The sequence below is a fragment of the Dama dama genome, chromosome 26 (genome assembly GCF_033118175.1).
Source record: "Dama dama isolate Ldn47 chromosome 26, ASM3311817v1, whole genome shotgun sequence".
Classification (NCBI taxonomy): Eukaryota; Metazoa; Chordata; class Mammalia; order Artiodactyla; family Cervidae; genus Dama; species Dama dama.
Genome location: NC_083706.1, coordinates 56,246,390 through 56,534,747, shown reverse-complemented (window position 1 = coordinate 56,534,747; position 288,358 = coordinate 56,246,390). Strand labels below are relative to the sequence as shown.

The window sequence follows — 288,358 nt, the reverse complement described above, 5'->3', positions numbered from 1 at the left end:
CAGGCCATCCTGGGATGCTCTCAGCTGCTCCCGCATGGTGTAGACTCACGAACCTCTTTTCCGACGTGCACACACACTGGTTTCGGAGGTCTCTGGCCGGCTCCTGGACCCCACCCTCCTCTTGCCCCTGTGTTAACCCAGCTGCCGTCTTCCGCAGCCCCTTTGAACACAGGGGGCTTTATCGCGTAGGTTTTACTGGTGGTACCACGGCTGATATTTGCATTCCTGCGCTGCTCAGACAGAAACCCATGCACATGTTTGCATAGTTAACTGAGGGTCAGGAACACCCAAGCACCCTGGACTCTAACCCCCAGAAATAGAGAGGCTACGTGAACAATGTGTTTAGAGTCAAAACCCTCTAGTATCTAAGCTGAATGTCCTCCCATTTCATTTACTAATTTTATAGCATGCTTGACTAGTTCTGTTTATATAGAGAATCTTTAACCTTTCCAGAAAAAAGAAAGGAAAAGAAAGCTGCGGTACATTTTGAGGATGGAGCATCTCAAGGACAAAGTCTTCATCATCTTTAAGGATCAACAAAAGCACTGACCTGGCCAGAATTCCTGCTGGCAGGCGTCAGGCAAGTTTCATGATTTGCTGAGGCAAACAAGCTGCTCCGACACCTTGTGGCTTAAGCCACCAGCTTCCTGTCGCTTCTCAGCAGCTGGCAGCCAAGCCCCGAGCAGTGCCTGGGCCCCATCTGCCCCCCGCCATGGGAGCAGGAGGGTGCGGGCAGCCCCCCGCCCCCGGCCCAGAGCTGATCTCTGGCCTCTGCCTGGCCTTCCTCGGTCTCCCTCCAAGTCACTCTTGGGGACTTTCCTTCCACGTGGTCCCTCCAGCAGGGACCTACCTGAATTCTACCTGGGAGCTCAGGCCGAGGCCCATTCACGGTGGGGACCCCACCCCAGGTGTGACCCCCAGGAGGCCGGTGCCCCGGGGGTCCCGGTGACAACTGCCACAGTCTTTGATGAGAAGCCAGCCCCCCATAACTTTAGGGTCATAAAGCAGACATGCGTTTCTGCTTGGGGGCGGGTTGCTGTTGAAATGTTTGTTCAGCCACATTCAGCATCATCCGCTTCCCAGACTCGCTAGGCTGGGAGGGCCGGTGGTGTCAGGGGGAACTTCTCATCCTCAAACCAGGACTGTGATTTTCCCTAGAACATAGGCCACACTACTGGCTTCACTATGGCTATATAATGCAGCCATCAGTTACAGTTCCTTACTGCAGAAGTTGGCAACTTAATAGGCTGGTCCCTCACGATGAATTGACCTCAAGGATTCTGATCCTGGCGGTAGATCAGTTCAGAGGTCAGTTTATCTGGTAACTGCCTTCTTTTCCATCATTTGCCTCCTAGAGAGACTCTGCCCATCTGACTCACCTTCCTCCACAGTAAGTGGTCCAAGGATGTCCCTATATGTGTGTGTGTGTGTCTTTGTGTGTGTATATACTGTGCCACATCCGTTGAAACACCCACACCTATAAATCAGAGTACTTTGAGTCTCAGATTCCTAGGGGGTCTCAATTAACCATTAAGAATAGACTGTTTCACCTTTGCAGGAAATATACACACACATATGTCATCTTCACGGTAAAGAAGAGCGGCCAGATGGGAGAGTAAACCTGCATACTCAGAGCAACAGACAAGGAACACCCCGAACACAGAGACAGCAGGACCCCAGGAGAGGACGCGGTGTTACACATCAAGAAATGGTTCTGAGCCCATCATGTGTACTCACAGAGCACCAAGTATTTGGATTCTGTAATTTCCTGAGGAGTTGAGCTTTTCTCAAATGTCTCTCTTCAGCTCATAGACCATATATTAGCCCATAATACAATGAATCAGTGAGCTAAATGTAGGAGCCAAAGTTATAAAAATCTTTAAAAGAAAGCAGAAGTTTCTTTAATTGGTTAAACAAATATTTCTTAGATATAACATCAAATACACAATCTGCAAAAGAAAAAAAATTGATAAATTGGACTTCAAAATCCAACTTTTGTGCTTCAAAGACATCATGAAAAAAATAAAAATCAACACAAAGACTGGGCAAAAAACTTGCAAATCTTATTTCTTACAAAGGGTTGTTTTGAGAATATATAAAAGAAATGCTTGCAAATCAATAATAAAAATACAGACTACCATTAAAAATGGGCAAAAGTATAAATAGACTCTTTATCAAAAGAGATCACAAAATAATAGACATGAAAAGATGTTCAACATCATAAGTTATTAGTTCAGTTCAGTTCAGTCGCTCATTAGTGTCTGACTCTTTGCGGCCCCATGTATCGCAGCACGCCAGGCCTCCCTGTCCATCACCAACTCCCTGAGTTTACTCAAACTCATGCCCATCGAGTCGGTGATGCCATCCAGTCATCTCATCCTCTGTCATCCCCTTCTCCTCCTGCCACAAATCCCTCCCAGCATCAGTGTCTTTTCCAACAAGTCAACTCTTCGCATGAGGTGGCCAAAGTGCTGGAGTTTCAGCTTCAGCATCAGTCCTTCCAATGAACACCCAAGACTAATCTCCTTTAGGATGGACTGGTTGCATCTCCTTGCAGTCCAAGGGACTCTCAAGAGTCTTCTCCAGAACCACAGTTCAAAAGCATCAATTTTTCGGCACTCAGCTTTCTTCACAGTCCAACTCTCACATCCATACTTGACCACTGGAAAAACCATAGCCTTGACCAGATGGACCTTTGTTGGCAAAGTAATGTCTCTGCTTTTTAATATGCTATCTACGTTGGTCATAACTTTCCTTCCAAGGAGTAAGCGTCTTTTAATTTCATGGCTGCAGTCACCATCTGCAGTGATTTTGGAGCCCCAACAAATAAAGTCACCCACTATTTCCACTGTTTCCCCATCTGTTTCCCATGAAATAGGACCAGATGCCATGATCTTAGTTTTCTGAATGTTAAGCTTTAAGTCAACTTTTTCCCTCTCCTCTTTCACTTTCATCAACAGGCTTTTCAGTTCCTCTTCACTCTCTGCCATAAGGGTGGTATCATCTGCATATCTGAGGTTATTGATATTTCTCCTGGCAATCTTCATTCCAGTTTGTACTTCTTCCAGCCCAGCATTTCTCATGATGTACTCTGCATATAAGTTAAATAAGCAGGGTGACAATATACAGCCTTGACGTACTCCTTTTCCTATTTGGAACCAGTCTGTTGTTCCATGTCCAATTCTAACTGTTGCTTCCTGACTTGCGTAAAGGTTTCTCAAGAGGCAGGTCAGGTGGTCTGGTATTTCCATCTCTTTCAGAATTTTCCACAGCTTATTGTGATCCACACAGTCAAAGGCTTTGGCGTAGTCAATAAAGCAGAAATAGATGTTTCTCTGGAACTCCCTTGCTTTTTCGATGATCCAGCGGATGTTGGCAATTTGATCTCTGGTTCCTCTGCCTTTTCTAAAACCAGCTTGAACATCTGAAGTTCTTGGTTCACGTATTGCTGAAGCCTGGCTTGGAGAATTTTTAGCATTACTTTACTAGCGTGTGAGATGAGTGCAATTGTGTGGTAGTTTGAGCACTCTTTGGGATTGCCTTTCTTAGGGATTGGAATGAAAACTGACCTTTTCCACTGCTGAGTTTTCCAAATTTGCTGGCATATTGAGTGCAGCACTTTCACAGCATCATCTTTTATGATTTGAAATAGCTCAACTGGAATTCCATCACCTCCACTAGCTTTGTTCGTAGTGATGCTTTCTAAGGCCAACTTGACTTCACATTCCAGGATGTCTTGCTCTAGGTGAGTGATCACACCATTGTGATTATCTGGGTGGTGAAGATCTTTTTTGTACAGTTCTTCTGTGTATTCTTGCTACCTCTTCTTAATATCTTCTGCTTCTGTTAGGCCCATACCATTTCTGTCCTTTATCGAACCCATTTTTGCCTGAAATGTTCCCTTGATATCTCTAATTTTCTTGAAGAGATCTCTAGTCTTTCCCATTCTGTTGTTTCCCTCTATTTCTTTGCATTGATTACTGAGGAAGGCTTTCTTACCTCTCCTGGCTATTCTTTGGAACTCTGTATCCAATTGGGAATATCTTTCCTTTTCTCCTTTGCTTTTTGCTTCTCTTCTTTTCACAGCTATTTGTAAGGCCTCCTCAGACAGCCATTTTGCCTTTTTGCATTTCTTTTCCATGGGGATGGTCTTGATCCCTGTCTCCTGTACAATGTCACGAACCTCTATCCATAGATCATCGGGCTCTCTGTCTATCAGATCTAGTCCCTTAAATCTATTTCTCACTTCCACTGTATAGTCATAAGGGATTTGATTTAGGTCATACCTGAATTGTCTAGTATTTTTCCCTACTTTCTTCAGTTTAAGTCTGAATTTGGCAATAAGGAGTTCATGATCTGACCCACAGTCAGCTCCTGGTCTTGTTTTTGCTGACCGTATACAGCTTCTCCATCTTTGGCTGCAGAGAATATAATCAATCTGATTTCGGTGTTGACCATCTGGTGATGTCCATGTGTAGAGTCTTCTCTTGTGTTGTTGGAAGAGGGTGTTTGCTATGACCAGTGCATTCTCTTGGCAAAACTATTAGCCTTTGCCCTGCTTCATTCCATACTCCAAGGCCAAATTTGCCTGTTACTCCAGGTGTTTCTTGACTTCCTGCTTTTGCATTCCAGTCCCCTATACTGAAAAGGACATCTTTTTTGGGTGTTAGTAGTAAAAGGTCTTGTAGGTCTTCATAGAACCATTCGACTTCAGCTTCTTCAGTGTTACTAGTTGGGGCATAGGCTTGGATTACCGTGATATTGAATGGTGTGCCTTGGAAATGAACAGAGATCATTCTGTCGTTTTTGAGATTGCATCCGAGTACTGCATTTCGGACTCTTTTGTTGACTATGATGGCTATTCCACTTCTTCTAAGGGATTCCTGCCCACAGTAGTAGATATAGTGGTCATCTGGGTTAAATTCACCCATTCCAGTCCATTTCAGTTCACTGATTCCTAGAATGTCAACATTCACTCTTGCCATCTCCTGTCTGACCACTTCCGATTTGCCTTGATTCATGGACCTAACATTCCGGGTTCCTATGCAATATTGCTCTTTACAGCATCAGACCTTGCTTCCATCACCAGTCCCATCCACAACTGGGTATTGTTTTTGCTTTGGCTCCATCCCTTCATTCTTTCTGGAGTTATTTCTCCACTGATCTCCAGTAGCATATTGGGCACCTACCGACCTGGGGAGTTCCTCTTTCAGTATCCTATCATTTTGCCTTCTCATACTGTTCATGGATTTCTCAAGGCAAGAATACTGAAGTGGTTTGCCATTCCCTTCTCCAGTGGACCACATTCTGTCAGACCTCTCCACCATGACCCGTCTATCTTGGGTGGCCCCACACAACATGGCTCAGTTTCATTGAGTCAGACAAGACTGTGGTCCTGTGATCAAGTTGGCTAGTTTTCTGTGATTATGGTTTTAGTGTGTCTGCCCTCTGATGCCCTCTCGCAACACCTACCGTCTTACTTGGGTTTCTTTTACCTCGGACTTGGGGTCTCTCTTCACGGCTGCTCCAGCAAAGCGCAGCCGCTGCTCCTTACCTTGGAGGAGGGGTACCTTCTCTCATTAGTTATTAAGGAAATGCTAATTAGAACTACACTGAGATATTGCCTTACACTCAGTAGAGTGGCTAAAATAAGAAAGGCTCTCAGTCCGCAAATGCTCAAAATGGGAGCCCTCACACGTTGTCAATTGGCATGTAAAATGGTTTATCCATTTTGTAAAACAGTTGGAAAGTTTCTTTAAAAATGAAATACAAAGCTACCATCTGACCCAGAAGTTCTACTCCAATCTACTCACCCCCAAAGAAGTAAAAGCCTGTGTCTGCATGAAGACTTGCGCACAAATGCTCAGAGTGGTTTTATTCATAATGAATAAAACATGGAAACAAGCAAAATGATCATCAACTTGTGAATGGAGAAAGTTTGTGGTATGTCCACACAGTGGGATAGAATTCAGTACTGAAAGCATAAACCACGTGTTGCAACAAGGCAAACGCTTAAAAAAACACTGTGCTAGGTTGAGGAAGCTAAATGCAAAAGACAGTGTGTTGTGTTCTATTTATATGAAATGTCCAGAAAAGGCAAATTTATAGTGATAAAAAAGTAGATTAATAATTGCCTGGGCTTTATGTGGAAATGAGGGTTGGCTGTAATTGAGTCCAAGAGATCTTTTGGCGGGGGGGTCTGGATTGTGGTTACGGCTGTACAACATAAATGAGTTTGTACATTTATAAAAATCTTTAATTTGTACACTTAAAAGAGGTGAATTTTATATTATGTAAACTTCAAAAAGCTGTTCAAACAAAGGTTCCAGGTGCAGGTGAATGGCAAGAGCCCATTACCTGAATCCCAGGTGACACAGTTCATTTGTTCTCTCTGTTACACGAGCCTTGCCCAGTGCTGATCCTCACACAGAAATAGAATGATTGTGACACGAGAAACAGGATTAGCGTTTGCGCAAGTGGGCCCGGCAGTGGGAAGGGCAGACGGCAGCACAGACGTGGGTGAGGGCAGCCTGGCCACCCTCCCGCCTCCGGAGACCGAGAAGCCGCCGCTGGCTCTGTCTGTTTTTCTTGGCACGTGGAGGGAAGGAAGTGGGATAAGACTGGATGTTGAACACGTGAGATTCAAGGTCACAAACAGATTGAAAGCAAAAGGATGGGAAAAGTAGGCCAAGCAAAGAGTGCCCAAGATAAAGGAGGACCAGCTGAGTCACTCTCCCAAGGAACCATCTGGAGGAGGGCCTGCCTCCCCACCTCCCTGGATGGAGAACATCAAACGGGAACGTTTGTGTCATTAAAACATATCATCCCTGACTTCATTCCAGCCTCATAAAAAGCACTTGATAAACTGAGATAAGAATGCAAACTTTAGTGCAGTTTTAAAAAGGGCTGAGATTATATATGCTTGCTTCTGGCAAGTTGAAGGCACTTTGACATGGGTATATGAAAAGCTATGCGTGTTAATTTTATTTAAAGTTTTATGAAGCCTCGGAGGTTGTATCACACTGTCCCGTCCCCATTAAATATGTCATATTTTACAGTTCTGAAGAATCTCTTTGTAAATGCGGTGTTTATTCTTCCCCATAATAAACAACCACACTTAAAAGGCCTTCTAAAAAGCTGATTTGCAAGTGCTGAACACTAATATTAAGAAACAGCCTCTGGATGGCTAGGAAGACACCGGCTTCCCAAGCCTCTGACCAGGGCCCGGGAACCCGGATAGAACCATTGGCCGATTTATGAAATCTCTGCCAAGACCCTTTGAAAGAGCGGCCGCAGCCTGGAGCTGTGCAGTCAGCCTGGTCCCCGCGGCCCGGGAGGCCGAGGCGGGGCCGCCCGAGCTCTGCACCGGGAGCTGCGGTCAGCATCCCACGGTGCCCCCGCCGCGCTGGCCTCAAGGTCTCCCGGGGTGCGGCGGCCACGGAGGCGTCCCTGCGGCTTTCTGCTCAGGGCCCCAAACACTGAAAACATTATGTGAGCAAAGGATGGCGGCAGCCCGACACTTCACGGGAGCACCGAGGTCCGGCCCCGGCGCCGTGCCGGCTGACCCGCGGCGCCGGCCGGGTGGGTGCCGAGTGCTGCCCTCGCGGGGACCGTGGCCGTGAGCCAGCCGCCGAGGCCAGCGGCTCGTTTAGCGTTTGCGGTAGCAGCTAGAAGTCACCGTGCCTTTCCGCGGGCGGAGAGCGGCGGAAATCGCGGTTCATTCCCGCAGGAAGAGGCTCCAGGCCTGTCCTCAGCCTGGAGCACCTTGCTCGCTTTCAAGGTCGGGAAAATGCCCACGAAGCACCCATGGAACGAGGACGCCCACAGGCCAGGTGGCTGCAAGCGTTTCTTCTCTGGACGCCAGCCGCCCGTCAGGCGCTCACAGGCCTCGGGCTCCATCTGGCAGGCCCCTGCCCGCTGCCCCTGGCAGGGACCCGGCGTCTTTGTCCTCGCGCCCCTCTGTCCTGGCACGGCCCCCATCAGGAATGGCACCCTGCTCTAGTCCCCGCCCTCGCGCCTGCCCTGCCTTTAAACTCGGGCCCTGGGCCCCCTCACTGACCCCTCACTAGCAGGGGTCATGGCCAAACCCCGGGTTTCCTGGTTCTTATGAACCAGCTGCCTGGCCGACTGCCGGCTCTTCTGAGTCAGCCCGGGACAATCACTCACCCCTCCAGACCCAGGAAGCCGGAGCAGAGAACCCAGCGCCGGCGCCTGCCAGCAGAGGAGGAGTTACTGGAGTTCAAGGTCTTGAAATGGTGCCTGCTTTGTAAGGAACGCAGGGTGGTCGGATGGCATCACTGACTCGATGGCTGGGAGTCTGAGCAAGCTCCGGGAGATGGGGATGGACAGGGAGGCCTGGCGTGCTGCGGTCCCGGGGTTGCAGAGAGTCAGACACGACTGAGCGGCTGAGCTGACCCGTGAGGCCAGGCCAGCAGGGGAGGTGGCGTTGACAGCAGGGAGAGCGGGGAGAGTCACAGAGGCAGCGGCAGGGACGGAGCAGCAGCTGAGACGCCAGCACGGTGGTCGTCGCGGCGGTGACGTTCTGGCGCTAACGGCACCGGTCGGGGCAGTGATGGTGGGAGCGCTGGTCTCGGCAGGAGGACTCACTAGAGATGCTCAGCTGCAGGTAACAACTCCCGGTGAAACACTCCATCTCAGAGGACACGGCCGTGCGTCCCGGCCAGCTCTGATGCTGGAGGGCAGCGTGCCGGGTCGTGGGCGAGGGGAGGAGGGATGGCCCGTGCCCTGCCCTCCCCGTGGTCCGTGTGGCCCTATAACGGTTCCAGCAGCTGAACCAGCGGATGCGGCCGTCCCACAGTCTCAGGGACCGAAGGCTGAGTCCAGGCGAGGCAGGCGGGGTCCCCGAGGCCTCTCTCCTGGGCATGCAGACGGCCGTCTGCTGCCCGTGTCCTCACTGGATTGTCTGTCTGTGTGTATCTGTGTCCAGATCTCCACCTTATAAGGACACCCCAGTGCATTAGGGCCCATCCTAATGACCTGATTTTACCTTACTTACTTCTTCAAGGCCTCAACTCTAAATGCAGTCGAGGCTCTGAAGATGCCAAGCTGTGGGTTCCAGGGTTCAGGCTTCCATCTGTAGCATCGTCTTCATCAGCCTCAGGTAGGGAACAGCCAGTGGGGTCAGCATCCTCTGAGATCGGGGATGGGGAGGGGTAGGTATTGAATAAAACCAAGGTTATCTGAGGAAGGAAAAGAGGAAAACGACTGTGTAGCCAAAAGTGTTGATCTCTCTGGTTTTCACTGTTTCCCCCTTAATTCTGTGGCTTTAAAACCAGAGTACCTGCATGTCAGCGCACAGGCCTGGCCACCGCCCCCCGGAGAGAGGGTAGCGCTGAGGCTGAACCCTGGTGGGAATCCCCGTTCCACCTGCTCCCCCAGGACATGCAGGTCCCAGCAGGACACTGAGGCTTTCTTCCGGAGCCGTGAGCCCAGGGAAGTGGGCAGAGGGCCTGTTTCCCCAGCCTCGTCCCCCAGAGGACTGACAGCCTCTGTCTAACTCTGAAGCTCACTACACATCCATCCGCTCCAACCCAAGGCCCATGAAGGGGAATCTGTCTTCTGCCGCCTGGCACATGGCTTTGCAGACACTGCCAAGACATCCAGACCCTGAGGAACTGTGGGCCAGAAGCACATTTCAGCTGCCAAGTGCTGGGGGGGGGGGGTGGTGGTAATGGGGACCAACCAAGGCCTATAGACCAACCAAAGATGCCCACGTGGGGATCAGCGGGACACAGGAAATGCAATCGGAGAAAGCAGATGATGTGTGACCTTCCTTAAATTCTATCACAAACGTTCCCGTTTCCATAAAGCCCTTGCAGGAGTCCTGGAGGAAAGATACTTGCCAAGTGAATCCAACTTTAGAGGATTTGGGGCTTCTTCACAGAGACACATTCAAATATTGACACACGGAAGACGAGAAACCACGGCCCCTGGGACTCTCTCCTCCCGAGTCACCACGTCCAGTGAAGCTGGAGACTCAGGAAAGCGTGCAGACCAGGCTCGGAGATCCAGAACGGGGGGCAGAGGCCCTCGGGGAGGTGAGAGGAGATCCCCAGGTTTCCTGACTCATGCCTCCTCCATCTGTGTGGGGGCGACCCCGGCAGGGAGAGTGGGCGGTGTCTGGGTTTGGGGTTAGAGGCATCAGAGCTGGTGGGGTGCCCCCGGAGCAGCACGAGGCCCTGTCCAGGGTTGGAGACCCTCGGCCTGGCCCGGGGGGCTGGCAGGGTTACGGTGTGAACTGGCTGGATCTTTCCAGTGCTGCCGCTGACCGGAGCCCCCAGGTCCGCTGGTGCAGCCGACCCTCCCCTGGGCTTCTGCCAGTGAGTCTCTGTCCTGGGCTTTGTCCAGTGGCCAAAGGGTTTTCCACTCGAAGCATGACCTTACCGGTGGCCACGGGGGCCGCTGGAGCCATGAGGCTGGTGTACGGCTTGCTGGAGCCACACTAGATGCAGGGTCTTTTCCGTCCCGCCTTCGGGGTGTTGGTCAATTTCCCCCAAACCCCTGGAGGTGGACAGTGACCCTGGGCCTCCCAAACCTAGCGTCCACCTCTCTGGACACAGCGCATGCATGCTGCACCTCGTAGAAGGGGCTGAGAGGGAGGACAACCAGCTCCAGGGGTCTCAGACCCCCACTACCTGCCCCCCAGTCCTGGCTGGAACCCCCGGGGTCTCCACAGAGGCCCTCGCTCCGGAGGCCGCCGTCCCCTGGGGCGGGCCTCTCCGGCTTCACTGACCCCTGGTCCGCTGTCCCCCAGTGAGAGAGCCTCAGCTTGGACCGTGCGCCCCTTCTACTCACCGCCTTCCCTCCCCCTTGCAGTGACTCCTTTGGCCTCTGCGTGTACCTCCCAGGCATGTTTCTTTCTATTTTAACCACACGCTGAGTCGCCGGGTGTGTGGGGCTTTCAGTGGCGTCTCTTGGAGTCCGGCGGCATTGCTGGGAAGGAAGCCTTCTCTGGCCACTCGCGTCTCTGAGACGCTGCCCTTCACCCTGGGCAGCTGAGACTTCCTGCCCGCTGCTTTCTGGCATCCTGCTGTCATTTATTTTGAGCTGTAAAAGGCAGGTTTCTCTTTTAAGCACAAGTATTTAGATGGAAGTTTCTAGCAAGACATGTGTGTGGAGGTCCTGCTCAGTCATGTCCGACTCTTTTTGACCCCATAGACTGTCACCCACCAGACTCCTTATTCCATTGGGTTCTCCAGGCAGGAATGCTGGAAAGAGTTGTCCTCCAGGGGCTCTTTCCCACCCAGGGGTCAAACCCATGGCTCATGTGTCTTCTGCATTGCAGACAGATTCTTTACCCACTGAGCCACCTGGGAAGCCCCTGTCTTAAATAACGCTTTCATAATTCCATGAGTCAGTTTCTGGATTTTCTTATTCTTTTCCATGAATTAATGTTTCTCTCCCTATTCCAACACTATGCTAACTGGCACACTTTGTTATATTTATCCCCAGGCACTTGTGTCTTTAAGAAAAAGATGTTATCATTAGTAACCTTCATTCACGATGTGTGGTATATAACGTTGCACTTAATGTTCTGCGCTGATTTTCTACCAAAAACCAGACCAATGGCTTATTAATGATAAGTTTATAGATTCTTTGAGTTTTATATGTAGACAATTGCATCCTTCTTAAGTATAATACCTTAAAATCTTGCTTTCGGATCCTTATACATACACTTTAAAAACAAGCCCAAACCAAATTTCACAGGTTAAAATCTCAGGGCAAGGCTGAATGGAAACGTGAGGCCAGTCATGCTCAACTTAAGCGAGTAGTCCTGAGATTTTTGCTCTCGTGTGTAACAGCTGCCGTAGGACCTGTGGGATGTGACGTATCGGGTTTAGAAAGCTGTCTTCCATTTGGATTGCCATAAACTGTATTGTCATCAACCTGGACACTTTTGAGTGGAAAGGGGTCCTTTTGTTTCACAAGTGCAGCATTTGAAAGCTGGTCCATCCTGAATTAGGCAGAGTTTGTGGTTATAATGATATTGATGCTTTATTATTAAACACACATCAAACACAATTGAGTCTAGCATTAATTGAGTTGATTATATGGAATTTCTCCTTTAAACTTTTTCTGTTGTTAATTGGGGCTTCTCCTGTGTCTCAGCAGTAAAGATCCGGCCTGCAGTGTGGGAGAGCAGCAGGAGACCTGGGTTCGGGCCCTGGGCTGGGAAGATCCCCTGGAGCAGGAAATGGCAACCCACTCCAGTATTCTGACCTGGAGAATTCCATGGGCAGTGTTAACTGATTTTTGGTAACCTCGCATTCCTGGGATAAGCTGTATGTGGTCCTTACGTATTTTATTTTTTACAGAATACATTTGCTTTGTTTGTTATTAGATGCAAAGGACTTTAGCATCTGAGTTTCTGACCAAGATGGAGTTTAATTTTCAGTTTTCCTGACATCTTTGTGCAGTGTTTGTTAGCCTTGTCAATTACAACAGGGAGCTTACTTTCTACATTTTAGTTAGTATAAGATTAAGTTATTTCTTTTTTGAATATTTCCTTGAATTTACCAGTATATTTATTTAAAAGTGGTGTTCTTTTCTTGTTGAAGGATTTTTAACTGCGGGTTAAATCATCTTTACAGAAGATTGTTTTCGCTTTCAGTAAGTCTCTTATGTTACGCTTTTCTGGAAAGTTGTCAATTTAATATGTTTTCAAATTTAATGTAATAAAGCTTTTCATAACATTAATCTCGGCAGCATTATAGCTGTGTTTCTTTTTAATAACCTTGTGGTTTATTTATACCATTTCTATATTTTTCTCCATCTATTTACTGGCTGTTTAAAATCACATGTATTAGTTTAGCTTTGTTTATCTTCTCTGTTGTAAGGTCACTTTGTTTATTAGTTTCTGTTTGTCTTTCTATTTGACTTTCCTTTCCTTTCTTCAGGATTATTCTACATGCACTTCTCATTAATATTTAGTCATTCTTATATTTTTTGTAAGCCTTTAAGCCTATACATTTTCCTTAAAGTACTGTTTTAGTTGAATACTCAAGTTTTAGTATGTAGTTTTTTTTTGTTTGTCCATGCAAAATATTTGTTAATTTTCCCTTGTGATTTCTTTTTCAACCCATGATTTATTTTAAAATGTACTTTTAAATTTCCAATGCTATGAGCTTTTATATGATATGATTTCAAACAGTTATGTATCTGGTAGATAATGTTATTTATATAAAATCAGTTCCTTCACCTTATTAAAGATTTGTTTCATGACTGATACATCGTCCATTTTTTAATGTTCTATGGTTGTGGTTTATTCATGACTCTGGGTGTTCTTTAGGTTACTGTTTCTGAATGTTTTTCGTATCATCTATATTCTTACCTGGTTTTCTGTTCTCTGGGAGTTTTACTAAAATCTTCCACTACATTGGTATTTCTCCAGTTTATGTCAGGAATTCTTTCAATTTTTGTTTCATGTGGCTTGAGGTTATTTTACTCAATGCATACAATTTTCAATGTAAATATTATTATTTGTAACTTAACTTGTAGCTTAAACATTACTCATTACATAGTGACCATTCCTCTCATAATGCATCTTCTTTTATTTAAAGTCTGTTTTATCCAGTGCTAATACCAGCATGTAGTGTTGAATCTAACATTCCTGTGAGTCTCCATGTGCCTGGCACACCTGTCGTCACCCTTCTTTCCAATGGCAGATGCTTGTTTCACCCACGGTTCAGCTTGAGGACCGAGGCCTGCGTCCCCCGAGCTGCCGGTGGGGTCCATCTCTGGCAGCTCCAGCAAGGCCCCTTGTGGGGAGTTTCCTTCTGACAAACAGATCCGGTGCCAAAGCTGGCACGGCCGTCTGGGGAGCAGTCCGTGCCCTCTGGCCATTCAGCACAGGAAGAAAAGTTCTGCCCTCCGTCAGCCTCAGGCTGTTTGGAAGAGACTCCGTTACTTAGGTGCAGAATCAAAAAGATATACTATATATACATAAAAATACGTGTCCCGTGAAGACCCTCAGAGTTTGGGCTCTGCAGCACCCTGCTTCACTGCCCTGCAAGTTCCGGCTGCCTCAGTCTCCCTGAATGTCCAGCCCTCTCCTCGTCTCAAGGAGGCAGTGAGGTTCTGTGCGGGGCCCTTTCTGCGCCAGACTATAGAAAGGCTGTCAACCAAGGCATGTGTTTCACTGGGGCCGGTCAATGGGCCAGGGAGAGCTGGCTTCAGGGACGCATTTAACTAAGTCCAGCTTCTGAGTTTCCCAGTATTTCCAACTCTGTGTGTGTGGGGGGGCTTCCCTGGTGGCTCAGATCGTAAAAATACACCTGCAGTGTGGGAGACCTGGGTTCGATCCCTGGGTTGGGAAGGTCCCCTGGAGATGGAAATGGCAACCCACTGCCTTATTCTTGCCTGAAGAATCCCATGGACAGAGGAGCCTGGAAAGCTACAGTCCATGGGGTCACAATGAGTCAGACATGACTGAGTGACTAAGCAGGTCGCAGCACATTCACACAGACACACACGCACACACACTTATACCCATGTTAATGCACAAGCATATATTTATCTAGAATTTTTGATTAATTATAATGGGAGAGTTAATTGGAATATCTAATCTACCATTTTGCTAGAAAAAAATTTTTAACTTTTCATTCCTTTAAGCTCAGACAAAATTTATTTCAGTGATGAGATGGAGCTTTGATTTTGTTATCATTCCAAACCATGCCTCTCTCACTGATTGCAGGTTTCACCTCTACCTGTTAAACAATTAATTGCCATAACACTTGCACCTGGTTAATTTGATTTTTCATCTCCATTAGCCTAAACAGAGGGATACTGGCAAAGCCGCGAGAGTCAGTCATCGGGAAACTTTCTAAAATAAACACAGGAAGGGCCAAACAGCTGAGATGTATTTCTAAAATATACAAATACAAAGAGGTCCTTAATTCTGGTACCTAATGTTGGAGAAAGCAATTAGGATCAAAGTTATACTCTTCAAATTATGGTGTATTAAAATTCAGGCTTTTAAAAGAAATGAGGAACCTGTGTTACCAAGTCAAGTCTTACTGGCCTCTGCCACAGCCCCGGTTGACGCTCTCCGCCTCGGTGGGGAAGGGTCGTTTTTCTGCTTGGAAACTGAAGCCGAAGAGAGCGTGGCTCAAGCTCTGCCCCCCGGCCACCGCACGGAGACGTGGGCACTTAGCCAGATCAACCCCCACCCGGTGAGGGGGCTTGGTTCTAAAGCGTGAGGACACCGGGATGAGTGAGCCCACTCACGGGAGACCGATGTGTTTGACACTCACCCTGGGAAGGGGCGGGCTTTTTAAGGGAGTGGGATGCCACCGTCTTTTTATCCGTTTTTGGTCTTTAATGCCTGGTCCTGACCAAGGTGGGTGTGTCATGTAATTGTCTAATGTAGTAAAACCAGCACATGATGAGACTCAGGGTCTGTTGGAGGTCAGATTCCTTGCCATCTTGGTCCCAGCTGACTCTATCTGTTTTTCATTGGTGTTTGTAGCTCCCTTTCTTATCTCTGGATCCTTTGACTTAAAAATGTGTGCTCACCCCTGCTAAAGGTGAGGCCCGCAGAGTTGTGAACAAAACTGGATGCAGTTCTGGGGGCTGTAAGAGCTGGGACTCTGTAATATCATTTTCTCCACAAAACGTGGGTGCTTGTTGCCTACTGGCAGTTTATTGGTGACAGATTACATAATTAGTCTCCCTCTTTTCATGTAAATTCCACAGATTTGGTTTAGTTGTCAAATGAGGATATAACCCTTAGGTAGGAACCTCAGAGCTTTTTGTATAATACTTGTCAAAATTATCAACTTTTTTCAAATGCAGTATTTAACTTTTGAAAATAGCAAACAAAATGCTAAGGCATTTTTCTGCAAAGTGGAATGTCATGTTAAAATGTAATGATTGGCACACTAATTTTTCTGTACTTATGTTGTTTAATTATAGTTAATGTTGCAGTAAGCATCGCAAACAAGACTTATGAAGAAAGAGAAGGCCGGTCAGCTGGACCCAGGGAGACAAGTGGATAAAATGAGAGAGCGGTGGTCATCCCGAATTTGGCAACGGAAGGATTAGACTGAGACACAGTATTTGTCAAAATGTAAAGTATTTTGCAAATGAAATTTGTAAAGGTTGCATCAAGTTAGAGAATATGTTTCTAGGAAAAAATACAAGTGTCATGGATATATAATTAATTCTGACAAATTATCTTTAATTTAGTTGAAGTTTCGACCATGTCAGTAACAATGTCTCAAACAACCTATTTCAAGTGTGATTTTCTCCAGGGTGGATAATATAAAACGCTTTGCAGAGGTTCATCTGACCATCCAGTCTTAGAAACATCTCAATATCAGGGTGCCTTGTTCCCTGCAAAAGAAGGGAAGATTTTGCAACCAAGTGGGAGGTGGGTTGGAAAGGAAAGACCAGGCTTTGTTAGTCCTACCCCATGGGGGCAACTGAAGAGCTACTGGGATTTGTGAAACTGTGATTTATAAAGCCAGCTGCTTGATGGCACGCACCCCTCCAGGAAAATCGCATGCAACGCTGAACCCCTCCCCGCTGCCACTTTGGAAGAGCTCCTCAGAGTTAGCTGAGATGCTGTCTTCCAGGCTACACTCCTCATTTTGCCCCAAATAAAACTTAACTCTCAACTCTCACATTGTGCATTGATTTTAGCCGACAATAATATGGTGGCTCAGATGGTAAAGAATTGCCTGCATTCAGGAGACCCAGCTTCAATCCCTGGGTCAGGAAGGTCCCCTGGAGAAGGAATGGGACCAGCCTCCAGTATTCTTGCCTGGAGAATTCCGTGGACAGAAGAGCCTGATGGGCTGCCGTCCATGGGGTCCCACAGAGTTGGACACGACTGAGTGACTCACATATACAGTAAGAAACATATATATATTTGGTCTTCATTTCTGTTTCTGGCACAGAATTCTTAAACCCTTGGAATTTCCTCTAATAAGAATTATAAAGGTGTGTTTTGTTATGTTAATAAATCAACTTTTGGAAAGCCCCTGGGGTGGGGCTTGTTGCCAGCAGAGAGGGCTGAAACTTGCAATCCCACCTCCCAGTCCTCACCCAACCTCTGGGGAAGGCAGAGGGGTAGAGGTTGAGTTGGATCACCAACTGCTAATCTTGATTAACTATCCCTGCCTGATAAAGCCTCCATAGAAACCCAAAAGGACAGAGTTGGAGAACTTCCAGGTTGGTGAACATGGGGGACTTGCAGGGTGGGTCCCCGAGAGCGCATGGGCGCTCCACACGCTTTCCCCCACTTTGTCCTTCGCATCTCTCAGCTGCTCCCGGGTATCACCCTTTTATAACAGACCAGTCATCAGTCATCTAGTAACCGGAATGTTGGTCTGCTCTAGCAAATTAATCCAGTTCCCAAAAGATACTATGTGCCCCCTCACCTCTCTGGAACATTTCCTGGGAACATCTGGCCTGGGTCTCCTGGGCCACTGTCCTCAGCAAAGTCCCCGAATAAACACATTTCCTTTTCATTCTTAACTCAACATTACTGAGGTAGCTTTATTCACTAAAATGTACCTATTTTAAGTACAAAGTTTGGCGTATTTTGACAAATGTATGTATTTATATAAACATCATTACAATGAAGATAGAGACATTTTTCATCAACCTCAAAAATTCCTCTCTAGCCAATCACCACTGCACGCTATTGGCTCCAAGAAACCATGGACACCACTTCTACAGGCAGAGATTAGAACTGACCTTCTTGGAGTCTCATGTAAACGGAATCATGGTGTGTGCTATTTTCTGTTCTTTCTGTCATCCTTGTGATTTAGAAATGTGTCTTTGTTGCGCCTGTTTCAGTAGAAATCTTTGTAACAGCGCACCACGTGGATGCAGCATGCCTGTTCATCCATTCGGCTGTAGACAGGCCTTGCGGCCTTTCCAGTTTTAGCTCATAAATAACATTTCCATGGGCCTTTGTATACAGATCTTTGTATGGATGTTGTTTCTTTTCCTCTTGGATAAGTAACTGGGAAGGTCATTGCTGGATCACATTTTAAGTGTATTTTTAGCTTTAAAGGAAACTACCAAGCTGACTTTTTTTAAAGAGGTGTCACTAAGTTACATTTCTACTGGGAACAAATGAGAATTCTAGTTCCTTATTTTAACCCTTCAATTCTCAGTATTGTCAGTCTCTTTACTATTGGCCATTTTAGTTGATAAGTGATATGAGGTGTTACCTCCTTGTGCTTTTATATTTGCATGTCCCTGGTAAATAATGATGCCAAGTGCTATTTCACAGGCTTGTTATCCCATCCACATATCTTCTCATGTAAGCGTTTGCTTGAATTTTTCCTTCTTTATGTTGGCTTGTTTGTCTTACTCTCTCGTGTGATTTCTCTGTCTCTTCGGAGACGCCTTTCATACTGATGTGGGGTAGGAGAGCCACAGTAGTTCAACGCAAGGAGCAAGCAGCTTGGGGTTTGTCTTAAAACAGGAGAAGTGCATTAATGTTATTTCGGAATAGTCGAGAGGAACAATGACGTGACATGCTTCCAAGTCACTGTGTGCTTATCTGAGACAGAGGTATAATGGGAAAAGCACTGGGCCAGGAAACCAAGACTCCAGCGTCTAAACTGGAGAGACAGCAGGAGCGTGGCCTGGAGGGTCTGGGAGGCGAGGAGGAAGAGCTGGAGCTGGAGTCGCCTGGCTGGAACGGAGTCCGTGCCGCCAGTTGCTGCCGGGCAGGCAGCTTTCCTGCCTCTCAACGTCTTCCTTTTCACGACTGGAAGAGTGTCTTTTGGGGTTAGTGTGAGAAACAGTTTATGCAAAACACTGAGCGCTTAGTGAGTCTTTGATAAACAGCACTCTTCACTAGCCCCATGGTGCCGTCAAACGATCTGTGGAGACTAAACAGATTTAGGATCAAGGTCCTTAGAGGTTTCACCTTCTACAGCTGGGATTTATTGAGATGCTTCCCTTGTGGCTCAGCTGGTAAAGAATCCGCCTGCAATGCAGGAGACCTGGGTTCGATCTCTGGGTTGGGAAGACCCCCTGGAAAAGGGAAAGGCTACTCACTGCCGTGTCCTGGCCTGGAGCATTCCATGGAGTCCCTGGGGTCACAAAGAGCCAGACACGACTGAGCGACTTTCACTTTAGACTTTTTCACTAAACGGAACAGGGAAGTAAATGATGTTTAGTCCCATGAGCTAAAATTTCCCTGAGGCTCAATACAAGAGAATAACTTGAGGAAACTGAAAATATGGTTTTATTCACCATATTCTTAAATTTCTCAAATACTTAAGTAACATATTTGTACATTCACCTAGTATTTTATCCATGCAAAAAGGAGAACAAATCAAATTATGCTTGTCACTAAAAAAATGAGTTAAAAAACAGACCTAAAATATGTTTCATCTAAGGATGCTCATCTTGATGCCATTAAGTTTATTTTCTGTGGTACTTCTTTTGTGAAGCATTTACAATCTTCGGTCTCTCTGATTTCTTCCTGTTAATTTGCTGATGGTTTTGAGGCCTGTTTTTGAGCTTTGCGCATGAATAACTATTAAACCAGCAAAGCAAAATGTAAACTATAGTTTTTCTTATAGGGAAATTCTAAACCCTAAAACAAACCCCAAAATAGCTAGAAAGAAATCCATTTTAAGAGTTAAGTCCTAAATTGTTTACTAATCAAAAAATGAAGTATATTTAGGTAAGACAAAAGATTAATAATTTGATTTTAGCATTTGAATTCACACATGTCTTTGTTATTTCAATTCAATTATACCCTGAAATGTGATAGGGCAAGTTTTTGAAACAGACCCCAACTCTACCCAAAACCCCAAATGCTCTTAGTCATGATTCTTAAGTAAAAGCCATTTTGAGCTTTCATAGAGTTAACTTTAACTTTTACTTTAACTTTTTTCTTTCTTCTCCCAACCTTCAGGGATGTCAGATTAACATTATTATTTTTGAGAAGATGATATTGCTTTGAAAGTCTCATTAGTTCAGTTCTGTTCAGTCGCTCAGTCACGTCTGACTCTTTGTGACCCCACGGACTGCAGTATGCCAGGCTTCCCTGTCCATCACCAGCTCCCGGAGCTTGCTCAAACTCATGTCCATCGAGTCGGTGATGCCATCCAACCATCTCATCCTCTGTCCTCCCCTTCTCCTGCCTTCAGTCTTTCCCAGAATCAGGGTCTCTTCCAATGAGTCAGCTCTTCACATCAGGTGGCCAAAGTATTGGAGTTTCAGCTTCAACATCAGCCCTTCCAATGAATATTCAGGACTGATTTCTTTTAGGATTGACTGGGTGGATCTTCTTGCAGTCCAAGGGACTCTCAAGAGTCTTATCCAAACCACAGTTGAAAAGCATCAATTCTTTGGTGCTCAGCTTTCTTTATAGCCCAGCTCTCACATCCACAAATGACTACTGGAAAAAACAATAGCTTTGACTAGACAGACCTTCATTGGCAAAGTAATGTCTCTGCTTTTTAATATGCTGTCCAGGTTGGTCATAACTTTTCTTCTAAGGAACAAGTGTCTTTTGATTTCATGGCTGCTGTCACCATCTGCAGTGATTCTGGAGCCCAAGAAAACAAAGTCTGTCACTGTTTCCATTGTTTCCCATCTATTTGCCATAAAGTGATGGGACTAGATGCCCTGACCTTACTTTTTGAATGCTGAATTTTAAGTCAGGAAGTTGGAAGGCCAGGATGGAAGGCCAATCTTATTCTTTATCAAATATTTAGGCTATTTTTTAAGGGTAAGATTTTTGTTTGTTTCTTTGTCCTTAAAGTATTCACATTGAAGTTAGTGCAGAAACATATGGTTATATGACAGTGAGAGCTTTCAATGTATATCCAAGGCTAAGTGTTGATCTGGTCTGTAGGTTCTGGTCTGATCCCATCTGGTTCTCCTCTTCACGGTTTATCACTGGAGTCTATGGATTCTTCCACAAAACATTGTCAAGGTCAAGGTCAAAAATAGCAGAATCCAGAGCACCTGAACGTGTGAGTTGAAGGACAAGAGATGTTTTTAGGATTTTTTGTTCATTTGTATCAACAAACATTATTTCAGTGTGAATCCATGCAGCTTAAAACTACTTCTAATATTTTTAAAATTGTTGCTAAAATACCTGGAAGAGAAACTACTTTGTGATTGCCTATCACACATTCTCTGAATCTAGCCCCTTTTATCCCATTAAACTATGCTTTTGACAAATTAAGCTTTGTTAGAAATCCAGTCATCCCTGTAGAGCAGAACAGATCGTTTGCTTTTTCCTCAGAATACCACACATTTATTCTTATTGATTGAAATAAAACTCTGTACTTTCTCCGATTATCCAAATTCCATCCCAGGAAAGACACCAATTCTTCCAGGAAGTCTTCTCTAATCCAGCCTGGCCCTTCTCTGTGGTCATCTCTTGGGTCATCTGTCCTTCTCTTTTAACCATTTGCTCACTCTTTTCAAACCAGTTGTGAAGTTCTAGTGTTTAAACATTTTTAGTGATGTCACCATGTGTGAGGTTCCTGGTTTCTAGTCCTCTGACTGGTTACAGCAGATGAACCACATATGTTCATTGGATGCATTGACTGTTGCAGAAAAGTAAAAGAAAGATGTATTATCTCTGATACCAAGAGGTTTGCGATCTGAGAGTTTAAAGTTCAGCTTCTAGGACACTCTATTAAAACATCAAGCTGTGAGTGCCAAGTGTGGAATAAAGGCAGTGTGACTGGGGTGTCATAGGGGAAAGAGGTTCTCAGGGTCAGAGAGAGGCAGGAGTCCAGCCCCAGCTGGGTGTCCATCTGCACGGACCCCTCCTGTCTATGTTTGCATTCACCCATTGAAAGCCTGAGCAGGCTGTTGTGATCGAGGTATCTGTGTGGGCGTACAGGAGGGATGGGCCAAGGGAGAGACAGGAGGAATCACTAGGAATCTGTTAGAACAGCCTCATCCTTGAGGGGTCGATTGATTGACATGGGTGGCCCAGCCGGTAGAGAATCTGCTGCGGTGTGGGAGACCTGGGTTGATGTCTGGGTCAGGAAGATCCCCTGGAGAAGGGAAGGGCAACCTACTCCAGTATTCTTGCCTGGAGAATTCCATGGACAGAGGAGCCTGACAGGCCGCAGTCCATGGGGTCACAAGGAGTTGGACACGACTGAGCGACTTTCACTTTCACTTTTTAGGTGATTTGTAAAAGCACAAATTTAAACCTGTCAGTCTGTTGTTGTTTCGATGCTCAGTTGTGTCCAACTCTTCGCGACTCCATGGACTGCAACACGCCGGGCTGTAGTCCATGTGGGTTGCAGGTCTATACCTACATCATAAAAACGTTAGTAAATGCTGTGCATTGAAAACACTTTAGAAATCAATGGATTTTAGTTAGCACCAAATCCAAAAATGAACTCATCAACTGTATGTTTGTTGTTTTAAGTAGCAGTCATAAAATGGTTTTTCTAGGGCAAAGTGGCAATGGAACATGGCCTAAGGGAATTAAAGTTGAGGAATATTTTATAGAAAGCATTCGGAGTTTAGTACAAAGACATACATGTACAGGTTCTTAGAACCTATCTCTATCCACCTATCATCTACCTATCATCTTCCAATTATCTATCTATCTATCTATGTATCTTCCCCGATGGCTCAGTGGGTAAAGAATCTCCCTGCAATTCAGGAGACCCAGGCTTGATCCCTGGGTCAGGAAGACCCCTTGCAGGAGGAAATACCAACCCCCTCCAGTGTTCTTGCCTGGGAAACCCCACGGGCAGAGGAGCCTGATGGGCTATAGTCCATGGGGTCGCAAAATGTTGAACACAGCTGAGTGACTAAACACACACACTACCTGTGTATCTGTTCATCTGTCTGTCATCTACGTGTTTGTATCTTCAGAACACCAGCAATCATACACATCGTAAGCCCCCTAAAAGAAGGTTCCCCCATCTGAGAAAGACCCTCAGCCCTCTGAACACCAGCTCAAGTGCATTCATGCTAAGCCACCTGCCGTCACCTTTTCCAGAAGGCGAGTGAGAAGTCGGGTGTCAGAGCCCAGAGGCGCCACCCGGCACTGATCGGGTGGTTGCCTTGGAGAAGGTCGTTGGTTTGCAGCCAGGCTCTGGCTGTGGGTTTGCAGCCCACTTCACCTGCTCAAGGCCATGGCATCAGGGCAAATCAAAGGATGATTTCTAGAATATGCTTAAAGATAATCCAGGGGTGAGAGGGGCGGTGGTCGGGGGTGTCGGAACAACCAGCCTCACGTGCGCATTCATTGTAGCCACGTGCTGTGTCTGCGGGGGTCACTGTGGTGCTGTGTTCCCCGGTCCCCGTGTTTGGAAGCTTGGATAACCGTCCGTGCAGTTGATGGGGTGAGGGAGGGGGAGAAAGGGCGAGGAGGGTGAACTGCCAGACGCTGCCCCGCGGCGGTGACTCACACCTTCAGGGAGGGTCAGAGCCGCGGAGACAAGCGCCATCCCTGGAGCCACAGTGGGCTGGGGGTGCGCTGGCCCTGGCTCCTGGAAAGGACCGCAGCGGCTCATGGGCCCACACCCCGCCCTGGGGAGGCCCTCCGTCCCCACAGGCCGTATTTCAGGGCGATTCCCCGAGATGCCGGCGGGTCCCTGCTCAGCCCTCCCTGCTCAGCCGTCCCCTCGCAGCTGGAGATTTACGGCTACGGCAGCAGCCGTAACCCAACCCCGTTACCTGCCCACAGGTCTCTCCTCTGTGTTTGCCAACTGACTTACCAAATGGAAACCCGGCCGGCGCGATGCCTTCAGGGCCTGATCTTTCTGCACCCCCTTTCCCAAGTGTGAAAGCAAATACTCCACGAATGTCAATTTGGTACTTGCAATTTATCCGTTTGGCCATTCTGCACTGTTTCTTCAGCCCAGAAGGGTGAAAATTAATATCCACGTTCAACATTTTTAGCCTTACACATGTGTCAACTTAAACAGTTTTATTCAAGATACCACCCTCCTAAAAGAGGGACCCCTTCTAGACAGTGGAGGCCACTAACATTTTCACCAACTCAGATCATACTGTTGATGTCAGAAGCATCTGCCTACAGAGGTCTCGCCATTCCAGAAACGTAACTCGGGTGTCAGGACAGACACCGCGCACCGTGGGCTTCACCAGCACACGTTTCTGTCTCAGAGCCTGGAGACTTGACGGCCATGATCTGGGGGTCAGAGGTCAGCTCCCCGAGGCCTCTCTGCTGGGCGTGCACATGGCCACCTTCTCCCTGTGTCCTAATGCGGGCATAAGTGTGTGTGTCCTGAGACCCTCCACCTACAAGGACACCAGTCTTGCTGGATCAAGGCCCACGCTGATGGCGCTGTTTTAACCTAATCACCACCGTAAAGACCCAGTCTCTAACCTGGCCAGGTTCTGGGGTGCGGTGGGGACATCACCCAGCCCATGATGATCACCAAGGCATTTGTAGACAAGGCAACAAGGAGGACGTGGGGGGTAACCCCTCAGAGCCCCCCCCACCCCAGGGACATAGACTCACTGCTTTCTAATTATTGATATTAAATGACTTTTCTGAGTAAAATCATAACAAGTGCTCTTCATAGAAAACCAAACAGAAGTAAAGAAGAAAATGAGTATTGCTTGCAAATTCCACGACTCTGCTAGGATGGCTATTAACATCTGATGAAGTTCAACACTGAAAGTGAAGTTTACACTGCTGTTCTCTATCTAAAATGTTCACTTACTAATATATTCATAAGGATGTTCCTACAATGTTAGAGTTCCTTTGAACACATCAGCTCTAATATTTACAGTCTTCTATAATATGGCTATAGTAAAATTTATACAATACTCTTCCAATTTAGGCATTCATAATATTCTTTCAAAATTAGCTCTATGACAAATAATGTTGTAATATACATCTGAGTGAATAAACATTTTTCTTCACTTATTGGTATTTTATTTGGATACCTTCCTAGAAGCCACTAGGTCAAAGAACATGGCTTTTTTAATGAAAATGGACACATATTGTGAAATGATTTTCCAGAAAGAGTATGTTAACAAGTTTTTCACTGAAAAGATGTAGCACCTGTCTCACCACACACACCCACACATACTCAAGCACACACTCACGCTGGCCATGAGGAATATAATTTTCAATTATTTGCTAACTTCATAGGTACACACAGTATTAGATTACATTTTCTGCACATGTTGCTGTGAATTTTGTTTCTTTTTAACCATTTTAAGTTGCTTACGCACTTTCTGTGAATACTTTATTCATGACATTTGTCAACTTTTAATGCAGATTTATTATCTTTATTAATTATTGCATGTTATTTATTTAGGTATCATTGGAAATTATTTCCAGTTATAGTTTGATAGTAAACATGACTAAAGCTTAAATAATAACTTTTTTGTTTGTAAAATTAAATTGATGAATATTTCTTACTCCTTTTTGAGCTTATTTGGGGGAAGTTCTTACACGTCTTGATTTAAGATTATTCTCCCATATTTGTGTCTGGTTCTGAAAAGGTTTTTGGTCTTAATCTTGGTCTGGGATTTACTTTGAAGAATGGCATTAAAAATAGATTTTATTTTTGTATAAAAAGCCATATTTTCTCAGTACAATTTCTTGAGTGATCCCTTCCTGATTCTTCCAAGTGAAATACAACAATTCTTTCATATATGAAAAGCATGTCTGAATACATGAAGAGTTGTCCACTCTTTTGATTTGTGCTCTGAACATGTCACCATAAACGTCATTGCTGTTTTGGAATCCTGAGCGGCGCAGAGTCAGCAGCCTCGTCACTCACCCTCTGTCCTTCCCCAATTATCCGCGTGGCGACCGTTCGTGTGTGAGCCCGAGGTGCCTTTGCGTGTTCTCCTGCAGTGTGGGGTGTGGTCGCCGGTGAAACGACTGCAGAGCGGGCGCTGTCTCCCCCACCCTCTTCCAGACGTCACAGAGGCGTGGGTCAGGTCGCTGCCTGGGGTCCAAGGCAGGCGGCAGGCTTTCGACGCTGCTCATCCATCAGGTGTTGGTCAAGCGCCTGCTGCACAAAGGCCGAGCTGTAGACACGGAGGATCCAGCAGGACACAAAGCGGACCCCGAGATCTGCCCCACGGACCCTAAAGGACCTCAGCAAAGCGTGTCGGGGGTGACGGGCAGAGCTGCGGCTGGCGTCCCGGCTCAGGACAGCGAACCGGCGAGGTTCTCCCCACACCGCATCAGTGACGGCCCAGCAAAGGGTGGGACAAGCCCGCCTCCCAGGGACAGCGTTTATGGGAGGAAACGCAAGTGCCGCAACTCGGCAGCATTTGCTCCGTGTTGGGACAGTGCTGGTGATCAGAACTGAAGACAAATAGGCGGGGAAGGGCGGCAGGCCGCTGGGGTGGGGCTAGCATTTCAGGGTGAACATGAGGCCTGGGAAGCCGCGTGCAGGTGAGTGGCGGGAGCGGGCGCCCACGAGGAGCATGCGGATGGTTGTACAGCTGTCCTTGGGGAGACGACCCAGGCAGGAAAGACGCGTGCAAAGGCCCTGGGCAGGCGTGTCTGGTGTGCAAAGGGGGACGGCACGGCTGGAGCAGAGGGAACAAGGTCAGAGAAAGAAGAGGAGCTGGGGTCTTCCACAGGAGTGTGGGAGCCGGTGGAGCTCAGGAGGGTCATCAGCACCCACGCGGCCCCTGAGATCCCGAGTGTGTCCCTTTGGTGGGTCCCACCTTGAGGAACTGGAGCTGGTGTGAGCTGCCAAAGCAGTGGCGTGTGCATTATAAGGTAGTTTAGTAATAGGGAACTCTGTATAAACCGATGTCATCAGTCTTTGAGTGTGTGGTTTTGAATAAACTGACAACCACACTCGTGTTGTAAGCATGTAGATGTTGTCCAAACCCAGAGCCCCTCCGTCATCACACACACACACACACACACAGGCACACACGCACACACACACACATGCACGCCCCTCCCCGCAGGTCCCCCTGGCAGTGCCTGGCCACCCCTGGTAAGGTCCCCAGTTGTGTCTGCCCCGATCGCTCTGTCCGACCTCTGCTTCCCCCGGGCAGTCAGCTGACAGCGCCCGGCTGCGAGGAAGCCTTGGGACCACGGGAAGCGCTGCCTCCCATCGCCCCCGTTACTGGGGGCCCCAAAACTCCTGACAAGTGGGGTGGGGCCCTCTTCTCAGGGGTCCACTCCCTGCCATTCTCACCATGGCTGAACCCGCTTCCCACACCAACGTCTCCATCAGTCAGAACCACACGGCGCGGGGCTGCTTCCTCTCAGATGCTCAGCGTCCCCGGCGGCCCCTGAGGGAAGGTCCAGCAGGATGAGGGCACCTCAGAGCGGGAGGGGGCCAGGGAGGGGAGACACCGAGGAGAAAAACGGAATTAAAGTATTACTGACGTGCCCGAGGGCGTGAGGAGAGGCTGCTGAAGAATCTGTTGGAACATTGGAAGGACCGGTCATGAGAAAAGCAGAGAAATGAAGAAACCATACTTGCTTCATGTGTTGTGCTGTGTGGACAAGTCTGTGGCCTCATCAGATCCATTTTCACTTGTGTGCATTGCAAAGTGTGCACGTCTCTAAGTGACGCATCTAAAAACAATTAGCGCTCTCTCAGTCACGTCCATCTTTTTGTGACCCCATCGACTGTAGCCTGCCAGGCTCCTCTGTCCATGGGATTTCCCTGGTAAGAACACTGGAGTGGGCTGCCATCTCCTACTCCAGGGGATAATCCTGATCCAGGGATTGAACCCACGTCTCTTGCATCTCTTGCGTTGGCAGGGGGGTTCTTTACCACCGGGCCACCTGGGAAGCCCTTAAATTATACAGAACACAGATTACATGTGAATTACCCTTGCCATAATTCATCTCCTCTTCCCCTGTGCATTTTGACTACTGCCCTGTAGTCCTAATTACTTTCTAATTGACTTCTCTGTAAGTCCAGTGTGCATTTTCATATTCTCTTGCCAACACCATTTCTGAGATGCTGTTTATGAGCATAAACTAGTTTCTAACCCTTTCACGCTAGAAACAGCTCTTATATGTATCTGCTCTGCCTGTTCTCTGTGGTGGTGACCAGCCACGTAAGATCAGGGGATGTTTCCCCAGGAATGTGAATGCAGTGGAAGAGGCTCCTGGGGGCACAGAGTGGCAGAGGCAGGCTAGACTTTGGTTTGAAGCTGCAGAGCATTCTAGGAGAAGCTCCCCGTGAGCAGGGAGAGCCTCTTGCCCCGGTTGTTGTAGTTGAGTCACTCAGTCGTTTCTGACTGTTTGTGACCCCAGGGACTGCAGCACGCCAGGCTCCCCTGTCCTCCACTATCTCCAGGAGTGTGCTCAAACTCAAGTCCATGGAGTCGGTGATGCCATCCAACCATTTCATTCTCTGTCACCCCCTTCTCCTCCTGCCTTCAATCTTTCCCAGTGTCAGAGTCTTTTCCAATGATTCGGCTCTTCGCATCAGGTGGCCAAAGCATTGGAGCTTCAGTTTTAGCATCAGTCCTTCCAGTGAATGTTCAGAGTTGATGTCCTTTAGGATTGACTGGCTTGATCTCCTTGCTGTCCATGGGACTCTTACAAAGGGGTTGGAATTAATTTCAGGAAAACTTGCAATGGAGGCACGTGAGTCAAGACATCTTAGAACCGGAGTAGAAGGTCTGTCTTTGAAGACATCCTTCTCTCCCTCCCTGCTTTCTTCTCCGAGGCGCCTTTCCTCCGCGTGCCCGTGCCTTTGCCGTGTGATGACGCCGCTCTCTTGCTGTCTCATCTCCAGGGAGGTCAAGACGAGCAGGCTGATCTGACCACTGAGCTCCTGGTTCATCGCATGGCTGGTGCAGAACAATGCTGCATCAGAGGTTTACTGTCGCAACTAAGCATGTGATATTGGGGGCAACATATCTGAATCTATGTTCCTTGAAAGTTCTAATCCATTTCGTAAATAGAAATGTATGTGTGAGTTTCAACCTTGAAGTACAGTAGAAATGTAGAGCTTGAATTCCAGGGAAAAAACACAACCCTAAGACTCGTCATGCAGTGACATCAGAAAAAAACGTTGGCTTTCCTTGGTCATAACCACATCATGAACCAAAAGACACTACAAGTCTTGTTTTGGAAAGCCTAGTATTGAGAGCAGAAATGAATTGTCTTGTGAGTCTGGCCGTGACCGTGACACCATCCTGCTTTCCCTGCCTCCTTGAAGACACTGCTGTTTTCTGCCAGCATCAGACCCTGTCCTCATCCTACTCTCCATCTGTGGAATTATGTTGCTGATTTTGCTCAGCGTGAATAAAGGTTTGGAGCTGAAATCTGAGTGTACAACTCATACCACTTGGCTTCCCTTGTTTTATGTTATTTGTATTATTAATAGAAAGTAAATGTTGTCAATCTCGACTTGTACATAATTTCACAACTTACTGACTCCTCGATGTTGATAAAGAATAAATATTGATTTTCTTTTTTAAAAATGCAGGACAAAAAAAATAAACAGCTTTCTATTTTGATACACGTATGGATCAAAGTCACTAGGAATTGGTGTTCTTCATAAAACATACTTCACTGTTTTTTCTCTTCTCCAAGGAGAATTGGTGTATAAACTGGAAACCTATCTTAAAATGTATCTACAAATAAAGCTGAAGTGGAAAATTGAGTCATTTGGCCGATTATATATTCCAAAACAACCGCTGTATCAGGGCAAGGCAAAGCACAGTGGGTGTCTGCACGATTATCTCAATTTGTCACGGAACATGGGGACTCCCACCTTTCTGCCCTTTGCCCCTTGGCTGAATGGAGTCAATTCTTCTCTGCGAGGCCTGGCTTCACCCAGCGGGATGTGACGACCCCAGGGGAGCAGGACTCAGTCGAGCTGCTTGTGGCCTCCCCGGCGTTGGTGCTGCTGTCCCAGGGCCTGGCTTCCTGGCAGGTGGAGCTTGTCTTCTAGGTTTCCTGCCTAACTCTTGGTCTCAGAGGCTCTGCTCACATGAGACTCTGAAATGAGGCTCTTTGTCCTTTGTAGCGTGCTTGTAACCGTTACTCATCTCTCTCCCAGAGGTGAATCTGTGGACCCAGGTGTGGGCCCCCCGGTAAATTCAGCACCATGCATTCTCCTCTGTGCCCACCTCCTCTCAGCCCCCCAACACACATTCCTTTCTTGAAGCAAGTCTAACAAGGAAATGTGCCAAGTCCTGACATTTGAATTTCAAATCTGGATCCTGAAAGCAAGACTCCAAAGATAGAGGAGTCAGAACAGTTGTGTTTGTGCCATGACTGGCTAAGGTTTCCTGAGAATTGGGGGGAAGGAGGGGAACCCAGAACTACATGCTGACGCATGTCCCTGAGCAGGGCCCTGGGACCCCGGCCCCGCCTCTCCGAGAGCCGTGTTCAGATGAAGGAACTGGAGTCCTGGCGACTGAAGAGTCTGGAGACAGAACTGGAGCTCCCGCAGCTGATCCACAAGTAGAGACCAAGGTGGGGTCACGGGCTGACCAGAGCCTCAGAGTCGGGGTGGCCTGGTGCCCAGAGCCGAGAGCAGGCAGATGCACCATCAGAGACAGGTTGGCAGCTGGACAGAGGAGGAGGCTGGAGCAGGCTTGCCGGGCCCGAGGCTGAGCAGGAGCGAGGCCATCTTTGTGGACACAGCCGGACCCGAGGCTGAGCAGATCATCTTTGCGGACATGGCCGGGCCTGAGGCTGAGCAAGAGTGAGGTCATCTTTGCAGACATGGCTGGGCCCGAGGCTGAGCAAGAGCGAGGCCATCTTTGCGGACATGGCCGGCCCACGGTGACGCCCCGGCCAGGCAGGCACCTCCCCCTCCTGGCACCTCGTGAGCAGGCCGGTCCTGTGGAGATCACAGGCGACCTCCGTAAACACAGATCTTGTTTCACCCATCCTGAAACCAGGGTTCAAAATTAAGTTACGAAGAGTAACGAAATGGGCTGTCTTTTATAACAAAGCTGTGGCCTGAGCATCCTAACCACTAGGATCTTCCTGCCACGAGGGTCATGCCCTCATGAACGGACCCCAAACTTACCCAAATACCCTCCCCCCTGGACACCGGTGAGGGCTGTCAACCACCGCCACATCCCCCTTTGTGGGAGAATCCGGTTTTGTTGGAGCGTTGTGTGTGGATCTGTCTGAATCGCCGCACGGTGATTAACCTGAAGACACTGCAGCTTTGCAGATCCAGCGCCTGCCCCTCCCCCAGACCCAGAAGGCCAGTAGAGCTGGGGTGGACCCTTGTGCCAGTGGCGGGGTTGACCCTCGGGCAAGTGGGTCTACAAAAGGGAGGCTTGGGGGAGCCAAGACAGATTGCCCCTTCCACCAGCCTGCGCGGGCCCAGCCCTGGGGAAGCAGGAGAAGGCCAGACCGGCCAGCCTGGCTCCCGTGAGTGGTGACGCAGCAGAGGGATCTATCCATTTTGGCCACCAGGTTAGGAGGAAAAATCAATCGTCCCTCTCAGATAGCAAGGTGTCTTAACCCACACGCACCCTGCAGGAGGGCTTCCCTGGGGGCTCAGCTGGTAGAGAGTCTGCCTGCAACGCGGGAGACCTGGGTTCAATCCCTGGGTTGGGAAGATCCCCTGGAGAAGGCAAAGGCTACCCAGTCCAGGATTCTGGCCTGGAGAATTCCATGGACAAGTCCATGGGGTCACAAAGAGTTGGACATGACTGAGTGACTTCAGTACCCTGCAGGAAGAGTGTGAAATGGCAGAGCTCACTCCAGGGATGACGCGGAGCTGAATCAGGGGGATGCTCTCCTCAGGGCTGTGTCCGCGCTCTGGGGATGGTGCCACGTGAGGGACCAGCCCGCCCGTGCCCACCCCTCCGGCTGCCTGTGCCGCAGAGCAGGGTCAGGGTGCTGGGCCTTGGCACAGCCTGGCTTCTAGACGCTGGCCCTGCGTTCAGCAGTCAGTATATATTTTTTTAGAAAGAGTTCCAGCCTCTCATTATTGACATACTTAAGACTGTTTGATTCTTAAACCACAGCCCAAATATTTTCTTTTAAAATCTCTGTAAGTATCAAGACCCAGTCCACAAAAAGCACAGTGTGTTCTGCCCGAAAACCGTTGCATTGAAAAATGCCGGCCTTGTTTTTGAGAAAAACACTTAAATCATTTTTTGAGGTCCAGCCATCAGTGCATTTAGATAGAAAATGCTTTCTGAAGAAGCAGTCCTTGTTAAATGTTTAAAAAAAAAATGGTGCCTCTGCTAGGTATTTAGAAATTCCTCCTGCAGTCAAGGTATAGGAGCCCTTCCAGAAACCATCTCGGGAGAAAATGATTAATTATCCCTAATAGACTCTTTCAGGGCCATGTTTACCCTGCCATGTGCAACACAGCAGGAGCCCAGAAGCTGCTCCCAAATCCCCGCGGCTTCTTCCAAGAAAATGGATGCGGCCGACACCCAGGTCCGTGCTCCCCGAGTCTCCCCCAGCCGTCCGTTTGCTCCAGGAGCACAGAGAATCCAGTGCTGACGTCCACGCGACGCTGCGTCCCTCCCTGCCACACCCCAGGTCCAGCACCCGGGGCTGAGCGAGAAGTCAGATCCCGACGGGACCTCGGGGCTCTCGGGGGCCGACGGCGGCTGCCCTGCCAGGGTACCTGGGGTCAGAGATGGGCGGTGCCCGGCCCCGCCGCAGGTGTCCTGCCAGTGGAGACACAGAGCGGCCCTGTGTGCTGACCGCTGGCCGGGCCGGCCGCGTGGCTTTGCACAGACTTTGGCTTGGCAGCTCTGTCTCCAGCCCCTAAATCCTTCGATTCAGCCCCGGCTCTCGCTCTGTGCTCTTGGCCTGGGTGAGACTCTTTCTCCGGGTAATTTAAGACCCTGGAGGTGTGAGCGGTGTTATTTCTCTCACCCTGTCACCACACTCAATTTTCTGGGAAAGTCTCATAAACTGAGATGACAGCTAATCCACACAGAAGCTTTAATTCTTCAGGGTTGCTTTCTGGAGATGCTCTCATTTATTTCACTTTGTTCTAAAACCACAAGCCTGTGTAAGACAGAACGCAGGCTGGAAGACCCTCTCAGGCGGACAAGGCTTTCAAGGTGAAACCTAACCATCATTAAAGGCAGAAATCTCTAGAAGTCTCTCATTGGGTCAGTAGTCAGTAAGAATGAGAAAAGCAGAAGGTTTTCTTGGTACCATATTTTAGTTTTAAGAAGGAGAAATAGAAATGTTGAGGAAAATCAAAAAGTGAAAAGAATTCTTATTGCATGAAAAACAAAGTCCCAGCTGCTGCTGATTTAGTACCAAAAACTCTACCAAATTTTCACAAGGGTACCATTTTAGCAATTTTCTGGGTTAACGGATGGAGACTTCAGTGTTGATCATAACAAAGGGGGGTGTCTGTTGGAAGAATAAGGGTCTTGTCAGATGATGCTGAGCTGTGAATCTGAGGCCTCTTGGTGCAGGAAGATGCTGAAGCTCTCACCAGGCCTGTCTCGCGGGATGTCTGTGATCCTGCTTGGTGGGAACGCTTAACCCTCCCTGCCTGGGTTGTCAACCATCTCCGTTCCTCCTCAGTTCACCTCAGTCACTCAGTCGTGTCCGACTCTGTGACCCCACGGACTGCAGCATGCCAGGTCTCCCTGTCTATCACCAACTCCTGGAGCTTGCTCAAACTCATGTCCATCAAGTCAGTGATGCCATCCAATTATCTCATCCTCTGTCATCCCCTTCTCTTCCCGCCTTCGATCTTTCCCAGCATCAGGGTCTTTTCCAACGAGTCAGTTCTTTGCATCAGGTGGCCAAAGTATTGCAGTTTCAGCTTCAGCTCCTGCTGTGGTGTTAAAAATAGAATTTCCTCTCATCCCCAAATTTGTAGAAGAGTGACACAAAGCGGACTCTGAAATGACGTTCAGAATAAGAATCTACTAAAGCAGGACGGCTGCTTCAGGCTCTCCAGGGTCTTCCATGTGATTCTAAAGTATACCTGCTGCTAAGACCAGCACGTCTCGGGTCGAAGGGCTCTGGAGTTGCCGGGAACAACCGGAACATGTACACGCATGTGTGTTTGTCACTTGGTCACTTGTCATGTGGCTCCTGACAAGTCACGAAACTGACATTGGAAGTTAAGTCAAGAGCAAAGAATGAGATGTCCTTCCCTGGTTCCTCATGCCTGGCAGGAAAGCACAGGTACAGGACTCTGGCCATGTGTGACAGACATCAGCTTTCGGGGGGGTGTTGCAGCCAGCCCCCAGCTCTGAACTGCCCCCCGGATGCCCCCAACATCGGCCTCCTGGCTGAAGCTCTCCTGTGATCCAGGCTCCTCTGAAGCATAACTCTGACTAAACATCCACCCTTTCACAGAGATCTAACTTTGTAAGATGGTAAGGTTGGGAGTCTCCTACCCGTTCATTCACTCGTGCAATTAGTATTTACTGAACCTGTACATTAGCTAGACACTGACAGCGCAGTAAAGAAATCAGATAGAAATAGACAGTGAGTCAAGGAATGCGTAAGGAAAACAGCAGCACGTCAATGAAAGTGCAGCTGAAGCACTGAGAAAGGCTGTGAGAAGGGCCTACCTTGGAGAAGCAGGGAGGTGAAGTCTCGGGGAGCAGGGGGAAGACCTCTTGGAAGCTGAGGCCTGTAAACCACCCCAAAGCACAGAGGCCTGAGGCACCATTATGCTCTCACAGCTTCTGCGGGTGCGGACACTCCGTACGGGCTTCTCACAAAGCCCTAATCAGGGTGGAGCCAGGACCGCGGCCCCCGGGACGTGTGAGGGTGGGCCCCGGTCGGCTCTGGTCCCAAGCTCGCCCACGTGGTCATTTGAGGGCTCTGTACGTCCAGGATGATGGCCTGGAACCTGCCGTCAACTCCTGGCCCGTGGGCCTCTCCCAGGACAGGCCCCCAAAGCAGCTGTTCTGTCGGAGTGAGCAAGTGAGCAAAGCTGCAGAGAGCCAGGGCATCGCCGGTAACCTGTGCCGCCATCAGCTCACGTTCTGTCCGTGAAAAGCATGGCTCCCGGTTCAGCCACACTCAGGACAGGGAGACCCACGAGGGCGTGAGGATGGGGGCTGGCAGCGGGAAAGGGGAGATTAAACAGGCCAGGACACTGGAGGGACAGGACGCCAGCCCTGAGGATAACAGGTCAGCTCCAGCAGGTCCTGCAGAAAACCCTTCCTACTGGTCCCCTGGTGATGACGGGAAAGGGACCCAGAGAGGCCATCTGACCCTGAAGATGGGATCACTAAGAGATGCCTTCTTTCCCCTGACAATCCTGCTTTTTTTCCTTTTTTTTTCTATTTGTTTTGGAGAACTGTGTTTTGGGTCATTAACTCATACTCTTAAGAACACCTGTTCTAAAGCTATAGCCCAAGATGCGTTAAATAGACTTGATATTTGTTTAGCACTTCATAAACCCTTCATCGTTTCATAACTGTTTATTAACTTTGCAGTTTTAGAGTTTACAGACTCACATACATAAAAGAGCTGTGCTTTTCTGGCAGAACCATTAATATGAGCTAACAGATGTTCTGTTCAAAGTCCTCTTTTGAAATTTCCCGTCATGTACAGCTCCATAACCTTCAGCCTACGAGCCGATGTGTGTGACCTCCGTCGTCACCAGGATGGTGGTGGTGATGGCTTGGCCTCTAAGTCGTGTCTGACTCTTGTGACCCAATGGACCGTAGCCCACCAGGCGCCTCTGTCCATGGGATTTTCCAGCAAGATTACTGAAGTGAGTTGCCTTTCCTTTGTTCAGGGGATCTCCCCTACCCAGGGACTGAACCTGCATCTCCTGCGTTGACACGTGGGTTCTTTACCACTGAGCCACTTGGGAAGCCTCTAATCAGGATACGAAACAAAAACTTCACCTTTTAAGAGTCTCATTTAGTCATGGATCCACTGAACTATTGGAAGCAATATAAACAACCCTTCTAACCACCACAAAACACAGCTGGTATAAAAGCCTCCACATGAAGCGTATATACTGTGTTTCAGATAAAACAAGAAGACAGAACTTAGGCAACGAACGCATGTTGCAATAACCAAGGTCAGATAACCCACAACATCACTAATTCTTGAAGGCACACTTCCTGCTCCAAAGCAATTCAGCGAGCCCTGAATTATAGGGATGTGGAATATTTCAAGTTAACAATATTAATACGGCTCATAGTAGTCCAAATTCATGATAGTTTTAAGATCAATGATGGAGCTCCAAGATACATGAAGTAAAAACCGACAAGACTAAAGGGAGAAATAGACAATTCAATAGTAATAGTTGGAAACTTCAATACTTAACTTCTTAATATAGACAGACCAACAAGGCAGAAGATTATTAGGCAAAGCAGAATCCTTGAACAGCACTATTAACCAACTAGATCTAACAGACATCCAAGGAACACGGGACGCAGCAGTGGCAGAATGAAGGCACACTCTTCTCAAGTGCACATGGGACATGCTCCTGGAGAGACCACATTCCCGGCGTATAGTAAGTGTGAAGACACAGCATCTCAGAGCTTGTGGACTTGGCAAAAGCTGGGCACCTGGGGAAATTCAGAGCCATTATCCTTCCACCACAGGACACTGGACAAAACACGGCGGAAAAAAGAAAGTGGAAGTGTCAGGGGCTCAGTCGTGTCTGACTCTGCGACCCCGTGGACTGCAGCCCGCCAGGCGCCTCTGTCCATGGGATTTCCCAGGCAAGAGTACTGGAGTGGGTTGCCATTTCCTTCTCCAGGGGGGTCTTCCCCACCCAGGGGTCAAACCTGGGTCTCCTGAATTATAGACAGATTCTTTACCATCTGAGCCACCAGTGAAGCCCCCGAAATCACTGAGAGATGAATTTAAATGGAATTAAGAGCTTGCTCAGCTCAGTTCAGTTCAATTGCTCAGTTGTATCTGACTGTTTGCAACTCCATGGACTGCAGCACGCCAAGTTTCCCTGTCCATCACCAACTCCTGGAGGTTTCTCAAACTCATGTCCATTGAGTCGGTGATGCCATCCAACCATCTCATCCTTTGCCATCCCCTTCTCCTCCTGCCTTCAATCTTTCCTAGCTGCAGGGTCTTTTCCAGTGAGTCAGTTCTTCACATCAGGTGGCCAAAGTATTGGAGTTTCAGCTTCAGCATCAGTTCTTCCAATGAATATTCAGGCCTGATTTCCTTTAGGATTGACTGGTTTGATCTCCTTGTAGTCCAAGGGACTCTCAAGAGTCTTCTCCAACACCACAGTTCAAAAGCATCAATTCTTTGGTGTTCAACTTTCTCCATGGTCCAACTCTCATATCCATACATGACCACTGGAAAAACCATAGCCTTGACTAGATGGACCTTTGTAATATCTCTGCTTTTCAATATGTTATCTAGGTTGGTCATAGATTTCTTCCAAGGAGCAAGCGTCTTTTAATTTCATGGCTGCAGTCACCATCTGCAGTGATTTTGGAGCCCAAGAAAATAAAGTCTGTCACTGTTTCCATTGTTTCCCCATCTATTTGCCATGAAGTTATGGGACCAGATGCCATGATCTTTGTTTAGTGAACTAAACCTAAAACACACAGAAGACTTACACAACAGGATATTGGACAAAATACAGTGAACTAAACCTAAAACACACAAAATGAAGAAAAAACAAAGATCAGGGTGGAAATGAATGAGATAGAGAATAGAAAAACCATAGAGAAAAATCAATACACCCAAAAGTTTGAGGTTTAAAAAATTTAACAAAATCCACAACAAAAAAGAAAGATATCTTAAATTACCAAAACCATGAATGAATGAGGCAACATTTCTAGCAATCGTACAGAAATGAAAGGAATAACAAGGGGATGCTGTGAACATGTCATGCATAAAAATCAGATAACTTACATGAGATGGACAAATATCTATAGAGACAAAAACTGAGAAAACTTATTTAAGAGGAAATAGAAAATCTGAATAATCTTATAACAAAGAGATTAAATTAATAGTAATAAAAAACTATCCAGAAAGAAAAGTTCAGGCTCAGAGGCCTCACCACTGGCTTCTACTGAACATTTAAAGCAGAACTGATACAACTTCTTCCAAAGTATAAAGTGGAGAGAGCAGTGGTCTGGTTCTTCTTAAGGCCAACATTACCCTGAAATCAAAAACAGACAAAGACATCACACAAAAGAAAGCTACTGGTCAATATTCCTTATGAATATGGATGCAAAAATACACACAAAAAGTGCTAGAAAATTGAATTCAGCAATATATAAGAACTATATACCATGACCAAGTAGGATCAACTACAGGAATACAAGGTTAGTTCAACATCTGAAAGTTAATTAATGTAATACATCATATCAATAGAATAAAAAAAAAAAAAACCCACATGATCATGGCAATAGACACAGAAAAAGCCTTTGACAAAAATCCAACACCCTTTCATGACTTAAAAAACAAACACTCAAAAAACAGGGAATTGTATGAAAAAACCTCAGCTGCATAATGGGCGGCCGTGCAAGGCCCACAGGTAACAGTTTACTTGCTGGTGGACGTCTGGGTGCTTTCTCCTGAAGACCAGGATCAGGAGAGGTTTGTCTGCTGCACAGCTTCTGTTTCGTGCTAGAAGGTCTAGCTGGGCAATTAAACAAAGGTTTAGTGGTAGTTCTGGCCTGCAGAAAGGGGAAGCAGAGAGGGGGACCATAGCTACAGAATATGGGGCTTCTTCTGGCAATGATGACAGTGTTCTAAAATTGACTGAAACGGTCACACAGCTCTTTGAACGTAATGAAGAGCCTTGAATTGTATGCTGTAATTGGACAATTGTGATGGCATGTGAGTTACATCTAGATAAACTGTATAAAAGTTCCTACGAATCGTCTCAATAGCTTAGCTAAAGTGAATGAGGTAACGCGATTCCCGTGAGGGCCGCGGGTCAGAGCCTGGATGTGAACGGTGGGAGACGCAGCCTTGCTCCTTAACCTCTCCTGCGGCCTGGGGTCTCTGTCTCCACCTCACTGCCCCTGCTCCTGCATCCGCACCCCTAGGGCCTCATCCCACATAGATCACTGTCCCCAGGGACGGTCCTGGCACCGCTCTTGCACATGGCAGACGTTCAATAAGCACGGGGACTCCAGTAGACTGCGCCTCAGGACCAGCCACTTCTGGCCTCAGTCGACCATTGCACCATGTGACGGTCCGTGTAATTTTTGTCCCTGTTCTTCTCCTCTGACCAGCTGTCTTTGACGTCAGCCTTTGCTTCTGATTCCCTCTGGGTCTGTCCCTGAATGGTTTCTGCTCACTGTCTTCCATACGTCTCTGCTGTGATGCATTCTCTCACTCAACAGTCCTGAAAAGAAGGAGGAGGGAACCTTCCCGCTGTGCAGACTGAGCACCGCTGTGGGCAGGGCTCTGTCATCAGGACTCTTAATGGGCCACTGGGAAAGCTGGCCCCCGGGCAAAACAGCTGTGGTCAGCTGTGGGACCAAGCGAGGGGCAGGCAAATGGACTGACAGGGACTGAAAAAGTCCCAGTGGCTGTTCTGAGCAGAAACCTTGCCTGAAGTTGGCAGGAATCCTGATACCCCAGGAGGGGAACAGAATGGATGCAGGGTAGATAACACACCACTGGGAAACGCTACGGCCCCAGTGAGCCTCCCGTACACCATCCACCAGCACAGGAACGCCTGCGGGTCTGGGCGAAGCTGGCTTTTAAGCTTCTAAATGCCTCGTGAGCCTTCCTGCCCTCTGGACCCATCAGTGAGTGAACCAGAAGCAGGAGAACATCACGAGACCAGTCCCTTGCCACTCACTTCTTAACTAGAAACAGAAACTGCTAGAACTCTTATAAAACATCCCAGATTTCTAATTTTCTGCATTTTCAGAGGAGACTTGGATAACAGCCATATTTGGAATGCTTATATGGGCCAAAGATTTTTTTTTAATGTTCATCCCAAATTTGACATGAGGAGACAGTATACGCATTATACCTGAGGTCAAATATCAGTGCTTTTGAAACATTGCCAAATATTCATTTAAGCCATGTCTTTAGTGTATAATTTAGATTTGATTTATAATAATATAACACGTACTCTATATATAATTAATCCTATTAACTTAAGAACTATTTTGACATGTCAGATTGCATTTCTTTCATTTTCACACTACTCTAACAAGAGGCCTGAATTTTAAAATAAATGGCCAACCATTATGATTTGTGCTTACAGAAATGAAACGTCAAGAACTAGATTAGAAGAAAACATGGCACGAACCTCTTCTTGGTTGTTTCTCTAAATGTGAATGTTGAAGATCAGTTTGCCTTCTTCCTCTGGGAGATCCAAACACCTCTCAGAATAAAACACCCCACTGGGATAGCCTGTCTCCCAGTCCTCACAGGGTATCAACAGCAGCATCGTATGTGAAGAAGACTCGTGCTTTTCAAACTTAAGCAAGAGATAAGTCTGAAACCCAGATTCCCATGAAGTAGTCCAGAGATCGCTTGGATTGTAGGCCCCATACTCATTGTTGACCAGACCATGGAACATTCCAGATCACCCAGTCGTTAGGAAAACTCAGTCTTTCCCATAAAGACAGGTTCTCAGAATGACAGTCTATAAGCCGTGGGGACAGAGATCAGCTCCTGGTAGGGGAGGGAAGGAAAGCACTGAGCTAGTGGGCCTACAGCACGAGGAAGCACCTAGCCAGTGAGAGTGAACGAGGATCAGCTGCTGCTAAGACGGAGAGCCGAGGGCAGGTGTTCTGCTCTTGAGGGGGTCAGTAGGGCGCCTCCCTCTCCTGCCGACATCACCTCCCTTCAGCATCAAAGCCAACGACGACTCTGCTGTGCTTTTCAGAAACAACATTGTGGAGCTAAGTCCCTTTGCCGTCCTATGTGGGACTGCTGCTGCTGCTAAGTCGCTTCAGTCGTGTCCGACTCTGTGCGACCCCATAGACGGCAGCCCACCAGGCTCCGCTGTCCCTGGGATTCTCCAGGCAAGAACACTGCAGTGGGTTGCCATTTCCTTCTCCAATGCATGGAAGTGAGAAGTGAAAGTGAAGTCGCTCAGTCATGTCGGACTCTTAGCGACCCCATGGACTGCAGCCTACCAGGCTCCTCCATCCATGGGATTGTCCAGGCAAGAGTACCGGAGTGGGGTGCCATTGCCTTCTCCGCTATGTGGGACTAGTCGGCTTTAAAGAACTATTATAGTCCTACAGAGTCATGTTTACCTGACTAAACGTGGCCGTGCATGCATCAAAACACCTATGACAGGTTCTCAGAACCCATGCTAACGGCTTGTCTACCAGTTGATCCTGCTAAGGGTGAAATTTCTGGTGATACTAGGGCCGTGCTCAAATCATGTTTGAAATAGGTGAAAGGATACATATAATCATGAAGTTGAGGTAACGAGCTTTCACCATCAAGCGCTTTTTCTTTGCCTACATTTTAAAGATTTCATCCCTTTCAAAAACTCAGAGGGAACCAGTCGTCTAGGGTAGAATCTGTCCATTTTTGATTAAGGGGTTATCTCTAGCTGTAATTTACGTCAAAGAGTCTACTGGAGGAGGGCATGGCAACCCACTCCAGTATTCTTGCCTAGAGAATCCCATGGACTGAAGAGCCTGGTGGGCTACAGGTCCAAGGGATCTCAAAGAGTCAGACATGACTAAGCAACTAATACTTTTCTCTTATTCTCTTACAAGTCAGGTCTTAAATTTGCTCAAGCTTTCCTTATATGTAATCACTTTGCATTGTTCCAACAACTGACCCTTTCCCAAGGAAGTCAGATAAGTACTTGCAGAGTGAGGCCTTAGTGTTATACCTAGTTCAGTGAACCTGGGCCAGTCACATGTCATTAAGTCCCCCAACCCTTCAAAAGTTTTGTGCTCAGGCCCTGGCCAAGTGTTTTCCCCTGACGAGGGAGCCCCTGTGTATTTTACAGAAAATGCAATCCATGTGTTTCCCACGCATTTACACTTGGCTCATCAAATTGTTTTATTAGGGCTCTTCGACATCTAAGAAGTCATTTCAGCCTTTTCTCTCAGCCCCCACCCCCAACAACAGCAGTAACAAAAGACTGAGTCTGATTTTCATCTTAGAAACCACATGGTCTTAAGTAGATTCAAATCCAAAAGAAAAAAAAAATTCCCCTTAATATTGAAAATTCTTGTATCCAGTTTTAAGAAAGGGTGTGGAAACCATGTGTGAAAAATGTTGTATATTAAAGTATTTTGTTTGATCAAGTACTCACATCGGGTAGTTTATTCAAACTAAATATTAAACAGTATTAAGTAATTTTTAAGTATAAACACACAAAAATATCAAAAGTTTTCGGAAATGAAATGGCCATGAGTGGTGTGTTGGTGGATATTAAGAGAGACGAAACCGTGAAAACATACACAAAAGAAAGCGGCCGGCTCTGAGTCATGTGACCAGAGCGAGTCCTGCTGCGCCCTCTCCTCCAGGCCAGCCCTGGCCTCTGTGTCCACCCGCGTGTGTTTGGCTCGAAGCTCTTTCCAAACCTACAACGAAAACACTGACGTTCATCTAAGGCCAAGCACGTGACGAATTCTGCCGAGTTCAGCCTCATTTCTGGGCCCGGAGTTTGTTTAATCGTCAAGTTCAAGATGTCTTGGTTGTTTCCAGCATCCTTCTGGAAGCTGACGACAGAGCTGGGTGATGGCAGCCGTTCCCAGGCCCTGCGTGGGCGTCAGGGAGGGCGTGGCCCTGCCGTGGGCGTCAGGAGGGCGTGGGCTTGCCGCAGCGTCAGGGGGCGTGGCCCTGCCCTGGGCGTCAGGGGGCGTGGCCCTGCGCTGGGCGTCAGGGGGCGTGGCCCTGCTCTGGGCGTCAGGGAGGGCGTGGCCCTGCCATGGGCGTCAGGGGGCGTGGGCTTGCCGCAGCGTCAGGGGGCGTGGCCCTGCTCTGGGCGTCAGGGAGGGCGTGGCCCTGCCGTGGGCGTCAGGGGGCGTGGGCTTGCCGCAGCGTCAGGGGGCGTGGCCCTGCGCTGGGCGTCAGGGAGGGCGTGGCCCTGCCGTGGGCGTCAGGGGGCGTGGCCCTGCTCTGGGCGTCAGAGAGGGCACGGCCCTACCGTGGGCGTCAGGAGGGCGTGGCCCTGCACCCTCCGCCCTGGAGCACTCTAGACACAGCTCATGGACCAAAGGACGCTTCCCAGTGCGCTTCCCCACACGGCCTCAGCTCTATGCAGGCCTGGCGGCCTCCTCAGGCCAAAGGATTCATTCTGACTGCTGCCTCCTCGCTGGGCTTTCGGCTTTAACCAGCCCAGGAAAGGGCGTGGCAGCTTATCAAAACCTCACTTCACTCTTTCCCTGAAAGACGGTCTTCTCATGAAGGAATTTAAGTTTAACCCATCTCAGGAGATCTGTGGCGGCAAGAAAAAAAGATTATTTTCTTCTTTCAATGCTAATTATTCCCCTAAAACAGGTTTCTATAGCTGCTACATTTCTTCTGAGTTTTGATGATCAAGAGAAATGACCTTTGTCTTGAAAAAATGTTTTCTCATTAGTGAATCACACTACGTCCTGCAAAATCCTTCTGAAACACTTCGAAAAGAAGTCTGGAATAAAAATTCTGACATCCCTGTGTTCTGGCGACTGGGAGCTTTTCAAAAGTGAGGCTAGCTGCATTCAGTTGGAACTCTGCGTTTATTTAAAGCATCAGACTCTGTACTTCCTGTTAAAAGTTTTTATAATTTTCCCAAGACGTCTCATCTGTGTAAAGTGTGCTTCTGGTGAGGTCAGAGTCCTTAAGGTCAGAACCATGGCCTCTGAGACGCAAGCGGGTCTCCTGCAGGTGGACCTTCCCCAGAGGCCTTTCCCCGGCCCCGGAGGTCTCCAGCCTGTCCCACCACTGGCCTGTCACCCCAGCGTCTTGTGTCGCCTGCCCCAGACTGCTGGCCTGTTGGGTCCCACGGGCCCTGCACTTACACCAAAGCCTCCTGAATTTCCACGAGGGGAGTCAGCCGGCAAGCGTGGTCCCAAGACTAGCCCGTGGCCCCCACTCAGGTGGCATACATGCGCTGGGACTCTTCTTCTGGGAGCCTTCATAGCTCACCAGAGGAATCTTATCATTTGTTTTTTCTGAACATGAAATAGATACATATTGATCATATGAATTAGTCCATCAAGAAAAGTATGAGACCACTTAAATTACCTTCCATCTCATCTCCCTGTGACCCCGGCTGTTGGTATGTGTGTGTGTGCATGTGTGTGTTACATATGCACTTACATAAATATTATAGCACTTAACGTGCTACATGCCTTCTTGCTGCACTTCACAGGTACTAGAGCTGAAGGGGCTCCCAGCCAGGGAGTGTGCTCAGCTGGTCTCGCCATCATCCCTTGTGCCGTCGCCTTGACATCAAGGCTGGAATCAGGAAGGGAGGCCCAGGACTGTTTTTCCCACACCAAGCCCAGCAGGTGCCCAGGATGAGGGAGTCAGAGAGAAGGCCCCCCCCACCCCCGCCAAGCCCCCGAAACCCACCCCCAGAGGCTGCCCTCCATCAGGCTGGGGAGAATCACCATTAGCCTCGAGGAGCTGTGCTAGGTGTGAAGGCCTGGGTTTGTCTGTACGTCTTCTATTCCCTTGGGATTATACCAAGGAGGGAAATTGTTGGTCATATGGTAAATCTATGCCTAATTTCTGAGCAGCTGTCCAACTAGTTTAGAAAGAGACTGCATCATTTTACATTCCCATCAGCAATGTATGAGTTTTGATTTTTCCACATCCTTGCCAACACTTAATATTTTTCTTCTTTAATTAAAGGCATCCTAGTGCTATAAGTATTATCTCATAGTGATTTTGATGTGCATTTAATGACTAAAGATGGTGAGTTTCTTTTCATGCGGTTATTGGCCATTTGTGTATCTTTTTTGAAGAAATATCTTTACAAACCTTTTGCCCTATTTTCATTAGATCTCTTTATTTTCATTGTTGAATTGAAAGTTTTTCTCATATATTCTGGATGCTAGACCCTTATCAGAGAGGTGAGCAACAAATATTTTCTCCCATTGTGTGGGTTGTCTTTTATTTTCTTGCTATTGTCCTTTGATAATAAGGTCTTGATATTGTCCTTACTTGTTTAATATACTCAGATTTTCTACTTCTTCTGGAGTAACTCATGGTAGTTTGTATTACTCTAATCTTTATTATTTCCTTCTTGAAGCTTGCTTTCAGTTTCCTAGTTTCTTAATGTAGAAAGTGAATGTGAAAGTCGATCAATCATGTCTGACTCTTTGTGACCCCATGGACTGTACAGTCCATGGAATTCTCCAGGCCAGAATACTAGAGTGAGTAGCCTTTCCCTTCTCCAGGGGTTCTTCCTGACCCAGGAATCGAACCCCTGTCTCTTGCATTGCAGGTGAATTCTTTACCATCTGAGCCACAAGGGAAGCCCAAGAATACTGGAGTGGGTAGCCTATCCCTTCTCCAGCGGATCTTCCCGACCCAGGAATCGAACCGGGGTCTCCTGCATCACAGGCAGATTCTTTACCAACTGAGCTATCAGGGAAGCCCTCTTAATGTAGGTGTTAGGTTATTTGGAATCTTTCTTCTAATAAAATCTGTTTAGCTTCTTCAATGTGTTAATGCTTTTAATCAAATTAATTAAGTTTACTTTATCAAATTAATGTTCTCATCAAATGTGGGAGATTTTCAGCCATCGTTTTTTCAAATATTGTTTCTGATGAGAAATTTGTTGTCATCCTTACATTCACTCTTCTGTACATATTCCTTGTCTGCTATTAAGACTTTCTCTTTTTAAGTGGTCTTGAGAAATCTGATTGTCATTGTGGTTTTGATTATCCATGTAATTTTCTGCATATATCATTGTGCTTGGGGTTTATTGAGCTTCTGGGATCTGTGGGTGTATAGTTGTCATTAAATTTGGAAATATTTTTACATTATTGACTTAAACATTTTTTCTACCCCCAAGCCATCTTCTTTTTTGATGACTCCAATTACATTTATGTTAGTGTGCTTTTGTTCAAAGTTCACTTACGTTCTTCACATTTGATTTATCATTCTTTTGTCTTGTGTGCGTGCTTTTTGGGGGGGAGGAATAGTTTCTGTTTTTAAGTCTTCAAGGTCATTATCTTTTTACTGTCAATGTATAATCTGCCATTAATCCGATTTAGTGTATTTTTCACTTCAGACATTGTATTTGCCAATTCTTAAAATGTGAATTTTGTCTTTTATATTTTGTGTTTCCTATTAGATTCCTGAATATTTGAATTTTATTACAGTAACTGTTTCAATGTCCTTCTCTAATAATTCTACCATCTGTGTCCATTATGGGCTAGTTTTAACAGATTAATAATGTCGTTCATCATACATCAGATCTTTCTGCTTCTCCACAGGCTTGGTAATCTTTGATTGAATACCAGACGAGGTGTAGTCCATCTTATTGAGAGTTACATATTTTTTAATTCCTGTAAGTATTCTTGAGCTTTGTCCTGGGTTGCAGTTAATTTTCTTGCAAGCAGTTTGAGCCTTTCTTCTCTTGCTTTTATGATTCATTAAGTGAGTCTGGAGCAGTGTTTATTCTAAGAATAATTATTTCCCACTATTGATGCAAGACATTCCTGACTGCAGTAACAAATGTCCCATGAATGATGAGTTTTTCCAGTGTGACTGGTAGGGATGTGTGAATTCCAGCCACTGTTTTCCTGTAATCTTTTAGAATGGTTCACTCCCTAACCTAGTACACATGCACTCACTAGTCCTCTGTTGAGTGGGACCCCTGTGGATCTCCGGATTCTCTCTGACGTTGTCATCCTCGTCTCCAGCACTGAGTCTTGTGCACTCCGGTTTTCTTAGCCTCACCAAACTGTCAACCCTGTCTCCTCCACTTCAGGGGTCTTGCAGGTTTTGGCTGGTGTTTTGATCCTGTGACACCACCTAGAAACACACCCAAGGCAGAGACCCGAAGCAACCACAGACCTCAGCTCAGTTGCTTTCCGTTTCTCCCATCCAAACGCTAACCAGGCCCGATCTTGCTTAGCTTCTGAGATCAGTCATCTGTTGCTCATCAGTCACTATCCTTCTTTGTCTAGTCCCAGTGTTTTGAAAATCATTTTTGCATAGTTGGTGTGAATTTTTTGTGGCTGTCTCAAGCAAAAGGGTAAATCCAGAACCTGTTACTCAAGTTTGGCTGAAATCAGCCTAGTGATATCAATCTTTAAAAAAAAGAATCAGGAAGTAGAGTAGGAGAAAATACTTCTTAACTTGTTTTATGGGGTTAAAATTACTCTGATATCAAAACTTTTGATATTGATGCTTTTGAACAGTGGTGTTGGAGAAGACTCTTAAGAGACTAATGCTGAAGCTCCAATACTTTGGCCACCTGATGCAAAGAACTGACTCATTAGAAAAGACCCTGATGCTGGGAAAGATTGAAGGCAGGAGGAAAAGGGTGCAACAGAGGATGAGATGGTTGGATGGCATCACCAACTCAATGGACATGAGTTTGAGTAAGCTCTGGGAATTGGTGATGGACAGGGAAGCCTGGCGTGCTGCAGTCCATGGGGTTGCAAAGAGTTGGACACGACTAAGCAACTAAACTGAACTGATATCAGAACTAACTGAAGATGATCTATATAAAGAGAGGAAAATACAGACCAATTGTATTCAGGAATGTAAGTGCAAAAATTTTTAACAAAATAATAGATGATTAAATCCCATCAGTTCAATGGAGAGTTCTGACAAAACATGGTCCACTGGAGAAGGGAATGGCAAACCACTTCAGTGTTCTTGCCTTGAGAACCCCATGAACAGTATGAAAGGCTAAAAGATATGACACTGGAAGATGAACTCTCTGGGTCGGTAGGTGCCCAATATGATACTGGAGATCAGTGGAGAAATAATTCCAGAAAGAATGACGAGATGGAGCCAAAATGAAAACAACATCCAGCTGTGGATGTGACTGGTGATGGAAGTAAAGTCCAATGCTGTAAAGAGCAATATTGCATAGCAACCTGGAATGTTAGGTCCATGAGTCAAGGCAAATTGGAAGTGGTCAGACAGGAGATGGCAAGAGTGAACATTGACATTTTAGGAATCAGAGAACTAAAATGGTCTGGAATGGGCAAATTTAATTCAGATGACCATTATATCTATACTGATGGCAAGAATCCCTTAGAAGAAATGGAATAGCCATCATGGTCAACAAAAGAGTCTGAAATGCAGTACTTGGGTGCAATCTCAAAAATAACAGAATGATCTCTGTTCATTTCAAAGGCAAACCATTCAAGATCACAGTAATCCAAGTCTATGTCCCAGCCACTAATGCCGAAGAAGCTGAAGTTGAACAGTTCTATGAAGACCTACAAGACCTTCTAGAACTAACACCACAAAAAGATGTCCTTTTCATCATAGGCAACTGGAATGCAAAAGTAGGAAGTCAGGAGATACCTGGAATAACAGGCAAGTCTGGCCTTGGAATACGGAATGAAGCAGGGCAAAGGCTAACAGAGTTCTGCCAAGAGAACGCATTGGTCATAGCAAACACCCTCTTCCAACAACAAGAGATACAACTCTACACATGGATATCAAAAGATGGTCAATACCAAAATCAGATTGATTTTTTTGTTTGTAGCTGAAGATAGAGAGGCTCTATACAGTCAGCAAAAACAAGACCTGGAGCTGACTGTGGCTAAGATCATGAACTCCTTATTGCAAAATTCAGACTTAAATTGAAGAAAGTAGAGAAAATCACTAAACCATTCAGATATGACCTAAATAAAATCCCATATGATTATACAGTGGAAGTGATAAACAGATTCAAGGGATTAGATCTGCTAATCCCTGAGTGCCTGAAGAAATATGGACAGAAGTTCATGACATTGTACAGGAGGAAGTGATCAAGACAATCCCCACTAAAAAGAAATGCAAAAAGGCAAAATGGTTGTCTGGGGAGGCCTTACAAATAGCTGTGCAAAGAGAAGTGAAAGGCAAAGGAGGAAAGGAAAGATATACCCATCTGAATGCAGAGTTTCAAAGAATAGCAAGGACAGATAAGAAAGCCTTCCTCAGTGATCAATGCAAAGAAATAGAGGAAAACAATAGAATGGGAAAGACTAGAGATCTCTTCAAGAAAATTAGAGATACCAAGGGAACATTTCATGCAAAGATGGGTTTGATAAAGGACAGAAATGGTATGGACCTAATAGAAGCAGAAGATATTAAGAAGAGGTGGCAAGACTACACAGAAGAACTGTACAAAAAAGATCTTTGCAACTCAGATAATCACAGTGGTGTGATCATTCACCTAGAGCTAGACATCCTTGAGTGTGAAGTCAAGTGGGCCTTAGGAAGCATCACTACGAACAAAACTAGTGGAGGTGATGGAATTCCAGCTGAGCTATTTCAAAACCTAAAAGATGATTCTGTGAAAGTGCTGCACTCAATATGCCGGCAAATTTGGAAAACTCAGCAGTGGCCACAGGACTGGAAAAGTTCAGTTTTCATTCCAATCCCAAAGAAAGGCAATGCCAAAGAATGCTCAAACTATCACACAATTGCACTCATCTCACACGCTAGCAAAGTAATGCTCAAAATTAAATCCCCTAATATCTAAAATAGATGACACTTCATGACCAAGTGTTTCTTCCCAGTGGAATGTACACAAATGGACACACTAGTGTAATCATCACTGAGATCAGTAGACACAATATTTCTTCTAAACCACGAAGTTTTCCTGTGCCCATTTCCAGTCAGGTCCACCTCCAGTGGAAACAAGTTTTAGGACTTCTGCACCATAGATGAGTTAAGTCTGATCTTGAGCTTTGTATAAGCTCAATAGGTACCCTTTGATGTCTAGGTTCTTTTAAATAATTATATGTTTGTCTCAATAGATTCAGAAAAAGCTTTTGACCAAATTCAATCCATTCATGATAAAAATCCCTCAACAAAATAAAACCAACCATGAGAAACCTACAGTCTAACATATTTATTATCATTATTGTTAAAAAATAACTTTTATTCAGCAAAATTGACTGTGTGTATTATCCTGTGTTTTGGCAAATGCTTACTGATATCTCATTGGAACTGACTCATTGGAAAAGACCCTGATGCTGGGAAAGATTGAAGGCAGGAGGAGAAGGGGATGACAGAGGATGAGATGGTTGGGTGGCATCACCTACTTGATGGGCATGAGTTTGAGTAAACTCCGGGAGTTGGTGATGGACAGGGAGGCCTGGCGTGCTGCAGTCCATGGGGTCGCAAAGGGTCAGACACGACTGAGTGACTGGACTGAACTGAACTGACTACTGCCATCTTGGCACCATCATAACCATGGCATTTAGCAATTCAGTAACCAATGATTTCTTATTACATTGTAAGTTTAATAATATAGATGTATTACTTATAGAAATCTCAGCAAACACAAACTTGAATGTAAGAAAAACAGTGCCAGTATTATGTAAAAGCTTTATATAAAAGCCAACAGAAGACCTGCAACTGTAATGATGTGTATTTTGTAATGAATACATTGCATATACCAATGGTGAGGCACTGCGTGTTTTCCTCTTAGGATCAGGAAGACAAGGATATCCTTTCTCATCATTTTTATTCAACATTATTCTGAAAACCTTCCTATTGAAATAAGGCAGTGAGAAAATATAAAAGCACAAAGATTAAAAAGAAAGATGAAAAACTTTTATTTGAAGAAGATAACATTGTTTATCAGCAAATCAGTTACTAGAATGAAACAATTTCTGGGGAGTAAAATGCAATTATATTTTATATATACTACAGTGAAACTATTGAAATATAAAATGAAATGAACTCCATTTACAGTATCATAAAACATAAATAATGAGGAGTGCTTACTCCTTGGCAGGAAAGTTATGACCAACCTAGACAGCATATTAAAAAGCAGAGACATTACTTTACCAACAAAGGTCCATCTTGTCAAGGCTATGGCTTTCCAGTAGTCATGTATGGATATGAGAATTGGGCTATAAAGAAAGCTGAAGGCCGAAGAATTGATGCTTTTGAACTGTGGTGTTGGAGAAGACTCTTGAGAGTCCCTTGGACTGCAAGGAGATCCAACCAGTCCATCCTAAAGGAAATCAGTCCTGAGTGTTCATTGGAAGGACTGATGCTAAAGCTAAAACTCTAATACTTTGGCCACCTGATGTGAAGAACTGACTCATTTGAAAAGACCTTGATGCTGGGAAAGATTGAGAGCAGGAGGAGAAGGGGACAACAGAGGATGAAATGGTTGGATGGCAGCACCAACTCAATGGAGATGAGTTTGAGTAAACTCTGGGAGTTGGTGATAGACAGGGAGGCCTGGCGTGCTGTGATCCATGGGGTCACGAAGAGTCAGACATGACTGAGTGACTGAACTGAACTGAACTAAACTGAACATTTAGTGAAATACATGCAAATCATTTATATTGACAATTTTTAAGCAATGATGAAAGAAATTAGAAGAGAACTAAATAAAAGGACAAACATGCTATGTTCATGGATTTTCAAACTCAATATCATTAAGATTTCAATTGTCTCTAAATTGATCTATAGGTTTAACTCAATCCCAGGCAAATCCTGATGGACTCAGAAACTGATGTGTTGATTCTCAAACTTATCTAGAAATTTAAAGGACTTAAAATAGTCAAAGCAACTTCAAAAAGAACAAAATTGGAAGTCTCACATTAAGTGATTTCATAACTTACTACAGAGTTCCTGAATTTGAGACAATGAACCTTAAAGAAGCTCAAAGAGAAGGGAACTCAGTCAACAAATTGTATTTCACCATCTGGATGAACATGGAGAAAATTAACCACAACCCCATCCTTAGACCCCTGCAGCAGGAATTCAAGATGAGTCATAAAAGCTAAAGCTGTAAATCTTCCAGAAGAAAACAGAAATATATCTTTATCCTTCAAACTAGAGAAGGTTTCTTAGAAGCACTACACGTGAAAGTCAGTCAATTGGACTTCACCAAAACAAAAAACTCCTACCCTGAATGGCATAATTAAGAAAACAAAAAAAACAAGCCAAAGACTGGGAGAAAATATTTGCAAGGCATATATCTGACAAAGGTCTCATGTTCAGTACATGCAATGAGTTTCCACAAACAGATAATAAAAAAGACCCTAATAAAATGAGCAAAAGCCTTGGACACGTCTCAAAGGAAGATGTAGAATTTGCCAATAAACCCTTGAAAAGGGGTTCAGCATTACTCATCATCAGAGAAATATCAATTAAAATCACCACATGACACCATTCCACTAACCTCAGTATGGCTAAAATTTAAAATTTTGAGAGACCAAATGCTAGCAAGGTTGTAATTAACGGGAATTCCTATGGACTGCTGACGGAAGTCTAAAATGGTTGCATCACATTTTGGAAAGCTTGCAAAAATTTCACTCGTTATCTTTTTATTTCCCTTAAAAAATATCTGTCCATAAAAAACCTTACACAAAATGTGATTCATAATAGCTCCAAACTATAAACAACCCAACATCCATCCAATAGATAAGCAAGTTGTGGTATATTACACGATGGAACATGACTCAGCAATAAAAACTATTAACTGGTTCTCAGAACTTCTTGTTTGAATCTCTAGAACATTATACTGAGTGGAAGGAGGCAGAAACAGAATAGTTTATATTGGATGCTTCCATTTGTGTGAAGTTCAAAAGCAAGGAAACCTAACCTACAATGATGGCAGTCAGGATTGTGGATGATTATGGAGGATGGGGATGGGCTTCAATTTAAGAATAAGAATCTTCTGGGGTGACTGACAGGTTCCATATGTTGATTGGAATGGTGATTACAAGTGAAGGCATCATTTCCCTGTATGCAATTGTATCTCACAAGTTGAAGAATAATACTGACAGAGTGTTTCTACTTAAATTGGACAAACACTTCTTTTATGATCTGAAGTAAAAAACATAATGGAAAAACACTAGGCAAAGAAATACGACCTAGTAGAAAAGGAAGAAAAAAGTTCAAGATTTTTCACAACAATTTGGGAAACTTATTTTGTAGGAAAAAATCACACTGCGATGATGCATGACTTCACTTTTAGTACTGCCACGTTGAACATTACAGAAAGAATAACATTTTAATGGAAACAAAACGTTCACCATATGCAGCTGCCCCACAGAATGACCACGAAGCGTCGGGGTGGTTTGACCTTTGATGCTTTAGTTGACCTGAAATTCCCGCCACAATTTATGAACAAACCCATAGGCTTGAGGTTTTCCAGCTCCTCCATCCTGCAATTTAACTGCCCTGTTCAATGGCATCAACCTCTTTCTACACTCCTAAGAGGATTTATGGTGTCTGTCTGCTGATATTTAAGCCCTGCTCATTCCTGAGTCTGCTTTATCTGAAATGAGAGGCATGCTAGCTGCTGCCCCACCTACTAAATGGGAGAATTCCATCCCATATGTTTATGGACAGTCTGTGCCCACACTGCGCAGCATTTTCTTAACTTTCATTTCCATCCATCTTCATGTTGGCTCAGGCCCTGTGGAGTCTGGAACCTAATGTTAAGCCTTCGCTCAGTGACGGGGATTTTACCTCTGTCTGCTGGTCTGTTCAGGTAGACCGCTGAGTTATGCCTCTTCTATCCCCAGTGATTGGCTCCAGCCTCAGTGAGTAGGTCTCATCCTCAGCCCTGGGCTCCCGGCCCGAGCTGGGACCCGGACCCCCACTCAGGGCATCGTTGGTACCATGGCCGGCTGTGTCCCCGCCCTGACTCTTGCCTGCGGAGAGCGGCCACAGCCATTCACCTCCTCCCTTCTCACTCTCTCTGTGCTGGGCCACAGAGAGCTGGAATTTCCACTTCTGGTTTCTTCCCAGGCGTGCTTTCCCACCTTCCCCATAATCTGGGGGAACTAATACCCAGCCTTTCGAAACTGAGGCTGCCTGAACCATAAACATGTTGCCCACATCCCAGTAGGGGACTCGAAGGAGTGTAGCAGATGGGGAAGCGAAGAGAGGAGTCTGGCTTTTCCAGTCACTGTCAGAGATATCCTCGGGTTCCCATCTGCATCATCAGCCCCAGCTGAGCCACCAGAGAACCAAGAATACTGGGATGGGGAGCCTATCCTTCTCCAGGGGACCTTCCCGACCCAAGGATCGAACCTGCAGTGCAGGGGATTCTTAACCAACTGAGCTATCAGGGAAGCCCCATCAACCCCAAAAGATCTTTAATCTGGGGATAAATGAATGCCATTTTCAAGTATGACTTGAAAATTCTTGGAAGACAGGAGAGGAAGGACAACCCAACTGTTTTGCAAACCTTCAGGACAGATGAGTTGGAAAGTTCCTCAAACCTTTAAGGGGCTATGATGGTTAATTGAGACTTTGTTTATTTGCTTTTTTTGAAAAAAGATCTCATCTTGTGGTCATCATTCTGTTGTCAATGGCACGGTATTTGTTTTCCTGATAAAAGGAGATTTATTAAGATATCTATTCCTGAGCAGCTTAAAAAGTCTGGTAACAAAGAAGCTTTCAAAATCAGAAGTCAAGAAGAAAATTCTATGTAATTAAATGTACTTTTGGCTAACAGATTTATTTTAACTAATGACTTTGTGAATGTGCGATAGTACAGACTCATCTTTTCATTTTCTATTGTGTTATTGACGAATACAGGGCTTCCCAGGCGGCTCAGCAGTAAACAGTCTGCCTGCCAAAGCAGGAGACACAGGAGATGCGGGTTCCATCCCTGGGTCAGAGATGATCCCCTGAAGAAGGAGATGGCAACCCACTCCGGCATTCTTGCCTGGGAAATCCCATGGACAGAGGAGCCTGGTGGGCTACAGTCCATGGGGTCCAAAGAGTTGGACACAAGTCGGTGACTGAGCACATCGACTGAAATACATGAAGATGCATTTTGACGCCAGTCAAATTGTTGTGGCGGCATAGTTGTACAGTTTACTGTGAGTGTGTATTTCTGCAGCCACATTGTGGTATTATGCAAGATTTACCTGAGTTTCTAGTGAGGACAAGGCCCCAGATGCATCCTTATTCTTACGGAGCACAATAATTGTCCTTCTTCCAGTTTCTGAATGGTACCAGAGTAGTAGCACATTCTTCTAAACAGTACATGTTGGTTATTAAGTGATATGAATGTATGCTTTTCTCAAACATGTATACATCACTGCCCCCAGAGCCTCACCTCCCAAGTCCTCTTCAGAGCATTTCAGGTGGTCCCTGCCGCCTCACTGGAACAGGCAAGGCCGCTGGGAAGGTCACCAACAAGCTAATCCAGGGCTCGGTCCTCACTTGTCACCCTACTCAGCTTCTCCTGGCCAAGCTCCTGGCTGAAACGTCTGTGCCTCCACCCTGCCGCCCCCGACCTTCAGTCTTTACCGACGTTCCCTCCTCGGCACTCGTGCCCCCGCACCTCCTCCAGCAGGGACTGAGGCAGCATGTGTGTGAACAGCCCTGGAGGCTGCTGCCTTCCGAGTCACCTCCAGCCTCCCGCATCCCGGTACAACTACCCCACAAATGATGCCAACGCAACGCTCCACCAGAGGCTCGGATGCCACCCAACCCCCGCCCCAGCCCTAGTCCCCACGGCAACCAGTGGGACCACCACTCTTAGTGCCCCATGTCCTCAGCTGAGGCTGGATCCTTGGACGCCCCTCCTCCTCATAACCTCACATCTCACGATCAAGTCAATGGCACGTTCTATTGGCCCAACCTCCAACACAGGGAGCAAACCCGGCCACGGCCCACCGCTGCCGCCAGCCGGGGTGGTCACGTGTCTGAGCAGCCTCTGGGCCCCCGAGGGTCCCTTCCCCCTACAGTCAGCTCCTGGCAACGGCCAAGCGGTCCCTGCAAAGCATAAACTAAGCACATCTTTTCTTATTTAGAAAGTCCAGGCAGCTCCCTCCCTTGGTGGAAATCCATCTCAGAGCCTCCCCTCTGCCCCCGGCTGTTTCCTTGGCCTGTGTGTCGCAGGCGGGCACCTGTGGCCCCCGGTTCTCGTCTCGCTTTCCTGGCAAGGGTCCTGACAAAAGCTTGCACCCCACTCTCAACCCCGTTCTCAGGGGTCCCTCTGCGGGGAGCCTGTTTCCCCAGGTGAGTGTGCACACACAAACAGTCCTGAGTTCCCCTGGGATGCACTGGCTGTGAAGGGTCCTCCAAGCTCCTTGTCATGTCGCTCAGGGCCGGGTACCTGACTGGTGTTGCTTCATCACGATCATCGGAGATGGAGACTAAGACCTCCTTAGTGGGCGCGGGCCAGCCACGGGGATTCCCAGCTGGGCTCGGAAAGGCCTGGAATACCCTATAGGAGCCCACACCCTGGGTGGGGATGGGCGGGATCAACCCAACAGGAAATCTTTCCTGTCCTTTGTAGCAACAGCCACAGAAGTGTCCCAGGCTCTCACCGGTGTCCTGTGGGTGCTAAAGGCAGCAGCTCCGGGTGTTACGGCAACTGGAAATGAGCAGCAGCTGGTGGGAACCTGGGGCGACAGGATCTCCTGGGATGCGGGTGCAGGAGAGAGGCCACTCCAGCATCACCAACACCCACCAGGAGGAACAGAATCTGATCCAAGGGGCCAAAGGGATGTGAGGGTAAACATCGCAGATTCTAACCCTCAGGTGTAGATGTGTAAGGCTTTTGCTTTTGTTTTCTCTTGCTATCACCTAGGAAAGAATGAGCTGAGGGGCGGGGGGGGTGGGGTGGGGGGGGTGGGGGGGTGATATTTAACCTTTGACAAAAGAGAAAAACTCAAAAATCTGAGTGCAAAATTTTTTTTTTTTTAATGCAACTTACAAATGGAACCAAAGGATTATTTCATTTAGAGAAATGTCTGGGATAATGGTTACAAAAATGAATGAGGTGATTAGTGCTTATCTACGGATATCCAGACGTAACTTCATAAACATGAAAAATCAAGTGCCACATGGAGTTTTTTTTAATTACATTACATAGAATCCATCTTTCCACTGACTATTTCTATGTTGATTGAATTATTAAGATTAATAAATCTTACATGAAGCTGTAATTCTCAGATAGTATGCAATCCAAGACAACAAATAGTGGTTAAATTATAGATTCCAATTTTGACATATAAGGAGTCATGAACGAATTTTATATGTTTGATTTAGAAAATAAAACATGATTTGAAAATTCAAACTGTAGAATTTTTTAAGCTGCTTAATAATTTTCAGTAACAATCTTTATCCTTATCTTTTTTATCTCAAGATAATAAGATTTGAACTTGAGCTTATAATAACTGTTATGAATTATCAAATGAGATATATATGTTAAACTCTGAGAGATTAAAGGAAAGTGTTACTTTCATCCAAGAGTAAGGATTCAGCATATAATGGTGTTTGAGACGATTCTTTGAGAGGGTGACTGAGGCGAAAGTTACAGAGCGAAGTCACTTTGGGAGGGTGGAGCACAAGCGTGGCAGTCAAAGGATGCTGTGAGTGAGGATGTGTGTGTCTGGGGGACAAAAACGCTGGGTGGACAAGCAAGCGTGATCTGGCAATCGTGAGGGATATACCTGTGTGCTGGAAAACCTTGGATTCCAAGTATAGGCGTTTAAGCTTCATATGGTAGATCAACATCTTACGAAGCAGGTAAGCCATCTCCAGACTCTCTTACCTGTCTGCTGGCCTCATGCAAAGAACTCAGAAGCTGTGAGGCTAGAGAATCACACAGTGGAAAAAGTCAGGATGCCAAGTACTGCATTAAGAAAAGATCCCAGCAGGGTGGGAAGGAACTCTGAACTTCCAATTCACTATTACCAACTTTTTGTGACAATGAAATTTTATTACTGCAGCTGCCATTACCCAAACCAACATAACACAGTGTTGCCTCACGCTCACAAGAAGCCTCAGCTCCAGGCTTCTACACTTGTTACCCACAGGGAGATGGAGGATGGGACAAAAGGTTGAAATGGACCTGCTACCTGAGTCTCTCCTGCTTAAACAGGTCTCTTGGGAGGACTAGACCAGTCATCACTGAGGAAACTGATTACATGGGCACCACATGCTGCAAGAAATATTTTAACCTGACACATTACCTCCTCAGATTCAAGATTTGGTTGGATATAGACCAGAAAACTGACAGTGTTTAGCATAAAAACTAACATATTTAGCATTGTTTTCCCATCACCCCCTCAAGACCCATGAAGGAAATAATGTGAGTAAATCACAAAGGTACGTTGAAGTCGTTGGCTGAGACGTAATGAAGACAGGCAGTCAGATGATGTGTGTCTTGCCCAGCACAGTAAAGTGGTTTGGGGCATTGTTTCCCTGATTAGATTAAGAGCAACAGGAGGACAGGGGCTCTGCTTGGCTACGCTCCTCACTTTTTCCTCCCTCCCAACAGCTACTAAGTTCGAGACAAATAAAGAATGAATATGTAATGAGCAAATAGCTGGTGAATGGAGAGGAAACACAGATGCAAAAGACACTGTGAATCGCAGCTGCGTGAATGGGCTGAGGAACAAGAGCGACGACCGTGGTGCACACGCCCGGCCTGCATAACTCTCTGGGTTCTTTCAGTTACTCACGATGAGAAGCCCCAAAGGAGAAGCAGGCCCCCAGGACACAGCGGACGGACGTCACCAGCCCTTCTGCAGTTCTGTCTCGTGTCTGTCTTTTTCTCTGCAGCTCGGCTAAGCGGCCTCGTATCTGAGCCCAGCCCAGTCCCAGAGATGTCTACACCGTCACACTCAGCACTGGATCAGCACCCAGGTGGGTCTCCAAACTTCCTATTGGATCAGCCTGGCAGGCAGCTGATCTTCAGACAGGAGGAGTCTAGAGAGAAGACTGAGGTCTTCAACTGACATCTCTCGCCTCCACCTGACTGTGGAGATAGAAGGGTACAAGATCACCAAGGAAAGAAAGGAACACAGTCACAGTCTTGGCCACGTGCAGGGTGGTGGATAAGAACCAGTCCTCCGCCTCTGTGTCCACTACATGGCCATGGTCACCTGTGTGTTACAGTTAGCTGAAGCCAAATTAAATACAACTTAAAATTAAGCTTCTCAGGTGCACCGGACACGTTTCAGATGCTCAGTCTGTCAGCACAGGTGTGAAGCATCTCTACCATCCCCGAATTCTGCTGTACAGTCCTGGCTTCACAGACACCAGAGGCCCAGCCGTTTCCTGCACGTGTGGATAATGTCCGAGTCAAGAAGGACGAGCTCAGGATTGGGCTCTGGGATTTCAGGGGTGTTTTCTAGTTCCTCCAACAGGAGACACCTTGAGAATCCCTTCTGACCCTATACCATAAATAAGCACTTGTTGAATGGCCCTTGCAGGGGCCTTCAAACATAACCAATGCAGAATTCTCAAGAACAACAAATGCAATCAAGGCAGTATTCCCATGAGCTGCAACCTCAAGCTTGTTTTTAAAAAAGGAACTTTGCTTTCTTTTAAATTTGGGTTTGATTTTCAGTGGAGTCACAGTATCTCTGCAGCAGGAGATCTAACCTACTCACTTCCGAGGGAAAACTACCGAGTCACTGAGCCCTGAGTCATTGCCAGTCTGAACTTGGCTGATTCAGAGCTGCGCTCCCGTTTTTCCTCCCAGGGTGTGAGCTGTACGTTCCGAAGGGGCCTGTGTATCTCCTGTGTGTCTTCAGGGGAAGACTTGTCTGGTTTGCTCCATTCCTGGACGCCACAGAGAGGAGTTCACACTGCCCAGTCTCTGGTCATCAGCCTCCACTTCGGCCAAAGCTGCGAAACATCCTTGATGGCCTTCCCCCGGGCCCGGGAGCCCCCGGGTCACAAGCAGCGACTCTGCTGGCTCCTCTTTGTCTCTCGGAGGGCCTGAGCAGGTCTGGTCCCTGCAGCAGGACTGTCTCGGCTCCTCTCCTGGACCCCTGTGTCGGCCCTTCTGGGCTGAGGGCACCCAGGCAGGCGGAGGGGGCTCCCTGAACCCTGCTTCCCGCTGCCCTGTCCTTGGGGCCTCTGGTCATGCTCGTGACCAGGGCTCTGCCGCGGAGACCGCAGCAGGGGTGGGAGGCAGGGCAGAGGGGCCGGGCCGCTGCTCAGCCACTCAGCCTGGTCCGACTGCTTTCCCTGCCCCGGAGGCCTCCGCTTCCTCCTGCTCCTCTGCTCCAGGAAGACTTACCTCCGTGGACAGCAGGGTAGTCTGCCTTTGTGACCCGCGTGACCCACACACTGCGCTGAGCTGTGTTCCTAGGTTCACCATGAGTCTCTTGGGATTTCAGTCATCACCTGCCACAGTTTTCAAAAGCTTGTGTTGGAACCCAAGGGTAAGAATCTGACTCTCAGTTTTGGAGGCAGTCATCCTGTGTCCTGCCTTTAGTGGACGCTTCCTGAGACCTTGGTGGCAGCCACGGACCCATCCAGGGAAAAGGCGATGGAGGGAGCAGAGGGGTCCAGGGAGCGGATGGTGCTGGGACGTGGACTTAATCAGGTTCATGCCGACCCTCTCTGCTGCAGACGCCAGGCTACTAGTGATCTCTTTGCAAGCTGATTTGTGCAATAGCACTTTGCCTTATAGCCTCTGGGATGACCAGCATATTTTGTAGTTCTCTTAGATTATGGGGGTCTCTGATGCTCTCTATTCTGACCCAGAAATTCTCCTAACAGTTGAGTGACCTGCTCTGCTTTTCTCTGGGTAGTTCTTCAATTTAGGCTAGAAAAGAAATGTCAGGGATTTCCTTGGTGGTCCAGGGGTTAAGACTTACTCTTCCAATTCAAAAGGTACAGGTTCAATCCCTGGTTGGGGACCTCAGATCCCACGTACCTAGTGGCAAAAAAAATCAAAGCATAAAACAGAAGCAATATTGCAACTAATTCCCTAAAGACTTTAAAAATGGTCCACATAAGAAAAAAATCTTAAAAAGAAATTTCAGATGAGATTCAAGATATAAGGTAATTATGGATTCAAGAGATTCAACAATGTAAATTGTTAACACCCTCATATGGGTTTCAATTTCACAAATAATAGCATCATTTTGTACTCTACATATTCTCCACCATTTCACCCATATTTTCTTTATTGAGAGTCTAGTTTAGCAACTTCAAAAATGCTGACAAATCAGTACTGAGAGTGAGAATTGAATGCATAGAAATTCATATATATCCATACCCACAAAGACAGAATTGTTTGGATTCCTCTCATAACAAACTGCTACCAAAATCATAATCAAGGCCTAGTAAATGTCAGGCTTGCTATGTTGCTATATATCTTTCCAACCTGGCTTTAGTCAAGATCAACAAGAATTATTGCTCAGATGACTTCTCAGAATCTTCAGACTTGGTAGAAATGACAAACATGACTAAAATATTAAGAACGTATTTGCCCAGAGTGAGAAACTCTCTTTGAATCAAGAGCATCACTTGTTCCTCATGTCATAGTCGGCTAGCTCTCATGAACAGTGTAGAGAGGTGGGCTATTGTACACAGTTCATCTCTGGGCTGTGGGGAAAGGAAGCAAAGTGAGCTTTCTTTAATAACTGGCATAGATTTCACAGTTTCCAAAAGCAAAATAACTGATGCATAAACATTTTCAAAATAGGGCTTTTGTGTTTTTTTTCCAGCAGCGTGATGCAAATCATTGGGCAAACCACACCATCTTCTCCTCTATGGCCACATGAAGTAAAGACACCTTTAGGGCAGACTCACAGGTCATTCTTGCTTTCCTCAAAATAAACAAGGAGTCTTAGTTTTATTTTCTCTAAGTGGTGATCGCAAAGTCCTTGTCCAGATGTTCTCCTTTATAAGAATTAAAATGGAAAAATGTGATAAAAGTATATAAAGACTCTTGAGTATACCCATTTGCTGTTTTTATTATTAAAATATCACTAAAAACAGCAAAAATGGATATAAAATAACCAAATGCTCTTATCGTCTCCATAGCTATGAACAAATGCTTTATTCAAGTTGATGTTTTGAGGACATAAATTAACTGCATTTTTATAACAAAGATAGCTGGCTTTCTCTTCTCAGAGTGTATTTAGTGGATCATAAATTACCTGTTCTTTCTTCATCAGATGAGAGTAAACTATTGTTACAACTTTCTTCATTTCTTTTGGGTTTATATGTTAGAGGTCAAACCATGACCTTATAAAACATGATCTGAGGTGCTAAGGGGGCCTGTGAAGATTTTAAATGGAATCCACTATAAACGAAGATACAATAAAACTCCATTTTACCCATGTGTCAACAGTTGAAAGCTCTCATCTATATTCTCTTTAAATTTCTATGTATATTTCATCTTTATAATGCTTTTTTCTGTTGTGTAAGTTTTAGGAATTTGGAAACTGGATTTTCAAAAGGACATAAAGAATATGTGCTAATAAAATGCCTTCAGTCAATCAGGGGAACCTTGTTTCATATAGTTAATAGCTCTATTCTACACACATAGCAGATTTGTTCTCATTTCAGATACACAATAAACCATATTCATAAAGCTCTTGGAACTTTACCGTCACTAGTTGTGATCCATGAAGAAATAAAATCCTCCAAGGCAGGTAGGACCACTCGTGCGGTGGCAACAGAAGGCATTTGGGGCCACACAAATCCTAAGTATAATATTATAGACACATTTTCCCGCCTAGCTCAGTATTAAGCCTTCATTTCACCCCAAGATGTTAATAAGTTGAAACTGAGAAACGCCATGATTATCACAGAATTTCAAGAATGAAGCAATTGGTTTCATGATCATCTTTAAATGAGCTCCCAAGGTCCCTAACTTTCAGGAGTGTAACGGGCAATTTCTTCAGCCGTCCGATTATGTTCCATCACTCACCTTACAGTGTTTTCATTTGTTGGTCATCGCCACAGACGATGAGCCAGAGGGGATAAAAAAAGAAGCGACTGAGTCGTTTACTTGCCTCAAAATCAAACCAAATATTTGTTTGAGGTTCCAAATATTTAGATAATGTACCCACTAATTTTTATTTTACTTCATGTTTTGCACATCCTTTTCCAGAGCCGAAATGCCCTTTCCTCCACTTTATTTATTGATTTAAATGTCTTATGTAAAAGTAAACAGGAACAGATGAATTTTTTTTTTTAAAGAAAACACTTTGGTTCTTATGTGCCCAGTGAAAAACTTTATTTTTCTCACCTTTCAAATATTTTTCTGTATATTTAGTTTTCAGCATCCCAAGTAGGTTGCACGGTTTGTTTGAGTTTATTCTGTTTGGTTCACTGAATTTTTGAATATATAAATTTTTGTCTTGAACAATATTTGGGAAGGTTTTAGTTGTTATTCTTTCAAATAATTTTTCTCCAAACATCACTCTTTCTGCGCCCTGTGGCTCTCCAGTGCTGTGAGTGTGAGGACTTTGAGATTATTCCACTGTTATAGCCACGCTTTCCGGGAAACAAACTCACTCAGAAGGACAATGCAGATAGTGGAGTGCAGTTTATTACACCGGCGGGCCCAAGGCAGAGTCTCCTCTTAGCCAAGGACCCCGACCAGCATTTGTGAAAATCTTTTATACCCCATGTATACGATGTGTACGTGTCCAAACCCACCACCCCAATTCCCTTGAGACTTATTACATGAACAAAGGAAGGGTAAATACAACTACAATAACCCCATCATTCACGTGTTATGTGTTCAAACAGTCAATAATCAACAAGCCCGCAGTTACATTCCAAATAGTTAATAACCGATAAGCCTGTGCTTACATTCTGATAGATAGTGTCTGGAGGCAGGGGTGATTAATGTCTGTTTTCTCTTAGGCTATGAGTAACCTGGATATGATCTTCAAGGTTCCCCTGTCCGGAGGGGGTCTTATCCTTCCATTGTCGTTCCCACAGGCACTAAGCAGAGAGTTCAGAGTCCACTGGAGAGGTGGCCGAGTATGATCAGCACAGACAGGCCTGAGATGGAGTCCAGGCCCTATGAATTCCTTCTTCACCACAGCTTCCTTAGACTCTGTTCGTTTTCCCCAATTGTCTTTTTCTCTGTCATTCAGATGAAATGATTTCTATTCATTGAAATTTAAGTTCACTGACTTTTCACTCTACCTCCTACATTCTGCAAGCAAACCCATCCATGGGATTATTCAATTTTATCTATTGCATTTCTTAGTTCTAAAATTTCCATTTCATAGCTTCTCGTTTTCTCCTGAGAACTTCACTTTTATTCATTTCAAGAGGGTTTACCTTGATCTCAAGGAGCATAGTTATAGTAGTTGCCTTAAAGTCTTTCTCTGATAATTCCAACATCTGGGTCACATTGAAATTGGCATCTGTTTATAATCTTTTCCTCTGAGTGTTGGTCTTAATTTTCTGGTTCATTGTACTTCATATAATTTGGGATTGTATCCTGGACATTTTTAATACTACACTATGAAATTTTGAATCCTGTTAAGATCTTCTGGAAAATATTAAATTTTGTTGCTGTTGTTTTAACAGGAAATCCACTCAGTTATCCTTCCCAGCTCCGGGGCCCCACTGGGCTTTCCTTTAGAGTTAGAGTTGCTTGTGAAGGTCTATTCATTCAGTACAGCAGAGACAAGAGAAGGAAAAATAAATAATAAGGATTTTTCACACTCTTCAAATACTGGGTCGTTTTTTTATCAAGTTTAAGTCCTTTGGCCAGAAAGACAAGTTTTCTCTTAGATTTTTAGAGTCTCATGTAGTCATTACTGTCAGAGCGCAAGGAATTGAACTACCAAACAAGAGGGCCAGGAGGAAAAAGAGATAACCAAAGAAAAAACAACAAAAGGGGTCTTTCCCCACATTCAGTGCAGGGAATCCTCTTCCTGGTCCTTGGAGTTTGTCCTTTTTGTTTGTCTCAAAAATACATTGTTTGTGTCTGCCAGACAGTCCTTAACCCAGGCAGCCTTCAGGGCAAAGCCAGGAGCTAAAAGAGGAAACTCAGCCAGCAGGGCTTCTTAAATCCTGACTTTTCTCCTTAGAGGCATGGCCACTGTTAACATCCAGAACCCTGGGGCAGCTGCTTCTGTTTTAATTCGTATTTGTATGGTAATTAGGGCTTCTCTGATGGCTCATGGTGAAGAATCAGTCTACAGTACAGGAGACCAGTGTTTGAAGACTGGGTTGGGAAGATCCCCTGGAGAAGGAAATGAAAACCCACTGCAGTGTTCTTGCCTGGAGAATCCCATGGACAGAGGAGCCCTGCGGGCTACAGTCGATGGGATCGCACAGAGTCAGACGTGAGAGATCGAGTGAATAGCAACAGTGGTGACCGGTATGAGAGGCAGGCTGCAGGGTGCTGGCTCCCCGGGAAGCAGCAGAGGTTAACTTGCTGGCGACATTTCAGGTCTTCATGCTCCATAAACTGTATGAGTTGGATGAGACCTGACTGCTTCCAGATAGGGGCGTGCATTGCGAGACGACCCAGTTTAGATGTAAGATCCTGGAGAAGATTAGTAGGGAAGTCCAAAACTAACACTCCTCCAACTCTGGAACTTGACGAGGCGTGTGCAGATGGGGTAGCTGAGAGCAGAAAGCATTTAACCACAGACCTGCTCAGGAGATGCCAGGGAGCTTAGTGTTTTCAGAGCAAATGTAAACGTGAAGCAGGTAGGCTGCAGGGTGCTGGCTCCCCAGGAAGCAGCAGAGGTTAACTTTTCTCATATTTTGAACCGCTCATAAAAGGATTATGTCTTGATAATGAATTGCAGTCAGGATTAAATAATTTATTTATTATTATAATGATTACCAATCTGTGAATCTGCTTAAGATTGACCCAAGTTTTAATTAAATAACATCCATTCCATTTAATTCAAATTCAAAACAGTGACTCTACCTCATTTAAAAAGTATCTAAGAAACTTGAATTTAATTACCAGATGTAGATAACAGCACCTATTTTTTAATGAAGCAATCACTCAGAAATCTGAGAGAAAAGGTAGATCATTTGATTCAGAGTTAAATAAAAAGCCAGATAAAAGTATAAAAGTCTTCAAAACTATGGGAAGATGATAAAATTATACTTCTTTTCAGATCATGTAAAATGAAAAGCTCCTTTTAGCAAAAGTTGCAAACATTTTTTGTAGCAAAGCAATAACAACGATTTTTCTTTTTTTTTCAAAATGTAAAATGATTGTACTTTATAATAGAAGAGAAAGCCATTCCTTTCTCCAGGGGATCTTTCCAATCCAGGAATTGAACCCAGGTCTCGTGCATTACAGGCAGATTCTTTACCCTCTGAGCTACCAGGGAAGCCTCCTTATAACAGAAGGGAAAGAACAAACAGATCGATATTTAACATGATTAAGTTTTAACTTGATTCCTAACACAGAGGAACCTCTACTGTCCTGTGTCACTGCTGGTTTGGCTTGCAACAGGTGTTACAAAATCGTGTAGGGAACTGTATTTGTCATAAAAGTCGTGGGCTCCCTGGCACACGTGCCCCCATGGTAGACAAGGGTGAAGACGGAATCTGTGAGGCAAAACAAAACACAGAGCTATTCGTGTTACAAACACAACGTAGAACACAATCCATGTTCATACGGGTAGCAAACCAGGGGTCAGGATCTGCAATCAATATTCCAGATCCAAATTCACTGAATTGAAAAATGCATATTTTAATTGGTCTGTGTGACAAAACGAAGCCAAGAAATGCTAAATCTAGTCAATGTTAAAAAATTACCATTCATGCTTAAAATCTATTCTTTCTGCTTTTAGCTTTTTTTTCCCTGCAAATGAAACAAGATGATAGTGGACTGGAGTAAATCTCTTTAAAAAGTTTCCTTGGCAAATACATAAAAATGTGCAATTGGCAACTGCATGTTTCCAATTTCAAATTTATTAGAAAATTCTGAGTTCGTGAAAATTCTAACCATATAACGTATTTCAAACTAAGACTAATCTCAGTTGACAGCATGTCTTTTTAGTTATCAAAATGCAAATGCCATAATCGTTATTTCCACTGTATTCTGTAAGTAGAAACTCAACTACACACACATTCTTCTGTACTATGAGTGGGACATTTAAAACTGCAGCCCATTCCTGCACTCCTGGGATGACCTTCAAACTTGCCAGAGGAAGAGCTCAAAACCACTGCACTGGCTTTGAATCACGATCACGTTTTCCAGAGAAATATTTTTAGCCTCTTCCAAAAGATAATGACAACTTTCTTAGTAGAACCGTCTTCTCCACTTAAAAGGATGCCACGTAACCACTGAAATTCCTAATCAGAAGATCAAAACCTTAAATCCATGTATCCATTTCTGAAGGAAATGTGGATTCATTAAAAAAATCCTTATAATGACCTAGATTTCTTTCTAAAAGGCAGTTCTGATAGGTCCTTGAATCAGCATGTCATAAGACTTGTAACCCTGGCTTTCCCCCCATTGCCTTAAGTATGAAAACACTGCAGAATTCTCCAGTGACAGAACCCGGTGTCACCAGGTCACCAGCAGAGGGCGGACTCCCAGCCCGGCCTGCGGTGGGCTGTGCGTGGCCCCAAGCTCACTGGTGAGGAACCACGGCCCCCCAGGTCCTCCAAGACTTTGCCTTCATTGTGCTGCTACTTTTTAAATCAATCGAGAAACTAATAAAGACATGGACAACATTTTCAGACTCTAAAGGAAAATTTTAGAATCGCTGAGTGTATTTATGGCTTCCCAGGTGGCGCGAGTAATAAAGAACCTGCCCGCTAACGCAGGAGACATAAGAGACGCAGGTTCGATCCCTGGGTGGGGAAGATCCCCGGAGGAGGAAATGGCAACCCACTCCAGTATTTTTGCCTGGAGAATCCTGTGGACAGAGGAGCCTGGTGGGCTACAGTCCATGGGGTCACAAAGAGTCAGACACGATTAAGGCAACTTAGCATACACATGCACCCAGGCACAGCGTATTTTAACTTCAGAATGAATGCGTCTGCTAAAGCTGATTGCAAGCCTGTAACTTGTGAAAACTGAACAGCTGAGAACTGTCTGCTGGCAGGAGATGGGGTTTCTGAGGGCCGTGGGGGTGTCTGGGGGGCCTCCTGGACCTGCAGGCTGATTCTGAAACCACTGCCGCTGGACTTCGGTCTTTGTAATTCGTCAGACAGTGGGTCTCCCACCTATTCAGAGGACTTTGCATTTTCAAAGGATGTACTCAGAGAAGTTTCTGGTGTAAAAATGGAGAAATGAATTTAATTTCTTTTTTTTCTTTTCCCCAAAGCTTGCTCATCTTCATTCAGCCACATCCATTTTGCTTTTGGGCTTCCATGGAATGTAGGTTGAACTGGAAAATATTTGTGGTTAGTACAAATATGATTTTATTGGCATAATAAACAAGACATCCAACAGGAATGCTTTGGAACCTTCAGTGTTTAAACTGCTCTTCACTAGGCTTTTACCTACTTGAATTTTATCTTCCTTCTCAGCCCCTCCCGACACATTAGGCTCGAAACCCTGGATTCTTTTCCATCAGTGAAGTTTCTCCTTTCCCTGTAATAGGTGTTTGCTCATTTAGATTACAGGTGGTGCAGTGGTAAAGAATCCGCCTGCTGAGACAGGAAGCAAAAGAGACATGGGTTTTATCCCTGAGTTAGTGAGATCACCTGGAGAAGGGAATGGCCACCCCCTCCAGTATCCTTGCCTGGAGAATCCTGTGGACAGAGGAGCCTCGTGGGCTGCAGTCCACGGGGTCGCAAAGAGGTGGACACGCCGAGTCCCTGCGCATGCGAGCACACACGTTTGGATGAGACAGCTGATGGCAAGCCAGATCTGAGTATCACCTTAGAGAACACACCAGCTGAGAAGTTCTCCTGCACGGGCGTCTGTCCGCTGCGCGGTCACGCATGCAGAGTTGTTCATCTTCTCTCAGGCGTGCCAGTGCCATCCCAGCTTCCCCCCGTGGACCAGAGCCGGGCTCCGGGGGACGCAGGCCTGGGTGCCGCTCTGGGTGGAGAAGGTGGGTCTGTAAGGAGATCTGAGTGTCTGTGGTCACACTGCATGGGCAGAAGGCCAGGACGCCTTGCACTGGGGCTTGGTAGGCGGGGGGAGCATGAAGCCAGGGAAAGGAGAAATTCACAAAGTTCTCTGTGCAACTTTCTCCTGCCCCTGCTTGAAGCTTCATGGCGATATACGTAACCAGTACGAGGTTTACTGATTGGTGCAAAGCAGGAGGACAGGGAGCTTCGCACTGGGGTGTGATTGATGGGGACAGGCCTGGAGGGCCCCCAGCCACAGCAGCCGGGCGGTTGGAGCTGAATCCCCTCCGGTTCTGAGGGGCTGGAAGGATGTGATGAAGCTGTGGTTGGTGATGGACGGGACGACATTGGCTGCAGGCTCCCGCGAGGCTGGATCCTCCCGCCCAAGTGGTCCTCCCTCAGGAGGCTGCGGTCCTTTCTGCGTTTGTGCTGCTCGTAGGGCCCATCCCTTAGGGAATCCCCCGGTCCCTCTGGTCCAGGAGACACCTTGCTTCTCTCATCAATCTGAGTCCCTGGGTTGGTGGTAGGATAGCTGACAGGGGTCTATGAACTAACGCATCAGGAGCGCCAGACGTGCTGTGAATTGAACTGTGCTCCCAAAACCTGTGTTCCAGTTCAGCCCCCAGGACCTGGGGCTGTGGAAGCAGGGTCTTTGCAGAGGTCAGATGAGGTCGCTGGGGTGGGCAGGCCTCTGGCACACCCGGTGTCCTCGTAGGAAGAGGAGATCAAGACACAGACAGGCACGGGGGGATGACGCTGGGTGAAGAGCGGGCAGGGCTGGAGTGATGGGCCACCGGCAGAGGGCCACGCAGGTCCGCTGGAAGCTGGACGGGCAGGAGGAGGAAGGGAATGGACGCCTCGGGGTCAGACCCCTCACCTCCTGAGCTGCGAGGGGGCAAACCCCTGTCGTCCTGAGCCACTCAGTTGTGGTATTTCTTACGGCAGCCCCAGGAAACCAGCACAGGACGTGAACATCGGAGGGATGGGGGCGGAACTGCCCTGCGTCCTCCTCTCCACTCACCCACACAGCTTCCATGCTCCACACCGAGTCACTGTATTCATCTGGAATAATTTTCAAATGCTGAAGTTACTGGTAGTTTGTTATATTTTGTTGTGTTGTTCAGTCGCCAAGTCATCCGACTCTGTGACCCCATGGACCGCAGCACGCCAGGCTTCCCCGTCCTTCACTATCTCCCAGAGTTTACTCAAACTCATGTCCATTGATTCCATGATGCCATCCAACCATCTCATCTTCTGTCGTCCCCTTCTCCTCCTGCCTTCAATCTTTCCCAGCATCAGGGTCTTTTCAAATGAGTCAGCTCTTTGCATCAGGTAGCCAAAATATTGGAGTTTCAGCTTCAGCATCAGTCCTTCCAATGAGTATTCAGGGTTGATTTCCTATAGGATTAAGTCATTTTGTTGTTCTAAATGTGCATTAAAAAGTATGTGGACTTTTTCTCACTCGGTAGAATAAAACGTGTGTGTCTAAGCACATTCCAGACGGTTGAAATTCTTCTAGTAACAGCACTATTTGTGAGTGTCATGTAATATCCAACCAAAGATCTTTTAAAACAAATAACTAGAGATGTTTATTGAACTAGTAGAGTTTGGGATCTTTTCCTTCTCATGTGAAGTATATCTTTGATAGGATTGGCACTTCAGACCTCCCTGCACCCTGACCCCGGTGGCATCAACGAGACTGCAGACTTCTTGACTGAAGCCTCTGGGCTCCAGCGTGCACTGATTTAGGTGATTAAGAAATTGTTTTCCCCTTAATGTTAGACTGGGGCTTCCCTGGCGGCCTAGACAGTCAAGAAGGGTGCGATCCCTGGGTCAGGAAGATGCCCTGGTGAAGGGAAGGGCAGCCCACTCCAGTACTCTTGCCTGGGAAATCCCATGGACAGAGGGGCCTGGCGGGCTACAGTCCATGGTATCGCAAAGCATCGGACATGACTGAGCAACTAACCCACTCAGCTAAGACTAAAGTCTGCACAAGTGTTTCTCATTGACTCTCACTTATTTTCAGTTATAAAAGGCAGACTTATCTTTTGAGTCCATGTATTTCAATGGAGGTTTCTAGAATGTTGTGTTTTGTGGGAGCTCAGAGAAGACTGAGCCAGGATGCTGTCTGGTTCTCATTCTGAAGGCGATCGGCAAGAGATGGCTAACTTCTCTGCCTCTTCTTTAAATCAGGAAAACAGCAACCATGAAATTTCTCCTCTTTCTCATCTTAAGAAATACCTGTTAAAATAAACACACCTCCAAACCCTCCAAATACACAAAACACCAGAAACCCTCAGGAGTGATGGGTAAGTCGGGTTCCTACCAGAGACAGAGGAGAACTGAGCTGTCCGTCAATGTCAGAAGAGGCGGGACCCCGCGGGCTCTGGGCCTGGTGGCCGAGACCCAGGTGTGCGTGGCGCTGGGGGAGGAGCGGTCCCCAAGGGGAGCGGTGAGAGCAGGCCCCCCCGGGAAGCGGGGCGTGACCGAGAGGCCCCTCCCACACCGCAGCCTCGGTCACTGGTCACGGGTCAGAGCCGCTGGCCCAGCCTCCCACGGGGCAGCTCCTCGGGAGCAGGCGTCTGTCTCTGGAGGGGCCTGTGCGCGGCTCCTGTCAAAGAGCAGGGTCTCTGGGTCCCTGCCTCCTCCTACAGGTTCTGGCCTCTGTCTGGTTCTGACCAAGGAGGTGGGGGCGATGGCCTCGCACTTCTTTGCAGAAGAGGAATTCTGCTTAATGTGTCTCCTATGTTTATAACCTTTTAAGATGATTGTAAAATCATCTCATCGGATCTAACCAATTCCAGAGGTGATTTCAAAACATCCTACAGTACTTTGTTTCGCATTTATCTCAGTTCAGCTGGTGACAAAAGCAGCCACAGCCGTCCGAACACCCCAGAAAGCACCTCATTTCCTGCTGAGCTTCTGGTCACCTAGCTTGCTTTCCCATGACTGTTTTAACCACCCCCTCTTCTCCCTGCCTTTTCAGCACGTCTTTCTGATGATCGTCGGCTTTGTCACAAGGAGAGAGCATCACAGAAGCTGTGCTCGTCAAGGACGGCCCAGGCAGAGATTCTCAAGGACGACACGCCTAAACATACGTGAAGTGTGTTTTTAAACACCTGGAGAGGTGAGGCCGGAGGAGACAACTTTGTGTTTCTAACTGGTCTCTGGGTCCTTCCCCACAGGACGCCCCACAGACTCGGAGCGGACTGCGCAGTGACCACAGGTGACTATGAACTCTCAGTGTGGTTTGCAATTACAGCTCTCAGGAGCAGACGGGCGCTGGGGGGCTCAGAGCTTTATGATCCCCCCTGAAAACGAAGGGTGACAGAGCTGCTACTCCTGCCCACCCCGCACAACAGCAAGGCACTCAGCATCCTTTACACACTCCCTGGGGAAGGAGGACACACACGTCCTATTTTTTTGGAGCCAGAAACAGAGAAGGAGAAAGTGTGAAGACAGCCCCAGGAGTGAGACTTAGCCTGGCTTTTGTAAACTGACGGGCAGCTTGTGCAGCTCAGGAACCCCTTCTGGCCAAGCCCCACCACGAACAGTTCTGAAGAGCTGCCCTGCACACCCCCCACTCGCCCCGGCTGGATGGGAATGAGGACGTGCTGACTGGTGACCCCCCCCCTCGGTCCCTTCCAGGTGGAGCCAGGCTCGTCCTGGCTGGGCAGGTGGAGCCCCCCTGCCCCTCCTCAGGGGCGGCCCTGACCGCCCACCGCCCCTCCCCACAGCCGTCTGCAGAGCCCCTCCCCACCCCTTCTATTTAGTTCAAGCCCCAGGCCCGGGTTCAACTCTCGGAGCCTCTGAGCACACGCAAGGCAGGCTGACCCCTGGGCCCCATCTCTGGGGCTCTGTTTGCATGAGAAATGAGAAAACTCGCCCTCTCGGCACAGCCTGAAACTCTTCTCCAAGTGATCCTGCCATAGAGACCACTCCAAGCCCAGGCCTTCACCCCTCCCAGAGCCAAGGAGGGCATCCATCAGGAGCAAGCCTCGTACCCTTCACAGGGTCACCCAGACCCCTGAGGCGGGGGTCTGCCTCCATGAGCCAGGAGGGGCCGTCAGCTCGAGGTGAGACCAGGCGCCGGCGTCTCTGACTCTCATTTTCTAACAAGCTCAATGGCTCTACTTGAGGGAACAGTTGCATTGAGACGACAGACACTTGCAGGGGCGTTTAAAGGAGGAAGAGATAGAAACCTGGCCCCCGTTGGAGCATCATGTGGCTCCCCCACGTCTCACTTCCGAGCTGCTCCCTCGGGCCGGGCCCTCCCCTCCCAGGACCCCAGGTCAGCTGGACCCCACTGCCCGGTCACCACCCACAGTTGGCCTTGACTGACTATACACAGAAGAAGAAATATTAAGGGAGCAGGGGAAACGGGTGACCGAAATGGATGTGTTTGCTTTCTTCCACTTAAATCATATTGGGTTGAGGAGAAGCAATTATGGAAAACAGCAGGGAAGCGAGCTTTTCTTGTAACTGTTCCCACGGTTCTCCGAATCCCCCCCCCCAGAGGATCTGGCGGTCCCCACGGAGGCACAGAAGCTGCTAAAATCCCGGGTGGTCTGGGTCTAGCCTCGTGGCCCCCAGCGTTCTGAGAGTGACTGCATGTGTGGCTGTTACCAGCACAATTTGGGGTTTATGTAGTGTGGTTTAATTCACAAAAGAAAATTCCTTTAATCAGGCAACAGGAATGCTGTCCTGCTTGGAGTGCACCAGGGGCCCACTCTGATGAGCCCGGTCGTGTCTGGGGGCGGGGGGCGGGTGTTAGGACCCCTTTCCAGGCCTGCCATAGACTGGAGATGCTGCCGTGGCCACCATCCCTTCATGCCTTTGCTGCGGGCCAGTCCCCTGGGGACCCGCTTACAGCGGGAACCTGCACCTGCATGGGGCCCCCACTGGTGCCCCCACAGGCCCCCGACAAGCAGAGCCAGTCTCCTTCACGTGGGATCAAAGGTGGTGCCTCAGGTCCCCCCACAACATGCTGGGAGGCAAGGGGGGTCTGCCTGGGGTCAGCGAGGTGTGGGGTGCTAGACCTGCCCCTCCAGGGGTGCTGGTGGGTGCAGGCCCCTGGCCACAGGGCAGCGGTCAGTGTCAGCTGCCCCTGGGATCTATATCAGGTTGCTGGTACCTGTCGGAAACGCGCTTGATGGACGAGGACGCCCCTGGCACCTGGGCCGTGACGGCGACTTACCAGCATCCTGACGGCCTCTGAAAGGAGACGCCTGCTTTGTGCTTGTCACAGGTGTGCTGTCAGACAGGTGCTGCCCCCGCAGAGGTTCTCAGGGGGGGCGACCTGTGCCCTCTGGAGGGAAGGCTGCCCGGACGGTCCTGCAAAGTCAAAGCGGAGGTGGGACACGCACGGTTCCAGGCAATTCTCTGTCGTTTCCACAAAGAAAATGATTTCTCCAAAACCTTTGATTGGTAGGATAAAGGCAATGACCTACTTTTCTGGTAGGTAAAGAATAATGATGGTAATACAATAAATAGCAGAAAGGGGGAACAGTGGCTTCAGGACTGGAGTTCACAGAGTATTTGAAAGCAGTGGCGGACAGCAGTGGGAAGCGGGTGGGAGGATCCTTCAGGAAAGGTCCACTCTCCCCAGTCCCATCCATCCGAGGGCTCGAAGGCATGAGGACAGCTGACTGCCGCCCACTGGTCCAGGAAGAGTTCCCTGGTTGTCAAGGCTATGTCCATGTTAATTAATCTCTCAAAGACGGGTTTAGGAAAAGAGATTAGAAGTCTGCACTATTTTGTCTAAGAAGCTGAAGTTTTAATAGACAAAAGCCCAACATTTTAGACTGGCTCTTGTTTGGATCTACCTTAGGGACTAGGCTTAGCGGCAGGAGGCAGGGCAGAGTGCGGGGAGACGCACCCGGGCCGGGCTCTAGGACCCCAGCCCCAGACATGCACCTGCCCTCCAGGGGCTGCTTCCGTGGTGCTCTCAATGGACGCACGTGTTGGAACACTTTGGGCCCAAACGAGTGTCCAGCGGAGGAGGATGTGCTCCTTTGGTTCCCTCCCTGCCTCCCCAGGCTTTGTCCATCTCTGCGGAGCGTCCACTTCCGAGAGCCTGACCCTGTGGGACGTCTCGGCTGTCAACGCCCTCTGTCTGCCCAAGAAGGGGGCCTGGAGATTAGGAGGTATTTCAGCATCCCCGTCAGTCGTGGACACTTGGAAGCAATTACACGACCAGCATGGTCAGGGAAGGGGGTTGTGAAAAGTGTGCTGGTGGCAGGCAAGGCTGGTGTGGGCCCCTGGGGGAGGCAGGGGGGGCCCCGATGCCTCCCCGTTGCAGAAGGACCCCGATGGGCAGCAGTGGGTGATGCCTGTGGACCCTGACCTGCGACTGACCAGCTTTCTGACCGACTCTGAAAGGGGACACAGCCCAGGGGTCCCCGCTGCATCCTGTGTGTGCCAGGACAGGTTCCTCCCCTGAACCTCAGCGTGTGCACTCCTGCAGGACACGCCCCGGGGACACTTCTGCACCCTTTCCCCCCATGTGACCCCAGAGGGCTGGCCTCAAGCCTCACCTGCATCAAAGGGGCCTGAGGACTGTGCTCAAAACAAGATCCAAGGTATTTCCCCTGAAGCTTCTGAGTGACGTCTGCATGCAGAGAACGACAGGCCTCCCAGCACACCTGCCGCCCCAGAGCCCTGCAGGAAGGGTGCCGTGCCGGCAGCCAGAGGAAAACCCTGGGTCCACCATGTTGTGCTAAAGCTGGGAGAAGACGCCCGCTCCCCCCAGGGACTGGGACCCGGGAAGTGGTGGGGCTTGCAGCCCAAGCGTCTGGGGTAGGAACCGGGGACCATGAACCCAGGCTGTGCGTTCTCCCTGGAGGTCGGAGGCCAGGGGCCCAGCCTGTTGCTTCCTCCCTCACCTCTTGCAGTTCTGGGCAGTATCAGCAGCTCCGGGGCCCCCGGGGATGCCTGACCCCATCTCTGCTCCGTCTCCACATGGCGTCTCCCTGTCCCGGCCTCCAAACCTCTGTTTACAAGGACGAGGGGCTCAGTGGGTTGTGTCCTTAGCTGCTCAGCCGTACCCAGCTCTTTTCTGCCCCATGGACCGTAGTCCACCAGGTTCCTCTGTCCACGGGATTCTCCAGGAAGAATACTGGAGTGGCTTGGCATCTCCTTCCCTAGGGGTCTTCCCAACCCAGAGGTTGAACCTGCATCTTCTGCGTTGGCAGGCAGCTTCTTTGCCACGGAGCCACCTGGGAACCCCGTTTTGGGCTATGGCCGCCCTGACAACCTCACCCTAACTTGACTCCCTCTGCAAAGGCCCCATTTCCAAATAAGGCCGTGTTTCTGGGCTCTGAGGCTCCCACCGCCACACGCCTTTCTGGGAGACGTATCTGTATCCCAGCACGTGTGCAATGGCCCTGCCCTCCAGCCACAGTCTCAGCAAGCCTCCCGAGTCCTGCACACGCTTCTCCCAGAGCGGTCTGAACTTCCGTTAAAAACAAGGAAAAATATCACAGGAGGAAGCATGTTTGTTCTGCAACATTTTACCTCAAATCTCATAAAGGACAAAATGACGCAAAGGAGCTGAAATGCTCCGTTTAGCAGTGATTTGTGTGAGATATTGAGTTCAAACTTTTGTGCAAGAACATCTGACTTGTGGCCTTTGACCCCGTAACACTTTTAGGATTCGAGAAAATGACCATCAGTTTTGGGTAGTTGTGCACAGAGTTGGCCACAGCACTCCCTGTATTAAAAAAAATAGAAACTTACAAGTTCGACAGCGGAACGGGCCGCTCTCTTAGGGGGTAACCACAGATGGGGCAGTACTGCTCATAACGCAGCACTGAGAGAAAAACAAACAGTCTTAACGTGTGTCTGCAGAGTCATCTCCAGCGTATAAACACATGCACGTAAAACCTGAAAGAAAGCTCACCGAGAAGCTAACCCTAGTGCTCTCTGGGTGGCACAAACATAAGCCATTTAAATTTCTTCCATACACCCTCCTGTATTTTCTTAATTCTCTACAGTAAATAGAAATTATATTTATATAGAACAAAAAGGCAGGAAGCATTATTTCAAAATAAATACCGGTTATTTTCTGACAGCCACAAAAGATGGGGAACCAATCAGAACAACTTTGCCTTTGATGGCTCTTCAGGACACGCACATTCTGGGACCGCCTGGGAACAGAAGGGCCCCAATCCCACGCGGTGGAAGCCAAGTTGGGAAAAATCAGCAGGAAAGGGACTCTGGAGCCATCTTGAAGCATTTTTTTTGTTGCGTTTAAGTGTCGCCTGAGGGCCATGAGCCTTGGGGCTGAGTGACAGGGGCGTCTCCCGCGGCAGAGGTGACAGGAGCCCTCCCTGCCTTTCAGGACCCTCAGCTCAGAGCCGGCCTGCAGGTGCCACGGTGCATGAGTCTCCCTGCGCGCACGGAAGGCAGAGCGCACGGGGGCGCGTGGAGCAGCCAGGGCTCCTGGAGAGGCGTGCTCAGCCGTGGGACCGGCGTCCACACCCTCTGTCCAGCCGGCTCTCCCCTCCCTCAGTGCTGCCCCAGCTCCAGCTTCAGCGAGCAGCTGGAACATCCCCATGAGCTCCGGAGCCCGAGTGCGTCCCGGAGAGTCTGGGGCACCTCAGTCCACAGGGGCCCGCTGACCTCTCCAGCGCCGATGTCCACGGGGCTTTGTCATTTTCTCGCTGAAGGGCTTCCGTCCTCTCAACGAAGAACGCAGAGACTGGAGCTGGGCCTGGGGGGGGCAGAGGGAGGGCAGGAAGGCCGGCTTTCGTCAGGGGTCAGGGTCTGCGTGACAGTGAGACCCTCCCTGCCCCCGCCCCCATCACTCCATAAAAAGGAAACACTCAAACTCCGATCCCCAGCAAGCCGGCCACTCACCACTATAAAAAAGGATTATATATACAAGTAGACAACTGAACTATCTTGACAATGTGGGCAAATAAATCTTGGTTGTTTTGAATTCCAGGCTTGTTCTTCAACTTCCTAGAGAAAGGTGGTTTTCTGAGATTCAAGGGCTGACAACGCTGCATCTAAGGGCCAAGAGAATGTTGTTTCTGGTCCTTTTCTACCAAAATGTATTTTTCATTCACTTTTTTTTTTACTTGTCCCATTATAATTTAGAAGTATTCTCAAACACCCCTAAATCAATAGAGTCAAAACAAAATCAAAACTTCAAAGTGAAAACCAGGGTTCTCAGTATTAAAAATAGAATTTTATATGCCTCCTTCATGTTTCACATTTGATTTAAAATAACGATGTCACACAAGGGAGTTACAAGGTCTGGAACCTCACCTCCCCGCGTTCTGCTCTTGGGCACAGCTCTCTGCGAGTCTGCGGCGGCCGGCATGGGGCACACCGTCCCGGCGCTCCTCCAGGGGGCCCACCACGCATGGTGTGGGGAAAGAGAGTAAACTTGTTTGACGCTTCCTCCTCGTCATCTCCATCGTCAATGCCAACCAACAAGTGCCAACCACTTACCACCTGAGCCTCACACTTTCTGCGTAAACGCAGACGCTTAGAAAGGTGAATTAGGGCGGCGAGGTTCTGCAGCCACTGAGACCTGGCCTGTCTCTCCATAACCTAGAACTGAGCCGCGCCACAACCTTCATCCTGCAGGACGTCACCCACTCGCGGCCAGGAAGCCTCCTCCTGCCCAGGGGTGTGCTGTGAGCACAAGGACCAAGCCAAGGAGGCCCACCGCTGCTCGCGGAGGTGATTCTGTGCAGTCAGGCGCTCACGGGGCACGGTCCTAGCACCGCTTGGACTGTAAGTAATGGTTGAAAACTCCGCCTCCAAATCCTGACGCCTCCCTGGGGCCACTGCAGGCCTGGGCTGCTCGGGGTGGGGGGCAGAGAGCAAGTGGGGGCATCCAGCCCCACCCCCTCTTCAAGCACTACCTCCCCTGGGCTTTCTCCCTGGATTTAGCTTGGAGAGAGGATATCGTGGCTAAGACATTTGAGAAACACTGGGACTGATGGTTTTCAGAGTTGTTTTTTATTTGGGGCTTTGATCATCGTGTAGTTGGTTTCTTAGATGTCCAGCAGCACAGGTTTAACATTCTGCCAACCACAAACACCCACGCTGTTCTTTAGTCCGCCACGTGGCCGTGAAGGGTCCGTGGTGGACGTCGCTCTGATCTCGGTGACATGGCAGGAGGGCTCGGGGGCGTAAGGGTCACACTTGGCAGCCGACCTCGCAGGGACCGGGGCAGATGGTGGTGACTGAGGTCTTGGTTGCCTGGCGGAGCCTAGAGGGAAGAAGAAGATGTTCCCTCTAGAAAACTGTGCAGATGGAAAATGCAAAGCTTCAGATGGTCTTTGAAACAAAAAGGTCGAGTTCGTGACGAGCAGAGCAGGGAGAGACTAGGAACGGGCAGGAAACCACGACTCTGGCCAAAGGCTCTTCCGCTCGCCAGGGACAACGGGCCTCGGTGGGACTGTTTTCCTCTGGCCTCTGCAGCCTGGTTGGTGCCCGGAGACTCTCCTCTTCCTGCTTCCAAGGCAGGTCCCTGCGGACCCCTTGGCCCCAGTCTCTCTCACCCAGTGCTCTCCTCCTCCTGGCGGCGTGGTACCGCTCCCACCCGCACGGGCAGCTCCTCCCCGAGGAACGTGACGCCACCTCGGGACGCATGGTCTGTGTTCCCCCCTGAACTACCCGGGGGCAGCCACGAGCTGGGCTGACTGTAAAAGGAGGAGGAGGCCTGTCCTGTCCAGCAGACGCATCACAGGAAAGTCTTCAGGCCGTCAAGGCCCCTGAAGGTCCCAGGGCGTCTGTCCCAGCCGGCTTGAGGACTCTCTCCCGAGGCCACACCTGTATCTGTCTGCCTCACATCCCGCAGGAGACTGGCGCCTGGCGCTCCAGTCGTTGCCTGGAAGACACACTCGAGGAGCGAGAGTCCAGGCATCCACTGAGCAGATCGGAGTCAGGCCCCTCCCCGAGCCACGGCCGGGCCACCTTGCCTCTGGGACGCACTGTCCCCAGGTGTGAGCTCCCCCAGCCCCAGGTTTCCTGGAGTGCAGCTGCCCACACGGGGAAGAAGCTGCTAGATAGTTACCTGCTCTGTCCTTGCGGTCCAAGTCCCTCCCGATACCCAGGAACATCACACAGCTCCACCGCGTCTGTTTGCAGACACTGGAAGGGCGTTTGGAACATAGAGCTTTACCTGTTCTGAAATTTCAGAATATATTTATCCCCAAACCTGGTGTCTTCAAAGTCTCATTTCCATGAGAACTTGAAAGCATGGACCTTGCCCCCTCTTGTACCTCTTCTCCCCCAGGTGTCCCCACATGTCCTGGGGGGCCTCAGGGACCAAGCAGATGGGATGGCTGTGGACCTCTGACATGAGTCTTGGGGAACGGTTTCCTCCCCTCAGAAAACCGCAGCATCTGAGTGCTGAAGCCTGGACCTTCTCCAAGCATCACTTTCTCAAGACATCGCGAGGGCGGGCGGCTGTGCCCGGCTCCCTCCTGGGCCAGGCCCGCCTGCGGAGCCCTGCAGGCAGAGCCACCCTGGCCAACTCGCCCTCTGCCCAAGTCCTTCTCATGCCCGTCCTGCTGAGAGACCACGAGGCCCCCGCACCCCAGCAGGGCTCCTCCTGCGGTCGTGGGACTCTGTCAGCCTCCCACACCCTGTCAGTCACCCTGGACCCTGGTGGAGGCAGGCTCGCCCTGCCCCAGTGCCTTTGCACAGGTCGTCCTGGGGCCTGGAGCAGGTCTCCACCAGGAGCTGCAGGGAATGCGCCATTGCTACCCCGGCAGGCGTGAGGGGTGCGGGGAGCGGGGCGCAGCCCTGGTGCTTCCGTAACTAGCACCCTGCCCCCGAGTTCCTGCCTTTGCTGGTGGTTCTCACCGGCACCAACGTATCTTGTCTGGGATGTTGTTTGTCCTTTATTCCTAGCATGTAAGCTCCTGAGGGGAGGAGAGCCTCATCCCCCTCCCCCACTGCCCGGGGCTGGAGTGGAGCGTGCAGGCCACGAATCCGCTGACTCAGCAGAACTCTCACCGCCCCCCACCCCCCACCCCTCACCAACCCCACCCCACTGTGGCTTCCAGCGCACCAGAAACTTATCTTCCTGTGGTGTAGAGACTCACAGAAGAGACACAGCCAGAGAGGTCCTAGAATTCAGGGGTACTTGATATCTTTATCATCAATAATGAGTAAACGCTTTTCATTATACAAGGAAAATGTTTAAAACTGCAAGAGTCTGCGTTGCAGATGCAGGCAACACCAGCCGCAGAGCTCCAAGCGGCAGGAGCCAGGACCCTGGTGTCCGAGCCTTGCTGTCTTTGAGGAAAGGGCTGACTTGTTTCTTTAACGTCAGATGATCCCATGGATCTTGGTCAAAGCCGTGATTCAACAGCTGACCTTCAGGGTGTCTGGACTATTCAGAAGGACACTATTTTTTTGTACCAGCCCTCTTTTCCAAGTTTATTTTTATTTCAAAATTTTAAATTATTAAAAGCGATCTAATTGCTGGATTTCATGTCTCGTCTCACGGGGTTTGCTGATTCAAGACTAACTTTTCCTGCCTCCCCAGCCGTTCAGCTTAGAGAGCGTTTGGCGCCTCTGGAGAGACAAGAATTTTTCCTAGACAAGATTTTTATGGTTTCATTTTGTAACATTTAACTACATGCTTGATGAAGAAACCACAAAACCTCATGAACCTACACGCAATAATGTCAGATGAAATCGCTGATTTTGTTCTGGGCTTCAATATTGCCAGATGACTTCAGTCAAAACCATGCAAATTAAGACAAAAGCTAACCCGGAGACCAAATGGAGGGTTTGGAGACCCCACCGACTGGTGTGGGGTTCCTCCCGCCGCCGCCCGGGACCCAGGCTGACACGGCCGAGCTGGCACCCCCTTCCCAGAGACGAGCCGGTTCCCGGCCACCGTGTGGCCCAGCGGAGTCGCAGGCTGTGCTGCGAGGTTAACAGAGATCTTGGTTTCATAAATACTCTGAGAAGATGAAAAACCCAGCAGGCGGCCTTCCCAGGCCCAGCCAGAGTCTCCCACCCAACACCCCCGCAAGGCTGGCCCAGATTCGCTGGGGATGAGGCCACAGCGGAGGAGCCGCCCCAACACTGTTCTCAGATATGTGGTGGACACCTTCCAAATGCCACAGCCTCAGTGGAAAGGTCACCTTTGAGGATGAAAACTTCGCTTACTGTCCCTGTGAGGAAATGGAACTTGGAGGGCATTCTGGTCTCCAAACAAGTCAGCAGACAGGTTTCTGAGCAAAGGCTCCAGCCCCAGACACAGAGGCAGTCATTAGACAAGTGATCCTGGAAGGACTAGGGGCCTGGGGCGAGAAGGGGGGTGCAGACGCGCGTCACCTGTGGACCTGGGCGTGGACAGTCCACCTGAGATGCTCCTGTTGCTGCAGGAGGTGGGCCTGTGGGAAGGAGCCCTCCCACCCCCATGCTGGGGGCTCTGGCTAGATCCCCCATCTCACCCCTCCTTGGCTCCCCCACCTCCATACCCCTGAGCCCCTGGGAGAGTTCCTGAAACCTCACTTCCCCATGAGGCTCAGACTCGAGTTCCTCCCGTGTAAGTCAGCTCTCAGCTTCACTCTCTTACCCTGAGCTCAACAACCAGCTCCTTGGTGCCTGACCCTTCCCAGAGCCCTTCCCGCCGGCTGCCCGGTCTTCCCGCCTGTGCTCCTGGGGACCCTCCTCGTTACCAAGCACAGAGGGAGGGGGCAGGAGGGCAAGTGAGGACAACTGATCTGAGACTGACTGGACACACGGGCCGTGGGCTGTCCGCCTTTGACACGAGATGGTCAGCTGTCTGTCTCTGCTTTAGGGGGCTTGAAAGGGAAAAGGAAAGTGGCTCAGTCGTGTCTGACTCCTTGTGATCCCTTGGACTATACAGTCCATGGAACTCTCCAGGCCAGAATACTGGAGTGGGTAGCCCTTCCCTTCTCCAGCAGATCTTCCCAACCCAGGGATCGAACCCAGGTCTCCTGCATTGGAGGTGGGTTCTTTCCCATCTGAGCTACCAGAGAGGCCCAAGAATCCTGGAGTGGGTAGCCTATCCCTTCTCCAGTGAATCTCCCCAACCCGGGAATTGAACCAGGGTCTCCTGCATTGCAGGCAGATTCTTTACCAGCTGAACCACAGACCCCCAAAACCCGCAGCCTGTGCTGGGACCCGGGACTTCAAAGCACAGACAATCAGGAGGCAACTGTCAGACCAAAGGCAGATTTACCTCGGGCTGAGCCCAGCTGGAGCAAAAGGCAGGTGGGGGCGAGTTCACTCTGGGGGGACAGGGAAGCCAGAACTGGCGGGACCCCAGAAGGGCCCCCAGGAAGAAAGCCCTCCTGCAGCTTGGACCAGGTCACAGTGGGAGAAGCTGGCAGGGCAGAGGGTGAGGGTGGGATGGTTCATCCTTGCAGTGAGTCAACCTGCCCATTGACAGGTGGCGGGGGCCTGAGAGCCAATGAGAAAGCAGGGTCCCCCAGGCGCCTCCTGAGGACCCTTCTCCTGAGGTCATCAGGGTCTGCTTCCGAGCCACCCTTTGGGTCTTCTCAGCCCCACCCCGGAGGACCTGGGCCGCATATAGCTGTCCTGACAGGTCCTCCTGAGTGATGGCTGCTGTGTGCAGACCAGGGAGGCCCTTCCGCTGTCCTGTCAGAGGCGCCAGGATCTGGGTTCACTGATGGGAAAGATCCTGGGTGTCAGAAACACGCATGCACACACACACATGAAATTACAAACGCACACGAGCACACACATGAGCACATATGCCTGCATACACCACACACACATGCACACACCACACACAAAGAGATGCATACACATAGGAAACTACACACACACACATACACGAGCGTGCACACAGGCACATATGTATACACTACACACACACATACATGCACACACGAGACCACACATGCACATACACAGGCACACACTACACATGTCACACACCCATACATGCGCACAAACACACAAATGCACACATGCCCACACATGCAAGTGCACACACAGAGGCATGCACACACACGAACACACGTGTGTACTCCCACATGCATGTACACACATGTACACACCCACACGTACACTGACACATACATGAACACATGTGCACACACATGCACGCACACACACACCGCTCAGCAGAGCTGCCCCTGAATGCTGCCCACTCTTGCGTCGCCCCCGTGCCATGCAGGTCCTTCTCAAACCTCTGCACTCCCTGGTTTTCCAGGAAAACACTTGGTCCCAAGATCACCGGCCGCTCTCTCGCCAGCCCTCCACTCCCATCTCCTGTCCCAGTCAGCCCCCTGAGAGGACGCCACACACAGGGGGCTTGCCAACAGCCGACATGGATTTCTCATGGTCCTGTGGGCTGGACATCTGAGATCACTGTGTGGGGAGATGGAGGCGGGAACCCCTCCCGGTTCATAGACCCGAGCCCCCAGGTGGCAGAAGGGGCCGGGGAGCTGCGCACAGTCCCCTTGAAAGGGCCCCGACGTCATCCCTGGGGCTTCCCCCTCTCAGCCTTGCCGCCTCGCCCACTGACCATCACCCAGGGGTAGGGTTTCAGCACAGAGACACACCCCCCCCCGCCCGCTCTGCCGCTTGCGTGTTTCCCAAAGCCCTCGGCCAGGACTCCCTCCTTACGACGGCTCACTCCTCTCACTGCTCCGGCCTTAGCCTCAGGCTTCACAGCATCACAACATACCATCTGTGCTCTATGGAACCGCTGTTAACTTTCTGATTTTGATTGTGTGTGTGATTGTGCTTTGTTTTTGTGAAACAGCAATGATATGAACTTATGACAAAACAATAAGCCTAAAATAATGCACAAAAAAAGCACGAAATAGTGATGTCAAACACATGTCCACTGTCCTAATAAACGTCAAAAAAGAAACTGCAAAGAACAAGATGCGCAGTAATTTCATCTCATAATTGCAAAAGTGCTGCCAAGGTTTGGTCCAAAAATAATGCAACAGTTGGCCTTGCTGACTCTGTTTATCATAAATATCTATTTGTAGAGTTCTTCTGACAGCCCACCATTGACCAGCATGACTTCTTTCCTATAGCAAAAATATTAAATCATAAATATAATTCCAGAGAGGCATGTAATAGATAAACAAAGAAGCCATAGTAAATGAAATTAGAGTATGATTTAAGTAGCTGGTGTTATGATGAATTTAAATGATGGGTATAGTTTAGGAAGGGTTCCTACTAAATATATACTTAGAAATATGCTAATACTCTAGACATTGGACATTAAAAATTTTAAAAAGCATTTAACGTGTACTCTAGTTTTTTCAATTACTTTATTATTTTTTATATTGAAGTATAGCTGATGTGCAATATTATGTAAGTTACAGGTGTACAATATAGTGATTCACAAATTCTTAAGGATGCTCCATTTATAGTTACTGTAATATATTGGCTGTATTCTCTGTGTTGTATACTATATCCTCGTAGCTTATTTTACACGTAGCAATTTGTACCTCTAATCCCCAAACCCTGTCTTGCCCCTCCTCCTCCCTCTCTCCACAAGTGACACCGGATTGTTCTCTGTCTGTGGGTTTGTTCCTTTTTTGCTATATTCACTAGTTGCTGTACTTTTTAGAATCCACATGTTTCTTTTGGATATACGCAACATGTTTCTTTTGGAGGGGAATGGCTAGATCATGTTAGTTCTATTTGTAGATTTTTCAGAAACCTCAATGCTGCTTCCCGCAGTGGCTGCACTAGCTTACACTCCCACCAACAGTGGATGAGGGCTCCCTTTCATCCACATCCTCGCCAGCGTTTGTTATTTATGGTCTCTGTGATGATCGTTATTCTCACAGGTGTGAGAGGATGTCTTGTTGTGGTTTGATCTGCATTTCCCTGGTGATTACTATGTTGAGCGTATTCTCACATGCCTGTCGGCCCATCTGTATGTCTTCTTTGGAAAAATGTCCATTCAAATTTTCTGCCCACTTAAAAAAATTTTTTTTGATGCTGAGTTGTATGAGCTGTTTATCCACTTTGGATATTAACCCCTTCTTGGTCATAAGGTTCACAAATACTTTTTATGTATAATCTAATTTCTAAAAGTCAATATTTTAAACCCCAGCCGTAACAGCTAAATTGGATGTCTCCAATCTCTACTTTTTCTCATGATCACCCAGGACCATTCCAGCATTTAGTTACTAAGTGTCAGCATTGACAAAAAAGGAAATTTCCAGAGAAGTGCATAGCATGAGATGTGTTTACTTTACTTATCTCCTTAATTTTGCTGAAATTATAATGCCATTTTACTCATTTTACTACAGAAAAGTCCCCTCCTCCAAATTCCTCACTGGGAGAGAAGCCATACATATACCTTATTTATATCCTGCAAGCTTTGTCATGAAAGGAAACTTGTCCTGGAAGCAGGCAGGGTCTTTGAGATGAGTCTCATGTGACTTTGGTGACTTCTGGTCTCCTCCCAACCACACTTTGCAAAGACTTGAGGGTAAGCTCAGGAGAAACACGTTTCCCACAACAAAGCCTGACGTTTAAATGTCCTCATGCACCTGCTCTGTTGCTGCTGTTCAGTCACCCAGTCGTGTCCGACTCTTTACGACCCATGAACTGCAGCACGCCAGGCCTCCCTGTCCTCACCATCTCCCAGAGTTTGCCCAAGTTCATGTTCACTGCATCAGTGGTGATGCTGTCCAGCCATCTCATCCTCTGACTCCCTCTTCTCCTTCTGCCCGCAATCCTTCCCAGCATCAGGGACTTACCTGCTTTACTTCTTGTTAAGTCATCTTCCAGGTACCAAGACGGGGTCCCATCCAGATAGATGTCAAGGCAATAGCCACCAGCAGGCACGTGTGCTCAGACACACAGGTCAGTGGTGAAATCTCACTTCTATCCCAGAGGGTAAGCTGACTTTTATTTATAAAATGGTTGCCTTGAAGGGTACAAAAGGGTTAAAATCTTTATCCTACTTCTATGAATTCAAGGTGGAGGAGGTTTTATTTCCTCTGGGTAAAGACTTCCCAGGTGGCTCAGCAGTAAAGAAGTCGCCTGCCAAGCAGGAGACGCAGGTTTGATCCTGGGAAGGAAAGATGCCCTGGAGGAGGAAATGGCAGCCCATTCCAGTACTCTTGCCTGAAGAATCCCATGGACAGAGGAGCCTGGTGGGCTACAGTCCATGGGGTCGCAAAGAGTCAGACATGACTGAGTGACTAAACCACAAAGACAAACAAGAAATCTCTAAACACAATCGTACAACTTCGTGACCTAAGAAACACCTGCATTCCACATGCAGAATCTCATGCGTCCTCCACTCACCTGTTTGAAGATGCTGGATAAGTTTGCAAATCATTGAAACTACAGTTTACATCACAACTAAGGATCAGGAAACTCCTCCAGTGGAAGCATTAACAAAACTCCTTGTGATGGTACATACGTATATGAAACTCTGCTATCCACTCAAATCTACTACTTTGGATCTTTTTTAAAATGGCAAATACAGCATTCCCTTCATATTTATAAAGTTCTGTGTACAAATGCAACTGGAGAAAATTTGCAAGTTAGGAAGACCTAATAAAAGCCCTTAATGAAATCACCACTTCATGTCTCAAAAGTAAAATAGCAACTCTTAATATAAACTCTGTTCATAAGAATCTATCAGAAAATTATTGCCCACAGCAAGCAGCAGAACACAGGAATGTGAGTTCAAACAGACCGACAAATCACTTCCGACATACTTTCACTGTGTCTGCGAAGAGTTATTCGAGACTCGGGTTGAAGGTGCCAGGACGCAAGGACAGACTTGGCAGAAGAAGGCCCCCATGACAGAGTATGCAGCAGCCCCCAGAACTGCCCAAGCTGTTCCCCTCAAGGGCGCTCGGGGACCCCAACTTCCAAGGAAGGGAGGTGGGTGGGCACAGCCCTGGGGACCCCATCCCGGCCTGGAGAGATGATTCCAGACTCTGAGTATCTGTGGCAAGCCAGCTCTGGGCCATGATCTGACGACGTGCCTCCTTGGACCTGCTCACAAAGGAGGCCTCTCCGCCTCCTGTAAGTGCAGACGGTGAGTTTTCTGAATTGTCCTCCTGGGCGTCTTCCTTTTCAACACATTGGTCAGGCTGAAATGAGGTCATTTAATGGGCTTGGGGGCATCGGTCTTTGCTGAGGCTCCAGGTTTGACTAGATGAGTAAATGTTCTCCACAGAGGCGCAGAGGGTTTTATGAAGCCCTAAATACCCAAGAGCTGCTGCCTGTGCGTCAAGCAGGAGAGTCCCCCCAGAGCAATCTCCTGAAAATGCAAACTGCGGTTCCCGTCCTCCAGCTCCTGGGCTTCAGGCTCCCTGCCCGTGTGTACACTCGCCTTCCAGAGGACTCTGGGAAGAAGTGATGTTCACACTCTCTGCATCCAGAAACCCACGTCTAGAAATGCTGAGGAACAATCCTGGGGCCGCTGTTGATGACCTATGATGATCATAGCCAAGGTTCAGTCCCAAGTTGGTCCTTTCAGGGTTTCTTGGTGACAACACAGAGCTGCCTGGGACCATTTGTGATGCTATTTTTTGTTTGCGTGTTCATCTTTTAGAAACAAACCATGGTCAGAATAAAAGTCCTTTTCTTAGTAGCATTATGCAGTAGCATTTTGTGTCACTTACTATGTGCTGTGCTTAGCCGTGTCTGACTCTTTGCGACCCCATGGACTGAAGTCCGCCGGGCTCCTCTTGTCCATGGGTATTCTCCAGGCAAGGACACTGAAGTGGGTTGTCATGCCCTCCTCCAGGGGTCACTTACTATAATGTAGGGATAGCCTGATGGTGCTTAAAATGTCAAGTTTACAATGAGAAGAAAGGTCTCCTCTGCCCTGGTCGTCCAGGGGCAGAGGAAGAGTGGCTTTTCAGTCTAGTCACGTGGGTTTGGTTACCAGGACTGCTTACCTGCCTTGGGACAGGATATAACTTTGCATTTCTTACAAAACCCTACAGCTTTCTCATCTGCAACAGGCAGATTCATTTTGGAGGTGCGTCCAGAATGAGGTACCACAGGCCTCCTCCTCACAGTGCCCATGCTGGGTTCCCGTCGCTGTCCTCAGCTGCCCTCTGGGATTTCTGCAGCCAGAAAGAACCTGTCATCCTTGCTTTCTTCTGCGTTCTCACCCTGGCTGATGGGTGTTTACAGAGGTTCTGAAATGTAGTTGAGCGTGGAGATGGGCGGTTAGAGTGCTGGGGTGCAGTTAGGCAGTTTGGGCAAAGACATGCTAATTTGGACCAAGAAATCCCAGGGACTGTACTTTCCCTCCAGACACACAAGAACCCAAAAGTGTGCTTCCTCCTTCTTGCCCGCAGGGTCACAGCCAGGGGAGGAGCAGGCTGGGTCCCCAGGCTGCCCTCCCCACCGAACAGAAAACACCGCACCTCTGTCATCGGTCCCGGGGACCTAGGTTAAATGTGTGAGTGCTCCCTGGAGGGTGGGGGGAGGGGCGTGGGGGAGGGGCGTGGGGGACGGGCAGGAGACATGGGGGAGGGGCGGGGAGGGGAGTGATGGGGGAGGGTGGGAGAGGAGACTCAGGGGAGGAGACGTGGGGAGGGGTGGTGGGGGAGGGGAGGGACCTTAGCAGAGAACCGCTAGGGAGCCTCAAGGAGGTTCCTAAAGGGCCTTTGGCAAAAGAGCCAGGGACAGGGAATACTTGACATCAGCTTCCTTCTTTCTAAATGTCACGGCTGTGCTCGAGGGGGTCACTGCAGGACGGGTCACAAGGCGGCGTTTGTGGCTCCTGCGCCGAGACCTAAAACGGCGAGGTCCCACACAGGGGCTCCTGGGTGCCGTCCACCTGGGCTGACGTCAGCGGCGGCGGGGAGAGACGAGGCCAGGCCGCCTCACGCGAGAACACGCCGCCTCACGCGAGAACACGCCGCCAGGCCCCTCCTGACCCCGCGGAGAGGGAGGACGGTGAGGACCTTCAGCGCAGGCCCAGTCCTCGGCGCAGGGACCGGCCGGGACCGGCCAACGTCGGCACCTTGGAGGCGCGGCCACTGGGCTGATGCCACGTGGGCCGCTCGGTTTCGACCACCGTGGGGATGTTTACAGAAATGGGTGAGCGCTGAAGTCCGGGGTGTGTGCGTGTGTGTGCATGTGTGCACGGGGCAGGGGGCTCCCTGTTGACCTGGCCAGCCCCCAGTGCAGCCGACGAAGCTGCGGTCCTGCCGGGCGCGGGCCCTGCCCCAGCCCCGCCTGACTCTGGAGGTGGGGGCGTGAACCACTGGTTTGCACACTTAAGTCTATTGCCTTGTGCTTTACCGCTCCGCTATTTCAGAAATAAACATCTCAAACCCAAATCATTCTACTCTAGAGTGAAACGTCCGTTTTCACGGTGGACAGAGGGGCGGGGGTGGGCCTGTTGGTGGGCCGGGCTCCAGTGCTCGCAATCCCCGGGGAGGGTCCTGGTTCAGTACTGGTTAAAGCCCAGTGCTCGGCCCATTCTTAAAGATGCTGACGTTTTAAAAATGGCAGCGTAAAGTGACTTATCTCTTGGTTATTCCCACAATGCCCTGGCTTCTCATCCTTAAAATAGTTCTGTGCATCCAGTAATCTCTCCCACACGCTCCTGACGATGACCTCGTGGCTGAGCAGGGCTCCCCAGCTTTTCCCTCCCCTTGGGGCTCCCAGGCGGAGGCGGGAGAAGCAGGAGCTGAGCCAGCGGCCGCGGGGGCTCTGTCTAGGGAGGCTGAGGACCAGCCCTGCTCTTGCAGGAGCTCCAAATAAACCCTCTCCTTGAAAACCAAGCAGCACGTTGAGGCAACCTGCCCCAGCTCCCCGAAAGCCAAGAGCGGAACAAAAGGGTGCATTGATTCGAGCCCAGCGCCTGCTGGGTGTGCAAGAAGGCCACCTGGCTGCACCCCAGAGCCCCCCGAGCCAGAAAAGTCAATGCTGGGAGATCGTCAAGTGCATTCAGATTCCTGGGGCTTTGTCAAGGGCCCAGTGGGCCGCGAGTCCCCGAGTTGCCAGCCCCAGGGAAACACTGAGCCTGTGTTCATCTCCTGGTGCAAAAGCACAGCCGTGGCAGCTCACACCCACCAAGGCTTATTCTCCAGAATGAACAGAAAGGAGGTGCCTGACTCAGCATGAACGGGCCTTCTGCTGAATTTTGGGTGCCCTGTGCTGTTTTACAAAGTAACTGCCTTCAAGACAGTAACCCGGCCCCCACTGCCTTGCGACGAGGCTGCTTCACTGTGAGACCTTGGCTTAAAGAGGTTAGAACACTTGTTCAGGTCGCTCTGACAGCAAGTGAGGGTCTCAGATTTCAACCCGGACAGTGGCCTTAAACATAGAGAGGTACGCTCTTGCCCAAAATTGCAGCGATGAATTTACCAAGGGAATCATTGTGTGCCTCCAAGTTCTATCATTCATCTGGTGGGTGCCCGCCAGGATCAACAAGGCCAGCTGACTCCTTCGAGAGGCCCAAGTTTCCTCTGAAGAAGCAGGTTATATTTTAGGGAATCTCCTCATGAGAAAAAGCATTTAGAAAAAGAAACCAGACTCCAAGTAAAATTGGAAATGAAATACTGGGGCATAAAGCACTGCATGACAGAGTTAATCCCCCTACGGCACTTAGAGCTCCTAAAATGTGATTAGAAACAAGACAAATGGCCCCGAGAATAACGGGCATTCTTTGTCCTTTGTTTGACCAATAGGCGGCCAGAAGAGCGGGTCCCAGGAGCCAGGCTGGCAAGAGCTGGGGAGTGTCTCTCCATAACTGGAAGACTGATGAGCTGTGAGGAATACCATGCAGCTACATTCACGGTTCCAGTGACGGCAGACTCACACAGAGACAGGGACCCTGAGTGCCCGCTGATGGTGACCCTTCTGTAACAAACAGACCGGAAGACCATGGGAGCTGCCATCAGGGGCTGTCAGCTCCACAGTAAACCACGCTTCAACGTCTCCAGAGTTTGCAGGAATTCTCCTTTTTGGTGGGTGCGTGCATGCTAAGTCACTCAGTTAGATTGACTCTTTGTGGCCTCATGGACTGTATGTAGCCTGCCAGGCTCCCCCGACCATGGAATTTCCCAAGCAAGAATACTGGAGAGGAGTGCCATTTCCTACTCCATGGGATCTTCCCGACCCAAGGGTCGAACCCGTGTCTCTTGTGTCTCTTGCATTGGCAGGCGGTTCTTTAATGCTCTGCCACCCGAGAAGCCCAAATAGCAGATCATTTTGTTTTTTCGGTCATGCCTTGCAGCACATAGGCTCTTAATTCACTGGCCAGGGATTGAATCTTTGCCCCTTGCATTGGAAGCCTGAAGTCCTAACCGCTGGACTTTTGTGTGTGACTCTGTAGTATTTCATCACATGGATGGATTCATGTCAGCACGGCCCTAATCAAGATGCTCATAACAAAGCGCACAGCTCATCTTTTAGGGGGGTTGTGTCCATGTTTCCCAACTAGGGAGACATCAAGGAAAACAAACCTCAGAGTGAAGCACGGATCTGACCCCCGTGGAACCAGAAGGGGCTGGAGCCCGTTTCTGAGCACCAGCGAGTGGGTGGCGGGTCGGGGCAAGGAGGCAGGAGGGAGAAAGAGGAGGCACGGACCGTCTTCCACCTCTTTGTTTACCTGAAATCAGCACCTTTGCTTACTTAAAAATACTGAAACCCAGGAACTATATTCAATACCTTGGAACAACCTATAATGGAAAATAGTCAAAAACACATACATATTTATATAGATATATATGTATAGCTGAATCACTTTCTTGTACACCTGAAAAACGACATTGTAAACCAGCTACACTTCAATTTTAAAAAAAATGGAAACCCAACAAATAAGCAAGAAGTCAAACGAAGAGCAATTATTGAATGAAAATTTCCACATGGGATCACAAGGCCGAAGGTGGAGGGGTCATGGGAACTGCCCAGAGCCTCGGAACCTACCACATGGGGCTTCTCCCACGCTGGGCATTTCAGCAGAAAGTCTCTGGGGCCCTGAATTCAGAATTCCGGAGTGTTCCAGGAAGGCATCTGTACTGCAGAGAGAAACAAGAAGAGGAAGCTGCCTTCTCGGGGGGCTGCTCTGAAGACAGAGCTGTCCCATCCTCCCCCACGAGCCCGCCGCCTCCGGGCCCCCAGGCTTAGAGAGTCCAGGACACCAGCTCACGCTGTGTCTGCAGGGTCTGTGCATTAGTCTGCAGAAGCAGGCTGTTTCCCTTTGTTCTGATTCAGCCATTTGTCTTCCAGTTGGGTCTGTAGGGGGCTATTCCTGTGTTGAGGCAGAGTTGGTAATTTAACCAAAAATCCTGCCGGTTCCTCCCTCAGCTCTCGAATTTCCTTCCCAAAACCTGCTGACCCCTCTGGAGGAGCCCAAGCAGGTGCTCACCTGAGACAGAGGATCCCGGTGTGGCTACACGGGTTACCTCACCCACATACATGAGCCAGTAATTGTAGCATCTTGAACTGAACTGAACTGAGCATTAACTAGGTATATGAGAAATTATTTCAATTTTCAGTGAGACAAGATCGATACAGTGACTTATCCAAGTTAATTAATCACTGGCAGAAAAAGACTGAAGTGACCTCCCCCACAATTTATCTTCCTCTGCAGTTTTCTTCTGTATGTGGACTCTGGGATAACTACAGTGCTTATGTGAAAAACTCATAGAGAAGAAAAATAAGAGACCAAGTGTTTGCAGGGCAACAGAATGAAAGCAGTTTTGTAAGTAATAAAGAATTTTATTTAAAAGTTGTAATTATTTATTAAAATTCATATTAATAGCATTTCTAGAGTAGTTCTTAATATCTGAAACCCATTTCAATGAACGATATTTCTGTTGTGCATAGGATGTGCAATAGGATTGTGCAAATGATGGTTCCTAATATTACCATCAGTAGTTGGTCTCTTTGGTTCTCCGCTACACCTCACTTTTAAATCCTATTTCTTGCCAGCCAGCTGTCTGCCTCCAAGCAAAGCAGGGTGTTTCCCTGTCCCCCACTGGCCTCTGGGGGTCCTACATGCGAGGAAGAGCGCACTTGCCCTGAGACCCCCGGGAGCAGAGTAGGGCCGGGTCCCAGATCACACCTGCCATGGCCCCGGCCCAGGCCCGCAGGGACCATGGAGAAGGTCCGTGGACAGCGTTCCGACGAGGCATGCAAATCCAGTCTGCTGACTCAGGGCTCATTTTAGTCACATCTGAGCCAGGCTGAGCTCAGAAAGACAGGCTCGGAGAGACAGCCGGGCCTCTTCTGACAGTCTGAGCTTCCAGTGCGCAGACGACAGTGTGTGAAACCTGAGAACGGCGTTAACTGCGGCCTCTCGCTACACCCTGCCCACCAGTGGCCTTGCCCGCTTTTCCCATTAAAGCATGTCTCAGCCCACCGTATAATCCTGTGCATTCACCTAGAGCACAGAGATCTCAGGAAATGAAGAAAAAGCAAAATAAAGAAAATGCATGCAAAGATCTTTTGAGTAAAAGACTGTTAATAAACATCAATGGTTAACATGTCTATGTAATCTCTCATTCTTTTGAACTAAACTTTTTCTTAATACAATGATAAGGAATTCTATTAGGTGAAACTGATGGTGACTAGTGAAGGACAGACAGGAAATGCTCCCCAACTGTGAAGCCAACTTCATGCTCCTTCTTTGCACCTCCAGGAGGTTTCAGTATGATTTTCATTAATGAAAACATGTAATATTAATATTAATAGGTATTATTTATCAGTGCCGATGATTGACAGTCATTCCATATTTCCCTCTCTTTATGGAACAGTTATAAAGGAACATTTCTGAACCTCTGAAACCAGAGGACAGAAGGGGTTAATGTTACTGTAAAATTGCTTTATCTATATACACACATACCATATATATATTATATATATATATATACACACACACACACACACACACACACACACTATTTCCACCCTCTGGGTGCAAAGATTTTCATTCTTCTAAAAATGTAAAAAGAAAATCCCCTTTCTTTCCCTCGTGTCAACTCTTGCGCTGCAGAAAATTTTCTACTAAAAACTGCAAACAAATTTCCCCCACATGTGCCCCTGGTGAGGTGACCAGCCCTATTCTGGGGCAGGGAGGCAGTCTGTGGTGTGCCCAGGAGACAGAGTTACAGGGCTTCTGTTTCTGTAGGTGTGACTTTCAGGGAACCTACTCAGACGCGTTTCCATATTCAGGAAACGGCACGAACAATGTATACTCATAGACAGCCTCACTCACGAACAGTATCCACACTCCCTCCTTGGACTGGCCGAGGCCTCCCCACCACAGCTGGGGAACCGGGAGCCTGCAGGACACAGAGGTCCGGCAGGCTCTGACCTGAGCCCGGGTCCCTGTGCAGCGCGAGCTGAAGGCTGAGAGAAGCGGAGGGTCTCCAGAGACCATGGACAGGGCTCAGCGACAGGACTGCAGCAGGGACGCCCCTGTGCGGCACCCCGCGGGGGCGACGGTTCTCTGACCTGGAGACAAGCCTGCATACCAAGGGGAGGAGCTCTCGAGGGGAGGGAGGCAGGGGCTGAGGGAGATGAGACGCAGACAGAATCTCAAAGCACAGGCCCCCCTTACATCCTGAAGGTCAGTTTGAAAACAACTCAAAAACCACTTGGTAGCTTTAAATAATTTTTTTTTTTGGTAAATGATCTGAAAAGGATTTAAAAACACATGTGTTTAAGATCCTCAAAGAGGCACAGCAGGAAAGGGCATAGCCTAGAATGCATAGGAGCCCCAGACGAGAGGACACGTCTGCATTCAGGTATGCACCCATCACCTGAAGAAGCAGGTGTCTGCAGCAGGCAGAGGAGCTGGTTTGTACAGCTCCCAGGAGGATGCATCCAACCTAGAGCTTTATACCCGCCTCAAGTATCTTTCAGTGGAACAGCTTGAATGAGGGCATTTTCCAGGGGGGGAAACCCTGAACTTAGTCCCTGCAAACTGGGGTTGAAATCATTATTACTGCAGGCACCTAGCAAGAAGAAAACTGGCCCAGAAGTAGTGAGACAGCTGAAGAAAGCAAGCTGAGCAAAGTGACAGCTGGAATCTCTTGGCAAAGCTGTTTTTGTGTGTTTTATTTGCAGAACATGTTAGCTGTGAGTGAGTTGCCATTCCCTTCTCCAGGGGATCTTCCCAGCCCAGGGACTGAACCCAGGTCTCTTGCATTGCAGGCAGATTCTTTACCATCTGAGTCATGAGGGAAGCCCTTATTCGCAAAGGCAGAACTTAGGTATCAGCAGGGCCACCTCCCTGGCAGGTTCCAGGCCCTCTGCCGCTCTGGCGACCCAGGTGCCCTTCCATTGCCCCATGGGGCTCAGCCTGTGTCTTCCTGCGGTCCTCCCACTGCGTCCATGCCATAAGCACGTGGGAAACCAGTCATGCTGTGTTGGGCCATGCGATCACTTCATGCTTACTGCCTCTGTTAAAAGCTGCTGTCCATATGATCAAATATTCACAAATGATAAAATCTTTCCACTTTCCTAAGTACTGAGGGTTAGGAATTCAATATTCCATTTTGGTAGGAAGGACACAGTTCTACCCACTACCCCCTTTTCATGTACTTCATGCTTTGCCTTATATTTTAAAGCAGAGCTTTGTTATCGCTTTCCTTCCACTTAGTTTCAAGCTAGTTTGTGTTTCTTTATCTTATTAATGGTCCCCATGAGCAGCATAAAGCTGTATTTTTCATTCAAATTTTATAAAAATGCTATTCAATATTTCAAAAAAGCCTTTCATGTGTTATATGAAGTAAGACAGCTGCATTTATGTTTGTTGGGATTACCAGTGCAATTGGAATCATTTTACCCCACACTTTACACTTGCCTTCTTGCTCCTTCTTCCAGCTTGCTTTGGGATGGGGAGTTTGTTGTTCTACATGCTCCTGACAACACCGCATCCCCTTGTTTGCCTCAGTTGCTTTAAGCACCACATTTATACCCATTTCCCACCTTGAGGGTTTCACCCTGTGTGTCTTTGATTCCTCAACTTCATCTGAAGCTTTTATTTATTTTATATGTATGTTCTACTTGCACTGATACCCTAAGGTATCCATTCTTTCCTAATACACTAGATGTGTTTTATAAGCTGTAAAAAAGTTTTATATTGGACTACCTTGACTGAGGAAGAAATGAGCCTTTGACAGAAGGAAAAGTATCCCATAAACATTTATTAAACCTAAATTAGCCACACTAATTTGTCAGGAAATGATAAAAGAGCCTGCCACATCACTTTTCAGTCTTTATCAGCACCTTTAGCCGCTACCTTTGAGAATCTTAATGTACCTTCTCTAACTGGAAATATGAAGTCATGTAAAGGTGGCTTATGTGTCCACAATTCAAATTTTCAGGATTCATTTTGGCCTGAGTTAGGTAACATCAAGCGGTAAATAATTTTTAAGAACTAAACAGTCTCGAAACACTGCTTTATTTGCATGGCCTACAGAGCATTCAGTAAAGGCAATAACTTTTTCTCCCTAAATGTCTTCATGATGTTTTAAATACTTTGGATTTACTAAATACTTGAACACATTTGGTTAATCAGTATCTCTCTGCCCCTTAATCTCTAAATGCAAGTGGGCTTTAAAGGAAATTATGACTCATATGTTTCTAATTCCTATATTCGTACTGAAACTTATCTAAATGTTGCTTTGTAATACTTATCTGATGTTCAAGAGTTTTTGAACTTTTAACTGTTTTCCCAAAGTCAAGACCTTATGTTTGGAAAAACAATTAGCTAGAAACCCTACATATTTCAACTCTGAACTCATAAGGTTTGCAAGGACTTTTATACATGAGGAAATGTTATTCTCTGCAAATAGCTGGGGATTAAATCATTGAATTCCATTTTTCCTCATGGGAGTAGGTAGGGACCAAGGGGATGCAGTGGGAGGGGAAGGTGTGGCAGGTTTGTGCTGAGACTGGGACAGAATTTCAGGAGATGGGAGTGTGAAGCTGGGGGCCGTCTGTCTGGGCCTCTGGGCCCTGGGGTGGTGGCCGGTGGGGTCCGGTGTAGGGGAGTCCAGTGGGGCTGGGCTCGGGAGTGGCCAGGACGGTTTCATTTCTTTAGTTCGGTTTGATCTGGGTGCATCGGGTCTCAGCTGTGGCACGTGGGGTCTTTCGCTGCAGAGCCTGGGCTTCTCTCGAGGGCGGCTCTCGGGCTCAGCAGTTTGCAGCCTGACTGCTCGGTGTCCCATGGGATCTCAGACCTCCGACCAGAGACGGAACCTGCGTCCCCTGCAGTGCAGCGCGCATCCTTAGCCCCTGGACCACCGCAAAAGTCCCTGGACCGGGGCCCTGACTGGATCTCCGCAGCACCACGGCCCTTCCAAACGTCTTCATGTTGGGTTTGAAGGGCAGGTGCTGCTTTTCAAGATGTGAGAGGTCCAGATACACGAAGGCTGGGGGAGTATGACAGACTCTCCTTACAGGAGAGGTTTGTTACTAGTTCCTTCCCAGCCGTGGAGGAGGGCAGCAGGCTCAGGGGCTAGGAGGACTTGAAAAGCTTTCTTTTCAGTTGCCCTTGAGCTAGAATTCCTCAGGGAGGCCTGGGCTTCAGAGGAGAAAATTAATGCAATAAACAGCATATATAAAGGTGCCTCACACAGAGAGAGGGGCTTTTCCTCTTCCTCTTTATCTCTTCCACACACACACGCACATGTCTTACTTCACGTAAAGAATCAGGCAGCTTCCTTTCCCCGACCCCCACGGGGTCCTGTTAGGCCTCCGTGTCTGTCTCCTCTGCACACCGTCCTCACTGTCCTTCCAGGTGAGCTGCTGAGGAGTTCTGTCCGCAGAGGTGATAGCTGATGATCACCCGGTCTCCCAGGTGGCTATGTCCACGTTACCCTGGACACCCAGAGCTGGCGGCCACAGGATAGACAATGGGATGAATCCTAGACCCCCCGGTGCGTAGCTCTGTGAACCTGGGTAAGTAAACCACACTCACAAGTTCTGTCTCTCCTTATTTGAAAAATGCTATTAATAACCCTTATCTGGTCCGTTTCAGGGTTGATTTTGCTGAGTTTTTGCAAAAGGAAGTCATAGACTCCAGGGCTCTGCCAACGCCAGGTGACACGGCACTTTTGTCACTGGAGGCGCCCCTCCCGCCCCGGGGCCCCTGCCCGCCTGCACCCCCCCCCCACCCCACGTCATCCCACTGGACGGACGGAGGTAGAAGTCTCTCTGCAGGTCCAAAGGGCGCCTGAAGTCAGACCTGCCTGAGGACATGTGGCCCCCACACCTGTAGGTGAAGCGTTTGCTCTTAACTGACCCATGTAAACTCGCTGGTTTCTGGAAATTTGTCTCAGAGGCAGGGTTAGCTCCTCCCCTGCCAGGATGTGCCTGGTGCTTGGTGATTGTCCCATCGGGGCGGCTCTGGACGGACCTGAGCACAAGCTCAGGGGCTGCCTGCTCCAGGTCACGACCTGGACAAGACGGGGGCCCCTTGCTGGGTTGATCTTGACGGGTACACAGCAGAGACTTGATGCACATGTGAGGACCAAACGTGAGGACAAAGCGTAGACCTCACACTCATCTGTGGCTCCTCATGCAGGCCAGGAGCAGGACGGGGGTCAGGTATGTACCTGAGGACCCGCGGAGGGGTCTTGTCAAATGTTCTCAAAACCACCCACTTTGAGTTGCAGGGAGCAGTTTCTGGTCCACCCGTGCCCTCCCCAGGCTCGGGCTTACCCTGCAGGAGCCGCGGGTCCACCTCTCTCTCGAGAGGCTGGTACATCATGGGCCGGCCTGCAGCAGGGAAGCAGGAAGGCCCGGATGTGTGGGAGCCGTGGGCTCCTGGGGACCCGTCCCTGTTCAGACGAGTCGGCCTTGGCTGGGGCTGCGGACACAGGACTCCAGTCAACGGCAGCTGCTTCGCTGACCTCTGGGAGCCTGGCTCACAGCACACCCTGCTTTGCAACGTGGGAGAGCGGGACACAAACATGTAGGAGACCCGAAGGAGTCGCAAACCCCAGGGTGGATGGATCAGGAGTCCAGGGCCAGCCGGGGCCCTGGCTTGGTGATGCCTGACGCTCCCTGGAGATGAAGGCTGTGCGCAGGATGGGCAGCTGGGCGAGAAGGAGCTTCTCTGCTCTGGAAGGAACCCCTGGCCTGAGCCCCCTCCTGCTCTCTGACCTCACTTACATCCTTGGACAGAAAGCAGACCCTGCCCCGGCCCCTCCTGGCTGACCTGGCCGACGCCCCACCCAGCTCAGGAAGGCAGGCTCTGTTCTTCACGAAGACCTTCAAAAGTTATTCTGTCACTTCAACTCTGAGCACCATTTTCTGATGGAGATATAATTGATCCGTATGTAACTGCACACAGCACTTAACCACATACACCCTGAGCCTGACCTAACTACATGGCAGATCCAGACGCTCTTTATGGGTGAATCCCCAGCGACATTCCCTAACTGGGCAACATTCCCTAACAGACCCTTCCCACCACCAAATCCTTTCACCTATTTAAAAGTAACTAATGCGACCTTGACTCCTGCCATCTGATGGGAATTCTGTAGCCCAAGCAGAGAGTCAGTACAAGAAACCAGTTCAGAAGTGAGCGCTTTAGCTGTGTTTGGCTTCAGCCTAGCTAACCTCTCTGGCACCCAGCTTTCTGCACGACCTGTCTTTGCCTTTCACGTAAATGTTTCAGTATAATGTCAAGGAAACAGAGAGTCCGACATTACTATTTCACTGCTGGCTCTGTAGCCGGGCATGAGAACATTTGAACATGAAAAGAGACCTAAGAAAAATATACATTAATGCTCATGTGATAATCTAAGCCGTATGCTTCACGTTTTACATACATGATTGATGCTAACCCAAAGCAAAGTTCCATTTAAAACAATCGCAGCTGTCAATGAGCACTCATTTCACATTTGCATGTTTTAAAGGATTCCAGGGCAGTGGAATATGGAACTCATTGTCTTATAACCATTTTCTCTTGTGATCCCGTAATGCCGTGTAGCTTTTGAAATAGCCCACAAGAATGAGTTTGCCCCGGGATGAGTCACCCTGGCCTTCAGGCTCACGCTCAGCCGATTGTTTTATGTTGGAGATATTACTGAGTCACGATGGAATTACATAAATTGTATCTGGGGACGCCTCCGAGGACCACGGGATAGTCAGAGTTTGAGCTTGATTATTGTCCCCGGAGGGGAGGGGAAGGAAGGCCGTTACAAATCCCTGATGAGCTGATGCTCTTGACGGAGCCCCCCGTTTAACCAGAGACAGAAGGCTTCGCTGGAGTCAGGCAGGATGAGGACTCCATCCACACGAGATGCTAGGCGCCCTGGATCCCAGCGAGGCCAAGCGTTTCTGGCCACGTGGGGCGCGCAGAGCTGCAGGCAGAGAGCCGGGTCCCCGGGCCCAGGGAGCAGGCTCTGAGGGGGCCCAACACGCGTCCCCAGGGAGTCACGGCTCCTGGACTGACCGGACACGCGCCTCTAACCATCTCCCTGGAAACCAGGCAAAACTTGGCCGAGAAAACAGGGCCTGTCTTCGCCTTTCTTCCCAGAATCCCACCAGCTCAGCTCTGACCTGACTTCCTAACCCTTCACTGCGATGAAACCAGAAGGAACCTACAGGGCTCCTCAGCTGAGATGAGATAGCGCAGAGAGAGGGAACTAGAGTTTCATCAGGGAAGAATTTTGCTGGGATGCTGTCAAAGGATGGGGCCTCTCAGGCCTCAGTCTCTGAGTGGTTGGTTGGTTCTGAAGGAAGGCAGGGGTCGGACAGGCAGGGGAATGAAGCCAAGAGAAACATCATTAACTCAGATAACATCTCACCCCAGAGGCACCGGGACCCTTGGTTGTCAGGGACCCCAAGCACAGTAGGCTGTCCGTGATGTGGCTGGCTGTTCAGATGCAACAAGGCTCCAGCGCAAGGACTTCTAACAGGGTCTATTTGGTAGAAATGAGCTATGCAGAGCCTTCTGCTTTTAGGAAATAGCCACTTTTTTAGCTCTGTTACTGTTGTTTAGTTGCTGAGATGTGCCTGACTCTTTGCGACCCCATGGACCGCAGCACACCAGGCTCCCTGTCCTTCACCAGCTCCTGGAGTTAGCGCAAACTCATACCCATTGAGTCAGTGATTACATCCAACCATCTCATCCTCTGTTGCCCCATTCTCCTCCTGCCTTCAATCTTTCCCTGTATCAGGGTCTTTCCCAATGAGTCAACTCTTCCCATTAGGTGTCCAAAAATTGGAGCTTCAGCTTCAGCATCAGTCCTTCCAATGAACATCCAGGACTGATCTCCTTTAGGATGGACTGGTTGGATCTCTTTGCAGTCCAGGGGACTCTCAAGAGTCTCTCCAGCACCACAGTTCGAAAGTATCTACAGATCAAAGACTTCTGGGAATCACTACCAAAAAAAAAAAAAGAAGATTAAAATGCACAGTTTGCTATTTCCTTCACCATCGAAATGTTTAAAAATTAAATAAATAAAGCTACTCTATCAGGCAAACTTTTAAAAAGTTTATTGTCATAGGGAATGAAAATTTTAAAATGTGTTATGAAATTAGGTTTTGCTTAAAACCTTTGGACATAAAACTTACAGGGAGAAATTCATCAGGGGTATGGTTCAGATTTCCTCATTTGGTTGAAATCTACCATTGACCTGCAGATAAATGTTGGTTTCTCCTTCTGTGTTTCACAGAGCGTTCCCGGTCCTGCGTGGGGACCTTTAATGTAAACGGTTTGTCTCCATGGAGGGGAAGGGCTGAGGTGCATCAGTCCGGGGGTCTCAAGTGCTCAGGACGGCGTGCCGGGCAGTGGGGGGTTTGATCCCGGTGCCGGTTCCGGTCACGCACCTGGCCTGACATGGTCTGCTGTCCACGCTCCGGTCCACTCCCCATCAAGATTGCCCACTGGCGCTTTTTCTGTCCTTGTCATGACACGCAGACCCCGCTCACCCCACTGCTTCAGTTTGTACCCGCTGCGTCTTCACCCGGCCCTCCCAAGCTCACTTACTCCTCCCACTTCTCGATGAGCTGACCTCCAAACGGTCCACTTAGAGAACCCGCCATGGGGGGACTGTTTGGGTCCCCTCTCCCAGGTTCCCATGTCGGAGACTTCACCCCAGTGTGACAGTAGTGGAGGGGTCGCAGCTAACTACGGTGCTGTCAGGACTGAACTGGATGGCAGGACAGCCACGTGGGGTCCAGGGCGTTTGCTGGTGAAACCACGTGCTTGGTGTCGGGAGTGCTGTGAGTAATGACAGGGCAGACTTTTTCTGGTTGTTTCATATTTTCCTGCATCGTCTGTGATAAAACAGGGATGGATGAAGAGAACAGGACAGAGTGGAGAAGCAGAACAGTCAGGTGACAGAAAGAGGGTGAGGCTGGTCAGATGGGCCCAGACAAGATGCAGAATTAAAGAGACCTGTGGCTAAGGGGCGGGGGCTGATGGAGTTTCTTTGTGAAAACAGGGAGAACATCCCAGGATGAAAGAAGTGCGTGGATGGGAAAGCAGTGAAAGGGGATAAGCATGATTTTTCATGGTAACGCTTGGGCCACACGAGGCACCGTGCCCACGCATCAACCAGCCAGGCAAGTGGACAAGCTCCAGACACCCCCAGACACCCACCTAGTGCCCCCAACATGCCAGCCTCTGCTTTGGGAGCTGGAAACTCATGAGTGAGAGAGGAGGAAGCTCTGCCCTCCTTGACTTCTGATCAGGAGGCGGCTGAGGCCATGAGCGATAAACACACACGTCAGTAAATGTGCACTCTGTCCTGAGGAGGAGCAGCTCCAGTCCACGATGCTGTGGGGGGGGGTGGTTAGGGGACGGGGTGGGGGGTGTCACTGATCGCACACCCTCCTGAAGAGGAGACGCTCCAGGCCCGCGATGCTGGGCGGGTAGTGGGGTCACTGATCATGGAGTTAAAATGATGAGCTTCTGGAGGAGGTGGCCGTTCACAAGACCAATGGCTCTGAAGGCCCCACGGTGGCCCCAGGGGGATGGACATGAACCGAGGGTGATGTGGTGACCACAGGGATGTCCCCGCCCAGGAGCAGCGTGGTGGCTGGACCAGAGTGGCTTCACCCAGGTGGGAGGAACTGTCTTGGACTCCCCTGGCAGAGGGGCTGAGGGCTTGCATCTCTGACCGGGTCTGAGGAGGCGTGGACCGTGCTCACGGCTGGTGGAAAGAAAGTTTCCAGACCCAGGCCAGCTAGTCCCAGGCCAGCCAGACCTGGCCTCACAAACCGAGCCAACCCTGAGAAAGCTGTGTTTCCTGGGTCCCGTTCTGATCATCCGGTAGAGACCCAGGGGGAGAGCGGAGGACACGCACCGAGGCTGGGAGGGAGGAACTCCCCGGACCGCCTGCTGGGGCCTCAGGCCAGAGGGCCGGCCGGCCACAGGGCCCTCCTGCCCGTCCCCCTGTGCTGCCCTAGAGTGACTGACAGCGCCCCCACTGAGCTGGGAGCTCTGTTCCCCGGACGTTCCCCAGACAGAGCTCTGGGGGCCTCAGAGAATTAGGGCCAGAGGAGGGGGGCCAGGGTGAAGATGGGCTCTTCTCAGCTGGGAGCCCTGCGAGTGGAAAAGAGAATCTGCCGTTATGGGAGGGAGCCAGGTGACAGGGAGGGGACAGGGGGCCCAGAGCCGGCGAGGGGCAGGGCCCACTGGGAGGGGGAGGGCAGGACCCCACCCCCACCCCCACCCCGCCATGAGTGGAGAGAAGAACTTCTGCCCAGGGGCCCAAGGGTGGGGAAGAGAAAGGCTCCGTCATGGCCTTGGGGTGAGGAAGTGGCCAGCTGGACTTGTGAAGGGCACGCTGGGTGTCAGGGAGGGTGGGGGCTGGAGGGGTTGAAGGCGGGCCCAGAAGAAGCTGTAGAATCCTCCTGGAGGAAATCAAGGTAAAGGAGACACCAACGGGCCCAGCGTCATCGGAGGGGGAAGCCACGTGGACTGATTTTCTCATCTCCAGGTACACCTCACTGCCTGGGCCCCAGCACAGGTCCAAGACATCTGGGTTCGCTCAGCTCCGGGGTTCCACCTGGCAAGGTTCACAGAGCATGCTGCAGAGGCTGGGGATGTTTGTAAGTGGGCAGTTCTGAGGACAAACCAGAGTCTCTGCCCTGAGCCGAGAGGAGAGCTAGGATCCGAGTGAGGACAGGCGGAAGAAGTCTGGATGGGCCATGGCAGGACCAGAGGCCATTCCCGTGGTTCCCTCGATCCAAGAGGAGCAGAAGCTGTGAAAGTGGACTCGAGGGCTTGGGAGCCACCCGTAGGGATGGTGGGGTCTCCGAAACATCTGCAGCAGAAATAACCAAGGAGGAGACAGGTGTGAAGGGACCTGGGCGGAGGGGACTGGGATGTGGCGGTCGAGGAAGGCGTGCAGTGACTGGGAAGCAGCTGGCATCTCCAGGGGTCTCAGAGGTGGGACAGATGGCAGAAAATCAGGGCCTTCCTACCAGAGGAGGGAGTGGAGGGGGGCGGCGTGTAAACAGGACAGCACTGGCCCTGCCCTCGGAGAGGTTGCTCTGTAGTCTCATGGGTCAGACATTAATGCTCTTCTTTTCCAGGGAGGATACTGATGCTCAGAGCTGCCGGGAATCCTGCCCAAGGTCACGAACTCCTAGGGCAAAGTGCGAGTTCAACTCACCCACTCCTCCCCAGGTCAGCGGTCCCTCACGGGAAGGCCTCGGGCTCCTGCTGCTCCTTCTAGAAAAGGGCACGATTCACCCTGAGCACTTGGCATACACGAACGGAGCTCCGCTCTGCCCCACTTGCAGCTCTAGAAATGCGACAGAGAAGAGAACGTTACGACTGACAAGAGAGAGGCAGGCGGAGGACACCGGGTCGCGGGTCCCCCACGGGAGCACTGGTCAGGACCCTCAGGTCCGAAGCCAGGAGAGGTCGTTTGGCCAGGGTCCACCTCGAGCTCAGATGTGTGGGCCTGGCTCAAAAGAGGAAGCATCCGAGTCACACGTGGTTTAATGAATTGAAGATGCATCCAGTCTATAATCAGATAAGGGTCCTTTGGGCCCGCGGCCAGAGCACAGCCATCTATGGGCTTTTCAGCAGCCTGGAGGTGACCAGGTGACCAGCTGGGACTGGTGAACGGGCTTCCTCTCCAGGTTTTAATTATGTGATCGATCTTCATTTTAAAGTCAACATGTGTTTTATCAACAAGATGGAACACAGTCTCCATGCCCCACTCTCCCAAGAAGAAACTCTGGAAAATGTACATGTTTGGCATTTGACAAAAAGATGAGTTAGTCTACATTTTTTCAGTCATGAAAACCTAAATAACATGAAAAATAGCAAGCCCACTGCAAATTTAGTAAATGACATGTTTGTGTCTGAGTTAGAATATGAAAAATAGAAAAATCAAAAGATGACAGTTGTTGTTAACTAAGAGAAGATTATGTGAAGAAGATAAGTGAAGACAATGGAAATAAACTTACTGAGAAGGAAACATTAATCATGAAGGAGGTTTTTATTTGATGAGAACTGTGACCTACAGACAATTCTTTGCTGAATCTGAGGTTTTCAAATGGTGGCCATCGTGACCTGATTTAATTTCATAAGTGATGTTATTACAAATATGATCTATGGTGCCTAGAACTATATCCTGTACTTGCCACATGGATTTTCAAACTTAAAAGGAGAAATAACAGATGGATGTGTTCATCTCAAAATTTACAAGTAAAGGAATTCTCAACAGCCCTTAGGGAGCTACAGTGAATTACCGCTTAACTCCCCAACACAAATGCAAATAAAAACAGCACATTTGGAAATGACTGGTTTCAGATTTGGGGGAGAAGGTGGAATTGTTCACATTTGGGTGACGGAAGAGTCAAACTGATTTACCAGTGCGGAGATTCTTTTCTGAGGTTAGACTGTGTGGTGTGACGGAGGCTGGTGATGGTGACGGGACTTGGAGGCACCGCAAAGAGAGTGCATCACTTCTCGCACGCTGGGGGGCCGGGGGTAGGCGCGGATCTCTGAAAAGCTTCATCACCAAAGTTGCCAACTATATCCTGCTCATATTTTCCTTTCCCTGGAACATGTCTTGAGAGTAGCAATAACGATAGGACATAACTCATTTCTCAAGATTTCATTGGATACACATATCTTCCAGGCAAATACTGTCTTCCAGGAAAAAGTAAAAAATAACTGGCAGGAGAGTTAGAGAGAAAGGGATGAAATGGAAGGCAGACTATTACATCAAACCTATTGATTATTTAACATGTCGCTGGCATAATGGGACTGTTTTCATCCAACCCAGCAGGAGTCTTTGGGCCTTTCATGTGATCCCTCCGTGCTGTGGTGAATAGACCTGCCCTCGTCACAGGCTCTGCTTCGAGGACCTGATGGGACAGACATGAGCACATTTGGGCAGGTTCCATCACCCAGGGACAGCGTTTCTGGTTTGTTCCAGATCAGAAAATGTCAAGGACTGTGGGGTCACCAGAAGGAATAGCCTTTCCTTACAGGTATGAACATCAGCGTTGCTATTAATACGTTCTGCTTTCATTTTACTCCTCTTTCCCAAGCTGGGGGTGAGGGGACTTGCATTTAAGGTTCAGGGAGCTTGGAGTCGGGCTTCCCAGGCGGCGCTAGTGGAAAAGAACCACCTGCCAATGCCGGAGGCGTAGGAGATGTGGTTTCGATCCCTGGGTTGGGAAGATGCCTTGGAGGAGGGCATGGCAACCCACACCAATATTCCTGCCTGGGAAAACCACAGGCTGAGGAGCCCAGCAGGCTACAGTCCGTGGTGTTGCAAAGAGTCAGAAACCACTGAGGTGGCACACACGAGTAATAGAGTCAGTGTCAGAAAGCCCGGAAGTCGTTGGCAGAAGCCACTCCAGGGTTACACTTGCGCTCCGTTCAGCACCACCAACCACTCTTAAGCCCTTTTCAAAACACATTTAAATGATTTATTTTATCTTACTTCTAGAAATAGATTTCTTTTATTATAATAGGGCTCAGTTAATAATATTGCTCACCAAATTAGAAAGACCATTTAGTTGAAAAAGCAGAGTTGGACACATTTAAAGTAATGAAACAGTTTTCTGGTCTAATATTCAGAGCATCACGAATATGCGAATTTAAACTGAAACATTCAAGGTGGTTCCCCCAGGGCGCACTTACAAGATCTTAAGAAGGAGTAAAATGACACTTCTCTGAACTACAACAGCCACAGTAGACTGGAAAGACAACACGTGAGCAGTCTGGTTGGGAGCATAAAAATCCATATTTTTAAACAAAGAAACAATCTATTGACTGAGCGTAACTTCAACTGATGGAAATCAAATCTTTGTTTTGAAGGTAAAATATTAATAACAAGGTGTGTGAAATCTTTCCACTATGAAACACACATGAATTGAATTAACTGGTCAAGTTTATCAGAACTTAGCAAGCATTCACTTGTCCAGAGAAAATAGGCAGAAAGGGGGCATTTATTTCACATAAACTATGTAAGGTGGAGTAAACCCCGTGAGCCGTTCAGGGTCAGAGGGCAGACGGGGCCTGTGGAACACTCCCTCCCGCCCCCGGCAGCCACCCTTCCATCCCAGCCTGGACAACAAGTGTCTAGCTCAAACTCTGAAGAAGAGATGCAAGGAAGAGATGCCAGTGGCCAAGGAAATTCAGCGGCTGTCGACTAAATGGGACTCAGGTCAAATAAAACACAAAACGTGCTGCATGCCTCTGCCCTCAGTCGTGTCCAGTCCCTGGTGAAAATACTCATTCTCTGGCCGGTGCCCGGGACGAGAACTTGCTCTACAGACAGCAGAACAGGCCCAAGGGACCAGGGAGGCTGAGACTGGGGACCTGCTCAGAGCCCAGGGATGGTTCACAGATGTGAGCAGACAGGTCACAAGATGAGGTTTGAAATGTGCTCAAGCAGTCGGGTAAATCACACCGTGCTTCAACCACGGCGACGCAGACACACACCCCCAACGGCCCCTCACCCTGGAGCAGGGGTGAGGCATGGGGCAGGCCCAGCAGAGCCCCACCAGGCCAGCCAACATGCATAGAGTGATAAGACTAGACAAGGGTAGGGTAGACTGTGGAGTTTTGGGGTGGTTTGCTTATAGCTTTGTAGTAAAAAAGTAGCTATTGCTTTTTAGAATGAAGAAATACAAAAATGCCTAAGCATCTAATTAATCAAAAATGCTTTACAAATTTTGGCCACTGTGGTATGTGCTGTGCTCAGGTCACTCAGAGAGTCACACACAAAGAGTCTTATCCAACTCTTTGTGACCTCTGAACTGGAGCCTGCCAGCTCCTCTGTCCATGGGATTTTCCAGGCAAGGATACTAGAGTGGGATGCCATTTCCTTCTCCAAGGCTTTGTGGTAGTATATGGCATTAGGGAGAAAACCATTATCATCACAGTCAGCATCACCACCATCATCACCATGATCACCATCACCACCGCCATCAACACCATCACCATCATCATGATCACCATCACGATCATCACCCTAATCACCATCACCACCACCATCAACACCACCACCATCATCACAGTCAGCATCACCACCATCATCACCATCATCACCACCATCAACACCATCACCATCATCATGATCACCATCACGATCATCACCCAAATCACCATCACCACCACCATCATAACTGCCACCATCACCATAATCACCATTATCATCGCAGTCAGCATCACTACCATCATCACCCTGATCACCATCACCATCACCACCGTCACCATCACCCTGATCACCATCACCACCATCACCCTGATCACCATCACCATCACCATGATCACCATCACTATTATCACCACAGTCAGCATCACCACCATAGCCATCACCATCATCATGATCACCATCACCATCACCCTGATCACCATCAGCACCACCATCACCATCATCATCACCACCATCACCACCACCACCATGATCACCATCACTATTATCATCACAGTCAGCATTACCACCACCACCATCATAACCACCACCATGATCACCATCACCATATCACCATCACCATCATCACCCTGATCACCCTTACCACCACCACCATCATCCCCGTGACCACCATCACCATTATCGTCACAGTCAGCAGAAGCAGCACCATCATCATCATCATCCTCCTTCCCACGATTTTCACTACCACCATCACCACAGGCCCACGAGCTTCTTACTTTCCCCCCTTACTTTCTCTCCAGTCTGGCTCTGTTGTTTATGTGATCTGGGGCCCACTTGGCAGCTTATGATGATGTCAGTCATTTCTTCACATGGGTTACAAAAATGCTGACGACTTCCATCTTGATAACTTTAGAAAATTCCGGTTGTGACTTTCATGGGCGTGATTTATGAGTTGGTCAGTGCACTTCTAAATAATCTTCCACTTGGAGGTTTTTGACAAGGAGGCAGGGGAGCATTTTTCAACATGAGAAGGCGGGGAGGGCCTTGGGGGAGGGAGGCATCTATCACTAAAAACAGCTGCACCAGGTACATAAGGGAAACAATTTCTGTTTTTCATTTAAAGTCTTAATAGTTAGCAATAAGAACCATCTGCTCCAGCCCTGGCATGTTGGCCCACTGCCTCCATGGCTCCGGCGTCCCTCCAGCCTACCTGCCTTTGTTCAGGCGCAAAGCCTCCTTGGACACTCGTCATCTCCTACCTGCTCCAGAACCAGGCCAAGCCCCTCCCCTTCAAGGAGTGCTTCCTGGCAGCTTCCTCTTAACTCCTTTCCAGTAGCATCTTGATTGCACAATTGAAGTGCTAAGGTGGAGTTTTACAAAGATGACACTTTTCTGCGCAGAGAAAGAAAGTGTGGGTGAGGAGAGATTTACCAGGAAGGAACAGAGTCCTTCCTAGAGGCAGCGTGGCCAGCCAAGAAGCTGCTGTGGAGATCACACCGTGATGGACCATAGTTAACAGGGTTGATTGGCATATTTGAAAACTACTCAGAAAGTAGATCTTGAAAGTTTTCATCACTAGGGGGAAAAAACAACATTTTTTTTGGTACCTATGTGAGAGGCTGGATGCTATCCAAATTTACTGTGACAGTCATTTCATGGTATATGGAAGGGAAATCCTCATGCTGTGTATCTTACCCTTCACAGCCCTGTGTGTGAGTTACATCTCAGCAAAACCAAGGGAAGCAGCCCCTACCGCAGTGGGAGACGTAGAGAGCCTAACCGAGGATGGGACGCTGGGTCCGGAGACAGGGGCCGGGTACCCACGGTCTGCCAGGGTTTCTGGAGCTGTGATGTGAGCAGCACTAGCTTTAATCACGACAAGAACATTTCTGTCTCTTCTGTGGTCCAGCCAGCACCCAGCAGGACAGGAAGTCCTCCAGCCCTCAGTTCCTCGTGAGTGGACAGCCGCTTCCCATCACGAGGATGAACATGTGTGCCCTTCGCACCAGCCTGCACCCTTCACACATGGGTGCCTGTGCCTTCACCAGGGTGCACGTCGCCGCTGGTCATCTTGTTTGACAGCAGGAGACGTAACCCCCAAAGGCTCTTACCCCGAGTCCCACGGCCAGAGGGGCAGCACCCAGGTCCACCTCCCCCCAGCCCAGCATCCCTTTCCTGCCTACTGACGGCAGACACCTTAGAATGAAACAAGAGGCTGACTACGGTTTTGATAGCATATTTTATTTTAATCTAAGAAAAATGATTAAATTCAAAGTTCAGAAATATAAAAGATTATCCAATAAATTTAGGATCATAGCTGTTTCTTAAACAATGGTGACACACACGGGGGGCTGGTTTTGCGGCTCCAAGGTTTCACTTTGACTTTCGCGCAATTTAAAGGAGACGCTGCAGGAAACGTCTTCATGAAAATTGTCGAGACAGATCGACAGGCTGTGTGTTGGAGGATCTGGGGCCGGGAAGATTTTTTTCCAAACCTAAAGCTCGAGCTGAGGCAGTGTCACAGTCTGTCACTCCACTCCACTCCGTGGAGCCCGTGGGCACGTCACAGAGGCAGGGCTCCAGCCCTGACGGGGGCAGCCGGCTCTCCCAAGGCCCGGCCCCGCTGCCCCCGTGGGGCCTTCAACTGCCCCCCACCCCTGTCCAGCCCCACTCAGGTGAATTTCCCAGCGACCAGTTCTCAAGCCCTGGATGCCTCCAGAAAAGAAGAAGGGAAGTGGGGGCACCCGCAGGCCTTTGTCCCTGGCCGCCAGGACCAGCGCCCAGCACAGCCTCGCCTGGCCACTCCTTCTTTAAGGAGACTGCTCGTAACTTGCTCATGTGACAGTTTTCCCTTCCCAGGGGCCCCGGGGTAGACCATGGACGGATGGACAGGGGCCAGGTGTAAGAGGAGAAGAAGGCTGACAAGCGTGTTTGGCTGGCTGGGTCAGATCATGATTAAATTTACTTTTCTGAACATCGGGCCCCTCCACGCTGCCTCGGGAAGGCAGACAGAATTCTCTAGCATTTACAGCGTGGATAATCTGAGCCCAAGGCAAAACTCAAACAGAAGCTTGCAATGGAAAAGCAGGCATCCCACGAAGAGTTTGAAATATCTCCTTTTCTACCAGGGCTCTATGGATAAAGACTGCGCTAGTGGTTGGATAACTCATTGCATGCGCAGGAACTCGGGAAGGAAAACCGACAAGCTAACACAATATCCCAAGAAACGAACAAACCCAGGATGGAGACAGCAGTCGGTTACAAAGGTCTACGGAGCCGTGGAGCTTCCAACATGGATTCAGCGATGCCGCCGGGACAGGAGATCCCTCGCAAAGCCAACCTGGCGGGACTACTAGTAAGGCGCCCATCAGGAGGAGGTACAGGTTGGAGCCAGGGCACCTCAGCCAAGGCTTCTGTCGGTTAACATGCGTAGGATGAAGAAATTAAGCTTAAACCCACTCAAAATACATCTCCACCAGCTACAGATTTTGAAGGTCAAAGAAGGACACATACATTGTATGTGATTAATTTTCTGAAGCCAGCCCTTCCATTTTCACAGATTAAAGCCGTCTGTTTAAATATCTCATTTCTACAAAGTGAATTTACAGTTAAAGTACAAAGTGCAAATACTATGTGTTTGTTTTGTTTTTTTTTAATTGCTTTTTGGTGAGGGAGTCGGCCACGTGTCTAGGACCTGCTGTGGCGTCATTTATCCTTGCTTCCTTGGCTGAAAAAAAAGACAAAAAAGAGATGTATTAAGACATTTGGAGCACTCGTTTCTGAAAATGAAGCCTTGCCTTCCAGGAATAAAATAAATCCAGCTCATAAGAACAAAGGGGAAAGCAACATTTTATACAGAAGTGAGAAGAGAGAGCACTTCACTTGGGATGGCTGTAGCTGCTTAGTCCCTAAGTCGTGTCCGACTCTTGCGACCCCACGGACTGTCGCCCTCCAGGCTCCGCTGTCCATGGCATTTCCCAGGCAAGAGTACTGGAGCGGGTTGCCATTCCCTTCTCCAGAGTATCTTCCTGACCCAGGAGTTGAAACTATGTTTCCTGTATTGGCAGGCAGATTCTTTACCACTGCCTGACCCACCAGGGAAGCCCCACTTGAGATGTAAGAATTAATTAAAATAAATAAAAGTATTTTGGGCACTTCTTAACCTCTAGCACTTTTCTTTCATTCAATGTTCAGAAATATAAGAAAAAAATATATCAGTTGGGGAAGTTAGCATTTATTTCATGTACTGTAAGTAGCTTCAATATATTAAACATTCTGCACAATCTCCAATCACCATGGATTTATCATGCAAATGTATTTTTAATAATCTAATTTATGCTTCAGATTTTATAGAGGCATAGCTGCTTTTTGGCAATTTTATTTTCATCCTTTTCATTCATTATTCCATTTCTAAGGAGAAATGCAACTGAAAGATTTGCTTACTAAGTTCCTGGAATTCTGTACTCTGCCAATTAAAAATCATACAGAATGAAAAGGAGAAGTAGTGTACAACCTTCTTGGTTTATTTTTCCACATAGACCCATTCCAACCAACACATGTCAGTTCTATTTAAAATAATGACATTTAAATACTGAGGAGACTTCTGGGTTGGCTTTTATCCCCTGCTAAATATATGAACAGGCGGCAAGAAGAGATATTGCATCTCCCACATTAAGTAAACAAGACATTCTATTTTAATTAGTTGTGGAGAAAGATAAACCATCACCACGTTTAATCAGAGAATAAAACTGATCAGATTTGCTGGAGAAGGAGTGGCACTAATGTTTTACATCCATATCGCTTGACGGCAGGGTTCTCATCACTGATGATTGTGATGGAAACTGCAGAAGACACCCAGAAAAGCAGTTCACTTTTTTTTTTAATTAAATATGAGCTTCATGCATCCTCTGAGATGCCCTTTATTTCCTATTCTTGTATTTGGTTATTCATACAGTGAAAGCCTTTGGTGGTTGGACTCTTGATTCTTTCACGAAGTCTGCAAGGTCTTCAATTGCTTTAATAATGCCAGCTGCAGCAGGGCCTCACCCAGGATCACGGTTTGCAGTGACAAACAGAAAGAGCTGGGGAGACTGCGCCGGATTCCTTTTCCAGGGAAAAAGCTCAGAAGTGAGGCTTGTGCCTGGAGCAGAGTTTATTTCAGACCGCGGTAGCACATGTGTGCCCGTCACCATTGTTATCTTAGGAAAAGTCATGTGGAAGTCTTGGGAACTCAGCCAGGTAATTGCTTTCAGACCAGCCCTGTTCTAAAGCACAAGTGATTTGCCCTGGGATTTAAAAAGTTGAAACCATAAACACTAGCTCAACAAAGAAGACCAAGCGTATTACACATCTTTCCTAATGAAATGGTTTTAAGTTACATCCAAGGTGTGCGCTGGAGGTCTCCACTTCAAACCCACAACAGATACAGGGGCTGGTCTTAGGAAACGGGGACCTGACATCAGAGAGGTGAAGACAAAATACACAGCAAGGTGGCGAGTGGTCTGGAGAAGGGAGGGTGTGGCCCTGGCTTCAGGGAGGAGGAAGGAACCGAAGAGACTCTAGGCCCGAGAGGGCTGTGGTTGGGATGACACGGTCACCTCCTCTAACTGCAGATGGAGACCCAGCCTCAGAAGAGCAGAGGGGGGTCTATGAGCACACACAGCAGGAAGCTGAGTCCCTTCAGAGGCAGCGCTTGGCGGAAAATGAAGGTGCCCCGTCCCTGCAGCCTCCTTCACCAAACACAAGCAATAAATCACAGGTGCAGATCCCGGAGAACTGTTTAAATATATATACACATACATATTCCCACAAAACAGGGGGACTCAGAAATCTTTCTCAAAATAATAAATAACTGAAAGTTCAAGTAGTAAAATAAATAATTAGGGCAAAATCTTGGAAGTTGATAATTCAGCAAGTTGATGATTTCTGACAGAAGCTTGGCGCGCTCTCTGAGGCCTCACAGGGGTATTGACAGGGTAAGTTGTTCCTTTCTTGGAAGGCGCTTCACTTTCCAAATGAAAAGAAGTTCAGTTGTTGTTACCTACAACTAAAGCAGCCAGTTATTACAGCTACAGTGTAAACATACTCACCTGTCTATTGGAAGTGCTTTCAGCGTTACCTCTAGGGGCTAGCAGGGGAAGAAGAGAGAGAGAGAGATTAGAAACCAAATACACTTCATTAGTAAAAGGTTAAGTAGACTTTTTCAGGAAGAGATCCACATGACTACAGGGAAGAGGCATCCGCCAGCAAACTTTGAGAAAACAGTCTTTACACACATGCTCAGCATGGAGCATAAATAATGGATCATCAAAGCCAGTATATAAACAATTTCCAACAACACAGACACTCTAGCCCAACTTCAGAAGACTGTTCCATTTTGCCCCCAGATTCCACAGGCGTGTCCACTCTCCGTGGAGAGCGCCTTCCTCAGTTTCTCAAGCTCCGCCAGGGAGAGGCGATCCAGGCGCCGGGGTGTCCAGCGCGTAATGCCGGCGCTCTGAAAGCTTTGGGTTTTATATTTAAATCACGAGAATCATTTAACTGGTTGGCTCAAAATAACTATTCCCAGATCCTGCTTGGCTCTACCTCTTGGCTTGAGCCTCTTTCAGGACAGGGACCTGGGACCTCAACTGTGGAGACACTTTCCTGCCCCGACACCTCCACCTGGAATTCCAGTCTCCTCACATCACCCCCTTAGCAAGTAGCACCCGTTATAGTGGATTTTCCCCATTTATTTCATTTCTTGTTTCCACACTAAATGTAAGCTCTAGAAGTACATGGATTTTTGTCTGTTTCATTTACTGTGATTTTGCCAATGCTTTGAGCAGGGAGCCCCTAATAAATATCTTCTGAATGAGTCAGTAGGTGGAGGGCAGCACCCCAACCCCAAATGCCTTGATTAATTGTTAATGACCATTCACTCAATTAATAAACTAAAAAGCAAAATTATTTCAGGTTCAAACCTCTTCTCTTGCTATATTCAAGCAATCAGAAACAGAGCATGATCAGTTGAAACACAAATGTATTAAGCAAATTGCAAAAAGTTTTGAATAAGTAGTAGCTAAACGTACTATTTCTTTCACTTGTAGGTTTGAATGATTCAAGGATCTGGATAATAGCTGTTGCCACTCTCCACTTTGTTTGGCCTGCGATGACAACTTTATAGAGAAAGCAGGCGTTGGGCCATTGGTTCAAATTTAGAGAATATTAAACTGATACTTTGAATCTATTCTAACCAACTGGGCTGTCAACAATTGCCAGGTTTTTCTTGATTTCTTTTACAGTAAATAGTCTACTGATCATTGGAGGTAGCCACAGATTAAAGTTAAGTTACAGCAAGAGAAGTTAACATTTCTATGAGTCTAGAACTTTGCTCTATAGATGAATAGAATATAAATTTCATTAATGACCCTGGGTGAAATATTCCACTCAAGACAGAGTAGGGAAAAACTCCATGAAGGAGTTTTTTTAAATACATAAAGGGTAAAAAAATAACCTGCTAATTAATTTGAATGAAACAGAATGTACATCATTAAAATAAATATGAAGCCATGCCACATCAATGAAAACAGTTTTCAGTGAAAAATGGAGCGTGTACCTCCCAGCTCCCAGTGCAAAGCTTAGCGACGGATGGTGGGTGGGGGGTGGGGGAGATGTCATGGTATCAAATGACACTGGTCACTTCAGGTGAGACTGGACATTGAGATGTAAGGCAATACGCCTGAGAGAATATAGCCAGCATGGCAATTTGGGTGAAAAACAATTTGGTCAAAAATGAGCATTTCCTAATTGCTGATGTTCTGTACAATTGTCATTTTCTGTACAAGAATCATGAAGACATGATGTCATCTTTTGTGAATTTTTTCCTGAACCCTTGGGAAATATTTTTTCTATGTTCTATCTTTTCTCAATATTTTTCAGGATATTTTTTCATTTTTGCATTTTTTTTGTAATAGCAAAAATTGAGATCATGCTCCCAATAATATGTCTTGGTTGCAAAAATTTAAATGCAAAATCTTGTTTAATTGCTTAAAGCAAAATGAACATGATTAAGTATACATATTATGACCCCGTTTGTAGTGACCACCACAGTGCATAAATATGCACGTATTTGCTGTTCAGTCGCGGTCACGATGCCAACGACTATATGCATGTATGAACAGAAAGCGTGTTTGGAAAGCTATAGGTCTGGTCTGATGTTTGTCTCAAAATAAAAGATCACATGTTATGCATGTTCTTTATTTGATTTGTCATATTTTTTAGGGTAAAAGTGTATTGTTAGGTAGTGAGCAAAAAAATAGAAAAGAAACTGGTAACAGCTTGGGTATTTAGAAATAATCCCTCCTGAATATTTATGCTTCTTTGACTTTTCCCTATTTCAAATGACACAGGATAGGAAAAAATAAACAATAATAAAATTGAAGAAAACTAACAATAGGAAAAAACTAAGAGAAATTCAGCACAAAAAAAAAAAAGAAAAAGAAAAGAGCTGCAAATCAGCTAATTTTTTATCCAAATCGCCAATGCTCATGTTTTAACAAATTGTCATTTTTACTACATTAGATTATTTGGGGGAGATTAGGGGCCATCAGTCCTCATAGCTCAGTCAGTAAAGAATCTGCCTGCAATGAAAAGACCTGGGTTCGATTCCTGGGTGGGGAAGATTCCCTGGAGAAGGCAATGGCAACCCACGCCAGTGTTCTTGCCTGGAGAATCCCATGGACAGAGGAGCCCGGTGGGCTATAGTCCATGGGGTCACAAGAGTCAGACCCAACTTAGCAACTAAACTACCACCACAGGGGCCAGGGCTTTCCCGTCCCAGTTGAGCTACAAATACAGGGAGGCGTACAGACCACCATCTACCGATGCTCCAGACTCTGCTCTCAGAGTTGCTTCACGTTTCAAATGTGCTGCAAGTTCGGCAACAGGCACATGGGATCATAACGCAGCAGCGGTGGGAGAGGCCCCGTGGACCCCACCCGGCCCCAGGGACCAAGGTGTTGGCTGGTGGTCCAGCGCTCGGAACGGCGCTCGGGGTCCGGAAGAGACTTGCCCAACCGGCAGCACAGCTGAAACAGCTTCAACCACAGAAACGACCGTTTGGAAACAGGAATGATTGAGCGGCTAATAATCAGGCTGAAGGTTTGGTCGGGGGCCATGCCTGGGGTCCCCAAGTGGCTCCCAGGGGTCCCCAGTTTGCTCTTCAGCATCAGAAGTTGGCCACTTGGGGAGGGCAGGCTCCCCACCCCTCCCGAGGACAGAAGAGTTAAGATGAGTCTCTAGACACAGCTGAGCTCTCTCCTTTCCAAGCCTGCTCCCCCTGACCACTCCCCGAGGGTCTGCCAGCATTTCTGTGAGCAGGGGACCTACAGTCAGATGGCACATCACACTTGCCTCCACCCTCAGACTGTTGGGACCGTTTCTCTGCCTTAACTCTCAGCAGAGGCGTGGAGAGTGGACGGGAGTGGCTGCAAAGTAAGGAGCAGGGCTTACTGTGGCGCCTCCTCGTGTCCGCCTTGCCTTCCTCTCTGGTCGCGCCCAGGCAGCCCATCAGCTCTTGCAGGGAGATGGACTTGTCGTTATTCACGTCGCAGTACTCCACAAACTTCTTCACGCATTTCTTGGGTTTGGACTTCTTCCGAAGAAATCTCTTGAAGGGCTTGATTTCCTTTTTGCCGATGTCGCCACTGTTGTTTTTATCCAGCAGTTTGAAATACCAGTGGACCACCCGCTCCTCCAGCGTGTGGCTGGGGTCAGGTTCTGAGAGCCTGAAATACACGTGGGTGGTCAGGACCCCTGCCCCGGTCCTGGTCTGCCCAGAAAGGCATCCCCGCCCCGCTCCAAATTTCCCCAATGGAGGGACCTGCTTGTCACCTTCTCCTTCCTGAGGCATAAGCCTGCCTGGCTTTGCCCTTCAATATAAGAATGATTTTTTAAAAATAACTTAAAAAAGAGATTTGGCAAACATTTTCAAGTTGGTTTCAAACTTGCAAGTGGCACGGTGAGTTTGTACGGGCCGGTCGCACACCGGGGGTTGGCAGGTCTCGAGGACCAGGCCCTGTGGACCGCCACTCGGATCACGGGTGCCCGTCTCCACTATCTGCACCCTGAGGCTTTCTACTCCTCTAACTGCGCTCCTGGGCAGGCCGTTGATATCACAGGTAAACTAAAAGGTAAAAACTAACGTGTATCCTAAAGTGATAATCAGACAGACTACCCTGGATTGAAAAAGAAAGTTTGGCATTTTAAGATATAAGTTAAAAACTCTTCCAGAAGTTCTGCGTTCAAGGCTGATCGTGGAAACCCTGATCTTATGTCGTGGTTTCTTACTAAGTGGAAGATGCCGGCAGGCGCTCAGGGAAGCCCTGGTCCTGCTTCCTCAGCCAGCTGTCAGTCTCTGTGTTGCTATGAGCGTCAAGAGTGAGCCAAACACCAGACGTTCCCGGGTATTAGGGCTTTCTGAGACTGTTGACTATTTCTCAAACTTTCAGAGGACCTTCTAGGATGGAAATTCACTTACTGTTTTCAACTGTAGTCTTAGAGAGAAGAGCAATCTTTCTGAGAATATAAGATGTCAATTTGAACTTTGGGTGGTTTCGTACAGTTTAACTTTCTACTGGATTCATAGTCCTGCCCTTTATTCTTTCCCATTCTGACTCTTAAGCAGAGACAGAGAGAGAGACCCAGAGAGGGGGGCTTTGAGTCAAGGGGACCAGAAATCTTAGATAAGCTAGAAGAGATGGAATAATCAAGGTTTGGGGAGGAAGGCCAGTGATCTAAGAAAATACAGACAGTGAGGTTCCCAATCAGAAAATGTGCTTTGAGATAAAGAGACTGATGATCGCTAATTAACAGGGGAGAGCCAATGCTTGAGACACCACGTCCATTAAACCCTGGACATGACCCTCCTGTGGGCGGACAGTCACCCACAGACGCAGGTCAGCTTCGGGGACTCGACCGCGTCTCAGGAAGCAGAGCCCAAAGCCTCAGCCCCAGAACCAAGTGCATCTGCCAGGCGCTCAGGGCAAGCCCCCCGAGGTTCAGAGGTCAGACTCTGAGCAGAGATAACGCAATTAACACCCCTGAATCGCAGCCCCAGAAAGGGTTGAGAGGGTGAATGTTACATCATATATATTTTACTAAAGAAATCCTACTTCGAGAATTTTAAATCAAACAATTTAATGGGATGTATTTATAAAATCCAGGCACTGGCTCTGAAACACCATTCTGAAGCAGGGAGCCCCCTTGGCCGGGTTCTCCCAGGCCCCCCTGTCCCCCGGCCAGCGTCGGCACCCTCCGCCTGACGGAACCTGGGGAAACCCCAGGGCCTCGGCCTGGTCCCACGCCAGCAACATCCTCACAGCACTGATCGCATGACAGGGAAACCTGCCAAGCAAACCTCCTCCAGGAAAGGACCTCACGCTTGGGGAGGGGTCTCCTCCGCTCCGGGCTCTGCTGTGCCCGCTAAGCTGACCCCCGAGACTCCAGTGGCTGGACCCTGCCCTCCAGCTTCCGAGAGCCCCCGACCACCAGGCTCCGTCCTAGCCCCCTGCTCCAAGGTCAAGGGCAACCCACCTGCCGGGGGAGGAGGGGTCAGAGACCGCGTGGACCATGTCCGTGGACAGCGCGTCCAGCACACTCGTCAGAAACTCGTTCTTTTTGGCACCAGGACAACCTGAGAAAAAAGAGAAAAAAAGCAAGTACAGACATCTGTTCACATTTCCCAGAACTCACAGAGTACAGCAGACTTCCCCGTGATGGAAAGAAGGGCTGGTTTAGGACTCAGAGGTCTGGGGGTCAGGCACATTACATCAGTGAGTTCATTGGAACACCTGCAAGTACGCTGCTGCCCACACATGTTGATTTTAAACTCCAGCTTCTGAAAACTACATTCTCTAAGATTTCTTGAATTATTTCATGACACCAAGAGATGGGCATTACCATCTCACTGGCCCCCAAAGCGGCAGTCCCCGGCAGGTGGCATCACTGCCCCCATTAGGTAGGAAGCCCCGAGGCTGGGAACCCCAGGCTCACAGGGCTGGGGCAGGACTCGCTGGCATCCGGTCGGATGAACCTGAGACAGAAGCTGGCTCGTGGCCCTCGAGTGATTCTGCAGAGGAGTTCACCTGAAGCTTAACATTCCACAACGCTCTTCACCTCCGAGAGGTCACTGAACGGTCCCCAAGTCCCCTCCACCCTCAGCGTTTCAGGATGAAGAGATGCAGCTGGGCACATCTTTCCTGGGCTCCGAGAAGCAGGAGGAAGCCTCTGACCGGACTGGACGGCAGCGCTGTGTGGCAGCCAAGTCACTCGAGACCCGCGTGTTTACACAGTCGGAGAGCTCGGGGTTTCACAAACCTCCTTTTGACACTTGAGTTTTTGTTATTATTATTCAAGCACATGTTAATCGCCTGTAGCAGGAATCCATTTACGCTGGTTTCCACTTCGTTAAATACACATATCAGAAAACAGATGCGAATCCCGAAGGGTCAGGGGAGGGTGAAAAAAGAGCTGTGTTGTTCCCCTACAAATACAATTAGCAAAGGAGATTTCGATCTACAGGGGAAACCCCCAGGGAGACCGTTACTTTTCAAGGAAAAAATAAAATATCACATTAACCACTCCCTGGGGAGGGAGCAGCAGACCTGCGGCTGCAAGTGCGTCTGGGACGGTCATCTGACGCAGTGGTCATCGTCCGCTCCAGGACGGGCAGCGCCCTCAGCACAGTGCGTCTGGGATGGTCATCTGACGAGATCATCGTCCGCTCCAGGACGGGCAGCGCCCTCAGCACAGTGCGTCTGGGACGGTCATCTGACGAGGTCATCGCCCACTCCAGGGCGGGCAGCGCCCTCGGCACAGCGCTGGGCTCCCCCAGAGCAGCCTGTCGACTGCCAAGAGGACAGAGGGCAGCAAGCAGGCCTGAGGGTGCTGAGTTTTAGGCTGGCGCTCTGCCGGGCAGGCTGGTTCCCACCTGGGTAGGGCAGGGGTGCCCCAGAGGGTGTGCACCGCCCACCCCGGCCCAGCTGCCCCCCCGGGAATCCCCACACCCGCTGGCATCCGGACACCAGAGACGAACGTGGGCCAGTGTCTGGGGAAAGCCGAACCGAGGGTACTGCTCAGGCCTGGACGGCTGTAAGGACGAGCGATGCCGGCCTTTTGTGTGGTGAGTATGACTTCAGTGGGAATCAATCCCGGTTACATTTGCTGCCAATTTAATCATATCCCCCAAATGAGGTAAAGGTTTTTAATCAGAAAATGAGATATATTCATCATGAAACACAAGACTAATCGCATCTAAAAGATTTAGAAGGCTTTAACGCACAGAACAGTTAACATTGAAAGTTTAATCTACTTCTAAACCAAGAAATATTAAGTCAATGCTGCTATTAGCATTTCTTTTTTTACCATGGTGTAAATTACAGACTTTAAAGTGCAGGTATCTTCCTGCTAAGGATTATATTGTGCAGTTGAGAGGTCACCTCAGTCCAACAAAAGAATACCTTTCATTTTTATTTGCAAAGACACTAAACTTCACCTGAGTAAAGAAAAGGACAAGATGGTTTAGGCGCCAAGAAATGGAGCTACTGCTCCCGAGACGATTCCCGCCCATGCTGCGTGGACGTGGACACGCGCTTTAGTGTGAACAGCTGAGAATCGCACACGCAACGCCAACCTGCGACGGACGCCCCGACGACAGCGCTGTGCTTCCTCCACAAGCCGTGCTCAGACCCGGGCGGAGGCCTGGGACTCAGGGGTGAGCAACCCTAAGATCCAGCAGACCCCGGCGCACGGGTCCACGTCCTCCCCTGACGGGGAGACAGATGCCGGGCGACCTCACACTCAGAGACCTGTGGCTGCTGGTTTCAAGGACAGCCCCTTATGAAACAGAAACAGCTGCACCAACTCTGAATATGTGTGTGAACAAATAGGGCCAGGGCAGCACCCACTGTGGTCAGCATCCTGGGAAAATAGTCCCCACACAGAGGATGAGATGGCTGGATGGCATCGTCGACTCAATCGACGTGAGTTTGAGCGAACTCCGGGAAACGGTGAAGGACAGGGGAGCCTCGCGTGGTGCAGTCCATGGGGTCGCACAGAGTCAGACACGACTTAGCAACTGGACAACAACGATAACACGTCAGGGCCAGGCGGTCCCAAAGGCTGGTAGACCAAGGGTGGAGGGGGGCGAGGACCACAGGCTTCACCTCCTGCCTGCACCTCAGCCCCCAGCTTTCCCCAGCTCTCCTGGGAGGACGCCTCCTCCTGGGAACACAGGAGTCCTGCGCCTGCTCATCCTCCACGACGTTTGTAAAAATGAGAAAAAATTCGAAGGAAAAATGCAGAGCACGCACGATTAAGAAGTGGCTTCTGGTTATGTGAGAAGTGACAGTGGTACTAGGTACTGGACTGGGCCTCCCGAGGAGCCTCAGAGCTGGGGGACGAAGGGAGCCGGGTCCCCGGCTGTCGGGTTTCCCAGGAAGCACAGAGCGTCCCTAGCCTCCCTCATGCTCGCCCCCTCGGGCCGCGGGCCTCAGCGACCACCGCAGAGCTCCACGTCCTGCCTGCAGACCACGCGTTGTGGCCAGCAGCCTCCGAGCCCTGGGCCTAGCTCAGCGGGTCGCTCACCTGGGGACAGCAGGTGCCCACTCGAGGGGGCCTGGCCTCCCCCGCAGCAGCTCACCTCCATTCCCTCTGCCTGCAGGGCCTGGCATGGCCCCCAGTGCCCGTAAACCTTATGCTGGGGAAACGGCGGCCGGCAGGCTCCGTGACGGGACCCAGAGTCACCGCATATTTGTGTCCACCCGCAGGCTCACTCCCTGCTGGACGTGGAGCAGGCCCAGAGGGCTCGGGTCAGGGAGGCTCAGGGCAGGGACAACCCCGCACCAGGACCTTCCACGGAGACCTGACCGCCCGTTAAAGAGACACTCGCGGAGGGGGGAGCCAGACGGCCCCTCTCCAAGTTGGAAGCAGAAGGGCTGCAAACATTTATTTATACATCTAAGGCAAAATCCAGCATCCTGCTTGGCTTGGAAATGCTCAGTTGATTTCATTTATCTGTGAAATCCAAGGAAAATACTTGGCATCCTGTCGGAGTCCTGTGCAGACACTCGGGTTCTAATCCCGGCCTGACCCGCGTGAGCGGGTGTCCGCATCCCAGCCTCAGTCCCCGGGCCCAGCGAGCTCCTCGGCAGCGAGCCGGTGGCTGCTGCCCCCCAGACACAGGCTCTGTGTGGCCCCAGGGAACCTGGTTCATAGCTGATGCCTTAAAAACTATTTCACTTGTTAACTCCTGAAATGAATGCGTTCTGCCCTGTCTATGAGACATCTTTATTTTTAAAAATAGACGTTTTTGGTGTAGAAATCACTGACTTCAGCAACTTGACTGTTTCATCTTTTCCCTTTTTCTTGCAAACACAGATGGAAACATTTTCGGGGCTGAGACCTCGACCACGTTGGGAAACTCCACTCCACGTGGTAACTGGCATCTGCTACTCTCCCGTCACCCAGCACACTCAGGATCGCCCTCGAGAGGAGAGCCAACACCGAGACAGGGAAGGCGGCCTGGCCATGTCCTCATTGGATGGTGTTGTACACAGTACACAGCGTTGGACCGTGTCAGCCAACACCATGCCTAACTGAGGTCTGCGCGTTGCCCAGCAGGTGAGGTCTGGGGGCTGCGGGTCAGGGGAAGCGGGGCTGAGGGTCCACGGCTGACCGGGTGACAAGACGCGGTGAAGGGTGAGAGACATCAATCGGGCTTTAAAGCATCTGGCACTGAGTGGGCTTAAAAGCTTCATCTGGCGGGTTTATTATTTCAAATGTCTGTGAAACTAACATAGGTGAGAAATAACGTGAAATGGAAATAAGAAACCGTTCTCTGACTTTTGAATCCCCCTGAGGAGCTGTGTGTGCACCTGCACGCGTGTTCATCCCACTGTAATTATCTGCTTCCCTGTTCATAGTTTTAACTCCTCAAGTTTTGGAAGTCTGCCTTCTCCCAAACTTTTAAGAATTTATCACACAAATTTTCAGGGAAGCCTAGTTTTGTGCGATTTCCCAGAGTGACATGAACACATTTGACCTGCAGGGTGTGGGTCAGAAACAAGAGCTGCCATCTGCCGCCTCCAAAGGTTGTGAGAAACTGGAATCAAGTTGCACCTGTTCCTCTAGAAATGTGAGGACAAACACTGATAACTGTCTCTGAGCAGATTAAACCCACTCTTGCCTGAAGACTAACACAATCTACAAATTGCTAACCTACGTGAATTTTCAGTTCAGTTCAGTTTAGTCGCTCAGTCGTGTCTGACTCTTGGCAACCCCATGGACTACAGCATGCCAGGCCTCCGTGTCCATCACCAACTCCCAGAGTTTGCTCAAACCCATGTCCATCGAGTCAGTGATGCCATCCAGCCATCTCATCCTCTGTCGTCCCCTTCTCCTCCCACCTTCAGTCTGCAGATTTTAAATCCCTTAATTTCATGTACAATATTTTGAACCACATAAAAGCAGCTGAGTGGTTCATAATTTCTTTCTCAATTACCTTTGTCTGAAAGTGAACATGAACACAGGATGAATCATGCTATTCTTTTTTCCTGTGTGTAACTGGCAGGCGCGGGGAGCTGCAACGAGCTCCCTGCACAAACCTCGTGCCCTGGAGCCGGAACATCACCTCCATCCCTGTGTGCAGAGGAAGCGGGTTTGTTCCCTGGAGGGAGACTCCTCCTGCAGATGGGCAGGAGAAAGCGAGGCATAGGATCAGACCATCCTCGGTGGGTCAGTCATAGAGGTGGGAGATAGGATGGTGGGACACTGGTCCTTACAGTTTAACCCACAGCAGAGATGTGGAGGAGAGAAGGGGAGGTCTGCAGACTCTGGCACTGTGTGGAGGCCCTGAGACTCGGGACTCGGCAGGGAGACAGTCTGCAGCCAGGAATGTGAGGGACTGGACTCTCTGCTCTGCAGGCTCCGACAGCACAGTCTCTGAGGTCTGCCCTGACCTCCACCCGCCCTCGAGCCCACAGGCCTGTACTTCCACTCGGCCAGAATGCCAGGCTCCTTCCTAGTCCAGGCTCTCCTCAGCTAGACGCGGAGCTGGCGTGCTGTTTCCCACGCACTGACGTGCCCAAAACATGTACAACAAGCCCATCTCAGGCCTTGGGGTCCCGGCATCCCACCTGGGGCCCCAGGGTCCAGAAGGGGTCCCCGCACCTGGAGTTCATGCAACTTTACTGACCCCACTTCCCACCCCCACACTCCCACCTCAGGACCACCTGCCTTAATTTAATAAGTGCCTTTTTCTTAATTTTTAACTTTGTATGCAGTTCAAATGTTAAAGACATTAAACAGAGGTAATCAGAAACGTTTCTTAAAGCAAGCTTAAAACATACCTGTGGCTAATAAAAAAGTACAGAAACATATCTTTATAGACATCCCCACCAGCTGGGAATCGAGTGTCACGGTCGACATGACGGTGTTCGGACGTCCCTGGTGGTCCAGTGCTTAGAGACTGCCTGTTAGTGCGGGGGCCTCGGGCTCCACCCCCGGCCCAGGGGGGTCAGTCTGCTGCAGAGCGACCGAGCCTGTGCGCTGCAACCACTGAGGCCGTGAGCCTGGCACCCGCGCTCGGCAGCCTGAGACGCCGCCGCGGTGAGAACTCAGCACCGCAACCAGAGAGGGGCCCCTGCTCGCCACAGCGCGAGAAGGCTAGGGGACAGCGACAGAGCCCGAGCACAGCCGAAAACGAACAACAGGATTTACAAAAAAAGAAGATGACTGGGGGGCACCAGGAGGCCCCGCGCTGCAGGAGAGACATACTCAGGACGCCTCCGCATACGTGTTTGGGCTTTCCTGGTGGCTCAGGGGTCAAGAATCCACCTGCAATGTGGGAGACCTGGGTTCAATTCCTGGGTTGGGAAGATCCCCTGGGGGAGGGCCTGACAACCCACTCCAGGATTCTTGCCTGGAGAATCCCATGGACAGAGGAGCCTGGTGGGCTGCAGTCCATGAGGTCGCAAAGAGTCGGACACTACTGAGCGACTGAGCGTGCGCGTGCACACATGTTCATACTTTAGGACACCGAGGCGGGACACAGTGAGTTCACTCTCACAAAAGGCCCTAAAGGAAAAGCACAAACGTTTCCAACCTTAAGACTAAAAGCAAAAAAATCACTACTCCTGTGTATTAGCTCCAGCTTTTCATCTTTTCTAATATTCACTTATTTTATATATTTATTTTCATAGGTTCTACAAGCTTTTTTTATTCTAAACAAAGAGGATTTTAGGATTGAGGCTGTGCTTTGATTACTTAACATTCAATAATGCACTGGTGAGCATCAGATCTTGGCTGAAGCCCACGCCTAAGGGATCCTGGGAGTTGCTCTCCTGGAGACGTGGTCAGAGGAAGCCGGGCTCCGAGAGGCCTCCTCCCGGTGCTCTCATGCCTGAGGCTCCTTGGCTGGATGTGCCGCATTCGGACCTTCAGTTTTAGTTCTCCTTTGGGTGGGTTGTCTGAGCCCAGCATGTGCGCCAGGAATTGGCACGATCTGATATGTTCAGTGGGATATGTACTCGAGAGACGGTGGGTGTCCCGCAATCCCTACACTTCTCAAGGACAACAGCACGTCCTCAAACATCTGTGTGGTAACTGTTAGCCACACCTTCTGTGAGAAGCGCTGCTTTTACCCTCAAGGAGCTTATAAAATAAAGCGCTGGTGACGAGAGAGGAGGGCTGACAGTGACAGAAGTAGGAATCTGCTTATGGGAGGCACAGGCTCTCCTCGACTCCCACGCTGGGGACTGTCCCCAGGGAGCTAAGAAACAGGAGCGTCTGAGGACACACGTCCCCATGATAATGAGGTGTCCTGACCTGCAGGTGCTGTTCCCAGGATGAGGGTCACTGGTGATGGTTCCCGATCCACGGGCTTCATCCTCCCCTCCCCGTCTCCTCAGACTTTGCCTGGCTCTTCTCCTGAGCACAAGGTCTGGAACGATCCCTGACCGTGAAATGGGTACATGAAGCATCTTTAAAACCACGGAGGAGGAGTCAGCAGTGACTGTCTTCTCTCAAAGCCTGGCACACCGGCCCTTCTTCCCATCCTTGTTCCAGCACCAGACGTGACGTGAGGCTGTGTGGGCACCTCCCCCCACTCAACTCGACGAGACCGACCACGGGGCCAGGGCGGGGAGAGAGCACGTCCTTACCCAGAGAGGGGGCTCCCGAGGAGGCGTGGCCGGGCCCACGTGGTGCCAGCCACCCTCTGGAGGGGCTCCGACCGCCAGGGTCAGCTCAGCGCCCCAGCGTGTGTCGGAGAACCGAGGTCACCGTGCCCGGGAATCGCGTGTGTCTATTTACGACTCAGGAGCGAGCGGTGATGCTGGGTACAGAAGCATCGCTTCCCGCTTTTGGACACACGCCTTTCTTTACTCACTGCCCGCTCTCCACCGGTGAACCCAGCAGTGCAGGCAGGTATTGCTGAGAGCATTTCTGAACTGTTCCCTGAGACAACGGCCACCTTCCTGCGGGCGCTGAGCTAGGGCTGGAAGGACAGCTGCTGACTGGGAAGTGTTCTTGGGCTGGGAACGCAGCAACAGGGACAAGGTTCTTACTGCAGCCCCAGGGATGACGGCCACGTGCCTGGCGGGCACGCACATGGCACCACCCAGAGGGGCACCTGCCCCAGACCCGCAGGATCTAAGGCGACATCCCGTGAGTGAGGAATGGCGGATGGAATCTCGGCTACATAAGCAGACCAAAGCCCGGCTAATCCAGGCGACCCAGGGGTGCAGGGAGGTCTCTGCCCCTGGAGCTCGGCATGAAACACCAGTGGACGCAGCACCCCTCACCCTGCAGCCCAGCATCCACCCAGAGGAAGGAGCGAGCGGGCGGCCTGGGCCCAGCGACCCGCAGGCCAGGAGGCTTGGGCTGGGCCCGGGCGTCCAGACACAGGCCTCCCCTCCAGGGGAGAAAGCGTCCTTCCCAGCCTCCCGGTTCATCTCCCTTCGATGCCTTTCTCTACAGCTCAGCCCTCTCACACCCTTTACGAGGAACTGAAGAAAGGGCCAGGCTAGACAGCCGGCTAGACAGCCAGGTAGACAGCCTGCGTGTTCACACCACAAACCCGTAAAAAGCCCTTCATCTCTGTCGTAAAAAATAAGCCTCTGCTCTACGACGTGCTTATAAATTACACTTTAAAGCACCCATGACCTTGATTGGATTTCAAGTGAGGTTGCCTTTTGCTACACTTTTAAGACATTAAGAGTGAGCCAGTGTTTTCGTAGCCATCCCAGAGCGTTCAGTCAAAGGCGATTTCTGCCACCTCCCTAAATGCCAATCCATGCCTGGGTCCCTGCAGCAGAGACGGAGCCTGGGCTTGGAGGTCTGCACCCTGCCCTTCACGTCTGCAGAGGCTCTGCGCCGGCCCTGGCTTCCCTCCCTTCCTTCTGCCGGGTCAGACCCCTCATCACAGCAAAGCCTGCTGAAGAGGAGGAGCAGGAGGGGAGAGGGGAGGGGAGACAGGAGAGGAGAGGGGAGATGAGGCAGGGGAGGAGAGAGCGGGGGACAGGGCCACACGCACAGAGTGTGGGAGAACCCCAGCACGCAACAACAGTAACCGCAAAACGACGTGATGGTCCACAATGCAGACGAGGAAACAGGAGGTGAAGGGCACGGCCAAGGATGCCCTGTGACCCACCAGTCAGTCCCTGGGCCCCCTGGGTTTTAATCAACTGCATGAGGCGATCACCTCCTCGGAGCCCCAACACGGAAGCACAGCTTTTGAGATGACAGAGTGGGGCTGCGTGCGGCCTGGGGGGAGAGTGGGCGGCAGCCGCCCCCGCTCACAGTCCCAGCCCCACCCCCTGCACCAGGCAGCAAATGGAAAAGGGACCTGCGCCATCTCCACATCCTTGTGATTCGGGGGAAATGTAACCCAGGCAGGAGGGATAAGAGGTAGACATCACCCCACCTCCGGGGAAGCGCCCTCCTCAGCCACCGTGCCAGTCACAGGCCTGCAGACTCTGCTCTGCCAAGGTGGAAAGTGGACACCTCCAGGAATCTGCTCGAACGTCTGCATCTCAGGACCAAGCCAAGTCCCAGTTTTAATCAGTTTCAATGCAAAGGCTAGCGTGAACCTTCACAGATAACACAGTAAGAAAAGCTGCCTCGATGATTTTTCTAAACATTCTTCCCTACAGAATGGAAGCAGTTATGTCCTTGGCAGAATTTGGGCAAGTCACCAAAGGCTGGGTCTTGCAGAAGCAGAAGGTCGGGTCACATTTTGGAAGTGACTCAAGCAACATGTCTTGGGTTTTGTTTTTTTTTTCCCTCTATGTCCAGACCTGCCACTCAGAGCCAAAAATGGAGAACTCGGTCGACAATTTGATGAATGAGACAAGAAACTGTGGCTGAATCTAAACAAAGAAAACTCTATACTGAAAGCGTCCACTTCTGAAACCTTTCTAGGGTGAGGGTGCCAAGCCCTCTGGACCCCACGGTCGGCCTGCCAGGTCCACCCGGGTCCAGCTCAGAGTACACGTGCATGAACAAAAACATACGAGAGTCATTTTCTCCTTTAAAGAAAAAAGTTTGCTTCTTCCTTGTATCACTTCAACTCTTTGCCTGAATTTCAAATTCTTCTCTTTGTTTGAGTCACAAGTAGCCTGACTGATAACAAGACAACATTCTGGACTTCAGAGCTGTTTTGAGGTTAGTGACTAAACATTACAGACCCCACATGATTCGCTGCCCGATCCTGCACTGTCTTCCTGGCGTCCCGTCCGCCAGGATGGGGCGGGCTGGGGCTCAGGACCACGCTGACCGCAACCGTCCCTCCGATGGAGATTCACCACTTTCCTCACCAGCCCTGCAGCTCCAACACTGACCTCTGCTTCACTCTCTGTGCTCAGGGCCCCCACGCCCACCGCAGCCCTCTAAAACCTCAAGTCTGCCCAGGACCCTCCACGCCAGAATCCTCAGCCTTCCTCCAAGCACCTGACAACAACTAAGAAAGACTGTAACCGCAAATTAAAGCTGCTTGAGCACCACTGCCACAAGAGACGCTTTAAAAACATGCTTCATCTACGTCTGACTCAGTGACTGGCACCATTTGAAACTGTGGCCCCAACAACGCGGGGTCTCCTGGCTTGACGGCGTGATGAAGCTGGGTCTAAGGAGTGAACATAGAGTCCAGAGAGGGCTGCACTTATGAACTTGCATTTCCATCAGAAAATGTGTAATAATGTCCTTCACAGGAGCATCGTTTTTCTTGGGACTAAAGCCTGCACTCCCCTAGGCATCCATGTGGACCGTCCCAGAGGGGCCAGTGGGCTTGGTCGGCGGAAGCTGGTGGAGCTGGAAGTCCCTGTCTGGGCGGCGGGGGGCAGGGGCGGACCAGCAGGGGCTGCCCTGAAGCTCTGCCTCAGCAAGCAGAGCGGGCAAGACAGTCTGGGTTTGTGCTGCTGCGTCAGGCCAGCGGGTCACGTATCACATGCTAGAGGGTCCTGGTGGAGGCAGAGTCCCAGCAAGGGCTGCGTCCTTGGGTCAGCGCGTCCTCAGGGGCCCGGGGCTCAGTGCCAAATGTCCACTCCATGGAGCAGTGCTCCCACATCTGAACGCTTGGACTTACTCTTGCGTACCTCCTGGAACAATTTGTAGCAAAAGCCCTGGGCATTTCTCACCAAAAGCTGTCTTTGAACCTGTGAACACTCCATGTGGAAGAGTCCTGCTTTCAAAGCTGCCTTAAAACAGATGAAGTCACACCTTTACCTGCGTTAGTCGCTCAGTCGTGTTCGACTCTTTGCGACCCCATGGACTGCAGCCCACCAGGCTCCTCCAAAAACAGAGTTTGGGGGTGCAGCAGGGGTGGGGGGTTAACACAAAACACTAATGAAGAGAGAGAATGAAGGTTTACAAAATGAAAGGCTGGCATGGGGGCTGGAAGCCCCTCGAGCATCAAGGCACCCCTGAAAGGCGTCCGGGGAGGCAGGGGGCTGCAGGGCTCTGGACTCTGGACCCCCACCCTGCACAGGACTCCAGCCTGCCGGGGCCACACCCAGTGCCCGTCAGCTCTGCCTGGGAGGAAGCCCCTTTGAGTGACCCCCGCCACCGCTGAGAGCCTGGACACTGTCGGAAGAGCTGGGTCACATCCTTCATGGAGGCTCAGCACCGCCTGTGCTGTGGGAGACTGCTCTGCCGTCTGGAATGTAGACCCTCCCCTTGGGAGCCCGCTGGGTGCTGCCTCCTTGGTCCCCACAGGAACAAAATAAATAAATGAATAAACAAAAAGCAACCCCCAGAGACAGAGACAGACTGGGAAAGTGGAAGGAAAGGTGGGAGGGAGGAACAGGGAAAGGAATCCTCTGTGTGGTGACTGGTGGGAAAACAAGGGCGTGCAGATGAAGTAGAAACAGAGTGTTGTACACGCGGGTTCAGTTCAGCCGATCAGTCGTGTCTGACTCTTTGTGACCCCATGAACCGCAGCATGCCAGGCCTCCCTGTCCATCACCAACTCCCAGAGTCCACCCAAACCCATGTCCATCGAGTCCATGATGCCATCAAACCATCTCATCCTCTGTCGTCCCCTTCTCCTCCTGCCCCCAATCCCTCCCAGCATCAGGGTCTTTTCCAATGAGTCAGCTCTTCACATCAGGTGGCCAAAGTATTGGAGCTTCAGCATCAGTCCTTCTAATGAACACCCAGCACTGATCTCTTTTAGGATGGACTGATTGGATCTCCTTGCAGTCCAAGGGACTCTCAAGAGTCTTCTCCAACATCACAGTTCAAAAGCATCAATCCTTCAGCACTCAGCTTTCTTTATAGTCCAACTCTCACATCCACACATGACTACTGGAAAAACCATAGCCTTGACTAGACGGACCTTTATTGACAAAGTAATGTCTCTGCTTTTTAATATGCTGTCTAGGTTGGTCATAACTTTCCATCCAAAGAGTAAGCGTCTTTTGATTTCTGCAATGATCTGCAGTGATTGTGGAGTCCAAAAAAATAAAGTCAGCCACTGTTTCCACTGTTTCCCCATCTATTTGCCATGAAGTGATGGGACCAGATGCCATGATCTTAGTTTTCTGAAGGTTGAGCTTTAAGGCAACTTTTTCCACTCTCCTCTTTCACTTTCATCAAAAGGTTTTTTAGTTCTTCTTCACTTTCTGCCATAAGGGTGGTGTCATCTGCATATATGAGGTTATTGATATTTCTCCCAGCAATCTTAATTCCAGCTTGTGCTTCCTCCACCCCAGCATTTCTCATGATATACTCTGCATATAAGTTAAATAAGCCGGGTGACAATATACACGCTTGACATACTCCTTTTCCTATTTGGAACCAGTGTGTTGTTCCATGTCCAGTTCTAACTGCTGCTTCCTGACCTGCATACAGGTTTCTCAAGAGGCAGGTCAGGTGGTCTGGTATTCCCATCCCCTTCAGAATTTTCCACAGTTTATTGTGATCCACACAGTCAAAGGCTTTGACATAGTCAATTAGGCAGAAATAGATGGTTTTCTGGAACTTTCTTGCTTTTTCGATGATCCAGCAGATGTTGGCAATTTGATCTCTGGTTCCTCTGCCATTCCTAAAACCAGCTTGAACATCTGGAAGTTCACAGTTCATGTATTGCTGAAGCCTGGCTTGGAGAATTTTGAGCATTACTTTACTAGCATGTGAAATGAGTGCAATTGTGCAGTAGTTTGAGCATTCTTTGGGATTGCCTTTCTTTGGGATTGGAATGAAAACTGACATTTTCCAGTCCAGTGACCACTGCTGAGTTTTCCAAATTTGCTGGCATATTGAGTGCAGCACTTTCACAGCATTATCTTTGAGGATTTGAAAGAGCTCAACTGGAATTCCATCACCTCCATGAGCTTTGTTTGTAGTGATGCTTTCTAAGGCCAACTTGACTTCACATTCCAGGATGTCTGACTCTAGGTGAGTGATCACACCATCGTGATTATCTGGGTGGTGAAGATCTTTTTTGTACAGTTCTTCTGTGTATTCTTGCCACCTCTTCTTAATATCTTCTGCTTCTGTTAGGTCCCTACCATTTCTGTCCTTTATTGAGCCCAACTTTGCATGAAATGTTCCCTTGATATCTCTAATTTTCTTGAAGAGATCTCTAGTCTTTCCCATTCTGTTGTTTTCCTCTATTTCTTTGCATTGTTCACTGAGGAAGGCTTTCTTATCTCTCCTTGCTATTCTTTGGAACTCTGCATTCAAATGGGTATATCTTTCCTCCTTTGCTTTTCACTTCTCTTCTTTTCACAGCTATTTGTAAGGCCTCCTCAGACACCCATTTTGCTTTTTTGCATTTCTTTTTCTTGGGGATGGTCTTGATTCCTGTCTCCTATGTCATGAACCTCTGTCCATAGATCATCGGGCACTCTGTCTATCAGATCTAGTCCCTTAAATCTATTTCTCACTTCCACTGTATAGTTATAAGGGATTTGATTTAGGTCTTACCTGAATGGTCTAGTGGTTTTCCCCATTTTCTTCAATTTAAGTCTGAATTTGGCAATAAGGAGTTCATGTTCTGATCCATAGTCAGCTCCCGGTCTTGTTTTTGCTGACCCTATACAGCTTCTCCATCTTTGGCTGCAAAGAATTTAATCAGTCTGATTTCAGTGTTGACCATCTGGTGATGTCCATGTGTAGAGTCTTCTCTTGTGTTGTTGGAAGAGGGTGTTTGCTATGACCAGTGCATTCTCTTGGCAGAACTCTGTTAGCCTTTGCCCTGCTTCATTCCGTACTCCAAGGCCAAATCTGCCTGTTACTCCAGGTGTTTCTTGACTTCCTACTTTTGCATTCCAGTCCCCTATACTGAAAAGGACATCTTTTTTTGGTGTTAGTTCTAGAAGATCTTGCAGGTCTTCATAGAACCATTCAACTTTAGCTTCTTCAGCATTATTGTTCAGGGCATAGACTTGGATTACTGTGTTATTGAATGGTTTGCCTTGGAAATGAAGAGAGATCATTCTGTCATTTTTGAGATTGCATTCAAGTACTGCATTTCGGACTCTTGTTGACTATGATGGCTACTCCATTTCTTCTAAGGGATTCCTGCCCACAGTAGTAGATATAGTGGTCATCTGAGTTAAGTTCACCCATTCCAGTCCATCTTACTTTGCTGATCCCTAGAATGTCGACATTCACTCTTGCCATCTCCTGTTTGACCACTTCCAATTTGCCTTGATTCATGGACCTAACATTCCAGGTTCCTATGCAATATTGCTCTTTACAGTATCGGACCTTGCTTCTATCAGTCCAGTCCCATCCTCAACTGGGTGTTGTTTTTGCTTTGGCTCCATCCCTTCATTCTTTCTAGAGTTATTTCTCCACTGATCTCTAGTAGTATATTGGGCACCTACCGACCTGGGGAGTTCATCTTTCAGCATCCTATCTTTTTGCCTTTTGTATACATGAGCTTACATGATCTGATCATCCAGTGGGAACTCTTGATATTTTTCATCAATTAAAAAGAAATAAAATCACAATCCTTTTTGGTGAGAGGTAACTATGGGAGATGTCCATTACAGCCTGGGCAGGAAGGGGGTAGGGCTCAGGGACCTCCCATCCACACGTCAGCCTACAGGGTCACTGAGAGGAATGTACAAACTGTGTGCATTTTTCTTAGATTTTGATAAAGATTGAGCCCTTCCCAGACACTGGGGGCCTGGAGTGTACCTCTCCTTGGAGTCTGGTTACATGAGGAGCTGTTTGCCTTGAGAATCACATGATCTAAGAAGCCTCATGATAACACAGACTGGAGAGAAGGAGGCCCCTTCTACGGAGGCAGGGGCTGGCTTCCCCTCCAGAGGCAGCTGGCTCCACGCACTCACAGAAAACCGGGCAAGACGGCCCTGCATCTTGAGGGCCATATTGTCAGCCTAACACGGATGTTTAAGCAGGTACAGCCCGAGTCTCCTTCAGCCATCATCCTCAGTGCCAGAAGAGACCCTGATTCAGAGGGACATGGACCCTCCAAGATAAAATGGCTGGAAAATACATGCTTATGTACCTGCTGGACATAAGCAGCTCTGAAAGTTTGCTAACTATATGCCAGTAAGTGATCACTTATAGTCATAAAGGGTTGACCCAGAGCCTGTCTTTGGGGGTGACAATTAGAGAGTAGGGACCTTGCCTTCTACTCCCCAAGTGACGCAGATTGCAGTAGGACTTTGCAGCCAACAGAGATGAGACCCGAGAGGTTGCAGGCGTGTTTGTGGGAATGTCATGGCTAAGCTCCCCTGGTAACCACGTTGCCCTGGTAACCATGTTGACATTGACTCCTTCCTAAAATGCACATAAAAGTGCAGCTGCATCCCAGACTCCAGACCATCCCAAGTATTCTGAGCTCGGCCTGCAGAAATCTTGCACACGTGGCCAATTCCTTCCAAAGAGGAAACATCACAGAGGCCAACAGCAGGGTTCAGACACTTCTGTCTCCAGCTCCCCAAGCCACAGGGCCTCGACCCCACCCCGAGGAGCCAACGATGAGTCTGGTCCAGGCCATGAGCAGAGCATCATGCTGCTGGGGGACACAGCCTGGGCGGAGCTGGGGATGGGCTGGTAGCACCCACATTTAAGGAGAAAAGATGCCTCCAGCATCCGATGCCCTCCTAAGCAGTTAGGAACTCATCTCTAAGGCATCAGGACCTCTTCATGTCCCACACTCAGGACTGGAAGTCGGTCAGGCAGAGGGGTTTCTGCACCCACCAACACCACGATTGTTGATGCTTCATTTCCTTTGCATGGAAGCGCTCAGCTCAGCAGATCAAAAGCTGGGTTAGTATCCTCACCATGACTGGGATGGTGTGTGACAGGACAGTGATGATGTGAACACAGGGTCCACTTCCTCCTCACCGGGTGCCCGCCTTCCCCAGTGAGGAAGCCCAGAGGCTTCTTCTTGTTTCTTCTCGGCTTCGAGCTGCTTCCTGACGGTGCAGCGGGCACTCTGCATGGGACGGGCGGGCACAAGGTCATGTCCACCTGCCGGACCCAGGAGTCCTGGGTCACCTGCCCCGAGCCCGCCTTTGCTGTGCAGACACACTCGCAGAGTCCAGGAGGCACATGACACTTTCCAGGAGGTGGTGCATGAAATCTAATGGCAAACTGAGGCCAAGGCACTTACTTTTACTAAGAGAAAAGAGCCTGAAAATAAGGCCGTCAAAGCCCGATACCAAGATGGAAGAAATGAAGCCTAAGAACGCAGGTGTGCGAGCAGGACCGACTTTTAGTCCAGAGCCTACACTGGCCAGGCCTCCTGCACACCCCTCTCCCCAGAGCACACAGCGGGGACCACTCCTGGCTCACCCTCAGCCCCAGCACCCCACGTCCTACTTCCTGTCTCTACCGGGCTGGAAACGGATCTTGGGCTGGGGTGTCCTGGTGAGTCACCTGCAGCATCACCCTTCCCCATGCATCTTCATCTCCAGCTCCATTCCAGACGCCTGAGCCAAACGGAGGAGGGGCAGAGCAACCCTTCGCATCTCCCGGGACCCTGGGGCCCAGGCGTCCGGCGGCTCTGGGAGCAGACCCTGTGCAGGAACCTCTGGGCAGACCAGTGGGAGTCCTGCTTTACAGGATGTAAGAGACCAGGAGTGGACAGGGACTCCACCCATTCCTGTTAACTCTGCTAAATCACGCCTCATTAGACTGGGCGCGGACGGTGTCCACAGTGGGTTGGCATGTCTGTGTGTGTCTGTCTGTGTTCCATGACCAAGGACAATAACTCTATAACAGCTCTCTGTGGTTCCCTTAACAGTAAATCACTGAGGGTCCAATATAGCCCATCGTATAATGAGAGCCACACTATAAAGAACTTTGATCCAATAAGATTCATGTAAAGGTGCGTGTGTAACTCTGACTGGCATCAACACGATTCTCTAGCTGAAATAGTTGTCACCTGCCTAGCGTAGGCATCACTGTGGCAACACCTAAATGATACAGGCCCGGTTTATTTAACATCAACATGAAACGACCCTGATGCTGAGAAAGACTGAAGGCAGGAGGAGAAGGGGATGACAGAGGATGAGCTGGTCAGATGGCATCACCGACTCAATGGACATGAGTTTGAGCAGACTCCAGGAGTTGGTGACAGACAGGGAGGCCTGGTGTGCTGCAGTCCATGGGGTCGCAGAGAGCTGGACACAACTGAGCGACTGAACTCAACTGACTGTCATCTATAAAGACCAAAGAATATCACCTTTACTCAAGGCTGAAGTGAAGATTAAGTGAAGCTCTATGTGTCGAGCTTCAAGGTGGATGCCTTGTTAAGTTTTCGACAAGTTCCCTGCAATTCAAACGCCGCTGTGCTTCTTGGAGCTGCTGCTCCTTTGTCTGGGGCACCTCGGACCTGTCATTCACAAGCCTGTCCACGGTTTTTTAAATAAGAAGTGAACTCCCGACATGGGCGAACTTTCTGCAGGATCTAGTCCACACTCCTCAGTGACATGCGGCCCCATCTTGCCGAGCCTCCCACCCACCTTCTCCTTTTACTGCTCAGGGACCTCCGTGTGCTGCATGAGTCTCTACTAGCTTCTTTGGTTTCACATATTCAGAGAATTTATACAGACAAGCCCTGGATGCTAGAGCCAGCAGATAATTAAAGAGATCATTTCACCCACATTCACTGATGTGAAACTAGAGCCAAGTCACCGTCAGATAGATGCACTAGGAATCCAAACCTTCTCCTTAGAGGGGGCTTCCAGAAAGGACTGCACTTCAGGTGTCTGCTGAGGGGGCTGGCACAAATCTCAGGCCCATGCCGAGCAGGTCCTGCTTTGTCAGAGGTGAGGGAGGCATGCGTGGGCCTTAGAGAGATGGCCTTTCACAACCAACAGCCCCCCTCCTCCAGGGCACAGAAGCGGCCCGCTCTGCGCCCCAGCTTCCTGGTAGGGGAGACCCCTGGCAGAGCTATTGACATGGCACCAGCCTCATGCAGGGGGAAGGTGCTGGGTCAGTGGTGGGGAGACAGGCACTGCAGCAGCTCGCTGGACACGGGGCAACCTCCTCACCTCCACCGAGTTCAGCGGCAAGAGGTCAATCGGACATAATGCAGAAGCAGACTCTAGGGCTGGGCTTTCTGGGAGAGTGGGATGTGCAAGGGGAGTCAGTTCACTCAACAGTAAAGAGTGAATTCAGAAGATGACAGGGCCTGACTGGGAAAAGGGGGTGCTACCAGGAACGGGGGTGTGCATGGCTATCTGTCTTTCTGGTTCCTCATGTTGCTCCTTTCTTCTCTTCAAGACATTTTATCCACTAGAGAAATTATAAAAAAAAAAATTCCTATTCTGTTGCATTTGAATAAACAAATTGATCCCTCTGCAAGTTAGCAAGTGGGGATCATTTAAAAGAGTAAAATGTTAAACAAAACATTGACTTCACTTTTTAGAGTCTATCAAAGGGTGCTCCCAAAACTACTGCTTCATGACCGATGAAGCGTGTTTCTCAGGAGATTTTATTTATTTATTTATTTTTCAGAAATCTAACACTTTCCAGATTTAAGGAATCTCTGATGATGATACTATTCTGTATCAATCATCAGACTCTGAGATGTGTGATTTTTAACAGAGGAGTGTGCCTCAGACTCTCTTGAAATAAGGACATTATACATTTTAAATATGTTAGCTGATTTAATAAGCAAAAGCACAGAGAAAAGATGGATAAGCAGGATGAGAACTCAAAATTCAAAACCTCTTCTGCTGGAAACCACACCTGAAAAATCTGCCTCAGGGATTTCTTAAAGTTAACTAACAACCAAAGAGCCATCCATTTATTTTTTGGTCAAAGGGAGAAATCCTTGATTTTTCTGGCGAAAAAAAAAAGTTGCTCTTGATTCAACAAATCAGAAGAGAGCTAAGAAAAAATTAAATCTTCCTGGGGAAAACATTCTAGATGTTTCTGTGTCCTGCTGGTATTCATTATAAATAGGTTTTGGGATGTTTCCCACCCTTGGTTGGGGAGGGTACATGCCAGCCGATGTACAGCTTATGTACTTGAGTCCCGTGGTCTCCGGTGGACCAATTAAATTCTCAGGGAATGAAGTTATCAGGAAGAATAGAGTTGAGTTCTACCATGGCTAGGCCATTCTCTCCATCCAGCCTCTATTCCTAGAGGAAGAACTGTGTCTGGCCAGGACCCAATGGGTAGTTGGATTTGGCCGGTCTCCACTCCCCACTCCCCTCACGGCTTCCGCAGGGGGTTGCTTTCCACTCTCACCCCACGGCATCGTCATCGTGCAGCGTTGAGACCACCGCACGCTGCCAAGCGAGTCCTAACCCGAATGGCCGTACCTAGGGTGCAGGCACGATATTCCCGGCACAGAATCCGGAAGAGGGCTTTCAGAGTGACATCGTGATGTTTTCAGATATAAAGGGAAACTTCTGCCTGTCATGCAGGAGTCTCCACTTCCCTAGTTTTTCTAACTGCTACAGCATTGCTTTCTTGTTTAAGAGCATCCATTATGGGGTCGTAAAACTGCAGCATTTGCCCCCGGAGTGCTGCCTCTGGGTCCTGAGGAGCCGAGGGCCACAGAGTGTCTGGCCTCAGCCAGCGGCTCCATAGGCTTGAGTTTATAAAGAAGGAATTCAGTGTTAGGAGAGGAAGATAAAGCAGAGACGCTACAGTGCGGTTGCCATGTTGGGATCTTAAGAGCGGGAGAACAGGAGGATAACGGGATGAGCAGAGCGGTTCCGAAGCAGGCTGGAGTACCAACCGCGGAGGAGCGCGGCAGGAGGTCTGAGCCGCTTGTCTGGTGGAGAGGAGGGCCTGGGACCGCTTTCTCCGGGGCCGTGTGCCAGCCAGGCCAGGAGTCTGCAGGCTGAAGGCCAACACCAGCCACTCGGGACCCCACGGCCCGTCTAAGGCCAAGATCAAATCAAGGAGTGTGGGGGGCGCTGAGAAAAGACCAGGAGAACAGCGCGTTTACAGTGACGGGCACAGAGGCGCAGGAAAGGTCGAGTGACAGGTGCCTCTCTGGCTTCAGGAGCTCCCCAACATGGAGACGGTGTGAAGAGCCACTCGCTACGGAGAACCGGAGGGACCCCAGGCAGGCGGGACCTTCTAGACCAGAGCCGTGGGACACCTGCCCCGTCCTCTCCTAAAGCGCAGTTTAAGTGACCCTGAATTCTGGGAGGATGTTGATCTGGCTACGGCAGAGTCTATGAGGACAACCTAAATTAATGCTGAGTTGACCAAAGAGATCGTTCAGGTTTTTCCGTGAGATGTGGTGGGAAAAAAATGGAATGAACTTTTTGGCCAACCCAATAAAAGGGAGTTCAGGCCAATTAAAGTCAATTTTATTATTCTTTCAAGTATATACTGTACTTGGGAGGTTTGTAAAATGGTTATTTGAGACAAAATGCTGTAATAAACAGACAGGAATTATTTTTCATAGGATAATTGTTTAGCCACAAATATAACATATTTGATGGTGTTTGAGAACAGTTTGCCCTCTTGAGTTATTTAAACTGTCTGTGAAACACAACTAACACTATTAATTTGTATGGCAGATGCTTTTTCATGATTAATACAGATTTAAACTCCTCTCCCTCTCTCTTCAGCATAATCATAACTCCCAAAGTGACAGAGGCAAGGCTTTATTATGCTAAAATAACCAGCGTTAGTTCTCCTTGCCATCTTAAAGAATATTATTAAATTGGCTATTTAGACTTTAAAAACATATATGGTTTTAAAGGAAACAATGAAAGCAGCACAAGTGAGATTTCCTCTAAAACATCTCTGGGTGTGTAATGCCGGAGTGGGGGTGTTTGCCATGACCCGCACCGTAAGCTTTCCTCCCTTCTACCTTTCAAGTCAGGTGACAGGTCCACCTAACTCAAGACTTTAAAACAAGCTAGGCTACCTTTTTTCTAACATTGGTGAGTTAACTTTACCCACCAACCCTCCTTTACTGTGTCTGTCTCGCTGTCTTACCTGCATTTTCCGTGTTTCTTGCATCGTGCATGACGCCCCTGCGCTCAGAGCCACACGCGCTTACCCAAGTCCCTCATCTATTATAGCTGTGCTGTCTTCAGTGCCTCATCAGTTTCCCATTTCTACATCTGTTTTTTTTTTTTTTTCACCTTTTCCCAGTGGCTCCGCTGGTAAAGAATCGGCCTCCAATGCAGGAGACCTGGGTTCAATTCCTGGGTTGGGAAGATCCCCTGGAGAAGGGGAAGGGTACCCACACCAGTACTCTGGCCTGGAGAATGCCATGGGCTGTGTAGTCCCTGGGGTCACAAAGAGCCAGACACAACTGAGTGACTTTCACTTTCACTTTCCCCAGCCCCAAGGCCTCATTTGCTGACACCCCGCCCTGACGATGACCCTGTTCTCTGGACGTCCACGTGGCTCCCCAACACTGGAAGCGGGTGCGATCCAAGAAGCGCCTCAGTAGCCAGCAGGCCCAGCTCCAGGCAGGCCCAGGGCGAGACCCACAGCGGGAGCCCCTGCGCGAAGCTCACGAAGATGCCCATGATGGAGACAGCACACGGAGCCAGGTGCAGCCACTCAGCCCACGGCCAAGAAAACACTTTCACAGATACTCAGAGAACAGGCTGAGTAGCAGAACCTGCCCATTTTCTTGGTTAAGAGGTAAATGGGTGGACTAGCTGTACTGGAACCCCAGGCCCCTGTGTCTCTGGACATACCACCCCTGGCAGCTAGCAGGCTGCTGCCGGCGATGAGGGGGAGGAGAGCGGCTTCTCCTACAGCCCTCGTGGACTTCTAGAAGCACACACCCGGTTTGGGGCGGATGCTTCTCTCAGGTTGAGATGTGCGTTTCATGGTGGGGAAGCAGGAAGTTTGGGTGGGCTAAAGCTGGCTGGGCCTCCTCCTGGGGACCTGATCCAGTGACGACAGCCCACACGATGAGGGGGACACCTGGCCGGCCCGGGAGCTCCAGGAGGCTCCTGCTGCTGGTGTGGATGGGGCTCAGAAATCTGCTTAGAGCCTGCCTGGGGACCTGGCCAGATGGGGTCCATGCACCTGGCAACAGCTGAGAGAATTCCAAGTCAAGAGCAGTGGCCCGCCCGCCCACGGTGGGCACAGGATGGGCGTGCAGACCGCGTTAGTGAGTGAGTCAGAGAGGGCACTTGAAGGACTGTGGAAAGAAAAAAGCAGTCCCTCCACTTGCCTGCCCCTTTCAAACCACACTGTTATCCAACATTGAAGATTTTCACTAGGTCAGACCTCTCACCCCCAAACCCAGGGCAGGTACAACCTGAAGCTTAAGGACAGACGTTCTTCAGGGTTTATTCAGCAGAAACAAGAAACAACCTCTACACTCACTTTTCTCCAATCGCTGCCAAAGGCTTAACAAATGGAAAAAGGGCCCGACCATCTTGTAAGTCACTTAACATTTGCAGTGACCTTTATTGTTCTTTCCTCCGCATGTTAAAAACACGCCTTTGCTCCCTCATCTTGTCTTTATTTGTTCTGGTTCTATTGTGGGTGAGTAATCACCGCAATTTCCTCCAAGCCTCCTCCAATTTCTCCTCATTCTCTTAAAAAGAAAATGGAGAAAAATATCAACAGAGCTAAATATTCTAATAAACATCTCACTAAGACTTCTGACAAGTGGCGCACAACTGTTGCTCCCCATTTCTTGCCTTTTGGGTGCCTTCTGCTCATCCCAGCATCTGATCTCCAGTCTTTATTTTAAGAAACAGTGAGTAAAGCATTCGTTTCACACTCCATCGCTCGTGTCTGATCAGGTCTTTCCCAGTTCCTTGTGAGTGATCCAGTGTCACATCCGAGATGGAGCCCCGGTCCCCCTTGTCTCGGGATTCCTGTGTCATGAATCCTTAGGGTGGAAATGACTTGTATGCTTTCAAGTGAGTTTGTATTTGCAACATCCTTTCCTCAGTAAAATTGGACTTAACGGTCCATTTCTTTGTCACGCTTTCTACAAAGTGCAATTTTCTTCTAAAGGATTAGTCATCTTATTCAGCTAAAAGTTGATATTTTAAATTTCATATTTAGTCATCAACCTCAACCAGTCAATTCATCAACCATCAACTGGTCAAAACATAAACTAATGGAGCTCAGTCCCTGTGCCAGGCTGCTCAGAACAGTCCCGTCCATGTCCAAAATTCGACCCACGCTTGGACAGAGTGAACCAGCAATGATGCTTAGCTGTAAAGTCATCAAAGAGCTCCTGAGAGCAAAACATTGTTTAAACTCCTCTCCTGCACACGGCACACCTGCCCTCACCTTCATGCAGCTTTGTCCCGGCCCAGCCCAGGGAGGCAGACGGCCGGAAGCCTCCCAGAGGTGGGCCCAGGAGTGGACAGCCCCCGGGAGAGCCCACTTTGGGCACAGAGCCTCTGCGGGGTCCTCAGACAGAGTGTTCCATCCCAATGCAGTGAAAGCAGAGCCGGGCTGTGGAGTCGGCGCTTGAGGCTGGCATTTCCAGGGGGTGGAACACTAGCACCGTCTATTGTCTGTTGTCTGCAGAAGAGCCCCAAAGGCCCATCGGCCTGCGGGGAGAGTGAGCCCCGCTCCCTGAGAGCCTGGCAAACTCAGCACAGGTGCCAATCAGGATGAGTTACCTCTGGGAAAGTGTGTTAGGCCGAGGTAAGGGTTATTTTATGCTGCCTCAGGTAATGGAAATTAATTTTGAAAACATTTAGAATCTGATAAAATATTTCTTGAGAAATTCAGGTGGTGCTTTGAGGGTTTCTCATCCAAGCAGTCAATCCTAAAATAAATCAGTCCTGAATATTCATTGGAAGGACTAATGCTGAAGCTGAAACTCCAATCCTTTGGCCACCTGATGTGAAGAACTGAGTCATTGGCAAAGACCCTGATGCTGGGAAAGACTGAAGGCAGGAGGAGAAGGGGACGACAGAGGATGAGATGGTTGGATGGCATCACCGACTCGATGGACATGAGTTTGAGTAAGCTCCGGGAGTTGGTGATGGACAGGGAGGCCTGGCGTGCTGTGGTCCACGGGGTCGCAAAGGGTCGGACCCGACTGAGTGAGCGGACAACAGCAATAGAAGTGAAGCTCTGCTGTCCCTGCGATCACTGAGGCCATGAGAAAAGAGGCTTCTGTGGCCGCTGACTTCCACAGGCTCTGTGCGGTGGCCTTGCTCAAGCTCAGAGAGCCTTTTAGGTGAGGAGGGGCTGTGGTCTCTGCTGGGCTGACCTGGGTGCCAGCGCTGAGCTGCGGGACAGCGTATGGCTCTGGTTTGGGGATGAAGCAGGAACGCGAGGAGGCCACTCTCAGGCACCAGAAAACCTAAAACCCTTCTCAGTCACTCACCGTCCTCTGGCCTGAAGAGGATGGAGACAACAGAGTGGCCCTGAATGGATGGAGGAGAGAGAGGCAGGGCGGGGAGTGAGGTCCTCCCCGGACTCACCTGCCCTCAGAGCTCTCTCTACCTGACCTCCAGCTTTGAGCTCTTCCTTGTCGATTGCCTATAAAGACTTGACTGCGTTGCACCATTATGATAACTAACAAAACCAGTGACTGCCCATCAGAAGGGATTCAATGAAGCAAAAATCCAGAGGAGAAAGGAAGCCTGATGAGCCTGTTAAAATTGTCTCAGAGAGACAATAAGCCAAACAAAACGTGTTTAAGTATAAAAGACACAAACGGTCTGATCAGCTCCAGTTAGAGAAAGTCATAAACTCTAAGCCACAAAGTAACTTATTTTGATTTTTTCTTATAACAAAGTCTCCTTCATCTATCTTTCCCCCCAACTGCCTCCAGGGTCTGGTTCCTCAACACAGATGGGGAACCCAGGTCTGAGGATGGGGGACCCAGGTCTGAGGCTGAGTGTTCTCCAGGAGCCAAAAGCAGGCACCTCTCTGCCCACTGAGGCCTCTGCCTGTATCTCGGCAATGGGTGTGTGAGTGGCATCCAGTGGCCTTTAGCTGTCATGTCTGGCTGTGTGTCTCTGCCAAGGAGACAGGACGGGTGAGTTCTCCTCCTGGGCAGAGAGCCTGAGGTTGAATCAGAACAATGAGCTCCATCTATGAGATCAACCCCATCCACACTAGAAATCCCACTCATTGAAGACATACATACTCTGTGCCTTAAAGTCAGCAAGACCACTGGGTACATAGAAGTCTTCCAGTGTCACTCAATACAGAAGAGTCAAAAAGCTCAGAATAAGAAAAGAAAGGGCTTCCCAGGTGGCTCAGAGGTATAGACTCCACCTGCCAATGCAGGAGACGTGGGTTCAATCCCTGTGTCAGCAAGATGCCCTGGAGAAGGAAATGGCAGCCCAGGTCAGTGTTCCTAACTGGGAAATCCCAAGGACAGAGGAGCCTGGTAGGCTGCAAAGAGTCAGACATGACTTAGCGATTAAACAACACCAACAAAGGAAAAGAAACCCGCCTAGCAGACTTAATTTGCAAATTCTTTTCCAGGTGCCCAGGGAGGTGTGCTGGCTGAGGGGGGGCATCCTGGGGTTCAGCCCCCATCTCAAAAGGACCATGTGGGGCACAGGGTGGAGCCTGCAACTCGACGCCTGCAAAGCAGCACTGGATGCCCCGGACACCGTGGGAGCACATGGCGGGGGGCATCAGAGGGCAACGGTCTCCCCGGGGAGCCAGGTCCTGCATGGATGGCCAGGCCCACAGGAGGGCTGGTGGGCAGCGTCCTGGGCTCAGAGGTGCCCCGTGGCTGTGAACAGGTGATCGGCAGAGCCCCGAGGACTGGGAGAGGGTGAGGGGCACGGGCTGGCCAGGAGCTGGGCAGACAGGTTATTCCAAACGCCTCCAAGATGAAGAGACGCCAGTGCAGACCAGGCAGGATAGACCTGCAGGGAAAGGTGTGGTCTAACGCCTTCGCAGGAAGTCTCTCACATGAGAGTTTGACTCCTCTCAGGCATGAAAGGCAGTTGTGTGAGGGACATTACAGGGTCGAAGAATAACCTCTGAGAGTCGCAACCACGGCCCAGTTCTCAGGAACTGACCCCTTGGGCTGGACCGTGGTGCCCCCACAGGACCAAGCGCTGGCCCCCCAAGATTAAGTGACCACTTTCCCACAGTTAGTGTGAGCCTGAAGTCCACGCTCTCTCCTACACGGCATGTGGACGAACACTTGGCAGTCGGCAAACCCCCGAACAAGTGAGCTGTGTGTGAGGATACTATCAGCCTGGCTGGGAAAGTGAGTGACCCTTACTGGCTGAAACTTAATAAAGCTGCTTAAAATGAAAACCATGCCTTTTAAGAAGAAAACGCATCGGCACTGGACTTAGAAGTGTCTGCCTGCCCACCATGGTGCTGTGTTATTTTGGATACCGTCTTCCCCTCTTGACAAGAACAGCCTCCATCCAGGAGTTATTTTAAGACCTACTTGTTTTTCCCTAATAAGGATAATTATCTTCAAAAAGGCAAAATGATTAAGTGGTCATGAATGGTGCACTCCCAAACATCCACGATTGCAAAATAAGCTGACCTTTTCAGAATTTGCGTAAAAGGGCTTTCGTGCCCAGGACTTCAGGGCAGGCCTGGGAGGGCACCTTTGTGGTGGCAGCCTGCCCGGCCCCCTCCTTTCGACAGGCGGGTGTGATGTCCACAGCTCTGACGAGCACCCCTTCCCGCGGTTCTCCCGGAAGGGCTAGGTGTCCTTTCTCTAGGTGGCCCGTCTGACCCCCACACGAGCCCGCAGGGACATCACGTGGCATTTCCCAATATTGAGGGTCAGCGGTCCCCAGAGGACCAATGACCGCTCCAGCCTTTCAACCCGGAGTCCAGCCCGGTTCCAGGTACCAGAGTCCCCAGGCACAGCCCCCAAGAGGGGATGGGAGGGGCACATTCTGTCTGTCCTGTGAGTTAAGGAAGGTCTAGGTCTCTAACTAATGAAGACCAGAGCTTGACCGCACATTCATTAAGGGCATTGACATTATAAGGGCAAAAAACATACACAGCTTGAGATAGAAGTAAGGCAGTTTCAGATTATCGAAAAGAAAAATGAGCACCTCGGAGACAAAGAGCAGATGGCCTGAAGTTTCAGCGGTGTGGCTAAGATGGGTCAAAGGGTGAACAGTCATATGATGAATGTGCTAAATTCATTCTTCCCTCTTAAGAAAACATGCCGTCCACTGGTGCTAAACCAGATTTCAGACACCAGTGTGCGCTCCTCCTAAGGCCAAGACATATATACATAAGGCGTCACTCCGGGGATCACTTGAAGAACAAGCCTGTTTGCATTTTAACCTTCAGGGTCTCTCTTTCCTGCCCTTTCTCGCCGTCCCCCCCTCCCCCGCCCCAAGATCCAGAAAGCTTCCTGATTCATGAACGTGCACCCCAGCACCACTCACACAGAGCTGTGATGTCAGTGGTCCCTCCACCCACACTGGAAGGAAGGTGTGAGGTGGGAGCCCAGCGGCTTGGAGTCAGCACCGGGCAGCCGGGGGGGTGGCTCTGACACGGAGCAGACCAGACCCTGCCTCCCCACTTCCTCTGTGTCCAGCGCCTTTGTTCCAGGCGTCGTTGGCAGGGTACGGAGGTGGGCAGATGACCCTCCCATCTTCTCTGCCTCTGCTCATGGGCAGAGAAACATCTCTGACATTCAGAATCTAAAACCCTCTTTACAGATTCAATGATAGTACTCATCAAGCAAGGACCACAGAATTTTTCTAAACAGCAAGCTATCTAGACCCTGTGTAAGACCCAGATCCAGCATGCACCCAAAAGGAAAGGTGCTGGAGAAAAGATTTTCATGGCCTCTGAGGCTTTGACCAGACAGACAATCTGGAGGCATTTAAAGGGAAAAAAAGAAGATGGAAATGAAACAAAACAGCAACCAACTTCGCAGCATCCTACCAATGCCACTGAACCCACCCCCGAAGCAGGAATTGGGTCTCTCATTCCACGATCTCATCAGGTGAGCTGCACAGCAGCAACCCAGCCAGGAGGCCATGCCCCTCGGCCAAGTTCAAGGGCACCTCAACACCTGGAAGACCCCCGTCCAGGTGGGACTTCAATTTAACAGTTGACATCATCCTTCTTGGTGTCCCATAGACACTCACAGGCTTTTTGATGAAAGAGAACAGCCATAAGACATTTCAGTGAATGCTATTTGTAATAGTTACAAGGTTAAACTCACTGCCTCTCTTAGTTTGAGATCATTCTTCACAAATAAACTTGCTTGAGCTCCTTCCCCCCCAGACCTGCAGGAAAGCACAGAGCAGCAGCCGTTGAGCCTGGCCCAGCCCCGGGCCCACTCACCTTGGAGCTGGCGGCTCTTGTACAGGTCCCGCGTTCTGGCTGGATGAGCTCTGGCTGTGTTGTCGCATTTTGGCTGCTCGTACCTGGGAGGAGAGAGACCAGCTGGTTTGAGGCGGACTTGCCTCGGGTTGCTGCTCGCTCACACAGCAGGCTTCCTGGGCCCTGGAACACATGGGGTGTCCGGCCATCACGTTGCAGTTTCTGGGATGGACCTTTGGTGACCTTGCAACAACTTAACATCTTCTTCACAGTCGTAAGGACACGCATGACACCTTGCGTTCTGTCTCTCCATCCAGTCTCTGCAACACATCCTGTTCAAGGGACACCCCCACCCAGGACCAGGCGGGGAGGGGTCAGAGGAGGGGGAAATGCCAGCATCGGCACTAAAGTGGGGATGGGGGCGCGGCCACGCACCCCCCACCCTGGAGAGAGCAGAGCCTCAGAGAGAACCTCAGGACTCCAGACAGATGCATCACTCAAGGACCAGCATGTCCCCAGCCTTGCTCACGAAGCTGCAAAAGGTTGCCTCCCTCCATGTTCAAACAGTAAAAGAAAGAGATCTGTTCTGGCCCCTCGGAGCTGACAGGAACTGGGGGCCCTGACATCAGGCAGGCAGACAGGGTGGTTGCGGGTTACTTCACATCAGGGAGCAGGCACTCCGGGGACCCCAGAAAGCACCACAACTCTGGACTGACCTGCCCAGGAGGACAGCTCGCGAGCATCCCCCAAGCATCCCCCGCAGGACCTCCCTCCAGGCTCTTGATAAACGCCCCTGAGGGGGAGACACGGGCAGACCCAGGCCAGCCGGCTCATGGGGACGCTGACAGTCCCCTAGGGCACCTGTGAGAACCTGTCCTCCAGGCACCTGAGGCAGCCGCGGGGGTCAGGAAGGCTTCCCCCAAAACGTGAACAAGTCAGAGTCAGATTGGGGTGTGCGGGGGTGGGATAGTCGGGTTCTGGGGGCCACTGACTCTCAGGGAGTCAACAAGACCCCCTCAGTCCTCAGCCCCTCCTGCTGCCCAGTTTCCTTTCCAAGCTCTCAGAAGGAGATACGAGATCATGATCACTTCATAGGGATATTTCTGACTCTTATTTTCCATATTCCTTGTCCTCCCACCCAAGAAAATGAAAGAATGAGGTTTCTCTCCAAAGGGATAGCTTCTCAGAGGCCCTGCCTGGGGCCCAGGGAGCCAGCTGGCCGTGAGGGTCGTGTCCAGCCCGGCTGAAACAGAGGCAGGACCCCACGGGCTCCTCCAGCCCTCAGACTCTAAGTGGCCTCTTTGATACCAGAAAACCTAACACCCCACTCATGCAAACTTAATATGCCTTTTCAAAAAGTTGTTTTTGAAATTAAAGCATTCCCGACACACTTTGGAAAACAGTTACATTATCACATTGTCACCAAAAGCCATTAACACACATTCTTTGAAATGCAGTGGGGTTCAGTGCAGTTGGCATTGAGGTCACATCACAGGAAAGTGAACGGGGGTGAAGGGACCTGTTACCCACCTGGTGCCCCCTCTCCTACCTGGGGCTGCGACAGGCAGGTGACGAGCCAGAAATTCACTAGGGGAACATTCAAGAAAGAACTTTCATAACTGAGAGATGGCTGAGGGCTCACTGTTACGCATGTTCAATCTGGGGAAACAACCCATGCTCAAGACTGAACAACCGCTGTTTCAGACTCCAGGTGAGTATCCGTGAGGCTTGCGAGGTTGGCATTGGTACCTACGCTAGAGCTGACACCTTCACAGCCAGCAGCCCATGAAATGTCAGCTCCGGGGAAAGAAGGACATGCCAGATCCCAGCTCCTGACTGAGCAGGCAGAGCTGGGTCCGGGATTCCCAGGGAGGCGGAACGGCATCCACTCCTGGGACGTCTCGCCTGCGAGAACCTCAGGCATGGGCTGCTCTGTGTGTTAGGAAGTTGACTTTTAATACGAAACATGTCCAGCCTGTGAAAGGCTCAGAGCCAACACACGATGATAAGAAACCACATCACCGCCAACTCTATGCTGAATCTTGAACCTCGAAGCAGCCTGGGAACTAGCCACACTGCACGGTCATCCTGGTTTTGCTCCAAATTTGGGCAGGAGGGCTTAAGAATCCTAGCACTTGTGCTTATATTAAAACATGTATGTTTAAAGGGCAGCATTCCACTCCTTTTAGAAGAATACTGCTCAATCATCTCTGACTCTTGGCAACCCCGTGGACTGCAGCACGCCAGGCCTCCCTGTCCATCACCAACTCCCGGAGTTTACTCAAACTCATGTCCATAGAGTTGATAATACCATCCAATCATCTCATCCTCCATCGACCCCTTTGCCTCCTACCTTCAATATTTCCCAGCATCAGGGTCTTTCCAATGAGTTAGTTCTCATCAGGTGGCCGAAGTACTGGAGCTTCAGCTTCAGCATCAGCCCTTCCAATGAATATTCAGGGTTGATTTCCTTTAGGATTCACTGGTTTGATCTCCTCTCTGTCCAAGGGACTCTCTAGAGTCTTCTCCAAAACCACAGTTCAAAAGCATCAATTCTTCAGCACTCAGCTTTCTTTATAGTCCAACTCTTACATCCATATCTGACTACTGGAAAAACCATAGCTTTGTCCATAGGGCCTTTGTCAGCAAAGTAATGTCTCTGCCTTTTAATATGCTGTTTGTCATAGCTTTTCTTCTAAGGAACAAACATCTTTTAATTTGCAGAAATGACAATCTCAAGAAACAGAATCAATGCCTTCGAAGACTCAGATAAAACCTTTTAAGTTGTGTTGACATCCATAACCACCCTTTTCAATGGTGTTTATTTTAACTTATTTTATGTAAAAGAAGAACATCTCTTGATTGTCTGGTTGCCCATCAGATCCCAGGCTCTCTGCCAGGGAGAAATTCGATTTCACATTCACACAGCCAGTGAGACGTGTGGGCCTGCGGGCCTGGAACAGGGGCCCTTGGGCAGGTAAGAACCACCATGAGCCGGATGCCAGGTGGACAAACCCTCATCATCTGTCAAGAAAGTGGAAGAGAAATCCCTCGGTTCTGGGCGCTAATGTAGCTGGCAGTCAGCCTGCTCCATGCTTAACCTGATAGCTCATGCCAGCTCTCCCCACCATCAGTCAGCGACCAGGTGGGAACCCGCCCTTCCTCCCAGATCTTATCCCACCACGCGCGGTCTGGGCTCACATGGAGGCCCAGGATCCAGTTGACGGGGGCCCGGGATCCAGCTCATGGGGGCCTGGGCTACAGCTCACAGGGGCTTGGGATCCAGCTCATGGGGGCTCAGGATCCAGCTCGTGGGGCCTCGGGCCTCTGCCTGCCGGAATCTGGACATCTCAGCCAAGAGGTCAGTTTTCACTCAAAAAGGCAGAGGGGCCAGGAGATGCATCAGAGCCTGATCGGACTCATGGTTCTCCCTGATGACCATCCCATCTGGAACTCCTGCCCTGTAGCTTCTCTCTGCTCTGTGTGTTTACTGTCCTTGGCACAGGCCTGTAACAAAATGTGTCCTTTGTAATGTAGTTACCTGGCAGGATGACACAAGGAAAGAACTAGCTTATAAAGACAGTGCACTTTATGGCTTCTTACTGTTTGATTTTTAAATTATTCTTCCCCATTAGAAAACACAGAGAATGACTGGTGGGAGGGGGACGTGAACTGTCTACCCAAAAATAAATCACAACTAATCTCCCTGCAACGGCTTATTTTAGAAAGCCACAAGAAAATAGCATTTATGCAACCGACAGTATTTAAATAGTAACACAGACGGCTTTCTGTGACCCTGCTGCCCTTCACAGAAGAAGCAGGGCTGTGAGAGGGCTGGGGACGCTCACATAGGATCAGATATGCCTCAAAGTTGATGATTTTGACTGACTTCCCAGCATGCAAGACTCCCTAGAAATCAGTTTAACCCAAATCCATTTTTCTTGCTAGTGATGGGTTTAACCATAGTCATATGATCCAATTATGGCCAATAATCCATGAATTAAATCAGCTAGGAGACTTTTAGGAAAGGTGATTCGGCTCCTGAGAGAGATGGGCTGTGTGTCCTCTGAGACTGTGGTGTCTGAATGAGATGCCCGGATCCCTGAAGTCATCTTGTGACCATGAGGGGCGTCTGTCTAAGGGCAGTCACAACACAATGAGGACGTGAGAGGAAAGTTTTGGGAGACTCCATGTCCTCGGTGGTGTCAGCAAGTCACAGCATCCACTGAAAGGAGATTCCTCCGCCTCTGCGCCTCTTCTTTAGATTACACTGTCCCTCGCTGTTTATGCCCATTTGTAAGATTTATCGCTACTAGAAATGAAGAGCTTCCAAATCGATACAGCCCCTTTTGTGGCCAAAACTGAACTAGATCCTGGCTCTGAGACCTGCAATGTGGGGGCCACATTCATCCCCTCCAGGCTGCTGCTTTACCCCAAAGACAGCATCAGCTTGCTCCTCAATTCCTCAGGACCTGACTTCTACGTCAACATTTTGGGGAGCCCCCAGCCACTCCATGGAAGTTACACCCCAACATGCCCTCTCTCCATTTCCTGTTTTTTCTTCCAGCACAGCTGTTGTGGGCTAGCACATTGCTCACATTCAGCTCATCTGCTCACGTGCTCTGCTTACCATCTCTTTCCCTACATCAGAGCAGAGGCTCCATGAAGCCCAGATTTTGGTCTCTTTTGTTCCCTGTATGTCCCCAGCCCCTAGGGTGGCACCTGCAACGTCAAGGGATTCAAATGTCTAGTGACGAGAAAGTGAATGGATACAGGGAGGGGGCGTCTCTCAGAGGTTTAAGGGGTGATACAGGGAGGGGGCGTCTCTCAGAGGTTTAAGGGGTGATACAGGGAGGGGGCATCTCTCAGAGCTGTAAGAGGTCGCACCCCTTCTGTGCTGAACTCTGTCACAAGTACAACCCGCACTGTCTGGCCTTGGGTGCCCCTGGGGGGTGGCCCGGTTCATGCCTGGGTGCTGAGTGTGGGGGCCTGGTCTGGCCAGGTAGAGTGAGGGGAGGTACACTGAGGAACCACAGAGAAGGCCTCCTAAGGGGTCAAGAAAAGCCACACGGTGTTGTCAGGGCCACGTGATGCTGCTGGAAGCCAGGACAGAAGTGAGACGCAGAGAGAGCTGGTGAATTGAAGATGGAGAGAGGAGGGGACAGAAGACAGGCGGGCAGGGCCTGTGGACCACCGCGGCTGTCACGGGAGGAGCCCCACGGGGACGTGTGGGTGCTGACGCCCCCAGCAGGACACGGAGCCCGCACGGGACCCCACTCTGCTCAGTCACGTCACCGCCTCAATCCTGACGGTGGCAGGATCATGACAGCCAACGTCAGGGAGAATAAATGAATGAATGCACAAACAGGAGAAAACCCACACCTCAAATCTGAAGCATCTCCTCCCCAGGGTCTAATTTAAGTCTGCTTCTTGAAATTCAAAGAAGAGGGAGCCCCTCACTCCTGCAGGCAAAAATAGGGGAAATGAGAACGTGGCGCTGGGTTCTGCTAACATCTGGGCAGAATGAAATCAGGATGGACGCGGGGGCGGGGGGTTGGTCTCTGGTGTTTCCTGTCCAATCGTAAGGTAAGTGTTCACACGTTCTGAGGGACAACGTGCTGAAGCTGACCTCACCCTCCGGGCCCATCTGCACAGGCCTGGCCTTGACAGGGTCAGGATTCCATTGGCCGACGCTAAGGGAACTTCCAGCGGCCCATGCAGCCCAGCCTGGGGAACAAACCCCCCAACTTAACGCACCGTCCACAAGCCAGAGTGTGAAGGGTGTGGAGACATCACTCCCAAGACAGGTTTCTCAGAAAAGAGCTCTCCCTGCAACACGCACATGCTCAGGAATCAAAGAAGTGCTTTCACACACAAAACTGTGGGAAGATGTGTGTTCTCTTCAGGTTTGAAACCATCTCCTACAATTGCCTAGCCCCTCTCCTGCACACCCTTATCGGGGCCAGCTGTGTGTGGCACAGGCCTCCTGCCCAGTGGCCTGGGGTCCGCATCCCCATGGCAGGGCCCCCACGGAGCCTGGTCTCTCTGATGAACCAGATGGGGCTCCAGGTGTGCCTGGACCCTTCCATCAGGAGACAGCAGATGCTCACCATCCTTCCAGCTCCCGGAATCTGTGTGGTGTTTCCCCGCCCGCACACGTGGCAGTCACACTTGAGAAACTGGGGAAGTGTCTTAGGAGACATCAGAGTGCTCATGCCTCGGGGCTGCAGAGGCAACCAGAGCTTAAACTGGGTCACATGTGAGAGATACTATTTCCCTGTATGTAGGAGCTATTTTTATGGGCTTCCCTGGTGGCTCAGAGAATAAAGAATCTTCCTGCAATGCAGGAGACCCAGGTTCAATCCCAGGGTCAGGAAGATCCCCTGGAGAAGGGAATAGCAACCCACTCCAGTGTTCTTGCCTGGAAAATCCTATGAACAGAGGAGCTTGGCAGGTTATAGTCTATGGGGTCGCAAGAGTCAGACATGGCTGAGCAACTAACACGTAGAAACTATTTCTATACCAATCTATGAGAAATCAAAGGTCAAGTCATATAACTAACAGCTACAAAAACACCATCACTCACATGTACACCAGTCCCAGGAACAGGGAGCAGGTCTACTCCTGGTGCTGTTCTGAAATCACTTGCTTTGCTCTAAACTCACACAAAACATGAGTGTATAGGTTGGTTTTTGTTTCAAACCCTTGACCTCAGCACTCTTTCTTTTTTAGCGGTAATTGCAGGACACAGATACCTTTGGACTACAGACATCTGAGCAGCCATCCCCTTCACCAAAACCGGGGACTAAAGAGGCTGAGGCAACGAGGGACACACTCGGCACCCGCCCAGCCAGCCCGGACGTCAGAGCCATCCTCCGTGATGGCAGGCTGTGTGAACAAGGGTGGGAGCACACCCTGCCTAAAACATCCAGCTCCGGTCCCGTCAGGGGGACAGTCTTCCCCAGCCTCGCACCCACGGGCATTAATGCGTGCTGAGAAGCAAGGGTGAGGCCGGGCCTCGGGGCCTCGAGTCCACGGCGGGCGGGAAGCCTGCGTCCCAGAGCTTACCTGGTGGACGTGCCGGGGATGGGGCGGCCGGTGTCCACCAGGACGCACCAGCAGTAGCCCGTGGACGGGTGACACTGCACCGGCTTGTAGAGGCCGCCGTGGGCACACTCGGGGACGACCACGTTGTCGTTCTTGGGCTGCCTGGCCTCCTCCAGGGCCGACTGCTGCTCCTGGTCGCACGAGGACACTGCAGTGAGGAGGAGATGGGAGTGAGTGCCCGGGAAACGGGTGGGGCCGGCCCGGGAGTGCGGGGCCGGCCAGGAGGGTCCCCGCGCTGCTGTGGCCAGCAGGGTGGACACCTTCCTCAGGGGATCTAATGTCCCTCGGCTCCCAAGGCCATGGATGGGACCCGGACCCCAGAGACAGCCACGGCCCTCTGCTCTGGATCCCCATATGGAGGGAAGGGTCGGCCAGCACCCAGTCCAGGGCAACTGAGTCCCCCCCAGGGGGGTACCAGGAGAACATCCCCCACCAACGTGCCCTGCCCGAGGGCTGCCTGAGGCCAAATCTGGAGCGTGATCAGCCCCAGAGGGCTGCAGGCTCCGCTGCAGTGTTTCCTAAACAGGCTGCGTGCCCAGAAATCGGTCAAGAGGAAGAAGAGGCGCTCCTAGTCAGGGCAGCGTCATGGGGGCCATGGGGGAGCTCTGAAGCTCATCCACAGGAAAGCTAAACACTCAGAATTCTAAGAACAAGCATTTCAATGCACAGGGGCTTCTGTCTTCCTATGTTAATAGATTCAGTTTCTTTTTTGCATTTAGACATGAGCTAACTTAGATCCAGGGAATGCCTGGTGGCTCAGCCTGCAATGCAGGAGATGCGGTTTCAAACCCTGGGTTGGGAAGATCCTCTGGAGTAGGAAATGGCACCCCACTCCTGTGTTCTTGCCTGGAGAATCCCAGGGATGGGGTCGCACAGAGTCAGACACGACTGAAGTGACTTAGCAGTAGCAGCGGAACAACTAACACTTGCCCTTCACTTCATACACCTTATATATGTAATATACATCTTCTTTATCCATTCATCTGGTGATGGATGGTTAGCTTGCTTCTAAGTCTTGGTTACTGTGAATAACCCTACAGTAAACATGAGGGTGCAGATATCTCTCTAAGACCCTGACTTCCTTTCCTTTGATGGATATATATCTGGCCTTATCTTCTATTATATGAGCTGCATCCCCTGGAGAAGGAAATGGCAACCCACTCCAGTATTCTTGCCTGGAGAATCCCAGGGACAGAGGAGCCTGGCAGGCTACAAGCCATGGGGTCAGAAAGAGTTGGACATGACTGAGCAACTAAACAACCACCACTGATTTAGACCCATCTTCTGCCCTGAATAGACGGAGAATGTCTGAGAAGCATTAAAGGAGCCCATTCCGCTTAGTGATCCTCAGAGGGTAATGAACTTGAGTAAAATAAAATAAAAGGGGAAGAACACTTTATCCCTCACTAGAAATCCACACGAGGTTTGAAATGTAATCCAGAGAACACTCAGCGCAAGACATTCTTAATGTTCCCGTTCTGCCAGATACCTGGCATCAAGAATTCACACCAGCGAACTAAGCCTCCCCCTCACTCCTGGAAAAGAAGTCCAACAGTGGCACTTGTTTCCAGCTCTGTCCTCGGGGTGGGCATCTCTGAGCTCGGCCTCAAAGGCAGTCATCTGGAACAGACCTCCCACCGCACAAGCCCACACCCTGGGACCCAGGGTGATCGCAGGTCAAGGTTTTATCCCAGGACAGGCTCTCCTCACCTGAGCTGTCTTTTGGGATTGAAAATGGCCTCTTTTGCTTTCATATTTCTCCATACAAGGGAAAAGAAAACAAGCAACATATCGGACGGATATATTTTAAATAAAATCTTTAGAGCAATTTTCTGCCTAGAAAGTAACTTTCCACAGATTATGTCTTTTTTTTTTTTTTCCCCACAGATTATGTCTTAACCTGCTTTGAAATGAAATAACTACAGTTGACAGAAATTTTGTGACTGTCAAGGTAACATCAAACAGGTGGGAAAGCTTCCCAAAGCTGGGAAGGAGTGTGCTTCTGGAAGCACACTGCCATGGCCAGAGGCAGGGGCCTGGTACTCAGCAGGAAGGCCCCTGACCCAGGTGACGACACAGGGGGTGCTGTCAGACGAAGGACGTGCAACTCGCAGTGTGGCCCGAAGACCCGGCCTCATAAATGCTAGCTCTCACTTTCATTGTTTCTCCAGCTCTTAAAAAGTCTGGCATATCACAGGCACGCCATAAATCTATTGTGAGATAACTCACAGTGATGACGTTATTAGTTAGAGAACCACCTAGATTTTTCTTACTCTAGTAAGTCCATTTGCACCATGAAGACAGTCACACATGTGTACTGTCGTGACCAGTTCGTCTGCAGACTGTATCAGCAGATGCTGCTGTGGTTGGACCACAGCACCACTGCCCACGTCCACAGGTGAAGGTCACCTGTGGGTCCCCCCTTGCTCCCATTCGGAAGCATGCATGGAGCTTCCTGCCTGGCTGACCTCAGCCTCCTGGCAATGGACAAGGAAGCTGGGGGCTGTATGGCCATGAGTCCAAGTTGATGTTCTGTAGGATGATCGCAAAGCCTGGGGTGGTTCTGCATCTCACAGGTATTCTACATCATTTAATGAACAAGAGGGAGGAGGGAAGACAAGGGCCCTTGAACGAGGGCTTGCATTTCTGTTCCTAATAGCAAGCACCCCGGCCCCTGAGACAGAGAAGACTCCAGGTCCTCAGCGTCAGTGGAGGAGGCCCAGGCACTGCCCCGGCCACGGCCATGGTCCTTAGGGCAGGGTGTGGTCTGTGAGCATCTGGGCCACAGGGGCCATGCGGACCCTGAGCTGTCAGCCGCCCCCTGCCCCCCAAGGCACCCATGTAGCTCCATTAAATTCCGTGACTTTGACTATCCTGAGGTGGATATTTTCAAGGGGAGGGTCTGTAAGTTAAGAGTCTTAACGGGCAGAGTTATGAGTGTGAAGCAGGTCAACATCAGGATGCGGCACTGGTTTCCACCGAGCGTCCCGCTGCATTGTTCAGCACACTCGGCACACATTGGTGGACAGGCGTCTCTCACTAGGCACCGCTCCTGGTGCTGACCTGTCCGTGCAGAAGATGCTAATCTAATTTCAGTTCATCACTAATACATAGAAATAATGAATGCTGCTGCGTTTCTTACAATAGCTCCACCTAGTTTCTTAAAAATGTCATCCTGATTGTTTCCTATAATCCCTGTACTTTTCTGTAGATTCTAGATTTTGTCCAGCAAATGTTGTATTGTTCAGTTGCCCAGCCGTATCTGACTCTGCGACCCCAAGGACTGCAGGATGCCAGGCCTCCCTGTCCCTCACCAACTCCCAGAGTTTGCCCAAGTTCAAGTTCATTGCAAATAGATAGATACATAAATTAAATGCACCCCTGTGTTACATGGTTATCTTAACAAGGTGTTGGCTCTAACTGTAACTGGGAAACTGGCATGAGATCAAAATGACAATGACTCATATTGCTTTCTAAAGTGACAGATGTGCTACTTTAGATCAGATCCAGGCAGGAACCAAGAAGGAGGCAGGCTGAGCCACATGTTTCCAGAGGCAACTGGGTCCTGCTCTTAGCAGTCCTCGGAGTGGCTGACCCCTTCCTAACTGGAGCCCCACACTCAGGAGACTCAGCTGACGCAAGGGCTTCTGTTCCAGAAAGCTCTCCTGGAAAACACATTGCTTACTTTAACGTTCACTTGGCCCTTTTTCAGAAGTTTTATTAGTGAACAGAATTTATGGTGTGATTATCTGGGCACAAAATGCATTTCATGCTCCATCCAAGGACATGCTGTATCTATAGAAAGGGTTCTGGAAAATTCTTGAAATGGCCCTTTTGAGGATTTTACATCATATTTGAAGGCTCATCGTAAGCAAAGTAGAATTGATTAAATTGACCACCTCTTAAAATTTGCTGAGAACGTTGTAAAATATGGACGATATTATTGCCAAGTCAGAAGAGATTCCTGTTTGTTTATATAAACATCCTGGCTGAAGTTAGAATTGTTAACTTATGCAATTTTATTTGGTAAACCTGGCTTTGCATGGGGAATTCAGTTTCTCTTATGGGAGGAATGCAATTTTACATTTTAGGGCCATGTGGAAGGAAGTAGATCTTCTTTAGTCAAATTCACGATGGCCCAAGGGAACCGAAACTAAAGGGTGTCCCATCTCGCTGTTTAAAAATCACCCTCCTCACTGCAACAGCTGAGCTCCACCCCTTCTGGTACCACAGGGGCCACACAGGATGGCAACGGGAAGATGCTCCTGGGGAAAATGCTCCTGGGGGGGGTCCTCTCAGCACAGACGCCCCTGCTCTGTGCAGGACGTTAACTGCGCCGACAGAAGGAGAAGGAGAGCTGGCAGAGGGATACAAACCAGCTGTGCGTCACGGCACTGGGAGCTCGCAGTCCCGAGAACCAAGGATCAGGACTCCTAGGGCACAAGGCCCAGCCACGTTTTGGAAAATCATCAGTGAGGACCCACACACAGGAGGAAAACAGTCAGTGAGGACCCACAACACAGGAGAAAAGGAGGACTCACCACACAGGAGGAAAGGAGGACTCACAGGTGGAAAGGAGGACTCACAGCCCAGGAGGAAAGGAGGACTCACAGGCGAAAAGGAGGACTCACAGCCCAGGAGGAAAGGAGGACTCACAGGCGAAAAGGAGGACTCACAGCCCAGGAGGAAAGGAGGAAGGAGAGAAGGTCAAAAGGAACTGGTAGCATAAAGGCGGGGACTGGCTTCAGACCACGAGATAGTGTGTGTGGAAGCAGAGATGCCAGCTGCCAGCTGATGGCTCAGGGTCACAAAGGGGACCAAAGCTGCAGTTTACAATAGTGACCTCACTAAAAGTTAGGTTTGAATCCATGCCAAAGAATGCCCATCAATGGATGAAAATGAATTTTGAGATTCTGGAAATAATTCAGCATGAAAACAAAATAACCAGTGCTCACAAACTTCAAATTATAACAACCATTTTAATGGGTTAGATGAAAATATCTATGCTTTCTTTCCTGTTCAGACAAGATCAGGTGTGTTCAGGATGGTATGGCCATAGATGTCTTTCCTATTCAGAAGGGCTTTTGCTACACAAGTTTCTCTTACATTAAATGTTGAGGAGTTAATGCATGAAGGAAGAATAAAGAGATAAAAGTGAACGGAGTGTAAAAGAAATTTTAGTGAATTCAAAGAAAAGTAAGGTGCTGGATCTGTTGAGCAAAACCGCTCGGAGAGAGGCCCCTTTGAGGAGTCTGTCATGGCAAAGGAAAGGCTGAGAGATTATTAGAACTGACGATTGGGTAGGAGAAAGATTTTTTTTTTTCCCTAATGAAAGAAGCCTGAAACATACTTTGAGGAGAAAGAAAAGAAAAAGATGAAAAAAGAAAAGAAAAAGATGTTGCAATGAATGAGGTTCTCATTCCTGGAGAATTAGAAATGGAATAGAAAACACATGAGACCTGTAGCCTTCTGCAGCGTCCTGTCTTACGGGCAAAGGTCAAGTTCCGGACTAGGAGGCAGACTCTGGTTGCTCTCTAGCCTTGAATTACTAGGCTTATGAAGGCCAGCACAATTCTCACCTCACAGGCTCCATACCCCGCGCCACGACCGCCTCGCCTGCCCCTCAGTCACCGCGGCTGCTGGGGTAAGGCCTGCTGAGTGACAGGCTTCTGGGAGACTCTAAGGCGTTACTAACAACGAGCAGAAGTTTAACATAGCCCATCCAAAAACAACAACGAAAACCTAGACACAGAAGCACCAAGAGTAAAATGTCCTGCAAAGAGCCAGAGTCGTAACCCAAAAGAAAATTTTATGTGTATTTAATATCATAAATATTTTTAAACCACATCTTTTCTCTATAACTTCTCGTTTCATTAGTACAACACCCAGGCTTATGCTACATTGTCCTACTCACCTGAACTATCAAGTCAAGGTATATAACAAAGCCTTGGGTAACAGACGAGAATTAAAATGGATCAGACTTCAGCTGCAGATTCTGCACATTTTGTGTCTGGTAATAGAGAGGTCTGCTCAGATTTTCAAGTTATACAAGTAATTCATCAAGCCACCAGATCTCAACATTCTCTACAAAAGGATAACATTCCATCTGGTGTGTTAAATCCATTCTCACCTGAGCCCTGGTTTTGCAGACATATCTGGACGGCTGTCTTCTTGCTCCAACTTAACTAACCTTCTGATGGTACTGTGATGGCACACAGACATGTGTGAACTCTTGACTTCGATTATGGTGACTGTGCTGTACTTTCTTCCGTGGCAAATTTGACTTAAGCTTCTCTAGTTCCAAGCAGTTGTGTTTGTGCCTTCTCTAACGCTACGAACTTGCTGATGCTTTTGGTTTTGATATCCATCTCCTGGGTTCCTCATCGTATTTTGAGCAGACTTCTGAGATGCACTTAGCCCTCTGGAAATAGTCTGCCTCAGTATTTTTTCATGTATATATTAGACTAGAAACATGAGTACAATTCCAATTTGCTTATTGATTCCAATATCAGTTCTAATAACTCATATAACTCTCTCTCTCTATATATATATATATAACTCATATAACTCTAATAACTCATATAACAACTCTGTATTTTTACAAAGCTACTTCTGTAAATTTGGTAGAATGTCCATTAAAAATAGCTTATTTTCCAAACTAGCAGATTTTAGTGACTTAGAAAGTATTTGACAGATTATTCAAATAATCTGACAACCAAAGGGAATTAGATGACAACAAGTAGCCACCAGACATTTATGAACTTAAAGGGGGAAAAAAAAAACCTCTTAAATGAAGATGTCTTTAAACAGAGGATGCTTGATTTTAATATGATGAAGCCTGAAGCATTTTTATAGGAAGCAATAACAAACCATACCCATTCTAAAAGCATGATCTTCAGATTTGGCTGTATTTCAGAAGGATGCCCACTGCAGGTATTGGTTCTGTAGTCAGTTTCCCTGCTTATGGGCTTCTCATTAATATTCAGAGTTTTATGCTTTACTGTCCAACAGGTATGAAGTCTTGAGAAGCTTCAACATACTGAAATACTTGAACCTGTCTGTGTTCCAACCCCCATGACCATCACCTGGACACAGGACTCTGCCACCAGAAGTTGCTCTGGGGTCCGCTCACCTCCTCTTGAATCTGTTTTCTTTGCTCTGCACGCTGTGCCAAGACTCCTCCCCTCTGGCCACATTCTCTGCGTCAGCTTCACTCCTGTTCTGTGTCGTAAGGAGAGTGTCACCAGCTGTAGGTCGACTGTTCTCAGCATTAGTTAAGGGACCTGGTCCCTTTCCTCACATGATAATCTGCTCTTGGAACAGTCTGCTTTCCCAGACGGGCCTCGTTTCTAGAGAATTATATAAAATTACTTCCCAGGAACAGCAGCGCCTTAGGATGCCTTCAGAAATCATTGCAGGTGTCGACAGCGTGCCCAAACGCGATGCTCACGTCCACTCATGTCTCATGGACACTGGCAGATGCTTTTCTCTTCTGACTCCCATCTCCTTATTTACTCTCAGGTAGAGTCATGCAGAGGCAACTGAGTGGATTTAATTTTCAAAGTCAAAGGGTTTTTATTTAATCCTCTGGTAATCCTTCCAGAAACAGGGCTCCAGAGTAAGAAATGGAGATGAACAGACTGAGTTCCGCCCTCCTCACCTCCTGGCTTCAGGGAATCAATCACAGAAACAAGGAATTATCTGCCAAACACAACCACCCCAGGCTCCTGCCTCCCAAGGTGGTTAGAGGTGCTGACAGGATAACATATGGGCGTGTTTGCAGAGAAGGATGAAGTGTCTTGCAAATTTGAAGTGATTATTTAAAATACTAGAAACAATGCTCATAACTCTCTTAGATGTTGTAATAACATTATACCCTGAGAGCAAAAGTTTTCAGGTACAGTAACAATATCTGGTTTTAGGCAAAGAAAATTAGGTTCTTTTCTATTACAGTGAACTACTTCATCAATTAAGTGGCAAAACTCTCAGAAAATGGGGATTAGAAGAAAATCTTCTCTAACTGGTAAACAGCATATATTTTTTTTCTGTAGTTAACTACATGCTTAATGATACAAGATTGAATGCTATCACTCTAAGATGGAAAAGAATCTCATCTCGGCTATTTTTCACTATATTAGAGGTCCTGGGCAATGTGAAAAAGGTAAGGAAAACATAGGAATAAAGATTGGAAAGAAAATGTAAAACTGTTTTTAATCACACATGACAGAAATGTGCATGTATAAGGAATTGAAACACCCATAGAAAGAAACTCCGAGAAATAATAAGTAAATACAGCAAGTGACATACAAAATCAGTGAAATTTCCATAGACTAGCATGGAGGATCAGAAGACAATGATTTTAAATGACATTTGCAATGACATTAAAACATAAAATAATCAAGAATAAATTTAGGGAAAGATGTGCAAGAGATTGAAAACTAAAAGGCATTCCTGAGAAAAATAAAGAGAATATGCTTAAGTAGAGAGAAATGTACCACATTAATTGATTAGAGAACTCACTAATGTTATCATGTTAATTCTCCCCAAATTGATCTGTGAACTCAAAATAATTTCTATCAAAATCCTAGGAAGGTTTTTTGTAGAAATTGACATGTTAGTTCTAAAATGTATATGAAAATTCAAAAGACCTGAAATGTCCAAAGCTCTCTTCCAAAATAACAAACTTGGAGGACTAATGTCACCTTATTCATTGAAAAGTAATTGTAAAACTGCTTATCTAGACAGAATGCTATCCAAATAAGGATAATTAAACAGATTGAGGAGAAAGAATAAACTGTTCATAAATAGACACAGAAATGTATGCTCAAATGATATTTCACAAGGCACCAAAGCAATTCAATACAAAGGGAAAGTCTTTTCAAGGACGATTCTAAACTATGGGCTACCTACACGCCAATTTAAAAAGAAAGCCTAACTCACACCATACACAGACCTTTATTTGAGATAGATTGTTCTCAGATGCTCAGTCATGTCCAACTCTTTGAGACCCCATGAACTATAGCCAGTCAGGCTCCTCTGTCCATGGGATTCTCCAGGCAAGAACGCTGGAGTGGATTGCCATTTCCTCCTCCAGGGGATCTTCCCAACCCAGAGATTGGACTCATTTCTCTCCCCTCTCCTGTACTGCATGTGAATTCTTTACCACTAGCACCACCTGGGAAGCCCCTGAGATAGAGATCTAAGCAAAAAAGCTAAAAATATATAGCCTTCACAGAAGATACAGTAGACCATCTTCATGACATTAGGTTAGAGACCGAGTTTTAGAATAGACACAGAAAACCCTACCCAAAAAAGAAATATCTGGTAAACTGGACATTATTGATATATTTTACAACTTACACTCATCAAAAGATACTGTTAATAAAGTGAGGCGGCAAGCCCCAAACAGGGAGAAAATGTCCCTAACGCATATATCTGACAAAGATTCAGGGTATGTCAATGAACCCTGCAAATCAATAAAAAAAGACAAATAATCTAATATAAATGGGGCAAAGATTTGAACAGATGATTCAAGATGAATAATAAGCATGTGAGAAAATGCCTAGGCATCCTTGGTCACCAGGAAAGTGCAGAGTAACCTCACAGGAGGTCCCGTGGTGGGCCCGGGAGAGGGGGCCTTCTGGCCCAGACCAGAAGCACGCAGGCTGGTGAGGACGCTCAGCCGAGGGCCCCCTCCTGCATCCCCACCCCGTGTGACATCTGCTTCAGGGGTTCACTCGAGAGCAATCAGAACACACGTCCCCAAGGTGACGAGCGCAAAACGCATGGGGCAGCTTCACTCTTGTGAAATGAAAACACCTTCTGCCACATCAATAAACAGGGTTGTCACAGCCATCAGTGGCCTCTGGCCTCCAGATGTGAACAAGGGCTCCCCAAACTGCGATCCAGCAGATTCTGCCACCCCACCCCCACGGTGACTGCCGAGGAGCTGGGGGTACAAGAAGCCGTCATCTGCCGCTCCTTAAGGTGAAGGAGACAGGATGGGCCCGGATGGCTGAGGTTCACATGAAAGCCCAGAGGCTTGTGTCTTCCCACACACAGAATGCTAAAATTCTTAATGATATCTGATCTATAATGTTCAAACTGCCTGCTCCCTTTGTTGCAAACTTATATACAGCCTGACTCCCCCTTCTGCCTCCTTGGAGCAGTTTTCTCAGAGATACTGAGATTCAGTCTCCTGGGCTTGGAGTTCTAAACATTCCCACCATATAAAGTAACTCTCCACTTTCAGGTTGTGACTATATTTTTTTAGTCAACACTCTCAAACATTAGCAACTAAAATAGCCACTTACTGGAAAAGGCACAGATCATGGTATATGCATACAACATACAATCCTTCCTATAAACTAGAGAAAAAAAATGGGTAACAATTACAGCCAACAAGAGTGAATCTCAAAGGTATTATAAGGAGTAAAAGAGGCAGAAATCAGGAGTTATATGGTGCTATCATTTCATTTATAGAAAATGCCAGCCCAGAGGAAGGACCCTTGAGTGATGGAAATTCAACAATAGTTTCCTCCCAGAAGACCCGACCCAGGAAGGGCCCAAGAGCATTCAGGGGGAGCCTCCTGTCCGGGGGTGGGTGCTGCTGGCAGGGCGCGTGCACCGCAGCCTACCTTGCTGTGTGGACCGTTCCCAGCAGACAGACACCTGAATGACGTGGGAAAAGCCCTTTGACTAAGAGTGAAATAGGGATCCTAGTTGATGTTCGTTGCTCAGTTGTGCCCGAGTTTATGACATCCCATGGACTGTAGCCCACCGGGCTCCACTGTCCATGGGATTCTCCAGGCAATAATTGGAGTGGGTTGCCATGCCCTCCTCCAGGGGATCTTCCCCACCCAGGAATCGAACCCAGGTCTCTTGTCTTCTGCATCGGCAGGCAGGTTCTGTAACACTGGCGCCAGCTGAGAAGTCCCTTACACACACACCACCATATATAGAATAGATAACCAACAGGGAGCCACTGCATAGCACGGGAAACTCTACTCAATGCTCCGTTATAACCTAAACGGGAAAAGAATCTGAAAAAGACGATATATGTATATGTATACATGTGTTTGTATAATTGAATCACTTCGCTATACACCCAAAACTAACACAGCATTATTCATCAACAAAACTCCAATAATAATAACAATAATGACAAGGTAATAAGGGTCTCGGGCCTCTGAGCACCAACTTCCTGGGTAAAGACAAGTTTTCTGTGAGAACGGGCGCGTGCAGAGTCTGCTTGGGTCCCACGTCCAGTGGGCGCGAGTCTGCTCTGCAGGAACATCTGAGCTGTGGGCAGCTTCCAGGCCAATCTGCTGCAGACAGGACCGGTGGGTCCATCAGCCCCCTGCCCCGCCCCCCAGCTTCCGGGGCCCACCCCTTGGGTCCTGCTCAATGCTGTCTGCTGGGCAGGCTCCTGCCGGCTGCCCTGCATACTGTGGGGCCCGTGGGCCAGCTCGTTAGCCATCAGCGGCCTCTGCCCAGCCCAGTTACCATGGCAGTCACAGCCTGGAGGTCCCAGAAACGCATCGCTTCCTCATCCGATTCTCACACCCATCCTCAAGGTGCTTCTGCCTCTTAATCCTCCCACTCAGGATAACTACGCCCTCATTTCAGGAACAAATGATGCTGTGCTGGCCTGATCTGTCCTCTTTCCCCATTGCCAGGGGTTTGCAGCTCCTCCCACACTGGGAGGGGGTCCTCCTTGTTCTGTGACTTTGGGCTCAGACATAGGAACTACATGGTGTGTGAGGGTGTCTGCAGGCAAGAGACAAGCTGGGGCTGGACACCTGGGTGTGTGTGGACTGTCTCCCTGGGCCATAGGTGTTGCCGGGAGAAGGGCATTCCTAGTGTCTTCACTCAGGCTGGGAGGATGAGACACGTACAGGGCAGACCCAGGACCACGTGCAGCCTGGAGCCTCCCCAGCAGAGCCCAGCCAAGATCAGCAGATGCCTGAGAAATGAACACTTGTCAGTGATGACAGCTAACACCCTGGGGCTATTTGTTATGACGCAGCAGCTGTCTGATACAACAGGGATTCTGGTGTCAGCCTCAGAGGGCAAAATCAACATCATCCGTTTTCTTTGCATCTCCTTATGGCATTTTCAGGATTGTCTCAAAAAATACTGCAGGTCGAACCACCGAGTATCTTGCTTCTCCAGGCATTTTGCTTCTGCCTTTGATGTGCACACAATCAGCAGCACAGGTCCAGTTCTCAGCAGACGCTGTGGATGAGGGGCTGGGCTTCACACAAGGAAGCAGCTGCAGAAGGAGGATCCATGGCACGTGGTGGGCGGCGGGGCGGCAGGGGCAGAGGGGCCCTGGAGCGGGGAAAGGGATTGCCACAAGCAGCAGAAAGCCTCGTAAGAGTGAGTGCAGGGTCATGTGTGTGCTTTAAAAGCCCTGGTGGCAAAGCTCCCAGACGAAGGACCGGCCCAAGACTGTCTCTGGGCCCCTACGAGAGACAATGAGGGCTTGATCTGAGGCCACCAGACACACCTGAGAGAAAATAATGAACCTGACCATTAGTAAACCCAGGTAAAAATGCACAGGGAGTGGTTGGCTCGTGTTATGTTTGGCAGAAACCAGTACAATATTGTAAAGCAATTAGCTTCCAATAAACGAAATTAAAAAAAGAAAGAAAGAAAAGAAACACACACGAGACAATGACGACTCACTGCCAAAGTGAAGGCGGGACCCCTGCTCCCGCAGGCAGGGCCGTGAACCGACAGGAAGACAGGCACCTCACACTGCTTGTGCTAAAATGTACACGAATGCATTGGGGTTCATACAAGGACACGGTTTTCCCCACAACAGATACCTGCTTCCTGTGTGTGGTTACATATCACCTAGCTGGTGGATGCCAAAAGGTGAATGCGACATAGAATGGAGGTCTGTGAAGTGTTCTGAGGTTTATAAAGGACTTCACATATAAAAACATTTTGGGTATAAAATAATAAACAACCTGCCAAGTAGGGCCCACTTATAAAGAGCGTGAGAGTTTGACACACAGCAGAGGTTGGAGACTGACAATTATAACATTTAGTGGGTACTTATGCCTACATGCTTTTCAGGTATTAATTCACTTAATCACACCACAATGGAAAAGATTGTATATATTTAGTTATATGTCATATAACTGTATATATTCAGTTATAGAACATACAACTGAATTGCTTTGCTGTAATTCTGTGAAGTGGGATCACTGTCATCATTTTGCAAATTCAGTCACAGAATCAGAGAAGGTGAATTATGCTCTCATCCATGCCGTCAGGATAACAAGCAGCAGAGAGTAGGTTTGAACTGGGCCATCCTGGCCCTAGAGTCCTCATCTGAGGCCAGGCCCAATCTCTTAGAATTGATTACTTAATTTATACACATGTTGTCTTCATCAGTCATAGAATTGTTTGTGGTTTTGGCCACCTGATGCAAACAGCCGACTGACTCATTGGAAAAGACCCTGATGCTGGGAAAGACTGAGGGCAGGAGGAGAGGGGGTGACAGAGAATGAGATGGTTGGATGGTGTCATCGACACAACAGACATGAGCTTGAGCAAGTTCCAGGAAATAGTGAAGGATAGGGGAGCCTGGCATGCTGTGGTTCATGGGGTCGCAAAGAGTTGGACATGACTTAGTGACTGAATTAAAACACAGACGACCAAAGACAGAAATAAAGAGTTGTTCGTTTAGAGTTTGACTTCCTAGAAATGAAAGACTGGATGGGGGAAGACCTTGATACTTAGAGTTCTGGTGGAATGTAACTATTCACACATCCATTTTCAGTAAAAAGTCAAACTGGTAGTCATGGAGCTAAGGTTTTGCCCACTGAGTGCACACATTTAAGATGTGTTGTATAGTTTAATTCCAATGGAAGAGTTTTAAGTTTAGCTTTTTAACCCAGGATTGTTGCCATAACGCTTACAGGCACCATGGGCAGGGGACCCAGATTTCTGCACGTTCTCCTTCAATCCTGGTAGTAACAGAATGGGGTATACACATCACTATGTGTATGTGACCAGTGAGGAAACACAGGCTCTGAAAGGCTTTCTGTGTCAGAACGGCAGAGCCAGGAAAAGCTGGTGAGAACTCACACCCACCCACGGCCCCCCAGCCCCCCAGCCCCCCATCCTTGGAAGCCGCACACAAGGCCTGTCCAGGAACATCCAAAAAATGGTAAATAGGTAACATGGGAAGCCCACAGTCAAACACATATTTCCAAAAAATAAAGATTTGGATGTAATTCTTGGATACAACTTCTTTGGAAAGAAAACAGTGACGGGTGTCCATTCTAGTTGATTTCTTCCCACATTTATTCCCATAGCAACAGAGCTAAGTAACCATTTCCAGCCTGGGGTCTCATGTTCAGACCCCAGTGGTGGTAGTGGTGGGGGGGGGTCAACAAGTGTGGTGAGTCCCGGCGAAGACCACCCACCCCAGAATGACCTCAGAGCCCCTGATGGTGAACAGTCACAAATAACACCCTTTCCTGCCTAGCCTCTCTCTGCATCTTCTAGATTGTTCTATGAGTGACGATCACGTTAGTCTACTCTTCCCTCCACTTGGACCCTGATTCTCCTGATGCTTCCTGGAACCACCCCCTACGCACACAACACTGCTCTGGCCTCTGTGAGTCTCAGCAAGGCCCCACACGGGAGCATTTCCTGCCACTGCCCACGGACCCGGGACCCAGGTCAGCCCTGGGCATAGACGCCCCCCTCTCTCTGAGACAGCATCACCCGGTCCTTTCCTCACTCACGGAACCCTTAGCGGTCAGCGAGGGATAACGCATCGTGGTGCCAAAAACACGCTCTAAAAATACTACCTTCTTCCCCTTTAAATTCTGTAAAATTAGGAGACATAACAAGAGGACACTAAGAAGAGTAGGCTGATTTTATGCTTGGATGCCTGACAAGAGGGCTCAGAACATGCTCCATTTTCCAGAAAAGTTCCACATTAAGACCAGTAATTTAAGCTAATACAGCTGATTACAAACCTATTTTAAATACACAGTGTCCACTCGGGCCAAGACACAGAGGTGGCCAAGTTTCTCCAAATTAGTTTTCTTTGCACGTCCAAAAAAAAAAAAAAAATAGTGGGTTTTTACAAAACTGAGATGAGAAAAAAGAAAACACAACAGCAGCAATCTGACCCAAAGACGCTGCCTCTGCTCCGCCGCCCACCCTGGTGCCCTGGACATGCCGCGGCCCGGGAAGAACGCAGAGCCGGGCTCCAGGTCTCACTAACTGGGAGTGCTTGGGTTGACCCTTCCACGTCCGTCTCCCTGTCTCCAGGGTGCAGACAGCGGCCCCCACGGGGACTGGCCCTGGGAGCTGGAGTCAGTGAGGCGCACACAGCCCTGCCCCAGGGCCCCCTCCAGGTTGGCACCCTTTCTCCCCTGCGGGCCGGATGGACAAGTGAGGACCAGCCGGAGCAGAGACGCCTGCTCGGAGGCAGGTCTCCAAACCCGCGTCGCAGCTACAAAGCCCCAAATAGAGAAAAGACTGAGGCAGTGGGGTCGCTGGTGACCACGGCGGGACTCTGGGGGCAACACCTCAGCCCTGGCTCAGCTCCCAGTAGCACGGCTCCGCTGCAAGATGCTCATTATAGAAGCTTATGGGTGGGGGTGGGGGGTTGACGGGGTGGGGACTCTGTGCTTTCTGTCAACCTGAGACTGCTATAAAAATAAAGTATATTAGATACAAAATACATCCGAATGTATGTGAGTGTTGAATTCTAACAACAGGCATTGGCTCCCCCTCAGTCTTTGATGGGCTGCTCACTTATGTTCCCAGATCTGGTCCCCAGCTGAATTGAGGCCCCCATTCATTCTGGGCTTCCCTGGTGGCTCAGATGGCAAAGAATTCACCTTCAATGCGGGAGACCAGAATTTGACCCATCCCTGGGTCAGGAAGATCCCCTGGAGAAGTAAACAGCTACCCACTCCAGTATTCTTTCCTTGGACAGGAGAGCCTGGTGGGGGTCACAGTCAGACATGACTGAGCGACTTACTCTTTCATGTCATTCATTCCGCTTTCTCAGTATCATTTTGTTGGCTCAAAACTCTAAATCCTCATCTTGAGTGACATCTAAAGTGTTACAAGTCACCATAGCAAACTCATAAGCATTTAATACTGACTTAAGCATCTATTAGACATCCAAGGCTTTACAAATTATAAAAAGGCATCATAAGGAAATAGCAGGCAGTGATTTTAAAGACATGAAACAAAGAGAAATATCTTAAGTAATTTATTAGCCTCTGCTTCAATCCATAAGTCAACTTCCTATACAGTTTGGTTGTAACACATTGCTATTTCAAAAATTAAAGTGATAGCTTTAGATAAAATAGTCCAGTGATCATGAGAACACATAACAATTGAAAAACACTTAAAAAATTTAAAAACAACTCTCAAGTCAATGAAAAGTCTCTTTCCAACCAAGAATTTTAGAGACATTTTTCCTTTTTGTCCCTCTTCTAATTTTAAAAACTGACTTTGAAAATGAAGAGAGTACTTATCTTTCTCTTCATGTAGAGTCACACAAAAACAGAAAAACAAATAATTTCCGAGCTTCTAGCAAACGAAAACATGTCTTTCAGTTGAGACCAATCTTGGAAAATGTACTGATACTTCTCAAGTTAAGTTCAAAAAATTACGAGCAGTAGAAGCGGGGGGTTAGAGAGAGTGTTTCTTGAATTCTTAGTCAAGGAGCACCTGTAAATAAAGATGCTGGGCTTCTCCCCCTCTGCTGGTGGGTTGTCCAGGCTTCTCTACGTGTCTCCCAGCAACTCACCTGATAGGTGTGTGTCCTCCAGCACAACTGAATGTGCCACACACTACAATCTGCACAGTCCGCTATATAAAATCTACACGTGTACAAAGCAAAGGCATGCATGCTAAGTTGCTTTAGTTGCGTCCGACTCTTTGTGGCCCCATGGACTGTAGCCCCCCAGGCTTCTCCATCCATGGGAGTTCTTCAGGCAAGAATACTGGAGTGGGTTGCCATGCCTTCCTCCCAGGGATCTTCCCGACCCAGGTATTGAACGCAGGTCTCCCGCATTGCAGGCGGGTTCTTTACCATTAGTGCCAACTGGGAAGCCCATAAAGGCAGATCATCCATTACAACAGTCTACAAAGTCTTACATGTTGCAATTACAGTATCCATCACTGCAGGAGAATCGTGTACTTCTTCAAAAGCTGTCAGCTGTGGTTAAGCACCCAGGGCAGACTCTGGTGGTGCAGGGAACCCCGGAAACAAACATCCCTTTGAGCAGAACTGACAGATGCCGAGAAGGCTTTGTAAAATATCTGAACTTTCTTCTTAGTTAACATAAGCTGCACTTGGCTGTGTTTTCTTTTTTTTCTTTCTTTTTTTAAGTTTAAAAGTATCACCAATTAAGAATACCCATTTTATGCAAAGCAAAACTACCATGAGGTACCACCTCACTCTGATCAGTATGGTCATGTCAAAAAATTCACAAATAACAAATGCTGAAGAGGGTGTGGAGAAAAGGGAACCCTTCTACATTGCTGGCGGGAATGTAAGTTGGTGCAGCCACTATGGAGAATACTGTGCAGGTTCTTTTAAAAACTACAAATAGAATTATTAATAACATACGATCCAACAATCCTGCTCCTGGGCCTATATCCAGAGAAAACCACAATTCAAAAAGACGCATGCATCCCAGTGGTCATAGCAGCACCACTTACAACAGCCAAGACGTAGTAAGCAACTTAAACGTCCGCTGACAGATGAAGGGATAAAGATGCGGTACACGTGTATGATAGAATATTACTCAGCATGAAAAAATGCCATCTGCAGCAATATGATGGATCTAGAGATTATCATACTAACTGAAGTAAGTCTGAAAAAGAAAGACAAATGCCACAGATATCACTCAGATGAGGAATCTAAACCATGACACAAATGCACACATCTATGAAATAGAAACAGACACACTGACATAGAGAAAGACCTGAGGTTGCTAAGGGGGAGGGGCACAGAGGGAAGGATCGGGCATTTAGGATTAGCAGTGAAAAGTGCTACATGTAGAATGGAAGCAGCAAGGCCCTACTACAGAGCACAAGGAACCATATTCAACATCTTGCAATAAATCATAATGAGAAAGAAGGTGAAAAAGAATATATATATACATAACTGAATCACTTTGCTATAGAGCAGAAACTAGCACAATATTGTAAATCAATCATATAACAAGATTTTTAACAAAGAAGAATATCCATTTTATATAAGATATTTGCAGCCACAAAAGCAATACTGAGTTGGAGGGAAATTCTCAATATTGTCTGCAGCCAACATTTGATGCACTGGAATAAACTTCATTCTAGCTAAACACAGGAACTTTTGTCAAAGGTCGATGAGAAACTACCCACAGGGCTTCTGTCAGAATCCCATTTCTTTCAGTCAGTTCAGTCATCCAGTCGTGTCCAACTCTTTGTGACCCCATGGACTGCAGCACGCCAGGCTTCCCTGTCCATCACCAGCTCCTGGAGCCTGCTGAAACTCACATCCATCGAGTCGGTGATGGATTTCATCCAACCGTCTCATCCTCTGTTGTCCCCTTCTCCTCTTGCCCTCAATATTTCCCAGCATCAGGGTCTTTTCCAATGAGTCAATTCTTCACATCAAGTGGCCACAGTATTGGAGTTTCAGCTACAGCATCAGTCCTTTCAATGAATATTCAGGACTGATTTCCTTTAGGATGGACTGGTTGGATCTCCTTGCAGTCCAAGGGACTCTCAAGACTCTTCTCCAACACCACAGTTCAAAAGCATCAATTCTTCAGTGCTCAGCTTTCTTTCCAATCCAACTCTCACATCCATACATGACTACTGGTAAAACCATAGCCTTCACTAGATGGACCTTTGTTGGCAGAGTAATGTCTCTGCTTCTTAATATGCCGTCTAAGTTTGTCATAGCTTTCCTTCCAAGGAGCAAGTGTTATTTCTTTAACCAATGATGATAATCACTCCTGCTGTAAGGGGATGTCTCGGGAGGAAGATCCCTGGAGCCCAGGGTGATGCAGAAAAGAAGACACAGATGGTCCTGAGGTGTCCACGGAGTGGATGCACAGCCTCCCCGTCCACACGGAGTCCGTACCCTCACAGGCTCTTTCAATGCCAAACACCCGAACCCCAGCACACTGCAGTCACCCTACCCTGTATGCTACGGACTGAACTGGGCTCCTCCCCACCTCACAGGGGCAAGCCCTACCCTCCATGTGCCTGTATTTGGAGGCAGGGGTTTTAGGAAGGCGATCAAGGTTAGATGAGGTCATAACGGTCACGGGACTGGAGTCCTTACGAGAAGAGACGCCAGGATGGTGTGAACCTGGAGGAGAGACCACGTGAGGACGCAGAGAGGATGCAGCGTCTGCAGGTCAGGATGGGCCTTCTTCCCAGGACCCACCTGGGCCCGGACTCCCAGCCTCCAGAACCGGAAACAAACACCCCCGCAGCCCATGATGCTTTGTCATGACAGCCTTTGCAGAGTAACACACACGGTAAAAACGTGACCTTTGAGGAAAGCCCAAGGGGCCTTTCTCTACTGAAGATTAGCCAAAGAAAGACTGAGAACAAGCAAGTGTGTTTATTGACAGGAAAGGTTACCAGACAAAATACAGGACACCAGTTTAGATGAGAATTTCAGATAAATAGCAATAGCTTTAGTATAATTATGTCCCAAGCATACTTATTTTCTTCTTTCATAACATTTTCTCTTAACTTTCTCTTTTCCACAAGCATACTTGCTATAATGTAACTTTTGAACCAATTTCACTAGCTTAAAGGAAAAAGTTCAAGGAAGAGGAAAGAACTTTTCCAGCAGGATTAACTCCAAATTTCACCCTCAAGGTTCAGGATGGACAATGGAAGAGAGCTGTATTTTTGCAGGAAGACCACAGCTCTGGGGGCATGAAGACCTCTGTGAGCCTCTGATGGCGCAGCAGCCCTGCCTTCCCCAAAAAGTGGGCCTCCACTCTGGGTGACAAAGGGGGCCCTTAATCAAGCAAAGCTTTCTTAGATAAGGCATCAAAGCCATGAGCAACAAAAGAAAAAATAGACAAGTTGAACTTCACCAAAATTAAAAACCCTTGCAATTCAAAGGACATCATCAAAAAAGTAAAAAGGTAACTCGCAGGATGGGACAAAAATATTTGCAAATTACATATCAGATAAGGGACCTATATCTAGAACACATAAAGCCTAACAACTCCAGAACTAAAAAGCAAATAACCAAATAAAATGAGCACAGAATCTGAACAGACATATCTCCAAATAAAATACACAGATAACCAGCAGGCACATGAAAAGGTGCTAAACATCAACAGTCATCAGAGAAATGCAAAGCAGAAATAGGAGACACGACTTCACGCTCACCAAGATGACTGCAGTCAACAAACAAACAAAACAAGAAAGTAACAGGTCCCAGAGAAGATGTGGAGAAATCAGTGCCCGCGTGCATTCCTGATGAGGATGCAAACCATTACAACTATTTTGGAAACAGTTCGGCAGCCCCATAAAAGCATTAAACGTCACGTTGTGGTGTGATCCAGCAATTCAACTACTGGGTTTGAACCAAAGAGAAGTGAAAACATACGTCCACACAGAAATCTGTGCAGGAAATGTCCATAGCAGCTGACAAATGGAAACCACCCAAATGTCGATCAATCAGCTGATGAAATAAAACACGGTCCGCACATACAACGGAACATTATTGAGGCACGAAAAGGGATGAGGCCCTGATACGCACACTAGCACCTGTATACTACCGTGAGACCCGTGCTAAGTGAAAGAAGCCAGTCAGAGAAGACCACACGTGTGAGACTCCACACATCTGAGATGACAGGACAAGTCCATCTGCGGAGGTTGAAGCGGGTTTCTGCTTATGAGGGCAGAGGGTTGTCAGTGGGGGCTCGCTGCTAATGAATGTGGGGTTTGGGGGTCCGGAGTGATGAAAGTGTCCCAAAATTAGCTTGCGGTGGTTTTACAAAGACTTCTGAATTGTACACCAAATGGGTGAACTGTACGGCAGGCGAATCCCATCTGAACAGAGCTGCCTAAAGGCCACCCAGGGCATGGAGCAAGGATGGGCAGCGACATCCTCAGAGGCCACAGGAGCGCCAGCTGCCCGGAGGCCAGCAGAGGCCCTGCGAGGGACACGGCCTTCTGAGGGGTGACCCAGGGCTCTGCTGGGGTGTTCCCAATAGACGTGGCTCTCCCTTTGGAAAGTGCCATGTTGAGAAAGCTGCAGTGCAGAAACATAAGAGGGGAGGCCTGGAGACCGCGAGGATCCAGGCAGTGACCCCAGCCATGCGAGGCGCCGATGACTCCGTGGGCCTGGCTCGGCAGGCTGGGCGGGAAGCGGAGGGCACACCGGGAACGCGGAGCCCGCAGCGCGGCCTGAGGGCTGGACAGGGTGTGAGGGGGGGAGCTCACAGCGCGGAGGAGGCCTGACATGCTCCTGGCCCTGCACTCAGGCGCCTTTGAGAAACAGGGATTTGCTTTATGTATGTGTATAATTACAAGCAGAAACTTAAAGGTGGCCAAAACCTCGACTCCTTGCGACCCCATGGACTGTGGCCCACCAGGCTCCTCTGTCCATGGGATTCTCCAGGCAAGAACACTGGAGTGGGTTGTCATTTCCTTCCTCAGGGGATCTTCCCAACTCAGGGGTCAAACCCAGGTCTCCTGCATTGCAGGCAGATTCTTTAGCATTTGAGCTACAGGGAAAGCAAAAGGCCAACATGTATATAAATAACATGAACACACACACACGTGTGTGTGTGTGCATGTGTAATCATACAAATAGCATAAAAGGGAACATGAACCAGTGAGACCTAAATGCAGGACATAATCGGGCAGTGCAGTTACAATCCTACTTGTAGTTTTCCTAACGGCTGTGTTTAGGGCTCAGCCAGGGCCGCTGCATAGAGATCGCAGGCCCAGAGACGGCCTCCCTGCAGTGGGGCGGATGGGAAAGGAGGCGGCAGGTGCAAGGTCAGGCTGGGCCTCCAAGAGGGTCTGTCCTCCACCTGATCCTCCCCCTCCTGAAACTGACCCACGGGCTGAGCCTGGGACAGGGCTGGGTCCCTGCACGGCTGAGCAGGAGGATGGCTACTGAACAGAACAGCGAGCTTCTGAGCGTCTTGTCCAGACACGGAATTGTGGTGCCTTTCTGCCAACACTGACACCCACGCTTCCTGATAAATCTGGCTTGTCCTCCAGAAGCTGATGTCCTCATGATAAGCATGTGAAGTAAACCGAAGTGTTAGGCAAATCTCCTGGATCTGCTGTTCAGGTAAGTTTTTGCAGTCTTTTCATACATCGGGGGCTGGGATAAAATGATTCATTTTTCGCCTCCTCAGGGATCTAAGTAGTTGGAGAAAATTCTAATAATAGCTTCATGCCTACATCTCAGCACACAGAACCTTGGTATTCCTTTGATACTCCATGCTTTGATGTAGTTGTTGTTGTCTGTCGTTGCTCGGTCCTAAGTCGTATCCAACTCTTTGTGACCCCATGAACTGCAACATGCCAGGTTTCCCAGTCCTTCAGAACTATCTTCCAGAGTTTGCTCAAACTCATTTCCATTGAGCTAATAATGCCATCCAACCATCTCATCCTCCGTCGTCCCCTTCTCCCCCTGCCTTCGATCTTTCCCAGCATCAGGGTCTTTTCCAATGAGTCAGTTTTTGCATCAGATGGCTAAAGTACTGGAGCTTCAGCTTCAGCATCAGTCCTTCCAAGGAATATTCAGGGTTGATTTCTTTTACAATTGACTGGTTTGTTCTCCTTGCAGTCCAAGGGACTCTCAAGAGTCTTCTCCGACACCACCATTTGAAAGCATTGATTCCTCAGTCCTCAGCCTTCTCTACTGTCCAACTCTCACATCCGTACACTACTACTGGAAAAGCCACAGCTTTGACTCGATGGACCTTTGTCAGGAACGTGATGTGTCTGCTTTTTGATACACTAAGTTTGTCATAGCTTTTCTTCCAAGGACTACCATCCCACAGCCTCCAGAATGAAAGATCACAGTCACAGAAAGTTAAGCAAAATGATCACATGGATCACAGCCTTGTGGAACTCAGTGAAGCAATGAGCCATGCCATGTCGGGCCACCCAGGACAGACGGGTCATGATGGAGCTTTCTAGCAAAATGTTGTCCACTGGAGAAGGAAATGGCAAACCAATTCAGTATTCTTGCCTCGAGAGCCCCATGAACAATATGAAAAGGCTTTGATGTAGATATTTTATTAAACACATAACTAAATGAGATCTTCCTAAACGACTTCTTGACCTGTTTTTTCATCTGAAACACAATAGCCTGATGTATCCTGGCTTTAGGCACTAATGTGATTTTCAGACAAAACCACAGGAACGCTTCCAGACCAGTGCTTATCTGAGACAGAAACGCAGGAGGCAGGCACACTAGAGGAAAAAGATGATAACCATAAAGATGAATGAAGGTAAGGGAAAGGGTTGCATCTGTTAAAAACAGAGACATGTTTTAGATAAAAACAATTACTTAACACATGCTTGACTGTGTACAGACACTTGCACCTGTGAAATGAAAACGCCTCCTGCCATATCAATAAACAGGGCTGTCACATCTGGCCTCCAAATGTGAAGGAGGGCTCCCAAACCCGTGATGCCGCAGGTTCCATCACCCACCATGGTGATGGCTGAGGAGCTGGGGGAATGCAAGAAGCAGCCATCTGCACCCTTTAAGGTGAAGAGGAGACAGGATCGGCTCCAGACAGCTGAGGTGCGCGTGAAAGGAGTGAATTCAGTGAGCCCAGAGGCTTGCCCCTCCCATCACAGAATGCTAAATTGCTTCACTTGGTAACCGATCTTTGCAGTTCAGATGGCCTGCTCCCTTTGGGGCAGACTTGTATACAGGCTGACTTCCCCTCCTGCATCCTTGGAGAAGTTTTCTCAGAGCTACTGAGATGCCGTCTCCCGGGCTTAGAGTCCTAAACATTCCCACCAGATTAAATAACTCCCTACTTTCAGGTTGTAATTTTCAGTCAACACACACACACACACACACACACCACGGCACCTCCAGGAAGAATCAAAGCCTTAGCAGCAGGATTAACAATTCTCAAACTCCCCGGCCACCCAGCCACTCACAGAGGTCACTGTAACTGGCTGTACGTCTTCTTGGCCAAGAGCCGGCGGTCTGTCGGCAGTTTAGACAGCGGGATGGCAAGATGAGACCTGTTAGTTGGCAGAATGTTCTTCCGCCGCCCTCGAGGGTGAGCAAGAACGCTAGTTTGGGTTTAACTGTGAGAATCGTTTTCAAAAGGACCCTCCCGTGTTCACGAGCCGCATCAACCCTGATTTAGTCTCTGATCCTACTGATACGAGGATCATAGCAACACCTCACCTGTTAGCTTTCTACTCATGAGCGTGAAGAACAAGAAGAGACATTGTATTTGGTTCACGCAGCTAACCAAACAGTAATGGACACAAGCCCACAAAACTTCCTTCAGTGCTATTAACCCATCATACACTTTCTAGCACCTGAATTCTCCAAACTGTGAATCCTGCAACCTCTGGAGTGAACACACACACACACATACCTCTCAAGAAATGCCCTCTTGCTATTTGCAAAGACCAGGCCTGACCTCACATGTGAACAACTAGAGAGCAACCCCAGTCCTGTTTACAGACAGGACTCGGATGGCCCCAGAGGTCGACCCAGAGCCCCCGGACATGCCCCGATACCCGTGAGGTCTGCTCACCGTTACCGCGGAGACGAGATGCTGAATGATGCTCAGAGAGCTTCATCAGGTTCGCGGGGCCGTGTGGGAACCCAGCTCAGCCCTGCCCTTCCCAAGGCCCCGGGGGCTCGGAGCAGCAGTAGCAGCTGTAACGCGAGTTAGAAGGAGGTCAGACCCGGGGGCTCGGGACACGGGACGGCCAGGCCCAGGCAGCTCAGCTCACCGAGTCCTGGAGCAGCACACGGGTATCCGTGTCCCAGGGGACGAGGAGGCAACCTCGGCCTCGTGTGCTGGGGTCCGGGGTGGAGACGTGCTGCCTCCCCAGTTCTCACACCCGCGGTCCGTCCACCTGGCCAGAGTCACCTGCCGTCATGTCCCTCCCCAGGGGACAGCCTGGCCAGAGGAGGACGGCCAGCATTGTCCAGATGTCTCCACGGGCAGACAGGCTTCCCAACCCACAGTCAGCCACAGAGGCGCCTCAGGAAAGGGGGCCCGGAGCCGCAGCGCAGGGAAGGGGCTGGCTCGGTGCACAGTCAGACCCGGGCTAGGCCCCTCCCGGCCACGCGGAGACGTTGCAAAGTGTGCTTACCCTGAAGGCGGGGGGCAGTGGGCCGTATTATTCAATCGCACAGCACTTGCCTGGAACAAAACAAGCTTTCCCAAAATTGTATTCAGTAGCTATGGATCTACAGAGGACACCATTTAACATCAGGCCTCATTGATCCAATGATGGATTAAATCTCATTTATACAGAGAGAATAAATAAGCCGAATGCCCCCCCTTTTTTTTTCACACAGTGAGAGGACAAAGGCCTGTATGTGTATAAGGCTGGTATGTGTTGTCAGCCGGCTGAGAAACAATTTGCACACTTTCATTAATGTTTTCTGTACTTATGTTGAAATCTTGCAACCTGATTATTTAACCAGCGTTTCAATACTGACATGTAAGAATTAAATGTGATTGGAGTTAAAATCCCCCTTTATAGTTAGGAAACTTGGATAAATCTTCATGTACATTTTAGTAGCTTACTTATTAATAATACCTGTAAGTAATACACTTTTAGACTTCACCTTGAAAAGGAGCTACTTGATTTATTTTAGTATCTTAATATCTTCAAATGACCGACACTTTATAACTTAAGAATGTAGTTGGCATCTTGATGTTTTGTAAGGTCATGCTTGAAGAATGGGGTAGAAAGGGAAATGAGGAAATAATGTTTTAAAACTTACAAAGGAAGAGAAATATAATTGGTGTTCTTTTCCCCCAGGGAATGCAATTTACCATGATTTAAAGCAGAATCAAAAGATAATCATCTTTTGGCCATAATTTTAATATGCGCAATAAAACAAAAATTATCAACCCTGAATAAAACAGAAAAATGTTTCCACGGAGGGGGTCCCATAAAACTGTGGAACATCTTGAGATACAGAACCTCTCTTGGATGGAAAACAGAGCTGTTTTTAATGGTTTAGGAAGGGAGAAATATTTTTCTTCCAAGTGGGAGGAGGGTTTCAGAGATGGCAAAAACTGGGGCCTCTAGTTTTGCTCCAGCTCACTTGCAAAACTTATAAAGACCACAAATGAGAAGACAGCTAAAGCCGCGGCTTCTTTATCAGAGCAGCTCCGTGGTCTGCGTGTGTCCTGCCGGGTCTGCGGCCAACACAGCGCCCTGGGGCTCAGGGTGCCACCTCCGGAGGTCTTGGGGGTCAGCTCCTTGGCTCAGGCTCGGGTTCGGAAGAGCCGCGGGCAGAGAGAGAAAGCAGACATGCTCCCTCTGCCAACCTGGGCTTTGCAATAAATAATGAAGCCAAACGCCCGCCGCCCCACGCTGGCACTCTCTGCCCTGCGGGAAGCATCACCCGCTCTAAGCTGCTGGGAGTGGACGCTGGCGCCCTCGGCCAGGCTGGGCCCTGTGGCGGCACCAAGATCGTGTTGGTGGCCATGGCCTGAGCGAGGGGGGAGCAGCTCGGCCTTCCCGAGCCGCAGCGTGCATGCACGTGAGCTCAGCTCTCTGTGTCCGACTTTGCGCCCCACTGACTCTAGCCCACCAGGCTCCTCTGTCCACTCCAGGCAAGAGCACTGGAGTGGGCTGCTGTGCCCTCCTCCAGGGGATCTTCCCAACCCAGGTCTCTTGCATCCCCTGCATTGGCGGGCGTGTTCCCTACCCTGAGCCACCTGGGAAGACCCCCAAACCACAGGCTGACTCCTAAAGTGAATAGATGAAGGGTCCCAGTGCCAACAGGTGCTCCCGGTGGCCCTGGCATACAGCGCACTCAGGGCAGAGCCTGCCCCAGTCCTTAGAACTCCTGTTTCCAGGCAGCTGTCGGAGATGTGGGGCTGGATAGGAGGCAGGGAGATGAGGGCCTGGATAGGAGGCAGGGAGATGAGGGCCTGGATAGGAGGCAGGGAGATGTGGGGCTGGATAGGAGTCAGCGTCAGGAGCGCCTCCTCTCCCAGGGCAGGCAGGCCCCGGGAAGGCCCCGCCCTGCATGCTGCCCGGGGGCCCGGGCGCCCTGTGACCTGCAGAGCCCTGCTCGCCTGCAGCACCGCAGGGTCCACACAGGGGGACAGGCCCGCAGTGCTGTGAATTATTCATGTGAAGTAAATAATGGGAAGACAGAGCGCCCTCGGCTCCTTCCTGATGGAAAAGATAAACAGAGTCTACCCCCACTTGCCGCCCCCACAGGCCATCCTGGGGGGCCTGCTGGGTGAGCCCTTCGAGGGGGAAGGGGAACCTCCTTGACTCAAAGCCACTCATCTGAATGTGACTCTTATCCACAAAATGCCTTCCCAGCAACAACGGGCTTGGCCAAGAGACCGGGGCGCCGGGGCCCATTGGACAGGCAGGGAACCATCAGGCTGGATGCGGGGACCTTCTGGGCGGGACGCTGACGCGGCTGGGCGGTAGCGAGCAGTGGAAGCGGGCTGCAGGGACCCCCAATCGTCTAGAAGGGGCCGCGCCGGGTCAGGGGTCCGCCTCCCCTCTCTGCTGGGCTGAGGAAGGGGCCCTGCTGCCCCCACCCTGCGCTGGGGATCTGGGGGCAGGCTCAACTCAGGCTGTGGGGGACCCGGTCACAAGAGCAGGTCTACACAGCACAACAGTCCGGAGCAGACAGGAACGATGCTGAGCACGCGCCCAGAGGGAGGGTGTCGGCTGCATACAGAGGGGGCGGGTGGACACATGCAGGTGGGGGGGCAAGCGGACACGTGCTGGGGGGCAGGTGGACACGTGTGGGCGGGCAGATAGACATGAGCAGGCGGGGTGGGTGGACACGTGCGGGGGGTGGACATGTGCAGGGGGGCAGGTGGACACGTGTGGGGAGGACAGGTGGACACGTGTGGGGGGCAGGTGGACATATGTGGGGGGCAGGTGGACACGTGCGGGGGGGGCAGGTGGACACGCGCAGGCGGGCAGACAGACATGAGTGGGTGGGGCAGGTGGACACGTGTGGGGCGGTGGACATGTGCGTGGGGGGCAGGTGGACACGTGCGGGGAGGACAGGTGGACACGTGTGGGAGGGCAGGTGGACACGTGTAGGGGGCAGGTGGACACGTGCGGAGGGGGCAGGTGGACACGTGTGGGGAGGACAGGTGGACACGTGTGGGAGGGCAGGTGGACACATGTGGGGGGCAGGTGGACACGTGTGGGGAGGACAGGTGGACACGTGTGGGGGGCAGGTGGACACATGTGGGGGGCAGGTGGACACGTGCGGGGGGGGGCAGGTGGACACGCGCGGGCGGGCAGACAGACATGAGTGGGTGGGGCAGGTGGACACGTGTGGGGCGGTGGACATGTGCGTGGGGGGCAGGTGGACACGTGCGGGGAGGACAGGTGGACATGTGTGGGAGGGCAGGTGGACACATGTGGGGGGCAGGTGGACACGTGCGGAGGGGGCAGGTGGACACGCGCGGGCGGGCAGACAGACATGAGTGGGTGGGGCAGGTGGACACGTGTGGGGTGGTGGACATGTGCGTGGGGGGCAGGTGGACACGTGTGGGGAGGACAGGTGGACATGTGTGGGAGGGCAGGTGGACACATGTGGGGGGCAGGTGGACACGTGCGGAGGGGGCAGGTGGACATGTGCGGGCGGGCAGACAGACATGAGCGGGTGGGGCGGGTGGACACGTGCAGGTAGGCGTGTGCTAGGAGCAGGGACGAGGTCTGCGCTCCCAGCGCTGGGGTCCGAGAAGACCCAGGGGTGGCCGAGGGCCGAGAATGTTTGAACCGCAGAGAGCACAGCCCCAGGAGCAGGACAGGGAAGGAGTGCAGGTGAGGCAGCGCAGGCTGAGGACGAGGCCGGGAAGAACGGTCTTGGAGGCAAAGAGCAAGGAGAGGAAAAGCGGGGAGGTGGGGGAACCGAAGCGTCAGCAGGCCCCGGTGGAGACCCCTGTGTCCCTCCCAGCCCAGCCTTCTCTGCGCCGGGCCCTCGTGTGACGAAGGCTTTGATCTCAGGGCTCCAGGGCCGCACAGGCGCGCCGTGACCAGGGCCAGACGCGAGGCCGGGACCACCCTCACACGTCTCTGTGGGAGTGGGAGGCGTCCTGCCCCCGCGGTACAGTGGCGAGGGCAGGCTGGGGCAGGCCGGACGGCCCTCGGGTCCTGAGCTCAGGGGCCCTGCGAGCATCCGCTGCCTTGCGTGTGACCATGTCCTCCTCTGAGGACCGAGGCAGGACACGCAGCGGCCCCGCTGGCTCCTGCCCGCCGAACAGAACGCAGGCCCAGCCACGCGTGAGAGGTGCGGGCCCACGGGGAGCACAAGAGATGGTAGCGCCTCCATCATTATCACTACCGGTCCAACCAACAAAAAAAGTGCACTGCGCTTTAATATTCTAGACTGGATTAAAGGAAAACCAGGCAGAAATCCAGGAAGCAGTTAATGTATCATAGGGAAAGAGTGTTGGCTTAATAAATAGAGACATAAGTTCATTTTAAATAATTAAACAATATGTCACAATATCTCTTATTTGGTAAAACTTTGTAATCAATCTTTGTAACTTCTATAAGTAGAATGATAAAAGGTGATTCAAGAGCATGAAGAAATATATGGACACTCCCAATTATATATTAACAGAAAGAAATTGAGTAATGCATTCCCAAGTAAAAACACAGTTTTAGGTTTGACTCACTTACTCATGTACATCGGGTTGAAAAATGAAAGTGATACTTTCCCTGCAAAATGAGCCAACAGAGGAATATTTCATTTATGCTTATACTGAATTTCAATTACTAAAAGTTCAGCAGAGAAACTGTATGTTACTTAGACTAAATCAATTTTTCAGTTATTAATGCATTTGTTTATTTTTTGATTCACTTGTTCTTTAATCCCTAAGTCATGTCCAACTCTTTGCAACCCCATGGACTGTAGCCCACCAGACTCCTCTGTCCACAGGATTTTTCAGGCAAGAATACAGGAGTGGGTTGCCATTCCCTTCTCCAGGGGATCTTCCCCACCCAGGGATTGAACCCGGGTCTCCCACATTGGCAGGTGGATTCTTCACCACTGAGCCACATGGGAAACCCCTTGATTCACTTAGTTTTAGATAAAAAAGCGATGATAACATCAAAGTGGCCATGGAACACATGAATAAACATCTACTGAGGCCTACATGAGCAAACTTCCGTAGGCTCAGAGTACTTTGCTTCCTCTGTAAAAAGGTCCCTCCCCAAAACGACTCTCCCTTTATGCCCCGAGCCATGGTGACCACGTCCTCAGGGCAGCCCCCACTCTGCATGGCTGTGCTCCTGCGTTTGCTAACGCAGGTATTATTCTGTCATTTTAGTTCTAACTCTGGGAGCAGAAACAGTACTTTTAACTGATGTAGAGAAACATTGGAGAAAAAAAGCAAAACATTTTCTGTTTGGCTTCTTCTATAAAGGAATGAAAACAGTACAGAGAAGCAACACAGATTTTTAAAAACATGGAATAACAAAGAGTCACAAATTATTTGTTAAGTAAATGTGTCCCCTTCTACCAAAGAAGATTATCAGTAGAAGTATCTTTTAAGTTAAACACAAATGAAGCTCTTCTGACACTGAAATCTCAATGACAATGGTGGTCATTACATAAAACCTATGACTGCCATTTCATCACTAAACTTAATAAAGTAAATACATATTTAACATCTTAAAATACCACCTAGGGCTGACTTTATTCAGACCCTCATTGAGAACACATTCCTGGACACTGGGATATTAGACACAGATATAATCCCATAATTTCATGCCCTGTGGCTATAAATCAATGTCATTGTTTTGTGCTCTATACATTTAGGCTGATTTAAATCAAATTACAGTGTAGGATAACTTATGCAAACTAGAATTTCCTGAAACATTCTTTTCAGTCCCACTAAATACTGAACGTCTGAAGTGTTTTTACTAGTTAATTATGATTGACGGGTCACATAACCTTGAAAATCTGGTAACAGTAGGTGATGGGTGAAACACAAATGCACTTGTTCTATGAACTTAAATGGAACTAACTGTCAAACCCCAAACAGCTTTCCACTGACAATTAAAATTGTTTTTTCTTAATGTACATTTCAAATGACACTTTTACATTAGTTTCTCAAATTAAGTACTGTCACACTAATTCTCCCAGAGAGGATTTCAAGATCCACCAGTAAATCTGAAGCTTTCAATGTTTGAATTAATTTGCCATGCACTGATCTATATGCACAGAAGCAAACCAAACTAAATAACCTTTGGAAATAGAGTGACAAGATTGTACAACATAACTCATTTTCTAAAGTTTGTAAAAGAAATGTACAGGTTAATGTCTTTATGCAATAGGAAAATGCATTAATTTCTGAGAAAAAATTTAAAAATTCTATAATATGTTCTACAACTTAGCAAATTTAATAAAACACCCAAATTTGAACTATATTCTGATGGGCAAACCACAGCATTATTTGCATGACTCATTGGTGAGCAGAGAAAAATATGTGCTCTGCAGGTAACTTCCAGAAAACAAGGCCCCTTTCTGGGTCTGTTAACTCAGTCATGTAGGTCCCCCTTTTACCTGAATTCTTATTGGTTTTGTTCTGTCGACTTTTAACTTGTTCAGTCCAAAGTGTGGGGTACCGTGATGCAACATCTATTGAACCAAAATAAAACAATAGTTATTTTAATTCATCATGAAAATACAAAGTCTCTCAAAGATTTCAGCAGGCAACCTAAAAGCCCAAAAAAGTAAGTATGATCAGTAAATACACATTATACATTTAAAAAATGTAAAATATTTATGTGCATGAAACAAAGAGAAATGAAAATGTCCATTCTAAAAAGCTTCAGCAAATGTCTTTTCTTTCTTTCTTCATCCAAAAGTTCAAACAAAAGCTATGTGAGTCCATACAGTTTCCACTAGAAAGAAAGAGGTTTTAGCAAAAAGCCCCAAAGTACAAAAACACAGCCTTGTGTGGTGAAGATCGATGCTTGGGTAACGCAAGGTCTTCACTCAGGTGAAGGATGCAACATGCGGTGCTGTTCTAGCCACTAGGTCATGTCCGACTCTGCGACCCCATGACCGTAGCCCGCCAGGCTCCTCTCCACGGGATTCTCCAGGCAAGAATACTTGTGTAAGTTGCCAGTCCCTTCTCCAGGGGATCTTCCTGACCCAGGGACTGAACCCCTCGTCTCCTGCTCTGCAGGCCGACTCATTACCGTTGAGCCACCAGTGAAGCCCGGAAAAGATTCAATACGTATCTTTACATATGAATTGTATGTAAAACACAATTTTGCCTACAACATCTGGGAACAAACCTGTGGTAGTAATAGTAACAGATGCAACTTGCATTTGAGTAATTTTAAGCATTTACAGTGCGGTCTGGATAGCACTCGCCCGAGAACCACGCTGAGGCCCACCAGCGGGCCAGAGGCACCCTCGTCACCTGCGGGCTCTGTGATCTCAGACAACTGTCGTCTATGAGATGGGGCTCCAAGGGCTTGGTGAGCTCTGGTGATAGAGCGCGTGGCATCCAGGGCCAGACAGAAGTCAGTTATCGTGACTATCACTGTTACTGTTTGCAAAGCACTTCTGAGCTCTGATTTATGTATTATGTACGCTCCTTACACTTGGCCTTCAGGCCTGATCCCTTTTGCCCTGAGAATGGGCGACACAGAGGCAAACAGCTACAACAGTGTGTTCAAGGCCAGGAGCAGGAAAGCCATCGTTCCCATGATGCAAACTTAATGAGCCTGAGACGCATCTTTGCCGCTTTACAAGGCTGGTCTCAGGCACCACATGTGTGATAATCACATGATGTGGAGCATAAGCAGGGAAACCGCATATGTTTTTGCAGCTTTGGAAATACATCCTTCATGTTATCCAGATGACAAAATGTCAGCTCAGAGATTTCGCCTCTGCATGTGCTGTGTGAAAGTCCCACGGCACACGCGGAGGCCCTCAGCAGGGACACGAGGCCTCGCAAATAAAGCTGGAAAAGGCAAACCCAGCCCATCCCAGGCGAGTCTGAGCACAAGGCCATGACGCGCCCCCAGGCCCGCAGCACCCCACCCGGCTCCCCGTGGACACTCACCTTCCTCGTCTCCTTGAGGCTGAGTCTCCAGCGCTGGAGCTGAGGCATCATCTGAATTCAGAACGGAAAAGATTTGCAAGGAGACTACAATTATGAGAGTAAGTGAAGTAAGTGTGCATAGAGGCTGGACCCTCCAGATAGCATACACCCCACGATCCACCAAACCACAACCCAGCACGCGGCACCCGTAGACGCAAAAGAACAGACACGCGTGGCCCCAAACAACCCCGCGGGGTGGGGGAGACATCGGGTGGGAACCTTGGGAGCCCCCTGAGTGGGCGAGGGGCGGGCGGCAGCAATGGGGGTTCGGGGTAGGGGCCTGACCCCTGCTCTGCCCTGGGTTTCTGAATGGAAGGCTGGGCCAGAGACCGGGGCCTGGACGGTGCCCCGCGGGTCTCTCAACACCCAGGCCTCCTGCAAGGCGGGGGTGGGGGTCAGGTAAGAGATGGGGTTGTGGGACAGGGGGAAGCGCCTGAGTTCAGAGGGAGGGGCATGAGTCAGCAAACTCTGTACCATTTGCTGAGGACCTTATCCCAAGGACACAGTCTTCATTGAATTAGTTGAAAAGTACCCTTTGGGCGCTCTGGTAACCAAGCCCCTAGAAGCCCCCGGACAAGGAGCCCCCAGTCAGCAACGCCCTAACAGTGCACATTGTTGGGGGGGGGGGGGTGCTCCTGAGAACCATCCTGGTGTTTTCCCCCAGGCTTGTCTACTGGTGTGATTTTGTTTTTTAATAGCTTCAGGATCACAATTCGTCAAGCAGTAACAGAGGAGGGGCGGCCATGTGGCTGATCTAGTGGACTCTGACTCATCAGGGCCCCAGCAACCCAAAGAGGGAGACTGAGGTTTCCCATAAGTTCTTTCCAGGGGAAAGCCAAAAAAGAGCATTTTAAAAATTCTTTAACAATGTCTTGAGAAAAAATCTCGCCATCTGTCAAAATACTGACTAGATGTATGCTTGATTTGAAATATCCAAGTCTAATAATGATAGCAGCAATAAACTCAGAGTATTTTGCTACTGAATATTCTGTAATCTTCTTCCAAGAATAAAATGGGGAACATATTTAAAACATATTTAACATATCTGAGAGTCTTAACAGAACATAAGTGAGAAAATGTCTTTGCATACTGAAGGTCCTCTGGAATGACAGCCATCAAGGACAGTGAATGTCCATCAAGGCCACAATTAACATCCATCAAGGACACAGTTAAAGCTGTACATTTTAGCTGAGGCCTGAGCAGGTCACCCCTTAGGGGCCAGCAGCCCTAATCCCTGGGTCCGGACCAGTCTGAGTTCTCAGCTGAGAATCAAGGCGAGAAGGGCTTGTCCTTGAGGGACAAGGATGGGTGCCTTCCATCCCCCACCCCTAATGCCAACACCAGAGGCCCCCACATCCCTGCCTCAGCCCTCAGCCCCCTGCAGCATGACCCTCTGCACCCACCATCCTGCTCAGCCCACCCCCCCCCCCCCCCCCGCGCCCCGAGAGCCTGTCCTGGTGTAAGGAGCCTCCGCACCTACTGGGCTCAGCTTCAGACAACGATGTAAAGTCATGGACAGCTCAGTGCCCTACACTCTGACTCTAGGACAGCTTGCCAAATATCTCACTTCCCTGATAAACCAGCTCTGCTACTTATTTCTGGTATTTCCCCTGACAGGCATATCTATAGATCAAGGGGCTTCAGTAGAAGCAATGTGTTCTTTCCTTAAATCCATTTCTGAGCCCACAGGCCAATTCCCGAGGGATTAAAAAAATACATCTACAGTCAAATCGACCTGTATCACCATGAGCAGGATTGAGAGAGCCCCCGAAATTGTATTTCTCTCTGTCATTCTTTCAGTATTTGATTATTGTTTCTAACCATGAACATTTACACTTCCCCTTCTCTAAGATACAGCAGCATGCCCCCCAGCATCTCAGAGACTCAAACCCCAACACTGTGTAATCACTTCTCCTTCCTTCCTAAACAGAAACCCTCTCCCTAAATGCCTAAGATGGGAGCATGTGTGCTAAGTCATTTCAATCGTGTCCAGCTCTTTGCAGTCCAGGGACTGCAGCCCTCCAGGCTTCTCTGTCCATGGGATTTCCTAGGCAAGAATCCTGGAGGGGGTTGCCATGGCCTCCTCCAGAGGATCTTCCCTCTTCAGGGACTGAACCCACATCTCTTATGTCTCCTGAATTGGCAGGCAGATTCTTTACCACTAGCCTGGGAAGTGGTAGCCCAAGATGATAATACATTATTTTTATTTCATCTTAAAAATAAATTCTGAATTCAGATTGATATCAGATGAAAACAGAAAATGTGTCACTGGGACTAACAGGTAACAGCTGCTCAGTCGTGTCTGACTCTTTGCGACCCCATGGACTGTAGTCCATAGGATTCTCCAGGCCAGAATACTGGAGTGGGTAGACTTTCCCTTCTCCAGGGGATCTTCCCAACCCAGGGATGGAACCCAGGTCTCCTGCACTGCAGGTGGCTTCTTCACCAGCTGAGCCCCCAGGGAAGCCCATGCCAGATGAGGAAAGGGCAAAGGCCGTGGCCAGCAGAGATGGACCTGCAGGGTGATTTCCAAAGGAAACGCTCGCTATTCCATCTGGTTCTCGTGGGCACTGATCCCAGAAGAGATGACTGTCAAAGATGGAAAAAGCCCCCTTCTTTCTTACGAGGAGCAGCAGACATGTCCCGATCAGTGCCCCCCTCAACTGCTATGTTAGAGTCTCGCACCAGCCCCAGAGTCCTCTGCCCAGGTGTGGACCCGAGATGATGCTAACTCCATCCTCAAGTGGTCCCAACACAAGCCCTGAGAAGGCCTGACATGGACACAAGTGGGTCACCCAGGGGGCCACGTGCCTGGCACCTGCAAAGTCCCAGCAACCGTAAGGGCTGAATAAACATTTGCTGAATAAATAATAATTAACAGATTGTTTCAGCTCTCATATATCACCGTCACTGATATACGCTGATGTTTTAACTTGAGAGGCTATTTTAAGGCATAGATCGGATTTGCTGTCAAAAAACACCAAGGAAGTTCATTTTAAGATAGTTACCTGTTTTTCCTGTGCCTTCCCTCTGGGGAACTTTTTCACTTACGGAACCTAAAAGGGGACAATAGGGGGTGAAATTATTCTTGGCCTTCAGATGGTCACCACTAACTGTTAACACAGATATTTTATTCCATTTTGATTAATTTGCAGGGCTTTGTCACTTTCTAGTTAACATATACAAGCTACCCAGTCACCCCCTGGGTGACTCTTGTCATCTGAAACCACAGCCCAAAACTAGGAAATTATCTTAGCTCCTCCTTCTGTGGCTGCCTGACTCATGATGCATGTGAGACCCTCTAGGTATGAAATACAGCAGCTTCTTCACCTGAAAAATATCATAAGAACCTTTTTAACATACATCATGTGGGGGTAATAGAGTGAATTAGATTTTTAAAAAACTTTTAAAAAGCAGTAAGAAGTTCTGCAACTAAAGATCAATAAAAACCCTAGCTTTAGCTGAATTCTGACTTACGGAAAACTGAGGAACCATTTTTTCATAAGGGGAGAACAGGAAATAGAATGTTAACTCAGTAACTTATAACAGCATGCTAACAATTATGTTGCCCCAAAAGGTTCATGTTATGAATAGGGATGCTGTCCTATCTTCCTCATTAGATGGACACTGTTACGGCAGCAAGATTTTCACTTCATCATCATTACACCTACTCCAAGGAAGAAAGACGTTCTGTCCCACATTCATCTGGAGTTTATCTACTCATCCACTTCAGAACATTCCACCCAGGAGTCATTCAGAATTACCCTAGTCGTATGCGAGGCTGGACTATGCATATAAAACATCTCATGGAGTAAAACTTGAAACTCATTGTTTGTTTTTTCAATTTGGAATTTGACATGCAGATCCGCATTTATACTAAAGATATAAACTTTAGGACACTGGTCTTGGAAGCATGATGGTTCTGTAGTGGGGAATGCATGAGCAGCTGGCTGTGGGCAGAGGTCCTGAAGGACAGGGCATAACTCAGGGGCACGGCCCACCCCCCAAACACTGACGGAAGAGGCGCTGCGGGGTCGGCCCCCACACTCTCAGCCGAGCGTCGTCAGCAGGTTTGCAGGAAGCAGCAGGACTCCCCAGCGAACCCTCACGTGGCCTGAGTGGGTCTGCAGGAGCCACGGCCCCCCTCCCGTCCAGGCTGCTCCTCCGGAACGCCTGGACCACAGGCCCTCGGAAATGCAGCCTGGTTGATAGATGAAAAGGAGCAGGATCTTCCTGGCCCATCTACCTGCACAACTTCCCAGCGGTGGCTGGTACCACACAGTGAAACGTCACCTGCTTTCCAGGGGCAAACCACAGGGCTTTCCCTCTGGTGAGAATCCCCAGAGACACAAAGCGGGCTCCCTGTGTGGCTGCTCAGAGCTTCCAGGATCCCGCTTGGCCCAGTTCTCCCTTCGTACCCTCTCTCTACAAATCCAGATTTGTTAACAGGCTTAAGTTTCTTAGTCATCCGTTTATTTTTATCATTTGTTTCTGCAGCCCGTGACTCAAAAAATGTTTTTTTGTGCTGACTGAGAAATGACAATATTTCGATAATATTTCTGGATACAACTATGTAGGTTTGACTATTCTGAGCTAAATGCAAACATCCCAAATAATAATTGGAAGTCCCACCCCCACCCCCAGGGAGTGTCTCAATTGAATTAAGATAATATTTTTGTAATCTAGGGCCTGAAGTCTCCAAGCTGCTGGTTCATAATGTGATGGGCATCTGAGGTCTGAAGGCGACATTTAGAAAGTATAGATCCCCTCCCTCAGGCGTCCTGTCTCTCTCTGAACCAACCAGTCTCATGGCTTTCTCATCAGCCACCACTCCAGATTCAACCAGTATTCACTTAAATCCACATGAAGTTAATTCTACCTTGTTCTTAAGAGGTGGAAATAATTTTAACACAGCACCAAGTGTCCCTTGATAATCCACTCCAAATATTTTGTTGCACAGGACTGGGGGATGAGGCCAGCGGGGCATTGATTTCCCGTCCAGCTGCCTCTAGACAGAAAGACCTCCCCGCCCTCCCTGCCCCAGCTCCCCGGTACCCTGTCCTCCAGGACCCGGGGCCAGCTGAACATTGCGCTCCTCATGGCAAAGCCGCAATGCAAAGTGGAATCCAGGAACCCAGAACCACAAAGCCACTCATTTCTTCCACTACGTTTTTCTGGAGGTAGGAATTAGCTGAAGAATTTGCAGGTGACATTCCAGGATGGAAGTGCAGCAAAAGGGGCCTAGAAACACGAGTGTGGACGGCAGTAAACAGCTCCGCAGACCACGACTGGTTGGCTGAGCCTTCAGAGAGGAAGACTCTGCCCCTCAGATTCCTATTTCAAAGGGCATCTTTGAATTCCTTCCATTTGTGACATCTCATCCCATTTAAACGCTATTTTAAAAGGGTGGCTTTTTTAGCAATTACTGTATGCATTTATGGTGGAGAAAACCACAGAAACACAATGTGAGGAGCCGTCGATGGTTCAGGAAAAGAATAATGAGCCTGTAGTCCCCAAGCCCTTGGTTCAAATCCAGCTACACTCAGCAACGCCAGCGTGCTGCCAAAACAGCCCGAGGAGGTGCAGCGTTTGCTGAGAGAGTTGGTGGTCCAAGACAGCTCCTTTCACAAGCACTAAATGCACTTTGGAAATGACTAAGGGAGGAGGGTCTGTGATGTGTGCGGCCGGAGGAGCCGTCAGAGGGTTTAATGAGGTCAGTGCACTGCAGGCGGGCGCTTGTTTAGCAGGCGATTGATGGTCCTTCAGAGCGGAGTTAAACAAGCGGCATGATTTATCCCTTTCTGGAATCTCAGGAGCAGAGTCACACCGTCACGTGGCTTTGCTGCAGCCAGAGAGAGGGAGAGAGGAAGAAAGGGGGGAGCAAGGAAGGAAGGAAGGAGGAAAGAAAAAGAAAGGAAGAAAAATGAAAGAATGAGCAGAAGAAGGAAAGAAAGAGGAAGAGAAAGGGAGGAAGGAATGTAGGGAGGGAGGGGGGAGGGGAGGAGGGGAGGGGAATGGGCGGAGGGGGCAGGCAGGGAGGGGGCTAGAAGAGCTGAGAGGTTCAGTTCCCCTCCCCTTCCCTTCTGGACAAGCACTTCTCTTCCCACTGGGACTGCCGACCCTGCACTCTTGAGAGCAGAGGTCCATGAAGCTCTTCACCTAAGCACGGTCTCGCCGTCCTTCAAGGCCCTTCCTCCAGACTGGGAACTCCTGGCTTGTCCCAGGCGCTGTCTGGCTGCCCTCCTCATACTTTCGGGCAGGATTCCATGCAGGTGACGAGAATGATCATGGGAGAGAGGGAGGCAGGGCATTGCGGGAAGCAGGAAGTGTGTGGGAGACGGACGGACCTCGCCTCCCACCAGCTCTGTGCCTGGCAGGTGTGCCCGCCTGCCCGATGCTGAGTCTCCTCATCTCTGAAAGGGCAGCATGGGGATGACCTGCCTCTCGGGCGGCCAGAAGCCCGCAGAGAAACCAACATACAGCAGAGGGCTCCGTGAGTGCTCCCTTAAAATATCCCAGGACACTCGGGTGTCTGTGTGCTGTTTTTCCTCCCGAAGCCTTTCTCTCCACGTGTGGACATCCTGCGCATCAAGAGGGTGACAGCCGCTCACAGCAAAGAGCAGCCCTGTCTCCGTTCAGAGTGAGTGGCCAAAATGTGCCGCCACTGGCAGGACACCCGTGTGAACCGGCCTCTCTGTGGCCACTTTCATTCATTGGCTCATTCAACATGCTCAGCAGATACTGCACAAAAAGTCCCATTTCCTTTGGAGTGAAAGGCATTAGAAATTACTCACATGACCTGTGTACATGGTGGATGTCTGCACAGTTCCTGTTGTGTGCTGGTCATCATTCTACGAACTTCACACACACTAAGTCTTCTCATGCCAACAGCAACCCTGAAGCGGGTACCCCCGTTAGGCCCATTAGATGAGGACGCTGAGACCCCGAGAGTGGCCTAACAGCCCAAGGTCACTGACCAGTAAAGGCAGAGCTGGGGGCCGTGCCCATAGTTTTAGCCCACGGAGGAGCTGACGTGGTCTGAGCAGTCGGGGCGGACCTCCTGGAGAAAAAGGTAAGGAGGAAGGCACGAGGCAGAGAGGACAAAGAGGCACACACCATGTGCCCGGGAGGAGAGGGTCCCAGGGCACAGCCGGTGCCCAGAAGTGTCTCTGCCACGTCCGTGTCCTTCTGCGCATCCTCTGTCTGCGAGGACATGGCAGGCAGGCGGCTCTCCGCACCATGGCCTCTCAGACACCAGCGTGGGGACGGCCTGAGCCCAGCCTGAAGGGTCATACACCTCCGGGCGCTCTGACAGCTCTGTTTGACCCCGGGCCCATTCGCCCACTCCCAGCTGCGGACGGGCGCAGGGCCTGGAGCGCAGAGGCAGGAACACGCAGGGGAGGAGCGGGCGCTGGACACTGAGGCGGCGTCAGAGTCAGAGTCCCTGGAGAGCAGCCTGCCTCCTGCAGGCCTTCTGTGAGGTGCTGGGGGCCACCATGCACGATGACAGCCCAGGGTGACGTCTGACAGGTCACTGTGGCTCCGTCCCCCCAGTGACCTCCCAAAGCGGATGGGGGTGCAGCTCGGTGAAGGCTTGGGTCAAAGCAGCGGAGGAGCCGGCAAACCTGAGCACCGCGGAGCCTTCCAGCTGCCTGTGAGACAGCGTCAGCGCAGCTCCAGGGCCGAGGGCTGCCCTGGCCTTGCCTGACTGGACCCCACCAGCCAAGTAAGGGGAGACACTGTTCCGTGACCCCCCACCCCACTTTTCAGATGCCTTCAATGTCCACTCGCATCCTCACCAGCTTTCTCCCTTGGCAGAAGTCGCCCACGAAGCCAGAGTTTCACTCCCTAGAGCCCCTGATACAAAAGCCTGCTCTCCAGAGTCTAAACCCTTGAGGACAGACTCCAGGGACCCAGCTGTGACCCAGGGTCACCTGGGGTCACCCTCCAAGGCCAGAGGCGGGGGAAGGGCTCTGAGAAGGTGTACCTAGCCAGGCAGTGGGTGAACAGCCTGGCCTAGAGGGCAGCAAAGGCAGGGTGAGCTGGAGTGGGTGCCAGGGCCCTCCTCCCTCTGCCAACCCTGAAGTGGGCGTCCCCGCGGACGGAGCGTCCTCCGGAGCTCACCCCTGCATGCCAGCCCGGGTCAAAGGTACGTGCCTCTCTGGGGTCAATGCAGGGGCTCTTGGGCCAGGACACTGCAGACCGCCCACCGGCCCCGCGCCAGGGACCCGGTGCCCCCGGGTGAGTTCTGCCCACTGCCGTGGGGAGCCCCTGCAGCCACCCCCACCCTCTCAGCATCACGTGCTGGCCTGAAGTGCACCTTCCCTCCCAGACGCCTGAGGGACTCGGAGCAACCCTCCTGCTCAGCGCAGGTCACGTCCTGGTGGTGGGACCACGACAGGGCCCAGTGGACCAGTCAGGCCTCCTTGTGGAGAGCCGAGCCAGGCCCTACGTCCCTCACCCAGTGCTGGGGACGGGTCACGACAAGGTCGGGCTCTCGGGCAGGCGCCCCACTGCCCAGGAGACCAGCGTCCTCACCTGGAAACTGGTCAAGAAGGCAGGACTTCGGACTCCCCTCCAGACCCCCTGGATCAGAAATTCTGTCATCCAGCTCTTTGTGGACTGAAACTTGGGTTCCAGAGCTCTAAGGAAAAGGGCTTGGCCTGGGCGCTCTGCAGTTGTTGGTATTAACAGTATTGTTATTAATGGATTCTTTCTGTTTCCATAACTTGTCTCGGTCTTGTCTGTCAAGACCCAGCGGCTCCCTCGACCTACCGCAACGTCTCCTGTTGTCCTGTTTTTACACTTCTGTGGATGCAGAATGCAAACAAAGTTGGCCTGTTTCCCCACAGTGAGCCTCTGAGAAGCTGACGGGAGGGAGGCCTAGCCCATCCCGAAGGGGAGAGGCTGTGGGGCTGGGCTCCCCCATCTCGGGTCTTCCCTCTTCCCTGGTGATGCTGCCTTTGAATAGCTGGGATTCCTGGTGAGACAGCGTCAGATAAAAGGGACGCTGAGCTCAGCTCTGAGCTGAGTGCCCTGACGTCCGCCATCTGAGAGTGCCCTTCTCAAGATGGTAAGAGAGGAAATACGGAAATCACAGTTAAAAAAAATTAGAGATTATTTCTTATTTACCTTCCATCAGGGCCCACTTTAATGTCTGAATGTTACAGGCTTCACTGGCCAGGGAAAACAAACATTAGTACCATTCCTGCAAAAAGGTCATTCATGGTCAATAGTTTCATAAATCTTTCCAACATTTGACCATTGATATTTAAAAGGTGCTGTTTTAAAAAAAAGTACTGTTTGTGTAAAAAAAAAGAAAGAGCAGGAAAATGCATACATTTTTTTAATTCAGAGATATGGTATACCTCTGGAAGAGATAACCCACTGTTCTTTGTATAGAGTTATAGAGCCTGGGACCAGTGAGTTCTAAAAGACTTTTAGTTTAACTTATAAAGTTTTCTTAAGTATTAAAAAAATATAAGAAAAATACATTTATGGCCTAAGTGTGAAGAGGACAGCTTATAGAGAACTCTTAACGTAATGAAGGATGTGATGATAAATGAGCCACCAAATTAAGTGTATACTGAAATATTCAATACAATAATAGAGCAGATTATTATACAAACCAACCATTAGACACCAGTAAGTACATTTCTCCAGAGAGGAAAAATAATAATACCAAAATGTTGCCCATCAGGTAGATAAATAAGGCAAAAGCAGCCTAAACTGGAAAGGAAAAGACAGACAGATGGACACCCCCAGCACCAGTAGCAGGCTGCCTCCTGGCAGGTGCTGGGCAGACACTCAGCGCTCAGGCTGACTCTCAAATGGGCTTCTCAGGCTTCTTTGGCACAACAGCCATGCACTGTGCTCTTTCCCTTGAATGCTTGACTTAATTTTTAAAACATTTTTTCAGTGTTCTGAAATTTCCACAATCTGGAACTTTTATCGGAAATTTTGCGTAGCTCATGTTGTCTATATCAAATTGCTATTTTTCTTCTCATCTTGGAGGTTAATTTCCTAATACTTCAAAAATCATCATAACAGTAGGTGTTAGAAGGTAAAATAATGTATATTTTTCTCTGAAATATGGCTTCATTAGTGAAATGTACACTGAGGCTGGCAGCAAAGCCCGCCCCACCCCCGGGGCTCTCGTCCACTTGAAAAGCGGGCCCCCCTCTTAGTCCATTTTCTACTTCTTATTACGGATGTTTGTTTTCACATTTCCTTGCCAATAGCTATTGAAATATTTTATTTTGACAACTATCATTTTTCAGGAAGAGAATTGTTAAGCCTGAAGAAAAAGGCATTTTGAGGGAAAAAAAAATGTTCTCTCTGATCTGTAACCTTTTCCATTCAGCAAGCAACTTAATGTGCACTTGAATTCTCGTAAAGAGACACTTCAGAAGCACAGCTGTGTTGTTGATTTCAATATTGGGGAATTCAATTGTTCTGGATGTTTCTTTCAAGTTCCTTAGCTACGCAGGGCCCTTAATTTAGTGCCAGGGAAATTCATTCATGAAAAAAAACAACAACAGCCCAACTTCTCTTTATAAAGTGAAAACTTTCAGAAATCAAAAAGATACTCATACAAACATGCAGTTCTACCATTTCAGGTAGAGGCCAAAACTTCAGGCTTGATGGGAAAGCCCAAAGACTGTAGTGCAATTCATGTAAATAATATATAGAAAAGCTATTCAATCTACTCCAAGGTTCTCTGTCAGGCATAAGCGGGTCTTCCAAAAGCCACATTTTTTCCGAAAGCCGGTCTGAGAAGCAGCGGTCAGCATGCATGTGAGCAGGGCAAACTCACAGGTGGCTTTCCATCATTAAAACCCTACACTTGAAGGAAAAACTCCTCAAACGTTCCTCGGGGCCATGGCCTGTTGAACAAGATTTCCACTTCCCAGGAGACACTGTCCCTACAACTGCTCAGCTTAAAGAGGGGTGGGCAGTGGTGAAGGCAGACTCGCCAGCCCCGTCACGGGTGTTTCTCGTCTCTCCCACAACCCGCAGTGGCTTACTTCAAACACACACCTCAAGCTGAGCTACACGGGGAGATCCTTTGGCTATTGTAACATGAAGAGCTCCTATGTGTAGGCTCACCTTCCAGCGTCTTTAGCTGCTTTGTACTCCTGCCAGGAGTAAGCTCTTGGCTCGGGTGCGCTGTTACAGAGGAAGATGAGATTAAAACCCCCGAAGCTATTTCCAAATAATCGAGAAGGAGCAAGCTACAAACATCCTCCCTCGGAAAGAAGCCCTTTGTTTATAAGCTCATCTCCTGCCCCCAGCAATGTGCATCTTCAAACCTTCAGAAGGAAGAAGAAGAGAAAACTCCTACAAAGTAACTACAGGTCAGCTGTGCCCGCGTGGAGACCGAGAGACCCGTCTCCGCAGCAGCACCAAGGATGGAGGAAGACTTGGTGGGTTCCCTGGGGGTGGTCGTGACCTTTCTGAGCATCCCTGGAGCAAGTGACGCCCCCCAGCACCGGCCCTGCAGACCGGGGGCTAACCAGCAGTGCTGGGGGAACCGTCTCCAAGCCTCAAGCAGGACCAGCTGCTGTCAGGCCAGGCGAGGCTGGGGGTGCGTCTGGACGCAGCTCAAAGAGCAGCCTTCGGTCCTGAATGCCTCTCAGGGTCACCGGCTGCTGGCCCAGAAGAAGAGAAGGCCTTCCGCCCTCCTCATGTTCCCCACCCAACTCAGGAGCAAACATAGTGCGGGACAGGCGGTTATTTTTCAGTCGCTCAGTCGTGTCCGATGCTTTGCGACCCCACGGACGTAGCCCACCAGGCTCCTCTGTCCATGGGCTTCTCCAGGCAGGAATACTGGACTGGGTTGTCATTTCCTTCTCCATGGGATCTTCCTGACCCAGGGACCGAACCTGAACTGCAGGCAGATTCTTTACCATCTGAGCCACAAGGGAAGCCCATCCGACTCTTCACGACCCCATAAACTGCAGCACGCCAGGCTTCCCTATCACCATCTCCCGGAGCTTGCTCAAACTCATGTCCATCTAGTCGGTGATGCCATCCAACCATCTCATCCTCTGTCGTCCCCTTCTCCTCCTGCCTCCTATCTTTCCCAGCATCAGGGTCTTTTCCAGTGAGTCAGCTCTTCACATCAGTTGGCCAAAGCCTTAAGTACTGGAGCTTCGGCTTCAGCGTCAGTCCTTCCAATGACTATTCAGGGCTGATTTCCTTTAGGAGGGACTGGTTTGATCTTGCTGATAAGCACTGGGAGAGAAACCGTTCTGCCCCTTTCCTGTGCTGGCCAACACGCCCCTCTTTTCCACCACCTCCTAGAGACGTCTCCCCCCAGCCTCGTTCTCCTGGACGGCGAGCCTTCCCCTCCCTGAGTGCCTGCAGCTTCTGCATAGAGCTCCCAGGCCCCCAACAGGGGTGTCAGCAGAGCTCTGAGCAGAGGTGGGCGCCTGGCCCAGCAAACGCTTGGTGAACGCTGCTTGCGGAGATGGTCATCAATAAGAAATGAGGAGGGGGCTTCCAGGGAGGGAGGTGGAGTGAGTGTTCTCTGAAGGACAAGACCCATGGGAAGGACCACCACGATTCACTGAAGGGACGGCTCTGATCACGTCCTCAGGGGTCTCACCCCGTGAATGGCTCCGTCCCCAGGAAGCAGGTGTCCACAGGGGCCAAAGGGGCTGATTTCTCTCCAGGGAAGCCCTCTGCCTCCTGCAGCTTGAGCTCCATTGACAGTCATGAGTCCACAGCCAGAAGGAATAACAAGGCTGGTCATCCACTCCTGAAAATCTGTGCAATTATCCATCAGCTCCTGACTGACAGCAGGCAAGGAAGTGAGCTGACTTGATGGAAGCTTATGAAGGTGGGTGAGGGATCCCAGGGTCACGAGGAGTCACCGTGGTTGGGGGGAGTAGCTCCTTTCCTGCATTCAGAGTCTCCCAGGAGGCCGGTGAGCAGCTCCCTGGTCGATACTAATGAGCCCAAGCATCTCTTCCTCTGCTCACCGGTCTTTTTTTTTTTGAAAGTCACTCAGTCATGTCTGATTTTGTGACCCCATGGACTACACAGTCCATGGAATTCTCTAGGTCAGAATACTGGAGTGGGTACCCTTCCCCGTCTCCAGGGGATCTTCCCACCCAGGGATCGAACCCGGGTCTCCCGAATTGCAGGTGGATTCTTTACCAACTGAGTGATGGTCCTTAGGGTTTCCTCATTTATCAAATGCTGACTATTCAAGACTTCTGACTTTTTCTGCTAGATTGACTCATTATTCCAGTTTTCTTATTGATTCATAGGAATCTGGGGGCTTTGCATTAATGACTTAAAGACACACAACTGTGAAATAAAAGAATCCTTGCTTTGAAGGTCTTTCGGGGAGGAGTGGGCCGGGGGACGCGGCAGGCGGGCCCCTCTGCTCCACCACAATCAGCCATGAGTGGACCTTCCCCGCCCCCCTCACAGGCTGCTGCCACAACTGTTTGCACCAATTCATAACACACACACATGCATTCTCAGCGACCATTAGTGCTTACTGCTGTTTTAATACCTTTTTCTGATCTTTAAATTTCTAGAGGAAGTGTTTCTATGGTAAAGCGTTGTGTGAACTCCAGGGCCAAAGATCACTGTTGAATGCTGGCGTTTACCTGATTATAATAAACTGGACAGAAATGACATCTTCCCTCTACAGAGTGCGCCAGGCATGCCAACCAGAGCCGGTGTCAGCCAGGGAAGGAACGAGGATGCTCCCGGGGTGTGTGGATGGAGCGTGACCAGCGGGCACACATGGTGTCAAACAGTCTCAGCAAAGTGATGCCCATCACCACATTCTTCCATGTGACTGGTGAGGAGGCATCAACAGTTGGGAAGAAGCCCTGCTACATCATGCAAAAGCCCATCATAAACTGTGCGTGTGTGTGCAATCCGTGCTCCCAAAACTCCCCTGCACGGTCTCCACACATGTTCTGAGCACAGGCACCTGCTTCCCCCACCCACTTTTCTGCAGAATAAAAGCATGCATACAGCTGGGGATTAATAGAATTTTTTCATAACTCTGGCCAAGCTGTAAAACCAAGCCACAGAAGTGAAAAGGAAGGTGCTTCTACAAGGAAGAACCAGGTCTCCAAGGAGCCTGCCCCACCCACACCACACGTGTCCTCAGAGACACCCCCTCCCTGCCTCCGAGGCATTTTCCACGCAATAAACAAGAGATTCGAAGCAAAATGGAAGAATCTCACTTCCATACCCATTCCTTGAACCAAAAAATCCACATGGACAGTGAAAAAAATGGAACATTTCTACACAGTAAAATGTGGCTGCTACCTGGTTGGAAAAATCAATGTGAGTGAACAGTAGGGTGTTTTGATTCTAGCAATGAAGTATTACAGGGAAATCATAAGAAACCCAGCCAACTTTGCTCATGGTTTTCTAAGAAAGTGCTTTCAGACACTACTTAATTTTTCAAAAGGTGTCAGTAACATCACAGAAACAGGTAAGTCTTCTGCTTTCTCCTTCATAAAATAAGGCTCAACACGACTCAAAATGCTGGTACCTGGTGGAAATGAAATAAGCATTTGCAAGCATCTTTCAGACTGAGGGACACAGAGGCCAACTCATTACGCTAATTTTTTTTCTCTTTCATTTACTCCATGAGTTTGTAAAAGAATTATTAGGTGCAAATGTTAGCTCACTAAAAACATATTTTCAGCAATTTTTAGGTATTGGATGACAAAACAGTTTTAAAAATAAATATATTTTAATTCCACATTATGCACACCCTCTGGCTTTTAAGTGATGACCAGTCACTTGAAATATTAGGTTTTGTGTTACTGTTAATTGCGTGTGTCATCATGGTGGAGCAGTTATGAGTTCTGACCAGTGACTTGGCTCCTGGTATAAACATCTGAACCATGGGCAGAATTTCTAATTATAAGATGCCTGCTCTTCAAACAGAAAAGAGGCCTGAAAGTAAACTCTACGTACAAATGCCTAAATATTGTCTGTAGAAATTCAGGAAGATGTTTTGTATTGTTACATAACATGTGTTTTTCCTTAGTAAATTAAACCAGTGTAGTTGCGACACATAGATCATGAAATGTCTTGGGAAATGATCTGACAGGTCTCCGTCACCAATTAATCAAAACTCAAGCTGCAGACCATTTTCAAATAAAAATGATCTGAATCATTTAAAACATTTTGGTAAAATATTAATGGAAAACAGGCCCTTTTATAGATTATTCTCCCACCAGTATTATTACCTTCGGTACATCAAGTCCACTTATGAGTAATAAAATAACACAAACAAACCATCTGGAAAGGGATCTGTGAAGAATGATCTGCTTTTTCTTTGCAATCATATACATACAAACCCAGAAAGGCTCGCTTCTTTCAGCCAACGAAAACATTTGGTCATTTCTGCTGTTGACCACAGTCCTCGCGGCCACTCCTAAAAATTACGAGTCCCGAATTGCTGTAACCTATGGTGGTTCAGAACCAGATCTTCCATTCGTTTAAGCTTTCTTGAAAACAAAGGCCTCATAATATTTTGGGCTTTGTCCAGTGACGCAAATGTATCCCGATATTCCCCATAATCCCACCTAAACTGACTTCCTTTGCGGTTAGGAGCAGACATTAATAAGACCGTCAGCACACGGCCAGCAGCGTCGGCGGCAGGCTCGCCGCACACGTTGCGTGAGACCTACCGGGGCAGCGGGGCGTCTTGTGGGCCACGGCGGTGCCGCTGACGGGCCTCCCGTTGGGCGTCACGCACCAGCAGTACCCCGTGTAGCTGTGGCACTGGACCTGCGGGGAAGGACAGACGGGGCGGTCAGCGCCCGCGGGGGCGCCCGGGCCTCCTGAGGGCTGCGTCCGGGCACCTGGCAAGGGGCCCCGCGGTGCCCTGGACCCGGGTCTGGGGGGGGCAAGGAGCCGGGGGTGTTTGCACGGGACGCTGCTGCTGCCGGCCCGTGACTGCTCAGCGTCTGAGCCCCCGCCAGCCCTCCTCTTACGAGAGGGGGTCCAAGGCCCTGAGCAGCCAGGACACCTGCTCCCAGCCTGCCCATCGGCCCGAGGCAGAGCTGGGGACAGGAGACATGTCTGGCTGCCAGTGAGATGCTCTGTCTCTCCCCCGAGCCAGCCTGAGTGGGCTCCACCCGCAGCTCCAACCTCGCTCTGTCTCTCCCTCTCCTCCCTGAGTCTTCCAAAGGTCAAAGATTGCTGTAAAAAAACGCACAGAATTCATACTGTTGGAAGAAATCTAGAGTAAAGTCGCCCAGTCGTGTCTGACTCTCTGTGACCCCACGGACTGTACAGTTCATGGAATTCTCCAGGCCAGAGCACTGGAGTGGGTAGCCGTTCCCTTCTCCAGGGGATCTTCCCAACCCAGGGATGGAACCCAGGTCTCCCGCACTGCGGGCTGATTCTTTACCAGCTGAGCCCCCAGGGAAGCCTGTACTATTGGCTGGCTCAGGGCAGATCCTATCTTGTTTGCTTTTTTCCTATCAGAAGCTAATATGTCAGTCAGCAGGGCATCTCAGGAATTCATTTCCTTTAATACAAAATGACAATGATAATATGACCTGTTACTGGTGACCCCAGGAAAGGCAGACAGTACATGTGACCCTGACCTGGGATCTGGCATGTGCCCCTTCAGAAACGACATCACACTGCGGCTGGGATCTCTGCCACGAGCTGGCCGGTGAGACCCCATCCGCTCCCCAGGACAGGAGCGCCTGCTCCGAGGAGGGAGCCAGCGCCCTGAGGGGGAAGGGAGGAGCCGTCCCCGGGGAGGCCCCCACCTGGCTGTAGGTGCCGTCATCGTTGCACTCCGGGATGAACACCTGCTGCAGCTCCCGGCGGGCCTGCTCCTGGGTGTACTTCCTCTCGGCCACGCACCTGGACACGTCTGCAGGGAGGCACAGGGCAGAGCGGTGGTCAGGCCCCCTGAAGACACCCAGCAGAGGCAGCACGTGAGTGGCTGACCTGCAGGGGCCTCACGGGGCGGGCGGCTGCAGGCAGGCACCTGTCAGGGCGCCAGGGCCCCTGAGGGGAGGCCAGACCTGGCGGGAAGAGTGGGGTGTCCTCCACGTCCAGGGAGCCAGGAGGCCGAGGCTCCGAAAAGCCACCAGGCTTGACTGTGGTGAAAAGCAGATGCTACTTCCTGGGCAGCGGAAGTCTGCTGGTACCCCCACGGGCCAGGACAAGACTCCGGGACCCAAGGACCTCCTCCGGAGTGCACGGCCAGGCCGTGTGCCACGTGGGGGCCTCGTCTGAGAGCTACGGTGAGAATCAGCCCAGGGACGCTGGCCCGGGCGTGGGAGGGCAGGCCCCCCGGGGGCACAGACCGTCTGGCCCGTGGCTGCAGCCCAGGGGCCAGCCCCGTCTGCGTCCACCCTTGTCCACCCCGCAGGCTCTTCCTCTGCATCTGGGTTTCTTATGATCTCAGAGCAACACCAGCTCCTGTGCTTCCAACCTCGAGTGGAAAATCAAACAATAAGTCAGATTAAAGGGTCAAATATCTTCATCAGGCCTCCTTGCTCACTGAGCACAGACTTCCACACATTCACAGTGAGATATCCAGTGTGACGGCTGGATAGAAAACACGAGGTTCCTCCCGTTCCTTGGGAGGATACCCCGGGACCCCACAAACTAGCAGAAAAGGGAAGGACTGGGCAGCCCCCACCCAGCTCCGGACGGAGGCGTCAGGAAACGCAGCCTCCAAGACGCGCTGTGGGGACCGGGTCCCGGTGAGGAAGGCAGTACCCACTCACCTGCTCCATCCGAGCTGGGCACCAGAGCCTGCTCACCCCTGACGCTCGTCTCGGAAGCCTGGCGCAAGTTACGGGGGGCTGGGCTGAGCCCCAGGGAGGGCGCATCTTCCCAGGACCGCAGGCTGGCTGAGTCTGTGTCCACCGTGGAGAAGGCCGCCCCCGGGGCCGCCCCCACCAGCCCCCCGCCCAGGGCCCACACCCTGCGCACAGGGCTTACGCCAGAGTTACGCCAGCCCACGTAACTCACTTGAATCTCACAAGTTGAAAAGAATGGCTTTCCCCATTTTCCTTAAGTGTTTCCAGATTTAAATTACAAGTTGTCTAGGTCTGAAAGGCCCTCTGGACGCTGAGAGATACTGCTTCAAACGTGTCCACCGCCCAGCGTTTCTGGCGGGTGACTCTCCGCTTGCCTGGGAGTAAACTCTCCTGGCTACAACGAGACGCCATCTGGGCCCCAGCTCGGGGCTCAGGCTTCTGTCCCGCGGTGCCGGGTCTGAGCACAGATGCTGCTGCTGGGGGCCCTCATCTAGGACCCCGAGCAAGCGCCGCCGGGGCGCCCCTCGGCAAAATGGGCCTGTGCGCTGGGGGGTGCGTCCATGCGGGCTCAGGCCTCATGTCGTGATCTGCATTCTTGCCAGCACTCAGCAACATGTGGTTTTAATGCAGCCTATGTTTTTGCTGAGGAGAAAACACTGGTGTGCTGGACTTCTGTCCTCATTTTTTTAGTATAACCTGTGGTTTGACTGTCTAAAAGGAAAAGTGATATGTGTTCCCAGCCTGCAAGCTCTCCACGAGGGTCCAGACAAGTTACAGATTACTCCCAACAGCTGAACTCTCGCGGACCACAGCAAAAACACGTACATCGACCAAAGAACCCTCCCGTCTCCGATGCCAGCTTCAAAAGCTTGTGTGTTTGCCACTGATCGGGGAGTTCTCAAACCTCTCACGTGGACAGAGCATTAAGTTCCGGTTTATGCCAGCACATGGCCGACGGCCCAGGCATGGGGAGCCAGGAGGACTGTGCAGTGGGAAATGCAGGGCCCATCCCCGAGAGCAAGCCTCTATCTGCCCACCAAACCAGGGTGCCACTTGCCCGGACCACCTGCTCACCCCGCCGCATCCCAGACATCTAAGCCAGGCGCAGCGGCTGCTCTCTTGAGAAGGGTCTCAACAGCAGCCCACTGCTTCTATCCTACTGAAGTATGGGGCCAGCTGCCTGGTGTGTGTTGTCTCATTGTGCTCACTGTTTTCTCTCAGTTGCAAAGTAACAGATATTCCTTTTCCAAGGGGATCACAAACGTGTCTATGCATCAGGATACATTGGTCACAGAGACTGTCACAATGCAGCACTTGCTCTAAACCAGAAATAAACAGCCACGTTTTATAGCGGTCATTTCTAATGATGCTGTCCTTTAAACAGGAAGCAAATCATTTCCTACTTTGCTACAATCACTCAAGATTGGATTAAGCGATTATGGGAAGAGACAGATTTGCTGCCCGTTTCATGCAGAAGAATTTTGGAGAAGAACAGTCACAAGGACCCAAGGAGGCTCGGCCAGAATGAGGTCAGGGCACTGACGTTTACAGGCAGCCCTGAGCTGGACTGCCCCAAGCCTCACCGCTCTTCTTGGGGGGCCCCTGTCCATCACACACACAGGACGATGCTGAAACATGACCCTGAAGAAAGGGGATCATGTTCCTTTAATTCTTCCTAGGTGAGTCCTCACCCCAGAGAGAGCCACCCAGCCAGCTCCTTACTAAGGAAGAAACTCAAGGGGATATGGAATTACTTACAGTCCATCTATGAAATCTATGGAGAGGCTACACTGAGTAATTTTCTGGTCAACAGACCTGCTGACTCTGGACCTAGCAGGGTAACTGTGTGGTGGTTTTGAGCATGGGGGGTCAGCCTTCTGGGGACACAGCATTCTCTCTGCTGGGCCCCCGTGGCCAGCACGGGGCCTGCACAGACCAGGCCGGGGTCGGAACAAACAAGGCCGACGAGGAAGCCAGCTCACTGTTGGTAGCAGCCGCAGAATGCCAGCCCGAGGGTGACTGGCTTCTTACTTTACTGGCAGCGAATGAAGCAGATCTTGTATTTCAAAAGTTGTAGTACTTTACCAACCTGTCATTTTGAAGGCCAGACTCAGAGAAACTGAGAACTCTGTGCTGCGGCGTTCTTTGCATAAATGATGCGGAGCCGGGCTGCGGCACAGGACCAGCAGGACGCCGTGGAGGCCCCTAGTCTGCCCACCTGCCGCCGGCCAGCGGGCAACACCACAGCAGGCGCCCACGCCGTCCCTCGACCAGAGGGCGCGGCTCAGAGCCGAGGAGAAAGGGGCTGAGTGTCTATTTTAAATATGTATTATCATTGTAAACGCACAAAGACAGAAACAAATTAGACAGCAAAACCCAGGGTGCATAATTGGGGTGGCCAAGGCCTAAAGGAAAAAGATAAAGTGCAAACTATAGCACAAACATATGAAAGTGTTCAGACGTTTCTGACAATGCTTATCCAGGAAACAACCGATCAGAACCGGCTCTGTGATGACTGACCACCGTGACCATCCATGCATCACACCAGCTCCCTGTGAAAGTGGTCTTGGGGTCCTTTTGTGTGACATTTGGCCTAGACCTTTGCAGGAAGGGGACGGCTGAGGCCACGCTGTGCCCGCCCAGCTCCCCCGAAGAACTCTTGGAGGACACAGGTGTTGCTAAAGCAAACAGGGAAGGTTTTCTTTTTTTCACAATATTTCACAAAGTTCTGTTGTATTTCTGATCCTGGTTTGAACATGAGAGCAACGGCCCCACCTCTTGTGTCTGCTTTCATCAAGAGGGTGCGTCTAACATCAGACCTGGGAGAACACCGTGGAAGGTTAAGGCCAAAAAGCCTGGGGAGGGTTTCTGCAAGGGACAAGCGCTAGCATGATTAAACCGTCCTGGAACCACACATGTAACAGGCATCTCAGAGCCTGCCTGTGGGTGCAAGGAGTCTGATGAGACGTCAGGAAGCAAGGACACAGGCCTAGCCAAAAGGACCTGGCAGAGGACACACACACACACATATGCACACACACACACACACGTACATATGTTCTTACAGGACACACATGCAACCTCCCCACATGGACGTGCATGCCCACATATACACATATATGTGAACCTGTGCACACAGGCACAAACATCACACACCTGCAGACTCCCCCATGGAAAGACTCTTTTTGCTGAAGAAAATGCTGGCAGGTCAACACTGATTTCAGCTCAGTTCAGTTCAGTTGCTCAGTCGTGTCCAACTCTTTGCAACCCCATGGACTGCAGCACGCCAGGCCTCCCTGTCCATCACCAACTCCCGGAGTTCACCCAAACCCATGTCCATTGAGTCAGTGATGCCATCCAACCATCTCATCCTCTGTTGTCCCCTTCTCTTCCTGCCTTCAATCTTTCCCAGCATCAGGGTCTTTTCAAATGAGTCGCTCTTTGCATCAGGTGGGCAAAGGATTGGAGTTTCAGCTTCAGCATCAGTCCTTCCAAAGAACATTCAGGACTGATTTCTTTTAGGATGGACTGGTTGGATCTCCTTGCAGTCCAAGGGACTCTCAAGAGTCTACTCCAACACCACAGGTCAAAAGCATCAATTCTTCGACACTCAGCTTTCTTCACAGTCCAACTCTCACATCCATACATGACCACTGGAAAAACCATAGCTTTGACTAGATGGACCTTTGTTAATAAAGTAATGTCTCTGCTTTTTAATATGCTGTCTAGGTTGGTCATAACTTTCCTTCTAAGGAGTAAGCCTCTTTTCATTTCATGGCTGCAGTCACCATCTGCAGTGATTTTGGAGCCCCCCAAAAATAAAATTAGCCACTGTTTTCACTGTTTCCCCATCTATTTGCCATGATGTGATGGGACCAGATGCCATGATCTTAGTTTTCTGAATGTTGAGTTTTAAGCTAACTTTTTCACTCTCCTCTTTCACTTTCATCAAGAGGCTCTTTAGTTTTTCTTTGCTTTCTGCCATAAGGGTGGTGTCATCTGCATATCTGAGGTTATTGATATTTCTCCCCACAATCTTGATTCCAGTTTGTGCTTCATTCAGCCCAGCATTTCTCATGATGTACTCTGCATATAAGTTAAACAAGCAGGGTGACAATATACAGCCTTGACGTACTCCTTTTCCTATTTGGAACCGGTCTGTTGTTCCATGTCCAGTTCTAACTGTTGCTTCTTGACCTCTATACAGAGTTCTCAAGAAGCAGGTCAAGTGGTCTGGTATCCCATCCTTTCAGAATTTTCCACAGTTTATTGTGATCCACACAGTCAAAGGTTTTGGCATAGTCAATAAAGCAGAAATAGATGTTTTTCTGGAACTCTCTTGCTTTTTCGATGATCCAGCAGATGTTGGCAATTTGATCTCTGGTTCCTCTGCCTTTTCTAAAACCAGCTTGAACACACTTACAGCAACCAAGCTGCGCCCTGGTCCTGGGCAGCGTCGCCGGATAACAGAGCCTCCCTGGGAGTAGACGGAACTTCAGAGACCCTGCCTTACTCCTGGGCAGCTCATCTGAAGCCTGAGCAAGCAGCCGGTGATGCAGCTTCCAGCCCGTTTCTCGGCTCTCCAAATACAAGCAAGGGCTGCTCACCACCACACGCCCATGATCAGTAAAGCCTTCAGAGAGATAGACTTCCCCGTGTTTGCCTGAGCCAACCCTCTGCTTCAGAGACGAGAAGTCAGGTGCAGCTCTCCAGCCTGGCTCTTCGTCCTGGTTACATGGTTCCCTGACCTCTGGGAGCTCAGGGGGTGCAGAGGCCAGAATCTCGCCACCCCCCAGCCCTATCCCTGCCCATGTGGAGACCCACAGCAGCTCCCGCCCCGGACCGGGGAGGGGAGGGAGGCAGGCGGGGCCACGCCAGTCCTGCTGGGCTGCATGTCTGCACCGCCCTCAGGCTTTACATCCTGCGTTTTAATAAAATTGCAGTAAAAGCGCACAGAGCACTTCAGAGAGGGCACTACCGAGCCCTCAGCACCAAGAGGGGCTGACAGGCGCTCTCGGGCCTCACAGAAATCCGCTGGAAATCCTCGGTGCTTTCAGGGGCGACAGCCCCGCTGACCATGTGCATGCGTCATGCCTTTCATGGAATGTCCAGAAACAGAGCTGCAGCCTGAGCTCTCCCTGCAGGACCAACGGAGTTCACAGCCTGCCCAGGCCGGCAGGGCGTCCCCCACAAGTGGCCCGGGTCATGTGGGTGAATGCAGGTGGTCCCGTGGACCCAGGGCCCGGCCTGGCCTGAGCACGCTGAGGTGACACTCATCACAGCAGCCCAGCTGGGACAAAGGGCCCGTAAGCAACCCCAAGTCTTCTAGGCCGACGGTCACTATTCGGCCGGAGTGAACGCCCAGGTATGTATCACTCAGGTTTTCACAGGGAAAGAGTGAGGGGTCTGGAAGTCATCACAACTGTGATGGGGTCCATCTGCACAACTCTGCAGACCTCTGTGCTCATGTGTCTCACGCCCACGGAGACCCCAACACGGGCAGCGGTCACTGCGATGACCATTAGGACAGCACCTGTGAGATTCGGGCAGTGAAGAAGGAGGAGAAATACCAGGCATCGCTTTGCAACAGTGTTCTTCTTCTTACACATCCGTCACTCAAAAGACCTGGGTCTTAGAATCTCCAGTAAGCTGCCTTTGTCAGAATCCTTTATGACTGTGTTTCCAGAAATCTCAGAATAATTCCAAGATCTCCTGGAATTTGACTTTTCTTTTTCTTCTTTCTTCTGTTTTTTAAATTTAATGCCAGAGATTTGCTTGAAAAGAAAGGCAGTCCCAATGGTCTTAGATCAAAAGAAAAACATTAATCAGTTTGCTGGGTTCTAAAAATAGAAACTCCACAAATTTCAAAGGAAATATGAGAAAAACCTATTTATGTAAACCACTGCACTTCTGTTCAAGGCCAGGAGAGCATAATAGGAAATGCAAAAAACATTTTCCTCCAACTTAACCAAATACTGAAATATTTCAATTGCTTCCAAACTAGAACATCCAAAAGAGACTGGCCCATGAAGCTCTCACCCATCACATACGTGGAAATGTCTTCAAAACTCACAGCTTCACAGTCACCAACTTGATACTTGATTCACCAGCCAATTTCAACACCAGGAACAATTCAGGGCAAACGCGGATGGGTCTTTGCATTCCTTGCAGTAGAAGGACCTTTCGGCCTGCTTCTCCGCCTCTCACCGTCAGAGCGGAACGCGCCTGAGCTGGGCTGGTGTGGAGTCTGGCCAGCGCTCCTGGGCAGAGTGGGACAGCAGCAGCTGCCCGCTGCCACCAGGATGCCCATCCCGCCCACCAGCACCAGGCCCCTCCTATTCACACTGAACCCTCACCATGTGGCCCGGGGCAGGCTGGGGGTGTTAGAAGCTGGACTTCAGGCAACAGGACGACAGGACGGGGAAGCGACCTGAAAGGCAAGCCAGCCGGTAGGAGGGGGCCCATCCCATCTGGGTCCGGCTCCCGCTCCTAGCCCGGCTCCAGGGAAAGGCTGCTTATGTAAGAAAAGTCTGCTGCAGGCGGGAAACCCCTTCTCTCCGGCCCCCTGCGGACCAGACTCAGATCGCCAGACCCAGAGACGGGGGCTGAGAGCAGATGCCTCAGAGCCCCAGGCCTGCCCCCCAGATCTACAATGTCAATACAATAAAGCCCATTTATTTCAAACTGTGCTGGACAACTAACAGCGTCTCTTTAAAGTAACTGTATATATTTGCTACCCCCAGTCACTGAAGCACCAAATAAACTTGATCTTGAAGTTTATAGGTATCTTCACATTCTCTTTATTTTAATCCTTTTGATTTGAATTAAACTTGATGTTAGGAGATAAGTTCTGTTTTTACCTTCATTGTTGTTCAGTCACTAAGTCATGTCCAATTCTTTGAGACCCCATGGACTGCAGCACACCAGGCTTCCCTGTCCTTCACTGTCTCCCAGAGTTTGCCCAAATTCATGTCCACTGAATCAAAGATGTTATCTAATCATCTCATCCTCTGCTGCCCCTTCTCCTATAGCCTTCAATCTTTCCCAGCATCAGGGTCTTTTCCAGCAAGTCAGCTCTTCTCATCAGGTGGCCAAAGTATGGGAGCTTCAGCAACAGTCTTTCCAATGAACATCCAGGGTTGATTTCCTTTAGGATTGACTGGTTTGACCTCCTTGCTATCCAAGGGACTCTCAAGAGTCTTCTCCAACACCACAGTTTGAAAGCACCAATTCATTAGCACTCAGCCTTCTTTATGATCCAACTCTCACATCCGTACATGACTACTGGAAAAAGCATACCTTTGACTATATGGGCCTTTGTCAACAAAGTGATGTCTGCTTTTTAATATGCTGTCTAGGTTTGTCATAGCTTTCCTTCCAAGGAGCAAGCATCTTTTAATTTCATGGCTGCAATCACAGCAGTAGTTTTTAACCTTCTTCTCCCTTATCTCATTTTTTGTCATAAATTTACAAAATAAAATTTCCTCAGTGAGGTGTGAGAATTCCAACCAAGGAATTATCCAGAAAAGTTAGGCTGGATCCAAACACAAGTAAGCTAAAAATGACATTACTGAAAGGCCATCTGTGTTTAATAACAACATGGCCTCCTGTCCAAAAACGATGCAAGGTGGACCCTGCAGAGCTCCAAGTGCGAGGTTTGGGAGAGTCCACCCTGACAGACGGACCCAGACAGACAGACGGATGGATGGGCCTCTGGCCTCAGTGTGATTAATGCCTCTCAGACGCCCATGGAGACCACGGCCAACACAGAAGTTTAATATGGCAGCTTCCTCACGGTCCTCCAGCTGAGGGTCTGACAGGAGTTGTCTCCAAGAGGATATCTGATGGGGGTGTCTAAAGGAACAGGGCACCAAAGAGGAACATAAAACTCAAACCTCACGCCACAACACCTGTCCTCATGAGCTAAGCCAGCATAGGCCACTGCTTCTAGAAGCTTCTCTGCAGGGTAGATCCCCTGATACTTGAGTCTACTCTTGGGTCACTTCCCATTTCTCAGTGCAGACAGCTGAGGTGTGTGACAGCCATCAAGGCATAAAGTTAGCTCCACGTTCCTCACAGAGTTTAGGGCACACTAATCGAACGCCAGGAGGAAGCTGGGTGCTGGGCTGCCCAACGCCCGTGGGCAGAGGGCCCCATGAGGTGCCAACAGGAGCGGCACCCAGGCCCAGGGAACAGGCAGCTCCGTCTCTGTCACGGGGAGAAGTGAGTCGGACCTGTCCCCTAGGCCGGGTGGCCCTGTGAAAGGAACAGCAGCTCACTCAGAGCCTGGCCGAGTGCGGGCCCGAGGCACCGGCTTCCCTTCATTTGAGCGGTTGTTGGGCTAATAGCTAGACACCGCAGGACATGGTCTCAAGAGGGTTTTAGCCTGTGTGGTCTTTTCTCCTAGATAATAAGAAAAAGAAAGTCAAATCTCTTTCTGAAAATGACTCTATTTGTGTTTGAAACGTGTTTTGCTGAGTCAAACCTTTCATTAACACGGGAAACGTTTCAATGTTTTGCTCTAAGCCTGCTTGTTAGCTCCAAATCCGCTTCTTAAATCAGGAAAACTGAAAATTACACGTGTAAAATCAGCGCCAACAAAGAAGAAAAAAAAAATCCCTGAAAACAGCACAGGTGCTATTATACATGCCCCACATGTTAGACAGTGAAATGAGAAAGGGTTGAAAGAACCACTTTAAAAAACGGGGGCAAGAAAGAATAATTTTAGGAGACTCTGGAAACATTCTGTGAAACCTGGATGAATTTATGTTGTGATGTGTGATGTCATAAAACATTCTAAGAAAAAAGAACATTCAACAAGAACATAATGATTCAAAAACGACTCTTAGCGCTACGCGCCCTGACAAAGATTCAGGAGCAGAAACCCTTGACTTTTGCACAGAAAAACTTGGCCAGGTGAAGACGAAGCACATAAATGTACATTTTGGGGCTTGGCTCTTGAACAGTGGTGGAAGGAAACTTACCTTTGCAGTTGCCTCGATAAGCAATTTCTAGCTGGGGGTCTTTGCACTTGGCGCGTTGAAACTCGCAGCGAGATAGGAAGGTCCTCCCGTCCGAGGCGCACAGTGGCTTCTGGGCGGAGCCCCCGCAGTCCAAGCTGCAGTCTTTGTCCTTGTCTTGGTCAACTCTCAAAAACTTGGAGGAGAAAAGAAAAAAGAAGCCAGACATCTCAAGGAGTGTTCTGGGGATAGCAGGAGGCTGTCTAGGCCACTTGGTGTTGAGGGAGTGTCCCAGAAACACGGTGGGAAGCCCAGAAGCCTCTGACCTCCAGGGTCTCAGACATCCAGGTAACTGGTCATTCCCTGCTCTGCTCAACATCTGGTAGCTGAACCTCTGAACGCTCCACCACTGGCCTGGGACACCGTCCAGCTCTGCCCTGGGACACACGTGTTCTTTTTACCTCTAACTGTCTGAATAGCGATGCTTTTCTTTGAGTCAGTGAATTCAGTGCCTGGTTGACCCCTCCATTCACTACGTTTTGCCATCAGCTTTGAAGTCACGTGTGTCCGGAGCCCCCTGTCTTTCTGGAATAGGGGGGGAGCAGGCTCTCCCTGCTGGAAAGCACCACACAATCTCATCCACACCCCAGGTACCGCTTTATGTGGAAGGTCAGTTTCTGACCTATGCCCTGGCTCCACGGGTCCTAGGGGCCCTCTGGAGGACCCAGGGCTGCAGGGTCACTACAGGCACAGAGCCGCTGCCCAGGGGCCCCTCCCAGGTCCCTGTCCTTGCCTTGGCTCCTCTGATGACCTGGACACACAGCTTCAGAGCTTGGGGTCTCCCAGAGGGGCTCAGGTCTGGCCGCCAGCCTCCCACACCCGCCCCCACACAGTGGATGGCGTCCCCTGCCCCCCTCAGCTTCCCAACCCCCCACACATCCCCACCCCAGCCCTGCCTAGTCCTCCTCACCCCAGACACAGTGACAAGCATGAAGGCGACTCCAACGCTGCTTTGGGTTAGAGGACGTGGTCACTGGAGCATCGCCTGCCCCGCCCAGGCCCTTGCTCTGATTAATGGAGCACCACTGAGCCACTAAAGGAGAGAAGGCCCCCGCCGAGGTGCGGCACTTCTCAACACCCCACGGTGTGGGCAGAGCCCTGGGCACTGGGGCCATTTGAACGGTTGATCCAGCAGGTTTGCCGTAATACTTGGCTCTGCTCACAGCGACCCTCCCCTGTTCAAGTCGGAGCCGGAGGAAAGTGGGGACGCAGTTCAGCAGAAGCTCAGGGACCGCGTCGGCCTGCTGTCTCGTCAGGAAGAAACAGAGAGAAAAGTCTCAAACTCAGGGCGCCTCATCCCTTGAGAAGATAGATACCCAAACTCGCCCCTTTCATCTCCGAGTGTCCTGCTTGGTGACACGTGAAGACAAACCAATGCCGAAGCTGAGGTGAAGCCGGGGGAGGGAAGGGCCCCGGGTTTGGGGGTCAGCTGCCGGGGGAACCACATCCCTCCTGGGGTCCAGGTGGGGTCCCGGGAAGAAAGGCAGCCAGAGCACTGTGGCTGGGAGCCGGCGGGTTACCACTTCTCTACCTGAACCTCTGGGAGCTGATGAGGGGCCGTTTGCAGGGTTTCTGGATGAAGGCTCCAGCCACCAGACCGTGCTCAGCATCTGGAGCATCACAGCTTTATCCAGTGGGGCTCCGGGGACGAGGGGGGCAGATTTACCCTGCTCTAATGTTTCCTGTGAATAAGGTCACTTGCTGAAATGATCTGTGCTTATTTTAACCAAAAGGCAAGTGAAAAGAGATCATTGCTTTTCCAAGATTTTGCAAAAATATATATATATATATATTTCTTAAATAGAGCAAATAAAGAAGCTTTCTGTGTGGATCACAACAAACTGTGGAAAATTCTGAAAGAGGTGGGAATAGCAGACCACCTTACCTGCCTCCTGAGAAACCTTTATGCTAGTCAAGAAGCAACAGTTAGAACTGGACATGGAACAACAGACTGGTTCTAAATTGGGAAAGGAATACATCAAGGCTGTATATTATCACCCTGCTTATTTAACTTATATGCAGAGTACCTCATGTGAAAAGCTAGGCTGGATGAATCACAAGCTGGAATCAAGATTGCCAGGAGAAATATCAATAACCTCAGATATGCAGATGACACCACCCTTACGGCAGAAAGTGAAGAACCAAAGAGCCTCTTGATGAAAGTGAAAGAGGAGAATCAAAAAGCTAGTTTGAAACTCAACATTCAAAAAGTGAAGATAGTGGCATCCAGTCCCCTCACTTCATGGCAAATAGGTGGGGAAACAATGGATATAGTGACAGACTTTATTCTCTTTGGGCTCCAAAATCACTGTGGACAGTGACTGCGGCCATGAAATTAAAAGACACTTGCTCCTTGGAAGGAAGCTATGACAAACCTAGACAGCGTTTTCAAAAGCAGAGACATCACTTTAATGACAACGTTCTATCTAGTTAAAGCTACGGTTTTTCCAGTAGTCATGTATGGATGTGAGAGATGGACCATAAAGAAGGCTCAGTGCTAAAGAATTGATGCTTTCAAACTATGATGTTGGAGAAGACTCTTGAGAGTCCCTTGGACAGCAAGGAGACCCAACCAGTCCATCCTAAAGGAGATCAGTCCTGAATATTCATTGGAAGGACTGATGCTGAAGCTGAAACTCCAATACTTGGCCACCTGATGTGAAGAACTGACTCATTGGATAAGACCCTGATGCTGGGAAAGATTGAAGGCAGAAGAAGGGATGACAGAGGATGAGATGGTTGGATGGCATCACCGACCCAATGGACATGAACTTGGGCAAACTCTGAGAGATGGTGAGGGACAGGAGGGCCTGGCGTGCTGCGGTCCACGGGGTCAAAGAGAGTCGGACACGGCTGAACAGAAAAAAGCACAGAAGCACGCTGAATGAATTCTGTCACTGCGGAATTTCAACCTCTTTTTCTTTTCACTCTCCCTGTTCAGTCCTGGAGACAGGACCTCCACGTGAGGGATCCCGTCACATGAAATGCTGCTTGTCTTTCAAAGCTGCCTCATTCCGCTCCTCACAAGCATCTAGTTTTCACAGACTTGCTCCTATGACTCACAGCTGGCTGGGACCAGAGCAGTTTTGTGCAAAAGCAAGAGAGACTGGGAGAGGGGCCACAGAGGAGCAAAGCTGACGGTGAAACATCCCGGGACCCTCCCAGGCCAGGCCCACATGGGCGCCCGCCCAGAAGGAGCGCCCTTCAATTTCAGATGAAAACAGGGAATAACCTAAATCCTGCTAATTTTTACGTATAAGAGGTGCTCTATTTGTATTTCCTGAAACCATAAGACGAGGAAATGCAGATGGCTTAGGGAAGACACCGTAATTACCATTCTCTCTAAATGGAGGGCAACAGCCTCTCTCTTCTCATTTTTTAAAAAGTCGAGCATTCAGGCCTTTGGGATTTGACTGTAATTCTTGGTAATTTAATGGTGTGGAACAAACAATGGACCTGTTCTTTCTCAGAAATGAGAGAACTCATACTTTCTCCACATTTCTCCCCCTTCCCCCTTTTACCAGCAATTAAATTCCAGGAGAGTCAGTGCACAGAGGAATGTGATCTTTTCAAGGAGCTGGATTCTTTACTAAACAAAGCCCAGAGAGGAAAATAAAATATTCCCCTTCTAAAGAATTTAGTGTTCACTAATGGACGTGGTTGAGGGTCTTCACACTAGTTCCGATAAAAGGCACTTTGTCCAGTTTAGAGGGACTCTGTTACACCTTCAGCACCGCTCTGGCAGCAACGACTCAGGGTCCCGGGCCCATCTCTCTTCCATTCAGGACGCAGTGCAGTCGGCACATGTTGGGGGGGCCACTAAGGGGCTGCACGTGCATATCTGCCTGCAGGTCAAGGGGCTGCGGCATTAGAAAAAGTAGGTCAAGTGTACATGGATTAAAGCCGTGGCCCATATTCTGCTTAATAAATGAATGGGTTTAAACCAGAGGAAAAGTGGGAACAAAGTGAAACCATTTAAGAAATGGATTAAACTCTTAATACAGACAAATTTTTTCCCATGCAATATTGATATGTTGATGGAAGATGCCATTTTTACGAGATAACACATGGCATGGGTTAAATTAAGAAAAACATCTCTGAATTACATAATCATGCAGCTGGAAGATTCCCCAAAGCAAGAACTTTCTAAATAATGAGCCACCGGAAAGCGAACACAGCTTCCAAGTAAGCGTGCTTGCTCGATGCCAGGATGAGGCCCACACAGCAGGGAGGGGAGACAGGGCAGAACCCATGGGGCATCTGGGGTGCAGGTGGATCTGGGGGGCTCGAGGGAGGAAGTGACCTTAAACCACCAAGGAAGGAGGCGGGGAGGACTACAAACACACAGCCTGCGTTAAAGAGCAGCTACACTTTAGAGCCTGAGCTGTCTCAGATCTCAGGAGGGTGCTCCCTACTTTCTAGCGGAATAGAGAACCGAAGCCATGGCTCGAAGCTGGGCAAGCGTTTTCCAGCCCTGAGCCTGCAGCTGAGACGCTCCAGGGAAGCACGGCTACTGTGGGGTGTTCTCTGCCCAGAGACGGCTACCCCTCACTCATCCATTCTCTCCCTCACTCACTCATTCACTTATTCCTCATCCACTTGCTGGAACTAACATGCACCAATCAATGCATGTTTAAAAAACACTCTACTTTAGTATTTTAATAGTCCTTGCCTCTATTTCCCACAGGGATGAAGCCTCGTATTTCTAAGGTAGGAAGGAGTCAGGTCCATCTTGAATTGAAGATGATTGTGATTGCTCAGTGATTATTAGGGGACTGCCCTCTGTCAGGCGTTTTCCTGGACTCTGCGAGGGTTCAGAGGAGGGCCCGTCCTCATGGAGATTAAGGTCCAGAGGGCAGCAAACACAGCACACAAGGATTCACCACCCGGCTCGGCCAGGGAACACCCGTCCTGTCGTGCGGGACGATGCAGGACCGGCAGGCCTCGCGAGGACAGCGTGAGCGCCTGAGAGCCGTGGGATGGGCTGCTGACTCCTGGGTGGGGACCTGAAGACTCTCACCCAAGAGAGCCTCTGAGACGACGGGAAAGGAAGACAGAGGTGTCGAGTCCAAGCGCACAGACTCAGGGGAGCAAACCAAGAGCATGATGTCAGGGGGGTCTGACGGGGGCCGTGCTGAGACTGGCCTACAGACCAAGGGCTGGGAGGGACTGGGGCCCCCTTTCCTGAGACCACAACATTCCCAAGTCTGTGTTCTGCTCGCTGAACACAGATGACGCCAGCGGACAGTCTGGCAAAACGACCCCCACGCTGTGACAGCCCTCCAGGCCTTGGCCATTAACTGGCAATTAGCATGGATGCCGTGAACCCACGACAAGTGGATTCTGTGACAGCCGGACGCTACGCAGGACCTTCCGCACACGGTCGGAACCACCAGCACGGCAGCGGGGGGTCGTGCGCTTATCTGCGAAGTGGGAGTAATAGCACTTTCTCTGCTGACCTTTGCAGTAGCCGTGTGAGTAACTAAAATAACGAGACTCGCACTGTGCCTGAGAAGGACGAAGTGAACTGCAGGGTGAGGAGGGCATCTGTGTCTCCATGCGTGCACGGCCCTGCCGGGAGCCGCCCGGCCACGGCTGATGGATCACCAGGAGGCACTGGGCGGCACGGAGCCAGCGGGATGGGCTTTTACTAGATCCCCCCTTTTCTGATTTGAAAAACAAGCCGGCAACATAGGTGAAAACAATAGACTGTGGGTCTTGCAAAGGGGGATCTGTCTTAATACGTCTAAGATGCTGAGTGAAACAGTGACGGAGACAGCTCAGTATTGATAACAGGTGTCACCAGCATCATTTGGGGTCTCTTGATGGCTTTTCATTGTATTCACGGGGCATCTGCAAGAATTTAAAAACCAAGGGCAAATGATCGTAATGCTGATAAATGCCGGTGTGTCTGGGGGCCGGTCGGCACTGCAGCGCAGAGTGGGCAGAGGAAGCTGCCTGGAGACAGGCAGCTGGCTGTGTGATTGGGACAGTCGTCCTCTTAGCCAAGCAATCCTTGGCTTCTTCATTTGTGAAATGAATATGATGGTAACACTAAGGCTTATTTCATCATCGTTATTGTGAAAATAAGATGAAGGACGTGGATGACGCTGTGCTTGGAAAAGACACAAAGATGCAACCTGCAGGAAGCCCTCCCAGGCAGCCACTCAACCCCAGGGCATCTTTGCTCTGGGCCGCGTTCCGATCACCAAAGCCTCAAGTATGAGCATTAAGAGACCCTCCCATTTACAGTCATTTTCAAAAAGAAAATTAGGAGCATGAAGTCGAGAGGGAGGTAACTCAGGTGTCAAGAGGAGGGGGCAAGCTTTGCAGGAAGATGCAGTCAGTGAGGGCAGGTGGGCTCCACACTCAGGGTCCATGGGGAGGGGTGCACGTGCGCGGAGATGGGACCCAGGAGACGAGCTGGCGCAGGGGCTGCAGGAACCCTGCCCGAAGACAAACACAGGAGTGCTGCCCGCCTCACGTGGACACTAACACAGCCCCACGGGGACTGAGAACTCCCAGAGCGGCGGTCCCTGAAGCCTGGCTGAGAAACAGGAGTTCCCGACGCTCTGGGATGAGCAGGAACGGCGGGGGCTGACCCGCCGAGGAGGAAACGGGAGGTGGGCGGGCCGGTGCTACTGTTTGCTTCATTTCCAGCGCTGCGTTCCTGTCTTGTTTGAGAGGACATAAGACTTTTCTATGTTTTTATAGAGTCCTTGTGGGGTTCTGGTCCCCGGACCCAGGGCGTCTCTGATCCCCTGAGCTCAGGCACCCTCCACACGGTGAGCGTTGGTTCCTGACCCCACAGCTAGGGACAGGCGGAAGTTCCGCTCCATGCCCTGCTCTGCAAATCTCTTCTCTTTTCTCAAAGCCTGTCTTTTTTATCTACTTTCCTTCTCTGCCTCCACATTAATATTTATTTCAATAATGAAAACAGATATTTTTGCTTCTTGTTAATACTTCTTGGAGATAAGAAACTCTTGGGTTTTGATTGTTCCAGATTTGTGTTTATTTGAGAGTCAGTAGGAACTCTGTTACTCTCAGAAAGAAAGAAAGTGAAGTCACTCAGCCGTGTCCGACTCTTTGCAACCCCATGAACTGTAGCCCACCAGGCTCCTCCGTCCATGGGATTCTCCAGGCAAGGGTACTGGAGTGGGTTGCCATGTCTTTCTCCAGAAGATCTTCCCTACCCAGGGACTGAACCCAGGTCTCCGGCATTGTAGGCAGACGCTTTACCATCTGAGCCACCAGGGAAGTCCTAGTGTTACTCTCAAACATCTACCTGTATTTTATTAAGAAGAGTTTGAGAGTCTCAAAATAAAACACAGGTAGATGGTGTTACGTGAGCGCAAGGATGATCTCTGATTCTCACTTGAAAGCTCTTGACTCGACATTCAACCCCACTCTGGAGGCTCAGAGACAATTTGTTTGCACAAAGGCCTTAAAACCTCCGCTCATACAAGCCAGGCCTGTGTCCCCGGGATGTCACCACACACAGTGATGTGAAGATGTCTACAGGGGTCTCGGTGGACCCCAGGCCAGCACTCTCTTCATGAGTTCAGTGACAGTGAAGTGCCAGTTCTCAACAGCATCCCGGTAAGAATCGCGCGTAGACCAAAGGGACGCTTCACAGCTCCGTGCTCTCCTCTGGCTGCGGCTCTGCGAGACAGAACAAACTTGGGAAGTGGGCGCACGTTTCAGGGGACGCTCGGCCAGCTGCTTACGAGCACCTGGGGCCTCGCGGGTAGCGATGAATGTGTTCACCCACGAGGCCCGAGCCCAGCACCACGTCTGGCCTACAGCTGGTGCTCAATAAACGCTCACTGTCTGGGAAGCTGTGGTAACACGACCAAGCGGGACTCACTGAGGCGTGACCAGGGCCTGAGGCAGGGTCAGAAGGTGTCTGAGCAACCAGACATGGGGAGGGATACGGGGCTCAGAGACATTTAAGCGTTAGGAAGACGTCTGATCCCAGGAGTGCATGCCATGAGTGTGTTGCAGCAGACACACCTGCTCTATGACCTGAAACGTCCATCTCTCATCACCAGCCTGGTGTGGGACGCCTCCTTCCTGTGTGCCCAAGGTGCCTCCAGATCAAAGCACACGAAAGATCATTCATACACCCTCCCTGTGTCTAAGAGCAAAAGGATAAATTAGCCTAGAAAATAAGTATTACGCTCATGTCTGACTCCATTTTCCAAACCCTCCACCCTGCACACTGGGGTCAGTTCTGTGTCCACCTATTCGCTGTCCGCTGGGCCGCTGGTCAACCCTGGGGAATCCCCGTGTCTGAGCAACCAGACATGGGGAGGGATACGGGGCTCAGAGACATTTAAGCGTTAGGAAGACGTCTGATCCCAGGAGTGCATGCCATGAGTGTGTTGCAGCAGACACACCTGCTCTATGACCTGAAACGTCCATCTCTCATCACCAGCCTGGTGTGGGACGCCTCCTTCCTGTGTGCCCAAGGTGCCTCCAGATCAAAGCACACGAAAGATCATTCATACACCCTCCCTGTGTCTAAGAGCAAAAGGATAAATTAGCCTAGAAAATAAGTATTACGCTCATGTCTGACTCCATTTTCCAAACCCTCCACCCTGCACACTGGGGTCAGTTCTGTGTCCACCTATTCGCTGTCCGCTGGGCCGCTGGTCAACCCTGGGGAATCCCCGTGTCTGAGCAACCAGACATGGGGAGGGATACGGGGCTCAGAGACATTTAAGCGTTAGGAAGACGTCTGATCCCAGGAGTGCATGCCATGAGTGTGTTGCAGCAGACACACCTGCTCTATGACCTGAAACGTCCATCTCTCATCACCAGCCTGGTGTGGGATGCCTCCTTCCTGTGTGCCCAAGGTGCCTCCAGATCAAAGCACACGAAAGATCATTCATACACCCTCCCTGTGTCTAAGAGCAAAAGGATAAATTAGCCTAGAAAATAAGTATTACGCTCATGTCTGACTCCATTTTCCAAACCCTCCACCCTGCACACTGGGGTCAGTTCTGTGTCCACCTATTCGCTGTCCGCTGGGCCGCTGGTCAACCCTGGGGAATCCCCGGTGTCCACCTCAGGGACCATCTGGGTACATCCATGCACGCGGACAGGGTGTGGGGACAAAGTCCCAGGGGCGGGGACCGCGCCCTGCGCACCAGCCCTCTGAGAGGGGCCGGCAGACGGCCTGGCCAGCACGAGGCCAGAGGACAGGCGGAGATGGAGAAGGCGGCCCCAGAGGTGCCGTGCCCTGCGCTTTGTCATAAGGGGGAGCTCATAAACGCCCCGACAGCCTCGTCCGCTCCGGGCCACCAAGTGGACGGCAGACGGCACCTCCGTCTGCCCTCCGTCGCCCAGGAGACCAGCACATTCGCTGATGAAGTGACATTTCCAGAGGCCTTCAGCCAAGGCTTCTTTTTTAAGGTTTCTACTCATTTTAAAGCATTTAGAGCAAATTACGCTAAAGTACATGGTAAGGCTATTAAAGAGACCTGCGCAGCAGGGGAAACGCATCCCAAAGCAGAGGCACCAGAGAGCTTGCTCCCGAGCCAAACCTCAGGAGGCCGCGCGCCACACGGCAGGACAGTCCCCGCGGAGGGTGGGGCGGGCGGAGGAGGCAGGAGCGGAGGGCAGCCCGCGGAGGGCAGCAGGTGAGAGGCCCGTCTGCCCGAGAAGCGGCAGGGAGACCGCTCCCCGGGCGGGGAAGCAGGCTCACCCCAGGTCTCGGGTGCGCTCACGCGGCCCCGATGTCTTCAGGTGAGAATGAGCACATCACGCACGGTCAGGGGCCTGGGACTCCTGGGGGAGACCAGCCAGAACCTGGGTTCAAGTCAGCATCCAAGACCGGCGAAACCTTTGCAGCACCCGAAACATCGTCTGCGCCCTCATCACACCGCAACCTCGTCCCTCCTCCTGTGAGCCCGGTCTGGCCCTTCCTGGGGCAACGCAAGTGCCCGGGAGACGAATTGAAAGCAAGGGTATTTTGCTGCAGGCTGGGGTCATGAGAAGCCAGCGCTCACAGGTCTGGGTCCTGCCGGATCCACATGGGTCCAAGCACAAAGCAGCTTCCTCACAAGGACTGGCTGCGTGAAGAGAAGGGAATGACCCCTGAGAGCCCGCGTGTCCAGACCCGAGCTCCCCACCACCACTGGGGCGCATGCTCCATGCTGGGCCAGGCAGGGAGGCTTCCCAGGGGAAGGAGTAGCCCAGAAGAAACCCTCCCCCCTTCCAGGTTCACCTCCGCACACCTACACAACTGCCACCACAGGAGAAAGAAACCCGCAGAAGGAAGTCTAAAGCCCTTTCTCTGTGGAAATGAGCCAAGCGCCTTTGTCCACATGACCTGGGGCCAGGGCAGAGGCTGGCCCCCTGGATAGGATGCTGTCAGGGCCTGGAGGCTGGGCAGGCGGAGTTCAGGGGTCACCGATGAAGAGACCGAGGGTCCCAGAGGACACAAGCTCGGGTGCATCACTGACCAAAGAAGAGACTGAGGCTCCCAAGGGAGTTCACCGGCTCATCCAAGATGCGGCTAGAACCAAACTCAAGACTTTGGGCCTGGGGTCTGCTCTTCACTACAATCCTAATGGCTGGAAACCCACCTGGGGGCCATGACTGTGCCTTCCCGCCCCAGGGCACCCACCCAAAGGCTTCACTCTTCACCCACACGCAGGGCCTGGTCTTGACAAGCAGCCTTGGAAAGATGCACAGAAGAGGGGCTGGGGGCACAGGAGCCCCCCTCTCCTGCCCTCTCGTCTCTTTCCCAGGTCTCCCCCTCCTCCCGGCCTGTGGGCGACTCAGGGATGCCTCACGTCAGCATCCACACAAACGAAAATGGCCTACGCCCCCATCACCTCGGTTTACACGTTAAGCAGATTCTTCACATTTTTAAGAGTCCGTGTTTACGTTAGGAGATAGCCAAGGCCTGGAGCCTTGGAGCAGAATTCTCCGAAATGGACCCTCTTCATCTCCAGGCGCTGGCACCTCGCTGCTCAGCGTTATCATCATCCCTGAGCTGGAGCACTATCTCGACGACGGGTGGGAACGGGCCGCTGGCACTCCTGCGGTCCATCACCGACGCCAGTGCTGGGCTGCCTCACCTCCTCCCAGGGGCCAAGGCGGAGAGACAGCTCCGCGCCCTGATCACCCAGACACAAGGGGCTTCACCCCAGGACTTGGGGGGGGGGGGGTCAGGTAGCTCATGAAACCACCAGCCACACGCAGCTACTTGCACTGAGTTCAAGTGAAATGAAACAGAAAACGCAGCTGCTTGGCTGCATCGAGCTCTCAGCCCCCCGGGCTTGGAGCCAGGCCCTGGGCAGCGAGAGGACACGCTTCTGTCATCACTGGCGGCTCTTAGACGCTGCTCTGGAAGCAACGATGAAGGGTAATTAATCTCCTGAACCAGCTCCCTAAACCCCAATTTCTAAATGACCGGTTGCAAAAAGAGACATCAATATCCATCCCAGGCTACATTACTAATGAAACAAACATGAAACGCTGAGAAGTGAATCACCTTTTGAAAAGGTTATCTTGAAATTCACACCTGTAATTACAGAGGAAGGAGAAACACTTTAATGACAGGAGGAAGAGAAAGTTGGAGGGAAGAGAGGTCCTGCTGAGGGAGAGGAGAGGTCCTGAGATGGAGGTAAAGAGCAGGGGGTCAACGTCAGGGCGAGGGGACAGGCCGGCCGGTGGTGGGCGTGGGCAGTGGCCTGAGCTTCCCTACCTTTAGGGGCACAAGTTACTGCTCAACAAACCCAAACCAGGGAAGGGGTGAAGGTGGGGAGAGGTGAGGGTGGAAGGGGAGGGGGAGCGAGAGGGGCCCCATCGTCCGGCAGGCGGGTCTGCTGCGAGCATGCGCAGGGACGCAGGGGGAGGCAGGGGCCAGAGAAAGAGACCACGCTCTGTCCCAGGAGGTCTTGCGGCCTTTTCCGAACGGGTGTCCCCAGCAGACACCTTACCCCGTGGCAGATGCCTGCTCTGCTTCCCCCGAGGTGCTCAGAGCATCACACACTTCACAGAGGCTTAAACGTTACAAGGAGACAGGACGACAAACTGGGGGATTTCAGAGGAGAACTCAGGAGCGCTAGGAGGGACCCTGGCCATGCTGAGCGCCCTGCAGGATGAGGCCGCCAGCGGGTGCCCGGCAGAGCGAAGGATGCGCGACAAGTGCGCTGTCCTGGCTGCCTCCCCTGAGGCCACGACAGCCGAGGCTGCACCGGCCTCCCATCAGGGCAGGGACCACAGGATGGGGGGCCCAGGTAACAGGGGTGGCGGCAGCGCTGCTTTCCCTTCGTGGCAGCGTCCTGACTCAGGTTGTTTCGTAAGAACAGAAGCCCCTGCCTAAGGGGGTCTGCAGCACACACACAGGCCCCGCCCATCCACACAGGCCCCACCCATCCACACACAGGCCCCGCCCATCCACACAGGCCCCGCCCATCCACACACAGGCCCTGCCCATCCACACAGGCCCCGCCCATCCACACACAGGCCCTGCCCATCCACACAGACTCCGCCCATCCACGCAATCCCCTCCCATCTATACACAAGCCCCCCCATCCACACAGGCCTCACCCATCTACACACAGGCCCCACCCATCCACACAGGCCCTGCTCATCCACACACAAGCCCCGCCCATCCACATGTAGGTCCCGCCCATCCACACAGACCCCACCCATCCACACACAGGTGCCGCCCATCCACACCCAGGCCCTGCCCATCCACACAGACTCTGCCCATCCACACACACGCCCGGCTCATCAGCAGTGGGCTTTGGGATCCTGGCACCGGCACCCCCATTCTGACTGAGCAGACCCCTCTCCTCCAGGCCTGCAGGCTCAGACACTCAGGGAAGGCAGAGATCTAGGCCCTGGTCTCCCCAGTCCCCGCCTCTCAGGCTGGCCCTGTTCTGGGGTGGCTGTCCCAGCTTTGGCACCACCGTCCTGGGAGAGTTATCACAGAACACCAGCGTCAGGAAAGTGCACCTGTCCGTGTGTGTCTGCTCCATGTCCTAGAGGGCCCTGCCCCCGAAAGCAGGCTCAACTCGGAGCCCAACAAGTCGAAAAGTTAAGCCCCTCAGTCATGTCCGACTCTTTGTGACTCCGTGGACTGTAGCCCACCAGGTTCTTCCGTCCATGGGATTCTCCAGGCAAGAATACTGGAGTGGGTTGCCATTTCCTTCTCCAGGGGATCTTCCCGACCTAGGGATCGAACCCAGGTCTCCTACATTGCAGGCAGACGCTTTAACCTCTGAACCACCAGGGAGCAAGTCGGAGGCACTGCTAATTACCAATGACCTTGCGAGATTTTCCTGTCTTCTTGACAGTGGAGATGTGCCGAGGAGACGTCGTCCGCGTGTTCACTGACCCGGAAGGACTCAGATGCCTTCTCTGACCCGGTAGAGCGCTCCAGGGAATGTCCAGAGAGATGCTGCCTAGGTGTTCAATTCAGGGGGGAAAATGTAGAGGATAGAGACCTACCCCCTGTGTTTAGGTGTTTGCCAAGTAAATTAGCACTTGTATACCTAAAATCTAATTAGGACAGCCACAGGACCAGTGCCTGCTCCCCAGTGTCCAGCTGTCTTGATCCAGACCCTGAGTTTGACCGTTTCATAAAGAAGGCATTCACTCAGAATGCTCAAGAGGAAAAACTACTCTCCTCAACATCTGGTAGGACTATTGAGCAAACCTGCCAAGATTTCGACCAGTATGTCTGGAATAATGCCAAACCAAGAAAACAATGAGGTTTATAATGGAAACAGAGACAAAACTTTAATTTAGGATTGTTCCAAAGGCATGAGATGATTCTATACTCCTAACATTCTGAAGTTACTGTGTCCATGGCTGTTGACATGCGAAATTCCAGAAAGTGGCTACTGCGCAAAATCAAATTCCTCCAGGAGCTGGCGTCAGAAAACACCACAGGGCAAAAACCAGTGAAAACGGCAACAGCACAAAGATGGTTCAAAACCAGAAGATGTGTTGCATGTAAGAGCCAGCTGAAATAGATTTTCTTAGCTGACATTTAGCTAGAAAAAGGACACTAGGATTTATATATTTTTTGAAAAAAAGAAATTATGTCCACATTGTCAACTTGCTCATCTAAAGCTAATTTTAACTAGCCAGGATTTAATATACTTAGAATTTTTACATTAATTTACCAAACTACCATCATTTTACATTATAGTACTATTATAGGACCACATCTTACCGCAGTGGGGTCCATGCCGGGGACCCCTTGGCCTTTGTATACAGAATGTCACTCTCACTTTCTGAATAGTTTCCTTTGGTTCTGGAAAACTATCACTGACTTTAAAGTTTGCGTGTGTGTGTGTGTGTGTGTGTGTGCGCGCGCGCGCGCAATCATACCCAGCTCTTTGTGCACTGTTTATCAAATATTTCCCTTCATCGCTGTGCAAGGCTATATGACATCTTACACAAGGTAAGATTATAAATTGGTGGGAGTTGGATTTTTTAACACATCTGTACCAATAAAGATGAAAGTTCAAGCCAGTTGTCCTTCAAACAGGTCACTTCTGAGCACATATGAACATCCCACCAGTTTAGTCCTCTTTTAAATTTGTGAATTCTTCCTTGAATCTCCCTTCACACCAAGTTAGAAAGGACTCAGGAAGATTTCATGCCAAAATACAGACAATTTTCTCCTAAATAATCTCACTGGCTCCTGACAAGCCCTCGACAGGCTAATGAAGAAACCTCCCTCACCGAGCAGGTGGCAACAGTGCCCCGGAGAAAGCCTTTCATGGAGGACGTGGGCACGGGGCAGGGGCAGAACCCACGGGGGCCTCTTGCACGCCGCACGTGTTGTCCTCTAGAAGCGCAGTCCCTCGCACTGTCGTTGGCCCCACGGCCACAGTCACCTGGAAACCTGGAGAGAAGCTCGCGCAGGTGAGCCAGCGCTGCTGTGTGGTGACATCATCCCTCACTGCGGTTGTAACCGTGAAACGGGTCAACTGACGCCCAGGCCTGCATTTTGACCATGCGGTTTCATCCCCAGCAGTGATGTGCCACAGACCTGGGCATCACAAGAGCGAAACTGCCAGGTTTGGATTAATCATATTTGATCAGCCTGTCACTGGAGAACCTGATCATTAGGGCCACTGCTGGTGGTGGGGATGTGGGTTCTCCCTTGACGTCTCTGATAGTTCTTATTAGATATTTCTCTAAAATAAAAGGTGAACTAACGGGGAAAATGGAAGTCTTGTGAATTAAAAATAAACATCACACGTGTGTGTGTGTTTATGTGTGTTTACATCTTTAAGAAGATTGATTCCAAGCCAAGAGTGTTCTCATGCAAAATGTCAAATTGGAGCTTTCCTTTTAAATACAATTGAGTTTTTCAGTTTAGACAGGGAAGGTTCCTTATCGTTGCCTGCACAAGAAATGTTCTCCTTGAATACAACTTTTCATGCACAAGGGAAAAAATGGGTAACATTATTTTGTCTAAATAAATTCACTGGTAGTTTCAGAAGCAAATTCAATATTAGAATCAATTAAAATATAAAGAAATTGATTAATTAAAAGAGATTCAGTAAATTAGAAAACTGGCTTCTAAAGTGAGGAAAGTAGGTTCATCAAAGAAAGAACGGAGGGAGAATATGTGAGTGGCCCTAAAATAGTGAAAACTTGTCTCAATTTCCTAACAAAATAAAATCACAATTAAGAAAACTCAAACAGCATTTCTGCATCTGTGTCCATAAGATAAGATTAAAACATTCCTGCAGGTCATATGTGTAGATACTTTTACACAAGTGTGGGATTATTGTTTTGGTTTAAGTTTTCATTAAGCATTTTATTGTTATTAGTAATAATAATTTTAATCTTCAGATATTCACCTGGAGTTATGCCTGACCCTGATGGACATATTTTAGGATTAACTGACCTCGGTTTGAAAGAAGGGCACTGTCATCACAAGACTCTAAACCAAAGGAGCCTCCACCTTCCAGAACCTTCCCCACCTCCCAGAACCTTTTCATTCCTGGTCTCAGAAACATCTTTTCCTAGTTACTGCCCTTTATTCTCATCTCACTCTTCAAACCTTTTGGAAACTAGCTTTTGCACTTCATCTAAGTATCTATAACTTCACACACACAAATTCACTTATGATTTTAATAAAATAAAATTTTCTGTTCAGCATTGTCTGTCTCAGGCCTCTGGAATTCAGATTCATCCAACTTCAGCTGGACTCGAATCAAAACCCCTGCATTACTCAGATACATGATAGGAGAAATATTTGCAATGAATTGGACTGACCCACTGTAAATTATATGAGATGATCCAGAAATATTTCCTGTTGTCAGGGGTGAACTGCCAAGAATGACACAGGGTCAGACTTTATATGGGAAGGCACGCTCCCTGCTCTAAGTGGTCCGTGAACACGCTCACGCGGAGGCGGCAGGCCCCCCGCCACATGGCTCCAGTCCCAGATGAGGCTGTGGCCGCGACACGTGAGACCGAGGTGCGTGGATGTCGGGCGGGAGGCACTGCCTCTCCAGCAGGGCAAGACCAGCCCTGCGCAACTTGGCATCCAGGTTTACCGACCTGCAGTCTCAAAGCTTTTCTAGGCCGCCGCCTGGTTACCCACCTGACCGTTCTCCCTGGTTCAATGCAGATTTCAGCATTTATAAAACAGGGGCTTGCATCGAGTGATTTCTCGGGCCCCATCAAGTTCACCAGACTGCCCCCCATAAACCACAGGGGCGGTGGGCTTGAGGGGTGGGCATCAGCTCCCCATGGAGCCCATCTCTGGTCCACAGCAGTGACTTTCGTTCATATTCTATGAACTTCCAAGGCTGCGTCCCTGGTTCCCGCCCCTGCCCCCATATATTTTACTCCGTAACAGAGCCTTCCTGGAAGGACTGAGATGACTTGGCTGAGAACCTGGATCCTGGTCACTTCCCCCTACAAGGACATCCAGGAAAGCTAAGACTGTCGCCTCGGCAAAGCTGGTGCTTTGAAGGCTGAGGGTATCATTGCGGTATTATTGTGGGTTGAATGGCGTTCCTTCCTCTTGAAAAATACGTTCGATCTGCACTCCTGGCACCTGCGAATATGACTGTTTTTAGAAACAAGGGCTGTGCGCACTGATCAATTTAAGACGAGGCTGTACTCAGTGAAAATAAGAGTGGGCTTCAGATCCAACCACTGATGTCACAGGTTGAACTGTGTCCCTGAGTTCACGTGAGGTGCTAACTCCCATCCCCTTAAAGTGCAACCCTATTTGGAAATAATGTCATTAGCTAAGTTCATGGAGTAATGCAGAAGGAAAGGGAGCCTTTAATCCAAAATGACTGGGTGTCCTTATGAGATGGGAAACTTGAATACAGACGCGCACATGGGGTCACCACCTAAAGCCAGGGGCACAGGCTGAGGAGCAGCGAGGAGCCAGTGAGCCTCCAGAGCCGGAAGGCCTGGGTCAGGCTCTGCCTCCGGCCACCAAGGAACCAAGCCTGCAGACCCCTTAACCCCGAACTCGCAGCCTCCAGAATGTGAGACAATAAACTCTGTTCTTTAAGCCACTCGGTTTATGGCAATTTGTCATGACAGCCCTGGCACGCTAATACAGATGGGTTGCCGGGCAATAATAAGGGAGTGAAATAATAAAATGATAAACTAACTGTTGATATCATCACATTAAAAATTCCTCAATCAAAATGACTGTAAAATGTTCCTGCTGTGCTTATAAAAGATACATAGAAATTACTTCAAAAAACACTCAAAAGGGAAAAGAGAGCCCCACCTATGTGCAGACTGTGCACCACGTGCCTGTATATCCTTTGATCATGTGGCAGTTTTTAAATCACCTCGATGCTTCATCCTTTTATACATGATACGGCCAGGTGCGTGGGGAGCTCAACAAAAGCTAAAAGGCACTCCAGTAGCACACCTTGCAGACAGGTTTCTGTACTCTGAATATTTTAAAGATAACTTTTGCCCTCAGCCTGATAAGAGGTGATCAGTTTGAATAAATTATAAAGCTAACGATGGATCACTCAGGTCTGCTCTAAGGTCACTCAAGGGGACCCCGCAGAGGTCAGAACCGAGGGGAGGGGAATGGAGTGGGGAGGTGAAGGGCCCCGGAGGGGAGCACAGGTCAGCCAGACCACGGAAGCCCGGCCTCCCTGCCCAGAGACCGCCCTGGAGGAGAAGGTGACTCATCGGATGGGGCCACCTTCAGGCTCCTCCAGCAGAAGAGGACAAGTCAGAGAGAAATGGCAACAGCTCTGCTACATGCAGCGGTAATCAATGAGTGGGCAAGGAGGAGGTGGGCAGGCGTGCCCAGGAAGGGCCAGGCTGGGCACCGCTGCTCGGGGACAGCCCTGACACCCCCGAGGCCCCTCACAGCCCGGCCCAAGGATGAGGGCTCCCACAGTGGGGATATGCCCTCAGGGGCCGGAGGGGTGCAGGCTAAGGGTCTCGGGCTCTGGCCTTCAGCATGCTCTGACCTCCTCGGCCCTTGAGCCAGCTGGGTCTTCCTGTGCAGTGCATAAAGAATAAAGAAGATAAACAGTCCCTCTGCAGCCCTGCAGCTCCCGGGCCTAGCTATCACCATGACCAGAGAGCACCAGGACCTCACAGCCGGACGCCCTGGACGAGGGCCTGCACGCGGCCACGCCCACGGGCAGGGGGACTAATGCCCTTGTTTACGCTTCTCTTCCAGGAAAGGCAGCTCGCTCAAGGCTGAGGTCTCACCCCTGGACCTGACTCTGTGATGAAAAGCTACAAGATGTGGATTTGGATGGCAGAGACTTGGAACCAGGACTATTTTTTCTGTAAAACACTGCAGAACCACAGGAGAATGTGGGTGAACTCAGCAGGGAATTGGATAGGTTTTCACGGACAGGCCTCCAAATGCTATTACCGATGCGTGGTGAATCATGATGGGTTTGGACGTGCACAGCCAACACGGCTCAGGGGAAGGAGCCACGGGAGATGGATTTGAGAGAAAACAGCCCTTTCAGGCCTAACAACGTGCCAGTCAAACTGCGGACTGTGGCCACACGGGCACTCCATCTTTGGAGAAGGAGCCGAGCAAAGACACAATGCAGGTCTTTTCCTTAAGTTGCCTTTTTCTTCTCTTTTGGGCAGTAAGGCTTCCCACCGCACAGAAGACGAGCAGAGCCACAGGACGTAAGCTCATAGACGTCATAGACGTCTATCTTACCCCCAAGGGGCTGGAGATCATGGCACTGACGCTTGGTTTCTGCTGTTCGGTGGGTTTCATGACTTTGGGGACACAACCCTTCACTCATCGGTTCTGTTCAGTTGTTAGTGAGTGAGCTGGAAATGGCTGGACCAGAGACAGCAGGGAAATGGTGCCCACAGGAAGAAGTAAGAAGGTTAGATGACCCCATGGACTACACAGTCCATGGAATTCTCCAGGCAGGAATACTGGAGTGGATAGCCTCTCCCTTCTCCAAGGGGTCTTCCCAACCCAGGGATTGAACCCAGTTCTCCTGCATTGCAGGAGCCACCAGGGAAGCATATAAGTTTGGGGGTATAAACTAGGAGGTTGGGACTAGCATGTCCATGCTACTCTCCTCTCCTCATGTCCCTGCGCTTTGGGTCCCCACTGGCCTGAAGCCTCGGCTTGGGGACTGGAGGGGCACCTCTTGGATGTGATCCCCAGCATCCATCAACGGATGGGCATACTTTGTTTCACGGGCTTTATAGGCCAGCAGAAGCGTGGCAGGCCTGAGATCCACTCAGCAAAGCCTCACAAATCCCCACGTCCTCAGTGATCTTGGGGGAGAAACTGGGAGAAGCTGGGCTGGTGACACATTGCCTGGAGTCAGGAGAAGATCCAGGAGGGGTGGGCATGATTGTGCCTTCAGAACACGCATCGCTGGAGTGTTGTCTGGGAGCTGGGATGTGTTCTGGCTGTCATCAGGGGTAGACATCCCAAAAGAGGGCAGGTGCTTGTGGATAGGTCTTTAGAACATCACAGGAAAGGACTTCCTGCCTCTGTGTGTGTGTGCCTGTGTGCCTGTGTGTGCATGAGTGCCTGCCTCCCCTCCCACCTCCTTTACACACACACACACACAGGCACACACATACACACACATACACACATACACACACACACACACTCATGCATCCACCAGCTGCCATCCAGCTGCAAAGAGCCAGGGTTCACAGACAATACGCAAAGCCACTCTCCATCATTCCTTATTCCTTCATCTTTTTCCTTTTGGGTCTTGAGGTGTCACAAACAAAGAGAGTGGGCTCGGTTATAAGCCCAAAGCTTCCAGACATGCTTGTCCATGCAGCAGTCGGAAAAAGAAGTTAGTAAACATCAACTGGTCACACATTCTGGGGAGAGAAACCTATGACTGGAAGTGCATCTAAGCACACGTCCAGTAATAAGGACCGTGTGACACGCCCAGGGATGCATTTCCAGGCTCCACAGGCTGGAAAGGTGGAGCGCAGTGAGTTGGAGGCTGAGGGGAGGAGGGGCGGGTAGCTGTGGTCAGTGATCCCAGACCCAACAACACATGTGCTTGAGGTTTGGCCATCGATACGAGCGATTCCATTTCATCTTGGAGCTGGAGCGTCCACAGGAAAGAAGGTTCTTCCAGGGTCTGGGCGCATCTGCTCCCCGTCCACAAGAGGCTTTGAAAAGCACAGAACCACAGGAAAATGAAACTGCCGAGCCTCAGCTTTTAAAGGGAACCAACCTTAATTGCGACTCAGAGTCTAATTTAGTTCAACTTCGGTTAAAGGTTTGGAGTCATCAGTATTATTGCAAACAAAAGTCTATAATGAACACAGATTCTCAGATCAAAAACCAAGGAAAATGAAGTTGCTGATTCTGAACTTTCAGAGGCTGCTGGGCACTTCCAGCAGCCAGTCCCAGCGAGGCCGAATGTTCCACAAACACAGAAAGCCTGGCTAGTTCCATACTGTGTTTTAGAGGCCTTTAAAATCCTGAAGCCCAGCAATCCCACATCCAAAGTGCAAGTGAAGAAAAACATCAGAAATGCACACAAATATGAATGCACAGTACTGCTCGCAGCAAGATTAACAGCAAAACAAACCTGAAGGAAATAAAATCTCCAACAACAGAGGTTTGGATAAACAAGTCACTCTAAAGCCATACAACAGAAAAGTGCTAATCCATTGAAAATCATATAAAGGGTGTAGAAAACATTTTAAACAAAGTTATTTAAAATGAAAATGTAGAGTACAATCCCAAGTTTACATACACACGCACATACGTATGTACCCACATCCAGGGCGCGCATGCGCGCACACACACACACACACACACACACACACACACACACACACACACACAGAGTAGATGAAAGAATGCAAAATGTCAGGACTGCAAAGTTTCACCAGTGTCTAATCTCCAGGCAACAATTTCACAGAAGACTGGGACATTCCTCATCCTCCTTTACTTTCAGATTCCTACAGGGGACCTCAGCTAGCTTTTTTAAAAAAATTATGCTTTATAGATTTTAAATTTATACAACACTTAAAACCTACTGAAAATGTATAACCATCACCCAGACAGATATGTATCAACAGTAAAGAAAGAAAAAAGCATGAGTTATTAAAAGCTATACACAAGTGTTAGTCATGTCTGACTCTTTACAACCCTATGGACTGCAGCCCGCCAGGCTCCTCTGTCCATGGGATTCTCCAGGCAAGCATACTGGAGTGGGTTGCCATTCCCTTCTCCAGAGGATCTTCCTGACCCAGGGATCAAACCCACGTCTCCTGCACTGCAGGCAGATTCCCTACTGTCTGAGCCCCCAGAGAAGCCCGTGAAAAGCAGCAGCACAAAGTAAATACCACCAAACGTCTAACAAAACAGAAAATGTGTGCTCTGTGCCCCTCAGACAAGTCTGGGCATCACTTTGTCATCTAATGAGCGATCACACATAAGGGAAACTGTGGGTCGAAAACAAATTTCCATCATGGCTACCACCACCATGTCTGTCTTGATGCCCCCAAATCTGAAACACAGCCAAGACCCTCATGTATTTCCAGCTGCCCTCTGCACAGTCTAGAAACAAACTAGGACAGAGCTTAGAACGGAATTACCTAAAAGCCTGGACTTGACACCTGTTCCTACATCCACAACATTAAGCAACAATCCCTTCCACAGGGCACTGCTGGGAGGTTTAAGCAAGCCATGTGAAGGCCCCACGTCCATAGTCACTCGGCAGACACCGGTACTCCCGTCCCTAGACGCCCCAAGGCCACCCTGTCCCAAACCTGCCCTTCTTCTCCCTGTCCACCTGGCCAAGGGCAGCAGCCCCTTCAGGAGGACCTCTGAGTCTCTGGAGGGACCCTGACACCTTCAGCCCACCCCTCCCAGCCGGCCCGGTCTCCCTCCTGCCTTTCCCCACCCCTCTGGTCAGTATAGGCAGATGTCCTTTTACTGTGCCCTGCGGACACGCTGATCTTTATAAATTGAGGGTTTGGGGCAACCCTGCCTGGGGCATGCCTATTGGTGCCATCCATCCAACAAGCTTCTCTCACTCTGCGTGTCTGCATCACAATTTGGCAATTCTCCCCATTTTTCACATTCTTTTGTTATTATGATGCTTGTTCAGTTCAGTTCAGTTGCTCAGTCATGTCCGACTCTTTGTGACCCCATGGACTGCAGCATGCCAGGCTTCCCTGTCCATCACCAACACCCAGAGCCTGCCCAAACTCATGTCCATCAAGTCAGTGATGCCATCCAATCATCTCATCCTCATCGCCTTCTTCTCCTCCTGCCCTCAGTCTTTCCCAGCATCAGGGTCTTTTCCAATGAGTCAGTTCTTTGCATCAGGTGGCCAAAGTATTGGAGCATCAGTTTCAGCATCAGTCCTTCCAGTGAATATTCAGGACTGATTTCCTTTAGGATTGACTGACTGGATCTCCTTGCAGTCTAAGGGACTCTCAAGAGTCTTCTCCAACACCACAATTTAAAAGCACCAATTCATCAGCACTCAGCTTTCTTTTGATGATACTTGATGGGGTTTTTGAAATCTGTGATCTTTGATGTTGCTACTGAGACCCACTGAAGGCTTAGATGATGGTTCCTATCTTTTTGGCAATAAAGAATTCTAATTACAGTACACACATTGCCTTTTTTGAGGGGATGTGATGGCACATCTAATAGACTACAGCATAGGGTCAATGTCACTTTCGTCTGCTCCAAGAAACAGATCCTGCATGTGCCTCGCTTTATCATGATGCTGGCTTCACTGCCGTGCCTGGACCCAAACTGCGGCATCTCCTGGGTGTGCCTTCACCTCCTCCTGGCCCAGCTGCTGTGTGTGTGTGTGTGTGTGTGTGTGTGTGTGTGTGTGTGTGTGTGTGTGTTTGCCATTCAAATACAAAGATGCGCTCAGACACAGACAAGAACACACACACTCACTGGTGCACTCCCCCTGTTCCAGGACTGCTCTGCCGCCCTGAGCATCAGGTTCCCGACCCCCATGTGGTCCCTTACCTCACAGTTCCACCCACTTCCAAAGCTCACAAAGTCTGGCCGTTGGACCCCAGGGGCCACTGCACACAGAAGGGGCATCAGCGTTGTGCCCTCCTCAAGAGAAGCACAGGGGCCTGGGCTATCCTCTCACCTGGCAGAGGAGACAAGGGGGTGGCACTGAGCCCCCAGACTCACTGACGGGACCACGGCCACCCGAAGGGCCGGGATGCAGGATGGGGGCCCGTGGCCACGGGAGCCACGTCCCATGGCAACCGAGGGTCCCTGCCTCTGAACGCTGCAGGTGAGCACAGGCCCCAGCTTGTCGGCTGCCCTGACACCCCCCAGCGACCCCACCACAGAACGTGGCAGCACCCGACTATCGTCAGGCTGAGGGATCAAGACTGGATCATAACCCCACACCCCAGAAGATGGAGCATCCTGCCACCCTGGGCAATAGCTGCTGGGGAGCTGAAGCTTGTCTGGGTGTGTGAGTCTCTGCCCGCCCAGATGCCCCAGGAACACCCGCCCGCCCACAACGCTTGCAGGACAGAGGAGACCCTCAGGGCAGAACGGAGGCGAGGGGACAGCTTCCCAGAACCACGCATGGGCCAGTCTGGATCCCGAGTGAGAGGGGAGGGTGTCCCCGCCCGCCCTGCAGCCGCAGTGAAGGAGGAAAGGTGGGGAACGGCCTTGTTCTAAGACACAGACCTCCTGCAAGCGGGCCCCACTCAAGCCTTGGAGGGAAGAAGGCCCGCAATCCGCTGCCTCTCGAGGCCTGATGTTTGAAGTCTAATTTGGCAAGAGGCTTATGCGGTTACTAGCAGTTCAAGACGCCCTGAGGCAACATCGCAGGGAGGCAGAATCTTCCATGCAGGTAAACAGCAGGCAGGCCTACCCTCAATAGCCCTCACCCAGAATTCTGCCCTGTGAGTCACGGACCTTTAAAGCTCCTAACGCTTACTTGTAAAGGTGGAGACCACAGTATTGTTATAAAATGAAACAGACTCCGTAGAGTGTGTTATGTGATGGACTCTCAGCATCTCACATTTGGTATTTCTTCTTTTTGATGTTTTGGTAAAAATTATCCCGGAAGTGCCACAAATGGCCACGGAGGTATTTCAGTAAGCCTCAGGTTCCTGGCATCTGGGCCGGAGATGCATTGGTTAAGGCTGCATTCAAAAATAAAAGGTCAGAGAAACACTTTATCTGGAGCAGAAATATCTTTCAAGATTTGGCATTCCCTGTTCAACATAAAACAAAGTCCTCTCACAGGTGGCCCAGGCTAAAAATTGGATTTTTTTTCAAACAATAAACTACACAGATATGGCAAAACAGGTAGCTGGCAGGTCTGTTTTTCATGAAAAAGAAAGGATGCCACACACGGGGAAGGGCAAAAGCCTTATTTCTAGATTTCCTATAGAACTAATGGAGTCGGTGATTCTCAGCCTCAGGTTTCCTTAAGGATCATCTGAGATTCTGCTTTCGAAACAGCCTGTCTCCACCCCTGCAGGTCTTGACTCCAGAGAGCAGGAGGGATGAGAATCCACATTTTTTATCGGGCTCAGTGGGTGGTTCTGATGGAACTTCGCCTTAACTCACACCATGAGAAACTCTGCACCAAATCACACACACAGTCACTAAGGAAGGCCAATTTTGAGAAAATGAATATATTCAAAACTCCGTATGTATTTTCTATGAGCAGATCAAGCTCAGAGAAAATTATTGTTTCTAATTTAGTCCTTCAGCCCAAACACAAGGAAAAAAGACATAAGCACAATTTCATTGAATGAACTGGAAATTTCCATTCAATGTTCTTGAAGAGATGAGAAAGCCTTCTGTCCTAATGAGACTGCAAATTGGGATCCTGGCGGCACTCACATGTGGTCAAGGCTCTTTGTCTGTGAAAGGTCACCCGAACTGACAGCGAAACCGGCGGGGATGGAAAGCTCTGCCGATTTTTACCACAAAGGCGAGCGATTTGGCTGCTGGCACTGCCGGAATTTGCACAGTGCTCCGAACTGCCAGTTTGTTGATTTCAGGACACCATTTACAAACAGAAAGATTTAGAAAATTGCTTCTGTATTCAAACCCTGACCCTTCGAATCCTGCCGCGCCTCCACGCCCACCCAACCAGATCTTCATGTTTATATAAACTCGTGACCCGGGATCTGTTTACAAAACACGCTCAATTACCCCTCACAAAACCCGCCTGCTGTCAGTTTTGCCAGACTCGCCTCCTGGAGAATGCTCTGCTCAGGGATTTCTGGGAGAATAAGGCAGCGAGACAAACCCTGGAAGACGCAGCTTTTGTTTGGGGATAAAGATCCCCCTACCAGGCGGACAGAGGAGAGTCGGCCCCCCGGCGAAGGGGAGGAAGCCCTGGGGAGAGGGGCTGCCCTGCCCCACGCTGGTCCTGGCACAGGAGCCCAGCAGGGACCGCGGGCAGACCCACATGCTGCTGGAGCAAAAAGCTACCGTGATCGTTATCGTTGTCTAGGACTGCAGTTTCCTTCTGAGACATGGGAACGTGAACTTACCAATAAAAACATTCGACTTGTTAAAATATGAATGCACACTTCGGAAGCAGTTAGCCTGTGAGGCAGAAGTTAGCTTTGCAGTTGTTTCTGTTTATTCAATCATGTCCGACTTTTTGCCACCCCATGGACTGCAGCACGCCAGGCTTCCCTGTCCTTCACCGTTTTCCAGAGTTTTCTCAAACTCATGTTCACTGAGTCAGTGATGCCATCTAACCATCTCATCCTCTGTCATCCCCTTCTCCTCCCACCTTCAATCTTTCCCAGCATCAGAATCTTTTCTAATGAGTCAGCTCCTCACATCAGGTGGCCAAAGTATTCAGCTTCAGCATTAGTCCTTCCAATGAATATTCAGGGTTGATCTCCTTTAGGATGGACTGGTCTGATCTCCTTGCAGTCCAAGGGACTCCCAAGAGTCTTCTCCAAAACCACAGTTTGAAAGCATCAGTTCTTCGACACTCAGCCTTCTTTGTGGTCCAGCTCTCACATCCATGCAGCTAGAAAACTTCCTTATCAGCTTGGTGCTCCCTCCCTGTAGGACCTGGGCTCCCAGAGCTCCCAGAGCCATGGCAGGACCTGCAGAGTCTGGGGCGTGAACGCCCTGGAGGTTCTCATGTATTTGCCTGGAGACAAACATGGGTAAGTACTCCAGGCATTTGTCCCCAGCTTCTTCCTTCAGTGCTACTGTGCTGATTCAAGAAGTGTCTTAGTTAAGCCAAGGGCTGACAATGGCTGCAAAACTACCAGCTTCCTGCATGGTTTTCAGGGATAACTATTAATGAAATACATCTATTACACAAAAAACATAATTAGCGGTGCTTTCTCAGAAACACAGAGGAATTCACAATGTGTTGCTTGTAGTTTCATTACATATACAGCAAATCCTTTCACAAAGCAGGGGTTATGTTGAATTTAAGAGAAGTCTAAATGAGAATAATCCCATGTTCAGCAGATCAAAAGGGAAAGCATCCCTGGTCCCCAGGCGAGGCTGGAATAAGCTCCGCAGAGCATCTGACAGTAGGACAGCTGTTGGCAACGGTGCCGAGCTGAGCCCACCTTCCAAAGGACTCACAGGGACCAGAGGGAAGTTCTGCTCGGTTTGCTGGCTTTGGCTCTGGGCTGACACTGCAGCCGCTGGGGGTTGTGGGAGCCTCGTCCACAAAGAATGAGCAGGGCGGACGCGCCTGCATCCAGGTGTGAAGAGTCCATCCTCGGGACAGAGGCCCGAAGCTCACTCAGAACATGTGCACGGGGCTGAGACACATGCTTTCTCCTCAGGACGCTGGGTCCCCGACTCCAACTGAGAAAAGTGGTCTCGTGGTCCCCGGTCCAGCAGGCGGGGACCTGACCATCCTGTCCACCCTTCCCTCTGGTGCCGCCCGGAGATCCCCAAGCCCTTCCCCAGTCGATGCCACAGGCCCAAAATCTGCCCCAGGCTGTAGGCCTCAGGTGGCATCCGCTCTCCTGGGCTCTCCAAATTCATCGCATTTCATATCGGGTTTCACAAAACACGCCATCTGAATGCAGAACCTCGAGGTGAGACAAGAGAGCAGGTTTTAAGCTCACACGGCCACCAGGTCGCCGGTCACCAGCAGCCGAGCGACACTCTGCCTGAGGCCGCGGGGGCCACAGACCCCTCCCCAGCTGACAGCTGGCAGCCTCTGAATTCAGACAACCGGGCACATCTCTCCACCGGGAGCCCCGAACTGCTGGGGACTCAAAAGAGTCCAGAGGTTAAGAGCAACTGCCTTCTGTCTGGAACCCAGAAAGTGAGAGCTGCCGGCTGCTGCCTGCTTTTCCCAAGTAAAGAGCATGTGAACCCAGGGGGAGCGTATGCCACCCCGCAGGGTGCGGGGAAGCTTCAGCAGAAAGCTTGCTTCTCTGCAGATTGAACGAAGCGGCCACTTCCCTCCCGTGACGGGGGTCATTTCCCTCCCGCGACGGGGGGTCACTTCCCTCCCACGACGGGGGTCACTTCCCTCCCGTGACGGGGGTCACTTCCCTCCCGTGACGGGGGTCATTTCCCTCCCACGACGGGGGTCACTTCCCTCCCACGACGGGGGTCACTTCCCTCCCGCGACGGGGGTCACTTCCCTCCCGCGACGGGGGTCACTTCCCTCCCACGACGGGGGGTCACTTCCCTCCCGCGACGGGGGTCACTTCCCTCCCGCGACGGGGGTCACTTCCCTCCCGCGACGGGGGTCACTTCCCTCCCGCGACGGGGGTCATTTCCCTCCCGTGACGGGGGTCATTTCCCTCCCACGACGGGGGTCGTTTCCCTCCTGTGACGGGGGTCACTTCCCTCCCACGATGGGGGTCATTTCCCTTCCACGACAGGGCTGGCCAGTGCTGACGGGGGCTCCCAGAGACGACGAGGCCAGCCTCAGGGGCAGGCTTTCCCGAGGCCTGTGGAGCCTTCACCCTCCTCAGAATGCGATCCTTCAACCCACCCCTGCCAGCCACATGCAAACATGCCCGCCAGCCACGGCAACCCACTCCAGCCACATGCCTGCCAGGTCCTGAGGACCTGACTGCAGGAAGGCGGCCAGTCCGCCTTGGGCTCCTACAGGGACCTCAGGCTTCTGGGGGCTGACTTGGAATTTTTCTCTCTGGTACTTTTATATTCTTTATTCTTTACCCAAATGATTTTCGTTAACACAAAGTTGTCCAAGAAATACCTCGGACAGGAGATACCCCAAGGGCAGCAGCTCATAGGGTCGCAAAAAGTCAGACATGACTTAGCAGCAGTGGAATGGAACAGTCACTCACGGAACTGGTTACATCTGAGCCACTCACATCCCCAAGTGCTGTCTTCCTTCTGGAGAAGCTGTCTGTGGCTCCACAGGGACAGTCATACACCCAGGTGGCCGGGATGCCCCGCGGGTGGGCTCCCCTGGTGGGTTTCGGAGTACAACAGGACAGTTAATCTTGGAGGAAAGAATGAGAGCAGGGCCAGCCCCCAGCGCTGTTTTCAAAGTGGAAACAGGTGTGAAATCCCAGGGACAAGCCGATGCCCCGCAGAACCCCACCCCAGCTCCACCCCAGCTCCACCCCAGCTCTGCTGCGGGAATTTCCCCCCGCCCTCCCGCTGCCCCTCAGAGACGCCAACTGAGTACACAGCCTGTGGCCCCCTGCCCCAGCCCCGCCGAGCCCTGAGGTCACCTGAGAAGTGCTAGGAGATACGACTTTCCCCGTTGGTGCTTGCCCTGAGCGCAGGATATCATCCAGAAGGAACTTAATCTCCTTCATCCCTGTCCAGACACCTCACTTCATTTCATCAAATTTACCTCCTTCTGGGGCCGCCTTCCTTCCCCAGGCCCTCACATTCCTTCAGAGTCTCACACCAAATGCCTTCAACGGTCTGCATGCATCACATGGGGAAATCACTAGCAGACTTGAGGAACCTCTCAAAGCACTCAGAGCCACGGCGTTTCTCTGAGGACCGTTAGGGCCCACTCCTCCTGTGTGTAGAATGCAGAACGGCCACCAGAGCCCCTCGAGCGCCGACCCTGCGTCGTTCTGCCGAGAACCGCAGCTTCCTTGGCTTCGAGGTCCACATAGCTAACGTCTCTACTTAGTGGAATGAGTGGAGGAGGCGATAGCACCCCACCCAGTGCTCTCACCTGGAAAATCCCATGGATGGAGAAGCCTGGTAGGCTGCAGTCCATGGGGTCGCTAAGAGTCGGACATGACTGAGCGACTTCACTTTCACTTTTCACTTTCATGCACTGGAGACGGAAATAGCAACCCACTCCAGTGTTCTTGCCTGGAGAATCCCAGGGACGGGGGAGCCTGGTGGGCTGCTGTCTAGGGGGTCGCACAGAGTCGGACACGACTGCAGTGACTTAGCAGCAGCAGCAGCAGTGAAATGAGACCAGCCTTAAGGTAAATACAGCTGGGAAAGGGGCGTGTTACTTAATGTTATGCAGACCATCTCCCCTGCATCTTGATACTTTCCATTTCCCAGTTTGGGTCAGTGGAGTGTTTTAAGGGCAGAGAACCTAAGACCCAGGAGGGCTGGGAGGGGGTGGGTAACTCCCTGATGACACAAGGCCTTGGAGAAAGAGTCCCCGGGAGCTCATGTCCACTTTCCTGCAGGAAGCAGACTCAAAGAGCACCCTTAGGTAAACAGGGGAAACTTCACACTAGGTGGCTTCTTAGTATTACAGGCACCATACAAAGGTTACCTGTAACTTGCAGGTAACTCACCACAACATTGTTTGAACGTGGCCACTGTAGAAATGGAGGAGGAAATGGCAACCTGCTCCAGTAGTTTTGCCTGGAAATCCCAAAAGAGGAGCCTGGCAGGCTGCAGTCCACGGGGTCGCCAAGAGTCCGACAGGGCAGCACACACGCACACGCAGCAGGAATATGTCCCTCCCACTTGCCCGTCACCCACCCGGCCTTTCCGAGGGCTCTTGCCGCTCCTGGTCCCCCACAGGGTCACATGGCCACACAGCCTGTGTGGACAAGACACTCAGGGAGCCCCTGAGCTGAGGTCATGTCCACGCTGGACCCCCCTGCCTTTTCCTCCGTGTCCTCTGAGCCCACTGTCCACTCCTCCACCTTCCCATCCCTGGGGGGCGCTGGAGTCGGCCACCAGAGCCCCACTGGGGATCGGCAGAGGGGCCCCATGTGTGTCCAGCATGGTAACTGGACGGGGCAGGTGAGGCCTGGGCCACGAGGGACCCACTGGGAGGAGGACAGGGCCCACCCCCGAGCAGACAGCTTGGGGAGCCCCAGAAGCTCAGACCAAGGCCACCCGGGCAGGGCCTGAAGCAGAGGAGGCCATTCCCTACACGCGGAGGACCAGTCAATCTACAGACACCAGCGTGTCCAGGACTTGTCACGAAGCCAGGCTTCCCGAGGACAACCTGCTGCAGGTCGGCCGGCAGGACCTCCGGGACACTTCAGACACCGGATCCCCGTGGGGCCCAAGAAGCAGGTACTGTGACGGGCTCTGACAACCCGAGTCTCCGAGGCAACGAGACATGCCCCCAGCTAAGGGGCAATGAGAGGGTGAGTGGGTGGGGCAGGCGTGGCTCAGGCCTCGTGGTCCACTGGACAGGACCTGCCACAAGGACCGACTGGAAGGGAAGCCGTGCAAAGGGGAGAGAAGGAAGGGTGGGCGGCGGTCAGTGCGACCATGTTCCTGAGGAACAAACACATCCCCTCAATGCCCACCATGCTCTGGGTCCAGAACATCACAGCTGCAAGCAGCAGCACCCGAAAAACCCAGGATGGCCCGAGCGCCCTGTGAACACCCGGACAGTCGGCGCCACAGGCCTGGGGCCCGTGTTTCCAGCAGTTCGGTCTCACTGCCCACTGGGCGCGTCTGTTTGCTGATTTACCAAACGGAATGATGACAACTACAGGGGGCCAAGACGGTCCTGCAGCATCAAAGACGCAGACGCTACAGCAGTCAAGGTTCTGCCACAGCCAAGATTCCAGTTACCACCCAGCACGCTTTCAGCTGCCCCGACCCTCAGCCTTGGTTCTCACCAAGCCTCAGAGAAAGCGTCAGAGACAAGGGCCAAACGAAAAGCCCCCTGATGAAACCTCAGCTTGCCTCCGGCGGAGGGCAGACACCTAGAAGTCACCCGCACACCTCCTTCTTAGGTCTTCTCTAAAAGTTGGTGCTTTTGAACTGTGGTGCTGGAGAAGACTCTTGAGAGCCCCCTGGACAGCAAGGAGATCAAGCCAGTCCATCCTAAAGAAAATCAAACTTGTGTATTCATTGGAAGGACTGATGCTGAAGCTGAAGCTCCAGTCCTTTGGCCACCTGAAGTGAAGAGCCACCTAAATGGAAAAGATGTTGATGCTGGGAAAGGTGAAGGCAGGAGGAGAAGGAGATGACAGAAGATGAGATGGTTGGATGGCCTCACTGACTCAATGGTCAAGAATTTGAGCAAGCTCCGGAAGATGGTGAAGGACAGGGGAGCCTGGAGGGCTGCAGTCCATGAGGTTGCAAAAAGTTGGACACGACTTAGCAACTGAAGAAAAAGTGCCCAAGACCTTACAAAAAAGAGTCTTTAAAATTCACAGTGGGCCCAACACCATCGGAGGTGAGGTGAAACTTTCCTTGCCCTCTCAATTACACCCCACGTAAGGCATCCTAGGGACACACGCAGGGCTCGTAGAGTCAGAACCAGGGTCCAGGGGGCTCCTTTGGGCCCTCTTTACATCAGGGCACAAGTCACTACTAAGTCACGTGACTAATGTGACTTAAGCCAAAGAAGAGCCACCATGACATTCACACTATTTTTCGTCTTTAAACAGTAGAGTCACTGTCCTGGGGCTTCCCAGGTGGATCAGCAGTAGAGGCTCTGCCTGCCAGTGCAGGAGACACAGGTTCAATCCCTGGGTTGGGAAGATCCCCTGGAGAAGGAAAGGGCAACCCACTCCAGTATTGTCTGGAGAATCCCATGGACAGAGGAGCCCGGCGGGCTGCAGTCCGTGGGGTCGCAGAGCTGGACAGAACTGAGCGCAACCCAGGTACAGGTAGTGTCTCTGTCTATTAACATGTTTCCCCCAAAATCAGTTCTTTACAGCATGATGCAAGATGCCAGGAAGATTTAAATGTGGAAATTCTTTTTGTTAAAATCCAGCATTAAATTCCAGCCAGCAGGGGAGGGTGGCAGAAATTGGGTGACGCTGAGTCCAAACACCTGGGCTGCCTTCCTGGCTGTGTGCAGGTATGAATGTGAAGGGGCTCTGATTCCTCCTTATAAAGTGAGGAAGCTGACAATCAAATCCCTACAAGCTCCTTTAAACCCCACCCCCCGTCTCCTACAACAGAGATCCCGTCACTTCCTCCTGAGCAACTGCTTGAGGGGCTGGAGTTTAAGGGCTGGCTTCACCTGAGGAGTCAGTCCTACGGTTTTCCATCACATGCCTCCCCTCGCATGTAAGCGCGTAGCCTTGTAAGTCTGGGCCAAGTGGTAAAGGCATCTGAGAAAACCTTCTGTGTTATCAGTCAATCAGGGTAAATTTTATCTTATTTACACTTAATTAAAAGAGTCTCTTAAGTTCAAAATCTCAGTGAGAGAAGCAGGGATCAATCAAGACAATAAACCAAACACCTGCTACTTGAAAGCGAAGTGTGACTCAGAGGCCAGGAAACAAAGCGAGAATCAGGGCAGACCCCCCGCAGTCAGGGCCGCGCCTGCCAGACACCCTCAGGCCCTCCCCGAACAGCAAACACCCGCCCCCCAGGGGCCAGCCACAGGCACCCACCGCCCTCCCTGCGGCCGTCCGACTCGGGGCTATTCCCAGAACTCTTCGCCTAAGGATCCTCTGGGGAACGTGCCCTGTAGACACTGAAGCACGCTTCCTGCCCACGGCCGAGACCTCTGGTCCAAGGACCCCGCGGCCTTGGTGACCTCCCTGGAGTGAGTCCACAGCAGTGAGTGTCCAGCCAGGCTCAAGTCTTTGCCTGAGAGCCTCATTCAGAGAACCTGAGCTCAGAGGATCCTCCTGCCTGTTCCCACATGTCAAGGCTTACCTGGCTCAGGGGGCCAGCTGGGAGACCCCAGGCTTACCCAGCCCAGGAGGCCTGCCAGATGACTCTGGGCACTTGACTTAATCACCTCTGTCCCAAGTTCCTCATCTGCAAAATGGGACCAACCAAGTGTCTACCGCACTTCGACTGCAGCCATGAAATTAAAAGACACTTGCTCCTTGGAAGAAAAGCTATGACCAACCTAGACAGCATATTAAAAAGCAGAGACATTACTTTGCCAACAAAGGTCCGTCTAGTCAAAGCTATGGTTTTCCAGTAATCACGTATGGATTTGAGAGTTGGACCATAAAGAAAGCTGAGCGCTGAAGAATTGATGCTTTTGAACTGTGGTGTTGGAGAAGACTCTTGAGAGTCCCTTGGACTGCAAGGAGATCCAACCAGTCCATCCTAAAGGAGATCAGTCCTTGGTGTTCATTGGAAGGACTGATGCTGAAGCTGAAGCTCCAATACTGTGGCCACCTGATGTGAAGAGCTGACTCATTTGAAAAGACCCTGATGCTGGGAAAGATTGAAGGCAGGAGGAGAAGGGGACAGCAGAGGATGAGATGGCTGGATGGCATCACCGACTCAATGGACATGAGTTTGAGAAAACTCAGGGAGATTATAAAGGACAGGGAGGCCTGGTGTGCTGCAGTCCATGGAGTTGCAAAGAGTCAGACACGACTGAGCGACTGACCTGAAGTGTCCACCACAAGGAGAGCAAGCGGGGCGGGAGGCAGCACGGGGGTCACTGTGAGCGGGGCCCTGGATGCAGGAGGAGGCCCCTCACCCCGCTCCCCATGCTACCACCACAGAGATGGAGCCCCCCACAACTCCCTAGAGCTCACCTGCTGCATCGTGCAAATCCCCAAGCTCCACACGACAGGGAGCTCTCAGTTATAAATGAGATCATCATGCCTTGCTTAACTGCAGGCCCCCAGCTTCCCGCTCCTCCACACGGGGTGAGCCTGTCGGCTGATCCCGGGTCAGGAAGGCTTCCTCGGGGAGGAGCTGGGGTCTGCATAGACAAGGGGCAGGAGCGAGCAGAGGACCACAGGACGTGGACTTGCTGCAGGCTTGCCGCGGGCTCAGGCAAGGCCACCAGAGAAGGAACCGCAGGCTGCGCCCGCCCTCGGAGCAGAGCGCGCGGGAGGCGAGCTCCTGGAGGACCCCTCCAGCCCGGGACCTCGCTTCACTCCCAGGAGCCGGACAGGATGCAGCCCCGGTCACCCCCGTCCTGCAAACCAGGAGGCTGAGAACCGGCAGCTCACCTGATTGTCCACGAGCGACAGGCGGAGTGTTGGCCCCAGACCCTGGATGCCGGGCGGTGAGTCCACCATCCCCAGGGAGGCCGGCTCCGTCCTCCTGCTGTGACCACGTGTCTCCTGAGCACCAGGGATGGGCGGTAAGGAGGCATCCTCCCTCACCGAGCCCCAACAGCCTGGTCTAGGGGCCACACCCGCAGGATTTCACCATCATGAGGTCCCACCAACAGTCTTCTGAACAAGAGCCCTGCGTTGCCCTCAATCCCACGTCAGAGCATGTCCCGCAACAGGATGTCCCGGGTCCATCAGAGGACAGCACACCCGAGGGGAGGGAGCCAGGAGCCATCACGGTAGCGACGCAGCAGGCGCGGGACACTGCTCTTAGACAGAAGGGAAGAGAAGGCGAGACCGAGAGGGCAGAGGCCTCGCAAAGCAGCGTCTTCCCTCCGCCCGCCTGCTGTCCGGGTGAATCCCCGCAGGCCTCTAGGACATGCAGCCCCAGGCAGGAGGCCCGCTGCCCTCCCCTCCCGCCGTGGTCCCGCTGGCTCCCAGAGGCGGCGGACGATTCCCACCATAGGCGAGGCTGCCCCCAGCATCCTGCGCCTCTGCAAACCACGTCTCCGCGTCACTTTGTGATTCAGAGTGAGACTGACCTTCAGGGAGGCCCGCGGGAGGGCCATGCTCACCGCCTGTCACCCCCAGGCTCACCAGGACCCACCCAGGTGGTGGCTGAGGTTTTGTCTCCTGGGATCCGCTTAACCCAAGGTCACATGTGCTTCTGTTCAAGTGGTTTAGGCATCTGTTTCACCTGACACCCCGACACAAGGGCCTCAGGTGACGATGCTCACGAGCGGGACAGGCACCCAGGCTGGGCTCCACCCTCCCAAGCTCCGTGCCGTGTGCCCCGTGAGGAAATGCCAAGGACGGGGAGGTTGACAGCAGGTTCTTGCGTGTCCACACGTGCCCGCCAGGTCTCCTCACGGGTCCTCCCACCTCAGTTCTGCGTCTCCTCACCCAAGCCCACGTCTCACAGGCAGAAACACAAAGATGACGCGTGGTAACCTGACATCAAACAACACCCCTGGGACGTGAGCGCCCTGCATCTTGCCAGCCTGCCCCGCCCCAGCATCACAGCTGCACCACCAGCCCCCATCACACCTGCACCATCAGCCCCCATCACACCTGCACCATCAACCCCCATCACACCAGCACCATCAGCCCCCATCACACCTGCACCAGCCCCCCATCACACCTGCACCATCAACCCCCATCACACCTGCACCAGCCCCCATCACACCTGCACCATCAACCCCCATCACACCTGCACCAGCCCCCATCACACCTGCACCATCAACCCCCATCACACCTGCACCAGCCCCCATCACACCTGCACCAGCCATCACACCTGCACCAGCCCCCATCACGCCTGCACCCCCAGCCCCCATCACACCTGCACCATCAGCCCCCATCACACCTGCACCCCCAGCCCCCATCACACCTGCACCAGCCCCCATCACACCTGCACCATCAACCCCCATCACACCTGCACCACCAGCCCCCATCACACCTGCACCAGCCCCCATCACACCTGCACCACCAGCCCCCATCACACCTGCACCAGCCCCCATTACACCTGCACCAGCCCCCATCACACCTGCACCATCAGCCCCCATCACACCTGCACCCCCAGCCCCCATCACACCTGCACCATCAGCCCCCATCACACCTGCACCACCAGCCCCCATCACACCTGCACCATCAGCCCCCATCACACCTGCACCCCCAGCCCCCATCACACCTGCACCATCAGCCCCCATCACACCTGCACCATCAGCCCCCATCACACCTGCACCACCAGCCCCCATCACACCTGCACCATCAGCCCCCATCACACCTGCACCATCAGCCCCCATCACACCTGCACCACCAGCCCCCATCACACCTGCACCATCAGCCCCCATCACACCTGCACCCCCAGCCCCCATCACACCTGCACCATCAGCCCCCATCACACCTGCACCATCAGCCCCCATCACACCTGCACCCCCAGCCCCATCACACCTGCACCATCAACCTCCATCACACCTGCACCAGCCCCCATCACACCTGCACCATCAGCCCCCATCACACCTGCACCCCCAGCCCCCATCACACCTGCACCATCAGCCCCCATCACACCTGCACCCCCAGCCCCATCACACCTGCACCCCCAGCCCCCATCACACCTGCACCAGCCCCCATCACACCTGCACCCCCAGCCCCCATCACACCTGCACCATCAACCCCCATCACACCTGCACCCCCAGCCCCATCACACCTGCACCACCAGCCCCCCGTATCACTGCTGCCCCAGAGCCTGCCTGCCCCTCTGCCCTGAGACCCCGGGAGGCCCCCCAACTGCCCAGCCCAGCCCCTCAGGGCCCTCCAAGCCCCCACAAGCCACAAGGGGGCCCTCGGCCCCCCAGGCCCCAAGGAAGCTCCCTGTCCCCTCTGCCCAGGGCGCTCCAGCCCCGCCAGACCCCCAGGGCTCAGGCTTCAGGGCCACATCTCCAACAGGGACGTCGGGATGACCCTCCCCGGTCCCGACCCCTGTCCACGGCTGTGTCTGCTGGACGACAGGACCCGTGATGGCTGCACGGTGACAGCGCCCAGCGGAGAGCCCGGCCCATCACTCCGGGCGCGTGCAGACACACCAAGGGCTGTGAGATGCTTTACTTACCTGTTCTCCACCGGAGTCCCTCGGCCCCCAGGACAGGCACTAAGGGAGCCCCAAAGCCAGACTGATGGATGTTAGGGTGCCCCCCTCCTCATCCTCAGGGTGCCCTGGGGCGCCCCACCTGCTCATCTGCCCCCTGACCCCAGAAATCCCAAGACAGCGGGGGCGGCGTCCCGAGAGCTGGGCTCCCACGGCCGCGATGCACATGGGGCTGTCTCGAGTGCTTGGTGACACCCGGACCCCCAGAAAGTGTTAAAGGAGAAGAGGGGGAAAAAAGGGATTAAAAAAGTCTGATTAAGATTTGGCTTTGAGCCAAGTCCTGAGTTGGCTCACGTCCTTTCTTAGACCTCGCAGCTCCGGGAGCCCAGGCCTCTGCCCGTCCACCCTCTGCCCCGTCCTTGGCCCCTGGTGCGGAGGGGAGGCCGCCTGGCTGGGGCCCTGGGGCCAGGGGAGTGACCAAAGGCCAGGGGACAAGGCTGCAGAAAGGCTAAGGGGGCCAGATAGAGACAGAGGGAGAGAGAGAGAGAGACAGAGAGAGACAGAGACACAGAGAGACAGAGATTAGCCTCTAACTCGCCATTTCCTGATCAATGAAACTCTTTCATCCTTTCTTGTGTGAAGTTTGGGGGAAGAACAGGAAGGGCAAGGAAGCGCCCTGGAACTCCGGGCTGAAGCGCCAACGCCCCAGGAAGGGAGGCTGGCCAACCGCCCCCCAAGCCTCAGTCCACGTCTGGGCGCACCCTCAGGAGCCCCCCACGTCCTGGCCTCTGCACACGTGGGGGCCACAGGAGTGAGCCCATGGACGGGACCCAGCATCGGGTGTGTCCACGCCACACTGCGGTCTGGGGGCTGAGGGGCGATGCCCCCCAGAGCCCCAGGAAGCCCCCAGGGCCCAGGGCCGTCCACGAGTGGCCACGCTGAGGCTGGGCTGGGCCTGGGAATGAGTGGCAGGTTCTGAGGGGGTCCCAGCCACCAAGGGGCCTCAGACCACAGGCGGGACCCCGCCACCCAACCTGGAAGGTCGGTTTAGGACCTCCCGCCACAGAGCCTGGCCTGCCTTCGTCACATGAGAAAGAACAAGGGAACGAAGCCTCAGAGAAAGGCGCAGGTGGAAGGACAGGGGAAGGTGCAGGGGGCCGATTAGGACTTTCTACACCCTCCTCAGATCCTTGGATGCAAAGAAAGGTCAGTGGTTTCTGGCCAGAGATCAGAGGTCAGTAAGAACTCAGCTGAGGAGGGGGCAGGGCCTCACCTCTCAGGACCCTCCCCCCACAAAGCCGGGCTGGAGAACCTGCGGGGAAAAGGCTTGGTTGGAAGAGAGGCCTCAAAAGCCTGAGGACCAAATGTCAATTTTCTGCAGTTGAAGTTCTTCCGGGTTAAGATCCCTCATAAATGAACATGTGTAAGCACTTCCATTCCCAGAGAACACTGAAATGGGATATCAGCTTAGCCAAGTAAGTGAAGCCACTGCTTTAAATAAAACCGGTTTACTAAGTGACCAGACTTTGCAGCAGAAAGGAAATCCCATCTGGTGGGCAGCCGGGCGCAGACAGCGGCGGGCACCTCCCCCGGCTTCGGGTATTAAAACAGACCCGCCCCGGGGCCAGGGCCCTCCTATCTGGCCCCTGGGTTACCGCTCTGAGTTCAACCTGCACATCCCAGACTCCCAAGTCAGGTTGCTGGAGACATCAGACAAAGACGCGCCGTGATTGCTAATGCCCTAACGCGGTGTCCCTGCGGCACCAGCTGTCTCTAAACCTGGGCCTGACCCCAGGCCGCGTGGGCCCTGGGGCTCCGTCCTCCAGCGCGTCCGCCGGGAGGGGCGGGCTGCTCTCGGGCGCCGCCGTGTGGCCGGCGCGGGGACCTCCGCGCCCACGGCCGGAAGAGGCCCTTGGCCCGGAGCCGCACCTGCGTTTCCTGCGGGTGTAAACGGGTGTCAACAGCCGGAGAGATGCCAAGTGCGCGGAGAAAGGGATCCGGGACTCCACCTGGGTTTTATCTCCGGGTGAAAAGAAAGATCTCGTTTGGGCAGCTCCCTCCAGCAGATACACCTTTGAAGAAGGAAGACCTGAGCCCATCACCGGTGGATCCTGCAAAGCCAGGACTGCGCCAACGTGTACGTTCAGGTCAGAGCCGACACTCGCTTTCCTCAGCCTCGGGCGCCGGCAGACGTTTAAATGCATCACCCATGAAAGGAACAGGGCGGCTCGGCGGGGCTGGTGCCAGCCCAGGAAACGGCTCTTCTCTGCTGTAAGAGGGAAGCGGGCAGAGTGTCGAGTCTGAACTCTCGGTCCTGGCGCTGCGTGCACTCAGGCCGTGCTAGGATCGCAGGTGCGTGTGCCCGAGACAGCAGGTCTGGGGGCGGGGGGCGGGGCTGCCCGGTGGGGAGCGCGCTGCCCGGGCCTCACAGCTGGTCCAGCACCCTCCGCCACAGTGTCCATTACTCTGTCAGAGGGTGTCACAGGTAGGTGGCCCTGGGAATCCTAGTCAGGGTTGGAGGCTTCCTAAGTCACTGATCCTCGGGAGGGGAGGGGCCTCGCTGGGGCTCTTTCCCATGCAGGGCCCGGGTGCTGCAGCTGGAGATGGCCCTGGGTCTCACCTCCTGGGAGCCCACCCCTCCGGGTCCCCCCACAACTCCACTTACAGGACAGTGAGGAGCGCTTAGATTTCCCAGAGCCAGAGGGGAGAGTTCCAACCTGCTAGTGGGGTCAGATGCAAGCCTAGTTTTAACACCAATAGCATATAAAACACCACTTACGGGTTCTAGAAATTCCAAAGAACAGTGAGGGGGAGAAATTGGCTTAATGGAATCTCAGGTTCACAAAGTGACTTGGGCAAGTGGGCCAACCACACTCCAGACAAAGGCACGGTCCTCGTCTGAGATCCTGCATCCAGTCCTGAGGGCGTGGACCAGCCAGAGCTCAGAATGGAGCTTGGTTCAGAAAGCGGAGGGGAACACACGGGGCCTTAGATGACAGGGTAGGAAAGCAGGAGCAAGCAGACTCATGGGGGATGACGTCCAAACGTCCCTCATCCTCAGTCCTCCCGACACAGCAAGACAGAATCGCTGGGGCCTGGAAGGAAGGGCCAGGTCAGAAAGATATGGAAGAGTTGGGGAGGGTGTCTGGCCTTCCCAGACCTAGAGATCATCTTGAAATACCTACATTAACAGCCCAAGGAAAGCAGGTGACGTGAACTGTCGATTCATCAGCAGATGACAGTTTTAAAGATGATATGATTCCCAGCCTGCATCCAAACCAAGCCCGCCATCCAGTGCACTCAGGTCCAAGGAGAACCCTCCCCACGACAGATTTTATTCCATTGTCAGTGGCATTAATGCAGGCAGCAGAATTTCACCCCATCTCTCTTTTGAATATTTAAAACTTTTCGTGTACCTGTTTATCCAAAACAAAGGTCTCCCTGGCCGAGACATTCCTTGGTGAGGCCCCTGACATCACGGTCAGTGTAGCCCCAGGGAAGAAAGGGGCCGCGCTTCCCTTTGCCACCGAGAGGAGCACGTCTAAGGAAGGAGCGGATGGCCTGGCCTCGCGAGCAGCGTCCTGACTGTGGTCCTGACCTGGCTCTGTCTGTCTGTCCGTGACTCAGCCACTTCACCATGAAGAAGCTAACAGTCCCCTGAAACAGGTGCAGCAAACATTTACGTGGCTGATCTCTGGGAAGGAGGCACGAGGTGGGCCTTCCCGTGTGTCTCTGCTCGACAGAGCTGAGAGCACTTCCCAGAAAGGATGCTGGGGACACACGCCTGGAGCCCTCACCCCAAAACCGGCCACGGAATCCCCAGACGCCACTCACTCAGCCTTCTTAACCCTGGAGTCATCTCGAGTCATCTCGAAACTGAAGGACAGTCACTTCTGTCTTTCAAAGGCCAATTTTTAAAATTAATTTTAAATGTACTATTGTTTGTTTTTTAATTCTTGACGACACAGACCCAAGTCCTCTGTGGAGTCAGTTAATAGACAATTGAACACAGGCGATGCACTGTATCCTTCATTTGGACCTCCTGAACTGTTTTTAGGATGGGAAGCGTAAACGGAGTTTATCATCTTCTTTTGTAACTTCCGCTCCACACTGAGCAGCGATTCTCATCAATGGGGTGAGTGTATCTTGCAACTTGCACCATGTGACTTAAAACAGGTCTGTATGCGACTCTGGCGTGTCACGTGGGGAGGGCACCACCGTGATGTCCCAACAAGCAGGTGGCCCAGGGCGGCTCTGTGACCTTTCTCTGGGTTTGTACATTCTTCTCGACATTATAAGAACAATTGTGGTAGAGCAAGCAAAGTACAGCCCTGCGGATGGAGTTCCCGTGAAGAGAGCCTGACCGGGGCCTGAGCTAGTCCATTAGTAACCAGCACAGGTTAACCAGATTCAAGGAGGAGAAGGCAAGTCCATGCCACGTTCTTCTGAAGATGAAGACGGGCCCCAAAAGTGCTTGATGAGAAAGGGGCAATGACGTGTAAAACCCCAACACCAGTGCTCAGTTGTGAACACACATCAGAGCAACTCCGGACGCACTTAGAGTCGTCACGAGACTGCTCGGTCAGGCCAGAGGGAGCCAGGGAACCACGGCCTCACCATCCTCAGCTGGAAAAGTGGCCCCCCAAAATTTATCACTCTGCCCACTCAGCCATGCGCTTCCCATCATTCCTCAGGGTAAAAAAAAAAAAAATTCTTACCCACTTTTCATTGAAACAGAGAGATGGAGCTCCCGGGCAGGAGTGACAGGCCCACCGCCCAGCACTCAGCACTCACATCTGGATCAGACAAAGGCCAGTGAGACCTTCTTCCAAGGCCCCCAGGCCCACCTCATGAGCACCCAGCTGTTCCCAGCTCCAGGGGGCCCTGGGCTGGGCCGGGGAGGGTCTGTCTCCCCACTCCACTGGGGGCTGGGATGGTCCAGAGCTGAGCAAGGCAGGCAGAGGCGTGCGAAATCAGACTGACTTTCTCAGTCCCAAGAAGGGAATCACGTGTCTGCCACACACTCATCTCATAGGGAGGATGGACCCATTTGTTCCTGGAGCCTTGATGACACCGAACAGAGTCAGTGACACATGAACGAAGCAAAACCCACCTCGGGCCGGGCCAGCCGGCAGACTAGAGTGCTTGGGGCCAACCCACTGATGAACTTGTTCTTTCAGCAGTGATGAAGCCCAACAAACCTGAGAACATGGCAAACAGAAGGGGCCTGACAGATTCTGTCGCGCGTCCTCAAGTGCCCTGAGCCGGGGGTCAAGCACATCACAGGTGACTGTGCTCATCTGAAGCCTCCCTGCTTTCTGAAGCTTCATGACTGTTCATCTGAAGCCTCTGTGCTTTCTGAAGCTTCATTATTATTGGAAAACTCTTTGCCAGCAACCTCAAATGTTAACAGCTGGCTTACCCCCCACAAAAATAAACATAAGCAAATCTGCCACGGGCGTGTGCTCACAGATGGGATGGGGTTGGTCACACGACGCAGGGGGTAAGGTGCCTACCGTCCACTGTGAGCCGGCCACCGGGGCAGAGCGCGGCAGAGGAGACCTGCAGTTGCTCTTAGGGGAAAGAGGATGAGGGGAAGGAACCAGAAACTTCTCATCGACTCTCAGCTCAAATGGAAACAGTGACATTAAGGGCCGCAGGAGAAGCAAAGGAGTTAACTGTAATTAGGGCAGAGGCATGAGAGAGAGAGAGAGGAAAGGTGGTTGGGGAAAGAGGACAGTAAGAAGAACGCAGACGCTCGCGTTGAAGGAAGAACACGCTCCCAACTGTATGGACCCTTCGCCTCCCCTTAAATGCCAGCTTCATTGGTTAATATCCCATTTTATGTCGGACATAATAAAAACCTGAATATAACTATAGTGTTACGAGTCATTCTGAAAGGGCCTCCTATTCTAATGAAAATTTTAATTAAATCTGGCCAGGTAGCACGAATTTCCATTTATAATGTCTTGTTTCGCAATGCTGACAATATAAATGAGAGTCACCATTTTACTGGGTTCTATTTATTTCTGTTTTATAACAAATCTCTGCTCTTTGGTTTTCAGCCTGGGACTACAAAACCGCATAAAATGCCTACTATTATCACTTCTAGAATAACCTCTTCTCAGCCCACAAGGAATTAGGATTTCACTTTCTGAACCCTTCCCTTCCCTGGGCTTCAGTTATTAACAAATATTCAGTATATTAAGTGTCATTCAAACTCTCGAGATGCACAGAAATTAAGGGTCTTGTCCCACTGGCTTCCCTGGCAGCTCAGATAGTAAAGATTCTGCCTGCAATGCAAGAGGCCTGGGTTCCATCCCTGGACCTGGAAGATCCCCTGGAGGAGGGCATGGCAACCCACTCCAGTATTCTTGCCTGGAGAATCCCATGGACAGAGGAGCCTGGTGGGCTACGGTCCATGGGGTCGCAAAGAGTCGGACACGACTGAGCAGCTAAACAACAATGTGTCCCATTACCAACACCATCGATTACGGAAACATAAATGAACTCAGAAAAATAGGACTGAATTTTTCTTCTCTAATGCCAGAATCCACCTGGAAATTCATCACGCTACATCTATGGCTTGTAAATGTGTAAACAGTTTATCTTTTAATTAAAAATATATAAAATGTTACCCTTGCCCTCTATTCCAGTGTTACATTGCCAATCTTAATAACAGCCTCATTCCAAAATCCTAGACTCTCATGAAGGCTTATTTTGATATCGAATTACTTAGAAATCTGTTCTGCTCTGAACCATTGCAACCTATGTTGGTTACATCAATGCCCATTTACTGCACAATCTTGTTATAGCCTGAAGTTGCTTATAGTTTTATTTATGGTCTTGATTTCAAATCAGAATTAAAGCGACTCCTCCAGATGTTTGGGTTTTCAGTCGCCATGTAAATGGGCTTCTAGGTTGGAATATTTTGATGATGTTTAGTTTCCTTTTCCTTAACCACCTCCGTGGTCCCTCTTCTGCTGATGAATGAAACACAGCTTTCCCGGAGCAGCAAATGTGTTCAGAGCATTTGCAGAGGGAGAAGAAAAAAACCATAATCGCTCCCTGAGAGCTGAGCAGACAGTGAAACAGTGGGGAGCAGGACCGTCTACGGCCGCCCGGAGCTGGGGAGGCTTCTGACCCGACGTCTTGGCACCATCAGCGACAGACCCATTAGTGCCAACAGCGGCATAATTCAGTCCTCAGTGGTATTCGCGTCTTGGTGACCCATGGACTGTAGCACGCCAGGCTCCTCTGCCCTTAGAAGCCCCCACCCACCCCGACAGACAGCGCCTCACCGTGAGCTGGAGGCCGGCCGGGGGAGGGGGGAGGTAGGGAGAGCCCAGCTGGACCGACCTTGCAGGTGACCCAGCAAACAGGGCAGGGAAGTCCGCACCCCCCGCCCCCTCCGCAGCCCAGGGAAGCCTCTGGAACAGAGCAGTGGCAAGGGCCCCAACAGGGCCTCTGGAATACGGGCACAGCAGAGCCTTGTGGGGTCGGCTGCTGGGAAGTCAAGGAGAAACACACATTGAGCAAAGAAAGCTCAGCTCGTGGGCAGGATCCGGGGCGCATCCTCACAGGGGGCCAGCAGCCACATGAGAAGCCAGGCCACTGGCCTCTGCCTTCTCAGTGTGGGCGGAACTCCCCGCAGGCAGCTCTAAAATCAGTCCATGGGCTCCTCCCAGACACTCTGAGCAAGGGGTCACTGGGGGTGGTGCCCCCGCCCCTGAAGCAAACACCCAGGTCGGGGTTTGTGAACTTCTGTCAAAGTCGGCACCGCTGCGCCCCAGACGGAGCAGAACTGCGGTCATCCGGACCACGTGTGGGCAGGCGGCCGACACCGGATGGTGCTCCCTAGGCTCGGCCATGAGCAGGATGGAAACCGGACTGGATCCGGCCCTAGCAGAAAGAAGGGACAGGTGAGGATCCCAGCAGGGGTCAGACACACCTCACACCACCGCCTGTTGATGGGAAAAGCACACATTTCGTGGAGGACCAGGCACTTTTGCAAATCCTGAGTCACAGGAAGACACACAAAGGTGCCATTTCTAAAGAATGACTTTAATGGGAAAAAAAGGTAATTATTGAGCAAAGCAAATTCTCTCTGTCTTGAACACCGATTAGCAGAGGGGGTCAAACCCACCGCCACACAGTGGAGACGCGTCCCCCAACAAAGACCATCCAGTGCAGGGGGCGGGGGGACAAAGGCATGACCCAGGGACACCGGTGACAAGCTTCTGACCCCCAAGAGGCGGGTGAGCCATCTGTTTCCACCTGAGGAGACAGGGTGGCACAGAACGGGCAGCCAGGCCAGCTTTCTCACTTGCTGGTCCAGCCTGGCACCCCCACCTCAACAAGGCTCGTGCTCCCCCAGAGTGCAGCGCTGTGCTCCACACACCACAGACAAAACCACCACGAGGCCAGCGTCCCCACTGCTGAGAGGCACGGCCCCCTGTGAAAACCACGGCGCCAGGACCAGAGGCCCAGCCGCCATCAGAAACAGTGTGAGCTACAGAACAGGTGTGTGCCGGGTGTGGACTCTAAGAGCCTCCTGTTTAATCCCGGCAACGAGCTAAACAGAAGGCATTGCCTGATCGCACTTTAGAGCAAGAACATTGGAGATTAAGACAGCTAAGCAATGTGCCTAGGACCACACATCCCGAAAACGCCCAGTGATCACTCCCCATCCCCCAGGGATGGCACGGTCTCTCTGGTTTATTAAAGACCAGATGTAAATTCTGCAGAGAGAAAGCCATCCCCCTGGAAACAGTGATCGCCCCCCCAAAACTGGAAATCGGTCTGAAAACAGGTGAGCACCCCAGAAAAATCCAGCACCTCCAACATGCCCTCATGGCCCATCAGCCAGCTTCTTGATGTTCTTGATGAGGGGTGGGGCAGGGAGGGGAGCTTGCCAAGATATGTCAGGGCTTTACACTTTTCTCCTGGAGGCTGAAGCCACATAGCATTTTATTTGCAAAAAATAGTTTTAAGGCAAAAAGTTTCCCCGGGAAGGGCAGCCAAAGGGGGCTGGTACCTGCACTGTATGCATCATTAGCTTCTGCATGGGATCCTCTGCAGCTGGTGTCACCAACACCCAGGAAATCCTGAGCAGCCCTAGGAGGGCCATGAACAAGGGCAACCTTCAAGCAAATGCTCAGCTTGTAAGAGTGGGGGAGAGAAAAGAGAAGAAAACCCACAGAGAGTCCAGCAGTTCCAATAACAAACACCCTATCCTGCTTTTCCACCCAGAGACCGGCAGATCCAGGAGGCCCCCTGAGGTGCCATCTGCTTTGGGCACTTTCAGAACAGCTGGGGCCGCGGGGACAGCCTGCTGCAAAAGAAACGCCGGGTCTCAACCGGAGACTTGGTCTCCACTTCTCTGGGGCCTCGGATGCCCTACGGTGGGCGGCTGTTTACACAAGCGCGGGTCTAAGCCCGTCATGTGTGTACAGATGGATAGAGACATGGATGCACACGGCAAGTCTTGCTCCGCCGCCCCTCTGCGGCGATGAAAACCCCACACAGGCGGCTGAGCGTGTGGGAACCTCCTCAAGATCGGGTGGGCAGTGTCTAATCTACACGTCATTCGGGAGACACAAGGCAGCGACCAGGGCCGCCCCAGAAGAATTTTAGGTATGAACCGTGAACTCACTAACTCCTTCCCCCTGGTACTGCTCGAATAAGGAAAAAAAAAAAAAAGGGCTCCGGCCGGCTTGAGCTTTGCTGAAAAGCAGACCCGACCACAGCCCAGCTCACCCGTTGGTATTTTCGATACAATAAACGCCTTCAGGACCATCCCAGGCACTTAGAAGCATCTCTCCACCAGAGGTGTTCTCTCTCCCTGCGTGTTTTCTCAAGCACTTGTTCAAAAACACATTTAAGTGGAATGTTTTCGTTTCTGCAGATTGCATTAATTATGGGTTTGCAAACACTGCAAGCCCACGAGGTCTGCCCCAGCCGGGGGCTGGGACACCCGGGCCGGGCCGGCGGCCGGCGGCTTGGCTCGGTCCCTGCGCGGCGCTTCGAGCTTGGCACCGCGCGCCGGTGGCCGGGCCTCGCCGAGAAGTCGCCGCTAAGAAAGCAAACCCGGCCGCGGTCAGCGCGGTGACCCCGGCGCTCGGCGCACCCTGCCCCGGGGGCCCAGGGCCGGGGAGCGCAGGACGCGGAGTCCCCTGGCCCTTCCAATGTCTGCCCGCTTGGACGAGGGGAAAGCAGTCTTCATTTGTCACGGCTTCTAAGCTCACGTCCCCCGGGAGGGTCGGGCCAAACCTGCGGGGCCCAGGACCCGGCCCCCTCGTCCGCCCCTCGCCCGCCCGGCAAGAGCCACGGGGTCCGCATCGCGCGGAGGCCGGGGCAGAGCCGCCCTCGGACAGTCCACCGGGCGGCGCCCTGGTTCCCGGACCTGGTCTTCCGCGCGCGACCCTGTCCCTCGTGAGGGGGGCGGCGAGGGGCCCGCGGAGCACCCCTCGCCGGTCAACCCGCGTCGAGGGGGCCCCAGAAGCCGCGCGCGCCCCGCGGACCGCCCAGACCCCACCTGCTCGGGCCGCGCGGGCAGGAGGGTCACCTGCTCGCGGCGCCGGAGCGCGGCGGGCGGAGGGGCCCGCGGGGACGCGGCCGGCCCCGGGCAGAGGCGGCGCGCCCCGGCGCCGCGGGCCCACTCACCGTTAGCGCCGAGAACTTCTGCGCGGGCGCCGGCGGGAGCAGCGCCGCGAGCAGCGGCAGCCAGCAGAGCCGCGGCAGCAGCATGGTGACCGGGCGCGGGCCGGCGCTCTCTGGCCCGGAGCGGGGCGCGCGGGCGGCACTCGGACGCGGCTGCGGAGCGGGCGGAGGGGCTGCTCGGGTCCTCGTCCCCAGAGCTCCGGGCGGCCGGACTCGACCAGCTGGCCCCGTCGGTCCTCCGCGTCCTGCGGCGGCCCCGGCTCCTGTCAAATAACTCCGGAGCTTCCCGGATCCTCCTCCGCCCGCCCTCCCAGCCCTCCCGTCCCCTCCCCCTGCCCCACCTCCAGCGCGGCCGCTGCGCCCCGCTCGCTCGGCTCCGACGCCCGCTCCGCCGAGCGGCCGCCCGGGGCACGGGTCTGACGGAGCTGGAGGTGGAGGGGGGGCCCAGGGCAGTGCTGCAGCCTGTGTGGGTGCTGAGTGTGCGCGCCTCCTTCCCTGCACACGCGCACCCATGTGCACACACGGACACAGATGCACACAGGCGTACACACTTTCTCGCGCGCGCGCGCACCCTGGGACAGCAAGATATACCTCGCCCTCCCATCCCAGGGCGCTGATCCGGTCCTCGCAACACCGGTCCTGCAGGCCCATTCACCCCTCAGAGCTAACTCGAAGCCTAGGCCAGTCCCCAGACTCCCTTGGGTCCCCCGGACCCCTGGGCTCTAACGCCACCTCGTCCAGCCCAGAATTCGCCTCTCAGCTTTGCGGGTGGATTAGCTGGGCACCAGCACCGTCCAGAAGGCTCAAGCAGAGTGGCATCTTTGCACACCTGTACGCAGGTGCATCCACTCTGGGCTCTCGGGGGACCTAGAGATCTGGAGCCTGACTTGCAGGTTGCCGGGACCTGGGGCAAGTGTGTCTGGCGGGAATGTGGCTGCTTTTAAACCCTTTCAGGCTTTGATGAAGCCAGCATAGCGGGTGTAGAGGGTGCAGACTCCTTGGTGGAGACTGATGGGAAACCAAGAGAATTTTGTACGCCCAGACTCTGGACAGTGTCCATCGCAGACAACATTGCTGAAATAGTTTCTCCTTGGCTTACAACTTTACAGGAGAAAGCCCTGATTCTAACTCACACAGAAAACCAAGGGAGTGAAGATTCTGGAGAACAACGCTTCGATTGACTTGTCGGAGCACCGAGGAAAAGAAGAAAACAGAAAATCCTACTCTGACTTTTAATCCCATGTTTAATCCAGAGCTTTGGCAGAGTGTCGGGGGCTGTATCAGCAGGTTCCGGGCCTGACCATTGAGACAAAGCCTGTGCCCTTCCAACCACAGAGCCCCACGCTGAGGCGCTTTCAGAATGAAAGTCACAGACACAGGGCCAGGGAAAGATGGGAGGAAATAATGTGTGTCCCCTCGAAAGAGGGCTGCTCTGGGAGTTCTCGTTCAAATTCCAGAGCCCAGAAAATCTATTAAGTATTATACTTAAACACATTCCTTCTGGCTTGAGGGCTCAGAAAGAAACTATAATAAAGCCGGGACTGCTCTTGGGTCCGAGAAACAGGTGAGCAGAGCAGCTGCACATGGTTAAGTAACTAAGGAATGCTGTTAGGAAACGTTCATAAAAGTTGAGGGAAAATACAAAGTAAATACTGCATACTGCTGATTCTAAGATCACCCAGAGAGGAAAATGTGCATCCAAAACCGACGTGAATCCTTCAGCATTCGCTGCCAAAAATGTTGCTTTCACTTCCTTCTTTATTGAGAGGACTGCAAGCTGATAGCTTAAATATTTATTTGTTGTTGTGCACTTTTCTGTAGAAGTCAAAAGATGGAAAACACGTTCATTCATTCACCCACACAACGTCAGGGGGAAGAACAAAAGCAGAAGGCAAACGGCTTAGCCGGAGAGCGTGAGCAGCAGGAACAGGACCAGACCCCGAGGCCCAAACCGGCCCATCTGCCTTTTCTCCTGCACCTCCTCCGGGGCAGAGAAGCCGGGCGGGAGTGGGGGGCACCCTCAGTGTGCGAGGCTTGTGCTCAAGAATCTCGGCGTTTCCCTCCCGATCAACCCCAGACTCCTCAGGGAGTCCACACAGAGGAATGAAATGTGTTGCCTGGGACTGTCGGGTGAGACACAGCCTTTGACAACTGGAGGTCTCACAGCGCCCTGAGTGCCAACTTCTAGCTCCTAAGAGAAGCTGGCAGGAGAGCTGGGAGACAATCAGTTTCCATTTTTGCGGAGAAAAACAATACGTTTATTAAAAACACTGGGAAATAGTTATGTCTGTCTGTCATTCTTCCGTCTCTAAGAAAGTTATTCCTGGCATGGAGGCCAGATGGGTGCCGCGTTAGAAAGAGTACAGTCGCTTCGTCGAGAATTAAGACAGGAAACAACCAGCTCAGTGCTTTCCAGATAGTTCCTGTAGGACAGACAAGCCCATTGAGGAAGCCCCTTCTCTTGGAAATGCAGGGTTTTTTTTTAATTACTAAGTGGATAAGGGCCCATTCTAAATTGTGGATTATGTATCTGGAATTTAACTTTTTTGTCTCTGAAGAATATGAAAGAGAAGCTAATGACCCACTATTCCAGGCATCCTCACGTTTCCAAATCTGCTTTCCCCCTTAGGCCACCAGCAAAATGCTCAATAAGGCACCCTGGCTTACTTTTCAATTTATTTCACTATGCTAAAACTGCCAAAGGCCTTTTTTCTTGTTGTAGGCATGATATAATTTGTTGTTGTTGTTCAGTTGCTGGGTCACGTCCGACTCTACGACCCCATGAACTGCAGCACACCAGGCTTCCCTGTCCTTGCCTATCTCCCTGATCTTGCCCAAACTCATGTCCATTGAGTCAGTGATGCCATCCAACCATCCCATCCTCTGCCATCCCCTTCTTTTCTTGCCCTCAATCCTTCCCAGCAGTAGGCATGATATAATTTAATTATTCCTTCTGGCTAATTTGTATTTGGCCAGAGACTTCTTGTCAGCTCATTTTCCCACCTCAATAGGCAAAGCATAAGCTCTTTAACCAAGTGTCCCTGTGAATTCTGTGTCTCCCAAATCTTACCAGGGGGTCGTCATCCCGAGGGTCGCCTGAGGGTGTCAGTGAGCCCTGGCCAGCGTAGGTGCCCTGGACATCGCACCCGCTTCACCAATCACCATCAGTCACTTATTAATATTTTCTCCCAGTTCCTACTTGACCCTGGCAGGAACAGTCTCTGAAGCTCACTTGCTCCACCCAGGTGAATTCTGCACCATCGTCCCCTCCCGTGTGTCTGTGCATCCTGCCAACCCTCAGACTTATTCCAGAGTTCACCCCCAGACCAGAGAACTGGCATTTCTGGTCATTTCTGCCTCTCTGGTCTCTGCTTGGCCTCTTAGCCTGAATGGCCTGTGTCTTCCGTTAACATTGTTCCCTTCAGCCCGGGAATGACCCTCATGTCAGTCCCGGGCTTTTAGCCCAAGCACCCAGCTCAGAAACCAGAGCGCAGAGGAGTCAGAGCTGACCGTGTCCTGGCACAGTTAGACAGCGCCAGGCCAGCTGGCCTTTGCCGTGACCATCAGACTTGGGCAGCCACACAGATTCTGTTAAAGCGCAGACTGCGTGGACCCTGGTCTGTCTCAAGGCTCTCGTCCCTGTTTGTAGACATTTAAATGACAGATAATCTGAATGTGTCTTTGTTCTCAATAAAATCACGAGGACCAGTTTCTTCTGCCATCTCACAACGCCTTATGATATAGATTAGGACAACGCTTTCAAGGCACTTTATGGACATTTTTAACAGATTGGAATTTGCTGGGTGTTTGATACAAGGCATCTAATTAACTCAGTGGAAACTGCAAAGCTCATGTTTCACAGATGACAAGCAATAAGGCCGAGATCCCTGGACAGGCCGAGGTTTACAGGAGCAGCAGGTGGTGGAGTGGGACCCTAACCCAGCCCTGACCCGACCATCCGCTCTGCCCCCTCACCGTCCGCAGCTTTGAGCTGCAGGCACGCCATCACCGCCTCGCGCTGCTCGGCGTGTTGCCTCAGATCCACCACCAAACGAGTTATGAGAGCACTTTGCGGTTGTTTTGGATTCACTGGTGGTGCTTCAACCCTACTGCAGCACTTTCCAAGGCAAGGTTTAACGTTTTCAAAGAAAGTTCTCTTTCACAAAGCCAAATACCAGCTGGCTACTTTTATGGTGCAAACATTCCCTCTAAAGCTGACAGGAGACCACTGCAACGTTCTGAAAGTATGTGTTTCTGTTGCCAGAGACAAACCCAGTCTAAGGAACCAGCCTCCCATCAGGTCAAACATGACAGAGCTGCCCGGAGGCAGCATAGGTGTCTTGAAATAGGTTTGTATCCATAACCTTCAGAAGCTACTTTGCCTTTCTGTTCATGAAGCCACATTTATTAGTATATGAAACTTATAGAAGATAACAGTTACAGAGCTAAAACAATAATAATTTTAAAAGCCCATCTCACCCAAAAGTAATGATGGCAGGAGGTGTGAAAGAGGAGAGGGGCAGAGCTAACTTAATTAACAGATAACAGCCAAACTCTTCTGAACTCCGATGACCTAAACCACCTCTGGATTCTCCCTCCTCATTAACCACAATGCAGGCATCTTTCCCTCCTTTCTTTATGTGAGACCTGCCTTTAGGGGGCTGGAAAGGTTTGTACACAGAAATATGACTTGCCAGGAACACTCCGAGGCTGGTGGACCACACAGATGTGAGTTACTCACAGATGTGAGTCACAGATGTGACAGAAAGCAATGTAAGAAGATACTCCAATAAAAACACCTTTCAATTACCTTCACAGCCACGCCCCCTCCCCTAGCCTCCTGCAAATGTCAGGATGACAATCCATTAAAACACTCCTCTCCCTCCATTCCTGATGGTCTAAGCTGAATATTAAAATGCAGCCACGCAAAGTTAGGAGAAGGAAGGAAATAACAAAGGCAGTGAAAATCAGTGAAATAGAGGCTATAAAAACCATATAAAAGATCAATGGAACTTAGAGCTGTCTCTTTGAAAAGATAGACTAAATGGACAAACCTTTATCTGGACCCGCCAAGAGAAAAAGAGACAGGACTCAAACAAATCAGAAATAAAAAAGAAGTTACAACTAACACCATAGAAATACAAATGGACGTAAGAGATTCCTATGACCAATCACACGCCAAATGGGACAGCCTAGGAGAAATGGGTAAATCCCTAGAAACATGCAACCTACAAAAGCTGAATCATTAAGAAATAGAAAATCTTACTAGCAAGGGAATTAAATCAGTAATCAAAAGCTTACCAACAAACAAATGTCTAGGAGGACCAGCTTGCTTCTGTGGTGAATTCTATCAAACGTTCAAAGAATTAATTAATTCTCATCAAACTCTTCCAAAAAATAGAACAGGGAGGAACACCTCCAAACTCATTTTCCCAGGCAAGCATCATTCTGATATGAAACCAGACAAGGATGCCACTGGAAAGAAAATTACAGGCCAGTGTCCCTGATAAATGTATTAAATAGATGTAAAAATTATAGATGTAAAAATTCAAAACAGAATGTTAGCAAACCTAATCCAACAATACATTAAAAGGATCATACAGCATGATCAAATGGGATTTATTCCAGGGATGCAAGGATGGTTCAACATCCATAAATCAATCAACACAATATGTCGTTTTAACAAAATGAAAGGTAAAATTTATATGGTCATCTCATATAGATGTAGAAAATGCCTTTCCACTTATGATAAAAACTGTCAACAAAGTGGTTATTGAGGGATTGTGCCTCAGCATAATATGGGTCTTGCATGACAAGCCCACAGCTAATATACTCAATGGTGAAAAGCTGAAAGCTTTTCCTCTAAGATCAAGAATAAGACAAAGATATCCACTCTCACCGCTTTTATCCAACACAGTTCTGGAAATCTTGCCCACAGCAATTAGGCAAGAAAAAGACAAGTGACCCCAATTGGAAAGGAAAAAGTGAAACTGCTGCTATTTGCAGATGACATAGTATTATATATAGAAAACCCTGAAGACGCCATCAAAAACTGTTAGAACTAGTAAGCAAGTTCAGTAAAGTTGCTGAATGCAAAATCAATACACAAAAAATGTCGCATGTCTTTGCAGTAATAACAAACTATCAGAAAGAGAAATTAAGAAAACCCTCCCATTACAATTGTATCAAAGACAATAAAGTATCTAGAAATAAACTTAAGCAAGGAGGTAAGAGATTGGTATGTTGAAAATAAGATTAAATGAAAGAAACTGAAGAAGATACACCTAATGGAAAGATACAATACGCTCAATAGGTTGGAAGAATTAATACTATTAAAAAGTTCATATACCCAAAGCAATATACAGATTCAACAGAATCCCTATCAAAATTCCAACAGTATTTTCCACAGAAATAGAACAACTCTAAATTTTGCACAGATCTATAGAAGACCCCAAATAGCCAAAGCAATACTGAGAAAGAAGAACAAAACTAGAGACATCATACCCCTTGATTTCAGATAATATTACAAACCTATAGTGATTTAAACCACATGACATTGCGTAGTCATAGATCTGACACACAGATCACAGAATAGAATAGAGTCCAGAAATAAACCTATGCATATTCGAGTGATTAATTTACAACAAAGGACCTAAGAATATACAATGGGGAACAGAATGACTCTGGCCCCCTATCTTAGAGCATACACAAAAATTAACTCAAAATGGATTAAAGACTTGAATAGAAAGCCTGAAACCATAAAAATCCTATAAGAAAACAAAGATGGTAAGCTGTTTGACATCGGTCTTGTTGACAAGATGTTCAGCCCAAGAAAATGTGTCTTTTTGTTTCATGGGAGATGTCCCTCTCTCTCTCTCGCTCTCTGTATATACATGTGTATATATAATACTACATATAATATTAATTATATATAAAATATATAACATATACATATATAATACTATTTATATAAAACACATGTAGTCAAAGTTATTTCCATGAAAACACATCATGATTTACTAGGAGAGAATGGAATCTCGACTATTTGGATTGAATCCATTACCTAGAAGGTGGTTCAACAATACCTCAGAAATCTGCTTTAATCAGACGATGCAATTAACATTACAATTTCTTGAGCATCAGCTTAATGTTTAAGCAAGGGAGAATCTGTAAGTGCTCGAACTTCTGAAGAGGATCATTTGAGGGCTGGTCAGCATGAAAGTATGGCTGAAACCATTTTGCCAAAAATTTTTTTTGTTTATTATTTAGTGTTGGTGATCAGGAACATTGGGGCTTCCTTGGCAGGAAGTCAAGAATCCGCCTGCAATGCAAGAGACACAGGTTCGATCCCTGGGTCGGGAAGATCCCCCGGAGAAGGACACGGCTTCCTACTCCAGTATTCTTGTCTGGAGAATTCCACGGGCATCCGCATCATCAGGGGCAGTTTTCAGTCCTTTATTTATTTTTAGAATTATTTTGTCATTTTAAGAATTCGTCATCTTATTTTACAACGCTTCAATGTTTTCCTACATTTCTAATGTATTTTCCACCCATAACGTGTTGAAATGTAGAAAACACAGTCGGGGGAGGCATGTGGTTATTTTTTCTGCCACTGTGACAGGAGAAAATGCTTCCGATGAAGTCACAGCATAGCAGTCTGACAAGCGGTTTAGAGTCGTCCCCAGGAGACAGGCCAAAATGCACATCAGGGGTCTGCCCTCTGCTGTTGGAGGGGCCGTGATGACGGAGATGGGCTTGTTTTATGTTTAGGTTCATTGTTTTTGTTTGCCCACCAGGGCGAAAACAAAACAAAAAAGAAACACGAGAGGAGTCCAAACAGCAGCCCAGGTTCACTCAGTGACCGTGGTCAGGGCTCCCTGCTCTCTCAGAAGTTCCCCCAGAGCAAGGACGGCAGAGCTCTGCGGCCACAAAGCTAGGAGGGCGGGGAGGGCGGAGAAGCAGCCGTGCTGAGAGATCGCAGAAGGGAGAAGGCAGCTGGCTGCGGGGATGATCCGCCCACAGCCGAGGGAAAGGTCTGGGGAAGCGCATGACGCCTCCAGGGGGCTGCAGCCTGCAGGGGACGCTCCGGCCCCAGGAGGGGTTGGCAGGGCCTGGCCACGGCAGGGGTGAGGGGCAGGGTCCCGCGGCAAGGGCCAGCCGACCTCTGCCCCCGCCCCATCGGTCCCCGAGAGCCTGTTCATCAGCAGGAGGGAGGTCTTCCAGAATCGTCTCCAGGAAGATGCTGACCACAGGCTCCCCCTAGGAAGAGGGCGGCGGCAGGGCGGGCCGGCCTCCCCGCACTGGGGACCGCGGCCGCCCAGGTCTCAGCCCAGCCGGTGCAGACAGGACCCCTGGGGGTCAGGCGGGGGAGGGGCGCTACCCTGGAGAAGCCAAGGCCGAAACCAAGCACGTGGGCGCGGGCCTGGGTGGGCCTGGCCGGGGCCCAGCCTCCCAGCACCAGTCACAGGGGCCCACGCGCCCCAGGAGCCAGAGCTAGACCCTGAGCTTTTTCAGAGCAACTTCAAATGGGAAAAAATAAATCCACTGGGATTGTTTGGCCTAGCAGAGATGGAAGGTGCCCTGGAAGGTCGAAGGCAAAGGTGACGGACGGAAGTACGCAGGCCTGGAAATGCGAGCGCCAGCGGGATCTCCCCAGCACGTCTCTGACGGCACGTCCGCGGTCCTGGCGCCCGGGGCCTGGGTCAGGGCCGGTGCCTCTCACCTCGCCCGCCCACCGCCCCAGAGCTGCCCCTCTGCTCCCTGCCTGCTCGGCGCAGCTCACGGCAGCGCCAGCTTCCTTCCCCCTGGGAGGCTGCGACAGACGCTGTGTCTCCGTGTCCGCTCCGGGCGCACGTGAGCTTTCTCTGGGGGCGGTTACCGAGTTGTAAATGGAGGGCTGAGAGGCAGATGCCGTGGTGGGTTACATGAAACACAGTCGCAGTGGGTGCTGCACTGGAACTAACTTTGAAAGGTGGAGAGGATGTTTTTTATTTTGCTTTATGATTTATTGAAGTATAGTTGATTTATAATATAGTATAACGTTTGGTTCAGATGTACAGTGAAATGATTCAGTTATACACACACACACACTATTATTTTTCAGATTCTTTTCCCTTATAGGTTATTACAAGATTGAACACAGTTCCCTGTGCAGCACACGAGGTCCTTGCTGTTTCTGTTTTTCTGTCGCTAAGTTGTGCCCGAGTCTTTGCAACCCCAGGGAGTGCAGCACGCCAGGCTTCCCTGTCCTTCACTACCTCCCAGAGTGAGAGAGTTGCTCAGACTCACGTCCATTGAGTCGGTGATGCCATCCACCCATGTCATCCTCTGTCATCCCCTTCTCCTGCCCTCAATCTTTCCCAGCATCAGGGTCATTTCCCATGAGTCGACTCTTTGCCTGGCGGCCAAAGTATTGGAGTTTCAGCTTCAACATCAGTCCTTGTTGTTTATTTGTTTTATGCATAGTAGTGTGTATACGTCAGTCCCTAGCTCCTAAACCACAAGGCCTCCCCTCGTCACTCAGATGGTAATCTCCTGTACATCTCCTGCAATGCAGGAGACCTGGGATCAATCCTGAGTTGGAAAGATTCCCTGGAGAAGGGAACGGCAACCCACTCTAGTATTCTGGCCTGGAGAATTCCATGGACTGTATAGTCCAGGGGTCGCAAAGAGTCGGACATGACTGTATTTTTTTTCCAGCTCCTAATTTATCTCCCCTACCAGGTTCCTGTTTGGTAACTAAGTCTGTTTACTGTATCTGTGAGTCTACTTTCATTATATAAATTAGCTTATTTGTATCAGTTTTTTATATTCCACATGTAAGTGTTAGCATGTGATCTTTGTCCTTCTCTGACTTACTTCACTTAGCATGATAATCTCTAGGTCCATCCGTGTTGCTTGAGATGGCATCATTCCATTCATTTTTATGGCTGAGTAATATTCCAGTGTATATATACACCACATCTTCTTTATTCACTCATCTGTCATTGGACACTTCAGTTGCTTCCATGTTTTAATATTGTGAATAGTGGTGCTAAGAACATTGGAGTGCATACAGCTTCTCAAATTAGAGTTTTCATTTTTTTCAGGTATATGCCCAGCAGTGGGATTGCAGGATCATATGGCAGCTCTATTTTTAGTTTTTAGATAAGGAAACAGCTCAGCTCATGGAAGTGTGAGGTGATGAGAGTTTCATGACCAGAATAGAAGAGCTCATGAGATGCTAGTGGCTAATAAAGTTTCATGTGCAAAGTTAGACCCAGTGGTGAGTCTTGTATTTCAGGGGAAAAAATAATGTTTCTTATGCAAGCAGTAAAGAGTCACTGTGTGGGCAGGCCTCCTTTTATTTTGCTCACTGTGTGAAACTTTGCAAACATTGCATTTTTACAAATTGGACGTTTGGGGCAACCCTGCAGCGAGCAAGTCCACAGGTGCCACTTTTCTAGCAAAATCTGCTGACTTTGCTGACAGCGTCACATTCTGCAACTCTCACACTATTTCAGACATTTTCACTATTTTCATGTTTGCAATGGTGACCTATGGTCAGTGATGCTCGATGTTCCTACTAGACTTGTTTTTGGGATGCCAGGAACTTCGATTATATGAGTGAACTTAGCTGATGATGTCGTGTGTGTTCTGACTGCTCCACAGACCCCCCCACCCCATCACCTCCCCCCTCCTCAGGCCTCCTTGCTCCCTGAGACATAACAGTATTGGAATCAGGGCGATGAACAGCCCGACAACAGCCTGTACGTGATCAAGGGCGAGGAAGAGTCATCAGCGCGCAGACTTCACTCTCGTCTCATTGCACAAAATTGCTGCAGACACCCCCGCCGTCAGCATCCCCCACTCTCATCAGCCAACAGCCTCAGCATCGAGGTGGAAAGATAGCAACTCAGTGAAGGCCCAGATGACAGTTAGCATTTTTAGCAATAAACTATGCTTATGTTGAAGCGTGTGCATTGTTTTTTAGATACAATGCTGCTGCTAAGTCGCTTCGTTGTGTCTGACTCTGTGAGACCCCATAGACTGCAGCCCACCAGGCTCTCCCGTCCCTAGGATTCTCCAGGCAAGAACACTGGAGTGGGCTGCCATTTCTATTGCACCCTTAATAGACTACACTACTGTGTGAACATAACTTTTATTTTTTTTTTTGGAACATAGCTTTTATATGAACTGGGAAACCAGACACTGTTTGTGACCTGCCTCACTGTGATAGTTGCTTTAACGCAATGTTCAGGAACCAAAGCTTCCCTATCTCCGGGGTGTGCCTGTGTTAGATAGGATCCTCCAGGGAAACAGAAAATAAATATATATACACACACACGAGGGGGGAGAGAGAGCAACTGATTGATCTGAAGGTGTTGGCTGACTTGACTCTGGGTGTTGGAACATCTGAAGTCTGCAGGGAAGACTGGCAGTCAGAGGCCCAGGACAAGCAGCTGCTGCAGCCTAAGCCGAGTCTGGAGGAGAATTCCGCCCTCCTGGGGGAACCGCAGTCTTTTCTCTTAGTGTCTTCAACTGCTTAGACACGGCCCGCCCACGTGGAGGGTCACCTACTTTATTCACAGTGAGATGTAAATGTTAATCTCATCTAAAAATGGCTTCACAGCAACACCTAAACAGATGTTTGCCCAAGCACTGGGCACTCTGGCCCAGCAAGTGGACCTGTAAAACTCACCACCCCAGTCCCTACATGTTCTCGAGGTGGGAGTGATGTCCACAGTGAAGCTGTAGCTCTGGCGCGTGGTGAAAGCGGCTCTTTAGGAAGAGAGTCAGAGTTTTCAGCAGCATCGTAAATGAACACGATGAGATGGCCACTGTATGGAGCTTTGGCAGCACAAGAGGTCCTGGCCCCGAGGGACGCCCTGCCTCCCAAGACAGAGCAGATGAGAAAAGCTGGTCCGTAGCAGTCAGAGTGGAATGTCCACTCCACGAAGAATCTGCACGCTTCATTTTTTCCTCCTGATGTTTCCTGCTCCTTAACGGGGTCCAGAGGGAGGACAGGGAATAGAAGGATTTCATCCAGGGACCCCGTCAGGGGGACTGGCAAAGAAAGCCTTGACAGATGACGGTGAGAACTGGGGTTGAGCTTGCTCATTGATGGTAGCACAAACTCTGCCTCAGTCTTGTATTTATAACTCACAGGTGGGGTTGGCTGTAGTCGCAGAGAGCAGTCAGTCTAAGTGCTAACATGCACTGCTCTAAGTGTGCAAAAGAGGAGGCCACGCTACTCAGCTGGTGGTATGAGGTGGCACTTAGAGAGGCCCGGGGCAGTGCTGACCAGAGACTGGAACATCGTCCCCTCTTGGGGCGGGGGCAGGGGGCAGGCCAGGGCGGCCCTCTGTGAGCAGAGAGGCTGTCTTTACCTGGATCTTGGTTCTGTGCGTGTTCATTCCATCACACTTTCAGCTGTGTGTGTATCTGTGTGTTAGTCACTCAGTCGTGTCCGACTCTTTGTGACCCCATGGACCGTAGCCCGCCAGGATCCTCTGTCCATTGGATTCTCCAGGACAGAACACTGGAGTGGGTTGCCATGCCCTCCTCCAGCAAATCTTCCCAACCCAGGGATCGAACCCGGGTCTCCTGCATTGCAGGCAGATTGCTTACTGTCTGAGCCAAGTATGCATATGCGCATAATTTACCCCTGCCCTTTCATTCAAATTTCCCCACAGGCTTTGTGTTTCTGGCCCCAAAGCCACCTCTGTGTCTTGTCTGAAAGCCTCCTGTTTACTCCAAGACCCTGGGAGCCAGGCCTCGTCCGAGAGCCGCTCAGCAGCCAGCATGAGCCTTCTTTCCAAACGCTCATGAGCGACAGCTTCAGCAGTCACGTGCGTGTATGTGTGAGAGTCACACAGACTTTCGATCAGTCATTTCCACTTATCAACTGAAACGTTGTTTAGTCTGTGGATGTTTGTTGAAACGTATAATGAATAGGATGTTGCACTGGCAGCAATTCATCAAGCAGCAAAAAAGTTAGCTTGAGCCCCAAGATATTTACAAACCACAGATCCCATGAAGGACAGCGCCTGCAGCCAGAATATGCAGAGACCTCGCGAAGCAACGGCTTACAAATCCCGTGAAAACATGACGGGAGCAGGTGTGTCACCCAAGAGGACACAGCCGGCCAGTGCAAAGAAGCACGTGGAAAGACGTGCTGTGTCCTCAGCCAGCAGGGAGAGGCAGGTCAGAACCACCCGGGGACCGCGGTGCACCGTGCGGAGGGGTGAGTGACAGACAGCGACGGGCCCCAGGCGCCTGGGGGTGGGGTGGTCACTGCCGTGGGGCGGGGGCAGAGGGTGGACACGCTGGAAAGCCGCCCGTGGTGGGGGTGGCGATGAGAGCGGCTGGTCTGCCCCCTGCCCCGTTGCCGCCCCAGCTCCGCAGGGCACAGGATCGCATCTGAGAATCTCGCCCCTGAACACAGAAACGCCCTCCGTTATCCCGACGGTGACGCCAGACGCTCTGAAGTCAGAGTCACCTCAGCACAGCCTCTCCTCCGGGCGCTCCCCAGGCCCCCACCCCCTGCCTTTTGTCGCTTTAAAGTCCGCTGGAGACACATACACACCCCATGTCCAAGCGGCTGTGGGAACCTGCCGGGTCCTGAGCGACCGGCCCACCAGCTCCTCCGTCCGCCCCTTCGCCCAAGCCTGGCCCCCCGCCCCGGGGCTTCCTCCTCTCCATCCCAAAGCCCAGACTGACGCCCCCAGGGGTGGACCCCGCCCGGCGCTCTGAGGCCAGGGGGTGACGAGCTGATCTCCTTGCTCACCACGGGGCCTCGTTTCTGTCTGACTTCAGCTCTACTGTTTCACAGGCTCTGCACTCTCTCGGGGCGAGGCCCCAAACCCCCGTGTTTTACGAGTGCTGGTCCTCCGCGGAGGGTCACCGGCTCCTCCTCCCCTCTGTCTCGGGGTCACTGCATGTCTCCCCGGACGCGTGTGTGGTCTCCGGCAGGGCCGGCGGTCGCAGACGCCGCGCTGAGACGGCTCCGTCCGCTCCGTGCCTCTTGGGGCCCCCCTCCGAGGACCTGGAGTGAGGGCAGGCTGGTAGTCGGGGCGGGTGGGGGCTACTCAGGGACCAGGAAAGCCTGGAAATCACGGCTCACAGAGCAAAGAGGTGACGTCCGCGAGGCCTCTGTAATACTCATGCTGTGTGTGGGTTGTGCACGTCCAGAAATAAAATGTAAGAATTTTGTATTAGAAAGGGGGCTTCCCTGAAAGCTCAGCTGGTAAAGAATCCGCCTGCAATGCAGGAGACCCCAGTTCCATCCCTGGGTTGGGAAGATCTGCTGGAGGGATAGGCTACCCACTCCAGTATTCTTGGGCTTCCCTTCTGGCTCAGCTGGTAAAGAATCTGCCTGCAATGTGGGAGACCTGGGTTCAATCCCTGGGTTGGGAAGATCCGCTGGAGAAGGGAAAGGCTACCCACTCCAGTATTCTGGCCTGGAGAACGAGTCTCTGGCAAAGAGTCAGACACGCCTGAGCGACGGTCACTCTCTGTATCAGAAGGTGAGGTCAGCGTCGGTGGTCGCTCTGCTCAGGGCTGTCGCATGGCCTGGAGACTCAAGGGGGCAGCTGTCTGGGCCCACTGGCCGCGGAGGCCCCCAGCCCACACGCCCGCTCCCTCCGGGTCTCCGCTGCACCAGCGACGCCATCCCACCTCTGTGAGAAGGTGTTTGGAGATCACGTCCTTCCTCAGCAGCCTTCCTTTCTCCGGGCCCAGGGGTCGGCGGTGCCAGGATCTCAGCCTGTGTCTGGTCCGTCTGGACAGTGGGCCGGTGTCCAGGCCCCTGGGAACCACAGGCAGAGTTGGCTCCGATTCAGAGCGTCGGGAAGTGTGGTGGGCCCGGCCCCTGAGAAGCCTCGCCCACCCGCAGGGCCCCAGCCGGCGGGCAGTGGACACAAGGGTGGCCAGCTCCGGACGTGGGGCTCCTGCCTGCTTGAGTCCCCGGCGGCGAGCGCGCCCGGGGCTGAGAGCCGCAGACATTCACCAGGAGTCTGTAGGATGGATTCAGAGAGGGGCTGAGGGTCGCCAGTGGAGACCTAAGACCTGGGCTTCCAGGTGCTGGGGAGTCTGAGCAGCTTTACCCACTCCTGTCTCCTTGCCGCATCAATCACACAGACACGCTGGAAGCCACACGCCCGGGGCCTGCGCCCCCCTCCTGTCGGGAGGCCCGCCAGCTTGCGGAGCCCAGGCTGACAGTCCAGGAATCCTGGGAGCTGGCCCCTGGACACAGAGGGGGGCATTTTCACCTGGGCCCTGAGCCGCCTGGGCCAGCAGCCTCCCCCAGGAGCTGCCCCCAAGTGCGGGGTGACCCCTGGGAGATGCATGTCCCCTTCTAGGACCTGAGCATGATGCTTCCCGTGGCCACTGTCTCTCCTCTCCCATCCCACATTCTCCCGTCCTCCCCACAGGCTCCGGGGCCCCTCCGGACGGCAGACGACACGAGAGTCCAGGAGATGCTGATTCTCCCTGAAACATGAGCCATCTGGTTGGAGTGCGCATGGGCAGCGGGTGCCCGGGCTCGGAGCGCGTCCAGGGAAGGTGGACGCTGGGCCTGCTTGGCCAGACGTGGACCGGCTTTGTGTCCCGCCCGGCACAGCAAACGCATTCAGCAGAGGCCGGCAGCACAGCGCCCCGCTGGCCCGGCGGGGCCAGGTGCGTAATCTCGCCTTTCATCGGCACGGGAGAATTTTTGGCTCACTTTACACCCGTCTTGCCTCTTCTTCAGCCCACCTGGGATGTGTACAGCTTTTGACATGTCTTGAAGGAAGTTTGCTTTACAAGATGGAGGGGAATTGAGGAGGAGAAAGACAGGATTCATGAGTGCTCACTGTTCACCGTGTTGTAGCCACGTGTTCCGGGAAACAAACCCACTCAGAAGGACGATGCAGATAGTGGAGTGCAGTTTATTACACCGGCAGCCCAAGGCAGAGTCTCCTCCTAGCCAAGGACCCCAACCAGGTTTTGTGAAAACCTTATGTACCCTAAGTGTACTTGCTCAAACCCACCTCCCCAAATTCCTTGAAACTAGTCTGGACAGGGTAAAAGAGAGCTACAATCAAAGTTAACCCGTGATTCAGGTGTCACAAGACTAGATAAACAGTGGACATTTATCAATAGGCCTGTGATCATATCCCGATAAACATATGGAATTTACGACTTTGTTCTGTTACAGAGATAATCAGCATATTCTTTTAGGCAACGGAGGGTCCAAGTACAAGTCCTGAGGCTCTTTTATCCGGGGGTCTGGTTTCCCATTGGTGTACCACTTCTATAGACAGCGGGCACAGAGTTCAGAGTCCACTGGGAGGGTGACCATGCGTGTAGCCTAATGTCCGCAGCCTGGCCTAAGACGGAGTCCAGATCTGTCTGTTTCCTCCTTCAACCAGGGCTCCTGTGTCCGCAGGGCTGAGCTTGGGGATGGAGCCACGGGCACTGGGCTTCTGCCCCCCAGGGCTGCCGTCCACCTGCAGTGCCCACCCCCCGTGTGCACCGGGGCCCTGGAACGCTCTGAGTCGACTGTTTCTGCCCGGGTCGCGGTGCCCCCGGCTTCCGGAAATTCTAACATGGTCCCGAGGAAAACTTGATGAATGTCTTTGGCAACAGCCATTTTCATAGAACTTAACAAAAGTAGAAGTCGAATGAATCCCTAGCAGTAGCTCAGCATCTCCTCCTCTAAGGACAGAGTGTGTGTGTGTGTGTGTGTGTGTGTGTGTGAGTGTGTGTGTGTGTGTGAGAAAGAGGAGAGCACGTGGAGAAACCTCCCCAAACGGTTCACTCCGTTTTAGTACGTTCGTGGGCATGTGATTTTTATTTTTGCTGGATACATCGTCTCATTGAACACGATGTCCTCCTGGCCAGTTCAGCTCCCTCACATGCAGAAAGCCCGGCCCTCCCCACTTCCAGCCAGGCGTACTTCCCGATACCGGAGGCAGGCCCAGGGGCCCACAGGGCATGCAGATTGCAGGGCCCAGACCCCGGCATCGTCCAGAGAAGAACGGACATCCGTGGGGAAGACCCATGAGCCCGGACATGGACCCGGCAGCGTGGACTGTGAGCAGAGGCATCTCAGACTCGCCCTGCGAGTTCTTTCTTTGCTCCGGCTGTGAGGAAGCGTCCTGGCAAATCCCATGCTGCTTTAGGCCAACTTTTAAAATACCTGATAAATATCTAATGAAGCGCTCGTGTGCCAAAAAACCATTTGCGCTTTTATTACAAAGATGTATTTCTTCTTCACCAGGGCCTTGTCATGTAACTGCAAAGCTGGCTCTCTGAGTGGGTGCTGCCGAGCCGTCTGGTGGGCTGCCAGCAGCGATCCGGGGGCCGGGCAGGGGTCCAGGTGAGAGCGAGGGCGTCTGGGTCAGACCTGGTGCGGCGAGGAGAAGCGGAGAGCAGGGAGGAGAGGCAGGCCCGGGCATCCGACTTGGCGCCCCGCCATGCCTCCGACAAACCGCCCAGAGCCTCACACAGAGGCCAGCGCCCACCCGGGCCCAGGGGATCACACAGAGACCTAGGGTGGGGCAAGGGCCGGACTTCGGGGAGGACAGGCAGCTTCGGCAGCAGCCGGAAGGCACGCAAAACGCCCTCCAGTTTGGACGCTGCAAGTGACACCAGTCTCCACCTCCTGCTCTGAAGTGAGGAGAGAGTCCCCAGCCCCTAGAGCCTGGGCCCTGGAGCAGCCCCAAGGGCCTCCTCCCCGCGAGCTCACGGTTCCCCTGTGCAGAGGCCGGGCCTGGGCCGAGGCCTGTGGTCGGGGCGGGAGGCACAGTGGCCTCCTCCCCACTCTCCAGCTCTGATCACAGCTCACGATTAGCCTTTCACAGTCCCGCCCGTCAAAGCCCCAGGACCTTCTAACTGTGCCGGGGTCTCATACCCAAGCCTTTGGTGGGGGATCACCCCTGGGCCCCCACCCCAGCTGGGCCCACCTGGGGAAGCCCCCCGGGTCCCATCACATCACCCACTGGGTTCGCTGGGGGGCTTCCTGAAAAGCCCTGTTGTCCCTCTTTGGCTGTTGCCGCCCCCCCCCACCCCTCCCGTTCCCGGTTCTGGCCTCGAGGGAGGGGTTGCCTGCCCCCTGCCCCGGGAGCCGGCCACACATGCGGGAGGGCAGGCGGGAGCAGAGACAATGGGTCACTGATGGAGCTCTTTTGCTGTGTTGTTCTTTAATCACTCAGCTGTGTCTGATTCTTTTGTGACCCCATGGACTGCATCACGCTAGGCTCCTCTGTCCGTGGGATTTCCCAGGCAAGAATACTGGAGAGGATTGCTATTTCCTTCTACAGGGGATCTTCCCAACTCCAGGATTGAACCCATGTCTCCTGAATTGGCTGACAGATTCTTTACCACTGAGCCACCAGGGAAGCCCCATTGATGGAGAAAGTGAAAGGCGCTCAGCCGTGTCCGACTCTTTGCGACCCCACTGACTATACAGCCCATGGGATTCTCCAGGCCAGAATACTGGAGTGGGTAGCCTTTCCCTCCTCCAGGGGATCTTCCCAACCCAGGGATCAAAGCCAGGTCTCTCACATTGCGGGCGGATTCTTTACCAGCTGAGCTATCAGGGGAGCTCATTGGTGGAGAGGTCACTGCTAATCGATAGATAGATCTCCTTTCTATCTGGATAAATCGTCCTGCTCTCCAGGGTGCCAGGTCCCCATGTCGCATGTGAGTTGGTTTGCAATCAGGATCACTGTTCAGCCCTGGGGGCAAGACACAAGGCCCAGAGACAAGTCTGAGTCTGATTAAAGCTCAGAGGGCCTGTGGACACACGAGAAAACATTTACATGACAATATGTCAGCAGCTGCAAACTGACATGGTTTAAAAAAAAAGACTCCTTACTTCGGGTGTGTGTGGATGAACAGATCAGGCTGATGCTGGTGAATCGAGGAGGGTTTTACAGGAGCTGAACGTGCAGCTGCGTCTTCCAGCAGCATGACTGGCAAAGCCAGAAGCAGAAAGCACCGCAGCCAAGATAAACACCAGCTCCCCACCTGCCGCACGCCCCCCCTGCGCGCCCCCTGTGACCCCCGCGCGACTCCCTGCGTGCCCCCCGCGCTCCCCCTACGCCTCTAGCCCGCGCCCCCCCCCCCCCCCCCGCCGTTCACAGGAACCTTCTCCTCTGAGCACATGCCCCGCCCCGCATGGAATAGAATTCTGTCTTGAAGTCGGGTTTACTCACAGACTCGTATTATAATCCTATATTCATGACTCATAATGTTCTGAAAACTTGTTGGCTAAGACCATTTAGTCTTTTTTTTTTTTTAACCTCCAAAGAGGTGATTTTGTGTGAATATTTAAGACCGAACAAAAACTGTGTTTTATTTTAGAGTCATGAGAGAGTATTTTTAAAAATAGTCTTCTTTGCCCTCCGACATAATTTCTAAGTGGTGAGACCAATTATTTAGATTTCATTAGCTTCTGGAGCAGGTCCGGGCTCTCCCTGCGACCAGCCTGCTTCATTTGTGGACACGGTCTGTATTTATATCCACCAAAGGGCTACCGATTTGTCATCTTCTCCCCAGAATGATGACGCTGGTCCTCAAATATCAGAGCCCCTCTGACTTAAGAGGGTGAAGATGCCAGGAGTGAGAGCTGAACCCGCCATTCGAAGGGCCTCCCCGAAGGCGGTCTGGTCCATGCATCCTCCGCTGTGCGGGATGGAGGGCCGGCCGTCGGACCCGAGAGGCGTCTCAGGTCCATCATTGCGTCCCCTCTAGCACACGGAGCTCCCCGGGGGCTGGGGAGGGGGCGCCTGGCTGGGCAGCCCCACAGGTGGAGCCCAAGTGCAGGAAGGCGCGGGTCCTCGGCTGAGGTGGGGGCGGGCCTCGGTGGGGGCGGGTCTGGTGGGGGCGGGCCTGGTGGGGGAGGGCCCCGGTGGGGGCGGGGCCTGGTGGGGGCGGGCCTCGGTGGGGGCGGGCCTCGGTGGGGGCGGGTCTGGTGGGGGCGGGCCTGGTGGGGGAGGGCCCCGGTGGGGGCGGGGCCTGGTGGGGGCGGGCCTGGTGGGGGCGGGCCTGGTGGGGGAGGGCCCCGGTGGGGGCGGGTCTGGTGGGGGAGGGCCCTGGTGGGGGCGGGTCTGGTGGGGGAGGGCCCTGGTGGGGGAGGGCCCTGGTGGGGGAGGGCCCCGGTGGGGGCGGGGCCTGGTGGGGGCGGGCCTGGTGGGGGAGGGCCCCGGTGGGGGCGGGTCTGGTGGGGGAGGGCCCCGGTGGGGGCGGGTCTGGTGGGGGCGGGGCCTGGTGGGGGCGGGCCTGGTGGGGGAGGGCCCCGGTGGGGGAGGGCCCCGGTGGGGGCGGGGCCTGGTGGGGGCGGGCCTGGTGGGGGAGGGCCCCGGTGGGGGCGGGGCCTGGTGGGGGCGGGCCTGGTGGGGGCGGGGCCTGGTGGGGGCGGGTCTGGTGGGGGCGGGCCTGGTGGGGGAGGGCCCCGGTGGGGGCGGGCCTGGTGGGGGAAGGCCCCGGTGGGGGCAGGTCTGGTGGGGGCGGGCCTGGTGGGGGAGGGCCCCGGTGGGGGCGGGCCTGGTGGGGGCGGGCCCGGTGGGGGCAGGTCTGGTGGGGGCGGGCCTGGTGGGGGAGGGCCCCGGTGGGGGCGGGCCTGGTGGGGGAGGGCCCTGGTGGGGGCGGGCCTGGTGGGGGAGGGCCCCGGTGGGGGGGGGGGCCTGGTGGGGGCGGGCCTGGTGGGGGAGGGCCCCGGTGGGGGCGGGTCTGGTGGGGGCGGGTCTGGTGGGGGAGGGCCTGGTGGGGGAGGGCCCCGGTGGGGGCGGGCCTCGGTGGGGGCGGGTCTGGTGGGGGCGGGCCTGGTGGGGGAGGGCCCCGGTGGGGGCGGGGCCCGGTGGGGGCGGGCCTGGTGGGGGAGGGCCCCGGTGGGGGCGGGCCTGGTGGGGGAGGGCCCCGGTGGTGGGGGGGCCTGGTGGGGGCGGGCCTGGTGGGGGAGGGCCCCGGTGGGGGCGGGTCTGGTGGGGGCGGGTCTGGTGGGGGAGGGCCTGGTGGGGGAGGGCCCCGGTGGGGGCGGGCCTCGGTGGGGGCGGGTCTGGTGGGGGCGGGCCTGGTGGGGGCGGGGCCCGGTGGGGGAGGGCCTGGTGGGGGAGGGCCCCGGTGGGGGCGGGCCTGGTGGGGGAGGGCCCCGGTGGGGGGGGGGGCCTGGTGGGGGCGGGCCTGGTGGGGGAGGGCCCCGGTGGGGGCGGGTCTGGTGGGGGCGGGTCTGGTGGGGAAGGGCCCCGGTGGGGGCGGGGCCTGGTGGGGGCGGGCCTGGTGGGGGAGGGCCCCGGTGGGGGCGGGGCCTGGTGGGGGCGGGCCTGGTGGGGGAGGGCCCCGGTGGGGGCGGGGCCTGGTGGGGGCGGGCCTGGTGGGGGAGGGCCCCGGTGGGGGAGGGCTGCACCCACCGCAGCCTTTCTCCTGCTCACACCTACCCCCTTGGTGATGGACTGAACTGTGTTCCCCCAAATCCACATGCCCACGCCCTGCCCCCGAGCGCAGCTGAACTTGGAGTCTTCAGGGGGTCAGTAGGTCAGCTGAGGTCACGGCCCAGGAGGCCTGAGTCCCTGTGAGCAGAGAGGAGATTCGGAGCCCCACGCACAAGGCCACGTGAGGACACAGCCAGAAGGCAGCCGTCTGCGAGCCCGAGAGAAGGGCCCGCCAGAAACCACCCCTGCAGACACGGGAGTCTCGGACGTCCCGTCTGCAGGATGTGGGAGGATACTGTCTGTCCTGGGAGCCGCCCGTCGGTGGAATTCTGCTGCGGAGTCAATCGGAGACACCGTGTCCCCCTTAGGAGGACATGTGGCGTTCGTGAGCGGAGACCTGGGAGCCACAGACAGCCCGCCTCTGCAGCCACCTGTGTGCCCAGCTGTCCAGCACGTGACCCAGGGTCAGCTCTGAGGATGCGGCCAGCGTGGTTCTCCGCATTCTCCAGGATCCAGGCTGTGTCTGGTGTCATTCATCTTTCTGTCAAAATCCAGGAAAACCATGAAATCTCATCTCCCTGCATCCACAGAAGGAAGCATTTCTAAGCACTTTCCACAAAGAGCATCCCTGTGCGTGCAAGCAGAGTCACTCAGTCGCGTCTGACTCTGTGCGACCCCCTGGACTGTAGCCCACCTGGCTCCTCCGTCCACGGGATTTCCCAGGCGAGGATACTGGAGTGGGCTGCCATGCCCTTCTGCTGCTGCTGCTAAGTCGCTTCGGTCGTGTCCGACTCTGTGAGACCCCATAGACGGCAGCCCACCAGGCTCCCCCGTCCCTGGGATTCTCCAGGCAAGAACACTGGAGTGGGTTGCCATTTCCTTCTCCAATGTGTGAAAGTGAAAAGTGAAAGTGAAGTCGCTCAGTCGTGTCCGACTCTTCATGACCCCATGCACCGCAGCCCACCAGGCTCCTCCATCCATGGGATTTTCCAGGCAAGAGTACTGGAGTGGGGTGCCATTGCCTTCTCCCCATGCCCTCCTACTCCCTGTTAAAGGCAGAGGCAAGAGGCAGCAGAGCAATGCCATGTGTGGGACGGGGCACCTCTCGGGCTGAACCTTACAGGGAGCACCTGTAAACATCTCCCCGGATTTGCCTGCGGGGGGGACGGGTCAGCACCCGGGATTCCTGGCTACCCCCACCCTCCCAAGAGACACAGAAGCGAGAGTCAGGCTGGAGCTGAGCGAGGCAGCAGGGAGATTTCCCTGTTCGCTCTCCTGGCTGAGGATCAGAACCACACAGCAGCTACCAGCGTATTTTTAGCTTTTCTCATAAATATTTGACTTAAATCTTTATTAAAATGCATATGATTCATTCCGTAATTATGGCTCAGTCTTTCTCAGTGAATCGTTTAGTGTTTAATAGTTTCTGGATGGAAAAAAAGAACTTTCAGGTATAATCCAGCAGAGCCTGAAATAGAGAGACCTGAACTGCTGTGAAATCGCGATGCTCAGCCCGGCAGGGCCGGCAGAGCCCTGCCTCCCTCTGGGGTCCCTTCCTTCTTCACACAAAGATCAGAACTCGCAGCCCTCACTGTGGCCAAGGGGGAAAAACAGGTTTCCAAAGAGATCCACAGGTCCACAATAACCAGGAAGAAAACCCAGGTGGACCCTGTTCCCCCAGGCTCACAGTATGATCGTCTCCAGGGACCCCTGTTTGGGGAGAGCAGGCCCAGCTCCAGACTGGACACAGCCCGGCCTGCCGGCGGGAGGGTCATCCATGGTGGTGGGGGGACCCTAGGCTCCAGGGTCCCCACACGAGGGAGGCCCCTCCGCCACCTCAACTCTCCAGCACCCGATTCCTCCCCTATTGCCCCGACATGAGCGAGGCTTCCCGGGGACACCGACCCAGCGGAGGCCTGGCTGCGTCACGGTGGTGACTGCGCCCCTAGGTGGACGCCGGAGGGGGAGGGACAGAGGGTGGACACAGGCCCGCAGCTGACCATGTGGGCCCTGCTGCTGTCGGTGGCCTGGGGGGCCAGCAGGGTTCTGAGCATTTCATCTGCATCGAAATGTGTTTCGTCTGCAAAACAGAATCACGATGAGCTGAGAAGCCTGAGCCAGCCTTTCATGAATGAGAGAACGCTCCTTCCCTTCGCACAGAGTCACACCCAGGGCCTTGGGCTGCAAACGTCCAGGCTTGGTCACTGGTTCGCAGTGGTAGAGAATCCTCCTGCTGAGGGAGGAAACGCAGGAGACGCGGGTTGGATCCCTGGGTCAGGAAGATGTCCCAGAGAAGGGAATGGCAACCCGCTCTAGTATTCCTGCCTGGAGAATCCCATGGACAGAGGAGAGTGGCGGGCTGCAGTCCACAGGGCCGCAAAGGGTCAGACTCGACTGAGTGCTCACACATGACCTGGGATGCAGGGCCCGCCTTCCCTGTTTCGATGCTTCAGTAAAGAGGGTGAGGAGGGAGGCCTGGCCCTGGGTGGAGTGCGGGACTCCTGATGCC

General features: G+C 50.6%; 1 protein-coding gene, 1 long non-coding RNA gene and 1 pseudogene across 3 annotated transcripts; 1 reads left to right on the top strand and 2 right to left on the bottom strand.

The window, feature by feature from the left end:
* Positions 1–8,189: 8,189 nt before the first annotated feature.
* Positions 8,190–16,625, top strand: LOC133047217 (uncharacterized). Its single transcript, XR_009690688.1, has 5 exons — positions 8,190–8,626; positions 9,026–9,121; positions 9,831–10,058; positions 12,579–12,630; positions 15,934–16,625. It is a non-coding gene; the product is annotated as an uncharacterized LOC133047217 (long non-coding RNA).
* Positions 16,626–111,159: 94,534 nt separating this feature from the next.
* On the bottom strand, positions 111,160–264,594 carry SMOC2 (SPARC related modular calcium binding 2). Of its 2 annotated transcripts, none has more exons than XM_061130559.1 (13): positions 264,458–264,594; positions 216,316–216,487; positions 206,324–206,430; positions 205,229–205,328; positions 192,557–192,604; positions 189,510–189,593; positions 187,994–188,068; positions 156,178–156,364; positions 149,131–149,213; positions 120,514–120,613; positions 118,432–118,706; positions 115,029–115,066; positions 111,160–112,666 (listed from the first exon to the last, which is right to left on the bottom strand). In XM_061130559.1, the coding sequence occupies exons 1-13, from the start codon at positions 264,539–264,541 to the stop codon at positions 112,649–112,651; spliced, it is 1,371 nt and encodes a 456-aa protein (XP_060986542.1). In that variant the 5' UTR covers positions 264,542–264,594; the 3' UTR covers positions 111,160–112,648. The 2 variants fall into 2 exon arrangements, with proteins under 2 accessions (XP_060986542.1, XP_060986543.1); XM_061130560.1 differs by having other exon boundaries at positions 189,510–189,560.
* Positions 264,595–284,169: 19,575 nt separating this feature from the next.
* Positions 284,170–287,628, bottom strand: LOC133047199 (basic proline-rich protein-like; annotated as a pseudogene).
* Between the last annotated feature and the right edge of the window lie 730 nt (positions 287,629–288,358).

Coding starts and splice junctions, on each gene's coding strand:
- SMOC2 (XM_061130559.1), bottom strand. CDS start 264,541: ATGCTGCTGCCGCGGCTCTGCTGGCTGCCGCTGCTCGCGGCGCTGCTC. Junction 189,594..192,556: donor GGAAGGCACAGGAAAAACAG/GTAACTATCTTA, acceptor TCATAATTGTAG/TCTCCTTGCAAATCTTTTCC. Junction 115,067..118,431: donor GGACACGAGGAGGCGCCACA/GTAAGCCCTGCT, acceptor TTCCCCTGCTAG/CCCCTAGAGGTAACGCTGAA.